Source organism: Sarcophilus harrisii, chromosome 1 (assembly GCF_902635505.1).
Source record: "Sarcophilus harrisii chromosome 1, mSarHar1.11, whole genome shotgun sequence".
NCBI lineage: Eukaryota > Metazoa > Chordata > Mammalia > Dasyuromorphia > Dasyuridae > Sarcophilus > Sarcophilus harrisii.
Window position 1 is genome coordinate 339,074,218 of NC_045426.1, and position 262,920 is coordinate 339,337,137.

At 36.8% G+C, this 262,920-nt stretch overlaps 3 protein-coding genes and 1 pseudogene across 6 annotated transcripts; 2 read left to right on the top strand and 2 right to left on the bottom strand.

Annotated features, from left to right (window-relative positions):
- Window positions 1-7,258: 7,258 nt before the first annotated feature.
- Window positions 7,259-35,127, top strand: ARHGDIG (Rho GDP dissociation inhibitor gamma). Of its 3 annotated transcripts, none has more exons than XM_031945699.1 (6): window positions 7,259-7,374; window positions 28,288-28,467; window positions 32,314-32,397; window positions 32,656-32,732; window positions 33,711-33,774; window positions 34,057-35,127. In XM_031945699.1, the coding sequence occupies exons 2-6, from the start codon at window positions 28,293-28,295 to the stop codon at window positions 34,254-34,256; spliced, it is 600 nt and encodes a 199-aa protein (XP_031801559.1). In that variant the 5' UTR covers window positions 7,259-7,374; window positions 28,288-28,292; the 3' UTR covers window positions 34,257-35,127. The 3 variants fall into 3 exon arrangements, with proteins under 3 accessions (XP_031801559.1, XP_012398664.1, XP_031801558.1); XM_012543210.3 differs by lacking the exon at window positions 7,259-7,374 and adding an exon at window positions 7,490-7,545 and having other exon boundaries at window positions 34,057-35,122; XM_031945698.1 differs by lacking the exon at window positions 7,259-7,374 and adding an exon at window positions 17,008-17,261 and having other exon boundaries at window positions 34,057-35,122.
- A 78-nt stretch (window positions 35,128-35,205) lies between these two features.
- On the top strand, window positions 35,206-43,943 carry PDIA2 (protein disulfide isomerase family A member 2). Its single transcript, XM_012543207.3, has 11 exons — window positions 35,206-35,824; window positions 37,717-37,923; window positions 39,982-40,115; window positions 40,331-40,468; window positions 40,627-40,743; window positions 41,369-41,494; window positions 41,577-41,771; window positions 42,158-42,278; window positions 42,487-42,668; window positions 42,927-43,028; window positions 43,603-43,943. Exons 1-11 carry the CDS (start codon window positions 35,374-35,376, stop codon window positions 43,645-43,647), a joined length of 1,818 nt encoding a protein of 605 aa, XP_012398661.2. The 5' UTR covers window positions 35,206-35,373; the 3' UTR covers window positions 43,648-43,943.
- Window positions 43,944-46,500: 2,557 nt separating this feature from the next.
- On the bottom strand, window positions 46,501-213,474 carry AXIN1 (axin 1). Of its 2 annotated transcripts, XM_031945696.1 has the most exons (11): window positions 213,299-213,474; window positions 206,886-207,854; window positions 104,611-104,751; window positions 86,651-86,747; window positions 80,875-81,012; window positions 67,553-68,100; window positions 65,297-65,473; window positions 58,468-58,713; window positions 53,523-53,630; window positions 50,121-50,288; window positions 46,501-46,955 (listed from the first exon to the last, which is right to left on the bottom strand). In XM_031945696.1, exons 2-11 carry the CDS (start codon window positions 207,761-207,763, stop codon window positions 46,829-46,831), a joined length of 2,628 nt encoding a protein of 875 aa, XP_031801556.1. In that variant the 5' UTR covers window positions 207,764-207,854; window positions 213,299-213,474; the 3' UTR covers window positions 46,501-46,828. The 2 variants fall into 2 exon arrangements, with proteins under 2 accessions (XP_031801556.1, XP_031801557.1); XM_031945697.1 differs by lacking the exon at window positions 53,523-53,630.
- On the bottom strand, window positions 91,318-94,264 carry LOC111719376 (annotated as a pseudogene).
- Window positions 213,475-262,920: the final 49,446 nt, after the last annotated feature.

Genomic DNA, 262,920 nt, shown 5'->3' on the forward strand with positions numbered 1-262,920 from the left:
GCAGCTAGATGATGCAGTGGGTAGAGCACCAGCCCTGAAGTCAGGAAGATCTGAGTTCAAATCTGGCCTCAGACACTTAATACTTCCCAAGCTGTGTGACCCTGGGCAAGTCACTTGACCCCAATTGCCTCAGCAAAAAAGAAAAAAAGATTATATTTAGATACAGACAGCCAGATATAGATAGGTAGAGACAGAGAGAGAGAGAGAGAGAGACAGAGGAAGAGAGACAGAGAGAGTGAGAGAGGAAAGAGAGAGGAGAAAAAGAGGAGAGAGAGAGAGAGAAAGAGAGAGAAGTGAATAAATGCTGACAATACTGATCTTACAAGATTATACTAGGGAAAGCACTTGATCAGCCTTGTAAGACTATAGGAAACCTAATTGATAAATGGTCAAAGGATATGAACAGACAATTCTCAGACGAAAAAATTGAAACTATTTCTAACCATATGAAAAGATGCTCCAAGTCATTATTAATCAGAGAAATGCAAATTAAGACAACTCTGAGATACCACTACACACCTGTCAGACTGGCTAGAATGACAGGGAAAAATAATGATGATTGTTGGAGGGGATGTGGGAAAACAGGGACACTAATACATTGTTGGTGGAATTGTGAATACATCCAGCCATTCTGGAGAGGAAATTTGGAACTATGCTCAAAAAGTTATCAAACTGTGCATACCCTTTGATCCAGCAGTGTTACTACTGGGCTTATACCCCAAAGAGATCATAAAGAAGGGAAAGGGACCAGTATGTGCAAGAATGTTTGTGGCAGCTTTCTTTGTAGTGGCCAGAAACTGGAAACTGAGTGGATGCCCATCAGTTGGAAAATAGCTGAATAAATTGTGGTATATGAATGTTATGGAATATTATTGTTCTGTAAGAAATGACCAGCAGGATGATTTCAGAAAGGCCTGGAGAGACTTACACGAACTGATGCCGAGTGAAATGAGCAGGACCAGGAGATCATTATATACTTCAACAACAATACTATATGATGATCAGTTCTGATGGACCTGGCCATCCTCAGCAATGAGATCAACCAAATCAGTTCCAATGGAGCAGTAATGAGCTGAACCAGCTACGCCCAGAGAAAGAACTCTGGGAGATGACTATGAACCATTACATTGGATTCCCAATCCCTATATTTTTGCCTACCTGCATTTTGAATTTCCTTTACAGGCTATTTGTACAATATTTCAGAATCTGATTCTTTTTGTACAGCAAAATAACGGTTTGGTCATGTATACTTATTGTGTATCTAATTTATATTTTAATATATTTAACATCTACTGGTCATCCTGCCATCTGGGGGAGGGGGTGGGGGGAAGGCGGGGAAATATTGGAACAAGAGGTTTGGCAGTTGTCAATGCTGTAAAGTCACCCATACATATAACCTGTAAATAAAAGGCTATTAAAATTAAAAAAAAAAAAAAAAAAAAAAAGACTATAGGAAACCTGAGTTAATCCTATTAGTATTCTTTCCACTTCTCTCATCAAAGACCAGGTGGATGAGAGGAACAGGGGAATAGACAATGCTGTGAAATAAGGAGAGGACCCTGTTGGATGGTGGTTAGCTAAGTGGGGCACAGAGAAGGGATCGTCAGGGAGGAGGTCTGGGTTTTCCCAGTTCCAGACACTTCCTTCCCCAAACAACAAACCCAGTGAACCCAAACTCAGGAAGTCTGCTCATCCCACACCCAAAAAGAAAAGCCTGACTCCAGTGACAGATCATTTATTTACTCCTCTTGGTCATGTTCTGTCCCTCTAATAGAATATCCTTGAGGACAGGGACTACCTCACTTTGGCATTTGTATCTCGAGCACCTAGCAGTGCCAGGTATATTGTAAGTCCTGAATAAATGCTTGCCAATGAGGGAAGGGAGGGATTCCCATGTCCCATAGAACCAGAGAGAATCACCTATTAATTGTCTTTCTTAGTCCAATCCCATGCACCACCCAGAATTTCCACTGCAACAATTTTACAGATACTTCAGCTACCTGCTTCTTTTCTAGAAATTATGAGCATCATACCATCAATTTAGAGTTGGGAGGCTCTTTAAAGTAGACTAATCCAACTTCATGTTGTTAATAAAGAAAACCAAGATAAGTTCATGTGACTTTCCCACAGTCACATAGATGTATCAGACCCTGAATTGAAGTTTTTGTCCTTGATTTCAAATGCAACATTTTTACAGCTAATAATAATAACTAGCATTTAAATAGTACTGACTATGTGCCAATAATCAAATATTATGTCATTTGATACTCACAACTCTGGAAAAGGTATGTATTATTATTATCCTCTTTTTACAGCCCAGGAAATTGAAGCAAACAAAAGGTAAGTGACATAATAAGTAATAAGTGTTTGAATCTGGATTTGAACTCAGATCTTCCTGACTCCAGTGCCCCAAACACTGCCCCACATAGTGGCTCGAATGCACATTACATAGTCTCCAGCTATGCTACTCCTACCTCTTTACCTGCAACTAGGATTATTGTATGGAACAATTTTCAGGGACTTCCGTAATTATAGAGTTGAGAGTCAGAATGGGGAGAAGCAACGAAGGATGGCATCCTTTCATTTATCAATCCCTTCATTCATCAAACCCTTAGATTATAGACCACAGAAGGAAACTTAGACCAACTTACTGATTTTACAGAAATACCTCTAAAAATGAGGTGATCTGCAGAAGATCACACAGAGGGTAAGCCACAAGATGCAGAATTTGAACCCAGATCTTCTAAATCCAAATCCTGTATTCTTTCTAGTATATGTGTTTTTGCAGTGTTTTTACACCCATTTTTCAGATGAAGAAACTAAGGCTCAGAGTCACTAAGTGATTTTTCCATGGTCATACTGCTAAAGCCAGTATTCAAATCCATTGTTTGATTCTGGACACTATTCTTTTCACTGTATCCCAACATTACTTTTGGATAACTAGGGGATCAAAGCAGACTCCATGCTAGAACTAACTGGGTTCTGTAGAATGATTAGGATGTCTATATATTTTAGGATAGAGAAGCAGGCACTGGGAAGAAAGGGTTCTGTAGAGAGTTCTATGGGCAGTATCTTCTAGTCTGACTGAAACAGAGATATAAAAGCATAAATTACATATAAAAGGGGTAGTGAGTGAGAAGACTGGGAAAATAAGAACCATCAGGATCCAGAAAGCCTTGAATGCCAGGATAAGGAATATGTAGTCTATCCTGTGGGTAATAGGGAATCACTGAGGCTTTTTGAGTATAGGTATGATATGATCAGAAAAATGTCTTGGAATTAAAGCTATTTCTAGTCATATGAAAAATGCCCTAAATCACTATTGATCAGGGAAATGAAAATTACAACAACTCTGAGATACCAATTCACACATATCAAACTGGCTAAGACAACAGCAAAAAATAATGATGAATGTTGGAAGGGATATGGGAAAACTAGGACACTAATGCATTGTTGGTGGAACTGTGAAATGATCCAAGCATTCTGGAGAGCAATATGAAATGATATCCAAAGGAATATAAACTGTGCATACTCTTTAATCCAGTTGTGCCACCAGTGGATCTGTATTGCAAAGAGATCATGAAAGAGGGAAAAGGATCCACATGTGCAAAAATGTTTGTGGCAGCCCTTTTTGTAGTGGCAAAGAATTGGAAATTGAGTGGATGCCCATCAATTGGGGAATGACTGAATAAGTTATGGTATATGAATGTTAGGGTTACACGAAATGATGCTGAGTGAAGTAAGCAGAGCTCGAACACACACACAGACTGTGTGATGATCACTTAGAGTAGAGTTAGCTCTACCCTTTGATCCAGCAGTGTTACTACTGGGATTATATCCCAAAGAAATTATAAAGAAGGGAAAGGGACCTGTATGTGCACGAATGTTTGTGGCAGCCCTTTTTGTAGTGGCTAAAAAACTGGAAACTGAATGGATGTCCATCAGTTGGAGAATGGTTGAATAAATTGTGGTATATGAATATTATGGAATATTACTGTTCTGTAAGAAATGACCAACAGGATAATTTCAGAAAGGCCTGGAGAGACTTACATGAACTAATGCTGAGTGAAATGAGCAGGACCAGGAGATCATTATATACTTCAACAACAATACTATATGATGACCAGTTCTGATGGATCAGGCCATCCTCAGCAACGAGATCAACCAAATCATTTCTAATGGAGCAGTAATGAACTGAACTAGCTATACCCAGAAAAAGAACTCTGGGAGATGACTAAAAACCATTACATTGAATTCCCAATCCCTATATTTATGCACACCTGCATTTTTGATTTCCTTCACAAGCTAATTTTACAATATTTTAGAGTCTGATTCTTTTTCTACAGCAAAATAACGTTTTGGTCGGGTATACTTATTGTGTATCTAATTTATATTTTAATATATTTAACATCTACTGGTCATCCTGCCATCTAGGGGAGGGGGTGGGGGGGGTAAGAGGTGAAAAATTGGAACAAGAGGTTTGGCAATTGTTAATGTTGTAAAGTTACCCATGTTTATATCCTGTAAATAAAAGGCTATTAAATTAAAAAAAAAAAAAAAAAAAGAATAGACTTAGCTCTTGTCAGCAATACAATGATTAAGGACAATTCAAATATATTTGAGATTGGAAATGTCAACTGCATCCCGAGAGAAAACTATGGAGACTGAAAGCAGATTGAAGTTTACTATTTTGACCTTTTTGTGTTGTTTGCTTTTTTCCCATAGTTTTCCTCCTTTGTTCTGATTTTCTTGTACTACATGATTAATATGGAACTGTGTTTAAAATAATTATTCCTGTATGACCCATACCAGATTTCTTGCTGTCTTGGGGAGGTGGGAACGAAGGGAGGTAGGGAGGAAAAAATTCATGATTCAAAATGTTGACAACTAACTTTACATATAATTGGAAAAATAAAATACTATTGACATTTAATAAAAAAGAAAAGAAAAGAAAAACATCTTGGAAGAATACACAGGCAACAAGACATACAAGATGAATTGGATGGGGAGATTGGAGGCCCAGAAACCATTTAGGAAGCTATTGCCCTAGCCTAGTTAAGGACTCATTAAAACCTGCATTACTATAGTGGCAGTGTAAAAGAGTGGTGAGAGGAGGAAGGAAGGGGAAGGAAATGGCACAGACCAAGGAAGTTGCCATCAAGGTGGTTTTCTTGGACTTTGGAGACTAGCTTTTTTGGACTTTAGCCCTAGAAGTAGAGCTAGTGGTCTGGGAAGGCTGCTGCTGTTCCCAGAGTTCTGTGCTTTACCTGTCTGTCAGTGGTAGCTGCTCAATGAGTGATAGTGGTTTCAGAATATTGGGGAGAAGAGTAGGAAAATGGATGGTGAGTTTGATATAGCAAGGGGGAATGTTCTAGAGAAGGGGGCAACTCCCAGCTCTAGACCTTCTCCTTTGCCCTAGATGGGTTTCCATCTCTGAAATAGTTAACTCTTTCAGAGTCTTAGAATTTATAATCCCCACTCTCCCTCAAAATCTTCAGATGAAGCCTAGGAAAGTTTGGTTGCTATTCTGGAGGAATATTGTAAGGAATTCCTAATCAGGAAAAGAAGGATGGGTGTGGGATTTGCCAACGATCCACTGGGATATCCGGGTTAGAGAATACATCCATTAATAGAACTTCCCTTCTCTTTTATCTGCCCCCTCCCCACCAGGGACTCACCTGTTACAACTCAGTGAGCAGACCAAGGTTGCCCTCTTGTGACAGCTGAAGAAAAGAGACCATTGTCCCCAACCCATTTTCAGAGAATTCCAAGTTTCCAGTCCTCTCTCCCTAACATGAAGTCGCTATTGGAAGATCATTCAGTCTTTGTACATCAACTCCATCTCTTGATGAAGTTCTGAGTTTGCATTTGACTCAAGGCTTAGACAGCACACGAGTGGCCTGTAGGAATTACACAGGGGTGCCCCTGTACTGGGATATTCTTCTGTGACAATTCACTTCCCAGCTGGATTCACAGAGGTTAGTCAGATAGAGCTTTGCAGAAGATGTACCTTGAGCTAGGGACAGGTGCTGAGGAGTGTGGAGGAATGAGGGCTCAGTGAAGAAGGTAAACGCTCAGTGAGGGCATGGAAATGCCTTAGTGACAGGAACTCAGCAGAAAGTGAAGTCCCTTGGAAATGGGAAATTCAGAGAGGGATTGGGGGCTTAATGAGAATACATTCTCCATGGGAAAGGAGATGGAAACTCAGTGATAATGACAGGGGCTTGGTTGCTTAGTAAGAAAATGCAGGCTCAAATGAAAGAGATAAAGGGCTCAGGGTAGGGAATACAAAGCATGTGCAGTAAATGAGGGCTCCTTGAAGAATTTAGAATGGTTCAGCTTGGCCTAAAAGTCTCAAAGAGACTCATCTTCTTAAGTCTGAATCTAGCCTCTAGGAATTATCTGGTTGCACAGCCTGTAAAATGAGCAAACTATTCCAGCATCTTTGCTAAGAAAACCACCCCTAAATGGGCCGAGAATTTTGGAGGTTAAGTGAAAGGGATGGCAACTGAATGATGGAGGGGCAGGAATCAGTCAAGGGTGACTTAGTGAAGGGGATAAGGGCTCAGTCAAGAGGATTGGGGACACCGTGGTAAGGAGGAAGCTAAATGAGGAAGCCTTAGCTGGGGTCAATAGAGACTTGGAGAAGGAGATAGCAAGGCTCAGTGAAGGAAAAGAGGTTTAAGTGAAAGGAAACGCAATTGAATAAAGGTTAAATGACTGGGGCGAGGGAGTCCCAATCAGTCAAGTTTGGGGTTTAGTGAAGAAGATGAGGACTCATTCAGGAATGGGGGTACTGATGGGGAGGAGGTTAGGACCTTAGCTGGGATCGGTAGAGTTTTGGCAAAGGAGATAGCCGGGCTCAGTGAAAGATATAGGGTTTAAATGAAAGGAAATGTAATTGAATAAGGACTGAATATATGGGGGTGAGAAGGTGGGGCCGAGAGAGGGGAGAGAAATCAGTCAAGGTTAAGGGGTAGTAAAAGGGTTGTGGGCTCAGCTGGTTGGATTGGGGCACCGTGATAAGGGAGGAGGCTTAATGAAAGGCCTTAACTGAGGGTCAATAGAGGCTTGGGGAAGGGGATAGCGGGAATCAGTGAGGAAAGTTGGGGTTCGATGAAGGGATGAAGACTAAGAGTTCAGCCCTGGATAGCCCCGGCCTGCCAAGCCGAGTGGGGACTGGAGGCTTATTGGCTGAAGAATGAGAAACTCCCTGCTTCCTGGACCGTGGGTTCCGCCCGCCCGCCCCTAGGTCCCGCGCAGCCCCTGGGCCACCGCCCTAGACTGAGAGAGAGGCTGGGGCTCGGGCGGCGGCGGCGGCGGCTGCGAACTTGACCCTGTGGCGGCTGCGAACTTGGCCGGACGGACCCTCCGGTGAGGACCCCGGGGGGCGGGGGCGCTGCGGGGGGAAAGGAGGAGGGGGAGACGCAAGGAAAGGGAGGGGTGAGTGCGATCCGGAGCGGAACTGAGAGTGTAACTTTGTAAAGCTCCAGACTGAGTGCCCGCCAGCCTGGGGGTGAGAGCCTGTGAGCCGATGTGAGCATGGTTAGTGTGTATCCTTGGAAGCGCGGCTGGGACTGAGGGAGCACGCGGGCATTAGTGACTGCCTCACGGGCCGAGACGGTGGGGCTGAGGGTCCCCGTTTTGGTTTGTGTGACTTCTTGTCTCTTGGGTGGGCGTGAGAGTTTGGGACTGGGAGCCCGAGACTGCGTGGAGCCTGAATGGGGAGCAGACTTGCGTGTGTAGCCGCGTGAGGGAATGGGAATGTGTGTGACGGCGCTGGGTGCCCCGGCGTGCTTGGGACAGTGTGTGGTGGGTGTGCTCTGTGTGAGCAAGCTGGCCTTGCCTAGCTGGGGGGATGCAGCCACAGAGTCCCCTTTGTATTGGGCTTGAGGTAGAAGAGAAGGGAGGAGAGAAACTGGCTGAAAGGTCTCAATGTCTGGCTCTGGGGCAGGACTTTTTCCAGATTCCTGCTGGGGAGGGGTGTAGGTGGAGCCACCAGTGATGACCTACTTTTACCCAATTCCCCATATAATGGGAATAGAAGGGGTGAGACACCCCTCTCCCTTCCACATTCATACACACCCAGTCCCTGAACTCTTTCCAAGTCATTCAGAAGAACCAACCTGACCTGCCCCCTCCCTTTCCCCTTAGGGACTGGAGGTTCTCAGGTCTTGGCCTTAGGGAGAGTTTTTCTGCAAGGATCTACTGGGCCCCAGAGCTCCCAGATCCTTAAATCTTCCCTTCATTTCTTGGCACTCTTCCCCACCCCCACTCCCCCTTGATAGTTGATCTTGGGAGATCATAGGCCCGGTCCCCAATGGCCTCCTACCCAGCTTCCTCTCCACCTTTCTCTTTTTCTCTTCCTGCTTGCTAGCTGTGGGACATTTGGTAACTTCACTTTTCCTAGCCTCAGGTTCCTTTTCCATAAAATGAGGCTAATAAACATTTTACCTTCTCTGTCATTAAGTTATTTTATTGAGGAAGTACTTGATAAATGGTAAATTGGTAAAGACTTGCCATCGAATTAACATTTTGCCTAGACCTATTTCCCATACTACACCTCTTCTGTCTGGTTTATTCAGGCTGCCAAGTCTGACAGAAAGATTCTAACTTCCCCATTCCAGCCACCCTGCTCCTTCCTCCTGTCTTGCCCCTTTCAGAAAACTTGAGGAACTTTAGTTTTGGAGAAGACTGAGCACAAAGAAGAGGCAGTGGTCTAAAAGGGCTTGCTGAAGGCTGGATCACTAAAAGCCAGAAATCAGAAGTAAATCATGCGTTCCTCTCCTACCCTTAGGAATCCCTGGACTTACCCCTCTCCTAGTCCAGGCCCTGCCCTACATTCCAAGAAGGAATAGGGTTAGGCTTAAGAGGACCCTTGGGGCATTCATTCCTAGACACTGCTTGGCTTATCTTGGAAGCCTAGAATGTCAGTGTAAGTGGTTCAGGTTAGGGTGAAGGAGTCAGTGGACAGAAAGCAAGGGGACTGGACTGGAAGTCACAGCTCTGAGTCCTGTTCCCTTCTTTTTGCCTTTAGCTACTTTTCCCAGGCTGATGTCTTGATTCTTAAAGAACATGGTCCTCAGAATTCTTCTCCTTCCTCTTTCTACAATTCCATGTCTTTGTGGAATTCCTGTCTCCGGGAGCTTGGAGTTTCCATCTGTCCAAGAGGCATAGTACCATTCATTCATCTGCCTGGAGTGAAGGGGTGGGGCTTACTAGAATAAGGGACTGGGTTTCCTGGAGTACACCTCCTTTCGATCATAAACTTGTGTTTCAAATCTGGAGGCTTATTTAGGCATTCCCTTATTTTACAAAGGAGGAAACAGATTACAAAGGGGGAACAGAGAGGGATGGGGAGAGAGAGAAAAGAAAGGAGCGAGAAGAGAAGATAGAAGAAAAAAGGAGAGGAGGAGGAAAAAGAGAAAGAGAGAGAGAGAGAGAAGGAGAGACAGGGAGGGAGGGAAGGAGAGAAAGAAAGGAACGAGGAAAGAGAAAACATGGATTGGTTTGCCTATCACATATCCAGTTAGTTAAGGAAGTCTTCTACTTTCCACTTCTGTGCTTTAGCCAGCATAAGTAGTCTTAATGTAAAGCCATTCTTTTGCACATGGAAGAAACTCTCTTTACTGCTTAGATCAGGCAGGTGGTCCTCAGAGCATCTATTGGCCTGTCTTCTCAGTTAAGTCATGGCAGAGATGCCCTTTGAATACTCTATTGCTGGAGATAAAAAGGGAACAAAGAATACTAAGAACTGAAAGTTAGGACCTTAGAATATATAATGTAGAACCAAGAGGGAAGAAATTGTACTTTTCTAGGTACTGGGAACAGCACCCCTCCTTCCTAGAATGACAACCCTGTGGTTGAATTATCCTCCGTGCAGGCAATATCTCAATCACCCATTCAATTACTTTTGCCTCAGGTTAAAAAATTCCTTCTGCATAGTTCTGCATAGAGCAAAGGATGTTAGAATTTCAAGGAACCTTAGAATGTAGAATGCAAATTATAAGGATGTCATATTTAGGAGGGCCTTTAGGGACCATTTAATCCCTACTCCATCTGCTTTGCCTTGTGAAGAGATGAAGCCCATAATAGTGAAGATATTCACCTATAGAGCTGCATTTTTAAACTGTCTACTGTGTGTCAGGCACTGTGTCGGACAAATATTATCTAATTTGATCTTCACATCAATCCTGAAAATTAGGTATTATTATTAGCCCCATTTTACAGTTACACAGACAGAAGCAAACAGAGATTAAAATACTTGCCAGGGTCAGATCCTGGCTCTATCCACTGGACCACCTATTTTAAAAAATTAGGAAACACACATATATGTATATGTATTTATGTATGCATGTATGTATATACACACATGGATATACACATATACCACACACATATGCATGAAAATGTGCATCCATTCCTGTGTATCTTTGCCTGTGTGTTTTGCACATGTGCATCCGTATGTCTCAGGTGCCTGCCCATGTGTGTATATTTATATATGTCAGAACTGCTTGCTTGCGGGTACCCCAGGGCCCTCCCAAATTGGAATAGAGGGCAGAGACACGATGTACCTTATTATTGTAGATGTCTGAACATGTTTGCTAGAGTGAGTTCTAAATGACTAATGACCAGCAGAAAAAGTATGCCCCAGGCACCCTCTATTCAAGGGCTTGAGGTCCTAGGTCTATCACTTGGTCTATTAGCTGTGTAACTTTGACCAAGTTACTTAATCTCTCTGAACTTCCATTCCTTCATCCATAAATTAGGGATGAAAACATTTGTCCTTCCTCACATAGGACCTTAAACTATCAAGTTTATAGCCAGCTGGGTTGTTCATAGGATTAGTTGAAGTGGGTAGATGATGGCTGGTCTTTCTCTTTCATATTAGCCCCAGTTCCTCCCCAGGCCAGCTTCCATCATCCATGGGTGGTGCTGGGTTATAATTAGATGTGCCTGAGTTTATCTGATGTGCAGAGACTAAATTTATTCAGGTACAATTAAAGCTTCTTTAGTATGTCCCAGTGTGTGTGGTATTTATAGGTATTCTGTGACAGGAAGGACTCGGGTGGCCAGCTTACCTTTATGATGGCCTCCAACAACTTTATTGCAGATTTTGATACACAGAATCCATAGTTACTCTTTCTTCTCTTTATCCTCTGTGTTTGGGGTTTGTTCCCAGGGGAAAACCTGAATTTGAGCTTGATTCCTTGTGACCAGTTCTCCCATGAAAATCTGGGTAAGGGAGGATTAAGAAAGTATGATTTGAAATAATAATTTTGGATTATCTGTGGATTTTCGCTCTCTATCTTTCTCTATTTAGCCTATGTCCCCCTTTTCCTGTTATCTATCCCACTGGTACCCCTAATTCAGCAGCCAAGTATGCAGATTAACTCACAGTTTTGGGGGGGTACCATCAGAATTACCCACCCACAGGAGCATGGAAGAAATTAGGCTGAGCCCTCGGGAGAACCAGGCAGCAGCCCTTAAAGATGCTGAATGCACTCTTACACCCTCCCACTGAGTTGGGCTCCATTAGAGACTGGTGGCTTCTTTGGAGGGCTCAATTAGCACCTTCCATTTCCCTCCTCCTCTTACCCATCTCCCTCCTCCTCCTCCTCTCCCCTTCTCTCCTCTTCTTTCCTCCCACTCTTCCTCTACCCTCATTTCACCTCTTTTTCCTCCTCTCCTCATCCCCTACCCTATTGCTATAAATGCCCATACTGGGTGAGTTGCTGATCTGGTTGGCCCAGAGTACCGGGCTGGGAGGGACATGGCTGTGATTTCCAATCCAGGTCTCAGGTCACTGGTTACAAGTATGAGACACCTCCCTCCCCCACCACTTCCAAGCCTGGTCCCTCCTCACACATTCCAAAGCCTCTGAGTCACTGGGAGGGGCTGTGTCATACAGGAAATGGGGACCTAAAGACTCCCCTGGCCTTGGATTCTCCTGGCTGGAGCACCTTCCCCAGCCTGCTACCCAGGGCTCTATTCTCTGTCCCGAGCTCCCCACCCCCCTGCCCCAGAACTGGCTCCAGCCTCTAGACCTCCAACTCAAGTCCTTATATTTAGTTCTGTTTTTTCTCACAGTACACTCTGGGAAATAGCTAGTGTCAATATTATCACTCCTGTTTTACAGATGAGGAAATTGAGACTTAATAGGGAAGTTCCTTGCCTAAATTCATATAATTGCTCAGTATTGGAACCCAGGTCATTGACCTCCAAGGTCAGTGATTTTTCCATCATGCTGAACTGCTTTTCAGCAGAAAAGATGAGCAGTGATGACACAGATGGAGGGTGGGGAAAAGGAGGCAAGAGCTGCTCTATAAAAAGGTTTATAAAACCAGGATCCCTCAGATCCAGAACCTGGAATTCCCCTTGCCCTGACTCTGGAGACTGCCCTCCCCTCACCCCTTATGTACAGCAGTAACTAGGGTTTGCACTAGGGGATTTAACACAGGCTTCCGCAATTTAGGAGATGCTGCCAATCCTTGCTGAAAGAGAAATAGCCCAGCACCTTGTTAGAGGGAATAATTAGTAAAAATAGAAAGCTACTTGTTGGCACCTCTGTTGAAAGCCTCTCTCATTCTCATCCCATATCCATTTTCCTGAACCTCAGTCTTGAGCTGGTCTGCTTTCTGGGCACAGTTTGTGGTACTTTCCTAGGGTACTAAAAATCCTAGTAATAACTTTGCACATGTCAAGTCAAGTCAACAAGCATTTATTAATTGCCTACTAGGTGCTAGGCATTATACTTAGCACTAGGGACACAAAGAAAGGCAAAAGAATCTCTGTTCTCAGGAAGTTCACAGTCCAGAGAGATAACATGCAAACAGTCATGTACAAATGAGGTACAGACAGGATAAACTGGAAGCAATCTCAGAGGGAAGGCACCAGGATTTTTTTTATATAGCTTTTTATTTACAAGATATATGCATGGGTAATTTTTCAGCATTGACCCTTGCAAAACCTTCTGTTCCAACTTTTCCCCTCCTTCCCCCCACCCCTTATTACAGATGGCAGTTAGACCAATACATGTTAAATATGTTAAAGTATATGTTAAATACAATATATGTATACATATCCATACAGTTATTTTGCTGTACAAAAAGAATTGGACTTTGAAGTAGTGTACAATTAACCTGTGAAGGAAATAAAAAATGCGAGTGGACAAAAACAGAGGGATTGGAAATGCTATGTAGTGGTTCACACTCGTTTCCCATAGTTCTTTCCCTGGGTGTAGCTGGTTCTCTTCATTATTGAACAAATGGAACTGATTTGGTTCATCTTCATTATTGAAGAGAGCCACCTCCCTCAGAATTGATCATCATATAGTCTTGTTGTTGAAGTATACAATGATCTCCTCGTTCTGCTCATTTCACTCAGCATCAGTGCCTATAAGTCACTCCAGGCTTTTCTGAAATCATCCTGCTGGTCATTTCTTACAGAACAATAATATTCCATAACATTCATACAGACAATTTATTCAGCCATTCTCCAGTTGATGAGCATCCACTCAGTTTCCAGTTTCTTGCCACTACAAAAAGGGCTGCCACAAACATTCATGCACATACAGGTCCCTTCCCTCCTTTAGTATCTCTTTGGGGTATAAGCCCAGTAGAGACACTGCTGGATTAAAGGGTATGCCCAGTTTGATAACTTTTTGAGCATACTTCCAAATCACTCTCCAGAATGGCTGGATGTATTCACAGTTCCACCAACCATGTATCAGTGTCCCAGTTTTCCTACATCCCTTCCAACATTCCACATCTTTCCCTGTCATTCTAGTCAGTCTGACAGGTGTGTAGTGGTATCTCAGAGTTGTCTTAATTTGCATTTCTCTGATTAATAATGACTTGGAGCTTCTTTTCATATGGCTAGAAATAGTTTCAATTTCTTCATCTGAAAATTGTCTGTTTGTATCCTTTGACCATTTATCAATTGGAGAATGACTTGGTTTCTTATAAATTAGAGTCAATTCTCTATATATTTTAGAAATGAGGCCTTTATCAGAGCCTTTGACTGTAAAAATGTTTTCCCAGTTTATTGTTTCCCTTCTAATATTGTCTGCATTAGTTTTGTTTGTACAAAAGCTTTTCAATTTGATATGATCAAAATTTTCTATTTTGCAATCAATAATGATTTCTAGTTCTTCTTTGGTCATAAATTGGAAGGCACCAGATTAAAGAGGACTGGGAAAGGTTTCCTGCAGGTGGGGTTTAAATTGAGAATTGGAGGAAGGCAGAAGGCAAGATGAAGTAGAGGGAGTTCCAGGCATAGTTCCTGGGCATATTAATGCCCAGTGTCTGGAGATAAACTGTCCTAGATGAGGAATGACCAGAAGGCCAGTGTCACAGGGAACTAAGCTATAAGAAGTTTGGAGGGAGGAGAGAAAAGGATGAGTCTATGAAAAAGCTCTTTTCTATTTTCTATTTGATCCAAGAGATAATAGAGAGGGAGAAATGTGTAAAGACCAAGGATTCTTTCCAACTCCAACTGTAAATCTGGGATCCTATAGTGGAATAGAGAAGGAATAGACAGTAAAGTAGGCAAGTTGCCAATGAGGAAGCTGTTTTACTAGTTAGTTATTGTGGGATAGGTCAAAGGTGCGCATTCTGAGTTAGGGGAGTAGCCATTTAAGTGGAAGTGAGGGAATGGATGCAAGAGCTTTTGGGGAAGATATAATAGACTTTGGATATGGAGGGGAGGGAGAAAAGTAATTCTAAAGCTTCTGCCTGGGATGACTAGGAGGATGGATGGTACCTTCAAGAGAGGTGGTGAAGTCAGGAAGAGGGGAAAGTTTGAGGGGGAAGAAATGATGGCTTTTGGCATTGCTGAGTTTAAAGGGCTACCTACCATCCAGCAGTTCAGAATTCAGTCTAAGGGAGATGTGGTTCTGAGCCTCAGACAAGAAGATGGACTGAAAATAGAGATCTGGGAAATTGCTGCATATCGGTTTTTAGTTTAGGGTGGCCCAGTGCCTTCAGGGGAACTCTTGAATAGATAGAACTTGCTTTTTTGATATTTTGAAAGGGAGCATTGACTGTGTATAAAGCCACTCTTCCCTTTATGAGGAGGAGATTAGGGCTGGTGAAATAATCTGATTCCATTGGATTAGAAAGGACAATGACTCTCTCTATCCAAATTTTATTGATGTGGAAATTGAAATCCTGAAAGGGAGTTATTTGATCCAAGTCACATAATGGCTGAGCTGGAACTGGAGTTCTGGAGTGTGTTGATGTAACTCCCACCAAAAGCACAGGATGTGGCATTGCATTTCCCTTAGGTTTGGGGGGTGGTAGTTCCCATCTAAGGGAGAGGATTTGGGGACCTAGGAATCTAATTTGTAGTTGACCCTTTTCAGGAACTTTGAACCTGAAACAAGGTCTCAAAACCATTGGAGGTAGGGACAGTAATGAGAAAAGGTAGGGAAGAATGATAGAGCTAAATGAGATGGGGAAGAGAGAAGGGATTGAATGAAGGAAAAAATGGAAAGAGGTGAACTTGAGGGAATGAACATGAATACACGAGGAAAATAGGAATGAGGAAAAGCAGAAGGAAGGAAGGGTAGGAAAAGGAAGGGCAGCAGATAAGAAAAAGCAGGTGTTTAGTAAATAGATGTTGATTTGTATTGTTGAAGGAAAGAAAAAGGATTAAAAAAAGTAAGGAACAAGGTACCAGGGGAGTTTCGAGGAAGAAGAGACCACCAGGAGATACACTATAACCTCCTTAAGGATAGCAACTGGTCCTTTTTCGCCAATATGTCCCCAGGACCTAGCACAGTATAGCACACAGTAGGTTCTTAATAAATGCTTGCTGCTGGATTGATTGCCTAAAGCACTGGATTTGAGGTCAGAAAAGCCTTGTTTCATGTATGTCTAGACAAGTCAACTAACTTCAATGTGCCTCATCTGTAAACAGGGAATAATAATAGCACTTACTTCACAGGGCTGTGGTGAAAATCAAATACATAATTATGTCTAGGGCTTTGCAAACTTCAAGTTTTTATGTAAAAGTTAGCGATTCTGATTAAGACTAAAGTGAGAAGGGGAAAGCATTGACTTTCCGAATCAGGTATTCTGGTACCCCATCCCTGGAGGTCTCACTCCAACACTTCAAAGGTTTCTGGGCTCTGAAAGCCAGGACTGAAGGGGGCCCTGCCCGGGAGGGAGTGCGTTTGGAGTACAAAGACTCCCCAATCACCGTGAAAGAGGTTGGTGAGCCCCTGTGAAAAGGCGTGTCCAAGGCAGGCCCTTCACTTAGACAATAGGTACCGGCCATGGGGAAAGCTCAGGGAAGGGGGGAATGGGACGCAGGTGTGGACCTCAGCTGTGCAGGGTTGCTTTTAAGTGGGCCCCGGGGAAGGGCACAGACACCGAGGAGGCTGAGGGGGCCCCTGGGCTTTACTCAGAGTCAGTGCAACATTGCTCTTTGCCTTCCCTCCCGCTCCTCACCACCCCCACTTACATGACACAAATCCAGGTCTTTCGTTCCTAAGTGACAGGCACCCTAATGACGGTCACACCCGCAGACAGACACCCCAGTGACAGTCTCGGACACTGGCGTTCTCACTGACCCAGGCAAACCAGGACACCGCCACAGTTAGACCCACAAGGACACACCCACAGACGCACCAATGGTAACCCCGGAATCATCAGAAGCAGTCGGACAGATTCACTGGGGACACAAGCACGGACACAGCCCACGCCCCTGTAACTGTTTGGAACACCCCTCCCTACCCTCTCCCCGAGCCTGCAGGGCTTGCAAAGGAGGCTGGCGCTGGGGAGGGAGGGAAATCCCCGGGCTGCGCCCCGCCCTGTGAGTGCGCGAGTGTGTGAGTGTGTCTGTGTGGCTGCGCCAGGCCCACTGTGGTTGGTATGCGGGGGGCGCTGTGATGAGCTCACTGCAGTCTGGCCGATAATGAGGGATGGGGCTGGGGAGGGGCGGGAGGGACGGGGAGGGGACCGGAGGCAGCAGCGGTAGCGGCTGCGCTTCCTCGGAGCTCAGAGCTAGGAGCTCAGAGCTCAGCATCTCAGGCTCCAGCGCCGGGCGCGCAGACAGACCCAAGACTCGGTCCATGGGCCTCCCCTGCTGCCGCTCCTGCTGCTGCTGCTGAGGAGGAGGAGGAGGCGGCGGCGGCGGAGAGGGAGCGGCCGGCAGGCAGGCGGGGGCCCCGGGAGCCGGCACCATGCTGGGCTTGGATATGTGCGAGCTGGGGGCGCAAGTGCTTGAGCTCCTGTGGCTGACGGTGTGCGCCAGAGGTGAGCGCCTGAGGCCCGGGTCTGGGGCAAGGCTGGGGACTTTAAGGGCTGGGGCTACTGGGGCAGACACTCATGCCAGGGGTTTGGAGGGGGAGTTCCTGGGGAGACACCCATGCCAGGGGACTTTGAAGAGGAAGACACCGGGAGACACCCATTCTTGGAGGGGAGGACGTTGGGAGCCACCCATGCTAGGGGCATGGAAAGGGGGTTCACACAGGGAGCCACCCATGCCAAGGGTATGGATGGGGGGGGTTCACATTGGGAGGAACCATGCCAGGAGCATGGATAAGGGGTTCACACTGGGAGGCACCCATGCCACAGGACTTGGGGTGGGAGCATTGGGAGACTACACCCATGCCAGAGGACTTGGAGGGTGGCATCTGGACAAATGCCACGACAAACACCTGTGCTGGGGAACATGGAAAGGATGTACCTGGGGAGGGGAACCAGGAGGATACTTAGGCCAGAAAGAAGAACCTAGGAAAGGTGAGGGGAGGACTCTCTAGGTGGAGACACAGTCTGGATTAGTACCTCCCGGGCCCTGTCAGTCCAACCCCTCCCCATGGTAACTTTGGAGAGGTGCCCGCTAGAGTCATCAGCAGCCCAACCTCCAGCACCTTCCAGTCACTGAGAACGCATCTTTCTGGGGTGGAGGCTCTCTAGTAGAGATGAGTTGGATCGAGGCGGGGGCTGATTTGTGGCCATGGAGGGATTGTGGAGGAAAAAGTGCAAAGGGTCCCGTCTTTCCCATCCCTCTTGAAATACCCATAGGAGAACTGGGAGCCGCAGGTGAGGCTCCCACTATCCCCTCTGGCCTGGGAGGTGTCTGCATTCATTCCCTTGGGTAGAGGAGGAAGCAAAGATCTGCCACAAAGAACCCCTCCTCCCCGAGCCTTCTGGTTCCAGAGAAGCAAGGCTATCTGCAGGTGGTGGTGGTGGGGAAAGGAAGTGTGGGGGAAAAGATAAGAATGGGGTCTGTCTAGGACAGAAGGGTTTGAGAGAAATGGGAAGCTGTGAAAAGGGAAGGCAGGGGTGAGATTTGAGGAGGGACAAGGTGGTAGTGATAGGGAGAGGGGATTTCATTCAGGAGAGAGAAAGATTTGTTTAGGGAAGGGTATTCTGTTTCTGTATTGATAGTTCCTTATTTCTGTGTAGAGAAGGGATCTCTGTTGGGGTTGGGTCTGCATTGAAAAACTGAGTCTACTGTATTAGAGAGGGAGGAGGAAAATTGTTAGTATTTCTGTATTTGGAAGGAAAACAAGCATTGTCATGTTGTGAAAAGCTTCCTCCCAGGGAACCACCCAGGACCCACCATTCATGATCCCCAAGAGCAGAGCAAAGACAGACATGTCTCCCTGGGACTCTGGTCATCAGGATGGGGCTAAGGGATGGGAGAGAGGATGGATTGAAACAGCTTGAACCCAAGCTTTGACCCAAGATCCTTGAGCATTGGAGGAACTGGACTGAAGAAGCTCCTTCTTAACTCACTGTGAGAAGGGGCCCTGGAACTATGGGAATGCCATTCAGCTCAATAAACATGTATTATGCCCTCATTTTATGTTAGGCACTGGGGTTACAAAGACAAAAATAAAAACACTTCCAGGTTTTTAAGGAGTTGGAGAGAGGGAAGATTGTAATGTGCACATAAATTTAGATACAAAGTCATTTTAGAAGAGAATGAACACTTAGTCATTTAGGAATCCAGAAAGCCCTATGTAAGAAATGGTACTTGAGGTGAGTCTTGAAGGTAGCCAGGATTTTAGAAGGGGAAGAATTCCAGGTAGGGGAGGAGGGGGCGGGCAGCTGTGCAAAGGAGACTGGGCATGAAATAACATATATGGAGAACAGTTTGTGGGCCATCTTGCCTGGAACAGGGAGATTGAAAGGGTAGAATAAAATTGGCTTGGAAAGGTAGAAAGGAAACCAGTAGTAGAAGTTAGAAATGTCAGACTGAGTATTTTGTATCTTAGCGGCAACAAGGAGCTACTGAAGATTCTAGAGTAGGGAAATGACATGGTTATATCTGTATTGTAGTAGTATCAATTTGACAGCCATTTGGAAGATGGATAGACATCAGAGACTGAATGCAGGAAGATCATTTTGGAGACTTTTGCAATAGTTTAGACAAGAGTTAATAAGTCTCTGAACAAGAGTAGAGTCCCTTAGGACTAGAGGCCAAGTGGAAAAAAGGAAACAAAATCAGGAGATGTTGTGGAGATGGAATTAAGAAGACTTGGCAACTGACTGGGTATGAGGATGAGGGAAAAGTTAAAGTTAACCTAACTAAGGTTATAAACCTGTGTGGCAGAAGAATGGTTTGTGGTCTCAATAGCAGTCGGGAAGTTTGGAGGAAGGATGATTTAAGGGGGAAGATAATGAGTCCAAGAGTTCTTTCATCATTTAATATGAATTCAGTTTTTAACATAATTAGTTGGGAAATATCAAGGGGATATTCAAGTGGAGATGCCCAGCAGACAGTTGGTGATTTGGGACTGGAACTCAGGAGAGAGATTAAGGCTTGGCTATATATGTATATAGATAGATAGATTTGAGAGTCTTCTACAGAGATGATAATTGAACTCCTGGGAACTGATGTTAGACAGACAGAGACAAACTAGGACAGATAGAGGGAGGGGAGAGACAGGCAAATAGATAGACATGGAGGGAGGAAGTCAGAAAGAAGGAAATGGGAGAGAGAAAAGGAAATAAAGGAGCATGACAGAGAAGAAGAGATAGAAAGAGACACAGAGAGAAGGGTCCAGTTTCATCACTCCTTTTCCCTAGAACCATAGGAAGTGAGCTCAAAGAGTCCCCTGGAAAAAGACAATCCCCAAAGCACTGTGGGAAAGAGCTCAGTTCAATTTCAGTAGTCATTTATTAAGTCACTACTAAGTGAAAGGCACTGTGCCAGGAGTTCGGAAACAATGCAAGCATCTGCCCTCAAAGAGGTTATATTATCCCAAGGAGAAGTGGGAGTTGCAATGGGGGTAGCCTGCTGTGATATAAGAGGTGATGAATGAAAAGGAAAGATAACTTTCCTAAGATATTTGGAGAGACAGAGAAAGCAGCATTATCGGGTAGAGCAGGGAAGAATCTGAGCCGACCCTTGAAAAATGAGAAGGATTTTTTGCTGAGAGGCAGATGTGAAGAGGGGGTGACATACTAGGAATAGGCCATAGTAAGAGGAAGTGCCAACTTCTTGTTCTAGAACACTGTGGGCAGGTAGTCCCAGGCTTCCCCTGGTCACAGATCTGGCCAGCCCTTGGGAGTGAGAGCAGGTGCTCAATTGTGATTCTGAGAGGATTGGTTGGGAGTGGAGAGGGCAAAAGTGAGACCATGAATTTTTCTGCTCCAGTGAGAAGTCTGGAATAATGGAGAGAATGGGGACAGGATGGGAATCTGCCTTGCCCAAACTCCAAGACTTCAGAGTTTGTAGTTTCAGATACTCCCCTTAGGTTCTGGGGAGAGATAAATTCCCAATTCAACTCTCTAGAGTGTGGAGTGAGCCCAAGTCCATCAATTAACAATCATTTATTAAGTACTTGCTGTGTGCCAAGTAGTATGTTAGGGCCTGAGGATACAGGAATAAAAAGGAAACAGTTATCTCTTAGGTTTTACTGGGGGAGACAACACATACATATCATTATATACAAGATAATATTGGAGGGGATGTGACTAGCAGCTAACTCTTTGGATCAAAAAAAGGCTTCATGTGGAAAGTGATAGACTGATTCTATTTACCCCTTAGTTTTTTTAGAGGAAGCATTGTTCAGAAAATTGAAATAGTTTGCAGGCACAACACTGGATCGACACTCTTAAGTTTCTAACCATGTCAACTCTTCAATTCAAGAAGTTTCTGCAGCACTCAGTTTCCTAAATATAAATCATATTTGGCATTTGCATAGGGCCCCTTGTCACTTCTGAAGAAGATACAGGCTGTACTCCCCTCATGCCTGGATTATTGTTATAGCCTCTGGTTGTTCTGCCTCAAGTCTCTCTCCAATTCCCTTCATCCTCCATTCAGCTGATCATGTCACCGCCTATTCAGTAAAGTTCAGTGGCTCCATATCAAATATAAAAGCTTCAAAGGCCATCATAAAATGCCTGACACATAATAGATTCCTAATAAATGCCTGCTGATTAAGTGAATTTAAAGCTTCTCATAATCTGGTTGTACCCTTGCTTTCTAAACATTTTACATCACTCCCCTACATCCCAGTCAAATTGATCTATTGACTTCATCCCATGAATGACTCTCACCTTTTGTTTCCATACTTTCCTCAAACAGGCCTGTAATATTCATCTTCCTTATCTCTGTCTCTAGGAACTCCCAGCTTCCCTCAAGGCTCAGTTCAAATCTAAGACTTCCTAATAACTCCTATTCCTCCAGCCCTATTAATGCTGCTCCTCTGATACCATGTATTTACTTTGCACATATTTTGAATTGTCTGTGTATATGTGGTTTTCCCTCAGTAGAATGTAAGCTCCTCAAGGGCAGGTATTGCTTTCAGTTGTTATCTTTGTATGTGTTCCTAGTATTCAGCACAGTGTTTAGCATGTAGTAAAAAGTTAATGCATATTTCTGAATTTAAATTTGAGAAAGTGATATCATGCTGTAGCAGCAGTTAGGATTGCCTCTCCTCCTCTGCCCCTAGTCCCCTCTCCCTAAATTGTTGCTGTGGTTGGGTCTGGTGCCAACTAGCCTCAAAAGGAAGGGCACAATTTCTTCAACAATTTCCTTCCTTTGAAACATGTTTCATTGACACCTGGGGAAATTTTCTAGGTGGTGTCACGTCCCAGAAAGTAGCATCTTATGAACAGAGGCTGAGGTTTAGGCTTGGGGTTTGTAGAGAGCTATGATCTGTAACTAGGTCTTTTTCTATTTAGACAGCTGAATTTCAGAGTCTCTTCACTTTGTTCCCCCGGCTGTGAACAGAGAGATGTTCACCTGCTTTGATACTAGTTTTCTTGGATAACCTGGAATTGATAAGATCATGCACTGGGAACTAACGATATAATTGCATGGCATTTAGTAAGTGCTCAATAAAATGAATAGGTTATTGAAAGAATATTTGGGAAAATGAAGACTTAAGAAAGGACTTCATATGTCCTGGAGCGGAAGGACCATCTAGCCCAACTGCTTCATTGAAGTGACCCTCCAAAGGTCACACAGTGATTTTGCAGTACATTCAGAACTACAACTAAGATTTCCTGATTCCAGTTTTTCTACCATACTCCTTCCTTTTAAGGGTAAGCTGAGAAAAATACAAGATTATAGATCTACAATTGGAAGGGACCGTAGAAGTAATTTGGCCCAACCACTTTAAAATATATATGTATACACAGAATCCATATCCATATACAGATATGTATATACACACATATCCAAACACCTTAAAACACACACACACACACACACACACACACACACACAATACACAGATACACCCACGTATAAAAGCCATAAATTGGTTTAACCATTTTGGAGAACAACTTGGAACTGTGCCCAAAGGGCTATAAAACCATGCATACCTATTGACGCAGCAATATCATCACTAGGTCTGTATCCCAAAGAAAAGAAAAAGGACCCAATTATACAAAAATTATCTATAACAGCTCTTTTTCTTGTAGCTAAGAATTGAAAATTGAGGGGAGGCACATCAATTAGGATGGGGTTGAATAAGTTGTTATATGATTGGGATGGAATATTATTGTGCTTTAAGAAATGATGTTTTCAGAAAGTCTTATAAAGACTTACATTAACTGATGCAAAATGAAATGAGTAGAACTATTATACACAGTAACAGCAATATTTTATGATCATCAACTGTGATAACTTAGCTATTCCCAGCAATATGATGTTCAAAGGCAACTCTGAAGAAGTTATAATGAAAAATACTATCCACCTCCAGAGAAAGAATTGAGAGAAGTCTGAATGCAGCTTGAAATATACTTTTTCTTTATTCTATTTTTCTTTGGGTTTTTTTTTTTTTTTTTTTTTTTGGTCTCTGTTTTCTATCACAGTGTGACAAACATGGAAATAAAACAAACAGATTAGATAGATGTGATAGATTTTTTTTTTTAAATAACAAAGATTTATTTTCTCTCTCATTGGACTATGAACATCAAGGAACTATTCCCTGGATGTATGGGGAAAAAAATAACAAAACCCTTCCAAAAAATACCTATAGTCAAGCAAAACAAATTCCTGCATTGACCATAATCTAAAAATGTACATTTCATTTTGCATCTTAAGCCTGTCAGGAGATCCATAGCATTTTTCCTCACTGTGGGTGGTCATTGCACTGATCAGAATACTTAATTCTTATTATTAGTTAAATCTTTCAAAAGTGTTTTTTACAATATTGCTGTTATTATATACATTGTTCTTTGGGTCTGCTCACTTTTTCTGTATCAGTTCATACAGATCTTTCCAAGTTTTTCTGAAATCATCCCTTTCATCCTATTTTACAGCACAGTAATATTTCATTATATTCATATCCCATATTGTTCAGTCATACCCCAATTAATAGACACTCCTTATGTTTCACTTCTTGGCTACTATTAAAAAGCTGCTGGCAGTGTTTTTGTACATTTTCTTCTTTCTTTAATGTCTTTGTGGAACAGAGGCCTAGTAATGGCATCATTGGATTAGGGAATATACAGATTTTAATGATCTTTTGGGCATAGTTCCAAATTGATTTTCGTTGGGGCAGCTAGGTGGTGCAATGGATAGAGTACCAGCCCTGAAGTCAGGAGGACCTGAGTTTAAATCTGGTCTCAGACACTTAACACTTCCTATTTGTGTGACCCTGGGCAAGTCACTTAACCCCAATTGCCTCAGCAAAAACAAAACAAAACAAAAAAACCCAAAAACCAAATTGATTTCCATCATTGGCTGAACCAGTTTGTAGCTCCACTAATTAATTAGTGGATTAATGAATCACCTTATTTTAGGAATGAGGAACATTATTAGGCCTAAAAAGGTTATGGAACTTATACAAAGTCACATAGAGCTGAGCCTTCTTACTTTAAAATTAGTTCTTTTATTGTGCTGGCTTGCTTTCCAGAGGGTCTGGTTGGAGAGGGATTGGGTAGTCAGAGGTGTGTGTGTGTGTGTGTGTGTGTGTGTGTGTGTGTGTGTGTGTGTTGAAGAGGCAACAAGGGGCCTCTTGCTTCAGAGAGCCCTTCCTCCATTTATGAGGCCCAAGCATTTGTGCCAAATGCCAAAATAGGCTTCTAGTGGGAGGTGTTGGGGAGAGGGTATATAGACTTGAGATTGAGGGAAAGGTGGTTTGGCAGTCCTCACAATAAGGAATTTTTCCTCCCAAACCATCAGAATAATCCCTTGATCTTTTTTTTTTTTTTAAATTTCAGGACAAAGGTTAGGACTTATAATAAAAATAGCTAGCACTAATAGAGCCCATTAATTTTTGCAAAGCTTTCCCCATATATTACCTCATTTGATCTACAACAATTCCAAGAAGTAGGTGCTATTATCCATTTTGCAATCAAGTCAAGCATTTATTAAACTCCTTTTGGATAATTTGTAGATAATCTCAAAGGGGATTGAAGTAAACAGAGGCTGTGATTTATGCAGGGTTACACAATTAGTATCTTAGGCAGGATTTGAACTGTGGTCTTTCTTGTGGCAGGAATAGCATTCTACCCACTGTACCACTCAGCTGTCTGAAAAAAATTTTTTTTTCCTTTTGTTTTACAGACCTCTGGATCACTGCTTTTTTTTTTTTTTTAATTAAAAATCTTAAAAAATTTTTAGTAGTTTTAAATTTTTTTCCCAAATACATGCAAAGATAGTTTTCAACATTCACCTTTGCAAGACCTTGTGTTCCAAATTTTTTTTCCTCTCCTCCTCCCCCCAACACAGCAAGCAATCTGATATAGATTAAACATGTGCAATTCTTCTAAACATATGTCCATATTTGTCATGTTGCACAAAGAGATGAGATCAAAAGAAAAAAGAACACGGGAAAGAAATCAAACCAACAAACAACAACAAAAAGATGAAAATATTATGCTTTGTGAGTCACTATCTCTTTACCTTACAATGTCAAGTATTAATCTTGACTCTATGAGAAGCAGTCTTCTCCTTCCTGGACCTTGGAAAGGGTGGAACAATTGTAATGGCAGTGGTTTTTGAGTTGAAGGACCTGTTTCTGATGCTTACAATGTAATATCTGGCAAATTATAGCCTCTTGCAGCTTCTGTTTCTGAGTGACTTTGGGACCTGGGGAACTCTTCCAGGATTAGATTATGAATTTCTAAAGGAAAGGACTTAGAAAGCCTGGAGCTTATTTTGATAGGTGATATCATGACACTAGACCTTGGTAGTCTCTCCCCCTTCTGATAGGCTAGCTGCATCTCTAGGATGATGAGTTTAATTCTCTTTGAGGACCTATAGTATGACCAGCCCAATGCTCAAGAGATCCCAGACACAGAGGAGGAGCTCAGTAAAAGCTGGGCAATTGAATGTTTACAGTCACAATGGGAATATTCCTGCTGGAAGGCACCTTAGAACAAGGAATGATGTTCTAGCCCTCAATTCCTCTTCCTCAAACTATCATGTATGACCAGCCACAGGGATACATGCTTGTAATGCCAGCTACCAAGAGGGGTCTCGAGCTCCAGAGTTCTAATGGTGATCTTTAGTCCACATGATGAAACTCCTGCTCCCCCTTTCCCCCCTACAGGGACTAGGTTGCCCAAGGAAGGTTAAATTGGGGGCACTGGATGGTACAGTGGATAGAGTACCAGCCTTGGAGTCAGGAGAACCTGAGTTCAAACCCAGACTCAAACATTTAACCCCGGCCCAATCACTTAACCCCAATTGCCTTGCCAAAAAAAAGAAAAAAGGAAAAAAAAAAACAAAATAAAACCAAAACATTTTTATCCGTGACAATTCTGAAGGACATTTGATGAAAAATCCTCTCTATACTCAAAAAAAAGAACTGATTGTGTCTGAATACAGATTGAAACATACTATCTTTTTAAAAACTATTTTTATTGAGTTTTTTTTTTTTTTTTTTTTTTTGCAAAGGGGGAGGGAGATCTAGGATTTTTTTTTTTTTTTTTTTTTTTTACAACATGACTTTTATGGAAATGTTTTACATAACTTCACATGTGCTTTCTTACTGGTGGCTGGGGATGGGGATAAGGGAAAGAATCTCCAACTCAACATTTTAAAAACAAATGTAAAAAATTTTTTTTCCAAGAAAGGTTGAATTAGTTCACGTCAGAAATGGAGCATGTCAACATTTCTGTGCCAGACAGTAGTGGAACTGAGCCCTTTCATAAAGAGACCCAGTCTTAAAAATATATGTATTTGTGTGTTTATCATGTATATATTTAAAATTTTTTTTTGGTTGAATTGATTGGTTGATTGTTTTTCTTTCTTGTGTTCTTTTTTCTCTTTTGAAATGATTCTTTTTATGCAGCATGGCAAATATGGAAATATGTTTAGAAAATTTTGGAAAATATTTTCCAATGTAAAGATAGTTTTTGACATTCAGTTTTGTAAGACTTCATGTTCCAAATTTTTCTCCCCCTCCCCAAGACAATAAGCAATCTGGTATAGATTAAACACGTACAATACTTTTAAACATAATTCCATATTACTCATGTTGTACAAGAAAAATCTCACCAAAAGGGAGAAAGCAAAAGCAAACAAACAAAAAAGGTGACAAATACTGTGCTCCACATTTAGTCTCCATAGTTCTCTTTCTGGATGTGTTTGACACCTTCTATCTCAAATCTATTGGAATTAACGCATGTACTTTTTACATGTTGTATCTACTACCACTCCCAGAAGAATTTAAGCTCCTTGAGGACGGGTCCTGTTTTTCTTTTTATCTTCATATTCTCATAACCTTCCACTGGGACCTATCTGTACAAATAAATGCTTATCAGATTAGATTACATAGGACCTTAAAAGGAAGAATATTATAACTGGGAAGGGCCTTGGATACGATGTAATCCAATCTCCTCATTTTGTAGATAAGAATCCTGAGGCTTAAAGAGAAATGAGATATCTGAAGTTACTTCCTGACTTCCTAGCCCAGGCTCTTTCCATCATAGGTCTCTGAGCTTACAGTTTGTTAGAGAGAACTTGTCCAGTCATTTCAGTGTGTCTGACCCTTCTTGATCCCATTTGGGATTTTCTTGGCAGTGATACTGGGGTGGTTTGCCATTTCCTTCTCCAGTTCACTTTAATGGTGAGGAGACTGAGGCAAACAGGATGAAGTGACTTGGGGGTCACCCAGCCAGTAAGTGTCTGAGGCCAGATTTGAACTCAGGAAGATAAAGACTATCTTCTGCACCTTCCAGCTTCCCAGGAGAACTTAGCTTAGTGTCAGTCTGGGAGGGCTTTCTGGAAGAGGTGAACTGTGTGACAGACAGGTGAAAGTGGAGGGAAAGAGAATGAAAGGGACAAAAAAATTTCGTGGAAAGTTAAGGTGCCCCCGGGCCGGAGAAGAGGATGGCTGTAGATCACATACATGCAGACAGGCAGAGAAGCCGTGCATGGAGTGTTAGGCATTGGAGACAGGAAGATCTGAGTTCAAATGCTGCTTTGGATATTTCCTAATCTCTATGACAGAAGGCAAATCATTTAACCTCGAAGCCTCAATTTCCTCCTCTGTAAAATAGAAATAATAATAGCACCTGCCTAGAAGGATATTAAGTATCAAAGGAGATAACAAGTAAAGCATTTTGTAAACTTTGAGATACCATATAAGTGCTAAAGGCTATTATCATATACTTAATTACGTGTGCTAGTTAAAATGTAGCACATTGAGGGCAAGAACGGTTTCAATTCTGATTTTGTGTCACTCCCTCCCCCTGCACCTATAACAGTATCTGGTACATGGTAAGTGCTTAATAAATTCGTGTGGGTCTATTGGGTAGATAGGAGAGGCTGGGTTGTGGAAGTCCTTGAATGCCATGCTCTGACAGCATCCCAGGGTCCCTCCTCCCTATCCGACAATCTTCCTTTTCCTCTTCCAAATAGATTTCATGGCGGACAAGGAAGGCATCCGGGCTGTCCATGAGGAAGACCTGGACGAGGTGGACTTGGACTACAAGGCCCCGGAGAAGAAGACTCTGCAGGAGATACAGCAGCTGGACCAAGATGATGAGAGTCTAACCAAGTACAAGCAGGCCCTGTTGGGGCCCATTCCTGAGGCTGTGGGTAGGAGGCTGGAATTGGGGCGGGTACACCAGCCGGAGGGAGCAGAGGCTCAGGGCACTGGGGCTGGGCAGGCACACTAACCTGAGGGAGCAGAGGCTCAGGGCACCGGGGCTGGGGGGGGCAAACCAGCCTGAGGGAGCAGAGGCTTAGGGCACCGGGGCTGGGGTGGGCATACCAGCCTGAGGGAGCAGAGGCTCAGGGCACCAGAGCTAGGCAGGCACACTAACCTGAGGGAGCAGAGGCTCAGGGCACCGGGACTGGGCGGGCACACCAGCCCAAGGGAGCAGAAGCTCAGGGGCACCAGGGCTGGGTGGGCACACCAACCTGACGAACTAGAGGTTCAGTTCTTCCAACTTTTAAACCAGTGTTTTATTCACAATGCCATTCACAAACAGCCGATCCAGACCCACCTCTATTCACCTGTAACTCACTAGTGTCTGGCCAAACCCAGGTCAGGAACAACTCAAGCCAGAGGCAGGAATGAGACCCTGATCCTGGAATGTGGTGGCCCCTTGACTCAATTAGGGCTCCTTGGAATTTGGGAGGAAGTGGGTGTGTGTGAAGTGTTATTTAGCCAAGAAAAGAGCTGGTTTGTAGGAGGAGTTAAAGGAAGCTAAGTGCATAGTGTTAGGCCTAGAGTAAAGACCTGAGTTGAAATGCAGCCTTAGACTCTAGCTGTGTGCTCTTGGACAAGCCATTTAAACTCATCTATTTTAGCTTGATCAACTGTTAAAGGGGATAATACTAACACTTACCTCCCAGGATTATTGTGAAGAGCAATATTTGTAAAATGTTTTGCCAAATTTAAAGCACTATATAAATGCTAGCTATTATTATTAATGTGAATTAACTATCAATTATTAATGATTCATTAATATTAATCACTATGATAAACTATTAATTATTATTATTATTAATTCATATAGAAGAAAGAGATCAGAATTGCTCTACTTGGTCCTGGAAGACAGAATTGAGGGCAATGGGTAGAAGTAAGAGACAGTTAAGATTTCAGCTCCATATAAGGAAAACAATTCTAAAACTATGAGGGAGGGCAATGGAATAAGGTTCTTGGAGAAATGCTGAGTACCCCAAAACTAGAGATCTTCAGGCAAGGGTGGAATGACCACTTGATGGGGCTGATACTGAGGGGATTCCTGCTCGAATACAGGTTGGTCTGAGGGTGTGGGGGGGGTGTCTCTGAGGTCTTGGGATTCATATTCTAGGAACTCTTCCAGCCTCTGCTCCAAGTTCCTGAGCTCCGTCCTGGCTCCCTCAGTCACCTGTCTTGTGGAGGGCTCTGTTCCCCCATTCAAACACAGATAGTTCCTTGAAAGGGCCTGTCATCTTGGAGAGAAGAGAAACTTAGGAAGGGGAGTGGAATGACAGGACTCTGGGGGAGGAGAAGTAACTATATCTCTAGGGACTAGGAGCCAAGATGTGGCCAAAAAGAGAAGGAAGCCCCTTCTGGAGAAGCATTAGATTGTAAGCTCAATGAAGACAGGGATTGTTTTTCCCTTCTTTTTGTATCTTCAGAACTTAGCACAGTGCCTAGCACCAAATGTTTATTGACTGACTAAGTAACCGGCAGGACACAGCAGAGGCTCAGGATGAATTCAGTCTAGTAGACCAGCAAGCATGGATTGAGCCATCCAGGGTATCCAGTCCTACTTAATCCTCACTGGGTCCTGTGGGTTTCCTGGGCCCTGGAACCAATCCAGGTTCCTGTGTATACAGTGGGAGCTTACTAAATATTTATTCTACTGAACAGACCTTTGCTCAGAACCAGGGTTTTCACTTGTTAAACTTCCCTGACCCAGACTGAACCATACCCCACAAGCCTGTTCCCTCTCTCTCCTGAACCACTGCGTTCAGAGATCAGTTGTAGCCCCACCATTTAAAAGTTAATGACTTCGCCACTGTGGACTTGTCATCATTTTAGAAGTCTGTTTCAAGCATCCCTTTCCTTCTTGTTTCAGCACCTTCCAGACCCCAGAGTCATTTTTTTAGGTTTTATTTATTAGACTTTATTTCTAGGCTTCAGGCTGAGAAGAGGCATTGTGATATAGTGAATACGGGATTGGCTGTGGACAAAGGAAGGCAAGGATTTGGATCCTACCTCTGACCTAGCCTACCTGTGGGGTGCAAACAGTGACCTAATCCCTCATCTGGAGGCAATTTGCTAGGGAGCAATGGATAGAATGCTAGGCCAGGGTCAGGAAGATCTGAGTTCATGAGATACTTGGTAGATGTGTGGGCCCTGGACAAGTTATTAAAGTGTTATGTACCTCAGTTCCCTCAATTGTAAAATGCAGGTAATAAAAGCCCCTTGGGATTGTTGTAAAGATAAACTCAGATAATATTTGTAGGATGCCTAGAACATCATAGGGCCTCAGGAAATTAAGACAGAGATTCTTAAATTTAGGTTCATGGACCCTCCTGAAGGGATGGTGATAAATTTCAGGGCATCCACAAATTTGGAAGGGAAAAAGTACATCTTTCCATAAAATTGATTTTCTTTGTAATTCTAATTATTCCATTTTATGCAATTAAGACTATGATTCTAAGAAGTGTTTCCTAGACATTACCAACTGCCAAGGAGAGTCCAGGATGCAAAAAAGATGAAGATCCCTGATTTAAGATTCTTAAATTGGAGCTCTGCATCTTTTTAATGGAGATAGTTTACTTTACCTCAGGACTCTAGACACTAGTCTAGTCAGGGGGTGTCAAATTCCAATAGAAAAGAGATCTACAAATCACACATAAGGATTTCCATGTGCAAGTTGACTTAGAAAACCACATTATTAACTATTGTATTTTTATGTATTTTTGTTAAATATTTCTCGATTGTATTTTAGTACAAAGATTGCAATGCTTCTGGATTAAAGGGTTTGACTTCTGGTCTAGAGCAAACAAATTTACAAAGAAAAGAAAATATATAAATTCTGAAATGATACATCTAAGGAATATAAGTTCCAATACTTGTTCATTTTTATCTTCTTATCTTCCCTTTCCCTCCCTTTTCTTCCAACTGTTCTTGGCACATTGTAAACATTTAACAAAGACTTGTTGATGTGAATTTAAATGAGTTGAAAGGAGGGCACTTAGACATGTGAATAACAGAAATCTACCTAGTCCCAAACTTCCCTTGCTATTATATCTAGCTTAATTTCTTGAGGCTCAGCGATCATGGTCTGAGGTCTAGCCCATCTGACTGCCTTGTGGTCCCCAGTGAGAACAGTAATGTCCCTTGAAAAGCCAGTTTTTTTTTAAATTCACCTACTTAGACTTACTGCATTTAAACAATTGGTTCATTTTTTCATTCCCAGAATCCTCTTCATGGCATGGCTAGGGGTGGTGCTCTGCCCTTTGTATTATGATACCATTCCTTTTGCTAATTAGGTAGCTAGCTCCCTTCTGCCATCCAGGGAAAAGTAAAGGCACAGCTTGTTCAGACAGGATTTTTCCTCACCTTAAAAATAAAAATCAACTTACTTGACTCATCCTTCCCTCCACTGCAAAGTTCATAACTGAACCCCATTCTTTTTGTATTGGACTCGGTAGGAGACAAACCTTGTTTTTTAGGGAGTTTCTTAATAGAGAAAAATAATCATACTACAGAACAGTAGGGGTTGTGGGGGTTCCCAGGATGGAGAATGAGTGGGGATTGGGAGAACCGAAAAAAGATTTCCTGAAATAGACTTCAGCTGGGCCCTAAGGGATGTAATCAGCCAGAGGAAGAGGGATGAGGGTATTCTGATAACAGGAAAGAGTCATTAAGTAGGGTTTACTGTTCTCCTCTCACATATAACACCTATTCCCAACTACTCTGCTCTTTCTGTACTCCAGATCCCAGCCTCCCCAATGTTCAGGTGACAAGGCTGACTCTGGTGTGTGAACAGGCCCCTGGACCCATCACCATGGACCTGACAGGTGACCTTTCTTTCTCACTTTGTGTTGTGTGTTATAAGGGAGAAAGATGGGAAGAAAAGAAGCCCATGTCTTCCCTTCCAGAAAGCTTCCAATGTGTCTGGGACACAGCTCCACAGAGCACCCCATACCTCCTTATCCCACCTATAATCCCTGGGCAGTGAGGGCCTTTTACCCCAACCCTCTGGAAACCCCTATCTGTTCCCTGAGGTCCAGGAGAAGGTAGCCTGACACCTAGCCCTGTTTTTCTCACCTCTACAGGGGACCTGGAATCTCTCAAGAACCAAGTGTTTGTGCTGAAGGAAGGCGTGGATTACAAAGTGAAGATTTCCTTTAAGGCAAGACCCAGCTCAGATCCCCATCCCATCCCCAATGTCTCTTGTAACTGGTGTACCCTCTAGAATTCTCTCTCCATACCCTAGCTGTGAAAATGATTGATCCTTTCTCTGAGTCCTTTCCCCTTAAGCCCAAGCTTGGGGGGATCCTTGGTTGCCAGGTATGTTGTTAATGTGGGGAATGCCCAGAAATCTACCTGTTTTGGTTTTAGATTTCCCAAGTGTTCTTATTTGTTGCCCTAATAGGAAACCTTAATTTTATATCATTTCTGGTTCCACACACATGGACAATAACCCCCTTTCTTTTACTTTTTTCCCCTCAATAGTATTTTATTTTTTAATTAAATGTAAAAATAGTTTTTAACATTCATTTTTGTAAGATTTTGAGTTCCAATTTTTTTCTCCCTCTCTCCCCTTCCCTCTCCTCAAGACAGCAAACCATCTGATATAGGTTATACATATATAATACTTTTAAAGATATTTTAATATTTGTCATATTGTGCAAGAAAAATCAGTCCAGCAGGGAAAAAACCATGAGAAAGAAAAAACAAAAACAAAACAAAAAGGTGAAAATACTATGCTTCAATCTGTATTCAGATTCCATAGTTCACTCTGGATGCGGATGGCATTTTCCATCCCAAGTCTATTGGAATTGCGTTGTCAAGAAGAGCAAAGTCCATCACAATTGATCCTCATAATCTTGCTACTGTGTACAGTGAATGGTCTCTTGGTTCTGCTCATTTCACTCAGAATCAGTTCATATAAATCTTTCCAGGTTTTTCTGAAACCAGCCAGCTCCTCATTTCTTATAGAACAATAATATTCCATTACATTCTTAATTTATTCAACCATTCTCCAACTGACGGGCATCCACTCACTTTCCAGTCCCTTGCCACTACAAAAAGGGCCGTCACGAACATTTTTGCACATGTGGAAGACTCCTTTTCTTTTGATTTAGACCATACTCTCACTTGCCTGCAGGTCAACAAGGAGATTGTCTGTGGCTTGAAGTATCTGCATCATACCTACCGCAAAGGGCTCCGAGGTGAGGCAAAGCTTAGACACTGGAGTGAGGGTTGAGGGTCTGGCATCCCCATCGTGGCTTTCCTTAGAATTTCCTGGGGCAGAATCCTTTATTGGATCCCTGAGGGAGAAAGGGGAGAAAGCATGCATGGTCTGTGACCTCAGGATCCCAGCGTTCCAAAGAGAGAGCCACTATTGTTGGGGAACACTTACCCTGAATGGGGGGATGTGGGAATGGTCTTGAGTCTGAGTGGGGAGGCACGGCAGTCTCCGTGGACAGCTCCTGACCTTGTCTTGCCCACAGTGGACAAAGCCATGTACATGGTGGGGAGTTATGGGCCAAGGACAGAGGAGTATGAGTTTCTGACGCCCATGGAGGAAGCCCCCAAGGGTCTACTGGTTCGAGGCACCTACCGCATCAAGTCCTTCTTCACGGATGATGACAAAACAGACCATCTCTCCTGGGAGTGGGACCTCAACATAAAGAAAGACTGGAAGGACTGACCCCTACCCCACCTGCCCTGTAACCCCTGTCCCACCTGCACCTGCCTCAGCCTCCATTGGGGTCTAAGGTCATCCTTGGGTCAGGACATCCCTGGCCAAGTTGGCAGGGACCTTGCTGAGGGGCTGAGAGCCCATAATTGGAGCACTCAGGTGTGGGTCCCTCCTTCCTTTATCCCTCCCATTCAGGGCCTTCCTCTGGCCCCCAGCAACACCCTTAGCCCGGGAAGGGGCTGCCTCCAACTTCTTCCCCCTCCAGCTCCCACCCATGCCTAATCCCTTCTCCTTGGAGGTTCCCTCCTGGGGAACTAGCACAATTCCCCAACCCCAATAGGGATTCCAAAGCATCTGACCTGAACCTCTTCCTCCAATACATAACTCTCCTAGCCATTCAAGCTCAGTAGGAAGGGGCAGTTCCGCCATTTTCTCCCTCAACCCCATCAAAAGACCCTCTTGTGTCTGTACCAGGTGATCAAACCCTGACTCTCATCATCCTCTTCCCCTGGTCCTCCCCACTCAGGGTCCAACAGTCATATTCCTGGAGGAGGCTTCCAGGGACAGGTGGGAATGGAGTGGGATGGAACAGGTGGGGAGCAGGAGAAGCCTTCAGCCATCCCTACCCACCTGCCGGGCGCTTGTGTCTGGAACCAAAGCTCATCAGAATTGCCTTGTGTCCCTTGCCCCTCGCCTCTGACTGGTCACATTCCTGTGGTGGCCCTGGCATTGCTGGGCTGGGCCGCCTGAGAAGGAGGGACTGTGCTCCTGCCTGTCCCCACCCCTCCCCTGGGCTGTGGGGCTCCCGTCCTTTCCCCCACTTCCCTGCTGTCTGTGTTGGCAACTGTTCCCATTAAACTTCAGCAATTTCTGTCTCTTGGCTCGGGTGTATGTCTTGAAGAGCCCCCATCCCTACTCTTTCCCTGGACCCGGGACCATCGGTACCTAGCTCTGTAGCTGGAAAGGACCTTGGAGGTTGGGTCATTGCCTCTGTTTAGGAGAGTTGGGGCTGGGGAGAAGAGACCCTGGGTGGTCCTAACAGAAGGAGGGAGTGTCTCTCCCCACTGAGCCAAGTCATCCTGCCTCTTGACTAAGGTCAGAGGCCCTTTAGAGCCTAGTTGACCAGATGCACCTGGTGGAGATTGTCCCAAGGCTGCCCCCTTGCCCAGCCCCACTTAGTCTCAGGGCCTGGCCCCAGCCCCAACCAATTCCTCTATGGCCGTGCCTTATCTTTGCACCTGCACCTGGTACTGGGGCCCAGCAACCGCCACGTGGCAGCAGGTCCTTGGCTGTCCCCCCTCGTTATCTGCCCCCACCCCCCTCCCTGGGGCACAGACACCAGGCGGCATTGCTCCCAACCATGAGACTAAACTCCCTCCTTCTGCTCTTTTTGCTCACTGTAAGGGCCTGGGCCCTGGATGGGGAGGAGGGGGGGGAGGCGGAGGCCGAGGCTCCGGAAGAGCCCACCCCGGGACCCCCCTCTGATGAACTCGTGGAGGAGGACGACATCTTGGTCCTCACCCAGCACAACTTTGCTCGGGCTCTACGGGAACACCGCTACCTGCTGGTGGAATTCTGTGAGTGCAGGGAACGGGGAAGGGCTGCCCCCCAGAGACCCCCAACCCCACCCCAAGACAATCTAAGACTGGGGGAGGGAATGAGGAGGGAGGCTCAGGGAGAGAGGGCAGATGCAAGGAGTCAGTTGGCAGACACTAGGAAAGGTGGGGTTGGAGACTGAGGGAGGTAGCATCTTGTGCAGTGCTTGGCGTGGGGAACACAGAGGGGCTTCCTACTCTGGTGTGGTTTGTACCAGACCATTGTCCTGTCCTGTCCAACTACGGAAAGCTTAAGCTCTCGTCCCCAACCTGCCTCTAAATTCCTGAGAAACCTTGAATAAATCTACCTCCCTCCCTCCCAGCAACTTGTGGACTTCTTTCCTTCTGGAAAATGTTCTCTGGACTCTTAAAGTCTAAGGTCTCCTACACTTCAGACAGACGGTCATTCTGTGGCTCTTTGCTCCCTGGGACCCTTTCCAGCTCTTGGCCAGCCCCATTTCTTCTCTGGGGAACAGCTGGGAGCTGAGAAGGAGGCCAAAGTCCCTGGGCTCACCTGTCCCCTTTCCCACTAAAGTTAACCATTAGAGTTCTAAGACAGTGCCTCCTCTTCTTCCTCTTCATCAATCCCTGCCCAACACAAAGGGATACCAATCCAGTGCATCTGGGCAGGGATAGAGAGAAAAGTCCAGCAGGGCCTGTCTCAAGGCAGTGCATCTCAAAGGGTTTCCTGGCTATTTCCTTGGCATTCCTTGGCCAGGAGACCCAGAAACCCTAAAAAGAAAATTAATGGGGAAGCATTGACTCAGTATAGCAAAGAAAATATAAACTTCTGGGGGCACGTAGAGCCAGGGAAAGGATATAAATACATACACACGGACACACACAGATGGAGAAGGTTATGCACAGCCAGAGCTGAATATACAATACACACTTTTGCATGATGCAGAGGTACAGAGCTGGCTGGACACTGATCTGGGGCCTTGGTCTTCCAAGACCCAGAAACCCAGCATCCTCCCAGCTCTGCTGGGGTCACCAAAAGATGCTTTCCTACAAAAAGAGGGAGCCCAGGAAGCACGACTCTGTATGAGGAATCTCAGAACAACTGGGATACTCCCCAGGAACTTTTTTTTCCTAGTTTTTTAAAATTATAGCTTTTTATTTGCAAGTTATATGCATGGGTAATTTTACAGCATTGACAATTACAAAGCTTTTTGTTCCAATTTTTCCCCTCCTTCCCCCCACCCTCTCCCCTAGATGGCAGGTTGACCAATACATGTTAAATATGTTAAAGTATAAGTTAAATACAACATACATATACATGTCCAAACAGTTATTTTGCTGCACAAAAAGAATCGGACTTTGAAATAATGTTCAATTAGCCTGTGAAGGAAATCCAAAATATAGGTGGACAAAAATAGAGGGATTTCCCCAGGAACTCTTGGGGATCCATCAGGGACTGGAAGAGAAGGGTCCATTCATATGAAGGTCCACCCTCCTTCCTCAGACCCTTTAATTTGTGGAGGAGACAGCCAAGGATCTCCAAAAGAACCAAGGTTCAAAGCCTGGATCAGCTGCTTGCCAGAATGATCTAAGACAGGTGACCACTCTCTTTAGGCTTGTCTTTCAATCCTGAAGAGTTTCACTGACATCCTTTCTGACCAACTGCTGAGGATGACCAGTCCCTGAGAACGACAGGCCCCCAGGACAGGATCCTGACAGGGTTCTTGGCCCCAAGTGGGCAATTCAGGTGTTGACCTGCCTGGCAGCATTTGGTGGTTGGGTCCAATAACCCCTCTAAAGACAAAGGAGCCAGTGAAAGTGTCTGAGTGAGAGATAAGATAAACAGTGGATGAAGGAAGGTTGGGAGGTGGGAAGCAGGCTCTACTCACTGAGATCTCCACCCCATTACCCAGATGCCCCCTGGTGTGGGCACTGTAGGGCTCTGGCCCCTGAATATACCAAAGCGGCATCCTTGTTGAAGAATGAATCCTCAGAGCTGAAGCTGGCCAAGGTGGATGGCCCTGCGGAGAAGGAGCTGGTGGAAGAGTTTGGGGTGACTGGGTACCCCGACCTCAAGTTCTTCCGAGATGGAAACAGATCCCACCCTGTGCTGTTTACAGGTGGGGAAGGGGGCTAGGGTGGCTGGGTGGGATCTTTGTGGGGGCAAGAGAAGTTTCTCAAATGGGAATGTCAACAGAGAGCAGTGAACAATTTTAAAAATAGCTTTTTGTTTTCAAAATATAAGGAAAGATAGTTTTCAATATTCACCCTTACGAAACCTTGTGTTCCAAATTTTTCTCCTCACCCCCCCACAGCAAATAATCCAATATATATTAAACATATGCAATTCTTCTAAACACATCAGAGCAGTGAACAATTTAACCAAGATCCAGGCAGCATAGAATAGTAAGAGGAGCCCCCAAGTGAGAGTGGAAGGCCTGAGTTCTAATCCTGGCTTCTTCACAAAGTTGTATGGCCTTGAACCAGTCACCTTCTGATTCTTTTTCTTCCCTATAAAATGAAGGGATTGGACTAGAATTTCAGAAGTTGGTGCTGTGAACTTGTTTTCAAAAATATTTTGATAACTACAAGTCAATAAAATTGGCTTCCTTTATAATCTTATGTAATTTATTTTGTACTTTTAAAAACATTATTTTGAGAAGGGGTTCATGGACTTCATTCTGCCCCAGTGGGCTGTAACACAAAAAAAATCTAAAAATCCTTGAAGAAGATGAGCTCTCAGAGCCCTTCTGAAGGTGCTAAGATCACATTCTAGGACTTGTCCCAAGTCATCTCTTCAAAAAAGTCCTTATGGGAGCCGGAAAAACCAGAAGTCCTGACTCACTTCTGGCTCTGTTGATTCTTGCCTGGTAACCTTGAACCATTCCCGGAAGCCAGACCCAGGTGGTAGTGGTGGGGAGGAGCAAAGAAAAGAGGGAGGAGGGAGGGAGCTCAGGGCTCCTTCTCATTATGTTGTCCATGGCTTTATTCCAAGGACTCAGGGAAGCTAAGGCTCTGACCCCTAAGGGGAGGAGTTGGTTTTGATCAAGTTTCCCTTGCTATTGTAACAGATGTGTAGGCTGGAAAATAGTCTAATAACGTGGATACAGTACTAATTCAATGTCTGAATTGAAAGCAGTAATAGCTCTATCAGCTTGGAAGGAGGTCTCTAGTGGAGTGCCCCAAGATCTCTCTTTGGACTTATTTAATTTAATTAAGTATTAATGTTAAATTAAATATTCAGACTTATTTATTTTAACCAATGATGTTGATAAAGACAGATGATAAAGACAAGAGGCATCGATAAAAAATACACACAAAAATAAACTTGTATATGGAATATTAATTAAATTTGCTGATAGCATAAAACGGAGAGAGCTAGCTCTTGCTAGACTAGAACACTGGGCTAAAACTAAAAAAAAAAAAAAATGAAATCTAATTAAGGTAAATGTAGAATCTAATACTTGAGTTAAAAAAATCACAACTTTGTGATGAAGCCAGAATTAGAATCCAGGTCTTTCACTCTCACATACTATTCTATGCTGCCTGGATCTCGGTTAAATTGTTCACTGCTCTCTGTTGACATTCCCATTTGAGAAACTTCATGAGGGGGAGAAAGGAAATTTGGGTGGATGACAGTTTATCTGTTTTGGATTTTGGTGGATTTGTTCTGAAACAACAGCATAATATGGTAGCTGAAAAAGACAACTGGATGCAATATATTAGTCGGCATTCAGAGAAGGACACTGGAAATCTAGAGAGGCTAGAGAAAAGTGATTGGGTTGGAGAAAGAAGGGCCTTAAGATATACCATATGGGAGGCAACTGGAGGAAAATGAGTTTGTTCAATCTGGAGAAAGAAGACCGCTTGCAAGGGAAATGCCATGATAAATGTCTTTGAGTATTCGGAGGAAGCTTCTGTGGATGGAGGAATAATCTGCAGGGCAGAAATAGGAGGATTGAGTGGAAACTGTAGAAAATCAAAATTAGGATTGATGGAAAGACTTTCCTAACCATTAGAGCTAGCCCAGACTCATTTGGGAAGGTGGTGGGCTCCCTTCCCTTAAGGTCTACAAGCAAAATTTGGAGGATGATGTATGTTGTACGGAGCCTTCAGAATTAGGAATGGCTCCAAGGTCTCTTCTGAATCTGAGTCTGGCATCTTGGGGTTCCTTGCAGGCCCACGGGAGGCCGAGGGCATCGTCCGTTGGCTGAAGCGACGTTTGGGGCCCAGTGCCACTCGGCTGGAGACTGAGGCTGAAGCCGCACAACTCATTGATTCCCAGGACATTGTCATCATTGGGTTCTTCAAGGTGAGCCTGGAGGCAGAGTGTGTCTCATGATCACCTTCTCCTCCATCTCCACCCTCTGTCCCTGGGGGCAAAATTTTCTCAGGTGATTTCCAAGGGCCTTCCCAGCTCTGATAATCTACGGTTCCTCCCAGGAACTACAGAGGAACTAAGGGAAACGGGAGGGGGCAGGGAGCAGGCCGGGTCGTCCTGGGATTCACCTCCAAGCATGGACACAGGACCTCCAGGATGAAGATGCGGCTGCGTTTCTGGCCATTGCCGAGGATGCTGTGGATTTGACCTTTGGTCTCACCGATCGACCAGAGCTTTTCCAGAAATATGGCCTGAGCAAGGACACGGTGGTCCTCTTCAAGAAGGTAAGGATCGAAGGAGGGGAAAGGGGAAAGGACAGGTTGGGGAGGGACTTCAGCGGGGACTGCTGGTCGAAACTCATCTTCCGACCCTGGGCTGCTGTGGTCCTGTCCGTCTCTTCCCTGTGTCTTTCTGCCCCTGCCCCTGCTCCTGGCTGGTCTAGTTTGACGAGGGCCGTGCAGATTTTCCCGTGGATGAGGAGCTAGGATTGGACCAAGCAGATCTCTCTCATTTCCTTGTTGTGCATAGCATGCACCTGGTCACAGAATTCAACAGCCAGGTAATGCTCCAGACCCCCCCAATCCTCTCGTTATAGAACTGAAGGGGGCAGTGAGGGTCAGAAGTGATTTTGTCCGTATAATGCCTCACATTCAAGCCATTGGGTAAAAGAAGTATATATCCATCCATCCATCTGTCCATTAATTCTTTTTTTATTAATATATCCATTCAACAAGCATTTATTAAGTACTTATATGTATTATATATGTAATGCTTATGAGTTATAGATAATATTTATATTATTAAGTATTTATATTTATTCATTCAACAGACATTTAAGTACTTTTTATGTGCCATGCATTGAGCTGGGAGTTTGAGGAAAAAAACAAAGCAATCCCTAATCACAAGGAGCTAAAATTACACTGAGAGTTGGAGCTAGAGCTTGTTGGAAAGAAAATGTATTTTAATAATAAATAAATAAAAATAATAAATAAATAATGTTGTATGGAAGACACTTAAGGAGATGATATACTTGTGAGATTAACTGTAGAGTGAGATGGTGTGGGTGCGGTAGAGCTGTGGAGGAGAGGTACGGGAGAAGGAGAAAGTGAAAGTGACAGCAGGCGGGGATGTTAATGGGGACCTTGGTTCTTGATGGCTCTTCCTTTCTTTCTCTTCTCCCAAAGACATCCTCCAAGATCTTTGAGGTCAGGATCCTCAACCACCTTCTGCTCTTCATCAATCAGACGCTTAGCCCACACAAGGAGCTTCTGACAGGTTTCCAGGAGGCTGCCCCTCTTTTCAGGGGAGAAGTATGTGGGGGAGGGAGATGGGGGCTCGGGGCCAGCTGGTCTCTGCCAGGGTCGGTGACCAGCGGCCTGTCCTGATCCCTAGGTCTTGTTTGTGGTGGTGGATGTGGCCGGAGAGAATGACCACGTGCTGCAGTACTTTGGCATGAACGCCACAGATGCCCCCACTCTGCGGTTTATCAATGTTGAGACCACCAAGAAGTACGTGCCCAACACCGGAGAGATCACGGCCGCCTCTGTCACCGCCTTCTGCCAAGATGTCCTGAGTGGCAAAATCAAGGTCAGCCCCCCATGAGCCTCCTCATCCTAAGGGACCTTTCGTGGTCCGTCCTTCCTTGGGTTTTTGAGAAAGACCTGTGGAGGGGGGACTCTTGGGGACTGGCTCGGCTCTCAGCCTATCAGGCTCCTGTTTCAGGAATGGGAGAGTGCCAAGTACTCGTGTCAAATGTTATCATCAGGAGGAGGCAGGGCCAGTAGAGGTCAGTGGTCTTACCCCAGGGCTTCCACCTGGCCAGGTGCCCCCATACCACAGCCTGGATTATAAAGGCCAGAGTCAGGTAGATTCCCACCCCAGCCTGCTCTGTCCTCGGGGGGGGGGGGGGGAACAGACGCCTCTCCCCTCCCCTAGCACACACAGACAGCTCCTTTCCTGCCCTTTCCCAACAGCCCCACCTCCGGAGTCAGGAGATCCCGGCCGACTGGGACCAGAAACCTGTCAAGGTCCTTGTAGGGAAGAACTTTGAGCAAGTAGTCTTTGATGAGTCCAAGAAGGTGTTTGTGAAGTTCTGTGAGTATTGCTGAGAGACGGGTGAGCCGAGGGAGATTCATTTCCTGGCCTGAGCCCCCTCTGGGAGAACTCAATAGTATGTCTTCTCTCTAGGGCTCTGGGAACCTGGTCACAGGGTGCTCCATCGGGGTAAAGCCATCAACCTTGGGGAGGGGGCAATGTTTCTGATGGCAAGGACTCTCTGCTCTTGCCCACTTTCCTGCCTCAGATGCCCCATGGTGTACCCACTGTAAGGAGATGGCCCAGACCTGGGAGGACCTAGCAGAGAAATACAAAGACCATGAGGACATCATCATTGCAGAACTTGACTCCACAGCCAATGAACTGGAGGCCTTTGCCATCCGGGGCTTCCCCACCCTTAAATATTTCCCAGCTGGGCCAGGCCGGAAGGTAAGGCTCTGGGGAGAGCCAGGGGTTGGCATCCTGCTGGGTCCTGGGATAGAGACAGAAAGGATAAATATAACAGGAGGAAGAAGGGAAAAGGGGCAAGTCTGTCAGGGCGTCCATTCTCCCCATTCCCCAGGATGGGGGGTGATATGTGGGAGAAGGCAGGCTCTCCTGCTCTGGGTGCAGAGGGAGTGCTTTTGTGGATTATCAGGAGGTCTCCTCCTCCTCCTCAGCCCTCCAACCCATTCTTCTCCCTGCCAGGTGATCGAGTATAAAAGTGCCAGGGACTTGGAGACCTTCTCCAAATTCTTAGACAATGATGGTGTCCTGCCGGAACCAGAGAACCCTGAGGTCCCCCTCCCGGTAGGTGCTCACTTTATGCTGCTTTAATTTTATATGCCGCTTTAATTTTATACTATACATATATGTTTCTTATTTTATTCAATATATTCTTTTTCATATTGATTCTATATCTACTTTAGGTATCATATTTATACCATATGTCTTCTTTATTCTTATTATATTATTCTTCATATATATTCTATATTTATTTTATGTATAATTGTAGTTATACTATGTATCTTCTGTATGTATTCTATACAATAGAATATATTAATATAATCATATTTATACCATATATAGCTTCTTTATTCTCTTGTATTCTTTATATAATCCATCTCCAATTTACATATAATCATTTATTCCATATATCTTTATTTTATTCTATGATAATCTTATTCTTTGCATATATTATATATCTACTTTATATATCACATAGCATATTTATACTATATGTATATATTTGCCTATAATTGTTTGAATGTTATTTTTTTGGGCCTATTTAATCCCCATGGTTTAGCACAGTGCCTGGAACACATAGTAGGTGCTATTAAAGTAATAAATGCTAGTTGACTGATTGACACTTTTTTCTCCTCAGGAGGCTGGAACCAATGAGAGCAAAGGACACAAAGATGAATTGTAGCTGGCTCCTTCCTTCTCCTCAGTCATTCATCCCAGAGGTCCTGGAGAATTCGGAACTTTTAAAGTTGAAGCCCCTCAGCTCTTGACTTCGTGCTGCTCTCCCCTCTCCCCTCTCCCCTCTCCCCACTCCCGTGGGCACCTAATGTTCATTCTGTCCCCTTCCTCACCTTTTAGTATTTTGGGTAGGGTCCTCGGGGGAGCAGCAGGCAGAGATGTGAGTACTGGGGGAGTCTAGCCCCCTGTCTGGAGAACCATCTGACACCATTGGGGCCTCCCTAATAAAGGTTTTGAGCCCAAGATTGTCCCTGATGTCTGGGGCATGGTGGGGAAGGAAGAGGCCTATCAGCGGAGGTTGTGTGAAGAACCGTGGGCAGAGCTGTGGTCCCTTCCTCAGGTTTGTTTTTAGCCAGCTTCCTAGTCCTGCTGTCAAGGCCCAGGTCCCTGGTTGCTGCAGACCTGGAGGTGGAGAATTTAGCTATTAGCCGAGACTCCCTTTGTGAGCTTCACAGAAGGGAAGGTAGCTGGGAGGGCTTTGTGGGGCTTCACTCTGGCGGGAGGACGACCGTAAGGGATCTTGTCCCAGAGATGGGGGGAGGAGTCCCATAGACAGGTTGCAGCCTTGGGTCTTGGGCTCAGTGACCTGACAACTCCATGGGAAACACACCCTGCGTTCTGAACCAAGATGTGGGCTTTCTTCAGCTTCATGGATCTAACTTCTCACTGCTTTCTAAAACCACTTCAGATCCTTCCTCTTTGTAAGGAATCCTTCCTCTTTTGTAAGGAGCAAGCTTGGCCGATTCTGATTCTCTCTAGGTCAGAATTCTGCTTCAAGGCTCAGCCCTGGTGTTCAGATATAAATAGGACGATCAACAAGTTTTGAGAGAAAGGGTCATGGAGGCAATATAAGGCAGGGCTCCTTAAACTTTTTCTGCTTGTGACCCCCTTTCACCTGGGACATTTTTACGTGACCCCAGGTATACATTATATGTATCTATGTATGTATGCCCACACACGTACACACATGAATCGAATATTCACTGATAACAAATTATACCTTCGTGATCTCCACCTTCAGCTATGACAGTCCCGGGGCAGACTAAGGAACTGTGGTGGGGCTTCGTGTAGAGGTGGCATTTGAAATGAATTCTGAAGGAACTAAAGGGTCCTTGTAGTCTGGCACGAGAGAAGCTGGGCTAGAAACAATGCCCAAGCCTGCAACAGGTAGGCTTTCCTCACCCGATGTCCTTGGGCCAGCTGCCACAGGTAACAAGGAGGGTGTGTGGGATGATTCTGAGATCTCTAAAATAAAAAAAAGGAAACCTGGAGTTCCTTTCTACTGGAGTGACTGGATGCAGACGGAAAGATAAGGCAAACGGAGAGGTCTGTTTGTTCCCTAACCCTATTCCAAACTCTTTCAGTTCCATCAAAACCACAGGAAGAGTAGCAGACACCTATGTTTTTTAAAATTTTATTTAATTTCATTATTATCCAAGTACCTTTGAAAAGATAATTGTACAAGTCAGAGCATGAAAAATGGTCTGGGCAGCTAAGCTGGCCTTAGAAAATGTACATATTTACAATGAGACCCTTTAGAAACAGGGAAATAAAAAAGGGTTATGGTTGGGTCACCAAAAAAACAAAACAAAAAAACCCAAAACATCTCACTGGACAGAGGATACAATCAGAACTTTAAAAAGACTTTAGAGTCAAATGCAGTTAGTTCCCTGGATGAAGACACGTTTTCATTTGCTGGGGTTCACACAGTGGCAGGCAAATGACAAGACTGCGTTTCAAGGCACTCGGTGACATATACAGTATTAGAGGCCCCTGCCCTCCCTCCCCAGGACCTTGCTGTGCCCACCCAGGGCTGGGGTCCTAGTGGGTGAGACGCGGGCACGCGTGGGGCCGTGCTGAAGGGAGAGCAGCAGGGCAGCCGCAGGGGAGGAGAGGGGCCCAGCCTCTGTGTGGGCCGCCAGAGAGGACCCCCCTCTCTCGCCCTTTCAGTGGCCGGGCCAGCTGACCCATCGGTGTTCTGTCCCAATCTGACTGAGATGGAAGTCTAAGGTCCCAGCGTTTCCTCAGACGGACCCAGAGGGACAGTCAGAAACCCCAGCAGACATTATGTAGTTAGCAGCAGTGAGGGCAGGTCCCCTCTGAGGACAGAGACGGGATGGGAGTGGAGGGAGAGAGCCTGACCTCTCGGCGCCAAGGTCAATTCAGTGATGTTCTAGGACAGTGGTACCCAGCTCTGGTGGAGACAGGGCTGCCAATCTGGGCACGAGGATTCCTGCGGGCCGCCCACGATTATTTACATTACTCTACTTTGGTGGACTTTGTTAAATGTTTCTTAATCTGGCTCAGGCCACACCCGGGGGATGGGCCACATGTGCCCCCAGCCACACGTTCTGACTTTTGCTACCTCCAAAGCACACTGCTGCAGCTCTGACCTCTGATTTGGGTCAAACTGGGTTAGAGAGGATGTTAAATAGCAAGTGATGCATGGCTTGTTCCCACAGGAGGAGGCAAGGTTGCCTTGGCCAGACTCCCAAGAAGAGTGTGTGTAGGTAGGTGGGTCTCAGAGGACACCGACTGCTCTGGGGGTTTAACTCAAAGGTGGGATTTCTTTCCTTCTCAGCATCTGCACTGATAGGTTTTAAAACACTGACCCCCACCCTGGCCTAGAAGGATACACAAAGATAATGTGAGAGAAGGAAATAAAATCACGCAGATGGAAGAGATGGGGGCAGGGGGGTTTGCAGATAGAGGGAAGGGTTAGATGGGACAGATCTAATGGCTGTACACATTTGGCGATTTCCAAAGTACCTATATGTCTGACATTTACATAAGAGCACTGTGACACTGGAAATATCTTCCTTTATTACAATATATCAAAAATATGAGCTTTAGTAAACAAGGTCATATACTTTCTAGTACAACTGTACAACACTACATTACATAGGATATTTTGCATGTAGGCAGGTTCTCAAAGGGGAATCCTCAACCCCTTGTGGACAGTGCCGACTGGGGAGGGTCCACAGGAGGTTACAACCCAACGGGGTCTATATGGTGCCCTTTGGGATAGAGAGCATCCTGCTGCCAATCCTGGCACCGCTCTCTGTTTCCAAATTCCTTGGCAGTGGTGCCCAATCTGGAAGAGTGTGGGAGATGGGAAGTCTAGGGGATTAATCAACTTTCTCCACTTTCCCAATGATCTTCTCTTCAAAAATGGGCAAGATGGCATCATCTTCTCGAACTTCCTCAAACACAACCCCACAGTCAAATTCATCACTCACTTTCTTGAAGTAATATCTGCAAGACAGAAGGAGGCTGGATAAGAGAGATTTGACAAAAGCGAATAGGAATAATATCACAAGTCACAGTTAGTACCTTGTTTTGATCTTCCTTGATCAACGATGCTTTCCACACATCTCACACACTGTAACATTCTTGTGAGGCAGGTGCTGAGTAGTTAGGTGACCAGTCCAAGGTCACATAGGTAGTAAGTTTTTGAGACAGCACATAAACTCTAGTCTTCCTAGATTTCAAGTCAAATGTTCTATCTTCTACATCATGCTGCCTCCTAAGAAATGTGGTATCTTTAGGTCAATGATGATTCTTTCCTAGAGTTAACATGTACTCCAAAGAACCTGGGACACAACTGATGAGGAAGATAGAAGCAAGGAGACTCTGTGATTGAAGGAGAGTGAAGCCACAAGGATTCATAGTCATTAAGTCTGTGCTCACACAGTGACTGACCCGAGCCCAGCTTTCAACCTCTTCAATCCTATCTTGTAAAGTCTCTGATTCAGTTTTTCATTGCCTCCAGAATATAAGCTTCTTACGAATTCCTCCTCACTATTTGGAATCTTTTTTCCTCTCCTCTTCTGTTAATCTACATTTATTATTTCCTTCAAAATCAGGTTCAAAACCTATCTTTTCTAAAAAGCCCTTTCCAACCACATCCTCCATTCTCATTTCCCTTTTGTCTTCTACCCCCTGTAGTGTATATACACTGCCTCATCTCACAGCCACAGTTCCATAACTATTTCTGAGCTAGAGCCCCTGCACTCAGAAGATGCTCAGTAAATGTCTTCTGAATGAGTACGTGAACTAGGGACACAATCCAGGGTCCTGGGATTCCCTTATGCCAGTAACACACAACCACATGGACACTGATTTGGCTTTCATTCTCAACTTCTTTACTCACATCAATGTCTATCTCAGTCTCCAATGATTCAACTCCATTAGGGTAGTAGTTATATGTGAACTGGGCACTGTTTTACGGGTTTTCTGCCAGAAGGCTGGGAGCTGGATGAGATAAGCACTCCTTCCCCCAACTTTGCTAATACAAATACCCCTTATTGTAGTTCTGAACAGAGAAGGCCCCTGTTCCTGGCTGACTGCCCGCAGGAGCCAATAACTTAGCCAGGAAGGCTGGGTTGCGCCTTACAGACATGGCTGGCAAGATACAGGCCTTTTCCTCTCCTGAAATGTAATTCCCAAGAAGCACCACTTTGGTAACAATGAATCACTGGTTGTAACCTTTACTGGGAGACCCTCCAGGACTAGTTCCCGCCCTGTGGCCTGGCTGCATGTTGAAGCCCATGAGCTGGAAATAACTTGAGCATGTTTGTTTATAAATGGGAAAACAACACAGCTCTGCTTATCTTCCACCTAAATCCCCAAACAATAGCTACAGACTTGGCTGTGGCCAAGGGAGACTGTAAGTGGCGGAACAGTGTTTCTATGGAGGGGAGAAGAGAATGGTGTGAATAGGAGAGCAATAGTTTGGGTCTCTTATAGAGCTGTTGATTTTCCTCAACAAGTCACACCCTTAAAATGAGCTCACAAGGGAAGATTTTCCTGGACCTTTTATTAACATGTTTCCGTGATAAAACTGCTAAAGAAGCTGGTAGGAGACAAGGGAAGTATTGTCAGCAGAAGTCCTGTAGAGAGAGATCTAAGATGAGATCCCTGGCATAGGATTTCTGAAAGATGATTATTAGTGACCTCCTCCCTCCCTCCAAGGTTGGAGGATCCACACACTTAGCTCCTGGGGGGAGGGGGGAGGAGAGGAGGATTTGTTGCTAAATGCTCTGTCCTCCTGACCCAAGGGCTAATTGCTTCCCTTGAACCTCTGCTGCCATCTCTACTAGGATTCTGCTGTCTCTGCCCTCATGCCTTAAGATCTACAGCTCATCCCAGCTCTGACAATTGTGTCATAAGCACCTGAGAAATACTGAGGGAGGGAAGAGAGAGTGGAGAGTATATGCAGGGACAGCGATGAGGAGGAGCAAACAAAAGATCGGGAGCTTTTTCTTAGCACTGTGGGCACTAGAAGGGGTACAGTTAAACCCCTGTGAGGAGACGTGAGGAGTGTGGGGGGGGAGTCATCTATTTCCCCTGCACCTTTGACATTTCTACTGTTCCTGAACTGGTACTAGGCATAATGGGGAGGAAAGTCCTAGCATTTATCAACTGGAAAGGAGGGGTTCTTCCCTCAGTTGCACATGCAAAGACTGAAAATATTCTACATGAATACAGTCTGGCTTTCTGTGGAAATGGAGAGAATTACTGAATATTAGATTGAGGAGATTAATGAATTCAACATTCTCCATCTACAGAGTGAATTTAAGAGATTAAGAGAGGATAGTTGATTTATCCAAAGTCATAGACATGGTCAGTGAAGTAAATCAGAACTTAAATCCAGCCCCCTGACTCTTTCTTGGTACCACTTCTGGAAGAAACAATTTGCTAAGTCCTCTTCTGCTGCTTTTATCTATTAGAAATCTTGCCCTTTAATTTAGGCATTTTCCCCACAATTTATTTCTATTCCTCTCATACAATGAAGAGGGGCATAAGATGGAAGGAATTGATGCTAGTAGAAATAATGAGATGTACAAAGGTTTCAAAAGTATGAAGTACAGATAATTGATTAGACTAAAAGAAAAAAAAAGCTTACTTCCATTATCATGGAATATTACTTCTACAAAAGTCAGCAGAAGTAACTGTGCCTTAAGGTCATCCACTTGATCCAGAAGCTCTCAAGGGCAGACCATGGGAAGGGACTGGGTAAATTCTTTAAAAATTTACACAGAAAATACACATTTTCAGAGCTTACTACATAATTTGCTACACCTTTTCTCCCCAAAGTATATGGGGAAAGAGAAGCTCAAAGAAAATGTTACCATGTAGTGATGGAGCTTTTGTGGCTACTTCACAATCCATGAAACAACCTGGAAAGAACCAAGAGGTAAGTCTGGCAATGCCAAACCACCTTAGGGTGCTGGTGGTACATCACTAGCAAGCCCATTCTAGAGGCCCCCAAAATCTATATAAGAAAGCTCTGAGAACATAGGGCCAGAGAAATTATAGTGAAGAATCAGGCTCCTGCCAGTGATTCTCTTAGGTTCCCAGATTGTAATTAAGTTTCCTGTGTGAGGGACTAGCAGTCAGGGACATCTTTGCTCTTACCTGTAGTTCCCTTTCTTAGTCAGCAGCTCTTTGAATTGACCCAGGGTGACCACACGCCCCTTGACCAAGGTCCTATAAGGGATTGGCTCTCCACAGAAGTAATAAGCTACAACAATGGTATCACATGGTGGGGCACTGCTATTCCCCAATTTCTTCTGGAGCTTTGCCCTGGAATTCAAAAGCAAAAAAGAGTCAGGTACTTGTTGCAGAACAGGGATATAGTAAAGCATTTCTTAACATGAATCCACAAAAGTTTTATATCCAGTGTAACAGGTGCACAGTGTTCTTCTTCTTCTCTCTCTGTCTCTCTCTCTACCTCATACACACACACACACACACACACACACACATACACACACGACTAGTGTTCAGGTATGACTCACATGGTTTCCTGGTACTATTGCAGACAAGTGAAAAGAAAAGACCTGGCACTAAAAGAAGAGCTGGAATAGACCTAAAGGGCCTGCAACCTATCCTCTGGCCAATCAAAATGCAGTCACCCATAATTCTGACTTACCAACCTGTTTAGATTGCTGTATTAATTAAGCGTCTATTCACAAAATAATCTGCTGCCCTAAGATTTCAGTTAATCTTAGAGGTATCATCAGAAATAGAAGTGTTCCCTTATCAAGCAAAGACAAATTCAAACAGTAAGGTTTGCAAAAGGAGAAATCTTGTATTCTCTCATACACTCCTTTTCTCATTAATCACCTTAAACTATTTTTGGGTGGTTTGGATTGGTGGTATTTATTGCCTGATATTGGCTTCATATGGACAGCATGCTGTACCTGGAATCAGGAAGACCTTAGTTCAAATTCTGTCTCAAGATTGTGTGATCCTGGGCAAGTTGATTGTATACCTCTCAGCCTCAGTTTCCTTATCTACAAGAGGAGGATAATAGCACTTCCTTTTCAGAAAAGTTATTGTCAGGGTCAAATGTAAAGTATTTTGCAAACCTTTAAGTGCTATGTAGATGCTAACTAGTATGGCTGTTAACCAGGGTCCCAGCATGTACAATGATGCTATTACTTCCATCTCTATTGGTAAACCTTGGGGGGAAAACTCTGTACACAAGGTTGGTTAACACTCAGAAGGGTATTCCCTATAAATATGGTCACCATGTCCTTTTATCAGGTGCCTATTATGACAAAGCTTGGGTTTCTTAAGGGGCTATTAGTGAATATCTGTTCTCAGTACCATGCAAAGTCAGATTCTACAGTTAGTATGCTGCAGAATCACATTTTAAAAACTTTTTTGGGGGGATGAGGGGAGAAGGGAGAAATAGACAATTATTTTGTTCAAGATGATAATAGTTAGCTTATACTACTTATTTTAGCTGGATCTACTTTTAGGACCTGCCTTTTCAGGGTTCTAACCTAATCATAAACACCTAAAAATCATAAGTTACACTGATTTTAACTGTTGAATAAATTTAACTATTTCCTTTTTCCTCCCTGCTAGAAAAGCAGGTAGTGTTTAAAAAAAAAAAAAAAAAATGGCATAAAAAATTATGGAGACAATGGGGTGCCTGGATCTTATGGGTATATCAGGCAGGTTTTTTCAGGGAGCCAAATGAGTACAGTACTATCTGAGGTCCCCCGGTTCTGCTAACGCCTTTAAGTTGTTCTGACATGACATTTACTTTGAGTTATACAGCCTTGAACGTCAAATGGAAACTTCTGTTCTTTTACGACATCCATAGGAGTCAACTATCCAGATTGGAGTTTGTGGCTGCCTGAATTGGGGTTTCTCTAGAAGTCTTTATAATGTTCCTCAAGCAGTATCTGGAAGTGATAACAATAGTTAGCTGAATACTTAGGAGACTGAGGCATACTACCAGCAATGTCAGTTATACCATTGCACTATAACCCACTAGCAGAATACAGAGGCTTTCATGCTAACTTGCTCCCACATCCCAGTGAGCAGCTGACCTGATACCCAGCAGCAAGGGGTTCATGTGATCACAAAGTTCCTTTTAGGAAAACTAATCCAATATCTGAGGCTCTCCAAAAGGATGCTCCCATTCAAAGGCTTGCTATCTACATCCTATTCAATATAAATTGCAGAATCTTAAAAGAGTAGGAAGAAGCCTTTGAAGTACTCTAGTTCAATCTCTAAATTCTTATATGCTGGCTTTTCAGAGGTCCCACTGGGATTATGATCTGCAAACAGAGACTGCCAACACAGGAGGTTTGCCTGGTCAGATCATTGTTTCTTTCTTTTAATCTACCTTCCTGGAAATAGAATTCCTTTGTTGTTAAGGTCCCACAAAGTGGAAAAGAATACAACTTATTCATCAGCTGAGATATGGACTACTTTTGCTTACTTATTCATATTGCCTTTGGTAATAGCAGGAAAGGAGTGCAGAAAATAATTCTTCAGTAATTTCTTCAAAAAGAGGCAGTTTCTTTCAGCTTCTGGTTGACAAACTTTTGGACCTACTCAACTGAGAAGCTGACAAAAGGCTTTCAAGATGACAACATCTAAAGAAGGAGCTGTGATCTTAGCACCAATTCTTTCTTTAACATATACAAATACAAATTTGTGAGGAATACATTGGTTCTGACACTTAACCCAGCAGGTACTTCAGAATTTGGCAATTTGTATTTTGTTTAGAAACCACGTTCTGATTCTTTTGTACCATCTACTTTGTACAGATTTTGGCTATAAGTTGAGGATTTATAGAAAACTCTGGGGTCATTTCTGATTTCCATAGTCTTGAATTAGAGTCATTCAAATGAGTATTTTCTATAATTGTCACTTCATGTAAGAATATCAGTGTTTTTTGAACATTTAGATTCACAGTAAGCAGACATTTGCCATACTTTTAAATTCATATTTCTTGTGAACTTGAAGAGCTTTTTTCAAGAAACCTGTCTTTTAAAAATATATTATAAATGAGTCACTCTTGGAGAACTGAATTTCAAAGTTCAGATGTATGCTTTAAAAAGAGGAGAGGAAGACAAAAAAGGTAGAAGAGTTGGCTTGCTATAAAACACAGATAATTTGAAGGTCCCTTTTAGGAAAATGTGACAACAATCTTCCAATCTTTAACTGATCATGTACTCAAAATATATGTAGGGGCTTATTTCTCTGCAAATTTGAATACTTTCCCTAGATGTACTGATGACAAAATGTCTCCCTTTAAAAGGTTGTGAACAGAAGGCTGTATGCCATTATAAAAAAAAAGCAAAGGCTCTGGCTCTATCTGTACTTTCTAAAAGTCCTGTCCATTTCCATACTCCCTATAGCATGGGAGCTCCTAATTGTGGGGTAAGAGATGGAAGGAATAATTGGATAAAATATTTAAAAGCTAGTGGTTTTTGTGATTATATAACAGCAGGCCTCTGGAGTTTTGATTCCTAGATGTATAGAGAACACATGAAGCGTAGTGGCACCTACTCAGACTCGGAGAGGTCCATGTCGGAGACAGCTGGTACCACATGCAGCATTGGCATACAAGCTGGCCTGACAGAAGAGCGACCCCGCTGGATAACCTCTTGCACATACCTAAAGAATAATCTTTATATATTAGATGTGGCAGGTTTACCCCCATTCTATGATCCAACATCAGTATAAAGCTAACTTTTAAAGGAACAAAACCTCAAATTCTTTGTTCACTTCATCCATTGTCTACAAGCTTCTGGGAAGTTAGTAAAGTGTAGAAAATTCAATGAACTCTTACAACCCAAGACACATTAATCAAGCTTCCCAAAGTCTAACAGATAGCTTTAGACAATGGCTTGTGCATAAGATGGGAGCTTGTCAGGTTATCCATAACAATACTATTTTGTTTCTGCACTATAAGGCATGAAGAATTCTATACACAAGCTACTCTTCAGTATCAAACATTCTTCTCTCTTTCTCTCTGTAATTCAGTTGCTGGTAAGTTGTCCTTTCATCAGTTATTTCTTTTATATACACTTATAAAATCCGAAATAGCTTGGAAAGAGGCCTTTAAGAACACAATTTCGTGGATTAATAATAATATTAATAATAACAACACTTTTCTTTGGAAGATCTCAAATAGCAAAATTCTTATTAAGTAATTTATATTAATGTTTATTTTCCCAAATTAGTTATATATAATGCCTTTCTTCTCTATATCAATGAAATGTACATATTTGTGGGTATAATTCTGTACAACTCAGGCAATCATTTTCATTATTGATAAATGATACACACAGGCCATTAATACGAGGAAACCAAAGGTAAAGGCAAAGAATGGTAAAAATAGGCCATTGTAGATAAAAATTGCACATCTCAGGGCCCATATGTACAAAAATGTTTACAGCAATTCCATTTGGAGTGGCAAAGAAGTGGAAATGGAAGGGATATCCATTAATTGGGAAATTGTTGAGCAAGTTATAGTATTCAAATGTGATGGAATACTGTTGTACTGTAAGAAATGAAGGGGATAGAAAAAAAAAGAAATGAAAGGGATGAAGGTTTCAGAAAAATCTGGGAAGATTTATGTGAACTGATGTAAACTGAAGCAAGAAGAACCAGGAGAACAGTTTATACATAACAGTTATCCACCTTCAGAAACACAATTATTAGACTCAAACTGTATAGACTGAAGCATATTTTCTTCTTTTTTTTTCTTTTTTTTTTTTTGAGATGGGAGAAAGAGGGGGAGGAGGAATACTGTTAATATAGAAATTTGTTCTGCACGACCAAACAGGATTTAGAATGAATTTTGTTTTTCTTGCCTTCTTAATGAGTTGGGAAGGGAGATAATTTCAAATTATTTTCTTTCCTTTTCCCAATTCTTTATCACCTTGTTCTTTCATTGCAAAATGAAAATATTTTGCTTATAAAACAATCAACCCAACCCAACAAACTGCTCCTACATTAAGAAACTCAAGCCAATAGCTTTTCTTCTTCCTCAAGAGTTATCTGTAAAAGCTTAATTAACTTCATTCTGGGGAAACTTGGCAGTAAGAGAGCCGGATGTAAAGGGATATGGAGAGAATGCTTTTATTACTTTTTATTTAACAGTATTTCATTTTTCCAATTATATGTTTTAATATTTTAAATTTAATGTAATGTAATTTAATATTTATTTTTATCAAGTTTAGCACCATTTTATGTAGAACAATTGGTCCTAGACTGCCCAAAGAACTCTAAGATACAGTTCTAACTTTTTTCTTTCTTTCTTTTTTTTTTTTGGCTGAGGCATTTAGGGTTAAGTGATTTGTCCAGGATCATGTGGCCAGGAAGTGTTAAGTGCCTGAGGCCAGATTTGAACTCTGGTGTTCCTGGCTTAAGAGCTAGCTGCCCCAGCTCTACCTTTAAGGAGATTCCAAGTGAAAGTGAAAATAAGACCTAACTTTTTTTGGGAGGGAAAAACAAACATTCAAACTATTGCAAAAATACGCCAAGAAACTGGGAAAAATGAGAAGAACACAGGAAACCAGGGACTTATTGAGTTCACAAGGAAGCTCTTTTGGCAAAGATAATAAACTAGCTCTTGAATATCAACACTGACTCCACAGAACCAGAACTGGTCCTCCACCAGGAGATACAGACAGAGAAGTAAAGCCATTTAGGTATCAGGGACCTTGCTGAGAAGAACATGTCTACTTCTGAAAAGATGGGAAGATCTGGAAGAGAAAAAACTTGATGGCCTTGTTAACTAGGCTTAGAAATTAGAAGACCATGAGAACAGTTGATGGAACAGTTGATCTTTGGGGTTCTAAATAATTGTCATCATTTTTTATGTCCTGAAGTCCTAAGTATAAGAAACATTTATAATTTGGAACACACCTGCCACTTTGCATGAATATAATGAAATATTATTAGGTGAGACAATGGAGCTGGGTTATTTACAAAAATTATAACTTTATCTGTCATCATTGCTTTTCTTTTGTATATGTGAATGTGATCAGTTAGCAGGAGTTGGGGGAACAAGGGGGCAACTGGGAAATAGGGAAAGTGGTTTTCTTTTCTCTAAACCAAGGGTCCTCAAACTATGGCCCACAGGCCAGATGCGACAGCTGAGGAAGTTTATCCCCCTCACCCAGGGCTATGAAGTTTCTTTATTTAAAGGCCCACAAAACAAAATTTTTGTTTTTACTATAGTCCGGCCCTCCAACAGGCTGAGGGACAGTGAACTGGCCCCCTATTTAAAAAGTTTGAGGACCCCTGCAGTCTAAACCTTCAGCAAAGCTGAAGAGAGGCAAACCTTGCTTCAGTTGGAAAAAGCACTTCAGCTATACCAAACTACACCAATAAAGCAGACTATTTTGCTACAATTTTTGACTGCTTAATCTTTAAAAATTCTTGCTGCCAGTATGTTGTCATGTACTCAATATTTTTCACGTCTGTATATCTGAACAACTTTAGAGATATTAGTTTGTGATCCTACTACTTCATGAATGCTTTTTTAAAAACCAGTTCTACAGTTTTCTCTATTAAGGCATATGAATGAAGATTCACTTGAATAAAATCAGAGTTTTAAAAGTTGGAAAGGACCTTAAGAGATCATCTAATCCAAGCCCTTTATTTGTCAGGTAAAAGACATTAGTCCCTGAGAAGGCAAGTGATTTTCATCATACAAGAAAGAGGCAAATTAAATTTAAATCACTGCAGTCTAATGGCATCATAAGAATACTCAACATATTTTATAATACCCACACACTGTAGAAGCACTGTCAGTGAGAAAAAAAATGTCTTAGTAACACTTTATGCATCTCAACTTGGGACCAAGATGTCCTTTTAAGGAAAAGTCAAAGGTGTCAAATTCCTATTTCATCAAAATTAAAGAGAAAATAGCTTAAGAAAAATTTGCTTTTGCCAAGGAAATTAATGGTAGGTTCCCAAAGTATCCTTCTTCCACCTTTTTCCTCTTAATATGTAATACTGGGTCCTCAACAAACATATGTAATACAAGGGAGAAAAGTTCAACATCTGAGATTCCTTCTAGCTCTATATTCATGATCCTGTGATTTCTTTATTATCAGGGAGATGCTTACAAGATGACTGCTCCAAAGCTATCTATCCTCTATATCTCAAGCAGACTAGAGCTTTGGAATGAAAGACAGAACCAGAAGCAGGTGGGGAATTCTTGTGGGTGTACCTCATATGGTTAAATTAAACTGGTGTGCAATGTTTTAGGGGTGTGAGGGCTTAAAGAAACCTATTTATTGGAAACACTGAAGCTGCATGTCTCCAGCATGATAGCACACATGAAACATCATTCACACTGAACCTACTGGTTTAATCAAATGCACACATTTGGTAGAACAAGAGTTTTTTGGTGTTGTTTATATCATTTACATTAACACTACAATAAGAATGCAAATTAAAATATAATTTAGTTAAGAAATGGAATTACTGACCACATACTATCAATATTCTCATAATACAGATGCATAACTCTGCAGTACAATTTTTGTTGTGATCGTGTATAATTCTATGAAAACTAGAAGTTAGATGGCTATAAGACAGAATTTTGATAGAGATTTTATAGAGATTATTTTTACACTTATGAAATGCACAAAGCTGAACAGATTTTGAGGTTTATATCCTTAATGTAGTTGTAAAATACAGCTTTTTAAAGCTCTCACTACAAAGTCTTCATTTTGGTACTTAAGCCTACATGAAAAAACTTTCACTACATGAAAAAAGCCTGAAACAACTTTTTTGTGTTATTCTGAATCATGCTGGGGAAACACTGTCATGTCTCACACTGAAAAATAAAAAGCCAGGTCTCTCTTTCAAAACATCTTTTCAAAGTGACCAATGTCACTGTTAGTGATCCAGAACACTGACTAGGCATTGGATGAATAATTCTATTTAATTTCCTTTAAGACTGACCCAGGATAGCCAGCACCCTGCAGTTTATTCAAACACCTTCTCCTCCTTCTGGCTCTTTATCAGAGCACTCAGGGATATGGGGTTTATTGTGTTGTCTTTCTCTTGTTGTTGAACAAGCTGGGGTAACTACTCATGGAAGTGGTCCAGCCTTCTGCCTAATCCTTAAAGCTACCAATAGATGTAGCTAACTAAACTGGGCTGTTATTCTCAAAAGGCTCTTTGTTGTGAATCTCAGGAAAATGTTTTTTAAAGAATTCATCAAGACAAAGAGGATACCATTTAATGTAAAATGGTTGGGGGTAAGGAGGGATTGAAAAAAGTTTAAAAGCATCAGTTTGAAGTTAAAAAGCAAAGGTCTCTATACTTATGTCATTTTCTTGAATAGGGTATTTCAAGGCACAGCTCACCAAATTTACTTATTTTGGAATTCTAGAAAGCTGAGATACCATAATAATCAACCTTTACCTCATTGTTCTTATAACATTAATTTTGTCTGAAACTTCAATCAATTAAAATCTGCCCATACCTCTGCTTGGTAGGCAGTTTTCCAGCTCTTTTCTCTTCTTCTTCCAGGCGCCTTCGGGCTTCTTCCAGTTGAGTCAGGGGGTTTGGTGCTGGGTTAGGTGGCATTGTGGGGTCTTGGATGAAAAGATGAGAAGGTTGGACAACATTCCGGAGCTGAGCGCTCACCCAAGGATGGACAGCACCAGGACGCTCAATGGAAAGGGGTCTGGAACTATCATGGCCCGATTGCTTTTTAGTCCCTGAAGACCTGTTTTAAAATAAAATGAAGGTAAGACTCAGTTAACATAGATTTTTTTTTCCCTTTAATATTTTATTTTTCCCCCTAATTACATGTATGAACAATTTAAACAGTTTTTTTAAAGTTTGAGTTCCAAATTCTCTCCTTCTCCTTTTCCCTCTGCATTGCAATTTGACATAGGTTATATATACATGTGTAATCATACAAAAAAAATTTCTACAACATAGATCTTTGAGGGAGAAAACAAACTTGGTCATGAATCACGAGAGTCATTATTTTCTTCTCCCCCAATTCTATGTTGCGAGAAAACATCTTACAGATTTTCATAGATTCGGAACACAAACATAAGCATGTCCTCAATAGGACACAATGTCAACACCAATGTAACTAAAATAATTTATTTAGCTACCTTATTTGCAGTAACAACTTTAAACTTATTCTGGAAACAGAGGTATACTTACTTAAAAAAAAATTAAGACTTCATAAAGTAGTTTTATTTACAAGACTCATTACTGGTAAAAGATGCATAGCCCAATAATTTTGTTATTTTTTTTTTTAATTTTTATTTAATAGCCTTTTATTTACAGGACATATACATGGGTAACTTTACAGCATTAACAATTGCCAAACCTCTTGTTCCAATTTTTCACCTCTTACCCCCCCACCCCCTCCCCTAGATGGCAGGATGACCAGTAGATGTTAAATATATTAAAATATAACTTAGATACACAATAAGTATACATGACCAAAACGTTATTTTGCTGTACAAAAAGAATCAGACTCTGAAATATTGTACAATTAGCTTGTGAAGGAAATCAAAAATGCAGGTGTGCATAAATATAGGGATTGGGAATTCAATGTAATGGTTTTTAGTCATCTCCCAGAGTTCTTTTTCTGGGCATAGCTAGTTCAGTTCATTACTGCTCCAATAATTTTGTTATATGTGGCTACACTATGAAGTGGATCAGTTTTAACTCCTGGTGACTTGGTATGGCTATATCTTTTAGACACATGGAATGCTGAAATGTATGCTGTAATTCAATTTTTAAATCTTTAAAATATATCTGAGCCGAATCTGTTGCCAATTTTCCAAAGCTAATGCAAAGATTATTCCTAGGTGACAAACTGTATCAGTATTTTGTACAAAATTTCAGAAGTGGGGAGGAAAGAAAAAAGGAGAGAATTTTTAAAGTCCTAATATATTCCAGGCACTTGGTTGAAGTGATCCAAATATCTCATCTGATCATCACATCAAGTGTAAAAATTATTATTTCTATTTTTATAGTTGAAGAAACCAAGGCAGGAAGAGGTAATATAATTTGCTCAAAGTCATACATCTAAGAGGCTAAAGCTGAATTTGAACTCTGATCTAGCTGGAAGAGAACTGGTGTGATTTTCTGAAGTAGAGTAAAAAACACAAACTTGAAAACCCTAAATTTTATTTGCTTAGCTTCAAAAAAGCCCACTCCACTGAAAAGCTTGTCTGATACATTATTTAAAATTGTCAGGTATTAAAAAAAAAAAGTCATGATATAATGTGTAGAATAGAGATACTTATAAATTACATGCTTTCGAACAAAATTATTTTCTTAAAGCACCTTACAAATGAAAATTTTAAAAACAATTCTCCTGAATAACTGATATTTTAGTAGGTCTACAACGCAGTTTCATAAAACTTGGACAACTGTCAGTAATACTAATAACCTAATTCTTTAGAGTTTGCAAAGATGGTTATTTTCATTTTAGAGACTAAGGAACTGAAAGTCAGAGAGATGATATAACTGATGTGATTTTTTTAGACCTTTTTTTTTTTTTTTTAGGGTCTAGTACTCCAAGACCCAGGGTATGTTTCTTCCTGGCTCAGGATAACAATAGTTAAGAAAAGAAGAATTATGCTATAGTTACTATCATGTTAGTAATGTCCCATCAAATAGGAACTATAATTACTTTTATGCCGGTGGGCTGGCTTTAGCTATTTGTAAATTACTTAAGATAGAAACCACAATCAATTCAATATACAAAATTAAAGAAAGAAGGGGATGAATGCATATGATTTATATCTTAGAAGCATGCAATTTTAGTTTGGACTTAACCAAGTATTCATACTATGCTGAGATCTTCCTTGAAAGGGTCCTAAAGCCTATGTTGCAGTTAGATTTTAGAAAAACACTTGCACTTCTTACTTTCTTGGACAGAAGGAAGAATGTGTGTGTGTGTGTGTGTGTGTGTGTGTGTGTGTGTGTGTGTGTGTGTATGTGTGTGTACACACAATACAGTGATTCATTCCAATAAAATTACTAAAGGGAAAATACAGGGAGGCAATATTATCCAAATGGGAACTTTGTTGAATCTTTGATAAGGAATATATGGGTCACTATGAGTTATGTATGTAGAGTATTTCATTCAAAAGACAGTATGAACAAAAAAGAATAATTCTGTTCTGGGGTTTCCTAAGGACTTTGCTCTTATTTATATTTTGATATTATAAATAAGAATAATCTGATCCTAATCCTACTGATATCATTTTCTTTCTACTTTTAACTTTTAAAAAGAAATCTCTGATCCTTTCTCAGGAAAGGGGGATAACAATGAAGATCATTCTTAGTTATTTATTCCTCTAACTTGAGAAAACGATATAAAGTTACTGTTTTAGTCTAAGGCTCTGAAGAGTCTACGCTTAGTGGGTTTTTTTTCTTTCTTTCCCTATCACCTTTGCTCTTATTGGTCATAATAATGACTATCGAGGCTAAATAAGCTATGGGTAATTCATAGCTTTATTCCCCAGAACACATGGCAGAGAGAACAGACCTAGCAGAATATAAATCTAAGAATGAGGTATAGAATCAGCACCTAAGCCCAGTTGTGGAAGTGGAGGATGAGGAAAAGGGAAGAGTGAGCATACGGATTTGGGGACAAGGGGACTCCAAGTTATAGGGAATTGGCTTCAGAATATTTGTCTTTTTATTAAATATGAATGTTTACACCTGAGGGAGCAATCATAAGGATAAAAATATATTACAAATGAGATATGATCAACATTAAACATAAATCCTGGGGAGAATTAAAAGTGATGAGAGAAACTAATATATTACTTCTCTTTTAAGATTCATCTCAATCCTGCTTTATTTTATTCTTTCTCTCTTCACCCTAAACTATTCCAGGGATCTCTCCCAATTTAATTTCATAGTACTTTTAAAAACTCATACATATTTATCATGTTCTAATTAGTATTTAGTTTGTCATTATATGTCTTACTTCTCTCTATTTAGATTATAAATTCCTTGAGGTCAGGAACAATATTGTTACTTTTTCTTTTTTTGTATTTCTTCTAATGTCTAGAATAGCACCTTTATGTGGAACTCAATAAATATTTATTGAATTAATCCCTTATCCAACAATATGACTAAAGTAATGGACTCCAAAGGAGATAAGTGAGAGAGAAACAAATATATATCAGGAATTTCTGGAATTAACAGTCTAGTACACTCCTGTTTGAATGCCTTTCAATAATGCTGAACCTGAAGATGGGCATTCTAGTTTTATAACAGTACAAAAGAAAGGGATAACAAGATAAAGAGGGAAATGAGAGCCTAGTAAAGTGTTAATAGAAACAAGAAATATTATTTGACCCAAGTTAGAAAGGAAGATTTCTTTTAAATATAAGTTAAAGAAAGTGGAAGAAAGAAATGATTGATTAGTGAGAGGTTGAGCAGTAGAAGCCCCTAATGCACGTGCCAAAGATAATTTTCTTTGGCACTGGGACTGGTTATATGTTGCCACTGCTGATATGAGCCATGAAAACTATTGGTCAGAGAATCTGATAACTACTTTTCCCACTTTAGATTTTGAGTCAATGGCTAGTACTGATCTCAGCTTTTCTCCTGGTCATAAATCAGATGACCTTCCATCATATCCCTTGTACCAGAGCATAATCAATATATCACTAGGATTCTTTAACTTTCCCATAGTCCCTAGTAAATTAGCATCATTCCTGCCACAAAGAAGGAGTCAGCACTCTTTTGGGGAAGCAGATAATTGGCTTGTTGTTGTTTAGTTGTCTCTGAATTTTTATGACCCCGTGGACCATACAATCCATGAGGTTTTTTTTTTTTTGGTCAAGATACTAGCCTAGGTTGCCATTTCCTTCTTCAGTGGAATAAGGTAAAGAGGGATAAGTGACTTGTCCAAAGTCATACAGCTATTAAGTAGCTGAAATCACATTTGAATTCAGGTCTTCCTGACTCCAGGAGCTCCCAGAACTCCATCCACTGAACCCTTTAGCTGTCTCTGAATAACCAGTTATAGCAAATCACAGAGAAGACCATTTTAACTGGGAACTAAGATTGGACCTAGAGTCTAGCAATAAAGGATTGCGCACTTCCAAACTTGGGGCTATTAGTTGGACAATCTAAAGGAAAATCGGTGGCAACTGTAAAAATAAGCTGGACAATATAAACCAAATTGTTGTATGTACCCGACTCCCGACTCTACATACATTTTATCTGGAAATTTTACCACATTACAGAGAGAGTTAAGAGAGTGAAAGGGAGTTAGACTAGAGCTATTGCCAAAGAATGGTAAGGCTGAGAGGGACTTTAAAGTTCATTCATTCTAAGGTGTATGTTTTAGAGACCAGAAAAATGAAGTCCGAGGTTAAGCAGCGAGTTTCAAGATTGCAAATTAAAGGAACATTCCCTAATCCTTTGGGTAGTGGCAGTGGAAATGACCAAATGCTAAAATAGAGTATAGAGGGTGTTTCTTTCAGACTCTGATTCACTTCTGTCTATTAAGTGACAATCAGGTGGTAAACTTCTAAAATACTTAGATCATTCTCAGATGAAGTCATTACCACCCTCAGAAACATGTGAGAGCAGTACCACAGAACTTGCTGGAAAATAGAATTACCCAACAATATGTCTTTTCCACCATTAATTTCCCATATCATTTCCAGGTTTGCTGCTTTCAGTTTGTCTGACATGTAGAGAAAAAGAGGATCTAAATTGAGATGCTATGTTATGTAAATATTCCTAATTTAAAGATGGGATATGGCATCAATCTGGTAGGCATTTGGATAAAGATATTTATTTGGAGCTAATTATCATTAGTGCTCTTAAAAAAGTGTTCAGCACAGCTTATCCTTCCTAACAGACTAACCTAAAAATCCTGGACAATGACCCCCACAAAGGTAAAATACCACAGGAGGCATCATGATGCAGTAGAAAGAATTCGGAGTGCTGGACTGGGAGCAGAAAATCTGGGTTTTAGCTTTGCCTTGTTACCTTTACTAAGTACGTGATTCAGGATAAGTCCTTTGTAGCCTTCTAGAGTTGTTATGAACAAAGAATTTTGTAAACTGCAAATAAAGCAGTAGTCAGTGAGGCCTAATATCCTGAAGCAAGAATGAGCAGGGTTCAAGTTCTTTAAACACTCACTGCCTTAGGCAACTATGAGTTGATAAATTGCTGTAAAAGAGGCAAACTATATTGACAGTTTTCTCACCTGAGAGTTATGTGCACCAATTAATCCTTATTCCTAAATAAAGCACTACTGAAATGTGAAGAATCATCACTACATAGGAATCAAAGAACAAGAATTCTCTTTATAACATGGAAGTCTTACCATGCACCTTAGAAGCTCAGCTGAGGCACATAACAGTTTTTGTCAAATGTGGTAATTATGTCTGGCAGAAGATCTGACCTAACACAATGTATTTGAATATAGTAACAGAGAATGATTCTATTTTCAGTGAGATATTGTTTAGTGGTTAACTAACTTTAATACTTTCTTCTAGATCCTGCTTGTAATTTATTCTGCATAGATACTTTTTCCACTGATACTAATCATTAACCTTTCTATAACTACATTGCATATTGTGATCAAATGGGAGAGCAATCAAAAAGCACCCCCCACTCCCGGGGGGTTCAAATCCAGCCTCAGGAACTTAATACTTTCTAGCTGTTATGACCCTGAGCAAGTCACTTAACCCCAATTGCCTTAGCAAAAAAAAAAAAAAAAAAAAAGAACCAACATCCCCTCCCTCCTTTTCCCTGGAGAAAGCAATAAGAAATGCAGTTCCTTTCCTCTCCAATACAATAGTAGGCCATCTCCATTCTACACCATGCCCTTCTTCAAGCACATTTTTCTTTTTATTATTATTATAGCTTTTTACTGACAACACATATGCATGGGTAATTTTTCAACATCAACCCTAGCAAAACCTTGTGTTCCAAATTTTCCCCTCCTTTCCTTTATCACCTCCCCTAGATGACAGGTAGTAAATGTTAAATAGATGTTAAAGTATATGTTAAATCCAATACACACACACATACATACACACACACACACACACACACACACACACACACACATTTATAAATTATCTTGTTGCACAAGAAAAATCGGATTTAGAAAGAAGGTAAAAATAATTGGGGAACAAAAACAAAAATGCAAGCAAACAATAATAGAAAGAGTGCAAATCAGGCACACTTTTCTAACTATCCTGTGAGGTTCATTTCTACCATAAAGACTGAATTACTTTTATAAGCAGTTAAAACAAATATTCTTATAGACTCTCCACCTGATAGTTTCTTACCCATGGTTTGTTTTTTTATGCCTGCTGATTTCCTTTTCTCCTTCAATTATCCACTGCATGATTTTCTGGTTCTTCTCCACATCTTCTGGAGACCCAGGCATTTCATAGTTGGGACCAGCACTTTTCCCTGAATCGGCTTTCTTTGAATTTCTTTTTGAGAGCATACTAGTTTTGCCACTGAAAGAAAAATATTTTAAAGGTTAGTTCTTCCTTACAAAATCACATACTGTGGAAGGCAGAAATCTCCTCTCTAGGATAGCAGAAAAGTACCAATTTCTTGTGTGAAGATGTATGTGGATGGGGCAGCCATTGCCTCCTGAGACTGATTTCATTCTTTTACAGTTCTTTTTTTTAAAGAAGATTTTCCTAATGTGTCAAAATCTGATGCCATATTGACTACCCATTGCTCCTGGCTTCTCTCACGTAAGACAGAATAAATCTAATTCTTCTTTTGTCTAACTAATTTCATCTTTATTTTGCCTTTAAGACATTATCCTAGAAATATGGATTCTTCAACTAGAATGTAGACAATGGACTTTCTACTCATTGTCTTTGCCTGGCTTCTTATTCACTTGGTAATGTTTCTCTAATAAATGAAAAAAAAAAAAACCAATAAAAACAAAAAACAAAAAATAATCCTATTTGTTTTTTAAGTTAAATTGGGATGTTTTGGCCACTCTGACTTCCACTTTTTGTATGACTGATCATAGGGATCGTGTAATTTGTTGTTTGTTTGATTCATTTTCCTCAGAAAAAAAGAGGTGGGAAAAATTAGTTTTCTAGATGGGGAATCTAAAGAAAGATTTAGGTACAGTTTTATTATCTTGTAGTTGAAGATGACTGTTAAAATTGATAGTACTCTCCTTCAGTTGGCGAAAGGCAAAAATGAAACTTCTATGGAAACCTTTATTCCATTGCTCTTGCTTTATACCCTCTACTTGGGCCAAAAGTTTTTAACCAGGGGTCTGTGAATTAAAAAAAAAAAATTTCTGATATTTTATATTTCAATAATTAGTTACCTTTGTAATTATGTGGATTTTCATTTTATGCATTTAAAAAATTCTGAGTAGTCCAAAGGCTTCAGAATGCTAACCGGATGCATGAAACAAAAAAGTTAAGAATTCTTGTGCCAGAAAAGCAACAATATTCTCCCTGGGAAGGCTTTGAAGAAGTGTAGTAAGTGGTCAATTATATCCACCTCTTCAGTGGAACTGTGGCCTTTCAATGTATGTAAAAGAAATACAGAAACCCAGTTTTCCTTCCTGGTGGATAGCTAGTATTTTAAGAGAGGTGAAAGCTGTAATGTGCTTAGGAGTTGTGAAACAACTACCTCATCTGAATGCTCAACTATAAATATCGTGTTGATTTTCTCTTAATATGTATAGACTCACTGCTAGCAGAGCAAGCATTTAAATTTGAATGAGCAGGTGGGGGCAGGATACACGGGCAGCAACAGGGAAATTAGACCATCTGTTGTCCAGGCAAGGTTAAATGACAAATGAAGAAATAGCTAGTTCTCTAGATAATGAAGAGATGAGATCCTCATTGGTGTTCTAGGGCTAGCTTCTTTTGTTTTTAAATTTTTGAGCATATTTCCAATTTCTGTTCCATTCTATATGACTTTATAGAGTTTTACTCCAGACTTCATATTTAATGGCTGAAATCAGACTGAGAAAGGAAGAAGAAATATGGATGTCTATTGTGAAGGCCATTCTAGCTATGACTTTTCAGGCACAGTTAGAGAAGGAGATAAACTCTTAAAAGCCTTTTGGAATTTTTATCAGCAGGAGTTTTTGAGGTCTAGAATTAGATTAACTTCCCCTGGATACTGTGAATTCAGTAGTTCTTCATCGTGAACTCACTGGTTTTGTTTTTTAAAAATAATAATCCAGAAAAAATATTTCAAAATTTGTTCCTGTTGTTAGTAATTGTTCTTTGTAGGTTAAATATCCTTTTTAAAATGAAGAGTTTCAATTTAGAAATATTTTCAAAATCCATAGGTGATGATTTCACACAATGTCACTCATTCTTCTACAAAAGAAGATTGTTTTACGTCTCTCTTTCCTCACAAAGGAAGATAGTTTTATGTCTTTCTTTCCCAACTCTTTCTTATTGATTTTCCCTACAGTAAGCACAGCTATAGAGATGAAGGACAACAACAAATATAATTAACACAAGAGGATCTGGTTTCAAATCTTCCAATTAAAGTAAAAAACTCAAGTTTTTCATTAATCTGTTGTTCTTTAGGACACTCACCTATAGCCCAATGCATCCACTGGATTTGAAGCTAGCCCCATGCTTTCATTGTAGTTTCGAGATTTGGTTGCATAGTTATGTGACTCTGCATTCCAAGCAAAGCTGTTCTGAACCCTTTGAGTGGCTTCAGCCTCAATCTGCTCTTTTGGTTTCATCACACTGTGGTGATGAATGTGGTGGTAGACATGTTTGTGATGGTATAAATTAGCTGCATCTAGTTTCATTCCTGATTTTGTACTGTGTTTGCTATGTCCAGGAGGTCCTGTACCCAGTGTCCCTGGAATCTTAGCTGCATGACCATTGTCTGGGGAGCGTGGCTTTGGGGAATGGTGGCCAGGTCCAGGGGATTGGCAACCTGGTGTCTTCATGACCCTCTGTACGTGCTCATCAAGGATGCTCTCAGGATTTTCCTCATGGACATCTCGTATCCCAGCGCAGCCCATATCTCCATAACGGGGAGGGAAATGGTGCAAGGTCTGCGCAGAAGGCAGCTTGTGACTAACTACTGAAGGACCAGAAGAGACATTTGCATCTTCGCCTTCTTCTTCCTATCAAGAAGGAGAAAACAGTGCAACTTAAGCAATTCATTTCAAGTTCAGTTTTGTTTCATTAGAATATCAAACCAAATGAAAAACTGGAAAGGGAGGGCTTGCTTAACAGATTGCTTAATTTATCTTAAGTATTTCTACAAAAACCAAACAAAGTTTCTATAGTGTTTTTCGATGTATTAATGCTGAGGCTGCCTACTTAAGTTGTCATAACACAGGAAGAAAAACAGCACAAGGAAAGGAGAAGAGGACACATTTTTATCAAGAAAATTAGCGTGTGCCCAAGGTGCCCAGGGAAAATTAATACCTTCTGAATATGTTTCTTTATTATTTGGCTACTGAGTATCTCAGGAGTTCACATTGATTGTGGAGTACCGAGGATGGTAGAGCACACATATGCCCAGGTACCAGTACTCTTGGACTAGTAAGAACAACAGGAAAAAGGAAGCGTGAAGGAAGAAAAGACATATATATATGTAACTTTATTGGTAACAAAGAAGATTGTGTAGGTCACACATTGTCTAGATTATATTGGCAAAGATGTTTGCCTTTTAAAAAAATAACTATAATTTTTCTGATATTATTCTGTAAAAAGCTTTTCATAAATTACTGTACTTTAACAAAAATGATGACAATTATTCAGGATATCCCACAAGCATTCGTGAAATTTTAAACAATTCAAGCTTAATTTTGATCATAAATTCTGAGTTGCCAGGTTCTTATGAGATTATCAAGGTTGATCATTTCATTTTAAACTATTAAATTTAAAACTGCAGTAAAGACTTCTGGGGCACACCGTATCATATAGAGTTCTAAAGTCTTTTAACATGAGTAAATTCTTATATAGTATGGGCAGAAACCATATCTATTTTATGTTCTGTACTTTTACAAAGGCTGATAATTCAGTAATCAGATTAAATATTTAATGTATAATATGTTGAGAGATATACAAAGGAAAATAAGGCAAAACCCAGTAGAGGAGGTGAAGCAGAAAAAAGGTAATTACAAGACAAAATAGAACTTACTACAAAGAGGTAACAAAGTGCTGTGAGTATTCCAGCTTGGTAGTGATAGAATTAATAGGAAAGGTATCATTTGAAGTAGGGTCTTTAAAGGATGAAAGAAAGTTTTAATAGGATGGAGTGAAAGAAGAGCAATAATAGCCTCAATATATAGCACTTTAAAGTTTACAAAGTTGAGTTAAATATATTATTTAATTTGAGCTATATTACAACCCCATGAGAAAGTACACTATAAGTATTATTATCCACATTTTACAAATAAAACTAAGGCTCACAGAGGTTAAGGGTTCTCCCTATGATCACACAGCTGGTAGATATCAGAAATATGACTTGAATTCAGTTCTTTCTCATTCCAAGTCTAACACTCTACCTATAACTTATTGACTCTCAAAGATGAATCTAACATAGGTCTAGGGATGAACATGAACAAAGAAATGAAGATCTATGGGGTAGGAAACTGGAAGAATATAGTAAATGCTGTTTATCACTGGGAAGTCAATAAAAGCTTGATGATTATCAATTATATCAGAAGGGACTGGGAGGTAATGGGAGAATAAAACACCATCTAGTGGACGTAGTAAAAAGGAACATCATATAATTTTTAAAAATACTCAGTGAACCTGTATTTCTGACAAGGTAGCAATAATATTTCTTCTTTCTCAAATCTCCTTTTTCTTTTACCTCAAATGAGCAAGTTTTTTTCCCCCCAACTTTAAAAGTATTTATACTTTTGTACCAAACCTGCTAATACTAAATCCATCTGTTACTACAAAGGTACAAAGATCTATGATTTGGTTGTTCATAAATTAATCACAAATTCAGATCTGAGGGATATCTGAGTTAATCAAGGCCAATCATCATGTCTAAGAAAAATTCAAACCTAGTATGACTCCAAGGCAAGGGCTCTATCCACCACATCATCTGCCTCTGAAAGTTGTGACTACTTCATCTATCAATAAAGACAGTTAACTCCTCTATGATTTATATGGTAGGAGTCTCATTTCATTTTAATACTGAATATGAATTACTAACCTGGGCTAAGTGAGATCTGCCCTATAACTCAGTTGATGGTTTTTGAGAGTAGTAATTAAGACTGACAAAATAATTACTATAAAGCTAACTGTTGATGAAGTTCTGGTCAGTTCTTGGACAACAGTCTATCATTAAAATCGTACTGGAATTTGACAGGACCTACTAGACTTTGGAATAATAGGTATCTAATTGGAGCTTTAGGATCCAGGAAACTATGGAGGGACAGTATGCCTTAGCTAAGATCCTTTCCTGATCACTAAAGCAATTCAAAAGAGTAACAAAGTGGCTCATTTAAAGGATAAGTTATATAGCTTAAAAAAAAAATTTTTTTTTTAACTTTTATTTATTTTCTGAGGCAATTGGTATTAAGTGACTTGCCCGGAGTCACACAGCTAGAAAGTATTAAGTATCTGAAGCCACATTTGAACTCAGGTCTTCCTGACTTCAGGACTGGTGCTCTATCTAGCTGACCCAGGATATAACTCTACAATCCCATAAATGGATATTCAAATACAGTCAGAATCTTTGGACTGAGTCCCCTTTACCCAATTTTCTTTCAGGACAGTTTTTCTTCATGGTGATTCATAAGAATTTTGAATCACAGAATTTAAGAAAGAGTTAAGAATAAAAGATTTGAGAAGGCTTCCCTATTTTCCCCCAGACACCTCTATTTGATGTACTTAAGCTCTTTCCTGAAGCACAGAGGCGGTTATTGTACCTATGTACATTTTTTGCTTCTTTTGCAAAGTCTTTTCAAGAAAACATATTCATCAGAGTTCTATGTGCAGATATACTAGTGTTCATTTTTAAATTAGGTTTTGAGAAAAACTGTTGACTTGAATAATTCATGAGACAACTTTAATTTAGAACATAAATACAGATTTTACTGTGTCAAATACAAGTTTTTGCATTCCACAACTATGTTCTTATATTTTCTTTCCAATGGAGAAAAAAAAGCTCTTCATCACTTAAAAATTTTTTTTTTCATAATTATAACTTTTTATTGACAGAACCCATGCCTTAGTAATTTTTTACATTATCCCTTGCACTCACTTCTGTTCTGACTTCCCCTCCCTCCACCTCCTTCCCCAGATGGTAAGCAGTCCTATACATGTTAAATATGTCACAGTATATCCTAAATACAATGTATGTGTGCAGAACTGAACAGTTCTCTTGTTGCACAGGAAGAATTGGATTCAGAAGGTAAAAATAACCCAGAAAGAAAAACAAAAATGCAAACAGTTTACATTCATTTCCCAGTGTTCTTTCTTTGGGTGTAGCTGCTTCTGTCCATCATTGATCAATTGAAACTGAGTTAGATCTCTTTGTCAAAGATATCCACTTCTTTCAGAATTGATCCTCATACAGTATCGTTGAAGTATATAATGATCTCCTGTCCTGCTCATTTCACTTACCATCAGTTCATGTAAGTCTCTCCAAGACTCTCTTTATTCATCCTGCTGGTCATTTCTTACAGAACAATAATATTCCATAACATATACCACAATTTACTCAACCATTCTCCAATTGATGGGCATTCATTCATTTTCCAGTTTCTAGCCACTACAAACAGGGCTGCCACAAACATTTTGGCACATACAGGCAGATCCCTTTCCCTTCTTTAGTATCTCTTTGGGGTATAAGCCCAGTAGTAGCACTGCTGGATCAAAGGGTATGCACAGTTTGATAACTTTCTGGGCATAGTTCCAAATTGCTCTCCAGGACGGCTGAATGTATTCACAATTCCACCAACAATGTATCCTTGTTTTCCCACATCCCCTTCAACATTCTGCATTCCCTGTCATTCTAGCCAATCTGACAGGTGTGTAGTGGTATCTCAGAGTTGTCTTAATTTGCATTTCTCTGATCAATAATGACTTGGAGCATCTTTTCATATGGTTAGAAATAGTTTCAATTTCTTCATCTGAGAATTGTCTGTTCATATCCTTTGATCTTCATCATTAAATTAAAAAAAAATGTACTAAAATTGGAGAAAGAACTTTTCATAGAGATTTGAATATTGACCACTAGATGGGGCATAATTATCACATTATTAAAGTTCTTATTTGGAGAATTTAAAATTTTAGATTTCAGTTATTAGAATCATTCATTCAATAAACATTTTGAATATGAACAAGGTGTTCTCTGGGCACTATGGAAGATTAACAAAAAAATAAGAAATGGTTCCTATCTTCTTTAGTTTCATAGGTTATATGCAATATGTAAAAGAAACACTTTCCTCAAAATTTGTTGAGAAATCATGAAAAAACAAAATTTTTTGCGCACAATTGGTGTAATTCTATATCTTGGGTTGTTTTTCACTATTCATTTAATTATCTCTACAACTTCAACCAGAATCATGAATTTAAAGGAACTTATTAAACATCCTGTCATTGTAATATCTTAATTGTACTAATCATTTCCTCTATGGAATTATTATAATTTCATGTTTGTTTGGCTATTTCATTTATCATATGTGAAGGCAAATCACTTCTGTCCTCATAGTTTAGAAAAATGTTTAGAAAAACGCTGCTGCCATAATAACTTTTTAAAAAAATGTAGGCAGTGATAAGAGGGGAGCTAGTTATAGTACTGTGAAAAGAAAGGAATAAAATATATCAAAGAGAAGAGAAAAAAAATTTGTTTTTGGAGGAAAGGACAGGTTTGAAAATAACATTTTAAAATTATAATATATCTCTTCACAGAAACTAAAATTAATGCAGCCTAAGTTTCATTAGATTATTAGTCAAAATCTCAGCCACCCATGGTAAGGACTACATCCAAAATCTTAACCTACTACAATGCTAAAAATCCTCACATCAACTTTCATGCTCATCCCACTAACATGATACTCCAAAAACCCTGAGTATGAATCCATACCACTATGTTTCTAATTAGAAACCAAAAAGCTTTTTTTTTTTTGTATTAATATAATGCCTGTTAAGACAACAGAATATCTTAAAGAATGTTAGTGATATGGAAGAAATAGAAAGCACATTTGATTTCAAGAACTTTGTAATTTAAATGTCGAAGAAAAGTACTCTAGAGAATATAAGCAATTTAAAGAGTAGTGAAACTAATCATGAACTGCTTCTTGGAAGAAGTCAGTCTGAGAATGCATCAGGAACAAGGGTCAATGGTTAGTTCAAGTCATACTGAGTGGTGGGAATCAGTGCTAGCAAGGTTCTGAAACTGAAGAGCTATAATGGTGAAGAGAAGATTCATGCTTCAATTAAGAAGTTCCTTCCTTAAGTTCCTTTCTGCTTCTAGAATTCTATTAAGTAGAAAAGGATATAAATTAGGCATAATTAAAGAATCTCTATTCTATTGAATTTTGCACAAAATCAAATCAATTATTTGGGAATTATAGATTTTGTCATAAAATGCCTAAACAGAATGATGGATGGCTTCTGAATGATACTAAGTAAAATCTGAAAAACCATGAAAGGGAAAACAAGGAAACTATGTGCCCAAGGAAAAATAAAGGTAGTTCTTTATGTAGTGTGGAAATGGGAAGAGTGCCTGGAATCTAAAAGACAATATACAAAATAACTCTAAAAAAGATGAAATACTTAAGCAATTAAAAACAAATAGAATAGACCTGGTTTTATAATGTATGACTCTAATTATTTCTGTGAGCAAATTTCCCAGTATAAAGAACCCAATTTCAGCAGCTAAGTACTATTTGGGGCAGCCAAGTGGTGCAGTGAATAGAGCACTGGGCTTGGCATCAAGAAGACTCATTTTTCCTGAGTTCAAACTGGACTTAGACACTGGCTGTGTGACTCTGGGAAAGTTACTTAACTCCATTTGACTCAGTTTCCTCATCTATTAAAGGTGCTGGAGAAAGAAATGTTAAACTACTGCAGTATCTCCCCTTCTTCCCCCACTGCAGTATCTTTATCCAAGAAAACCCCAAATGGAATCAAATAAAGTTGGACATGTCTAAAAGGACTGAATATTTTAGATGCACAAAGCAGAAAAGTCTTTGAACAAATATGAAAATAAAAGCTAAAATGATATTTTGAAAATGATACCTGTATAATATTTCTAATGATGAAGACAAAACTTTTTATCTGCTGACCATTCATGATAGGGAGAAAGGTTTTGAAATATCTAAAATTAAAGATATCAGTGAGACCCATTTGCTTCTTTTTCTTCCATCGAATGAAATTAAAAAGAGAAAAAATACAGGGAGGATTAGATACAAAATGATATTAGATACTTTTAGCTGGTAGGTCATCCATTAGGACAAAGTTGAACCCTAAGGGTATTCAGGAAAAATTTCCAAGATTTTTCTACTAAGACACATTTATAAGACACATATAAGACAAATATTTTTTACTAAGACATATTTAACAACAAAACAGTCTATTTAGCTTAAGGAAAGACGCTTGGAAATCTAGGAAATAATCAATGACATTTGGGAATAGTTTATCAATCAGCTATATTCTCTGTCCCAGGAATTGGGAACTAAAAACAAAACCTTCAAGAATTTTAGTACCCATATGCCCTTCCTGACAAAGGCAGTAGATCAGATGCTAATTGCTAAATGCTATCTCATAAATCTGACTCTATCTGAAAAGCCAAATGCTTCTAGGTTCTATACATCCATTGCAACCCTTCTGTTCAATGTCTTCTGTACATCCATCACAAGCCTTCTGTTCAATGCTCTGAATCACTTCTTACTGACCCCTCACATCAGAAACTAGGGAGAATAGATATTCCATGTCATATTAAATAATTTTCTTTAATGCCACTTACCCTACTATTTTGAACTATCCTCACCAAAAATGACCTTAACAAATCATAGGCTCATCATTTCATGAAAAGGATACCACAGGATGGTGTGGAACAACAGCCCCATGTTGGCAAAACATAGTTCTGCTTGAAATATGAATGCAGGTTTCAGATGTTAGTATTTATATTAAGGAAAAAAAACATCCGACAATTAGCCTAAGTCATGTGACAAGCTTACCAGAGAGGGCTGGATATTTGAAACTGAGGAAATAATAAAAATGGAAGCCCTTTAGAGAAATTGAGCTCAAAATAACTGAATGATGCAAAGTTGAAGGCAACAGAAAAGAAAAAAAAAATGAAAATAGTATGCTTCTATTCGCATTCAGTTTTCACAGTTCTTTCTCTGAATGGGAATACCATTTTCTATTCCAAGTCTATTGAAACTGTCTTAGATTAACGTATTAATGAGAAGAGCTAAGTTTATCATAGTTGATCATCACATAATTTTGTTGTACTGTGTACAATATTCTCCTGGTTCTGCTCATTTCACTCTGCATCAGTTCATGTAGGTCTCTCCAGGCCTCTCTGAAATCATCCTGCTGATCGTTATAGAACAATAATATTCCATAACATTTATATACCACAACTTATTCAGCCATTCTCTAACTGATGGGCATCTACACAAATTCCAACTCCTTGCCACAAACATTTTTGCATGTGTATATCCCTCGTTTATATTGTCTTTGGGATACAGATCCATTAATGACATTGCTGGATCAAAGGATATACAGTTTGATAGCCCTTTGGGGATAGTTCCAAATTGCTCTCCAAAATGGCTAGATCATTTCACAACTCCACATTACATCAGTGACCCAGATTTCCTACACCCTCTTTTTAAATAATAATCCTTTATTATCTTTTCCTATCATCTTAGCGAATCTGATAGGTGTGAGGTGATATCTTAGAGTTATTTTGATTTACATTTCTCTAATTAACAGGGATTTAGAGCATTTTTAAAAGATAATTATGTTTCTTCATCTGAAAAACATTCATATTATATTCTTTGATCATTAATCAATTGCAGAATGACTGATAGTCTTATAAATGAGTCAGTTTTCTATATATTTTTAGAAATGAGGCCTCTGGAAACTGAACGGATGCTCATCAGTTGGAGAATGGCTGAATAAATAATGGAAGAAACAACCAGCAGGATGATTTCAGAGAGAGCTGGAGAGACTTACATGAACTGATGCTAAATGAAATGAGCAGAACCAAGAGATCATTATACACAGCAACAAGATTATACAATGATCAATTCTGATGGACATGATTCTCTTCAACAATAAGATGACTCAAAACAGTTTCAATTGTTACTGATGAAGAGAGCCATCTACACCCAGTGAGAGGACTGTGGGAATAGAGTGTGATTCACAACATAGCATTTCCACTCTTTCTGTTGTTTGTTTGCATTTTATTTTGCTTCTCTTTTTTTCTTGTGCAGTGTAGTGTTCTTCTTTTCTCAAAATATAATCTGGGAGCAGATTTCTTGGGAGGGCTTCTGGAGGCAGCCTTAGTTTCATTTCAAAGTAATAATCACCTCAAATGCAGCCAGCTGTTAACAGTTCAGATCCTTTATTGTCTTTTCCAAAATAGCCCGGTTAGTTTTCTTAGAGGCCTATCTCCCTCTTTGGTTCCAAGAACTCTTGCAGCTTGTCCTTTGCCTCTTCCAGCTTCAGCCTCTCTTCTTCCTAATCTTCCTAAGTGCCCGAATGCAGTCTCTGGCTTCTCAATCTCCTCAACTAAATCTTGCTTTCTCTCTCTCCCAAAGTCTCTAGTGCTTGTCTTTTTTTTAATATGCTCTTTTAGAGGTGTGAACTCAAAGGTTGACTCCTCCTCCAAGGAATCTCCGGGATTGTGGGTTCCTGACTTGTGAATCTCCAAAGCTATTGTGTGAACTTTTTTTTTTTTTTTAATAGCTTTTTATTTACAAGATATATGCATGGGTAATTTTATAGCATTGACAATTGCCAAATCTTTTGTTCCAATTTTCCCCTTCCTTCCCCACACCCCCTCCCCTAGATGGCAGGATGACCAGTAGATGTTAAATATATTAAAGTATAAATTAGATACACAATAAGTATACATGTCTAAACCGTTATTTTGCTATACAAAAAGAACTGGATTCTGAAATATTGTACAATTAGCCTGTGAAGGAAATCCAAAATGCAGGTAGGCAAAAATATAGGGATTGGGAATTCAATGTAATGGTTCTTAGTCATCTCCCAGAGTTCTTTCGCTGGATGTAGCTGGTTCAGTTTGTTACTGCTCTATTGGAACTGATTTGGTTCATCTCATTGCTGAAGATGGCCAGGTCCATCAGAATTGATCATCATAAAGTATTGTTGTTGAAGTATATAATGATCTCCTGGCCCTGCTTGTTTCACTCAGCATCAGTTCGTGTAAGTCTCTTCAAGCTTTTCTGAAATCATCCTGCTGGTCATTTCTTACCGAACAATAATATTCCATAATATTCATATACCACAATTTATTCAGCCCTTCTCCAATTGATGGGCATCCACTCAGTTTCCAGTTTCTATTCACTACAAAGAGGGCTGCCACAAACATTTTTGCACATATAGGTTCCTTTCTCTTCTTTAAGATCTCTTTGGGATATAAGCCCCGTAGTAACACTGCTGGATCGAAAGGTATGCCCAGTTTGATAGCTTTTTTGAGCATAGTTCCAAATTGCTCTCCAGAATGGTTGGATGTATTCACAATTCCACCAATAATGTATCAATGTCCCTGTTTTCCCACATCCCCTCCAACATTCCGCATTATCTTTCCCTGTCATTCTAGCCAGTCTGATAGGTGTGTAGTGGTATCTCAGAGTTGTCTTAATGTGCATTTTTCTGATTAATAATGACTTAGAGCATCTTTTCATATGACTAGAAATAGTTTCAATTTCTTTGTCTGAGAACTGTCTGTTCATATCCTTTGACCATTTATCAATTGGAGAATGCTTGATTTCTTATAAATTAGAATCAATTCTATATATATTTTGGAGATGAGGCCTTTATCAGAACCTTTGACTGTAAAAATATTTTCCCAGTTTATTGCTTCCCTTCTAATCTTGTCTACATTAGTTTTGTTTGTTAATGTGTGAACTCTTAAAGGTGTCAATTCTGAACTAGAGAACTGCTAAGCACGATGCTAAAATTAGACAATTGGCTTATCACTTTGTAAGAATCCTAACAATGCAGCACGATAAATATGTATAGAAATATTGGATTTAATATACATTTCTACCATGTTTAACATATATTGGACTACTTGCCATCTAGGGGTGGGTGTGGGGAAAGGAGAGGAAAATTGGAATACAGGATTTTGCAACGCTAATACTGAAGAATTGTCCATGTGTATGTTTTGAGAAATAAAAAACTTTAATAAATAAATTCTTTTTTAGATAAAAAAAAAAAATGAGACTTTTATCAGAAACACTAGATATAAAAAAGATCAGGAGTTTTTCTTAGCTAAAGACCAAAGTGTACACCAGAAGAGCACAAACCATCTATTATCTCCCTGGATCACACCATCTTGGAAAGATCAAAAAGTTGTAGATCCCCAGAATTAATTGTGAAAACAGCAAAATAAAAAAGTCAAAAACTTGGGAAAGTGCCCCTCCACCACCTACTTCCATCCAGATGAGAAAAGTCCAACTTTAACATATAGTTCAAAGTAAAGAAATAGTCTGGAAAGATGAGCTGTAAAGAGACTGATCACAAAAAGCTACTACAGTAACAGAGAAGATCAAGATAGAAGTTCCAAAGAAAACATCAATGTAAAAACAGCTATAAGAAAAGCCTTAAAATGAAAATCAGAGACAAATCCAATCAGACTTCTTGGAAGAACTTAAAAAAGAAAAAAAATTAAATCAAATATGAGTAGCAGAAGAAAAACTGGGGAAAGAAATAAGAGCTATGTAAAAAAATTATGAAAAAATAATCAATTACTTGGTAAGAGTACATAACCATTGCCCAAATGGTAAAAGGAACTAAAAAATTAAATGATTAAATAATTAAAATTGAGCAAGTGAAAGCTAATGACTTCATGAGACAGCAAAAAACAATAAAACAATGTCAAAAGAATGAAAAAATAGAAGAAAATGGGAAATATCTCATTAGACAAATAAGTGACCTGGAGCTAGATTGAGGAGAGATAATTTTAAAATTATGGACTACCGGGAAACTACAATTAAAAATAGAGCCTATAAATCATCTTTCAAGAAATTTATAAATGAAAACTGCCCTAATATCTTAGAAACAGAAGGTTAAAAATAGAAATACAAAGAATACACCTTCAAAGATCCCTAAATGAAAACTCCCAGGAATATCAGAGAGAAATCACAGAGCTCGCAGGTAAAGAGAAAAATACTGTAAGCAGAGTTAGGATTACACAAGATTCATAAGCTTCCACATGAAAGGAATGCAGGGCTTGAAATATGATATTCCAGAGGAGCTAAGATTATAACGAAAAATAACCTATCCAGTAAAACTGAGCATAATCCTTCAGTGGAAAAAAAAAAAGACCATTTAACGAAATAGAGGACTTTAAAGCATTTCTGATGAAAAGATCAGAGCTGAATAGGATATTCAACATTCAATACAAGACACAAGAGAAATACAAAAAATTGAACATGAAAGAGAAATTGTAAGGATCTTAGTAAGATTAAACTGCTTATGAAAGGCCTGGAGAGACTTACACGAACTGATGCTGAGTGAAATGAGCAGGACCAGGAGATCATTATATACTTCAACAACAATACTAGATGATGACCAGTCCTGATGGATCAGGCCCATCCTCAGCAACGAGATCAACCAAATCATTTCTAATGGAGCAGTAATGAACTGAACTAGCTATACCCAGAAAAAGAACTCTGGGAGATGACTAAAAACCATTACATTGAATTCCCAGTCCCTATATTTATGCACACCTGCATCTTTGATTTCCTTCACAAGCTAATTGTACAATAATTCAGAGTCTGATTCTTTTTGTACAAACAAAAAAAAAAAAAAAAAAAAAAAAAAAAAAAAAAAAAAAAAAAAAAGATTAAACTGCTTATATACATAAGCCAGAGAGAGCAAAAGCAGAGAATGAAAATTATAGACAAATTTTCCTTAATGAATATTAATGCAAAAATTTTAAATCAAATACTAAGAAGATTATAGCAACATATCACAAAGATACACACACACACACACACACTGCAGGTCTTCCTGATTCCTTACTTTATACTCTATAGGTATATATAGGTATATATACCTAGCTACCCATAGAGTATGGATTTTTACTGTGGGGATGGGGACTGTGAATTTATATTTTTGTTTTCAATATTTTGATAACTTTATCCATAAATGGCTTAATTTGTAATTATAAATATTTTATTTTATGCATTTAAAAATATTATTTGGAGGTAGCCATAAGCTATATCAGACTGCCCAGACCCCCCCCCCCCAAAAAAAAAAAAATTAAGGCATTCAAATTTACAAAAAAATTTTTTTCTCACAACCATCACAAAAAGTAGATAGTGAAGAATGATTACATTATACAAATAAAGAAACTGAGGTTTAGAGAATTTATAATGCTATTGGACTGACTCTCAAACTTGACCATGTGTTTATGAATAATGGACTAAACTGGCTGGTCTAAGGATTTGGATTAGAATCACTAAGAATCAGACAAACACAGTTAATCAAATTAAGCTAGTTTAAGTAAAAAGACTTTGTACTATGACATGTTTATCTTTTATACTCCACATAATTGAAAAATATCTACAACTGAACTAGCTCTGTGAATTTATCCTATGCTCAGGGATAAGTTCTACAAAGGACTAATGATGGTAGGTTGATTTGCAGAACAGAAGTTTTACAACTTGTTGGCTGGTTGGTCTAACACATTCAGTGAAATATGCCAGCCTACTCACTGCTCGGACACGTTTTAGACGCTCTTCTAATTTCTCCTCTGCTTCCCTTGTCCGCTGGACAGCCTCCAACCGATTGATAAGCTCTGCTGCAAACTTTTGTGGTTCAACACGGATTTCCTTTGGCATTCGATAAGTACGCTAGAAAATAAAAAATAAAAAAAATTAGCCAATGCTAAAGTTTTATATACCATCCCACTTATTGACTGATCCTCCCTCTCTTCCTTTCCCTTACTAAATTTGTTTTCTCAGTTGTAAAGTAAGCAAGTTAGGCAAAATTACCTCTGAAGCTCTTTCTACCTCACCGTTAGGTGATTCATTTTCTACTCATAAAGTCATTCAAATTTCTCTTCTGTCATAAATCCATGCTCAGTTCAAAATAGCAAGCCACTTTGGTTTTACAGAAAACAAATGGATTAAGTTTCAGAAATTTAATGATTATTTGAAGGGCAGGCAACATAAAGAATGAATCAAGAACAACAGTGGATCAAAAGAGTATGAATTAACTGCTGTTGCATTATCAAATAAGATAGCCTGGGATATTAGCATGTAAACATGATATATAAATCAATGAGATCTTATGGTTATAAGTGTCTGCAAAGAAGAAAGCAAAGGAAAGATTTAGTATTAAAACTTCACATGTAATATGAAACACAAGGGAACACAAATGTGATAGAGGAAAAAACAAGATGTGTTGGTTTTAGGCCAGAGAAGATAGTTAAGTGGCTAAAGATTTTGTTCCTATTTCTTGTTTCCAGCAATTTTACTGGATTTTGCAAAAGAGTCTGGCCTTGTTACTTTGCTAGTGGTATAAGCAAGGTTGAATACGCTTGTAACAGTTGTTCCTTTGGAAAACCAGACAAGAGTTAGGGCTAGAAGGGACCTTTAAAGTCCCTTCCAACTCTATGAATTTATGTCAAAAATGGAGTAATTTGCTTTTGAATCAAGTAGAAAAGTTTTCTTGTAACCTGGCATAGGGTATTAATAATCATTGCTCAATTTGTTGTATTCCCATCCCTTTAAGAGAAATGCAGTTTGCATTACCACCAGAGAAAATTACCTTTAAGTTGTTTACCAGTATTTCTCAAGGAAAAAGCAAAATAATCTGTTCCAAGGCATAAAAGAATACTATTTTGTAACCAGAAGAAGCTCACAGGGAGATAAGAGAACTGTGACTTTCCTACAGGAGCTATTCTACATCTTAAGCTCTCTTACTTGGACTTGAAGCTCTTCCCACTGTTTCTGAGTCAGACAATTTTGATTCAAATTTCTTATGGCATTTTATAAGAAAACTTTAATACAGTCGGAGTCCAGAGAGGATTATGCATCCTACTTTTTTCCCCTTTGTTCATCTGCTTGCTAGAGAGACACCAAGTTATGCGCAGGGTACCAAACAGCAATGTTTATTTACTCAGTTATAGGATCAAAGGAAATAATATTTGTAAAGCACTTAGCACAGTCCTTAACACAAAGCAGGTACTTAAATGCTTATTACCTTTTCTTTCCCCCTTTCTGTGTACATCCATCCTCTCCAATTTAATAAATTCAATTAAAGCTGCCACAGAACAATTAAATAGAAATGGATACCCATATTTCCTTTCTGCTTCAAAAGAAGAATAAGACAACTATATCATTTAGCTTCCCAGAACAGACCTCTATTCAACTTATTTCATTCAATTTGTTCCAAATAGTGCAATAATTATATTTACCATCCTTTCCTGTATCTTTGCAGTTTTGTGACACTACTCTTCTTTGGTTCTCCTTCCTTCTAGATCTTTTTTGCTGGCTAATTAATCATATCATATTCCCTTCACATTTCTCACATCTGACTTTAGTTTAGAGCCTTCACTCACTACCTCTGCCATATGTTATTTTAACAGTCTTCTAATTGGTCTCTCCAACTCAAGTATCCCACTCTAGTCCATTCTAAATAATTCCTAATGTGATTTTCCTCAAATATAGAACTGACTAGGTCATTCCCCCTATTAAACAAACTCCAATGACTGCCTACTGATTCTAAGCATTACATACAAACTCATATGTTTAGCTTTCAAAGAATTTCACAACCTAGAAAGCTAGCTTTTTCAGCCCCATTGAACATTATTCCATCTCTTCAATCTAATCAAACTAGCCTCCTCTCTGATCCTCACACATAACAGTCCTATTTGCATCTTTTCACTGTTCATCCCTCAGGTCTAGAATGTACTCTGTCTTTATTCCACCTCCTAGAATCCCTCTCTTTTTTCAATATGTAATTATAGAATAATCTATATGAAGTCTTTTCTGATTGTTCTAATTGTTAATGCCTTCCCACCCAAATAATCTTGTATTTAACTACTTTGTAGTGATTCTTTCTATATTCTGTACATACTTAAACATTATCTCCACAATAATTTCTGAAATTCTTTCTAGTTATCAAAGAAGTGCACAACACTCATCACAGCACAGTCAAGTTTTCTCTCCCAGAGGAACAGAATAAGTATCCTTTACAACTCAAACAAGGAAGTCTAAGATCACAAGGATAAAAATCACACTTTTAGAGGAAGCAGGAAAAAAAACCCATCCAATTCTTGATTATTGAAATCTTTTATTTTATTTTATTTTTTGCCAGGGGGAGAGGGGGAGAGAGGAGAAGGAAGGGTAATTAGTAGTAGAAATTGTTTCACAGTTCTTATTTGATCTGGAGCTAAAGGAGATGTTAGAGATCAACAAGTCTAACCCATTCATTTTTTAATAGATAGGATGATGATGCCAATAGTTGTTAGATGACTTGCCTATAGTCACAAAGATAAGCAATAGCTATTTTCTGACTCTAGATTTATTGCTCTTTGCCCAATACTACTGTTTTCCCACAATTTATAATTCTTTGAAAGCAGATGCTATATTGCTAATTAAATGTTCAAAAGAAGATATTTGGGACAAGATTTCTACATTAAAAAAGCGAACACTTTAAGGCAACATATATGTTATCATACATTATTTGCTCTCTATGAATAACTTCCACTATTTTATGCTTTGAAATGTATTATCTTATTTGATTTTCCAACAACCTTCTAAGATAGATGGGACGGATTATTTCCATCTTATAAATGAAAACTATAGTTCATAGAGGCAGAATCCCTTGTCTCTCTGTCATTACATGGGACATGAAGCCAAGGGCCTTCTGATTTTAGGCCCTGAGCCTTTCCTGCTATACCACCTCTTTTTTTCTCCTTCTTTGATGACTGGATTGAATAGGAAGGTGGGGGATACTTAGAAAAGAAATGATGTTCACTAGATCCTTCTATTTCTCTATGATATGATATTCATTTACATTTATTTGCCATCTACAGAGATTCTACTCTTGAATTTGGGATATATTTTCCTATAAAGCTTGTCAAATAAATTTTAACTTCTTTATGCAGCTGCTAATTCTTAGAATACAGCATGTTTTGATATATTTAGCCAAATTCCTTAATTATTTCTCTAAGAGTTTTCATTACATCATGTGCTGCTTTTAAGCAGAGTATGCAAGCACGATTATATATATATTTTTAAAAAAATAAGGTCAACCTCATTTTCCATGAGGCATTCCTTTAACCACTTTGTTTTTTGATTGACTTTTACAGCTTTTGTTTCCCTGCCCTTGTTTAAATCTAATATGTATAGCAAATAGCTGCTGCTCTTATACTAAAAGGCCACAGCAAATAAACAAAACTTTCTCTTGTGATTAGATAGTAAGCATGTGAAGAAAAAAGCTGATGTGTATCCATAAGTCACATAAAAACACCAAGAAAAAAAGGATACTGTGTAGAAAAACCTTTGATAACTGTAAGATGAACTCAGACAACTAAAAAAAAGTCTAAAATAGTGCAATAGTATTAAAATGACTGACTAAGCTAATGTTTTGCAAAGAAATGTAAGATATTTACAAGGAAACACCAGCTCAAGGCCTTTTTAAGCATAAGCTTATTAACTTAAAAAAATTTAGAGAAAGTATTTATTATTCACTTTACCTAAGAGAGCTTTCAAGGCAAGTTAGTCTCCTGGAAATAGTTCAAAAACAGATCCATTTTCAACAATTGGGCTGATAAAATTCTCTGGGATAGTCAGGAATTGTGCCTCTCTAACTATAATTTTACAAAGATGAGCAAAATAATTACTTTCTGCTAAGTACAAGTCTACAGTTTAAATCAAATCTACTTTCATAGTAGGTTGACACAAAGTGTCAAGATATATGTAATTATTCTAGTCTAAAGAGATGAACAAACTTCTAACACATGTAATAAAAATGTAGTTATTTTCTGGAAATTAAGTAAGAAAGGAAAGAAATCTAAGAAATCCTTATGAAACAGGTGTGTAAAGACTAAGTGAAATTTTCAATTTGCTGGTGCAGAACATTTTTTAGCTTTGCAAGTGTTTTCTTCTAATGGCAATAACAACAGCAGTGGATTCAAACCTCCTTTGTGATGATACCCCGAATTTATTCCCTTTAAAGTTACTATATAACACAAAAGGAAACTATTTCTTTTATAAGAATCTACTATACAATTAGGTTAATTCAATTCAATAGAATAAATAATTTGTGGATGGAAAATGGCTAAAACAGAGTTTATTATATATATTTTATATTGAAGTTTTTTAGTCTGTAACCAATAGTTCAGTTCAGTGCAAATCTGTCAGTACCATGATCAATAAAAAAACTATTATTTTTATCTAAGAGGTGAAGCTGCCAATAGGCTTTAAAGTTAAAGAATATTTATGTGGTGGTTCCTACTGTTCAGCAATAAAAAGAGGCCAATCCTTCAAATTTTATTTCTAACAAAGCAATGTTATAGTAAAAATGGTAGTGAGGGGAATAAAAGGCACCCAGTCAGCCTTGTCCACAGCAACCACAAAGTGAAAGCAACTGAGTAAGGCTGAGCAACCAGGACTAGCAAGTTCCCACAAGCAAAGTATTATACACAATTAGGTAATCAAAGCAATATAGGCCTTCTTGAATCTCAAGAAAAATCATCTAATTTAACAGGCAAGGCAAAATTTTTTTTAAATCTTAAAAAAAAAATAAAATAAGGGTGGTTCTGCTTAGACTTTATTTTTAAATGAATAAGAAAGAAAAAGCTGATTAGCCTTTATTTTTTTTAGGGGAACAAATGGAAATTCTTAATCAATTGCTAAAAGCTCAACTATCCAAAGAAAAATAATCTTTATTTTCATCCAAATCATCAATGTCTCCTATAGAACTTTTCATTCCAGGTTTCAGGAATGAGAGAACTTTTAACATGATTAACAACTCAGATAATTACTACCAAGTCATAAGCTTAAACTGAAACAATGATCCTTATATTTGAGACAGGCAACCTGGAATCCTAGGGAAACATTTATCTGTTAAAGGAAAGAACCAATCAATATGGTAGCTAAAGCCAACATAGTCTACCTGGGATAAGAATAAGTGATTTGGGTTGAAGAATATCAAAGAAAACAATTGACTACATGATGGATTTTAAATAGTTTGAAAATCACCAGGGAGGGGAAGGGGACAAAATATGAGCTGAGATGGTGCTGTCTAAAATTAACGTCACTGGATAATTGAATTATAAGTTTAAGAACTGGCAGGATCTTTAGTGATCACCTATGACCCAATTTCTTACTTTATAAAAAATAACAACTCAATGTGAGAAAGGATAAGACTAAGAGGAAGTAAAAACAACATAGCTAGAATTTGAATTTAAGCTCTCTGGCTCCATTATCCAGAATTATTCCTCCAACATGGCATTTCACAAATAGTTCTGCTACTTACAGGAATGTGAGGTAGTGGTACCCGTCCATTGGCTTTGACACTTTCCTGCATCTCTCTTCGATGTTGCTTTCGGGTTCTGTAAGGAGGTACTCCATCTCTATTGGAAGGAAGATAACATAAAATGATTGACTCAAAGGAACTGATCCCTAGATACATGGCCAATCAACACAGACATATAATGTTTAAAATGTGTCCACCAAAGATTTATCTGGAAATCATTCTGTCCTCTAGACTAGATGAATATATAAAAAATAAAGTGGTAGGATAAGGGCTGTGTAATTTCACTGATACACGGATCTCCCAGATGAGGAAATTCTCTCTACAAATATAAGCTGGCATGTGTCCCATAATCTTGGAGAATTGCCGAGAACAACAATTTATCATCAAAATATTTTTGCAGATCTTTCCATTTGTTGTCTGTTTATTGTTTCTTTGACAATTTTGACCTTGAATATTCACAGTATTACTTTGTTAGGTCTCCCATCAGGTTTTCTTTAAGCTGATTATTTCTTTGATTTCAGTTTTATAAAGTGATTCTGTTCATAATCTTCTATTTCCTTTTCCGTAAGGTTTTACAAATGAATTTATGTTTAAAATTAGTGTTGTGACTGGCTGCCATGTCCCTGTGTTTGGCAAATATTTTCAGTCTAAAGTTTTTTTTTTTTTAAACTTAAAAATGGTTGAAGCTTTTTTACAAAATTAGTAACAGTTTTTGTCTATGTCTATTCCTTTATTCATTTGTCAATCCTTGAAGAAAACACCTTGCCTAAATATATTAGGTAAAGTTTTCCTAATAGAGCACCATCTTTTTATCCATTTTATTATTCTAGCTTTGTATAATTTTGATATTTGCTCTTACAAGTGAATGATCTCATTATACATAGATCACAAGTTCAGTAATATCTCCTACAAAAGCTCTTGCTAGGAAAATTTAAAAAATATATATGATGGATATACCAAAATTCAATGTATGGTGATTCAATATATGGAAATGATCATGAAATAATAAGATCCGGTGAGATTTATAGGATACTTTACAGTTTACCTCAAAACAATTTTGAGAATAAACTATACAGCAAAGGAAGCCTGCCTTGATGAGATTGTTAGAAGAGATGTTGGTTTTTACGAAGAGATATTTCACAATAGACATCATTAGAATAACATAGTTGATATAAAGTGAAATCCCACTATGCTTATTGTTTTGTGATTGCCCTTCCCCCAAAAAAGGAAAAATACATTTAATTTAAAAGAAGTACACAAGATTGCCTTAAAAGGCTTTCCTTCAAAAAGAGATCTATTCCTAGGAATTCCTATTCAAAATTCAATATTATACAAGATGCTTTACTTTGATATCATTAATATCAGGTGAGGTATAAAAACAAGAGGTATATATGCTTGCCAAAGGTGTTCAATGCTGTTATGGAGATTTTCTATAGGTGATATCCTACAGCAGCTCCTATTAGTAGATGACATTGCTCTCACTGAATCAAATAAAACTTTAAACATTAACCAGTCTCATGAATGAACCCCATAATCATGCTTAAGAGTTTGGTCTAATTCTCCACATAAGAAGAAATAAGTGGGGGCAGTTAAGTGGTGCAGTGGATAGAGCACTGGCCCTGAAGTCAGGAAGACCTGAGTTCAAAACTGGTCTCAGACACTTAATACTTCCTAACTGTGTGACCCTGGGCAAGTCACTTAACCCCAATTGCTTCAGCAAAAAAAAAAAAGAAGAAGAAATAAGTGAAAAACAATTTTTTTTGGTCCACACTATAATATACAAATGGATAGAGAAACTACAGAGCTCACTCAATAGGATATACTTATCTTGGCCAAATCTGCACATGGAAAATGAATTGGGTTTAGAAGAAATCAACATCAGAAAGATAGTATGGGTTAAATAGCCTTTGAGAAATTACAGGTTTTAAAAATGACTCTACCAATGTCCTTGAAATGAGGGCCTCAATTTTTAATCTGAGGATATTGTATGGCTTCAAGTCAAAGAACTCCAAAGTAATAAAATTCCAAATCTTCCAAAAAACTATTAATTGATCTAAAAAGCATTAGGAATTATGCTATGAAAATGACTGACTAGAATGTTCATACCTTTTATCTGAGGATAGAACTATTAAACATATGTTACAGGAACCCTAAAAATGTAAAGAATGGTTCCATATATAAATTAAAATATTTATAGCATTTTTTTTTTGCAGTAACAAAGAAGGGGAAACAAATTATGTGCAATTTGCATGGGGAAATGGCTAAACAAATAGTAATACATAAATATTACAGCATAGAACAAGAAATAAGCAAAATGAAGAATACAATGAGACTTGGGAAGATTTGTATGAAATGATGCAAAATGTTAAAGGAAACAAGGCAAACAATATGCATAATAACTATTACAAAGTAAAAAAAATTTAAAACAAGGGATTCTGAATACTGTGAAATTTTAATGCTCAAGTTCTGTCCCAAGAAAGAGATGTAAGAATAAATACAAAGGTGAAGGCTATGGATATAGGGAAAGGCAAAATATACATACCCACTGTACCTCAGCGCATTTTTGTATTATTTGAAAACTTTACTAATAAGCATAAAAACTATTCTTAGCTTGTGGGCCATAGGAAAAAAAAAGAAAAAAGCAGTGGGTCAGATGCCCATTTCTGTGGTAGTACAAGAAAAAGATTGTCAGACTTGACTGAAGTGTAGATTAGTTTTGTTTTACTGTTATATTTTCTTTTGTTATTCTTTAATATAAAAGGTTGCTCTGAAGGAAAGGAGGAAAAATATATTGGGAAATTAGGTCTATAAAAACAAAAGCTATCAATAAAAAATTTTAAATGATAAAATGATAAGGGGCAATAGAGAAGCATGTATCGGGCATGAGAAGGCTGTAACACATTAAAAACAAGGAATTATGAGGAAGAAACAGAGTAAAGGATGTCATCAAAGAACTGTGTGTCACAAACACACACGCACACACACACACACACATTCTTGCAATTTAAAAAAAAAAAGGGAAGGCAACTTCTCACCATTTTCTATTCCTACTTCCTGCTCTCAGATACATTGAATGAACTCCTTGTGACAAACTACCAGGACGATGACATTGATAAGAAATGCAATGGATGCAGACCAGTGGATAAATTTTAATTTTTATCATTGGAAGGAATATTACATCTATCTAAGAGTAATCAAGGCCAAGGATAAACATTAATCAGACTATATGGGTACAAAAATGATTAATTTTCTGTGTTGAGTCACCTTCAACACCCCTTTCAACACAAGTTTATTAAATGTCTCTGTGCAAAGTATGCTGTTGAGATATAGCGTCTAAGGATTTTATAACATAGGAACAAAGGAACATTTATTAAGATAAATTTAATACAAATCTGAAATATGAGGGATATAAGTTAAGAAGAAATCAGTTGATATTACTAGGCATATATCCCAAGGAAGTCAGTGACAAAACAAAAGTTTCCATTTATATCAAAATATTTATAGCAGCACTTTTATGGTAGCACAGAACTGGAACCAAAGTAGATAATTGTCCATTAACTGGATTCTCTGGGCTTTGTCTATGTGTCTTAAGTTGCCTTTCACACTAGCATACCCTTTAATCCATCAAGGTAACTTTCTCACATTGGTGAAGTCCTCCTAGAGCTTCCATTTGGGAAGGAGGCCTCAGGCTAATCATCCTTTCATTCTTCTCCCAGTTCTGCATCTGATCTCATGCCCAGATGAATCTTTCCTGCTCCTATATTTTTAGCTTCTTTTTATGCATGGTCTTCCCCCATTAGAATGTTAGCTCCTTATGGGCAAGGACTCTCTTTTTCCTTATCTTTTACACTTCAAAAAATACTCCTTGATTGATATATTGAGGAATGAATGGCTGAACAAATTGTGACATATGAATGTTATGGAATATCATGTGCTATAAGAAATTATTCTTACAACCCAGTGAAGAAATAATATTCTTTTTAAAAAAAATTCATATATATGAGGGACTCATTTATTTATTTTTATTATAGCTTTTTATTGACAAAACGATTCAACATTGATTGTTGCAAAAACTTCTGTTCCAACTTTTCCCCTCTTTCCCTCCACCCCCTCCCCTAGATGGCAGGCAGTCCCATACATTTTAAATATGTTAAAGTATATGTTAAATACAATATATGTATATGTATTTGTACAGTTGTCTTGCTACAAAAGAAAAATCGGATTTAGAAAGAAGGTAAAAATAATCTGGGAAAAAAAAAAAAAACAACAAAAATGTAAGCAAACAATAACAGAAAGAGTACAAATTCTATCTTGTGGTCCACACTCATTTCCCAGTGTTCTTTCACTGGGTGTAGCTGGTTCTGTTCATTACTAATCAATTGGAACTGATCTGGATCTTCTCATTGTTGAAGAGAGCCACGTCCATCAGAATTGATCATCATATAGCATTGTTGTTGAAGTAAATAATGATCTCCTGGTTCTGCTCATTTCACTTAGCATCAGTTCATGTAAGTCTCTCCAAGCCTCTCTGTATTCATCCTGCTGGTCATTTCTTACAGAACAATAATATTCCATAACATTCATATACCACAATTTACTCAGTCATTTTCCAATTGATGGGCATCCATTCAATTTCCAGTTTCTGGCCACTACAAAAAGGGCTGCCACAAACATTTTTGCACATACAGGTCCCTTTCCCTTTTTAAATATCTCTTTGAGTCCAGTAGGGACTCATTTATTTTAAGAGAAGGAAAAACAAATACAAGAAGGCATTCTTAGAGATGGCTAAGGCAACATATAACAGTTTTGCAAAGAGCACAAAGACTTTAGTCATGATATCATGGGCCAAAAAGAATGCAGGCAAGGGCAACAGATACACCTTCTAATTAAGTAAAACAAATAAACGAATGGCATTTTTACTCTATTTTTCATTTCAGGACTAGTATGACCGATCCTACTATTGCATTCATAATCTAGTGGTTTTACAACTCCTATCAAGTAATAATATTATAAAAATATAAACTGGCTTCTTTCCCTTAGACTAGCAAAGAACAGAAAATTGGCTTTAATAAGATATTCTTTTGGGTTCTATAGACTTCAAGGAATTTCAGAGTTCCCCAAAACAAGCAGTTCATGGTGTAAGATTAAAGTGAAAAAGTACACAAAAAAGTCTGAAAACATTTTCCTTTTTGCTATAGATATGCATGGAATGAATGATTACTTTAGCTGAGATTCCAGACAATAAAAGTACAGCAGTTAGTACTGTTGTCTTCACTTTCTTTTCACTCTTTGGGAAGTAGTTACATAATTCCATGAATGCAAGTTTCAAAGTAAGACTTGGATCAAATATGGATGAATATTTATTTGCATACAAAAGTCTGAACTCCCTGTCAGAATGGCTAAGATGACAGGAAAAAATAATGATGATTGTTGGAGGGGATGCGGGAAAACTGGGACATTGAGGCATTGTTGGTGGAGTTGTGAACGAATCCAACCATTTTGGAGAGTAGTTTGGAACTATGCTCAAAAAGTTATCAAACTGTGCATACCCTTTGATCCAGCAGTGTTACTACTGGGATTATATTCCAAAGAGATTATAAAGAAGGGAAAGGGACCTGTATGTGCACGAATGTTTGTGGCAGCCCTTTTTGTAGTGGCTAAAAACTGGAAACTGAATGGATGTCCATCAGTTGGAGAATGGCTGAATAAATTGTGGTATATGAATACTATGGAATATTACTGTTCTGTAAGAAATGACCAACAGGATAATTTCAGAAAGGCCTGGAGAGACTTACATGAACTGATGCTGAGTGAAATGAGCAGGACCAGGAGATCATTATATACTTCAACAACAATACTATATGATGACCAGTTCTGATGGACCAGGCCATCCTCAGCAACGAGATCAACCAAATCATTTCTAATGGAGCAGTAATGAACTGAACTAGCTATGCCCAGAAAAAGAACTCTGGGAGATGACTAAAAACCATTACATTGAATTCCCAATCCCTATATTTATGCACACCTGCATTTTTGATTTCCTTCACAAGCTAATTGTACAATATTTCAGAGTCTGATTCTTTTTGTACAGCAAAATAACGTTTTGGTCATGTATACTTATTGTGTATCTAATTTATATTTTAATATATTTAACATCTACTGGTCATCCTGCCATCTAGGGGAGGGGGTTGGGGGGTAAGAGGTGAAAAATTGGAACAAGAGGTTTGGCAATTGTTAATGCTGTAAAGTTACCCATGCATATATCCTGTAAATAAAAGGCTATTAAATAAAAATAAATAAATAAATAAATAAAAAGAAATGACCAACAGGATAATTTCAGAAAGGCCTGGAGAGACTTACACGAACTGATGCTGAGTGAAATGAGCAGGACCAGGAGATCATTATATACTTCAACAACAATACTATATGATGACCAGTTCTGATGGACCAGGCCATCCTCAGCAACGAGATCAACCAAATCATTTCTAATGGAGCAGTAATGAACTGAACTAGCTATGCCCAGAAAAAGAACTCTGGGAGATGACTAAAAACCATTACATTGAATTCCCAATCCCTCTATTTATGCCCATCTGCATTTTTGATTTCCTTCACAAGCTAATTGTACAATATTTCAGAGTCTGATTCTTTTTGTACAGCAAAATAACGTTTTGGTCATGTATACTTATTGTGTATCTAAGTTATATTTTAATATATTTAACATCTACTGGTCATCCTGCCATCTAGGGGAGGGGGTGGGGGTAAGAGGTGAAAAATTGGAACAAGAGGTTTGGCAATTGTTAATGCTGTAAAGTTACCCATGCATATATCCTGTAAATAAAAGGCTATTAAATTAAAAAAAAAAAAAAAAAAAAAAAAGTCTGAACTCCAAGGATAAGAAGAGCACATTCCACCAATCTAAAAATTTGAAAAATATAAAATTCTTCCCCTGTACTTCCATTCTCTTGACTAGATTTCTCACTAATCAACTGTTTTCTTAACTTCACTGCTTCATCAAATATTCAAAGATACTGTTCTAAGTGGGAGTTTCTCTGGATAATTTCAGTTATAAGATGCGCCCTTTTTTTTTTTTTTGATGATGTTGTTCAAGGTTACCATCAAATGGATTGATTAAAGAATCTTTTTAAACTACCAAATGTATTCCTTTGATCTCTGTGGTCCCATTCTGGTGGTCCACTGTTCCTGTGCTACTTGAATCACCTAACACCATTTGATATGAAAGTAAAGGAACAGGGAGGGAGTTCAGTTCAGCTTATCAGTGTCACACTGCTTTGATTCCGAGTTCACTTCTGTGGCACTCTTGCTCCCGTGGAAGTCTATGATCTGGTTGACTCTGCTCTGAGTTCATCAGCAGCTTCTTTCACTTCATCTCTAGCTGGTGCTAGGAAGAAGACAGGCTCCCATTCTCTGAGGGCCCAGGGGTCCAGCCCCGCAGTCTCTGGTAGTAACAATCAACAGCCATTCAGGTCTGAGGCAGTATCACCCAGAGTGGTGACAGCAGTCCACTGATCTCCCACACACACAATGGGCTCACTCCCCCAAGAAATAATATTCTTACAAATTTTTTGTAAGAATGCAGAAAAATATAGAAAAACTAACATGAACTGATGTAAAGTGAAATAGGTAGAATCAAGAAGAATACAATTTAAAAAAAATAAAAAATAAAGTATATCTTAAATACAATACTCTTGTTCCAATTTTTCCCCTCTTTCCCCCACCCCCTCTCCCAGATGGCAAGATGACCAGTAGATGTTAAATATATTAAAATATAAATTAGATACACAATAAGTTTACATGACCAAACTGTTATTTTGCTGTAGAAAAAGAATCAGACTCTGAAATATTGTACAATTAGCCTGTGAAGGAAATAAAAAATGCAGGTGGGCAAAAATATGGGGATTGGGAATTCAATGTAATGGTTCTTAGTCATCTCCCAGAGTTCTTTCACTGGGTGTAGCTGGTTCAGTTCATTACTGCTCCATTGGAAATGATTTGGTTGATCATGCTGAGGATGGCCAAGTCCATCAGAATTGATCATCATATAGTATTGTTGTTGAAGTATATAATGATCTCTTGGCCCTGCTTGTTTCACTCAGCATCAGTTCATGTAAGTCTCTCCAGGCCTTTCTGAAATCTTCCTGTTGATCATTTCTTACATAACAATAATATTCCATAATATTCATATACCACAATTTATTCAGCCATTCTCCAACTGATGGGCATCCCTTCATTTTCCAGTTTCTAGACACTACAAACAGGGAACATACAGGTCCCTTTCCCTTCTTTAGTATCTCTTTAGGGTATAAGTCCAGTAGAAACACTGCTGGAACAAAGGGTATGCACAGTTTGATAACTTTTTGCACATAGTTCCAAACTGCTCTCCAGAATGGTTGGATTCGTTCACAACTCCACCAACAATGTATCAGTGTCCCAGTTTTCCCGCATCCCCTCCAACAATCATCATTACTTTTTCCTGTCATCTTAGACAATCTGACAGGTGTGTAGTGGTATCTCAGAGTTGTCTTAATTTGCATTTCTCTGATTAATAATGACTTGGAGCATCTTTTCACATGACTAGAAATAGTTTCAATTTCTTCATCTGAGAATTGTCTGTTCATATCCTTTAACCATTTATAAGATATACTTTAACGTGTTTAACATGTATGAGACTGCCTGCCATCTAGGGGAGGTGATGGAAGGAGAGAAGGGAAAAGTTGGAATAGAAATGAGTGTAAAGGACAATGTTGAAAAAATTACTCATGCATATGTTGTCAATAAAAAGCTATAATAAAAAAAGAAAATATAAAGAAATGACAAATAAAAAAATGAGGTAATTTAAATGGGCTGCACATTAAAAAGATTTTGAAAACTAAGACATAAATTTAAATGTATGCAAAACCCATCTAAATTCCATTGAAATTTTTCTGACAGAAATTCCTATTAATGTTTTTCTTTTTGTGAAACATATAAGGTAATTTAACCACATATCATTGGATATAGAAATTTTAAAAACAAGTTGCATTTCTGCACAACTATAAATAAAACTGTCTCTTAAGCAATGACAGTATTTAAGATGCAGCATTTAGAGAATATGGGAAAAGGATTTCACACTACCAATGAAAGGCTTACCAAAACTGGCGATATCACATTTAAAAAAATAGATAGATAAATAAAATGCATAAGCCCAATACATGGCCTTCTCAGAATTAATACAATCAGAAAATTGTCTCTAAAACTATTTAAAGAACAAAAGAACACTGTATTTGGAATGCTGTTTAAATCACCTACTAAATCATCACTGCACAATGCCTAGAGTGTCATTCAGGTGCATTTTGTCTTTCTAGTGAAATTCTGCCAGTATATATTTTTCTCAATGTGCGATTTTCTTTCCAAGTCAGAGGTCAGGGAGGGTGGGAAGAAGCTCTGTCTATAGACAATTTCAAATGGTTAAAGCTTTAAATATAAGAGCAAAATTGCATTTCTAGGAAAAGATATGGTTAATAACAAGAAATTAATAAAAGACTGCAGGAATATCTATCTAGTAAAAAAGAATAAGCTTTATAAGATTCTGAATAATAATGACAGAAAGAATGTCATTTATATGGTGCCTTAAGGTCTGAAGGATATTTTTCCTAATGATAGAATATAAGCAAACTAAACCTCCATGTACTAACTCAAAGGGGTAGACTGAACAAGTTAGCAAAAAGTGGTAGAGAGAAAGAGAAATAGCAGTGAAGACCAACTAGCTTGAATGTCATCTTCAGTAACTTACTAGTTTTGTGACTGACCCAAGGTGCTTATAACCCTGAGTCACATGTTTTTAAATCTATAAAATTAGGACAAAATATGATTTATAAACCTCATGGGGTATTGTAAAAAAAAAAAAAAAAAGCACTTTGCAAAGCATGAATTTTGAACTGTTATTAATTATTAAAGGTCATTAGAATAATAGAAAGCTTGGAGGATTTGGGGGCAAATAAACTGCCAGGATTAGAATCAGGAAGATCTATTCAAACCTATTCTCAGACAAGGATTAGCTGTGTGACTCTGGGCAAGTCACTTTATCCTGTTTGCCTCAGTTTCCTTGATTTGTAAAATAAACTGAAGAAGCTACTGGCAACTCCAGTATTTTTGCCAAGAAAACCCAAAATGGGGTCATGAAGAGTTGGACATGACTAAAAAATGACTGAACTGAGGACAACTTTGGCTACTAAAATGACATTATTTCTTGCCAAAAGTTGTTATTTAAAAGAAAAAATTAATGCAATACAAAATCACAACAATAATTCCTACTGAATGTATGACAACAATGGTCAATGAAATGGAATTTAATGAAATTTTTACAATTTTCACAAAAGAATTATTTCATCTATTAGAATTATCAAATAAAAGTGCAGTTTCTAACATATACATGTTGGAAGTGAACCAAAGGAGTCAATTTGTATATTTGGGCCAATTGTATATTTACTGGAAAAGTAACTTTCATTGGCAACTAGGGTGCTGCTAAGTTTTTTCTTTCTTTCTTTTTTTTTTTTTTTTTAAATAATACATTCTCTGTACCTTCTGTCTGGGTGGAAAGAGCAGACTTTTGTTCAGAGCACAGTAATGAAAGACTGATAATGGCCTCTAATCTATCCAGCTTCAAAACACATGTTCAGCCCTGCTGAGCTCTCTTTGATGTGACTTTAACTAGATTCCCTAGTGCCACCTCTGAACTTGGAACATTCCTTCATTCAAAGCTCAATGCCAATTCAACTAGAGGAAGCAAAGTCAAAGATAAGCACTTTAATTTTATCCCCACTAAACTGCACTGTAAAAAAAATCTGGGGGCAGGAAAGAAGAAATGAAACTAATGTAATACAAAGTTCTAACTTTTTAATTAACTTTCTCTTAGTTATCTTTAATAGCAAAAAATCTGAAAAAGTTGGAAACATGTTCAGGGAAAACTCTCCACTGAATAATTTGATGTCCTTCAGTTGCTATCTTTTAGCTTCCCTTTTTTTTTTTCCCACTTAAGTTCTTAAGCAATAAGAAAAAATTAAGAAGATACCAGGGAATAGTTAATACTACAATAAACTATATTTTTATAGTATCTCACAGTTTACAAAACACTTTCCTCAAAATCCTATGAAATATGTAGTGTGTTACTTAAACCAGCGGTGTTAAAATTTTGTTCAAAGGCTCACAACTAATAAAATAATAGAGCTAGAACTTGAAACCAAGTCTTTGGAACTGCAAGCAAGTACTTTTTTTTATTATTATAAAACATTGTTTCTCAATAATGATATAATGGTGGAAACTGAGTCTATTCAAACCCAAGAATTTAAAAAGATTTTAAGAAGTTGAGAAAGAAGTTAATGTGGATGGTTAACTCTATCTTGTCTCCTCTTTGCTGCTACACCCTTCCCAGTTATCCTACCTCTCTCTCATTCTTTTCCTAGGATAGCTTAGCTAATTTGGTTACCAAACTTGGAAAACAACTACTCTGGGGCATCCACTACCATGACTACCTTTTTAGCTTTGTGACATTTAAAAATGAACTTTGTGAAACCCAATTCTGCAATTGCAAGCAGCAGCAAAAAAGACAGCCCGAGTGGTCACTGAATTCCTCACACAAGCATTTGCCATTATGGGTGTGCCACAAGCAATAAAAACAGACAATGGTCCTGCATATACTTCCAAACATTTTGCACACTTTTGTGCACAGTATAAGATTTTACACACCACTGGCATACCTTTTAATCCTCAAGAACAGGCAATAGTAGAGAGGAGAAATAGAGACATTAAGATGCTCCTCCAAAAACAAAAGAAAGGGGGAGCCACAGGTAACCCTAGAGAACTTTTAAATCTAACTCTTTATATTATTAACTTCTTGATTTTTGACAAAGATGCACTGGCTCCAGCAGACAAGTTTTATAACCCACCAGAAGGGCAGTGTCCATTATCTTTAGATAATCGCCAGGGGATGTGGAGAGACCCAAAAAGTGGTGAATGGAAGGGACCAGATAGGCTAACTGCTTGGGGGAGAGGGTTTGCTTGTATCTCTACAGGTGGAGAAGGAGTCAGATGGGTGCCAACAAGCCATATTCGCCTTGTCCATCGCAGAGAGACAGAGCAGACCCTTGAAATGAAGGAGAAGACCCAAGAAATATCGGGTAGTTCTGGTGCTGATTGTGCTCACCATTGAAAGAGCATGGCAGTTATGGCGTTTGACTCATGGACATCGAAAATTGTTGGACTTGAAAACCCTCAGGAATCACTGGATTCTCTGAGAAATGATAAGACTGTTACAGGACTTCAAAATCTGCTGGAATCATTGGATTCCCCAACACATAAAAAGACTTTTTCAGGACTTCAAAAACTTGGGGGGATCATTGGATTCCCTGACATGTGAAGCAAGGGACAATAGATTGGTTTTGGACTATCTCTTGGCTGCTGAAGAAGGCATATGTATGTGTGACTGTTGTTTACATACCCTCCTTCTAGGACTTCTGGCGATCTTTTACAACACCATATTGATTTATATTGTTTGCTATTCTGCTACTTGCATGTACAAATTATGTTTGTTACACCACATCGAGCCTGCACAGACTGAGGGGAGGGTCATCACTAATAGCCTCTGCATTATTGCTATGTGCTTGTGTAATATCTCCCATGCTGATGGGTTTGTGCATAATAAGACCCTTCAGCCCAGAAACCCGCTAGCTACCCCCACTTCCCTTTGTTGTTTTTCATCTCCCTTCCTGAGATGTCAGGGAGGGCGTGATCATCTCCTTTTTTTTTTAGTGCTTTCACCTCCCTTCCTGAGAAGTCGGGGGGGGGGGTCGTGATCACCTCCTTTTTGCTGCTTTCACCTCCTTTCCTGAGAAGTCAGGGAAGGTGTGATCACCTCCCTTTGGGGACTCTGACCTCCCTGAGGAGTCAGGGATGGCATGACCACCTGTGTTCTAAAATAAAAGAAAGCGGGAGATGTAATGGGCTGAAGCTCGAGTTGATGCACTGAGGCCCCAAGCACGTGAGGCTAAATAGTAACTGGACCATACTCTATTTAATATATATATGCTTGGAGAAAGAATGGCCCCCGCCCATTCTTTGTGCAAGTCCTTCTATGTTGTATAGGAAATAATGATTTTGGTGGGTGGAGGCAGAGGGGTGGAGAGAGGAGCGGAAAGAGACGGCTGGCTGGCTTCTTGTCACAACTGCTCACATTGCTATTGCGATCCCCCTTTCACCTCTGCTGGCTGGGTCCTGTCGCAACTGCCCATATTGCTATCACAATCCCACTTCACCTCAAAAAGAATACAGATTGAAGATTTTCCCTTAATTTGAATTCCTGATTCTGGCTGATTTTAAAATACATGGTCATCACAAATTCTGGAATCAACTATTTCTATCTTTAAGTAGGAAATGAATTTCAAATCAAGGAGCAAAGTACATACTTCTACTGGTGGTAAAATTATTCCTATGATCTCTTCCTATCACTTAACCCAATTGTTTTCACTAGGGATGAAAGCCATTCTTGCATTAAAATTTTCCAGTGAAACCAGTAAGAGATCAGAATAGGAATGGGAATGCAAGACAGTCATTTCAAGTTGGCAGTGCCAATAGTGAGGGTAAAGCTGTGTCTGATGATATTAAAATAACAATTACTGTCTATGTTCAGATTTCATGTGATCCAAATTGGGTGGAAGGCAGGAAGGTTCAAGTGTGGTTTTTCCATTTGAGTAGATAGTCTATGTGATCCTCATTAATATTCTGGTGAAACAGATTATAAAAGTAATAACTATTTAAAAATAAATCTAGAGAGGCATGACCAAAATTATATGGCTTACTAAGTGTTCTTTTTACTACTACACCATACTGACATAGATGAAATGTTAGGGAGGGCAAAAATTACTCCTAAATGACCTTTAGTATTTGCAATAAATAAAATTCTTTCTTACAGGTTCTCACTTTGACACTAAGTCATCTTCTGGATGCAGAAGTAGAAAGGAATGACATACCCATGGCTCCATTCCAACAAAAGAATGCAAAAAACTACTAATCAATAAATGCAGAAAGAGATAAAAGAACCCAGTCACTCAATCTCACTTGGACATAAGCTTCTACATTTTTCATGTACTTCTAAATATACCAAAAATTAAACCTCAGAGGCCCAGAAAATGAAGAGATTCTAGACAGAAGTAAAAATGTTTCTTACTGAGAACTGGGATAGATTTGCTTTCTATCGCTTCAGTACAAGTAGTATTAAAGTGATGATGATGATAATGATGATTGCTAGCATTTGTATAGTGTGCCAAAGAAGTTACAGAGAACTTTACACATATTATCTCACTGGAGTCTACCGACAAACTTGGAAGGTAAGTGCTACTGTTATTTCTGTTGGACAGTTGAAGAAATTGAGGTAAACAGAGTTTAAGAAACTTCCTTAATGTCACATAGCTTATAATGTTTGAGGCTGGATTTTAACTTAAGTTTTCCTGTTTCCAGATGCATATTCTATCCACTGCACTGCCTAACTGCCTCTAAGTACATCGGATTTGTATGACAGATGAATTAGAAGATGATTACAATAATTCACCGAAGAACATTCTTCTAACATATGGTCCAATGAATAAAAAGCTAATTGGTAAATGACACGAACCCTTTTATTATGTTTTAGTAGATTTATACATGATTTCATGGATATTGCCCTTCTAACAATGAAGGCTAAAATTTTTCTATACCTTTTCATCTAGAGAAATTATTGTTCATGTTTCTCCACCAATACTCCATGAAAGATGTGTCCAGAGGACTAACAGAAGGGGGTGGAGGAAGGAAGGAAGGAAGGAAGGAAGGAAGGAAGGAAGGAAGGAAGGAAGGAAGGAAGGAAGGAAGGAAAGAAGGAAAGAAGGAGAGAGGCAGGGAGGGAGGAAGGAAGGAAGGAAGGGAAGGAGGGAGGGAGGAAAGGAGGAAGGCAGGGAGAGAGGAATCTTTGGAGTATGAACATTCCCTTCAAATTGACTATATGTTGTTCACTTTTTTGTTAGAAGACTAAACAATTTACATTTCTTAAATATTTAATGCCACTTCTTGAAGCTCTTTCAGCTAAGTTGTAGGTTAATTCTTCTATGGTTATAATGTTACCATGATTTACTGCCATATAGTATTAGCAAAACATTGATGTTATAAAGACAGATTTGTGGCACTGAAAAACTTGGAATATTGAAAGCCCTGAATAATTTCTCACATTTAAGTCAGTCCAATTTCTTCATCTCTTGTTCCATTATGGGCTCAACTGATTCTTCATTAGAAATATATCAATATGACCAGTTCTGATGGACCTGGCCATCCTCAGCAACGAGATCAACCAAATCATTTCCAATGGAGCAGTAATGAACTGAACCAGCTACGCCCAGAGAAAGAACTCTGGGAGATGACTAAAAACCATTACATTGAATTCCCAATCCCTATATTCATGCCCACCTGCATTTTTGATTTCCTTCACAAGCTAATTGTACAATATTTCAGAGCCTGATTCTTTTTGTACAGCAAAATTACAGTTTGGTCATGTAAAAAAAAAAAAAAAAAGAAATATATCAATAAATATTATGAAATAATACTGACCTAAAAAGCATTCTAAGATTCATTTTGTGAAACAGGTCTATTTCTATAGAAACTATCAGTCCTCTATAAATGAAATTAGTTATTAACCTCAATTAAGAATTGAAGCTGAAACTTTTTAATAGCATTAACAATATTAACTCTCTTGAAGAGACATTAAACAGGCTAGCTTCAGCAGAATGCTGGACTAGTTTATTTGACAGGATTATAAAAGAGGGAGGAAAAAATGTCCTTTTGCTTTAACTATTCCAATAATTTCCACATACTTAAAAAAGAAAAATTGAGCTAACAAAGTTGTGGCAAAGTAGAAGGAACTCTAGAATGGGAATCAGAAGAACTGGATCTTAAATACTAAATCTGATGTTAGTTAGCAATGTGATCTAGAGAAGTCACTTCCCCTTATCTGGGGCTCAATTTCCTTGCCTGTGAAACGAGTAGATTGGACTAGTGTATCTTGTTCTTTAAAAAATCAATGATTCTAACAACTATCTATATGAATCTGTCTATTATTTATTAAAATATGCTCCCCTTTCTTCCCCTCAACAAAGATGTCTGATTTTGATGTATTATTTTACTTGGATTCTGTGATTCTGATATATCAGTGTTTATCTGGCATTTGCCTTTTAATAATATAAAATAAAATCCAGGCATTTAAAGGAATTGGCATTTGAACTTGGGATAAAACAACAAAATATCTGGTCCTCTTTTTAAAAAGTTTGAACTCTGTAATTAAAACCTGTCGTTCTATATCTGTGTTTATTATTAAGTAGAAGAGAAAATACTCTGGGATTCTAGAGCTGGAAATATTATCTATTGCTAGCTCCTGCATTTACTCAGAGAAGCAGTTGGCTTTTTTTCTAGTCTGCATTAAAAAAGCCACCATGAATATGTCTAAAAAAAAGTATTTTCTTCCTTTGAGCCAAATCATAATAAAAGTTATGTGGTCAAATGAGCAAAGAATGCCCTTTCCCTTTAGCAACCCCGATTTCTGCCGGCTTGATCTTTTTTTAGCTACTGCTGAAAATAAGATGATCAAAGCAACAGAACCATACAAAGCAGCTGGGGGGCAGGGGGGAGCATGGAAAGAGGGAGGAAAGTGATAGCATTTAGCATGAAGTAGGGATAGTAAAAAGAAACAAATGATATGGAAAGTTTAAAACTGGTGGAAGTCACTTAGGACCAATGCTTTCAAACAACTTAATAAAGATTCTTAAATAGGCTTAGAGTCACCAAGTTATTTATGTTTATTATACACATGATTACATATATAAAAATTTCATTGAGAAAACAGTGTTTGGAAAGACAATGTGAAAAGAATAGTCTGACTGGATGGAATAGCCACATTCCCTTTAAGACTCATGGCCAAATACGGTGCCCAATTAATGAAACTGACCTTTAACTCCAAATGAGAAGTAAAGATATAGCATACTTCTCTTGAATGTGAGTAATTTTTTTACACTTCACATTTATATAGCTCATTAAGATTTGCAAAACACCCTACAGATATGCTCTTATTTCATCCTTACGATAATCTTGGGAGCTTGTATTATTATGCCCATTTTACAAAAGAAGAAATAGAGGTAGACAGAGTTTAAAAGACTTGCCCAATGTCACTTGGCTGGGAAGTGCTGGCACCTTCCTGACTCCACTCTAGTGCCCAACGTGCTATGCCACATCATGCCCTTGGCATTTCTAGACCTGCATGCAATCTCTGTTCTTGGAAGAAATCTGTTGTGGGAGCCAGTAATGTAGGAATTTCAGAAAACAATTTTAACTTTTTTGAATGTTACTATTTATTAAAATGTTCCTATAGAGTGTTAAGAGGCTCATCGAGAAGACTTTTATTATCCTTCAAAATAAAGGAACTTTAGAGTACAGGATAAGTTGGTAAAGCAATCTGGTCAGTAGGAAGGAGCCTGATTTAAGTTAATTCTTTAGGTAACTATTTAGTTTTGTATTTAGTAGATTGGGACAAATTCCTTTAGGCTTATGTTCTGAAATATCAGTAATTTCTAATAAAATGTAAGGATTTACCTAATAAAGATCCTTGAAACTTCATAATGAACAACAAATGTTGAAACTACACTACAATGTAGTTACTAGATCAAAGTGTAGCTAAAAAAGACTCATATAATGGGAAATATCAAATGCATAAACTTAAATCTGACTCTCCATTAATCAAATGGAAGATGTTCACAAATACACATATGACATCAATATAAAAATATGGTAACAAGACAACTGAGTAAACAAATTGAGTCATGCAAAAGGGAGCCATACAGTACTTTAATAAGAATTTTGATGATGTTTCATTTACAAAAGAAATTAAAATGACTTACACACTGCTATCAGTGAGGGACATTGTGTCGGCATCACTGGACATACTCTGCTGTTCGCTATCATTAGCACTGGTGGCTGGTGCAAGGGCATAACCAGAATTGACATAGTAAGGGTTGACAGGTTCCCTCCATGAACCATGCCTGTAAAAGAAAAATTTCAAATTTAGTCATCCTACCTTTGAGAACTTCCTAAGAATCACAGCTGTTATAACAGTACTTCCAGTAATTAATAAGCAAAATTTCATTCAAATATTGGTAGTTTCACAAATGACCAAGAAAGAAAGCTATAAAAATATCAAAGGTAAGAGAATAGTACCATATACCCAAAAACATCTCATTGATATCTTTTAGGGTTTTTTTTAAAAAAACACCGAAGCTAAATGATGATATGCATTGATAGGAAGAACTCTTGAGATCACAAATCCATGTGAGGATTATTTAATACAGTGAGTGCCACTGTTATCTCCATCTTATAAATGAGGAAACAGACTCAAAAACATTAAGTGACTTGCCCTATATTACACACCTAATAAATGTCAGAATCACAGAATTGCAGAAATTTGGAGTGGGAAGCTCTGCACTTCAGTGACTACCTAAACAAACTCAACACACAAAAGGAAACTCAACAATAACATACTCAATAAGTAGTTCACTAAATTGTCTGAAGACTTCTCCAAGAAGAGGGAACTCACCAAGGCAGTCAAGCCCAATCTACTTCTGGACAGTTCTAATTGTTATGAAGTTTTTCCTGATATCACCTTGATATATGCCTCTTTGGGACTTCTACCCATTTTCCTAGGGTTTTTAAAAAGTATATTTTGTTTTATTTTTAATTTATGAAATGAAATCAACATTTCTGTAACACAGTAGAATTTTTTAAAAAGATGTTTGTATATGAAACTGCAAATCTATTATGTACAATTTGCTATTCCTTTTAAATATATAATAAATTATCATATAACTTAAAAAAAATAAACCTATCACCAGAATTTCTTTCAGAATTCTTTTACCCTATCAACCCATATATATATATATATAAATGTCATGTATGAATAATATTTTTAAGACAAAGAGGAAGAAGAGGGGGCAAAGGGCAGCAAATTGATTGAAAATATTCTGTACTCAATTACTTACCACCTTTGCCAAGAAGTAAGTAAAGGTATCTTATATCTTTCTTTGTTTGTTGCTTGTAATTTTGCAATATTCAATTTTGACTTTTTGTATTTTTTCCATTTATACTGCTATAGTAATTATGTATATTGTTTTTTGGTTCTGTAATATACTGTAAATCTTTTCATGTTTACTTGCACTTATTTATTAAAATACAGTAGTATTCCATTACATTAATGTATTGCAATTAGTTTAGCCATTTATCAATTGATAGGAATCTAAATATTGTTACTAATTTACAAAAAGAACTGCTGTAAATATTTTGATAAGTAAGAAGACTTTCTTTTTATTAATGACTTCCTTGGAGTATAACCCAGTGGTAGAGTCTTCTCCTACTCTAGATGTACTGATTTTATTTGTACAAAAGATTTTCAGTTTCATGTAATCAAAATTAGCTTATTTGACCTTTTGTAATCAATCATCTGATCCCTTGTTTGATTAAGAATCCATTTTTTATTTTCAGTTGTAAAAGGCAGATGGTCTGCTTCTTTTAATTTTTTCTATATGGTGTGATCTTTAATATTAAAGTCATATACCCTTTTTCAATTTTATTATACAATATGTAAATTTAAGCCTAATTTTTGCCAGAATTTTTCCAGTTCTCTTTTAATAGGAAGTTCTTCTCTATGAAATCTGTGTTTGGAGTTTATTAAATCTGAGGTTGAGTTTCATTATTTTTAATTTTCCCCTCATCTATTCTGTTCTACTAATCAAACCAATTAAATTAAAAAACCAATACAAAATGGTTTTTAATAATAGTGGTAACATAGTTTGAGATTTAATTGAGAGATTATTGAGAAATAAAGATGTCCCTTTATTTCTCCCTTAATTGTCTTGATATTTCAGATCTGATTCTCAAGTTAATTCTGTTATTATTCTTGTCACGTTCTATAAAGTATTCCTTTGAAAGCCTGATTGATATAGTATTAAAACTATTATTACCTTTGGTGGCATTTTCATTTTTGTTATATTGGCATTATTGTTCCAGCTATAAGATTTGAATTGTTCTTTATTTCCTTAAAATGTACTTTGCAACTAAATCTATAGATATTTTGTATGCCTCAACATTTAAAAAAATATATTTTAGGCATCTTGTAGTTATTTTGAAATTGCTCTTTTAACTACTGCTTTTTGGACTTTGTTAGCACCATAAATTGTCTCATTTATCTCCTACAAATGTTTTTTAAAATAAACCATTATGTCATAAGCAAATAGGAATAAGTTTATCTCCTTTTTGTTCATTTTTATGTCTTTAATTTCATTAGTCTTAATGTTAAACCTAGCATTTTTAGAACTATACCAAAGAAGAGGCAAGAGAAAAGGCATCTTTACTCTTATATTTATTGGGAAAGTTTCTAGTATATCTCCATTGCATATAATGGTTGTTTTTGGCTTTTGGCTTTTCTTTTTACATTAAAAAGTTCCCTCTATGTCTACACTTTGTAATATATTGAGCATTATGTTACCTTTAGTCAAAATTTTTTTGCACCTGTTGAAATAATCATGTGATTCTGGATATTTCTGTTCTTAATATGATTTACAAAAATATTTTTTAATTGTAAAGTACTACAATGAAAGGGGGTACAAAATGGCTGAATGCACTGTGACATATGATATGTGGTATATAATTATAGCACAATCATTAAGCCATAATAAATTATAGAATACGAAATAGGTATTGAATGGGATGTATTTTCAGTTGGAGACAATTAATCTGCTGTTTTTAATTATACTTAATTTATTACAAGAGAGGCCTCTATGGGGGAACAATAGGCACTGGAAAATGACAGTGGCGTGATTTAAACAATAAACAAAACTTTGAGACATAAATATGAAGCCATTTAAGCAATACTGTATAGTTAAGATAACTTTTTAAAGATATGGAATATTACTGTGTTGTAAGAAACAATGAATATGACATATATAGCCAAGTATAGAAGACACAAAAGAACTGAAATAATTGAGAAAATATACAGTTATTACAATTACACACATGGAAAGATACACCACAAATCAAACTAAAGAATCAGTCCAAAATAAAAGATATAAGGTGCTTCATCCAATTCTTTGCAGATAAGGGGAGTAAAAGTATATAGCACACTGTATATAATATCAGACTTTTTTGATATTTGTTATTTTTTTTCCCTTTTTAATTTTTGTTATGGGATAATTCTCTGGGAGAGAGAGGATATCCAGGAAAATTCTGGTGATGTCAAGGCAAATTGTTATCAATAAAAATCTATTTTAAAATATTCTAGTTATTTATATATGAACTCATTTTATAGTACACACCATTTCTATAGTTTCACTTCTAAGACAGAATGTTACAATGTACAATACTGCTGTTACCATAAGCAGTATCTATGCCATCAGGAAATAAAAGTCCCATGTTTGTCACTTCTACTTAGCTGTATCTTGGACAAATCACTGAATTTCTCTGAGATTCCAGTTTTCCCTTCTAAAAATGATAAGGTTAGCCCAGCTAATTGTTAAGATCTTTTAGTATTATTTAATCTGAACATTCAATTGAATTCAAGAAACATTTACTATGGGTTTACTATGTGAAGGTATTGTTCTGGGAGAACAAAGATTAAAGATTATCAAACAATAATCTTACATTTATACACATAGATGGTGAATACTATGCATTAATTACTCTCTCAAAAAGCATATTAGAAGGTAATGAGAAAAAATTTGAAATAACTATTATATTATTATTTCTTGTTAAAAGCACCATTCAATACTTCATACTCATTTATTATACATTTATTTGCTGTATAATATTACATAGTAGAGATTTCACAGATCTCAGAATTGGAAAGGTTTCTCAGAAGCCATCTTGCCCATATTAGTAAGAATTCCTCCAGAACATTCCAAGAAATGTTCAACCAGACTTCAAAAACTATTTGTGAAAGGGGGTTTAATACCTCCCAATTCAGCCCATTTTACTTTTGGATACCTTTGATTATCAGAAAACTTTATTCTTACATTAAGCTGAAATCTACTTTTCTGCAACTTCTGCATATTCCTCCTTGTTTTGTTCTCTAGGGTCAAACAAAATAATCCTTGTGGATATGATTTTCTAAATATCTGAAAAGAGATCTATTATGATGTATATAGTCATGTCTTCCCCTCCCCCCCAAGTTTGAGTTCTGTAAAGTCAGGAAAACATGTGTTAATTATCTGTCTTACTATGTAGCATATTATTCTGTAAGATAGGCAACTAATAAATGGTTGATGAATGAATAAGTCTAGCCCTAAAATTCTATAGTGTTCATGTTCAAATGATAAAATTAAAGCTTCATTTTTAAAAAGAAATATCAAAACCAAAAGAGGAAGAAATTATTGTTCAAGAAATCCACGGAACAAAAACTCTAAGAATAATGTTCATTTCTTCAGGGCTAACGATTTCAATAATGCATTATCTATTTTTCATCTTATTCATCAGGATAGTTTAAACAGAACAACTTCCCAAGTAACGAAAAATTCAACAAAATGGAGTCAAGTTTAATGATGCTATACAAATTTTAAATTTTTTCCATTTCCTGTTTGCTTAATTTTTATATTCCCTTCAATGGTTTCTACATGATATACTTGAGATCAAGAAATGAAGTTCCAATCTATAGCAAAATTCAACATGAAATGAATTCTAATTTGTATGCAAGTTTAAACACTTCTAAGGGTGAGGAACTGCAGAACATGTGCTAAGAGGAAAGAGACTGGTATAGCTGAAAATAGGTTGTCCATTAAAATAATTTCTCTATAATCTTTTTAATTCTTCTTAAACTGAATGGGTAGGCATACTGTTACAGAGACCAAAAGCTTTAATGTCTTATAGCCTGGAAAAGTATGTTTACTATAGCAACTATAAACAGTACCAGCATTCATAGAGTGACATAAGCAATTAGATGTGATTTCAATTAACAGTTCTCCTCCAAGCACATGCCAGTCAGTTAACTCTCAGAAAGCTTCAATCTGTGAAATATTTGACATGTAATAGCGTGTATTACTATTCTAGGAGGCAGAGCTTTAATACTTCATGAAATACCAGAAAATAACTCATCAAAATAACAACTAACATTGCTATAGTATTTCATAACTTACAAAGTATTTTCTTTACAAACTGGTCAAGTTGGTCATGTAAGTACTACATCTTTTTATTTCTACTTTATAGAGGCAAAACCAAGAGTCTTTGTTAAATGAATTGCTAATACAAGACAAGTTTAACTTCAGAACTGGACCTAAACGTAATATCTTCTACCCTGTCTCTTCTAAACTGAAAACTAAACATAGGTAATGGGCCCTTTTTGTAGTATAGTCATTATATCTTTATTCATATTCTACTCAGACATAATCTCAAACAGAAGTACTTTACATCTGAAGATCTCTCTCATAAAATGGTAAGCCATGACCTAAGTTCTAGTGCACCTGTTGTTGGACAACTCAACTTACCACTCTACCAGTGAAGACATCCTTTTCCCTTCCAAGACAGCTGTTATACTCATCCACTATGACAGAATTTTGCAACCAAGTTCTCTTTATGTGTCATCTCTATTTTCTGACAGACTGTTGATTCATACACACTTTCATTCTGAAACACTGCACTGTAATTGAGGGGAGGTAAAGGAAGAAAGGTAGAAAATGGGAGTGCAGATTTTTTTTTTCATAAGAATACAATGACATTAGCATTTCAAAAAATCTTATTTCCAATATCAAGCCTTTCTTTTAGATTAGGCTTTGTAAAATAATCTCATTAAAATGTGGTTCTGAATGACAGGTGGTTTCTGAATTGAACCTTCTGAACATTTCAGGATGAAAATGTAAACTGTGCACAGAACAGTAATTTCCCTTTACTTTCGATCACAATTTTGTGGCAATGAATTTAAGTAAGAGCAAACACAATGATGAAACCTGTACAACATAAATCAAATATGTGCACAGGAAGAAAAGCAAAACACTTAAAATTGATCTTCACTTATTAGGAAAAAAAAGGGAGAAAAGTTGAGTATTAATTTGTATCACATTAATGTGTACAACAACAACATGACAATGTGTAATAAAAATGTTAGAACTTCACAGTAATATTGCTTCTGGGATCTAGACCAAATATCATGATTTCTAAATGTTTATGCTAGGGAGTATTCTTTGGAATAGAATTGCATCTACATTCCAATGGAAAATGCAGATGAGTACACAGTGTAATGGCAAGAGAACTTTATTGGATTCTGAAGGCTTAAATTCACCTCCTGGCTTTGTAACTGTTTTAAAGTTGTATTGATGCGGGTTGTGGTCCTTTTAAGAATTGATTTATTCCTTTCTTTCTGATTCCCAACCCCTCCTAGCTAATGGATTATCAATCCAGGAAGCTAGGACCTTTGATTGACAAATCCTGGTCCCTTTGAATTCCAATAGAAGATCCAGGCCTGTCCCAGCCTCCACCAGGATCTGAGCCAACTTGGGCTGTCCCAGCCCCCATTCTAATGATCTGCTTGGGTTTCCCAACACCCACCAAGCGAACTCAAGCCCCCACTGAAATCCAGCAAGGAGCCAACTTGGGACTCCACCCACAGGCCCCTTTAGCTATATCTCTCATTATAAAAGAGCCAAACTGAAATCCTCTCTTTACAGAGGTTCCAAACATGCCAGCCTGGCATGCCAGGGATCTCTGTCCACTGGAATCCTGTCTCCTGCGTCCTCTTATCTCTTTATCCTCACCTATTTCCTTAACTATACTTTAAGCTTACTTCCAAACCCCATAATAAACCTCTTTTTATCAATTTAGCTTTTTGGGCCCGTAAATTCCTTTACTGGGGACTCACGCCACCACTAGACCTCATTTAACTCTGAATCCTTGTGCCAAATCCAAAGGGGTTGCAGGGAAGCTCTATTTGACTTCCTGTACCCTGAATCTGCCACCAGGCCTCAATTAATCCCTAATTTCATTTAGGTATCCCCTTATCTAGACCTCATCAGTATGATCTCAGGCAAGTCATTTTACCTCTCTGTACCTCAGCTTCCTGACCATCAATAAGGTCCTTTTCAGTTTATACATACAAGTTACATGCTTATGAAATGTGCTGTCACATTTCCTTTTTACTGATATGTGGTTCGGTTATCTTATGTTGCCAAGTTCTGTGGTATTAAATGCTAATAAATAAAACAACTGACTCATAAATCTGAAGTACTCTGGGGGAAAAAAGTCTGGCACAAAACCAGCCATATTTAGGGACTATGTTATCCTAAGAAGTACCAGGCTATGCTGAATATGGCACCATAATAATTCTTAAACATGACATTTATCAGTTTGTGTCAGCTATATATATGTTGTGAAGGGAAGAAGAAATTTCTTTTTTTTATGTTAAAGTAAATGTTAAATACAATATATGTACACATATCCATACAGTTATTTTGCTGCACAAGAAGAATCAGACTTTGAAATAATGTACAATTAACCTGTAAAGGAAATCAAAAATGCAAGTGGACAAAAACAGAGGGATTGGAAATGCTATGTAGTAGTTCATACTCATCTTCCAGAGTTCTTTCGCTGGGTGTAGCTCGTTCTATTCATTACTGCTCTATTGAAACTGATTTAGTTCATCTCACTGTTGAAGAAGGCCACTTCCATCAGAATTGATCATCATATAGTATTGTTATTGAAGTATATAATGATCTCCTGGTCCTGCTCATTTCACTCAGCATCAGTTCATGTAAGTCTCTCCAGGTCTTTCTGAAATCATCCTGCGGTCATTTCTTACAGAACAATATCAATACAATATCAATATTTTATTTCCTGAACAATAATGCTTGAACCTTACAGGTTTACAAGCATGTAAAATAATTTTATATTCCTAATAGGGTTAATAATATCTGCTTCAAGATTAAATGGCAGCATAAGGTAGAAGATAATACTCTGATAATACTTCCATAAGAATTGTGATTAGCTATTATTATTCAAGTGTGTTCTTTCAACTCTGGTAGACAAAGAATAAACACTTTGGCATTTACACGGCATGACTAAATTTAATTGTAATCATTCACTTCCTATTGGCAAAAGGCCTAGTGGCAGGTTGCCACAAAGGCCCAGGATTCACCTTAACCATAAGGGGTATATAGTTTCAGATCAACCCTTAAAAAAACCTTCCTTACCCCTTTCAAAACTCATACACAATTAAGATTTTACCTTTGGTTACCTGAGAATCATAGAATAACACATTATTAGAGTTGGAAGAAACCTTAGTGTTTATCTAGTCTAAGAAAGAGAGGCCAGGGAAGTTAAAACAATGAAAGCACACAATGAAAGAAAGGTACAACTGGGATAGGAACTCTGAATTTCAGTGGCGTTATCTAGTTCTTTTTCAAGTACTCCACACAAACTAAAAGAGTATTTCTTGCTCTTTTTCCCTGAACCTTTCCAAACGTAAGATGGATGATATGAAGCAAGAATGGAGAACCTTTTTTCTGCCAGGAACCATTTGGATATTTATGACATCATTTGCAGGCCATACAAAAATATCAACTTCTAGAACTCAAGCACTGGGAAGTTCTATCAGACCTTCAGCTCATAGTCACCTGAGGCTGATTATGCAAATGAATTGGATGTTCCCTACCTCTGACTTAAGGATAGTCTGGAAATGCAGTCTGGAAAAATTATGTCTCAAATTATATCACCCTGAGCTGATAATGGAATTCTTCTCCCCTTAGTAAAATGGAGGAAATAAATGCAATTAAATTTATACTGTAATGAATATTAAATGAGATAACATGTAAAGTGCTATGCAAATCTTCAAGTGATATATATAAATGCCAGCTATTGAATAAATATATGATGATTTTTAAGCAGATGACAGCAGTTTTGAGAAACAGGCACTATATAATTAGTATTATGGTGAATCTAGTAACAACAAAAACAAAGTATAGTTTATTGCCCAGACTCTTAAGAGTTTGAAAGAACCTCAAAGTTCATCTAGTAGGGTCTTTGTATGAAAGGATTAGATTTATTCTGGTTAGCACCAGAGGGTAAAACCAGGTCACTTTCATTAGCAACTTTTCTTAATTAGATACAATATTACAAAAATTAAACACTTAAGTGTAAGCCCCAGAGTTAGAACAGCCCAGATTCATATAGCTACAAAGTACCCTGACATATATATTTTTTGTCTCACTTTTTTTTTTCCATTCTAGGTCCTGTTTGGACATTTTTTTCTTTCGTAAACTACATTGTGTTTATGTGTGTATGTATATACATGAACACACATTTACACATACACATATCTGTTCATGCCTTTCCTATCTATTTTATTTTCATCAGCAAATATATTCTTTTCTCTCTTCATCTTACATGTTTGTTTCCTTAACAACTTCCTCTCTACCTCAAGTTTAGAGTGTCTTTATTTTCATGTGTATGATTAGGTCATTCAATACTCAATTAAAAATTTAGTATGTCTAAAACCAATCCCATTTAAGTTACCTAGACTCCTATATGCCAAACAAAAGCTGGCAGATACAATCTCAGATATTTAATATTTAAAACTCTCAGGAGTTTTCTTCACAAAGGCATTAACTTTTCCTGGCTTACCTACTGATTTGTTCAGTGGAGTTGAAGCATTGATAGAGTATGTGAAGGTGGGCTGGCTCAACTTTTAAAAAGGAAAAATTGTTCACATTAAGCATTACAAGAATAGTTTCAATTTTTTATTAAATGTTTGAAGGATGAAATCTATGTGAAGCTTTCATTTTATGCTGAAATTATTGCTCCCCATCAAAACAAACCAAAAAAATTATTTAATGCTAAATCACCTTATCTCACCAAGTCATTTGACAAATAAACTGGATTAAATTGTCATCTTTATGAAATGTTTGCTTTTTTTGTTTGTTTGTTTTGCAATTGGGGTTAAGTGACTTGCCTAGGATAACATAGCTAGAAAATGTTAAATGTCTAAGATGAGAATTGAAGTCAGGTCCTTCTTAATTCAGGGCTGGTGCTCTATCCACTGTACCACTTAGCTGCCCCAAAATGTTTGCTTTTGAAGAAAGCTTTGTAAACCATTGGTAGAATTCCATGGAATTCTCTATATATTTTTAAACAGGTAAAAATAAAGTCCTCAAGTACCCAGAAAGATTCAAAAATCTAGTGATCACCATTAATACTTCTGCATCCTCGCAGGAGATAAATACAAGGTAGAATTTACAGATTAGTGTAGTCTAGTGAGTTTAAGAATATTTTGCATGCTACAACATCATTTTCCTGATGCTGTAGTCCTCTGGGAGACTGAAGGGCAAACAACAGCTTCTGTAAGTAGAGCTGCCCTACTTTGGGCCCAATTGTAACTAATCAGTTGAGAAATTCCTTCTTTTCCTTTCTTCTTTTCTTCCTCCCTCCCTTCTTCCCTCTGTCCACATAAAGCATCATACCCTTCCCTGCAAGTGCTCTTAAGAACTTTTTTTTTGATTGCTGAATTCTCATCAAGATATCTTGGGGTTTGCTGTATATATTTCTTCCTTAAGGACAGAGCCTTAAACTCAAACCACTTTGACGTTCATTGATTGCCAACAGATTCTAGGTCAAACCCCAATTGGTCATTCTTTGGGTCCTCACTCAAAAGTGAATGTAAGTAAGCAATCATTTCTGTTTGGGCCAGAAACCTGGAGAGTCTTCCTATCCCAAATTTATTTATTTAAAAAAATATTTTGGGACTAGGTGAAAGAAGATCATTCTTTGCCTCACTTGCCACCTAGCCTTAATCTCTGAATTAGTGTGGCCTCGGTCAAACTGAGACCAGCTGAAGACCTTAGCTTAAACCAGCCAACTGTCTCCTATTACATCAGGGACGTCTCCAGTTGTCCTGATCTATATCTGGCCACTGGACCCAGATGGCTTTGGAGGGGAAAGTGAGGCAGGTGATCTTAAACAGCCTTCCCTCACTTAAATCCAATTCACTTGGCATCATCTTCTTTATGCTCTTTGAGAGGTAACAAGTGGTAATATTGATTTTTATTTCATTGTCACTGGTTACTGTCAGAGCATGATCTCTTAATTCTTCAATACCTTGGTTTCCTTATTCACAGGCCTGGCATAATTATACCCAGCACAATTGAGATTTTGTTAGGATTAATAAAATGATGCCAATAGAATGATTGGAGCTTTGTAAATAGGACCCTTTTTAATATCAAAATTAGATAAGCTAAAAAAAATTAAGATGAGGCCAAAACCTATAATCTTTTCTTGTTGAGAATGAGTGTTCAAAACAGTCAACAAATATAGCAACCTAGTCTTTGACAAACCCAAAGATCCCAGCTTTTGGGATAAGAACTTACTGTTTGATAAAAATTGCTGGGAAAATTGGAAACTAATATGGCAGAAACTAGGCATTGATCCATACTTAACACCGTACACCAAGATAAGGTCAAAATGGGTTCATGACCTAGGCATAAAGAATGAAATTATTAATAAATTAGAGGAACATAGGATAGTTTACCTCTCAGACCTGTGGAAGGGGAAGGTCTTTATGACTAAAGCAGAACTAGAGATCATTACTGATCACAAAATAGAAAATTTCGATTATACCAAACTGAAAAGTTTTTGTACAAACAAAACTAATGCAGACAAGATTAGAAGGGAAGCAATAAACTGGGAAAATATTTTACAGTCAAAGGTTCTGATAAAGGCCTCATTTCCAAAATATATAGAGAATTAACTCTAATTTATAAAAAATCAAGCCATTCTCCAATTGAAAAATGGTCAAAGGATATGAACAGACAATTCTCAGATGAAGAAATTGAAACTATTTCTAGTCATATGAAAAGATGCTCCAAGTCATTATTAATCAGAGAAATGCAAATTAAGACAACTCTAAGATACTACTACACACCTGTCAGATTGGCTAAGATGACAGGAAAAATAATGATGATTGTTGGAGGGATGTGGAAAACTGGGACATTGATTCATTGTTGGTGGAGTTGTGAACAATCCAACCATTTTGGAGAGTAGTTTGATCTATGCTCAAAAAGTTATCAAACTGTGCATACCCTTTGATCCAGCAGTGTTACTACTGGGATTATATCCCAAAGAGATTATAAAGAAGGGAAAGGGACCTGTATGTGCACGAATGTTTGTGGCAGCCCTTTTGTAGTGGCTAGAAACTGAAACTGAATGGATGTCCATCAGTTGGAGAATGGCTGAATAAATTGTGGTATATGAAAATTATGGAATATTACTGTTCTGTAAGAAATGACCAACAGGATGATTTCAGAAAGGCCTGGAGAGACTTACACTAACTGATGCTGAGTGAAATGAGCAGGACCAGGAGATCATTATATACCTCTACAACAATACTAGATGATGACCAGTTCTGATGGATCAGGCCATCCTCAGCAACTGAGATCAACCAAATCATTTCTAATGGAGCAGTAATGAACTGAACTAGCTATACCCAGAAAAGAACTCTGGGAGATGACTAAAAACCATTACATTGAATTCCCAATCCCTATAGTTATGCACACCTGCATTTTTGATTTCCTTCACAAGCTAATTGTACAATAATTCAGAGTCTGATTCTTTTTGTACAGCAAAATAATGTTTTGGTCATGTATACTTATTGTGTATCTAAGTTATATTTTAATATATTTTAACATCTACTGGTCATCCTGACATTTAGGGAGGGTGGGGGGTAAGAGGTGAAAAATTGGAACAAGAGGTTTGGCAATTGTTAATGCTGTAAAGTTACCTATGTATATATCCTGTAAATAAAAGGCTATTAAATAAAAAAAATTAAAAAAAAAAAAAAAAAGAGAATGAGTGTTCAATGGATTAATTAAATGCTGAAAGACCTTGAGAAACTCAAGGGATATAACTATAGAACTTAATCTGAATTTCTTTAGAATTCAATCAGAAGGAAAATGTTCCTCTTTTTTTTTTTTTTTTTTTTGTGTTGGTTCTGGATTCAAAGAAAAGACAAGGATCCATTTATTCATTACAACTAACATTTCTTCACCCCAAGTTGCAAAGGGTTCTTCTCTGGGACCCATGATATGTAAATGATGGGATGAGCCTAGAAAATACATTATATAAACCATTTTTGTGTATATGTTACATTGAGATTATCTTGTGTGTGGTGGAATAATAGGTCATGTAAAATGAATAAGGTAGGCTGTTTGAGGAGTTATCAATATTTTGTGGAAGTCTCCTAGTTAGAGGGCAAAAGTTGGGGAAAAGAGAAAGATTGTAATTCAGGTACTGAATTCATCTAGGAAAGAAGAATCCTGAAAGCCAGTAGATAACAACTAGCTACCAAAATTTTTAATGATTACTATGATGAGGCCAGGGTCGAATGTGTCTGACTGTGGCTGTTCAGTCTGAGACAAGCTTGGAAGACTCTACCACAAATTGATACAAATAGTTCATATGAACATTTGGAATGAGGATCTCTCTAAATTTGCATATTTCACACTTCTTTTGAGAGTTCTGCTTTGCTCATAGAGCACACCACATTCTTGGATGTGGCCACACAATGATGGATGGTGGTCCTATGCTAGTGTCTCGTATATATCACAATCAATTCCAAAATTCTTCAAAGAGACCTTGATATTGCTTCTTCTGACCTCCATTGGGTGGTAGATAAAGATTGAATAAACATCAAGAGAGAAAAGGTTATTGAGTGATGCTGATAAAGGGAAAACTTTAAAGATCAAATGGGGATGAGAAATATTCTGATTTCCCCTACCTTAACCAGTGAGTGGGGGGACAAAGAATAGGGTGGAAGTTAAGTTTTAGTGCTTGGAAAGGGCTACCAGAAAAACCATGTCATAGGGAGGAACCAGGTCTTAGTAAATATGAGAAAATGCAAGGAGTAGGGAAAAAAGATCAAGGTGAAAGCAAATTTCTATAGAACATGAGTTCCAAAGATTACAGTGGAAGGGATGGGGAAGAGTGGATTGAAAGCAATGGGAATAAGAGACAGGAAGGGAGAGAAAGTGGGGAATGGATCTTAATATCTCATGGAGTTCAGAATCACTGGGATTACAATGGGATCACTGAATTAATGGAAAATATATCTTCAATGTCCATAGGGTTTTTGGCTTAGAGTGGAATCTTTTCAGAATTTAGGCAACTCAAGAGAGGCAGAAGATCAAGCAGAAGATTGTGATGGAATTGTGCTCTCTTCATGTGGGAGAATGGTGTGATAGAATGGATAAATTCTTCTGCTATTTTAAAGGTCACTTGGGATTGAAGAACTACTGCAGATCAAATATGAGGACGGAAGAAGCTTCTTGTTGTTAGACTTTGCACTGAGAAATAGCTAAATAGGCTCATTGCCAATTTGTGGCACAGACTACTAATAGGAAGAGAGGGAGGTGGAGGGAGAAAAGAAGAGTATAAAAGTATGCTTTTCCCCAAATGAATTAATTCTAGATGCCAGCTGCTTATGCCCAGTATAGTAAAAATGGGAACCAGTTTGAGAGGAGGGCAGTGAGAGGTGGGAGAATAGATCTCTACCTGGTTAACTTTCACTCCAAAGAAAGAAGGTATTTTGCTCACAAATACCAGTACTAGCAAACTATAAAATTAAGCCCAGAATTTCAACAGCTTTTCCTGATTACTGTTAGCTTCAACCAAGCCACAGATTCATTTAATGACTAAACCAGGCAAGCAAGCACTTTGTTTTCCAGACAGAGAGGAACCTTCTTAACAGGATCCAGGTTTTTCAGATATGTAAATAAGTTACCTAATGTCCCATGGATAATAGCATCCTTTTCCTTCAGGACTGCCATGATATTTTAACTCTTGAACTGACTCTGATAGATTTACATGTCAAAAAGAACAAGTTCAATTATTCTAACTATACTATCTTTTAGATTTGAAGAGGAATTTTATACAGTATTAAATGTTTCTGAAGATTTTAACAGCTGTTTTAATGTAATCACCAACCATGATAGCAGAGCTCAATAATTAAGCATGCTATCCTGTTGACAGAATAGTGATGGATTCAGGATGCAGAATGCAACATTTTTCGGATATGTTTTATATGGGAATCGTTTTGCTTTATTGTGTATATTTGCTAGAAAAATTATCTTTTTAAAAATACATAGATGGAGAAGAGAGATTTTTGTTAACTAAAAAAACAATTTTTAAAAAAGTAACTATAACAGTAGTCTTCTCAGAAAACAAGGGACTACAGAGAAAGGTTCCCTATTTATAAAAATGTGTCTCCAGAAATGGTAATTGTGACTACAAAAAGGGATTTGTAGTAGATTATCTCGAAAGTTTTTTTCCAATTTTAACATTATGTTTTATAATTCAGAATCTACCTGGTTCACCCTAACACCAAAAAATTCCTAAGTTACTTACTCACTGTTTTATTTTACTTTTCTTCAATGCACTATGAGCTAAAAGGACTAACTTATGCAAAAAGGAGAGTTTGAGGTTCAATATTAAGAAAATCACAAGTATAAATGAACATATTAGTAATAAAAACAAAAAAAATCATGATTATTTTAACAAATGCAGAAAAGGTTTACAACAAAATAAAAAATTTTTTTTTATTAAAACACTAGAAAGTACAGAATAAATGGAGTTTTTCTTAAAATGATTATGTCGTATCTATCTAAAACCAAGAGCATCTGCTATATAGGGATAAAATAGAAGCCTGGAATTTCTAGTAAGATCAGAAGCACAGCAATTATGCATTATCAGTATTGAATAATACTATACTAAAAATGCTAGCTGTGACAATAAAGAAAAAAAATTAAAGAAATACGCTTAGTAAATAAGGAAACAAAACTATTACTTTTTGAAGATTATCTGTTAGCTTACTTAGAGAACCCTCCAGTCAATGAAAAATATGGTTAAAAGGATTAACAACTTCAGCAAAGTTATGGGATATAAAATAAACTCATACAACCCATGAGCATTTCTATGTATCACCAACAAAATCCAGCACCGAGAGATACAAAGAGAAATTCTATTTAAAATACTGTAGATAGTGTAAAATATTTGGGAGACCTACCTGCCAAGACATATGTAGAAATTATATGAACACAATTATAAAATATTCTTCAAAGATAGATGTAAACAATTAGAAAAATGTTGATAATACTAAATTAATTTACGTATTCAGTGACATACCAGTTAAGCTGCCAAAGAATTACTTTACGAGGTAGGGAAAAAAACCCCAAAACAAAATTCATTGAATTTTGAATGAACAAAAGACTGAATTTTAAAAAATCAATAACAACAAAAAAAATAAATTTAGGGGCCTACCAGGACAAAGCTGTAATGACTGAAACAATTTGGTATTTCATAAAAAAAGAAGTTTGTCAATGGAACAGTTTAGGTATACAATTTATCAGCTGATAAAATTGTGCAAAAAAATAGAGAAGTTGATCATTGGGAATAGTTTAGATAAATAATTTATAGAAAATAATGTGCACAAAGACCTAGTGTTTGATAAACTTAAACTTCCTAATTAAGAACTCACTGTTTGACAAAAACTGCTTGGAAAACTAGAAAATAGTCTCAGAGAACCTAGGCATTTGTGTCTCATACTGTATATCAAGATAAATTAAAAAAGAGTACATGATTTACACAAAAGGCAGTATCATAAGCAAATTAATATTACATGGAAGAAATTACTTGATCTATGGATAGGTAAAGAGTTTCTGATTTTAAAAGAGATTAATGAGAGGAAATGGATAACTTTGATTATATAAAATTGTAAATTTTTGCATAAACAAAATGCAGCCAAAACTAGAAGAAAAGCAGGAAACCAGGAAAAAAACTTTGCAGCGAGATTCTCTGATAAAATTTATAGGAATAAGAGCCATTCCCCAATTAATAAATAGTCAAGATATGCAAAATACGCAATTTATAGAAGAAGAAATCAAATCTGAGATACTTCTTTATATCCATCAGGACTGGCTCAGATGACAAAAGAGGAAAATGAGATTCAGGAAAGAATTTGAGAAAAAAAGGTACAGAAATGAACCACTGATGAGATGTCCATCAGACTGAACAAATCAAAAGTACATGAATGTGATGAACTACTTGGTGCTATATGAAGTAGTGAAGAAAATAATTTCAGAAAGGCCTAGGAAGGTTTATATGAACTGATGCAAGGTGAACTACGCAGAAGCAGAACAATTTACAAAGCAAAAGTAATATTGCACAGATAATCAACTGTTAAAGATTCAGTAATAACTCTGATCAACGAGATGACCCATCAAAATTCTAAAAGGCTCCTAATGAAAAATGCTCTCCACTTCCGGATAGAAAACTGATGAGCTGACTACATAACAAAGCTTCGTTCTTTCCTTTTTCTTTCTTTGGGGGAAATATAGCTGATTCAGGGGTGGAGTTAGAAGGGAGGCAGGACTTGTTTTCATCATTCCCTAATCATTCATAGGAAATCTAGTCATGTAGTGTTCTGGTTGGTTTTCTGGAGGTCTCTGGACCAGCCTTTGTTTCAACAGAATAATCACCTCGATAACAGCCAGGTGTTAAAATCCAAATTCTTTATTATCTCCTTCACAGTCTAGATTCCTTGCCTGGGAAAGGGCTAGCTTTCTTTTTTTTTTTTTTTTTTTTTTATTTAATAGCCTTTAATTTACAGGATATATACATGGGTAACTTTACAGCATTAACAATTGCCAAACCTCTTGTTCCAATTTTTCCACCTCTTACCCCCCCCCCCCTCCCCTAAATGGCAGGATGACCAGTAGATGTTAAATATATTAAAATATAACTTAGATACACAATAAGTATACATGACCAAAACATTATTTTGCTGTACAAAAAGAATCAGACTCTGAATTATTGTACAATTAGCTTGTGAAGGAAATCAAAGATGCAGGTGTGCATAAATATAGGGACTGGGAATTCAATGTAATGGTTTTTAGTCATCTCCCAGAGTTCTTTTTCTGGGTATAGCTAGTTCAGTTCATTACTGCTCCATTAGAAATGATTTGGTTGATCTCGTTGCTGAGGATGGCCTGATCCATCAGAACTGGTCATCATCTAGTATTGTTGTTGAAGTATATAATGATCTCCTGGTCCTGCTCATTTCACTCAGCATCAGTTCGTGTAAGTCTCTCCAGGCCTTTCTGAAATCATCCTGTTGGTCATTTCTTACAGAACAGTAATATTCCATAATTTTCATATACCACAATTTATTCAGCCATTCTCCAACTGATGGACATCCATTCAGTTTCCAGTTTCTAGCCACTACAAAAAGGGCTGCCACAAACATTCGTGCACATACAGGTCCCTTTCCCTTCTTTATAATCTCTTTGGGATATAATCCCAGTAGTAACACTGCTGGATCAAAGGGTATAGGGCTAGCTTTCTAGAGGTGCTCCAGAATGTGACTTGGTTTCTGTAGGGGGAGGCAGGAAAGTCTCTATCTTGAAGTCTGTCTCAGTCTGAGACTTGTGCCTCCAGCCCTTTATCTTCTCCCAGTCTGTCCTGAGCCCCTTCTGAGTCTGTCTCTGAGTTTGTCCCAGTTTATATGCTCTATTACAGTTAAATCCATTCATCATACTGAGTATAAGCCAATCATATATCACTAGAGAACCATTATTTGTTGTAAGATTAAATCAATCATACCTAACTAGAGAATTATTAATCACCATGCTAAACTAGATAACAATTTTCTTATCAATTCCAACTTAGCACCTTGTAAGAATCCTTGTTTTAAATATAAAGTTCTGGTACATAACATAGTCATTCTAGAAAATAATGTGAGATATAACGAGAACACCTTTCAAACCTTTGTGTACATTACATAACCTTTTTCATCTTATCTTGGTATACTATGCTTAGTTTCTTTGAAGTTATTTTCTAGTTTTCCAAGCTGTTCTTGCCTTAATAGCTAGGATCTTTAGGTTTATCAAACAATGGGTTTCTGGGCTCATTTCTTTCTATAAATCTAATCTTTTCACTGATCAACCTCTTTATTTTTTTTCCAATAATAGTAATTTTAAGATGATTACAACTTAACAGTATAGTTAGAGATCTGGTATTATTAGGCCTTCCCACTACTTTTTAATTGATTCAAGTTTTAATACATAAATGTAAAGGAATAATACTGTGGTATATGATAAAAATGATGAAAGAAAAAAGTATGGTAAGTCTTCTATGAACTGATACGAAGTATAACAAACAGAACCAAGAACATCCAACACAATGACTACTATGAAAAAAGGAAAAGAACAACATAACAATTAAGCAACTGTGTTGTTAAATGATAAGCAACAAAACTAGACTAAATTTGCATAAAGACACTCATTTTTTGGATATTGCCAATATGGGAAATTATTCTACTTGGTCATAAATACACACAAAATGTGTATGTCTGTTATGAGAGTTTTCTTTTTTCTTCTTTTAATCAGTTGTGAAAGATGTGGGAGAGAAAAAATAAATGCTTGGTAATTAAAAATAATTAAAAATTACAATGACCAAACCTAGACCCAAAGAGGAAATGAGAAAGGAAGTCTTTTTTCCACTACCCTGAATTTTGGAGGTGTGTGGGATTTAAGTGTGGAATAGAGTATATATAGCTGGATTTTTTTTTTTATGTTGAATTTTTCTCTCTCTTTTATTCTATATTATAAAAGATGGCTCTTTGGAAATCAGGGGGAGACAGAGAGAAATGTAGGTCATGTAAAATATATTTTTTAAAATCATGAATTTTTTTTTTGAAGCTTTAAAATGAAAGTTTGATTCTGCAAATCCTTTAGTAAGATGGTGTATAATTCTATCAAATTTAACTCAAAATTAGACAAATTGGCTCAAGGTCCCCTCCAGCACTAAATATATGATCCTACTATCTACTAGTAGAAGAATATTCTCCAAGTTGTTTTCTAAAAGCAGAGAGTCAAAAATTTAGTATTGGAATCATAAAAAAGATGGCTTTGGTTTATGGACAGGATGAATAGGATAAAGAATACAGCAGATAGAGCAGATAGAGAGATGGCTATAAGGGTGAGAGAAACACAGTGAAGCTTACAAGTATTATCTTAGTAATAGTATAAAATACTAGACTTAAGTCCTGTTTTCAAATTATGGGTCTGACATTTAGTAGTTGAGTGATCAAGCAATTGACAAACTCTCTGAACTTCAGTTTTCTTATATATAAAATAAGGGTAACTATCTGTACTGTGTACCTTTGTTATTAGGAATCTTGAAAGTACAACAGAAATATGCTTTGTTACATAAAACTTTTAAGAAATACTGCTCTAATTTTTGATTTCCTTCACAAGCTAATTGTACAATAATTCAGAGTCTGATTCTTTTTGTACAGCAAAATAATGTTTTGGTCATGTATACTTATTGTGTATCTAAGTTATATTTTAATATATTTAACATCTACTGGTCATCCTGCCATCTAGGGGAGGGGGTGGGGGGGGGTAAGAGGTGAAAAATTGGAACAAGAGGTTTGGCAATTGTTAATGCTGTAAAGTTACCCATGTATAAATCCTGTAAATAAAAGGCTATTAAATAAAAAAAAAAAAAAAAGAAATACTGCTCTAGTGTTACTACTGGGATTATATCCCAAAGAGATTATAAAGAAGGGAAAGGGACCTGTATGTGCACGAATGTTTGCGGCAGCCCTTTTTGTAGTGGCTAGAAACTGGAAACTGAATGGATGTCCATCAGTTGGAGAATGGCTGAATAAATTGTGGTATATGAAAATTATGGAATATTACTGTTCTGTAAGAAATGACCAACAGGATGATTTCAGAAAGGCCTGGAGAGACTTACACGAACTGATGCTGAGTGAAATGAGCAGGACCAGGAGATCATTATATACTTCAACAACAATACTAGATGATGACCAGTTCTGATGGATCAGGCCATCCTCAGCAACGAGATCAACCAAATCATTTCTAATGGAGCAGTAATGAACTGAGCTAGCTATGCCCAGAAAAATAACTCTGGGAGATGACTAAAAACCACTACATTAAATTCCCAATCCCTATATTTATGCACACATGCATTTTTTATTTCCTTCACAAGCTAATTGTACAATAATTCAGAGTCTGATTCTTTTTGTACAGCAAAATAATGTTTTGGTCATGTATACTTATTGTGTATCTAAGTTATATTTTAATATATTTAACATCTACTGGTCATCCTGCCATCTAGGGGAGGGGGTGGGGGGGGTAAGAGGTGAAAAATTGGAACAAGAGGTTTGGCAATTGTTAATGCTGTAAAGTTACCCATGTATAAATTCTGTAAATAAAAGGCTGTTAAATTTAAAAAAAAAAAAAAAAAAAAAAAAAAAGAAATACTGCTCTAAATATGAACTACCAACATTTGCAAAGCACATAGGGAAGTAATTTGTGATGTCGCTTTTTACTAAAAGTCAATCAAACTCTTTAGAACTGAATTGTCATTGAAGGAAGAAAAAAATAAATGAAAACCTATTTACTTACATGGCAAAAGAAAAAAAAATAGATTTAATTTTACACATAGTATTTTTCCCTTTTAACATTTCCCTCGGGCAATGAAGGAGTTTATTTTCAAATTGGAAGAATGTATTACACATAATAGAAAGTAAATAAGTTAAATCTATTTTAAGAAATATATTGGACTTTTAAAGATGTCCCTTTTAATATATTAAATATGCAGAAAGATCAGTATTTCCAGATGTTTGAGTCATAATGAAGATATTATATATTAGCAAAGAAGTTTTCTTCAAGGAACCTGACTTTATTTTGCTAGAGGAAAGAATCACTCACAAGAAATGAGATTTTCCTCCCCTAAATATACTTGTATTTTATATAATACCAATACCATTCTTCTCTAATCCTCCTAAAGATTGAGTTCCCTTAGCCTGAAAAAAACCTACTGGCCAGTTAAAAAATATATACCCGTAGGTAGAGAGAGAGAAATAAGAAGATGGACAGATACAGATATAGATATATAGAAATAGAGCAAGAAGTACATTTTCTAAAATGGTGAGACTTCCTATCTCTAAATATCAAATTTTCTGTGTCAAATTTAATAGCTAAGCCATATTTTGAAAAAGTCTATGAATTTAAGTATCAATGTCCTGGATAAAGCTGGTCTACTTATACTGCATAAGAAAATTAAAAAGAGCAATGTTCAGAAGGTTGATTCAGAAGTATTAAAGAGGCTACAAGATGTTAGTGGCTATACAGTAAAATTTAAGATATAAAGAATACTTTTCCTGTGGTCCCTAGCATAAAGAGAAATTAGAAATGATTGTTTTCTCACTCAATTCAAACTCTACCCAAGTCATGTAACATTGAAGTTTAAAAGGAGTAAGCTATAACAAATCCAGTCTAACTTAAGCTGGAAAACTGGTCTGAGGAAGAACTTAGCTATGTTTGAAAATATCCATCACCAGAAGGTTGCCACCCAAAGATTCAGTCTCTTAAAATTTTTTTTACAATGTGGTATGCAACTAAGTAAATCAATAAAAATTTATTAATTGCTTATTATGTGACAGGCACCATGCTAACTCTAAATTGATGTAAAAATGGGAAACGGATAAGGAAATGGATGTCAAAACAAAACATTTTCATACAGAAATTTAATTTATATTCGGATACAAATCAATTGAGTAGATTATAAGTGTAGAAATTGCCTTGGTCAGCCTAATAGTATAAAGCTATGATAGCAAAAAGGACAATACTGGTTTATAAAATTTTGTTTATTTGTAAAAATATTATAGAAATATGGTAGAAAATTATGAGTGATATCTCTTCCAATTGCAGAAAGTGTCAGAGGAGAGGAAAACTAGTTTAAAGAAAACTTATGACTGGAAAAGATAATGATAAATGTTGGGGGGGATATGGGAAAATGGGGACAATTGATACATTGTTGATGGAGCTGTGAAATGATTCAATCATTTTGGAGAACAATTTGGAACTATGTCCAAAGGGCTATAAAACTGTATACCAAAGAGATCATAAAAAAGGGAAAAGGACCCATACATGGAAAAATGTTTGCAGCAACCCTTTTTCTTTCTTTCTTTCTTTCTTTCTTTCTTTCTTTCTTTCTTTCTTTCTTTCTTTCTTTCTTTCTTTCTATTTAATAGCCTTTTATTTACAGGTTATATGCATGGGTAACTTTACAGCATTAACAATTGCCAAACCTCTTGTTCCAATTTTTCACCTCTTACCCCCCCCCCACCCCCTCCCCGAGATGGCAGGATGACCAGTAGATGTTAAATACATTAAAATATAAATTACATTAAAATATAAATTAGATACACAATAAGTATACATGACCAAAACGTTATTTTGCTGTACAAATAGAATCAGACTTTGAAATATTGTACAATTAGCTTGTGAAGGAAATCAAAAATGCAGGTGTGCATAAATATAGGGATTGGGAATTCAATGTAATGGTTTTTAGTCATCTCCCAGAGTTCTTTTTCTGGGCATAGCTGGTTCAGTTCATTACTGCTCCATTGGAAATGATTTGGTTGGTCTCGTTGCTGAGGATGGCCAGGTCCATCAGAACTGGTCATCATATAATATTGTTGTTGAAGTATATAATGATCTCCTGGTCCTGCTCATTTCACTCAGCATCAGTTCATGTAAGTCTCTCCAGGCCTTTCTGAAATCATCCTGTTGATCATTTCTTACAGAACAGTAATAGTCCATAATATTCATATACCACAATTTATTCAGCCATTCTCCAACTGATGGACATCCATTCAGTTTCCAGTTTCTAGCCACTACAAAAAGGGCTGCCACAAACATTCGTGCACATCCAGGTCCCTTTTCCTTCTTTATAATCTCTTTGGGATATAAGCCCAGTAGTAACACTGCTGGATCAAAGGGTATGCACAGTTTGATAACTTTTTGAGCATATGCAGCAACCCTTTTTGCAGTGGCAAGGAAGTGGAAATTGAAGGGATGCTCATTACCTGGGGAACAACAGAATATAGTATTTGAATGTAATGGAATATTAGTGTTTTATAAGAAATTGAGCACACTCAGCTCTTCTCACCAATGTGGTGTTCCAAAATATTTCCAATAGACTTTGGATAGAAAATGCCATCTGCATCCAGAGAGAGAACTATGAATGTGGATTAAAACATATTTTCATCTTTTGTATTTGTTTGTTTTTTCTTTCTCGTGTTTTTTTCCATTCAGGTCTGATATTTCTTGCACAAGACAAATATGGAAAAATATATATATATATATGGAAATATATAATATATTTAAAAATTGTACATATTGATCCTACAAAAATGAATGTTGAAAACTCTCTTTACATGTATTTAGAAAAATAAAACATAATCAAAAATTTAAAAAGAAATAAACCAAATTTAGGATAAAAAAACAACGTTAAATATTCTATCTAAAACCATCAGCAAACATTATCTGTAATGGGGATAAGCTAGAAATATTCCCAAGAAGACCAGGGATTAACCTAGGATGCTCATTATCACCACTATATTTACAATTGTACTAGAAATGCTATAGCAATAAGAAAAGAAAAAAAAAGTGAAGGAATCAGAATACGTAATAAACAAAATTTCATCCTCTGCAGATGGTACACTTGGAAAATCAATTAAAAAACTAATTGAAATAATGAATAATAATAATGAATAGCAAAATTGCAGGATATAAAACAAACCCATATAAATCATCAGCACTTTTATATAAAAACAGAAATTTCATTTAAAATAGCTGCAGACAATAAACAATACTTAGAAATCTACCTGCTAAGACTAAACTCAGTAACAAGATGAACAAAATTACAAAATATTTTTCACATCAATATAGTCACATCTAATCAACTGGAGAGATTGACTGTTCACAAGTAGACCAAACTAATATAATAAAAATGACAATTCTACCCAATTAATTTATCTTAATTTCATATCAATAAAACTACCAAAAATTATTTTATAAACTAGAAAAAATAAATTTAAAAATTTATCTGGAAAAACAAACCATCAAGAATATCCAAGGAAAAAAATTTTTTAAATGTTGACAAGGAACTAGTCTTTGACAAACCCAAAGATCCCAGCTTTTGGGATAATAACTTACTGTTTGATAAAAATTGCTGGGAAAATTGGAAACTAATATGGCAGAAACTAGGCATTGATCCATACTTAACGCCGTACACCAAGATAAGGTCAAAATGGGTTCATGACCTAGGCATAAAGAATGAAATCATAAATGTTGACAAGGACAGTAGCCAGCACTACAAGATTTCAAAAAATATATATTTCAAAGCAGTAATTATCAAAATAATCTGATACTGCTTAAAAAACAGAGTGGTGAATTAGGGAAACAAATTAAGTATACTATACACAACAGTAAGTGACCATAGTAATCTAGTGTCTGATAAACTCAAAAATATAGTTTTTTTTTTTTTTTTTTAATTTAATAGCCTTTAATTTACAGGATATATACATGGGTAACTTTACAGCATTAACAATTGCCAAACCTCTTGTTCCAATTTTTCACCTCTTACTCCCCCCCCCCTCCCCTAAATGGCAGGATGACCAGTAGATGTTAAATATATTAAAATATAACTTAGATACACAATAAGTATACATGACCAAAACATTATTTTGCTGTACAAAAAGAATCAGACTCTGAATTATTGTACAATTAGCTTGTGAAGGAAATCAAAGATGCAGGTGTGCATAAATATAGGGACTGGGAATTCAATGTAATGGTTTTTAGTCATCTCCCAGAGTTCTTTTTCTGGGCATAGCTAGTTCAGTTCATTACTGCTCCATTAGAAATGATTTGGTTGATCTCGTTGCTGAGGATGGCCTGATCCATCAGAACTGGTCATCATCTAGTATTGTTGTTGAAGTATATAATGATCTCCTGGTCCTGCTCATTTCACTCAGCATCAGTTCGTGTAAGTCTCTCCAGGCCTTTCTGAAATCATCCTGTTGGTCATTTCTTACAGAACAGTAATATTCCATAATTTTCATATACCACAATTTATTCAGCCATTCTCCAACTGATGGACATCCATTCAGTTTCCAGTTTCTAGCCACTACAAAAAGGGCTGCCACAAACATTCGTGCACATACAGGTCCCTTTCCCTTCTTTATAATCTCTTTGGGATATAATCCCAGTAGTAACACTGCTGGATCAAAGGGTATGCACAGTTTGATAACTTTTTGAGCATAGTTCCAAACTACTCTCCAAAATGGTTGGATTCGTTCACAACTCCACCAACAATGCATCAATGTCCCAGTTTTCCCGCATCCCCTCCAACAATCATCATTATTTTTTCCTGTCATCTTAGCCAATCTGACAGGTGTGTAGTGGTATCTTAGAGTTGTCTTAATTTGCATTTCTCTGATTAATAATGACTTGGAGCATCTTTTCATATGACTAGAAATAGTTTCAATTTCTTCATCTGAGAATTGTCTGTTCATATCCTTTGACCATTTTTCAATTGGAGAATGGCTTGATTTTTTATAAATTAGAGTTAATTCTCTATATATTTTGGAAATGAGGCCTTTATCAGAACCTTTGACTGTAAAAATATTTTCCCAGTATTGCTTCCCTTCTAATCTTGTCTGCATTAGTTTTGTTTGTACAAAAACTTTTCAGTTTGGTATAATCGAAATTTTCTATTTTGTGATCAGTAATGATCTCTAGTTCTGCTTTGGTCATAAAAACCTTCTCCTTCCACAGGTCTGAGAGGTAAACTATCCTATGTTCCTCTAATTTATTAATAATTTCATTCTTTATGCCTAGGTCATGAACCCATTTTGACCTTATCTTGGTATACGGCGTTAAGTATGGATCAATGCCTAGTTTCTGCCATATTAGTTTCCAATTTTCCCAGCAATTTTTATCAAACAGTAAGTTCTTATCCCAAAAGCTGGGATCTTTGGGTTTGTCAAAGACTAGGTTGCTATATTTGTTGACTGTTTTATCCCTTGAACCTAATCTATTCCACTAAAAATATAGTTTTTGGAACAACATCTTGCTATCTGACAAAAACTACTAGAAAAACTAGAAAGCAGTTCGGTAGAAACTAGGTATAAAGCAACCTCTCACATTATATACCATGATAAGGTCGAAATGGGTACATGATTTAGACATAAAGGGTAAATAATTTAGGGGAACATTCTCATTAACACTAATAATAATAAAAGAGAGCATTATGAAATTTTTAAAAATGGATAAATTTGATTACATTAAATTAAAAAAGGTTCAGCACAAACAAAATCAATGCTGCAAAGATTAGAAGAAAAGCAGGAAACTGGAGGAAAACTTTCTGATAAAGCAAGGTTTTTTTGATAAACAGTTTTCAAAAGAAAAAAATCAAATCTATGGTCATATGAAAAAATGCTCTAAATCGAAAATTACAACACACTCTGAGATAGTACCTCATACTTATCAAGATTGGCTAATAAGGGAGAAAAGGAAAATGACAAATGTCAGAGGGGGATATGGGAAAACTGGGACATTAAATCACCACTCTGTACTTGTAAACTTGTAAACCATTCCGAAGAGCAAATTGGTACTATGTCCAAAGGACTATACAACTGTACGTATCCTTTAACCCAACAATGTTACTACTAGGTCTGTATGCTAAAGAGATTTTTTTTAAAAGGAAAAGGATCTATGCATATAAAAATATTTATAGCAGGTGTGTGTGTGTGTGGTGGAACTGGGGAAAAGCCGAACAAGCTGTGGTGTATGATTGTGATGGTACATTATCTTGCCAGAAAAAATATGGTAAATAGGGTGCTTTCAGAAAAAACTGGGAAGACTTAAATGAACTAATGCAAACTGAAGTGAGCAGACAAGAGAATATTATACATAGTAACAGAAAACTAAATGATGATCAACTAATGATACCTATTCTTGAAGCAGGTGGTAGTCCCTTTAAGAAACTATATTTCCTATTTATCTGTGATTTCTTTCAGATTCTCAGACCCTCCTGGCTGAGGCATATCCTCCCCAGACAAGTTGTCTTTCCAGTGTGCCAGAGCCTTTGATTCAATTCCAAATACTGGACAAAAAAGCATCCCTCTGAATTCCAATAGGAGATCTGGGCTCTCCCAGCCCCTACTGGGTCTGAGCCAACTTGGGCTATCCCAGCCCCCACTAAGTCTGAACTGCTCGCTGTCCCAGCCCCCACTAAAGCACTCAATATAAAACAGCTAAACTAAAATGTTCTCTTTGCAGAGGTTCCAAACATGTCAGCTATGACATGCTTGGGATGCCAAGAGCCTCTGTCCACTGGAATATTCTTTTCCAGTGTCACCCTCCCTTTACCCTCATCTATTTCCCTAACCAGACTTTATGCTTCTCCCTCAGGATTTCTAACCTTACTTCCAATCCCCATAATAAACTTCTTTTATCAATCTAGGTTTTCGGGTTTGTAAATTCCTTTACAGAGAATCTCTGCACTGCCAGAAGGGAATCCCCAAAACTCCCTACCCTTGCACTGAATCCCAAGGGGTTGCAGGGGAGCCAAACCTTTCCATTTGTTCCCTGAACCTCTAACCTGCCACTAGATCTTATCATTTAACTCCCTGACCACAAGAAACCCTAATCTCATTTTGGTTCTCTAAATCTAGACCTTATAATTCTGAGGAATACAGTGATCTAAGACAATCCTAAAGGACTTATGACGAAAAATGCTTTCCATTTCTAGAAAAAAAAAAAAAAATTGATGGAGTCTGAATGAAGATTACAGCATTAAAAAAAAAAAAAAAACTTTTTCTTTTCTTTTTTTTGGGGGGTGGTGTCTCTCTTCCTTCACAATAAAGATAATATGAAAATATATTTTTCATGATCGCACATATATAATCTATAGCAAATTGCTTGCTTTCTCAAAACGGGGAGGCAAAGAGAATTTGGAATTCAAAATTTGAGGAAACAAATGTTTTAAAAAATTGTACACAGTGGAGCAGTTAGGTGGCACAGTAATTGCCAAGTATACCAGCACTTAGCATGGAGCATCATACAAAATAAGAATTGTACACAGTATTAATAACAATATTATGTGGTGATCAACTTTGATAGACTTAGCTCTCTCTCAGCAATACAATGATCTAAGACAATTCCAAAAAACTCACAATGGAAAATGTTATCCACATCCAGAGAAAGAACTATGGAGAATGAACACAGATCCAAGCATAGTATTTTCACTTTTTTGGGTTTTTTTTCTTTCTTGTGGTTTTTCCCTTTCATTCTGGTTTTTCTTTCACAATATGACTAATGTGGAAAAATGTTTAATATAATTGTACATGTATAACCCATATCAAATTGCTTGCCATCTTGGCAAGTTGGAAGAGGAAAGAGAGGGAGAAAAAATAGAAATCAAAATCTTATAAAAGTTGAAAACTATCTTTACATGAACTGAAAAAAAATAAAATACTATTATTAAGTGGAGGGGGGGGGGAAAGAGAATAACTTATCCAGCAAAACTTGAAGATGATCATAAAGAGGGGGAAAAAAATGGACCTTTAATGAAAAATAGAACTTTCTGAGAGTTTTTGATTACAATATAAGAATAAAAGCTTTTAACTCCAAACACAAGAGTCAAGAAAAATATTAAAAGGCACCAGATAAGAGACAAAATATGGATAAATAGTTTCCACTCTAACAAGAGTAAATGATACATGTGTCACCTCTGAATTCTATTTTCATTGGGAATAATAGGAATGTAACTGACAGAATGCCTGGATGTGATTCTGCTGTATCTGGATGATCTCAGAAGAATGGAAAAGTGGAAAAAAAGAAATAGCCTAGCAGAGAAGGGGAATGTTAAGGGAAATTACACCATACAATTGGGATATATAAGAATAGAAGTCTTGAGGAGGTACAGCTTTGGGAATGGTACAGATCATTGTATTGCTGAGAGAGAGCTAAGTCTATCAAAGTTGATCACCACATAATATTGTTATTAATACTATGTACAATTCTTATTTTGTATGATGCTCCATGCTAAGTGCTGATATACTTGGCAATTACTGTGCCACCTAACTGCTCCACTGTGTACAATTTTTTAAAACATTTGTTTCCTCAAATTTTGAATTCCAAATTCTCTTTGCCTCCCCGTTTTGAGAAAGCAAGCAATTTCTACAGGTAGTAGAAACCTCAATAGAAGCAGAGACCCCAGTACTTTTCAAAAAACTCCAGGCTATCCGGCCTTGGGAATGATATAGTCATCTTAGGAAGAAAGTTATTAGGAATAATGTGGTACAGCTTTGGAGAATGTGTAAGAAAGAAAGGAAGTTGAGCCTGACATCTTTATTCCACTAAGCTATCATTCAAGGATGTCTGCTTTGTCATCCAAAAGTCAGGCGGCTATCTTGAATCTAGACCCATACAATGAACACTTCTTAGCTCAAAAAAGGGAACCATTGTTAGCTCCCATTACCAAACTTCCTACCAATTGACAAGGACCCTGCAGTCAAAGGACTTTCTCTTTCCCTGAATAAGCATATTAGAGAAAGTCTTGCCTAACAGAAACCTTTGTGACAAAGACATCCACATTACAGCATTAGCATATCCTTGTTCCTGAACTCTCAACAGGTATTAGCTGACAAGATTCATAAAGCACAAGTGAGTTCATTCTCAAAAGCAGGATCCTCCCTAACTTTCTAAGCCCTGCCCTTGCTTGCTTTTTTTCCTTTCTACTTTCCAATTCATAAATATTTCTTCACTCACACTCTAGTGCTGGACTTACTTTAGTTAGCTCCTATGCTTTCATGAAATAAAAGCCTTCTGGCTATAAGACTGCCTTTGTGAGTTTTTCACACTCTGAACTGCTCTCCCAATCTAGTATTTCATCTGTCTTATACAAAGAGGAAGGGATGGGCACAGATACAGAAATATATTTTACTCAACAAAGAAACAGAAAGGAAAGGAGAGAAGGGGGAATTAGAGAGTTTATTTTTTAAAAAAGTAATATTTCTAAAGTAAATCTAGCTGAGAATATACAGAAATATTTATAGCTTGTTTTGCAGTGGCAAAAACCTGAAAATTGAAAGTATGCACATCAAATAAAGAATGACTTACAAACGTGATGGAATAAAATTGTACTGTAAGGGACAGAGAAGGATATGTTTAGGTTCCCTAAGGGAGCAAAGCCAAGAGAACAATCTATAAAAAAAGAAACAATTGTAAAATCAAATAACTTCAAAGATTAAAAATCATCACCTGATCCTCTTAATGAATAGATGAAGAGGGAGGGAAACTGTTTCCTTTAAGATTATCACTCTGAAGCTGTGTTCCCTTTAAGATTATCACTAAACTGTGTTGTCCATAGGACTCTGCCACTATAAGAAGTCAGTCTCTTAGCAAACTGATTTCTATCCAACAATTAACTTTCATTTTGCAATTATTAATTCAGGAATAAGTGAATTTTTTCACTTTAAGCCTGCAGCAGATTAAAGGGGATTTTAACAACTCTTTTATTGCCACTACCTCATCAACATCAGGAATTGAGGGGATTCAAACCTCATCACAACCACAATTCCAGGGAACTCATGTGACTCATATGTTGAAGTGAAAGACTAAGGGTGCAAAAATGACTCTTTTTTGGATCTAATCAACATGGAAATGAACTGTTTTTGCTTGACCCAAATATGCCTACTTTTCTAAATATATAAAATTTTTATGAGAATAATCTATATATACAATGAAGGCACAAAAAGAAAACTGGAAAGCTTTCAAAAGCAATATTCCCCAGAATATCACAACTTTACAACAAAACAAAGGACTGCAAGTTGTAGAAAATGCAAAATTTCAACACGCATATGGAGATTATTTTTAAAGGCTTTTGATTTGTAAGATTAGAATATTGGGGTCACACAAAGTAGGTTTAAACATCTGTATCTGAATATTGAAATGTCTTCATCTTCATTTTTTTCATGTACCTGATAATGCAATTTTTATTTTTTCCCCATTTCTCCTGCTCCATAAGAAACAGCATCCTATCATCTCACTGCTCTTCTTTAACATGAACCTCCATTCTGCTTTTCAGTACAGTGTCCTTTCATTCCAGTTTCACTCATCTCCCCCCCACCCCTAAAGAAACAAGTTTCTCATTCCTGTTGTCCTCATCTCTAAGCCACCAACCCCATTCCTACTACTTTTCAAAAAACTTCAGAAACCCATTTAAGTATGAGCAAATTTTCCTTTATCCTAAATCTATTCATCTCTTCAACTCCTTAAACAAGACCCTCATGTTGTTTTCCTACCTATTTGTGTCTATACACCCCTGCCCCTATTCCCCAGGGAAAAGTCTTTTTGTTACCTGAGCCATCTAAGTCAAACCACTCTCCTTGCTATTCCTCATGTGAAATCTAGTCCAACCTTTTCTAATAACATGCTCTCCAAACTACTGTCACTTGTTTCACTGATAACCAGGAACTATGTCTAACTTTAGAGGGGATTTCCCATAGTTCTTTTTCTACTCTGTTTATCCTTTCTATTTATTATCCTTGGTGACTTCATTATCTATACTGATGATTTGTTTGAATCACTGTTTCTTATCCTTCTAGCTTCTTCCTTTAAGTTACTCTAATTATACAGTAGCATAAGAATAAGGGACTACTTCCACTTCCAAATCAAGTTTTGTGATTCTATTTGTCCCCAAACACAACTTTCTTACCTAATTTTGTATTCACTTCTTAACACTTATCTCCCTTAGACAATACTGAAATTTGTAATTATTCAAATCCTGCTGCTTCATTCAATCCTTTAACACATGGCTGTATCAGATTATCTAATCTCAATGCCAGCACCATCAACTCAATTGAATAATTCAATGACTACCACTTTAAATCCCTTGATATTCCTCCTTACCTGTCATGTCTAAATCTGGATTACTCCCAATTCTGGTGGAAACTTCTGTTCTCAAGGGATAGCAGAGCTCAGAGATAGCACTATAAAGCTAAGGACCACTATAAATATAAACTATTCAAAATGAACATGGTGATTCTATGAGGAATAGCTTAGCTGAACCCTTGCCTCAACTATGATTCTCTTTACAGTCAGTATATGTGTTCAAAGATATATAAAACAGGAATTCTCACTTGCCCCCACCTTTATTTCTATACTCATCTTCTTTACCCTTACTTTTAGTCTCTTAAGAAAGTCTTTTTTTAAGAGAAGGAATCTAGTGCTTAAGTGTTAAATGCCAGTAATCTAATAGGGGATATGTGACATCTGCATGAGTAACTACACAAAATGATAGGGTACATGTGAGAATCAGAGTAGGACAAGATGACTTCTGGTTGAGAGAATAAGACTTCATCATAGGAGAAGCATATAGACTGGCAGGATTTCAACAAAGATAGAAGGGGAAAGGAATTACGGGTACATATGGAAATTCTTGATAAAACACAGGAAAGAGGATGATGACAAAAAGTTTAGCATTGGAATGAAGCATAAAAGTAAGGAAATAATATTAAATAAGAATAGGAAGATGCATTATAACAGATTTGTGGGTAGTTAATTTGGGTTTTCTGCACTGATTCTAAAATGATAATAGTCCCAATGTCCCAAATAGTCCCAATGATAAATGATAAAATGATAAAAGTCCCACTTTGGGAAAATTGGTTAAGGAGAGATAATTTTTCCAATCACTGAACTCCTTGAAAACCAACATATTTTTTAAAAGCCTGGATGCTAATTTCAAGAAATCATAAATTAAAAACTAGTCAGAATCCATAAAATACTTCTTTCAAAGGAACACCAAAAGGAAAAGTCCCAGGAATGACACAGGCAAAATGCAGAACTCTATGTCAAAGGAAAAAAAAATACTAAAAGATTTCAGAAAATAGTTCAAGCACCAGAAAACCATTATAAAGATCACACAAAACCTGGTAACTATTACTATACACAACAGGAAATCATGGAATACAAAATTCTAAAAGCAAAAGAGATGACACCAAAAACAAGAGAGCAAAGCCAATTAGAGACATGAACTGAAGCTAAGTGAAATGAGCAGACCCAAGAGATCATTATATACTTCATCAACAATAATGTACTATTCTGATGGAAGTGGATTTCTTTGACAAAGAGAAGATCTAACTCAGTTTCAATTGATCAATGATGGACAGAAGCAGCTATACCCAAAGAAATAACATTGGGAAATGAATGTAAACTGCATTTTTGTTTTTCTTCCAGGTTATTTTTACCTTTGAATGCAATTCTTCTTGTGCAACAAGAGAACTGTTCGGTTCTGCACATATATATTGTATCTAGGATATACTGTGACATATTTAACATGTATAGGACTGCTTGCCATCTGGGGGAGGGGGTGGAGGAAGGGAAGGGAAAAGTCAGAACAGAAGTGAGTGCAAGGGATAACGTTGTAAAAAATTACTCTGGCATGGGTTCTGTCAATAAAAAGTTACAATTATTAAAAAAAAAAAAAAAAGAGAGAAAGAGAGAGAGAGAGAGAGAGAGCGCGCACGCAAAGCCAAGTATGATAACATATGAAGATAGGGGTGGGATGGGTTTTTTGGTTTGTTTTTTTGGACAAAAGACCAGGGCTGACTAGTGAATTTGAAATACAAATTACAAGGGCCCAGAAAGATCTAGAAAAGTAAATTAACTTAAGCCATTAGGAGGAACTGTATCAGTAAAGCAAGAAAATAATTTTTACAAGCATCAACAGCTTGGTAAAGGAGACACAGACACAGACAGACAGACACACACACACACACACACACACAACACACACACACAATTTAAAAACAGAATAGACCAAATGATAAAGGTAAAAGAGTTATAAAAATTCATTTAAGAGAAGAATGCACACACACACACACACACACAAAACAGAATTGGAAACATGGAAAAAGATACAACAAAAAGTTACTGAAACAAAGAACTTCTTAAAAAGCAGAATTGGCCAGATGGAAGTGAATGTACAAAAATTCACTGAAATAATTCCTTAAAAATTAAAAGTGGGATGTATAGGAAATAGAGTCAAATTTATTTTTTAAAAAATTAAGAGCCATTCTCCAATTGATAAATAATCAAAAGATATGATCTATGGCCAAAGGGTTATAAAATCATGCATATCCTTTGACCTAACAATACCACTATGAGGCATGAATCCCAAAAGAGATTTTTAAAAAAAGAACCCATATGTATAAAAATATCTATAGCAGCTCTTTGTTCAGGGGAAAGAACTGGAAATTGAGAGAATGCCCTTCAATTGGAGAATGGCTGAATAAATTGTGGTATGGGATTGTGGAAGAATACTATTATTCTATGAGAAATGATAAGCAGGGTACTATCAGAAAAAACTGGAAAGTCCTCCATATGCTCAAGCAAAATGAAATGTACTGTATACATAGCAATAGCAAAGTTGTGAGATGATCAGGTGTGAATGACTTTGCTATTTTCAGAAATATAGTGATCCAAAACTACTCTGAAGGAGTATGCTATGCATACCCAGAAAAAGAACTGATCATATCTGAACGCAGACATAAGCATACTTTTTCTTTTCCTTAAGGGTTTTTTGGGGGAAAGGGAGGGAAGGAAATCTATGTTTTCTTTTGCAACGTGACTTTAATGGTAATGTTTGGCATAACTTCACATGGGCCTTCTCAATGAGGGGTGTGGAAAGGGGAAGAATCTAGAACTCAAAATTTTAAAAACAAAGGCAAAAAAAACTGTTTTACATGTGACTGGGGAAAATATTTAAATAAAAGGAAAAATGGAAAAATGTTAATTGTGCAGATTAAACTTGATTACTTACCTCAAAAAAAAAAAAAAAAATTGGGCAAATGAAGTTCATGATGCCATGAGACTTCATGAAACAATAACAACAAATCAAAAAGCATGAAAAAAACAGAGGAAAAGATGAAATAGCTCATAGAAAAAAAAAAAAAAAACTGTTTTGGAAAATAGATCCAGCAGGGATGACTTAAGAATTATTGGGTTACTTGAAACCATGATCAAAAAAAAAAAAAAAAAAAAAGCCAAGACATCATTATTTCAAAAGATTTTAATGTAAAACTGTCCCAACAGCTTAGATCCAGAGGGCAAACTAAAAACTGAATAAATCTAAAGATCATTTCCTGAAATGAATTCCAAAATATAAGCTTCCAAGATTATAGCCAAATCCCAGAACTCCCAGGTCAAAGAGAAAATATTGCAAGCAGTCAAAAAGAAATCATTCATATATCATGGAACCACAGTCAAGATTCAAATAAGATTTAGCAACATCTACAATATAGGACCAGAAGGATTGGAATAACATTCTGGAGGACAAAGGAACTAGGATTGCAACTAAGAATCACCTATTCAGCAAAAAATGAATAGAATCCTTCAGTATTTAATGAAATTGAATATTCCCAAGCATTCCTGATGAAAATGATGATGTCTAGATTTTGGGGTTCCCGGTTAGGGAACCAAATGATGAGATTAGGATTCCTGGTGGTCAAGGAGTTAATGAGGTTAGTTGCAGGTGTGGGGTTCAGGAAACCAAATGAAGAAGTTTGGCTCCCCTAAATCCCCCTAGGATTCGGCGCAGGGCAGGGAGTTGTGGGAACCCCCTTCTGGCAGCACAGAGGTCCTTAGTAAAGGAATTTACAAGCCCGAAAAGCTAGAGTGGTTAAAGAAGTTTATTATTGGCATTGGGAAGTTAGCCTTTGATTAGAAAGACTGAATTCCTTGGTGGCAAAGTAAAGTTTCTAGTGGAGGAGTCCTGGGCAGAGAGAAAGAGAATTTCTACAGAGAAATCTCAACAGAGAGATACAAAGTCTTGTTAAGGAAATAGGCGAGAAAGATAAAGAGAGTGTAACAATGAAAGAGAATATCATTTCAGCGGGTATTCCTTGGTATGGCATGGCATATTATGTCCTCTGCAAGGACTGAGTTTAAAATGGCTGTTTTTATAAGAAAATCTGACACAGAAGTTTCAACTGAATGACTCCCTCAATGCTGTCACTACCCCCAGGTCTAGAGGAGACCACTTACTGGGAGTGGTTTTGAGCCAACAATAGGAGTCAATATTTCTATTCTATTCTAGATCTCAGCTAAATGAGATTACTTCAACTAGTCCCACCAAGATAAACCACTTTATCTTGATTCCCCGGGGCAGGTCTCACAGAGGCAGAATTCAAGGAGAATCTCTCCTTAAAGGAGCTTCTTAAGGTGTCATACTCCACCTCTTGGCTCACACAGAAGTCAGAGAAAGAGAGTTTCGGGACTCCACTCGTCAAAAAGACCAAAGCTAGTTAGAAAATTTTACTTTCAAATACAAGATTCAAGAAAAACATTAAAAGGTAAAAGGCAAAGAGAAATCATAAGGGATTCAATAAGATTAAAATGTTTGACATATTTAATTCCTAAAAATTTTATCATTATTAAGGCAGTTAGAATATACCTAGACAGAGAGCACAAGTTGATTTGATTGATGGGATTCTATCTAAAAATAAGATAAGGAGTAAAAAAGAGGGATTCACTTGGTGAAGAGAGAAGAGAAAGAATGAATTCTTACATAAGAGTGAAAAAAGAACAGTGGAGGGGTAGAGGGGATGGCGGTAGATAATGCTTAAACTTTCCTCATCAGAATTAGCTCAATGGGGGAATAAATACACACTCAAATTATAGTTTATAGGTTATAGAAATCTACATTTACTCTATAGGAAGGTAGGAAGGGAAGGAAAAATAGGAAAAATAGATTCGGGGGGAGGGGAGACAGAGACTTTGAAGACTGATAAAAAGTGGGGCAAATTGGGAGAGGTATAGAAGCAAGAGAGACCTTTGAGGAGGGACAGGATAAAAAGAAAATGTGAAGGATAGAGAATGTGATGGAGGGAAATACATAGTTAGTGATCATAACTGTCAAGATGAAAGGAATGAGCTGGAATGGAAGATAGCAGATGGGATTAGAAATCAGAAGGCAACAATATGTTATATGCAAGAGACACATTTTAAAATAGAAAGGCACACAAAGAGTTGAAATGAAGGTTACAATTAAGACTATTAATTAAGCTTCAGCTGAAGTGAAAAGGGCAGATTGGCAATCATGATTTCTTTCTTTTTTTTCTTTTTCTTTTTTTTTTTTTTTTGCTGAGGCAATTAGGGTTAAGTGACTTGCCCAGGGTCACACAGCTAGGAAGTGTCAAAGTGTCTGAGACCAGATTTGAACTCAGGTCCTCCTGAATCCAGGGCTGGTGCTCTCTCCACTGCGCCATCTAGCTGCCCCGGCAATCATGATTTCAGACAAAAAAGCAAAATTAAAATTAGATTAAAAGAAATAATCAGAAAAACTAAATTTTGTTAAAGAACACCCACAGATAAGGAAGTAATATCAAAAGATTTTACAATAAATTTCTCTTATAAAGACCTCATTTCTCAAATATATAGGGAATTGAATCTAATTTACAAAATTAAAGGCCATTGCCCAATTGATAAATGCAAACAGGATATAAATTGGCAGTGTTCCAATGAAGAAATCAAAGCTAAAAATTATCTAAATCACTACTGATTAGAGAAAAGCAAATTAAAACTACTTAGACGTACCATCACATGAAAAATGCTAAAGTGGATGAGAGAAAATAGGTACAATTAGTATGGAAGTAAATTGGTCCAATCATTCTGGAGAACAATCTGGAACTATGTTCAAAGGGCTATAAAATTGTGCATACCCTGTGATACAGGATTTCCATGTATAAAAATATTTATTAGCAGCTTAAAGAATTGGACATAGAAGGGATGCTCATCAGTTGGGGAGAATGGCTGAACACATTGGAGCTCATGGTTGTGATGGAGTATTAATTCTTGTGCTATAAGATATGGTTTCAGAAAAAAAAAAAAACATGGCAAGACCTATACAAACTGATGCAAATAAGAAAAAATGGGAAGATCACTGTGTGCATTAACAATAATGTTATAGAGATGATTAACTGTGAAAGACTTAGCTATTTTGATTAATAGATTGATCTAAGAAAATTCCATCTACTTCCAGTAAGAGAACTGAGTAAAAATTTAAGAATAATTTTCTCAGGTTGTTTGTTGTTGTTGTTGTTGCAATATGGTTAATATGGAAATATATTTTATATGATTTATATATTATTTGCCTTGAGAGGGATATTTAAAATTTTAAATTTAATTTAGAAAATTTAAAAAGAAATGTTAAAAAATGATATTTTGGAAAGAGAGGAAAAAATTAAATAAAGTCCAAAAACAAACAATTTCAATTCAATATGTACAAGGGAATAGAGATAATCTTAAAATGACAAATTCTTTACACTTAGGAGTTGTCAATTTAAAGGGCATATAATAAATAAAAATATACATATAAAGAAATAACTATAATTCAAGCTTTCATTCAAGTCATTCAACAAACATTAACCATATACCCACCATGTGCAAGGCACTATGCTAATTATTTAATTAGGGCTTGTGAAATCAGAGTTCCAATGTCTTCACATGAAGTAATAAAAAGGATTTGGAATCAAGAGAACTAAGGTTGCAATCATGAGTCTGCTATTTACCATTTAAGCAGAACTCTTAGGTGCTTCAAAACCTCTGTGGAGCTCAATTTCTTCCTTACTAAAGTGAGAGAGTTGGACCAGATACCTCTAAGGTCCCTTTCCACCTCTAAAACAATTCTACAGAATTGCATAAGAGGGGAAGGTCCATGAAATGAACCAAGAATTAATCAATAAGCACCTATTAAGTGTTTACATGCCAAAAACATGTAAAGACAAAAAACTAAAGTCCTTACTCTCCAGCACCCTGCCTTCAATTGAGGATAAACAAAGTATGTACATAGAGTATTCCAAAAATCTTAGTGCAATTTTAAGCTCCGAAAGCTTAAAACTACACCAAGACTACAGAAACACCCTGTACACTTAGTTTGTTTTGTTTTGTTTTTTTCTTAAGAAGAGGTGACTTAGCTGGGGGAGTGTGTGTGGGGGAGGTGAGGTTAAGAAAAGCATTGTAATTTTTGAGGGAAGTTAAGCCACTTAAAAGGAAAGGCTAAAAATGGTGTGCATTTCAGAGATGGGAAGATAGTCAATACAAGTATCAGTCAGTCAAATAACATTATCAAGCACCTACTATGTGCCACAAATTGTGGGAGAAGCACTAAAGATAGCAAAAAAAAAAAAAAAGGTGGGGGGAAACAAAATTAGATGGCTACAGTGGAATTAGTTTTTTTTGGCTAAGGCAACTGGGGTTAAGTGACTTGCCCAGTCTCTATGACCAAATTTGAACTCAGGTCCTCCTGACTTCAGGGCTGGTGCTCTATCCACTGCACCACCTTAGCTGTCTTGAAATTAGATTGTTTAATCCATACAAAGAACAAAGAAGCCAGTCTGGCTGGAACATAAAGTACATGAAAACGAGCAATATGTAACAAGCCTAAGAAAGGTACGCTGGACCCAGATGGTGAAAGGCTTTAAATGTCAAACAGAACTGAGTTTGTATTGCAAGAAAGGTTTCATGGGAAAGTAGCACTTATATTAAGCCTCAGTAGATAAACTCCACAGGACAGCAAAACCATAAAAATGTTACTTCAGAAAAGGGTTTGGTAAGATCTTATAATAAACAAAATTATATTTTCCCCATGATCACAGAACTATAGCATATAACTATCTCCCACAAAAAAATGAAAGCTATATGAAATAAAGTATGGAATAGTGAACATAAAGACATTGATTGAGTGCCAGAATTGCCCCTATCTGAGGTATTGGCAACTTGTTAAGATCATAATCAGTAGAAATCTATACCAGTGGAGGTACTTTTCTGGTTAGGAATTACCCATGCTGATTAAATCATAGGTCCAGCTAAAAAACAAAACAAAACAAAACCTATTATGAACAACCATTACACAATGTATGTGAAAATATCAAGACTTAAAAAACCAAAATCCTTTCCATTTTAAGAACTCTTGCTGCCATTTGGAACTATGCTCAAAAAGTTATCAAACTGTATTCTGAAGGAAGTGGATTTCTTCAACAAAGACAAGACCTAACTTAGTTTCAATTGATCAAGGATGGACAGAAGCAGCTACACCCAAAGAAAGAACACTAGGAAATGAATGTAAACTGCTTGTATTTTTGTTCTTCGTCCCAGGTTATTTATACCTTCTAAATCCAATTCTCCCTGAGCAAAAGAAAACTGTTCAGTTCTGCACACATATATTGTATCCAAGATCTACTGTAATCTATTTAACATGTATAGGACTGCTTGCCATCTTGGGGAGAGGGTGGCGGGAGGGAGGGGAAAAATCGGAACAGAAGTGAGTGCAAAGGATAATGTTGTAAAAAATTACCCTGGCATGGGTTCTGTCAATAAAAAGTTATTTAATTAAAAAAAAAAAAGTTATCAAACTGTGCACACCCTTTGATCCAGCAGTGTTTCTACTGGGCTTATACCCCAAAGAGATACTAAAGAAGGGAAAGGGACCTATATGTGCCAAAATGTTTGTGGCAGCCCTGTTTGTAGCGGCTAGAAACTGGAAATTGAGTGGATGCCCATCAATTGGAGAATGGTTGAGTAAATTGTGGTATATGAATGTTATGGAATATTATTGTTCTATAAGAAATGACCAGCAGGATAAATACAGAGACTTACATGAACTGATGCCACATGAAATGAGCAGAACCAGGAGATCATTATATATCTCAACAACGATACTTTAAGAGGATGTATTCTGATGGAAGTGGATTTCTTTGACAAAGAGAAGATCTAACTCAGTTTTAATTGATCAATGATAGACAGAAGCAGCTACACCCATAGAAAGAACATTGGGAAATGAATGTAAACTGTTTGCATTTTTGTTTTTCTTCCCAGGTTATTTTTTACCTTTTGAATCCAATTCTTCCTGTACAACAAGAGAACTGTTCAGTTCTGCACACATATACTGTATCTAGGCTATACAGTGACATATTCAACATGTATAGGACTGTTTGTCATCTGGGGGAGGGGGTGAAGGGAGGGAGGGAGGGGAAAAGTCAGAACAGAAGTGAGTGCAAGGGATAATGTTGTAAAAAAAAAAATTACCCATGCATGGGTTCTGTCAATAAAAAGAATTACTGGACTAAAAAAAAACCAAAAAACAAAACCTCTTGCTGCTGCATACAAACCAAGAAGGTTTATTTTTCCTCATTCTCCACCACTGTCCTACATGGACTTAAGACTTCAACATTTTCCATTATGATTTAAATGGGTCTTAAAGCAAGAATGATTGAATCCATTTAACACAGATTAAAAAATGACAAGAGAGGAAAAAATTAGAAATATATAATCAATCTAACCCAATGTTTAATAAATCCCCAAACATAAACTGCGTAGGAACAAACTTCCTATTTGATAAGAAATGCTGGGAAAACTGAAGTTTGGCAGAAATTAAGCTTAGCAACTTCTTGCACCATGGTTCCATGATATAATTAAAAATGGACAAAGCAATTGAATATTAAGAGACCATATCCTTAAAAATTATAAGAGAAGCAAACCATTTACCTACAGCTACAGTAGGGGATAAATTCTTAACCAATAAGGGAAAAGAAGCAATTACAGAAGATAAAACAGATTAATTTTGATAAGATAAAATTGAAAGTCTTTTGCACAAATTAATGTATCTAGGATAAAAAGGGACATGGTTGAGTATTTCTGTTAAGAATTTGCCATCTAAGAATTTGCCATCTAAGAAATACAGGCAATTTACAGAACTACATCAAGATTAAGAGCCATTCCTTAATTGGGCCTGCTGGTGAAATAGAGAATTAGTACAAACTGTTTTGAAAAGCAATTTGGAATTGTGCAAATAAAGTGGCTAAAATGTTCAAAATCTTGTGACTCAAGAGATTCCATTGCTAGGTGTGAGCATACAACCACACCCACACCCATACCAAGGAGGCAACAACAAAAGAAAGGCTTCTTATATATATATACACATTTTCCAACAGTTCTTATCAAATAGGGAGTTTGTTCCTAAATAATATTTATACCTATATATGTATAAAACATGAATATCTATATACATTTACTCATAAGTATCTACAGTATCATTTTTAGAGGCAGCAAAGAATAGGGAAAAAAATAACTATCACTTGGCTATGGCTAATCAGATTATAATACATGAAAGTAGTGGAATATTACTATGGTGTAAGAAAAACAGATAAGTTTTATTTGAGCTGACATAAATGAAGTAAGCAGAACTTAAAAGATATATACAAAGATTATTAACAATGTAAATGGAAAGAAATGAAAAATAATTTAAAACAAATGGTGGAAAATTATAAAGAAGAAGCTTTGTTCCAAAGAAGAGATATGTCACCTCCCAAACAACCTGGGGAAGAGGGGAATCCATGGAAAATCCGAATTCTGAATATTTTTCAATGTATTTATTGGTTATGTTGATTTTTTTTTCTTTCCCTCTTTTTATTAAAAAAAAAAAAAGACTGGAGGACTTTGGGAAAATGGAGTAGGAGGTTGGTAAATGTTAAGCTCTTCAGATTTCCCTCATAAGTAGAACAAATTTGTGCCTCAGGGCAAACACAGACTAGTGAAAAATCAAGAAGTTTTGAGGCAGAACAGAGGTATTCCAGGTATAACCCAAAAAGATCTGAAGATCCCAGGTCTAGATTAACCCAAGTAAAGTACAAACACCTCCGGGTTAGTTTCACAGAAATAAGTGGGGAGCCCTGGAGTGAGCTGGGTGTGGTTGGAGTCTCAGCAGGAACCACAGAGACTTTCACCTCCAGGCAGTGTGTCAGAGTCCCAGTCTGAGCCTTGGAAGACTGAGTATACCACTGCTGCTTAGAAACACTGCTTAGGTCCAGCTATGCTGCAGAGATAGTCCTGAGTGAGAAGGAACCAATATGTCAGTGAATGCAGGAGCAAAGGAGCTGCTGGCTATGGGCATTTGCTGGAGAAGGGAGCTCTTGTTTGAGGTTCCTGGTTAGAGGGGAGAGTTGAAGTGAAGCCAGAAGCCCTATCCCCTCCACCTCCAGATTAAGGGTGATCTTACTAACATTTCTTATTTAAAAAAAAAAAAAAAAACTGGCAAAAAAGAAAGAACTCCACCATAAAACATACTACGGGAACAGGTAAGACAATGGTTCATCTTCAGAGGAGGTCACTGAAATAAAAAAAATCTTCCATCTCAGAGTAATGTGAAATGGCTCCCTGCCCAGAATTTATCAGACAACTCAAAAAAGAATTCAGAAGTCAAATTGAGGAAAAACTAAAAAAATAAAAACCATCTAAGAAAAACAAAAAGATTATGGGTGAAAAAGTTAACCAACTAGAAAAGGAGATAAGAATCTTAAAGACCCAAATAACTCTTTGAAAATTAGAATTGAATAAGGGAAAGCCAGTGAAGCTATGAGAGACCAAGAAATTACAAAATAGATTATAACGAATGAAAAAATAAAACAGAATGTGAAACCTAAGAAAAACATCAAATCTGGAGAACAGATTAAGAAAAGAAAATATAACAATAAAGACACTGCCTGAAAGTTGTGGCCAAAAAAGACCCTTGACACAATAATGCAAGAAATAATCCAAGAAAATTATCCTGGAGGATAGACTATGAGGGGAAAATAGAAATAGAAAAAAAAAAAACAAAAAACAAAAAAACCACCAATCACCATCTCAATGAGACCTTTGTGGAAAACCCACAAGAACATTATTGCCAACTTTTGATCAAAGAGAATATTTTGTAAGAAACCAGAAAAAAAATCAAATATACTGGAACTAAAATTAGAATTATATAGGACTACTCAGCAGCTACAATAAAAGACTGAAAATCCTGGAATCATATCTACTGACAATTAAAAGAACTAGGCCTGAAGCCAAAAATATCATATCCAGCAAAATTACCTATAATATTGAATGAGAAAAAAAAAGACATTCAATGAACTTGGAGATTTTCAGGATTTTCTATCATTGAAATCTGAACTTAATAGAAAATTTAATATATAAGAGCCAATATCAAAGATCAATTTCAAGGAACTCAATATGGATAAATTGTTTTGTTTTGTTTTTTTACATGGGAAATTTATAGAATATGTTTAAGATTGATATCAACAATACTTTGAGCTTTTGCTCAAAAGAAAGACTGGGGCAAAATTAAAGTAAAAACAGTAATTATGTCATACAAATGAGGTGCAGAGGAAGAACAGACATAGAGGCTTTAGAAGTGGGGAGGAGGGGTCGTAATTCTGAAAACCTACTCACATCAGGAATGGGTTAAAAAGGCAACACTACATATATACTATGAAGGGTATAGCACCCTCCAAAATCTATAAAGAAATAAGGGGAAGAGATGGTTGGATAGGGAAGCAAAAAATGAGGGAGGAAGACAAGGGAGGGATCTAGGTGTGGAAGAATGTTAACTAATAGCAAGGCAAGTGAGGAACAGAATTAGAGCAAAGGGTCAGCAGGAATAGGAAAGGGTGTGTGTGTGTGTGTGTGTGTGTGTGTGTGTGTGTGTGTGTGTGTGTGTGTGTGTGTGTGGTGTGTGTGTGTGTGTGTGGTGTGTGTGTATGTGTGTGTATGTGTGTGTGTGTAAATATATCCTTTCTTAATTACAGTCTGCTTTTGGGGAGGGTGGGGAAGATGAAAGGGAGAAAAAATAATAAAGTAAAAAAAGTACACAACAGAGAAAAGAACAATTTATAAGGAAGTAAAGAAAAGATGGACATTCATGAATATAATTTTTTCTACTAATACATATATAGTTTCTTGAACTGATATTTTTTTAAATCCTCCTTGATGTTCTGCTGGGCACATGACAATGTTCTCTTTTATTTTGTTTCATTTTGGTTTGAATTCCTTTTTATGTTTTTCTTTTTTCTTATTCTGTTTCTTTAAATTAAAAAAAATTGGAAAAAAATTAAAAACAAACAAAAACGACTTTGTAAAGAGAAAGTTGTCAGGGAGGTGGAAGGAATATAGCACAAGGAGAAATCTAAGTGATGTAAAAATAAAAATTATTTTAAATGAGAAATTAAATATGTAAAACTACTCAACTATTTAAACATAAAATTAAAGTATTAAAAAATGGTACATACAACATATTTCCATTGGTTGGTCAAGGGAAAACAAATTCTTCAATGTTACTGGGTTCTAAGGGGGATGATGAGTAGAAGAAATGTTTAATCTAGAATTTCTCATACATTTTTATACTCAAGACCCCCTTTATACTCTTAAAAAGTATTATTGAAGGCCCCCCAAAATTTTTACTTGTTATTTCTACCTATTATTTACTATATTAAAAATTAAAACATCTACCAACTCATTTAAAAACAACACTACATCATCTTAACACAAACATTTTTATGAATAATTATTTTCCAAAAACAAAAATTTGCGAGAAGAGTGGCTTTGTATTACATATTTTGCAAATCTCTTTAATGTCTGGCTTAATAGAAGACAGCTGGATTCTCATATCTGCTTCTGCATTCAATCTGCTTATAATATGTTTTAAATATATGAATAAAAAATCTGTTCTTAAACAAATATGTAAGTTGGAAAAGGGAATATTTAATGGGCAAGTATTCTGTAAATAGCTCTGAATTGCTATCTGAAAGGTCCTTGAGGATCCCTTGAGAACTTTGGTCCATACTTTTGAGAATTGCTGGTTTAGTCACTGAAAAAAAAAAGGAAAGCTCCTCTCACAATCCTCAGTGAAGTCATCAAGTTAATAAAGAACCATCAATCCCAGGGGGAGGCACCAGACTGGAGAGTACTAAACCCAAGTCAAAACCAACATTCCTTCCTCATTTCTCTTCTGTCTCCACCATTTCTCAATGTCTTTTGTTCTCTAAGAAATGGCAGCCCCTCTTGAAAATTTTTTGCTTCCAAGTTTCCATTTTGATAGTTCCTTTTACTTCTTTTTTTTTCCATCAGAGTTTCTGCCTTCACATACTACACCACTCAGATGTGTCTGCTTTAAGAAATTCTATAATGTCATTTCATCTGGAATACATTACTGTGGGTAAAAATATAAATAACAATATCTAGATGCTGCATTAAAGAATAGATCTGAGTCATATATTTCACTCTCAAAGACTGTTGTATGATTAATAGGATATTTTGGATGTTTCTGTTTAAAGCCATAAAGGGAAATAGCTCTTTAGTTGGTTTAAATAACTATAATATTGTGGAAGGCAAGCTTCTTTCTTTTATTTTTCTTTTCTGAAAAGCAGTGACCATGCCAGGAACAACAATGAATTAAAAAAAAAAAAAAGTTACCTCTTAAGCCTGGTTTGTGACTGTTGTCACCAGTACATATTGGTTGGATGATGAGGCAGAAAATAAGGATGTTACTAAACAGTAATTCCAAGGCACAAAGAGTAGGGTGTGAAGGTCAAAACATGTTATAGCTCAACAAGCTCAAAGATGAACAGAGACATTTTTAGTCCACAAAGTCCCTCCCTTCTTTTATAATATAAAGCAACATGCACAGGAGAAGTGGTCTATGTATTTTTGTGGTGCTTAACACCAGACTTAGGCACTCAAACACTGAAAAAATAAGTGAGACATGAACAAAGAAAAATGAGAATCTCTAGTCTTTTTTTTTTTTTTTTTTTATCTAAAGTCACTTTATTGAGAAATAATCTGTATGTCAATTAAAAAACTGGGACTCTGGAATTTAGATAATTTCCCTGCAGTTGCTGGTTTTAAGGGAATCCAATGGTTCTGGTCAAATTATTACTATGACTCTAATCTTTAAGTGAAATCAATGGGCTTTTTAGAAAACACTTAAAAAATATTAAGGGGCAAACTATGATAAATCCCCTAAGTTATATTCTAAGGAAAATGATCAGAGTTTGCAAAATACTTGCTACATCTAATACACAAATGAGAGTTGTGTGTACTACTTCCTACTTGGTAGGCCAGAGACATACATTCATAGGGTAATAGAACACATATGGAAGAGACCATAGAAATCACCCAACTACTTCCTATTAAAGTTCAGGAAAAAAAAGGCAAAACCCAGAAAGGTGATTCGTGTAAGTCCCACAGTTATAAAGTAGTACAGCTGAGTGAGCTTTGAAGCTTTAGAAATCTAGAGTTCCTTATCCCATGCTCTGCAGCATAGCTGGACCTACACTATCTTCTTGGTGTAGATAATAATTTACTCTCAAGATGCTCAATATTTCCCTTGTCCTATATCCTTTCAAAATAACATGGCCAAAGGGTACCAATGCCTAACAGCTGAACTAAGGGGAACACAACCCAGAAATTCAATGAAGAAAAACCTTAGCAAAAGATTTCTAAAAATCAACAAACCTGGATGATCAGCTGCAAACTATTAATCACTAAAATAGAATGAAATACTTAATGAATGGAATGAAAGAAATGAATAATACTTAAAATACTTCAAAGTATCCTTAAAAAGACAGTTGTTACAAACACTATATAATTTAAATGAATTCTAATGATAACTGGGGGCAGTGACAACTTTCATCTGGTTGTTTCACTTTGTTGAACAATGTGATTTTTTTCTCATTTTAAGTTAAGGCATGGTTTCTTAGGAATCTGAAGGCTAAATATTTGTCCAGTTCTTTCAGGATGATTTCCAGCATGTTATAGAAGCTCTGCCAAAAAGATTCTGGATCTAGATCAGTCTGAACCAAACACCCACACATTTTAATGTGTTACTGATGTGCCTTTTTTCCTGGAAGAGAGGAAAATGAATAATAGTTATTCTCTAATGGTTAGTTGTTTATGTGGTTTCTGTGAATGATCTGGAGATATCACTTCAATATTCACATGGAAGAGGTATCCATATGACAATGACAATAATCTCATGTAAAGAATTATCTATTTTCTCTTTTACTATCACCTTTATTCCTTGTTTTGTTAAGAATTCATTCCCTAATCATATCTGTATGAAAGGATCTGCTTCTCTTCTGAAATATTTATGCTCTATAAAGCATATTCCAGCCAAATAATTATATTTGAATTTATTATGATAAAGAGTCTAACATATTAGCCTAAATCTAAATTGTCAAATTGCTTCCCAGTTTTCCTGTAAATCCTTGTAATATAGGGAGTTCTTAATTAAGGCAATTTCTGTTATGAGACATTGGATTGCATTTTATTATTTCTGATATTCCCTTATCTATTCTGTTAAATTGATCTACATTTTTTAAAAAAGCCAATACCAAATAGCTTTTGCTTTGGGGTTTATCAGACACTGGGTTACATTCCATTATTTCTGATATTCCCTTATCTATTCTGTTAAATTGATCTACATTTTTCTTAAAACCAGTACCAAATAGCTTTAATGATCACAGCTTTATAATATAGTTTGAGGTCTACTTTTTTCATTGCTACCCATAATATTCTAATCATTTGTCCTTCCAAAGAATTTCTATTTACCTACCTCTGGAAAAATATCCCATTAGTAATTTAACTGGTATAATATCAAAACTGCAAATTAACTTTGATGGCATTATTATTTTTTAATTTATTGGCACAGGGCAGTCATAAGCATGAATCATACTCCAATTACTTAAGCTGTTCCTTATTTCTTTAAGGAATGTTTTCTAATTTATCTATATAAGTATTGAATATGTTTTGGTACTTCTAGATATACATGTATAGGTTTTGTTATTGTCATAGAGAAATACTGTTGGGTTTTGTGGGTTTATTCTGTAGCCTGAAACTTTACTAAAGTTAATGTTGTCTCAATTAGTTGTGTTTCTTTTTCTGGTTTCCTGGCATTTTCTAAATAACTATTATGTAAATAAGCAAAAATCTATCTCTCTTTACCTATCTTCATGCTTTTAATTTCTTTTTCTTATCATTATTACCAGCATTTTAGAACTATGTCAATGACATCAGAAAAAGAAAATTTACTTTGTTCCTATATTTAGCTTTTAGTGATTCCCCATTATATATAATGCTAGCTTACTAACTTCTAATGGATACTTTTTGTCATCCTGAAAAAAGGATCCCTTTATAACTTTAATTTAGCATTTATAAATGAACTGCATTTTGCCAAAGATTTTTCTATATCTATTGTTACAATCATGTGATTTGGGATGTTCAGGGTTTTAATATGATTATGTTAATTGTTTTAATATCAGTGGACCATCTTTGCATTTCTTTAATAGAAATACAAAAGCTAAAACTGATCATTTTGATTACATAAAACTAAGGATACACTAGGATAAGAAGGGAAGCAGTTAATGGGGGAGGAGGGAGAATCTCTGATCAACTATGTCTGAAATGCGTCTGATAAAAAGGGTGTGTAGACACATAGAAAACAGTATTTGCAGAATAAATATGCTCAAATACATCAAATGGACCTATAAGCTTGTTGTTTGGAGAGGCCCTTTCAACATATACAGATCACAACTCATCCATATCTACCTACCTTGTACAAACTCTCATTCATGTATTCAGATCATGTTGAAGACCTTCCTTAATTTCTCTCCACATCATGAGGGTACCATGGAACACTTTGAATGTCTACCTGTTATCTCTCACTGTTAATATGTAACCAGGCTGCCTTTTGTGTTATACAATCTTTTATACTTAGAGGCTTGTCCAAAAATATTTGTATCTAAACAATAAAATAAACAATAAGCTGGGAGCAGTGTAAAAAAGGAAGAAGAAAAAGAACTGTATGGCTTTTAGGAAACTATGAACTGTTACAAACCCTAGGCCTTCCATTTTAACAAAGCCCATCTTCTCAAAACAAAACATTTTACCAGAATTGTTATATGGCATCAAGATCTGGTATACCCCTGAAAAATTAAACAAGAGTATCATAAATCTGATTAGTTTTATTTAATATTTATTTTGTCTAATAAATAATTTATGGTTTTGTCATACTTGTTAGTAACAGTTTTGCAAAGAAAGTAGAGAGAAGTGTTAATTCCAAAGCAGAAGAGGGACCTAGGAGCTTGACTCCTGGAACACAGGAGAGATAAAATTTTATCTAAATAATGTGCTCCTTGAAAATTATAATAAACTAAACAAAAGTTGATGATTCCATAAGACAAGAATATTAAAACAATAGCCAAAAGAATGAAAACTGAAGAAAATATAAAAAAGAAAAAAGAAGAGATCTCATTTTTTAAATCTGCCTTACCAAAAAAAAACTGGAAACTGAATGAATGCCCATCACATGGAGAATAACTGAGTAAGTTATGGTATATGAATATTATGGAATATTATAGTTCTATAAGAAACAATCAGCAGGATGATTTCAGAGAGGCCTGAAGAGATATGAACTAATACTAAGTGAAGTGAATAGAACCAGGAGAGTATTGTACACAGCAACAGCAAAGATTATACAATGATCAATTCTGAAAATAAAAAGCTTTTTTTAAAAAAAATAGCTATCTTAGAAAACAGGTAAAGAGCCAATTTAAATGTCAGTGAACTAAAAAGAATCTGTATATCATAAAAGAAAATCATCCAAACATATTAGAAAAAGAAAGAAAAGTGACAACCAACCACCAACCTTTCCCTGAAAAAATTCCCAAAATGAGAAACTCAGGGATATCACAATCAAAATATAGAGATTACAAAGATAAATACTGCAATTAGTCATGAAGAAAAATTTCCAAGTACCAAAGACTCAGTCGGGATCATACAAGATTTAGTAACTACCACTATAAAAGAGTAGAGAACATGGAAAGACAAGACTTTTAACCAAGAATGACTTATTTAGTTAGCAAAATGAGCGTAATAGAAAAAAATGAGACTTTCAACATAATAAATATTAATTATAGAGTTCTTCTAATTACTGATAAAGAAAAGAACAGAACTAACTAGAAGAGAAGCAGGGAGGGAGAAGGAAAAGCATTTATATTTCACTTACTATGTGCCAGGTACTGTTGTCAAATGTTGTTTTGTTTATTGGTTTGTTTATTTTTAATAAATATCTCATTTGATGAACTGATTACAAATACTAACATGGAAATAAAGAGAAACAGAAAAAACAAAAAACAAAGTACAAGGGAATAGTGAGAAAGGTCTTTTCAAGGATGAACGCTTTACAATCTAATAGAGATTTGGTAAAAGTGTCCCTTCAAAACTTTAAAGGCATCAGAGGTTATATAAAGAGTTAAATAAAATAAGAGGGGCAGAAAACAGTTTAATAAGCAAAGATTATTTTACATGAAGAAAGGAAAAAATAAGAGAAAAAAAGGAAAGGGTAGAAAAAGTTATCAAGTAAATAAATAAATAGAATTATCATATACAAAAAAAAGGTATACTGTGACTACATTAAAGTGTTCCTGCATAACAAAAAACTATCATTAAAATAAAAGATTATTATGATATAATATAAATCAAAATATGAGGACCCAGAATAAAATATACTTAACTAATACATCAAGGTCTCTTCTAGTTCTAAATTTATGTTCTTACTTACAACTGTTAGTGACATTTGATAGAAGACTCAGTTTTAGTCCTGTCCATGAATACTTTCAAGAGTATCAAAAGTATCACTTTACCTCTTTGAAGTTCAATTTCCTCATCTGCAAAATAGAGATAACATTTGTACTCCTTAATTCACAAACCTGTTGTAAGGAAAATCACTATAAGAATGGGAGTTATTTTTGTATTCTAAGCTCTGACATTCTAAGTTCTAAGCCCAAATATGATATCTTAGCACATGATTCCCAAACTTATATAATAGTTCTAATTTTTCTTCTGGGTTCCAGGTCCTCATTGCCATCTCCTTGTTGAACATCTATCTGCATGTCTCCTGAGATGTCTTGCTATCATCTCAAAGTCAACATATACAAAATAGACCTCATTATTATTTCCTTCTAAACCTGTCCATTCTCAAAAATCTTCTCACTAGTTCATAATCTCACTTATACTTGATTCAAACCTTTCTCTAAACCTCATATACTATCAGTTTTGAAACTGTGTCACTTCTACCACCAAACAAATTTGCTTTCCACTTAGCCACCACTCTTTCAGACTTTTATCACCTTTTGCCTGGATAGACTAAAATGCCCTCCAATTCTTTCTTTGCATCACTGATAAAATGATATTACTAAAATATGATTTGATCATGTCACTTCTCTGCTCAACAAACTCTAGCCTTGCCCAATGATACAACATAGAATCACCAGAATTCTAGTTCCCAGACTTCCAATGCAGCATGCTCACACATAGTCTTTTGAAGTTAACATTTTAAATAGTTATTTGAAAACTGAAATATTAACTGCAGAAACAACACACCGATACCTAAAGAATTCTTGTTGATATTTAGCTTCTTAATTAAGGATGAAGTACAAATTCCATTTTGGAAATTAAAAGCACTTCACATTCTGGCTCAAAAATATCTTTCCAATTTTATTGTTATTTCCCTTCATATAAATTGTGAATCAGTCAAACTAATTAGCATTTTTCACACAAGGTACTCTTTCTCCCATCTCCATACTTTTTCAATGGCTATTCCCTATGGCTAGAATTCAGTCTCCCCACTCTGCCTCTTAGTGCCCCTAATTTCTTTCTAAGTTTGACTCAAGTAACATCCTATATAGTCATTCTTTCCACTTATACTGTTTCCCCCACTCACCTCAAAAAAGTACTTTGAATTTAATTTTTATATACATTTATATGTATTTATATACATATATATATTTTCTCTATTGAATAATTTAAGTTCCATGAGGGCAGGAATTATTTAATTTTTGCCATATTATCCTCAGAACCTATTTTAGTATCTATCACTTACTAACTGTTGAGTGAAGACTACATATTTCTACAAATCATGATCAAAAAGGTCAAAAGGAATAACCAAGTGAATTAAATTATTAGTATAAATGTATTATAGACAGGCAATGCCAACTGGACCAAGTGAGTTGGGTTCAGAATTTATCTGGAAGAAGAGCAGGCTAGATTACATTTGAGAAAGTATGTAGTACTTCAAACTTCTTGAGATTTAAAAGTGGAGGTGTGTGCCATTAAAAAAAAAAATACCAGTTACTCTGTGGTAACAAACAATTATTCAGTTCAGGGGGAAAATAATGAGGGCAGGCTTCTTAAACTTTTTCCATTCATGCAACGTTTTCATCCAAGAAATTTTTATATGAGCCTGGTATAAAAGTATATAAAATAGGTGTGCAAATCAAACATTTACCAATAATAAATCATAATTTTGCAACCACCACATTCACTTACAAGAGAGTCAGGAACCATAATTTAAGAAGCTATGCTCTAGGCTGATTTCAGAAAAACCTGGAAAGACTTACATGAGCAGAACCAAAAGAACACTGTATACAGCAACAAGATGATATAATAATCAACTATGAATGAGTTGGCTCTTTTCAACAATAAGGTGATTTTTAAAAATTCCAATAGATTTAGGATGGAAAGTGCCATCCACATCCAGAGAGACAACTATGGAGACTAAATGTAGATCATTGTTTGCTTGGGTTTTTTCCTTTCTTATGTTTCTTTCCCTTTTGATCTGATTTTTTTTTTTTTAGGGGGGGTGTTAGCTTTACAAAAACAGCAATAAATTTACAATATTTGCCCATGTTTAACCTATATCAGATTGCTATCTGTCTTGGGGAAAGAGAGGAAGGAAAGAAAGAAAAATTTGCAACACAAGGTTTTGCAAAGGTAAATGCTGAAAACTATTTTTGAATGTATTTGTAAGAATAAAATACTATTAAAATTTTTTAAAATGAAATTCTTAAAAAAAGTAGTTGTGATTTTTTAATAAGCAAAAAAAAAAAAAAAAAAAAAAAAAAAGAGTTTAAAGACCTAAGAATGTTATGGCAATAGAATCAAAAGGGATTGGTAATAGATGAAGGGGAAAAAGCAGGTGAGCTCACACACTTGTGTCTGTGGCATGCATGCATGCATGTGAGGGGGGAAGGAAAGAGGGAGAGAGAGAGGGGAGAAAAAAAAAATGACCAGTTTTAAATTTGAGTGTGGGGAAGAATGATGTTTCTGAAAAAGGACTTTCAATTTTGCATGCTTTGTCTATCTAATAATGTCCTTAACAAGTTTCTACTTCTCCACAATTCTCTCCCCAGACTACAAACATTTTGGACCATAAAAGACTTAGATGATCATCTCATCTCACCCCCATTACACAGATCAAACACTGAGAGGCTTAGGCATACTTAAATGACATATCCAACTGTTACAATATTGAACCCCTAGAATCCTAGGATTCCCATACAATGGGCTTACACAATCTTTGGAGTTTAAGATTTTAATAAGTATTTGCTGAATAAAGTACAAAATGCAAAGTCACAATATATCAATATCTACTGACTTCTTGTTGATATCTAGGTTTAAAATGAAAAATTCTAGTTAAAACTTTATAATTTTTATTTGCTAAATGTTAGTAAATGTAACCCAGATTTAGACAATTATTTGCCAAGTTCTAAACAAAAAACAGCTGAAGCTGAAATGTTCTAATTTTGCAAGCAGTTAAAATGATTTTTCATCATTCTTTTTAATCTCCCTAAATTCCAAAGATGTCAGTGCAATGTGAATGCAAATGACACTTCTATAATAGGGTAGCCGAATCAGTTCAAAAACTGCCTCAACTTGTCTTCTAATATTTTACTGGGAAACAAAAGTCAAATTTTACTTTACTCGTAAAAAGTTTTTCCCCTTATCCATTTTAGTAAGGGGAAAATTTTTCCCTTATTCAACTTAGTAAGATATATTTCATTATGTAATCACTGCACAATCCTTTAAAATATTTCTTTGAATCAAATCATGAAGATAGCATTTGATCATCTGTAAAAATGAAAGGGGTTAAATGAGATGCTCTTTAGGTTCACTTCCAGGTCTAATGTTCTGAGTCTTTGTGAAAATCTTCAGAGAGTGTTCCAATCTAGACCTATGCCACTAAGTGTTGTCAAATTAAGTTAACTTTGACAATTCAAGACACAATCAACCAGATACCTTAACCTTTCTTCTTCTCTTTCCAGCTATCTTGATTCTTCACTATATCCTACTTTAGATATCTAATATTAAATCAACTCAATGTTGATTTATTATAGGAACTCTGCAATGAAACTTTTATAAAATGAATATCATAACTTAGAAAGTTTTTAAAAACTTCATATGCAATCACAACTCATCTTTGTAAAAAGAATAGTCTGAAACAGCTGAACTATAGTGTTCAAATAACATGTTAATTTAATAGGCATAAAAAAATAGCCATATTTGGCTCAATTCTCAATTGACTGGTTCCTAAAACTTTCACTAGGGAGTAGGAGAATTTGGATCATAATAAAACTCAGGAGTTCTAAAATGCTTCAAGCATCTTCAGCAGACTTTAAATTCAACCACGATTCTCTCAGTTTTCCCATGGACAGAAAATAACACAACCCTCCCCAAACCTTCTTGAGAGTACATCCAAGGCCCAATTGTCAAGCCTGTGTTAGGAATACAAATTCTGGTCTACTTCTATATTAGGAGCCTAAAATCAAGTTGGTATTGATGCTATAGAATATACCTCATATCTAGCTGAACATTTGTAGGACATTCATGTTATTCAAGCTCAGCTCAATTAAAAAAAAAAAAAAAGGATAAAAGAAATAATCACAACTGGCATTTATATAGCATTTTAAGGTCTATGAAGAATATTATTTCAATTCAATAAACATTTGTTTGGTTGGGATAGCAGTATGGCCGCATTCTACATTGTTACAGAACTGAGTCAGAAAACTGACAAACAGAGGGAACTGGGGCAGCATATAAAGATACATATAAGGCTGCATGACACTTCACTAAGCATAAGGAGAGAAAGAGATCAGCATCAATCTGGGACCAGTTCTGCCCCAATAAGTCACTTGAGGAAGAAAAGAAGGCCCAAGGCAATGTAACTTGCCTAGAAATATGAATTGTCTGAGAGGAAGTCGGGTCCAATCTCCAAGGAAATTATGATGAAAAAAATTAAAAAGTTAGCAATAAATGAAAAAATAAAGAAAGAATTTCACGATTTCTGGCCAAAAGGAAACAATTATTATTTACATTCACAGGGTCAATCAGGACCCAAAAAAGTATGACTAGACTGGTCAAAATAATAAAAGAGATAATAAATGATAAGAATCGCAAAAACACAAAAATGAAGGACAATCTAGAAGATGAAAAGAAAAAAAAAACAACAGTAAAAGAAAACATTTTTCTGCAATGATTTTCATTGCAGCTAAACATATTGCGATCATTTCTCACCAGCTCCACTATGGACTAGACTCCATCTCCCAAGGATCGTCATTAGGAAATTAATTATCCTTTGAGAGTACATATTTACAATCTTTTCAGTACTCTAACTTTCTTCTAAGCTATTTCAGATGAATTGCTTCACTTTCTTTGGCTCTTATGCCTCAGCTGAGTTCCTCCTTTCCTTTCCCATATGTCATAATTTATCCATGTACATCAGATATGGGGTACCTTCTTTATCCTTATCCTCATTTTTCATCTTCCTTCAGTGTTCCTTCATTAGATGTAAATTGTTTAAGGGCAGGCACTGTCTCTTTTTCTTACTTGTATCTTCAGATCTTAGTATAGTGCCTGACATGTAATAGGTGTTTAATAAATATTTACTGACTGATCTCTTTTTTTTGGGGGGGGGGGAGTGGAGAGGAGGGAGTTGCGAGGCAACTGGGGTTAAGTGGCTTGCCCAGGGTCACACAGCTAGTGTCTGAGATCAAATCTGAACTCGGCTCCTCCTGACTCCAGGGCCCGGTTGTACCGAGCCATTTCGCTGCCCCCTGACTGATATCAAAGACCAAGATGAGTAGACAATTTAAGACCTACAAATCTCCCAGAAAACTATAACAAGTTAAAAAACTTGAAAATTACCAATAATGGAAGAAATAATAAAAGAAAATCTTTTGAACATTGCAAAAAATGCCAATAAAATGAATCCACAGACTGTCTCAAAAAAAAAAAAAACTTTTTTCTAAAAATGTGAAGAAAGACATATAATGGCTATATTTAACAATTTAATAAACAACAAATTATGCAAATAAAATTTTTAATAGTACAAGACTATAATTTATATTTTAATGTATTTAACATCTACTGGTCATCCTGCCATCTAGGGGAGGGGGTGGGGGGTAAGAGGTGAAAAATTGGAACAAGAGGTTTGGCAATTGTTAACGCTGTAAAGTTACCCATGCATATAACCTGTAAATAAAAGGCTATTAAATAAAAAAAAAAAAGAGAGAGAGAGAGATTGAAAAGTAGATTAAAAAAAAATAGTACAAGACTATTTTGTATTCAACAGAAACTATCGGAAGAATAGAATAATTTGTTTTGAAAAACAAAGGAACTTAAAAAGTGATCCTAAGATGACATAACCTGAAAACCTAAGCCTAACCAAATGAAAAAAATTTTTTTAAAAAGATGTCTGAAACAAGGAAAAAAATCAGTTCTGAAGAAATTATACACTTTTGAAACACTCAAGATGAGAGCTTTAAGAAAGGTAAACAAATAGAACAACCAAAGACAATCATAACAGAGACTAGAATAGCAAAACAAGTTAACAAAACAGTAAACAAAATGAAATAGCAAAAAAATCAGAAAAAAATAAAAAAGAATTGTCAGATCTTACAATGTTAACAAAACAAAAAGTTAAATAATCTTAACTTCATAAAAAGAGACAGAACTACCCAAAGGGACTTAGCAAATAGAAAAATCCTAACCCTAATGGATTCAAAGAATTCTATCAAACTTTCAAAAAAAAAGAAAAAATAGCACGGATACTATACAAATTACTCTCAAAAACTGAGAAAGCAATCTACCAGATTTTCCTTTTATGAGACAAACAGTAATTCTACTGAAGCAGGGAAGCAGCCTAAGATCATTAACAAATATTGATTCAAAAATTTTAAATAAAATCCTGTTAGATTAAAGTGATTCATTCAAAAGATCATTCATCATGACCAGTTGGATTTATACCAGAAATGAAAGAATGACTTAACATTAAGACTTAACATTAAGAAAATAACACAATTAATAATATTAAAAACAAAGACAAACATTACAAAGTATAGATATATAAGAACCTTTTTAAAATATAAAAATATATATATATATATACATCTAAACCCCCAAATAAGCACCTGCACAATGGAGATATACTACAGTTAGCTCTCCCACATTGCAACTTTCTATATCATAGTTCTGATATATTGTAGGTCAACATAACCAACTAAATGGGAATTTTGGGGAAATTTTACAGAAGCTGCAGACAACATGCAAAGAACAGTAGATGACAAAAGAAAAAGTTTAGAAACTCAGAAATGCGTAACATATATGTATAGTATGTATAATATCAATCCAAATTTTACAATAAGGTAATGTAAACACCATATATTTAAAAAAAAAAAGGAATCAGATGTCTTCTCTGGTATGAGAGGAGGGACAAAACATTTTAAGCAGATTTTTCCAGATCATAGGCATGCCATACCTCTATCACCACTGTGATATGAAAGAGAAAAAGTAGAATTTTCCCCAAAAAATGCAAGAGTAAAGCAAGGATGCTCACTCTCTTAATTTATATATTTCTAGAAATGCTAGCAATAGTAATAAGACAAGGGAAAGAAATTATAGGCATAAAAATGGGTAAAATTATGAGTATTAATGGTAGAACTAAAAAAACTAAAGAGAACTAAACTAAAAAAAAAATTAAAGTTTGAAGGTTACATTGCTCACATATATGATATCAAAAAAGAGGATCCAGGGTACCCTTTAACCATGTTATACTTGTATTTAATATTTTTCCCCAGTTACATTCAAAACAAAAAAAGTTTTTTACATTTAAAATTTTTTTTTGAATTCTAGATTTTCTTCCTTATCTCCTCCCACAATTAAGAAACCACTTGTGAAGTTATGCAAAACATTTCTATAAAAGTCAAGTTGTGAAAAAAATACATATCCCACCCTAATAAAAATAATAACCCTCAAGAAAAATTAAGTTAAAAAAAAGTTTCAAAGAGAAAGAGAGAATGCTTTAATCTGTATTCAGACACAATCAGTTCCTTCTCTAGGTATGGATAGGATTTTTCATCATTAAGTCCTTCAGAATAGTTGTGGATGATTGTACTACCGAGAATAAAGTCATTCATAGCTAGTTATCCCAATACATTGCTATTACTTTGTGTACAGTACATTTCACTTTGAGTTCATGAAAAACTTTCCATGTTTTTTCCTTTTTTTCCCTGCTCATCATTTCCCATAGAATAAGAATATTCTATCATAAACACACACCACAGTTTATTGAGCCATTTCCCAATTTATGGACATCCCCTCAATTTCCAATTTTTGTCCCCTGAGAATAGAGTTACTAGGAATATTTTTTTATACATATAGGTCACTTTCCATTTTTTTTTCCAATCTCTTTTGGTATTCATGCCAAATAGTGGTATTACTAAAACACTATTTTTTTGTGACAGCAAAGAATAAGAATTAGATGTTCCACTGAATGGGAAACAGCTAAACAAATTGTAGTACATGAACATTTAGAAATTATTATACTAGAAGGAATCATGAATGTGAACGAATACAGAGAAGTGAAGACCTGCATGTACTGATACCAACTAAAGTAAGAAGAGCCAAAAATATATATACACAATGAAAACTATGTCAACAGAAAGAACCACAAAAACCAAAGATATCAATAAACAACTTATCTTCAAAAAGATTGGCAAACAGGATTCAAACTCATTTTTTTCTGACTTCAAGTATAATATTTAAGCATGGAAAAAAAACAAACTAAATATCACTTTTACTATGAGTTTTTAGCTCCAGCAAAATCTTTTACGTGAAAGACATTAAAATGAAGTTTCTGAATTATGGTAGGTATACCGAATTCTACTGCTAAACAATAGCTCACAGAGTGTGCTAAGTTACATTAAACTAATCTTCACTTCAGCAAGGTAATTCAAATTTTTACTCATTCTTAATGTATTTCCTATTCTCCATGGATAATATAGTTTAGAATACCAAATCTTTTCTTTCCACAAGTTAATCAGCCTTGGATATTTTCTCTCTTCAGAATTTACTAGATCAATCCAATAGCTTCTCTCACATCCTTAACACTTTAACTAGACAGAAGCCAAAAAAGAATAAATTATTCACGTCCCAAGTTTCTTACCAATTTTCCTGTTTGGCTTCATTTAACTTCTATCAGGTCACAGGATCACAGGTTCATAGATTTAAATCAAAATTTTATGTATTTATTTATTTTTCAATAATTTTTAATTTTTTAAAAATACATGCAAAGATAGTTTTCAACATTCACCTTTGCAAAACCTTGTGTTACAAATTTTTCTTTTTCCTTCCTTCCCTTCCTTATAGACAACAAGCAATCCAATATAGGTTAAGCATGTACAATTCTTCTAAATACATTTCCATATTCGTCATGCTGCACAAGAAAAATCAAATCAAAAGGTGAAAGAAAAAACACAAGGAAAAAAGTAAGCAAACAAACAACAATAAAAACAAAAAAAAGTGAAAAAGTGAAAATACTATGCTTTGGTTCACATTCAGTTTCCATAGTTCTCTCTCTGGATGTGGATGCCTCTTTCCATCACAAATCTACTGCCTTGAATCACCTCATTGTAGAACAAAATTTTAAAGGTCATATAGTCCAATACTGTACTGATGAAGAAAATGCAGCCCAGAGAGATGAAAAATTTGCCACAAATCACATAATGAGTGGTGGTAGTCAGATTTAAACACCAGGTACTCTGATTCTAAAGCTAGTACTTTTTACTCTGCAACACACAGCCTTCTTATCTTAAGTCTAGATGCCAAGCTGAGAATGGGCAGCCAAGGGAAAAGGCTACAAGGTGAATGTTGACTGGTTTTGATACTCCTTTATTTACAAGGGCAAAGAGCCCTAAGCCCACAATAGAGATAGACTGCTTAGTGCATGCAATCTTGGCAACCAGAGTAAACCTAAACTAAACTATCCTGTGAACCAGTTGCAATGCCATCTACTTGTAAACATCCCACCCACTAAGCTGAAAGACAGGACTTTGCTGGGTGACCACAGAACAAGAATCCAGATAGAAAGTTGTTTGGTTTCTACTTAATAATCATTTGTCTTCTTTGGAAGGTACAACTTTACCATTATCTTAATATATATTTTGGTACTTCATGTCAAATTAGGAGAAATGGATCAAAGGCACAGAAAAATATTATTGATCAAGCAAGTAAAAGAACAAAGTTTGTAATTAGTAAGAAAGCTTACTTGCCAGTATTTTATAAAAGTATTAAATATAAAACCACTTTAAGACATAAATTAAACAATAAAATCAAAAGAGACTGTCTTATCTTTATTTCTTTCTGACTGATTAAATCCAAGGAGAAACTTTCACAATCCAATCTAGAGAAGACAGTAAATGGTTAGAGCTAATGAGTACTAGGGGGTTTATTTCAAAGCCTGTTAAAAACTTTAACACAGAGCACTTCAGAAGATAACTGCATGGTGGTTTGTCAATGGGTAGTAGGCAGTTTTGAGAAAATCGGCACTGAGCAGATAATTTGCTCTTGTACATCTAGCTAGAAAGGCAAAATGAAGCTTAAAAATTAAAGAAAGGAAAAAAGTTAAAGAAATGTCACAGAGAGAGGCAGTAATGTAGTAGATGGAGCACTGGCCTCTCAGTTAGGAAGACCTCGGGGAGTAGAGCTTATTTTCTATGGTCCTCATTCCTCTGATGAATACCAGTTATGAGACCAGGGCAAGTCACTGAACTTCACTGCCCAAATAACTCTTTTAAGATTATGAATTTCAAAATAGGAAGTTTTCTCAACTCCCTAAACTAACTAATGGACTCGGATAGGGAACACACAATTCTCTCTTTTCCCCACCGAATTTCAGAGTTTGAACAAATTTCAGAAGTCTCTCTTCTTCATTGAGACTCATTTATTATTCAATTGTGGCTGACTCTGTGGCCCATGGACCATAATGTCTGTGGGGTTTTCTTGATTAAGATACTGGAATAATATGCCATTTCCTTCTTCAGTGGATTAAGGCAAATGGAGGTTCTGTGACTTGCCCAGGGTCACATAGCTAACACATGTCTGAGGCCAGATTTGAACTCAGATCTTCCTGGTTCTGTTCCCAGTGCTTTATCCACTGAGCCACTAGGTAATCTCTCATTTAAAATGGTACTAAGAAGGTTTTCTTTCTTTAAATATATATATATATATATATATATATATATATATATATATATATATATATATATATATATATATATATATATATATCTCCTTCAGTTGGGCCTAAAGGTCAACACTTAGGTCGAAGGGAAGCAAATTTTGGTTCAACACATGCTTCTTAAAAACTAGAGCTGTCTAACAATAGGGCAGCTAGGGGGCACCATAGTACACAGAGTGTTAGGTCTGTAGTCAGAAGTTGCTCATCTGAGTGCAGATAAGGCCTTAGACATTTATTGTCTCTTGTGTTCCTGAGCAAGTCACTTAACCCTATTTTGGTTGCCTCAGTTCCTTCTGTAAAATCTGGAAAATGAGTTGGAGAAGGAAATGGTAAATTGCTGTAGTATCTCTGCCAGTAAAATGCCAAAAGGACTCACAAAGAGTTGCACAAAATTGAATAACATCCAATAGAGAATGGACTGCCTTGGGAGATAAAGGATTCTGTTTAAATTGAAATTCAATAATTACCTAACCAGGATACTAGCCTTTCTTTGGTGGAAACTGACAATTTTTATAAAGTTTTTATATATATTGGTCAAAAATTTTCTTCCTACCACCCACTAATCCTACTTCTACCCTTTTGCTTCCACTAGAATACGTAAGTCTAATCTTTCCTTCTTATGAAAACGTTTCAAGTATTTTGCAGTAATCACAAATCGTATAGCCCTAAGTTCTCTCATCTACAGTAAACATGCTGAGTTCTAGTAGTCTATCTACAGGAAAAAAAGACAAAAAAGAATCTTGACTAAAGTAATTGAGAATTTAATAGATAGCCCAAAAACCGCACTGGTATCCATGAAAAAGAACCAAATTAAGAATCCTAACATGTTCAGCAGATTCTTTATGGAAAACTTAGGTAAAGGCATGGATAATAATTGAACAGAATGACAAGGTGTGGACAGAGAGTAATTTGTACCTAGGAAGAGAATACCTTTTAAGATCATAGATACATCCAAGAAATGTTTTCTTAAAGGTTATTAGACACCTGCACAACCAGAAGGCCAAAACTCACAATGTATTGTATGAGGCATATAAACATTAACATATCTTTCCAAAAGTCACAATTATGCTAGGAATGTTAAAGCATATCAAATTACCTACAAATAAAAAGAGAAAAGTAAAATTGTCCAAAAGTGGAATAAGCTGCCACAAGGTAGTGGTTCTTACCACCTTGGAGATCTTCAAGATGAAAAACCACCTGCTGAGTATGTTATTTATTACTGGGGATTCCTTTTTATTAATTATAACCCCAGTTTTTAGCACAATGCCTAGTACATAGTAGTCATTTAATAAGTGTGGATTGGATTGGATTGTTTGAAAAAGATGGCACTTCAGTCTATTCCGACTTTCAAATTCTGTGATTCTAAGAAATGAGATAATGATAAAATAAATCAGCCTGATAAAATCGAGTAATTAAACAATAAGGACAAACCCAAGCAAATTAACACCTGATACTTTCTGAAATCCAAAAACAGTTACCCTTTTTAAAGGTTAATCTTTCCCATGCCGGAAGTCTTTTGAGTTGACTGAGTACTGATGAGCCATCTGTCCCTAAAAGCTCAAAGCATTTCCAAGGAGAAATGAAAGAAAAAAACATAAATCAAAAGAATATCTTAGCCCTGTTTCAGAAAAACACTCCAAATTTCTGACAGGAAAAAAATACTGCAAAATCAGCTTTATTTTTAAGTTCTCTTATAGATTTTGCTTAAACAAATTATGAAGACTAACAACTTACATTTTAAAAATCTATTTAAAAAGTCATTACTTATAGTATATTTCAAAAACATCAAAATTCCTCAAAAAGCTCCTCTGAAAAATTCATTACAAAAGCTATCCCTAAAATTTCCTAGTCTGAAATTAAAACTGCCTCAACTCTATGCAAGGGTTTTTATAATCTTCTTTGTGCCATAGACTGCCATTTGGCAGTGTCATGAAGCCCACAGACTTGTTTTCAGGGGGGAAGATGTTTTAAAAATGCATAAAATACAGAACATTATGAAACAACAAATCAATTATTTTGAAAAAAAGTTGATTTTTTCCTCAGCAAGCTCATGGGTCCCCTAAATTTTAGTCCATGAACCTTAGGCTATAAAAAGCCCACTTAAAATGCAAATCACTAAACCAAAGAGATAATATGAATAATTTTAAACTAATATTCCTGCTTTGAGTTATTTATGTAAATGTATTACGTGTTGTTGTGTCCTTCCCCATAGATACCACCGCTTGAGAAACAAAACAATAACAAGGGTCCCAAAAGTGTGCAATTTTCTGCTTTGTTACTATTAAATTAATATAAAACTGTTGATGTTACTATTATTAAAATAAAACTGTAGCAAGATTTTTGAGATACTCTGGTTTTTCATTTTATACGCCAAGGTTCATAAAGTTGAAGGTTCACTTTCAGAAGCTAGAAAGAAACCCCAGAATCTTTTCCTCTGAAGTCAAACATTTACTTCTACCCTAATTATAAGCAACAAACACCACATGGTTTAATAGTTCCAATCAAATATTTGTGAGCACTGACTGATGATTGGGATAAAGCTTACCTCATAAGAGGAATGAATTTCAAAACCCCAACCCCCACCTTACAAATCTATTATGAGTTCTATTTATAACACAAACATTTGGTATAGGATTCAGGAGTAGCAGTAACAGGTGATGTAATATGCTGAACAAACAACATTCTATTCATACGGTGGGAAAATAAAACATATTCATAGCTTCTTTGATCACACTCTAAACAATCAGATTAGAAGTCAGAGATAAACTCAGTGGGCTAGGAGATGAAAGGCTTAAGGAGAAATAAATTACCAGTTAGGTATTAAGCAAGATCTTTTTTTGCTCCACAATCAAGTTATCTGCCACAAAGATTGACCAAGTGGTTTCAAACCACTGCCAGGCTTGTTCTTTATTTTTATAATACCCTGTAGCACCCCACCCACCCACTCTGAGTGAACTTTGAATTGCACAACACATCAAAGACACTTTATGACCAAAATTAAACAATAAGATAAGAATGACTGTGTGTTCTACAGCAAACTGGCTTGTCTCCTGGGTGCAGCAAAGGCTTCCAGACAATGAGATACAAGGTAAGGCCATGGCTTTCAGCAGTTAACTTTTACTAACATTTAAAGGGAGGCAGGACAAAGAAAAGGAAAGATTTAATTTAGGATTATCCACTAGTTCAAAATTAAGTCTTGTAACCTCAATGGTGGAAGATAGAAAAGGAGTTGGAGGAATCTAAGGTCCTAAGTTAAAGTTACACCTCCAGTGTCACTTGTGTGACTTTACTTTGTTGGACCTCAGTTTTCGCATGTGTTAAATGAGGGGATTTGAACACATGCATTCTAAATCTTAAAAGCCAAGGAACAAAACGATGAATGGACAAAATAAAGGCTTAAATTTAATTACATAACACTACTCAAGCAAAAGAATGAGGAAAAGGAGCCATATATACATAAAATATTCAAAAAAGAGGGTGTCTCCAGGGGCTCTATCTCAGCCTCTCTGCTATTTCTTGCACAAGACATTCCATTTGCAAACTCAGGGCATTTTCACTGAGTGAGTCCCTTGTCTTGAATTCTCTCCCTCTTCATCTCCATCTCTGGCCTCCTCAAGTCCCAAGTTTAAAAAAAAACAAAAAAAACCAAAAACTCACTTTCTACAAAAATAGTTTTGGGAACTTCCAGGAATGAAGATGTGGAGTAAGAAGTAAATTACCATAATTCTCCCATATTCACCTCCAAACAACCATAAAATAGCTGCCCCAAAACAAATCCTCGAACAGCAGAACCAGCAAAAAATAGGGTGAAGCAATCTTTTAATCCAAGAAACTTGTTTTATCAAGCAAGAAAGATCTATCTCGCTCAGGTAAAGAAAGAACGCAGTCCAGAACTGGAAGCATCCCAGCAAGCCAGCAGCAAGTCCCATTCTAGTAAACCAGTGGGAAATTCGCATCCCCAGTGCTACAGAGTACGCAAAAGCCAACACCAGGACCTCAGCATATGCCTCAGCATAGCCAGAGGAATAGGCAGATTTCAGCTCCAAAAACTGCCAAGTGCTTTAACACAACCTTTAGCAAACAGAGAGCTGCCAACAGCCAGACCACCCCCCATATCACCACATGCTTCAGCATGTCCTCAGGCAAAAAGGCAACTTCCAGCAGCTCTAACACCAGGTGCTTCAATGTTGCACATGCAAAATACCAGCACGACAACCCTGTTTCTGCACCAGGTAAGCCTTCCGACTCCAATGACTTCCAGCAGTGTGAGCTATCCCCAACCCTGCCCTCTCAGCACAGCATCAGACAGGAGGGTCCTCCATGGGCCCCCGGAAAACACCAGTGTAGCACCAACCAGGTAAAGCCAGGGCTTACAGCCCCTCACACAAGAAGCATTAAAGGGTGTCCGGCCACCCAGGGGACAGAGCTCAATTTATAAGAAAGGAAAAAGGTCAAAAAAGATGAGCAAAAAAAAAAAAAAAAAAAAAACAAAAAAACAAAAAAACAAAAAAAAAAGAATCTGAATAGAATTCATAGAATTTTAGTTTAGAAAATTATTATAGTAACAGGGAAAATCAAGACACAAATTCAGAAAAAACAAATTCAAAAAATCCATGGGCAAAACCCCAAAGGAAAACAAGAAGTTGTCTCAAGTCCCGGAAAAAAAATCATGGAAGAACTTAAAAAGGAGGTTCAAAATCACATAAGAGAAATATAAGGAAAAAACTAGGGAAAGAAATAAAAAGTAATGCAGTTGAATTGTGGGGGGAAAAAAACCCTGTTTTTCAACAGTTTAGAAAAAGAAAATAACTACTTAAAAAGTAGAATAGGCCAAATGGAAAAGGAGATACAATAATCCACTGAAGGAAACAATTCCTTCAAAAGTACAATGGCTAAATGAAAAACTAAGTACAAAAGCTAACCAAGGAAAACTCCTTAAAAGTTAGAATTGGGCAAGTGAAAGCTAATAATTACAAGATACCAAGAATCAATCAAACAAATTTTTAAAAATGAAAATAGAAAATATAAAATACCTCATTGGAAAAATAACTGATCTGCAAAAAAGTCAGGAGACAATGTCAGAATTACTGGACTATCTGAAACCTATGATCAAAATGAGAATCTGGACAGAGTCTTTCAAGACATCATCAAGGAAAACTGCCCTGACATCCTTGGAACTATGCCTAAAAGGCAATAAAACTCTTATACTTTGATCCAGCACTGTCACGACTGGGTCTCTATCCCAAAAAAATCATAACAGAGGGGAAAGGACCCACATGTACCAAAATGTTTGCAACAGCTATTTTTGTAGTGGCAAGGAACTGAAAATCAAGTGGCTGTCCATCAATTGGGGAATGGCTGAATAAGTTATGAATGTAATAGAATATTATTGTTCTATAAGAAATGATGAGCAGGCTGATTTCAGAAAATTCTAGAGAGACTTACATGAACTGATGGCTGAGTGAAATGAACAGAACCAGGAGAATATTGTATACATGAACAATAAGATTATGTAATGATCAACTAAGATAGACTTAGCTCTTCTAAACAATACAGTGACCTAAGACAATTCCAATAGATCTGGGATGGAAAATGCTCTTCTCATCCAGAGAAAGAAACTATGAAGACTGAATGTGGGTTGAAGCATAATATTTTCACCTTTTTTATTTGTTTGCTTACTTTTTCTTTCCCATTCTTTTTCCCCTTTGGGTCTGATTTTTGTTTATACAACATGACAAATAAGGAAATATGTCTATAAAGATTTTACATATATAACCTATATCAGATTGCCTGCTATCTTGGTAAGGAGGGAGAAAAAATCAGAACACAAAATCTTATAAAAATGAATGATGAAAACTATCTTTATAGATATTTGGAAAAATAAAATACTATTGAGAAAAAAATAAAAGAAAATGAAACAGAAAAGGGAATAATACACAATCAGTTGAGCATAGAAATCTGCCTTATCCAAGAAGAAAGCAAGAGGGAAAAGATTAAGTAAAAGAGAAAGGGAAAGGGAAACTTGAGAGAAGAAAAGGCATACTAGGAGAGGCAGTAGACAGAAGCAAAACATTGTTGTGGAGAGAAAGAGGACAAACAGGATGGAAGGAAATACAGTTAGTAATCATAACTGAATGGTGAATGGAATGAGCTTTCTCATAAAACAGAAATGAATATTAGAGTGGATCAAAAAACTAGAATCTTACAGTAGTATATTGTTTACAAGAAAAACACCTGAAGCAGAAAAACACAGAGAGTAGAGGTAAAGAGCTGGAGCAGAATCTATTATATTTCATGTGAAGTAAAAAAAAAAAAAAAAAAAAGTAGGGGTAGCAATCCAGATCTCAGACAAAGCAAAACCAAAAACAAACGTAATTAAAAGATATAAGGAGGGAAACTACATCTTGCTAAAAGTAACAAATAATGAAATAATATCAACACTAAATATATATATATACACATATACATACATACATACACAGAGTAGTATATCAAAATTCTTAAAGGAGATGCTAAGTGAGTTTTAAGTTCGTGATCAAACAAAAAATAGAGAGCATTACAAAATATAAAATAGATCATTTTGATTATATTAAATTAAAAAGTTTTTGCACAAACAAAACCAACGCAACCAAGACTGGAAGGAAAACATAAAGCTGGGAAACAATCTTTATAGTAAGTGTGTTGCAAGTGTTTCTCAAATATGTAAAGAACTGAATCAAATTTATAAGAATACAAGACACTCCCCAAGTGATAAATGGTCAGAGGATATGAACAGGGAGTTTTAAGAGAAAGAAATTAAAGCTATCTATAGTCATATGAAGAAATGCTCTAAATCACTATTAATTAAGTGCAAATTAAAATAATTCTGAGGTACCACTTCATGCCTATCAGATTGACTAATATGACAGAAAAGGAAAATGATAAATGTTGGAAAACGTGGGGAAAATTGAGACATTAATGCATTGTTGGTAGAGTTGTAAACTGACCCACTATTGTGGAGAACAATTTGAAACTATGCCCAAAGGGCAATCAAACTGCACATAGCCTTTGATCCAGCAATACTACTATTAGGTCTGTAATCCCAAAAAGATTATAAAAAAGGGAAAAGGACCTACATGTACAAAATTATTTATAACAGCCCTTTTCATGGTGTCAAAATATGGGAAATTGAGGAGTTGCCCATCAATTAGGAAATGGCTGAACAAGTTGGGATACTTAATGTAATGGAATATCTTTCCTGATCTCCCTTAATACTAGTGCATTTCCTCTACTCATTACCTTCAATTTATTGGGCACATACCATGTTTTTACATAGTTTGTTTGTTTTTTTTAATATTATCAGCACTTAGCACAGTGCCTGGCACATAGTATGTACTTAAAAATGGGATACCCATCAATTGTGGCATGACAAAACACTTATAATACGAATGCAAAGAAATATTGTGCCACAAGAAATGACAAGATAGAAGTTTTCAAAGAATCCTAAGACATGAATTGATGTTGAGTATAGAAAAAGAAAACAGGAAGATGATTTCTACAATAGCTAAAATGTAATAAAGAAAAATTACTTTGAAAACAATACAAATAACCAATTATGACTCCAGAGGACTGATGACAAAGCAAGTATGTTGCTCTTGCCAAAGAGATTGACAGACTTAAAAGTGCAGAATGAGACTATACATTTTTAGATATGGTCAACTTGTACATTTATTTTGTTTTACTCTGTATATTTGTTACAAGGGAGGGATATTTGGGGACAAAAGGATTTGGAAAAAAAAAGAAAAGCTCCAATAGTGATCCAAAAGAAAAAAGAACAAAACAGCATCTAATGGAGAATTAAAAAAAAAAAAAATATGTAGAAAAGAACAGAAATTAGTTCAAAGGAAAACAAAGACACAATAGGTTTAAAACAGATAAAATTATATATTTTAAACACACAAGTTGCATATAATAGAAATTTATACTATAGTATCATCAATTTATGTTCCATGTGTAAAAATGTTCATGTATTGTGTCCTAAGAAATGATGAGTAGGTTGATTTTCAAAAAACATGGAAAGACATGTTTAAAATAAAGAAAAGTTAAATAAGCAGAAATAAGAAAACATTATATATAGTAACAGCAATAGTGTTCAAAGAATATGTATAATAAAGGACTGTTTTTCTGAGAATTAGAAGTGTATTATATAAATTCTCAAATCAACTACAATGCACCTGCAGTCCACTTCCAGAGAAATAATTGACAAACAGAAGTGTATAATGTGTGTGTGTGTGTGAAATGGGTAGCCTTCTCTAGTGGTGAAGTGGGGAGGGAGGCAGAGAGTTCAGAACTTAAAATGGAAAAAAAAATCAAATCTGAGTGATATTCAATACTAGCTAGTACAAAATCACACATTAACTGTGCTTTAAAAAAAACACAATCTGGTAGGTACCCAAGTCTGATATAGGAACTAAAGATTCAGAAGAACTAGAAGAAACCTCAAAGATCACCTAGTTAGTGAGAAAAGCTGAGGAAGGTTGTAAGAAAGGAAGGAGGGGAGGGATTAAGGAAGGAAGAAAGGAAAAAGAATAGAGGGAAGAGTGGAAGGAAGGAGAGAGGGCACAAGACTAGAGCAGGAGAGATTGATGCATTTTTAAATTTTATTCTTTTTCCAGGTCTGCATTCTTTCACATGTTAAATATTTACTATTTGTTGGTAGGAAAAGTATAAATGTCATTGTACAAATGAAGTAAAATCACAGCATCTACTGGAAACGAAAAGTCCTCACAATGTCCAGTTATTATGACACTTATTTTGAAAACACCAATTTCTTTTAATATTATTGATATATTAAGGAACATTTTGAGCATAACACACATTTTGTATTTGTTTATGTGAGCTGCAGAGGATACATGGGATGGAAAAATGACCTCCCAAGATAGGGGAAGTGACAGCCTGGAGAGGAAGCCTGTGGATGTAGTGAGAGCCACTGGAAGATGGGGTATATAACACTCTGGGATTGAGAGATGGGGCTCCATATGTGCAAAAATGTTTGCATCAGCCTTTTTGTAGTGGCAAGAAACTGGACACTGAATGGATGTCCATAAATTGGAGAATGGATTAATAAATTGTGGTATATAAATGTTATGGAATATTATTGTTCTGTAAGAAATGACCAGCAGGATGATTTCAGAGAGGCCTGGAAAAACTCACATGAACTGATGCTAAGTGAAATAAGCAGAACCAAGAGATCATTACACACAGCAACAAGAAGACTATACAACACTCAATTCTGTTGGACATGGCTCTCTTCAACAATGAGAAGATTCAAACCAGTGCCACCTGTTCAGTGATGAAGAGAGCCATCTATACCCAGAGAGAGAACTGTGGGAACAGAGTGTGGAACACAGTCTAACATTCTCACTCTCTGTTTTCTTAGATTTTTTTTTTCTTCCTTCTTGATCTGATTTTTCTTATACAGCAAGATAACTATAAATATATATACATATACATATATACATATATATACAAATATATACATAAATTGAATTTTACATATATTTTAACATATTTAAAATGTAATTGGACTACCTGCCAGCTAAGGGAGGGATTCGGGGAAAGGAGGGGAAAATCTGGAACAAAAGGTTTTGCAAGGGTCAATGTTGAAAAATTACCCATGCATATGTTTTGTAAATAAAAAGCTTTAATTTAAAAAAAAAATTACATTCTAGAATGTTAAAAGAGAGAGGGTGGGAGGGAGGAAGGGAAAGAAAGGAAGGGAGGAAGGGAGGGACAGATGGGGCACTAGAGAGGTAGGCATGGAAGGAAAAGGAATAACAAGGGGATCCGCAATACACTTCCATCAACTCCAGAACAGATATAACAATGATCTGGAGGCCCTTTGATCTTCATTACCCTGCAAATCATTTGCTCAAAGAAAAACCCCACTTCAGTCTAGCTCTGGGGGATAGTGTATTCTTCAGGGAACATCTCACAGAAAAGGATGTGAGATTTAGAAATTAAAGCCATTTGTAGTCATATGAAAAATATGTTCTAAATCACTATGCATTGGAGAAAAGCAAATTAAGACAACTATGAAGTACCACTTCACAGCTCTTACATTGGTTAAGATGACAGGAAGAGATGATAAATATTGGAGGGGATGTGGAAAAACTAGGACATTTAAAGCATTGTTGGTGAAGTTGTGAAATGATCCAGCCACTCTGAAGAGCAATTTGGAATTATGCCCAAAGGGCTATTAAACTGTGTATATCTTTTGATACCCAGACTACTGAGTCTGTATCCCAAAGAGATCATAAAAAACAGGAAAGACTCTTCATGTGCAAAAATGTTAGTAGTGATGCTTTTTATAGTGGCGGGGAACTGGAAACCCAGTGGATGTCCATCAGTTGGAGAATGGCGGAATAAGTTATGGTATATGAATGTTATGGAATACTATTGTTCTGTAAGAAACGATCAGCAGGATGATTTCAGAGAGGTCTGGAGAGATTTAGATGAAATGATGCTAAGTGAACCAAGTAGAACCAAGAGAACATTGTACACAGCAACAAGATAACGTGATAATCAACTGTGATGAACTTGGCTCTTTTCAACAATGAGGTAATTCAAGGCAATTTCAATACACTTGTGATATAGAGTCATTCACATCCAGTGAGAGAACTATGGAGATTAAATGTGGATCAAAGCATAGTTTTCACCCTTTTTTGTTCTTTGTTTGCTTGTGTTTTTTTTTTCTTCTTTCTTGTGTTTTTTTTTTTCTCATTTGATCAGATTTTTCTTGCAACAGGATGATGAATATGGAAATATGTTTAGAAGAACTGCACATGTTTAACCTATATTGGATTCCTTGCTGTCTAGGGAAGGAGAAATGGGGGGATGGAGAAAAATTGGGAACTGTGTAGGAGAGGGGAGTGAGGGAAAGGGGAAGAAAAATAATTTGCAACATAAGGTTTTGCAAAAGTGAATGTTGAAAACTATCTTTGCATGTATTTGGCAAAATAAAAATCTTTAAAGAGGCTGTGCCAAAGATTTCCTTCTGCTCCCTGGATCATAGGATGTTGCCACCTTATGCCACTTATGCCAGGAATTATAACCTATTGTTCCATTTCGCACAGGGGACATCTCTATAATACAGGAAACTTTAGAAGGGAAAAATCTTAAAATCAAAGACTCTAACCTTTTCTTCACTGCTCAAAACTCATTTGTCCACTCCCTGGTTTCATCCAGAGCTAACATATCTCCTTGAACTATAACAGAGAAGCATTTTATAAGATAGAAGTTTAAGAAACACTCCAAAATAATTATACATAAAGTCACATCAGTCGTAAGCTATCTGCAATAAGTAATTTTCAAATGGTTGGACTAGAAAATATATTATTTAAGAACAATGGTACTATGCTCCAGGTTCAAATTTCAACTCTACTACTTGTGACCCTAGACAGAAGTCACTTCACTCCTCTAAGGATTGGACTAAATGATCCTTAAAGTTCCTCCTAGTTCTAAATTTTATGATTCTAATTGGAATCCTTGTGCACAAGCATCTTGTAAAGTCCAGACTTCCATTTTAATCCCTTGACTCCAAAGACAGCACTAGCAGACAAAATACCTGCTTCAGATAATTAAGCAATCTTTACAGAGGTTTCCAATTAAGAAATGGACAATTACATTTTACAAGCTCAAGATAATCAAATGCTTCCTCAAATATTCACTGTTGCAGTAAACTATTTAGAAAGGGCAACTCCCAACAAATTGCAGGTAATTGACAGTCATTTACATAGATGACATCTTTTCCTATCACTATTCAAGCCTCTATTGCATAAGAATATAGGAATGCTTCCTCTTTGATTTCAAAATGATGGATTTTACTGAGTCAGACTCAATCTCTGTAATAGAAGACTGAATCACAGTCATTATAGAGAAATGGGAATCATTCAGCTTAAATTCAAGTTGAGGACAAAAATCCACCTGAAGCCAGCAAAACACAAGAGATGAATGTCAGTGTTTCCTTAAGACTATAAGTGATTTTCTTCCAGAATATAGTTAATACTAGCCAAGATAAAAATCATATCACTGTAACTGTCACTTGATGTCAAACTGGTCTTAAGTTCAGACTCTTTCCCACTTAACAATAATAATAATTTATTTTGTATTGTATTATTAATAATAACAGCTAACATTTATATAATGAGTTAAGATTTGCAAACACTTCACACACATTATCTCAATTAATTAACTGTGTAATTGTCAAGATACAACCTTTCTAAGCTTCAATTTTCTTAGGTGTCAAATGGGGATGCTACTTGCGCTTCTCAGAATTGTTTTGAAGAAAGTTCTTCATAAACCTCCAAGTGCTATATAAATATGAGTTATTATTTGCTCTTTAGAAGCAGTGTTACATATATCATAATACAGATCACACCTCTCAAATAAAATGTCTTTAAAAGAAGAAAAAAAAGTTAATACTGAGACAAACACAAGCACACAAAATTATCATATGCGGCACTTTCTTTGTGGAGGCAAAGAACTGGAAATTATGGGTATTTTTCCATGAACTGGGAAATAACAGAAAAAATTAAATGAATGTAATGGAATATTATTGGGCCCTAAGATATAATAAAAGGGGTGGTATGGTTTCATAGAAACTTGCTAAGAACTCATAAAATGCCACCATCTTGTATCTATTGGTTGGTTAATATGACAGAAAAGGAAAATGATAAATGCTGGAAAATATGGGGTAAGAATGGGACACTATTCATTATTAATCAGAGAAATGCAAATTAAGACAACTCTAAGATACCACTACACACCTGTCAGATTGGCTAAGATGACAGGAAAAAATAATGATGATTGTTGGAGGGGATGTGGGAAAACTGGGACATTGATGCATTGTTGGTGGAGTTGTGAACGAATCCAACCATTTTGGAGAGTAGTTTGGAACTATGCTCAAAAAGTTATCAAACTGTGCATACCCTTTGATCCAGCAGTGTTACTACTGGGATTATATCCCAAAGAGATTATAAAGAAGGGAAAGGGACCTGTATGTGCACGAATGTTTGTGGCAGCCCTTTTTGTAGTGGCTAGAAACTGGAAACTGAATGGATGTCCATCAGTTGGAGAATGGCTGAATAAATTGTGGTAATATGAAAATTATGGAATATTACTGTTCTGTAAGAAATGACCAACAGGATGATTTCAGAAAGGCCTGGAGAGACTTACACGAACTGATGCTGAGTGAAATGAGCAGGACCAGGAGATCATTATATACTTCAACAACAATACTATATGATGACCAGTTCTGATGGACCAGGCCATCCTCAGCAACGAGATCAACCAAATCATTTCTAATGGAGCAGTAATGAACTGAACTAGCTATGCCCAGAAAAAGAACTCTGGGAGATGACTAAAAACCATTACATTGAATTCCCAATCCCTATATTTATGCACACCTGCATTTTTGATTTCCTTCACAAGCTAATTGTACAATATTTCAGAGTCTGATTCTTTTTGTACAGCAAAATAATGTTTTGGTCATGTATACTTATTGTGTATCTAAGTTATATTTTAATATATTTAACATCTACTGGTCATCCTGCCATTTAGGGGAGGGGGTGGGGGGGGGTAAGAGGTGAAAAATTGGAACAAGAGGTTTGGCAATTGTTAATGCTGTAAAGTTACCCATGTATATATCCTGTAAATAAAAGGCTATTAAAAAAAAAAAAAAAGTTATCAAACTGTGCATACCCTTTGATCCAGCAGTGTTACTACTGGGATTATATCCCAAAGAGATTATAAAGAAGGGAAAGGGACCTGTATGTGCACGAATGTTTGTGGCAGCCCTTTTTGTAGTGGCTAGAAACTGGAAACTGAATGGATGTCCATCAGTTGGAGAATGGCTGAATAAATTGTGGTAATATGAAAATTATGGAATATTACTGTTCTGTAAGAAATGACCAACAGGATGATTTCAGAAAGGCCTGGAGAGACTTACACGAACTGATGCTGAGTGAAATGAGCAGGACCAGGAGATCATTATATACTTCAACAACAATACTATATGATGACCAGTTCTGATGGACCAGGCCATCCTCAGCAACGAGATCAACCAAATCATTTCTAATGGAGCAGTAATGAACTGAACTAGCTATGCCCAGAAAAAGAACTCTGGGAGATGACTAAAAACCATTACATTGAATTCCCAATCCCTATATTTATGCACACCTGCATTTTTGATTTCCTTCACAAGCTAATTGTACAATATTTCAGAGTCTGATTCTTTTTGTACAGCAAAATAATGTTTTGGTCATGTATACTTATTGTGTATCTAAGTTATATTTTAATATATTTAACATCTACTGGTCATCCTGCCATTTAGGGGAGGGGGTGGGGGGGGGTAAGAGGTGAAAAATTGGAACAAGAGGTTTGGCAATTGTTAATGCTGTAAAGTTACCCATGTATATATCCTGTAAATAAAAGGCTATTAAAAAAAAAAAAAAAAAAAAAAAAAAAAAAAGAATGGGACACTATTGCATTGTTGGTAGAGTTGTATCCAACCAGTCTGGAGAGCAATTTGGAACTCTGATCATGTATGAACTGACATAGAACAATGTAAACAGAAGTGAATAATTTATACAGTAACAAAAAAATAAAGATAAAAATACTGTTGAAAGACTTAAGATCTCTGATAAATGCAGTAATGAAGCTCAATTCTAGAAGGTTTATAAAGCATGCCACTCACAAGAAGTAGAATGAGATATATATTTTGGGGTACTGCTAATGAGAAAATTCATTTTGCTTGACTATACATAACAAAGATTTTGGTTTTTTCCCTGGGCCTGGGGGGAAATGAGATAGGAGTAGGGAAGAAGAAAGAGAAAATAAAATGTCTGAAAAAAGAGAGAAAAAAATTGAAAGGGCCTGTTTAAAGGCAGAGAAATGATTAGGGCTGCAGTGCAATGTGGTCTCTCAGCCTTTTCAAATGATTGATTTAAGAGCTTAAGAGGTTAAAACTGACTAAATATTAAATCAAATGAGCATTCAGAGATTATGGAAAGCTAAATCAGAGCAAGTAGATTGAAAAATTTAAATTAAGATGATTTCATGGAAATCTCTCATAAAAGAAAGATGAGTCACTGAGGCTCTGATTTAAGCCATTAGGAACTGAAAGTGAAGGCTCCAAAAGGAGAGGAGATAACAGGAACAGGTAAGAAGGAAACAGCAAGTGGAGAGAGAACCAACACTGAAGTCAAGTGGATCTGGATTCAAATCTGAACTCAGACACTTAATACTTCCTAACTGTGTGACCCTGTGCAAGTCACTTAATCCCAATTGCCTCAGGGGGAAAAAAAAGAAAAGGAAAAAGCTAAAGAGAGAGAGAGAGAAAAATGCACTGTTGACAGCGGAAAAAATAATTACCATTTATTTTGCCTCATTCTTTATATAACTGTGATTGATTTTGTATATAGAAGCAGCACATCTATATGGGCTCATGAGCCTACAGTGGCAAATAGTTGGAGTATAACACTCAGATGCATGCGCAAGCACACAGACACACACACACACACACACACACACATACACATACTCACACAGATATTGTTAGGACCCTGAGATCTTGAGTTATAGTCAAATATTATAGTCCTTTAGGAAGCCAGACCTGCTAGTGTGAGGCCTACCAATTAAAGGGAAGGTGGTGTAAGTAAGATAGTCTAGAGAGAACAAATCTGAACGTTAAGGGCTATCAATTATATACATGTTCATAGTATCTATCCTGATTAAAATGTAAATTTTTAAAAAGTACCAACTGTTTGATTTCTGTCTTTGTATTAGGGCCTAACATAACAAGTAATGAATAAATATATATTGATTGATTTTATGGGGGAAAAATATACCTTCTGCGAAGATATAGAATAAGGGAGAAAAGTTGAGGGGGCTCTAAGGAGAGTGGTTCCAAAGTCTTGATGGTGGGGTACTGAGATGGCACAGTGGGATAGCATCACTAGCCCTGGAGTCAAGAGGACCTGAGTTCAAATCTGACCTCAGACAACTAGCTGGATGATCCTGGATAGATCACTTACACTCAATTGCCTCTCAAAGCAAACAAACAATTAAAATAAAATTGCACATATACTTTGCTACTTATCATATAAGGCTAAAGACAAAAATCAATCAGAATACAATTATGAACCTTACTCATGTTTTATATAAGCCAGACTTGGGAAAGGGGAGGAGAAGAATAGTAAAGACTTTATTTCAAAATTCACAACTTATTAGTCTAAGTTCCCATTTTTAGTTTCTTTAGTATGCAGATAAGAGTTCAGGCAGTATTTGGGAAGGGGAGAGGGCTTAACCTGACAGATAAACATTGAGGAAGGAACAAACAGCCTATCACCAAAGAGAAATAGAATAATAGATGAGGTAAGCTCCCAGAGACAAGAGAAGATTGTTATTGAGGGGGGAAAAATAAGAAAAGGTCTTACAGTCAATGAAAAGGATAATTTTTATCCTCTGAAAACAGAACAAAAGAGAAGATCAGTGAAGATGTGCAGAGGTTCTGAGGAACAGAAGAGAGATAAGGGATCGTTGGCTCACAAACTTAAGAGCTAAACGATGTCTTAGAAGTCATCTTATCTTCATTTACCAAAATGGTTCATTAAATTGTTCACTGTCACACATGATTAGAATGTAGGTACTGGGTTCTCCACTGTATTGTGCTACCTTAAGTGAGAGTCTAGATTCCCCTCCCCCCGCCCCGAGACAACTGGAGTTAAATGACTTGCCCAGGGTCACACAGCTAAGAAGTGTTAAGTGTCTTGAGACCAGATTTGAACTCAGGTCCTTCTGATTTCAGGGCTAGTGCTCTATCCACTGCACCACCTAGCTGCCCCAAGTCTAAATTTTCTTGATAAAGTATATAGGATTAGAGTTGGAAGGGAACTTGGAGGATGCCCAGTCCAACCTCCTCATTTTACAGACGACACAACTTCAGAGGGTGAACTTTCTAGGTGCGCTGAGGAAGATACCAGGTATCTGATGCAAGAGCTGAGCCCAGGTCTTTGGTAAATCCAGTAGTATACCAGAATGTTTCTGGGAACCTGAAGAGAATTAGCTTTAGGAAAGTTGTTGCAGGAAAATGCTTCAGCGTCAATCGGTGATGAATAGATTGTTATGTTATGCGGTGAGGGACCAGATGAAGTTGTATAACATAAAATTTGAGACAACTTCAGTCAGCAATATTCAGCAGCTTGGAAACAGAAGTAGAACTGATAGAATGGTAGATGGTGAAGATACTCCAGGGTTAAGAACTGGCAGGACATGAATGATGGGAGAACAAGTATACAAGATATTCAAAGAAGAATGATGATGCCTTGAAAAACTAGTTAGGTACAGAGTTAAGGTTAAGCTCAACACAATGTAATCTGACAGTCATCCTAAAAAAGAGATAATCCTTACCTTGGAAATGATTCGGATCTAAACACTCAACAGTCCCAAACTGCTGAGACAGCCTTTTCATCAATTGTATAAACACTGTAGGTATTAAATGTCAAAGGTTTAAGAAATTTTCTCTACAGTGTTAAATCAACATTTTAAATTTAAATAAAGATTTGAAATAATTATACATGAAGCATTTTTGAAATTCCATACTTTAGCTTTAATATACATTAAACACTAACACATCATCCAAAGATGATTAAATTACTCTCTTAGATGCAAGTATTCCAAGCAGAAGTCATAATACAGAGCCAAAAAACACAATATTTTGTGCCTATAACAAAAGCCCTAAAGCAGATCAGGTTCCATATTGCCAATTCAAGTCACTGGATGAAAAAAGATTTCCAAGTCTTAGACTGAAGCCTATCAACTTTATGCAATAATGGATAGTCATATTCAAAATACAAACAATAATTAAGAGTTCTTTGAAAAAGAGCTGACTGGTGAATGGAAAATTTGATTTTCAAATACAGGACTCTGGAGAAGCATAAGGAGGCAATCAGGAAAATGATATTATAAGGGACTTAATAAGGTTTATCTGTTTACATTCCTACAAGGGAGGAAGATACTTGTAGGACTTTCACATTATTATGGCAGTTAGATGGTACAAGTGTGAGTTGAATATGAAGGAATAATATCTTTTTAAAAAATAACGAAATTAAGGGGTGAGAGAAATGTACTAAGAGAAAAGGAAATTTTTTTTTTTAAAAAAGGAAGCAAGCAAAAGCCTTAACAGTGGAGGGAAAGGGGGAAAAGGGGAGAGGAAGATGAGTGAATGAACCTTATTCTCATCAGAATTGGCTCAAAGAGAAAATAACATACATATTCAATAGAAATATAAAAATCTATCTTACCCTGTAGGAAAATATGAAGGGGAGAGGATGATGAAAGAGAATGCATATTGAGGAAGGGAGTAGTCAATAGCAAAACACTTTTCAGGAAGAAGAGGATGAAAGCAGAGAGAAAGTAGATGGGGAAGAAATACAACCAGCAATAGTAATTGTAAAAAAAATTTTTTGAAGCAAAGTTTCTCTGATGGAATATTATTGTTCTCTGGAAAATGATGAGCAGGATACTCTCAGGGAAAAAAAAAAAACAACAAACTTAGAAAATCTTCCATGAACAAATTGAAATATACTATATACAAAGTAATAGCAATGTTCTAGTATGACCAGCTGTATATGGCTTATTTTCAGCAGAACAATCATCCACACTTACTCTGAAGGATTTATGATGAAAAATCTTATCCATACCCAGAGAAGGAAGTGATCGAGTTTGAATATAGATTGAAACATTTTCCAAAAAAGAAGGAAGGAAGGAAGGAAGGAAGGAAGGAAGGAAGGAAGGAAGGAAGGAAGGAAGGAAGGAAGGAAGGAAGAAAAAGAAAAAGAGAAAAGAAAAAAGAAATAAGATGATGTCCATCAAATGGAAAATGGTTGAATTAATTATGGGATATAAGAAGTGATGAGTAGGATGCTCTCAGAATATTAAAGTCCTGCATGAGCTCATGCAAAGTGAAATGTATTGGGTACAAAATAATAACTATGCTGTAGGATGATCAGCTGTGAATGACTTTGCTATTCTCAATAATACAATGATCCCAAACTGAAGAACTTATGATGAAAAATGTTATCTGTACCCAGAGAAAGAAGTGATTGTATCTGAATACAGACTGAAGCATACTCTTATTTATTTATTTATTTATTTATTTATTTATTTTGGCTGAGGCAACTGAGGTTAAGTGCTTGCTTAGGGTCACAACAGCTAGGAAGTATTAAGTCTCTGAGAGCAGATTTGAACTCAGATCCTCCTGACTTTGGGGCTGGTGCTCTAACAACTACACCACCTAGTTGCCCCCATACTTTTTAAAAATGTCATTTTTCTTGAGTTTTTTGGGGGGAGTGAGGACAAGGTCTAGGTTTTTTTGAAACATTACTTTTATGGAAATATTCTGTATAACTTCATATGCCTTCTCAATGGGGGGGAGGGAGGAGAGAATATGGAATTCTAAGTTTTAAAAACAAATGTTAAAAAAAATTGTTTTATATGCTAACTAGGAAAAATAAAATATTAAATAAATAGGAAAAAAAGAAAAAGAAATGACTCGTAACACAACTCCTGATCCTCCAGACTCTAGGTAAAGTATAACCTTTTTTGTGTCGCGGACCAGTTTTGAGAGAATCTGGTAGAACCTATGGACCCCTTTTCAGAATAATGTTTCTAAATACACAAAATACATATGATTACAAAGAAAACTTATTATAACAAAATACAGTTATCAAGTATACAAATAAAAAAGGAAACAAGTTCATGGGCCCTTGGTCTAGTTGGTTTGTTCAGGTTGATGCTGGAACACAGGATAAGAGCAAAGACTAGGGATAAAAGGCTGTATTGTCATTGGGTGAGTCCTAAATGAGTGATCAAAGCAACAATCCCTAGTATGGCTATAAAGTGCTTATATAAATAAGATTTTGGGCTGCCAGAGATCATGTAGAAAAGATGAGATATTTAACCTATATCAGATTGCTTGCTATCTTGGGGAAGGGAAAGGATGAAGACGAGGAAGAAAAATTTGGAACACAAGGTTTTGCAAAGATAAAATGTTAAAAACTATCTTCACTGGATTTAGAAAAATAAAATATTTTTTTAGAAAAAAAATAAAAGTTGTTCTTAAAAAAGAAAATATATGAGAGGCAAAACAGGAAAAAGGAATATAAGTTAAAAGAACAGAGAAGAGTGTGAGAAAGAGAACTAAGGCTGAAGACAAAAGAATCAAAACAATGTCTTATGGAAGGCAAATTTGACATTAAAACACTACATAAAGGGTTAATTAACAAACAGAATTTCCAGATATAAAGTAGTTTGCTTAATTTTATTTAAAAAAATTTTTTAAACTTATTCTAGAGAGGCAATCGGGGTTAAGGGACTTGCCTAGGGTCACATGGCTAGTTAATTGTCAGGTCACATTTGAACTCGGGTTCTCCTGACTTCAGGACAAGCACTCTACTCATTGTGCCATCTAGCTTGCCCCAGGTTGTAACTTAAGAAAATTGTCACCAAAAAGCAACAGAGTTTCATAAAAACACAAAAGAAATTTATTTAAATTTTAATTAAGAGAAGAAAAAATGTTTCAAATTTTTACCTTAGATAAAAATTTGTCTATCATTTTGACAGACAAAGCAAGCCTTCCTGCTTCTTCTCTTGAGTAAAGCTATTTGATCAAAGGGCAGTCGGTGTTTTTTCTCTTTGTAGCTATATATCTCTCTCTGTAAGGTGATCTATTTCCACTATTAAACACTCATCTCTATGTAGAGGATTCATAGGTCCCCAAATCTATTTCCAAACTTCCAACTGCCTACTTGAGGGAGGGTGTAGATGTTCCTTCAAAAGCAATCTGCCCAAACCCAAATCTATAACTCCCCTTGAACATTCCCCCATTTTTAACTTCTTTATTTCTGTTCATGGAACCACTATTCTTGCAATCACCAGGCTTAAAAATCTGATTTAAAAAATTTCTTCCTTCGTTTTTGCTTCTTCCTTCTTCCACACTTTCTATACCTAATCAGTAAACAAATACTGTTAGTTCTATCTCTGAAATCTTTTTCATAATAATTCTCTCCTTCTTTACTTCCAGCATTCAAATAAATACAGGACCACATTGGATTTTACCTTCTAATTGCTCTCCCTACCTCCAATACATCCTTCACAATGAAACACAGCTAAACATTCTACTATACATAGCTTTGATTATGTTACTTCTGAAAAATCTTTTAACTACTATCTTAATGATTCTTACTCAACTATACTTTTCACCCTTCTGCTTCTCTGTATTATCTCCCTCCCCCCCTCCCTCCCTCCCTCTCCCTCTCCCTCTCCCTCTCCCTCCCTCTCTCCCTCTCCCTCTCCCTCTCTCTCTCTCTCTCTCTCACTGAGGCAATTGGGGTAAAGTGACTTGTCCAAGGTCACACAGCTAGGAAGTGTTAAGTGTTTGAGGCCATATTTGAACTCAGGTCCTCCTGACTACAGGGCTACTCCTTCCTTTTCTTAATCTTGGAATTCATAAAGCCAATCCTCCAGCCCAATCTTTGCCTCTTTCCTTCTCTTAATCCTGGAATTCAAAAGGCCAATCCTCCAGCCCAATCTCTGCCTCCTTCCTTCTCATAATCTTGGAATTCACAAGGCCAATTCTCCAACCCAATCTCTGCCTAGCTGAAATTTAACACACATCTTTCAAGATTCAACTGCAGTGAAACATTCTCTTACAGTTAAAATTATTTTTTTTCCTCAATTCTTTTATAGTACTTTGCACTTTTTCTATGTACCTATTATATTTTGCTTGTATTAATATTTTATGCCATTAGAACATTTTCTTGTCATGTCATATTCATCTTTATATGGAATACCCCTATATAATAATATTCCTATTTCAAACTGTGTTTACTCCTTCATCCAAATCCAAGTACCATGAAAGAACATATTATCCACATTGACACTATTCTTCAAAGGCTATACACCACTACAATATGATTCCTTACTTCTTTCCTTGGCACCTAGTGGGGCTTGTTTAAATTTGTTTTATTTTATAGGATAAAGTAAGGTTGATAGCTATTAAAAAGAAAGATTCTCATTTATGATTCACAGAATTCTATTGAATCTGACCACGTACTTGGCATATATACAAAGGACTAGGCAATAACTGCTGTTAATAGTAATTTAACCTTTTAAAAACAGAACTGTCATTAGAAATAATCTGAATACTACTCTGTAAATTATATAGAAGATTACTCTCCAATATTTACAGATGAACTAAAGAGAGTTATAAGCCAATATTTTCATGCTAAGAAATTCCTTAAGAAATGACCAGCAGCCATGTATACTTATTGTGTATCTAATTTATATTTTAATATATTTAACATCTACTGGTCATCCTGCCATCTGGGGGAGAGGGTAGGGGGAGAAGAATTGGAACAAGAGGTTTGGCAATTGTTAATGCTGTAAAGTTACCCATGCATATAACCTGTAAATAAAAGGCTATTAAATTTAAAAAAAAAAAAAAAAGAAAAAAGAAATGACCAGCAAGATGATTTCAGAAAGGTTTGGAGAGACTTACATGAACTGATGCTGAGTGAAATGAGCAGGACCAGGAGATCATTATATACTCCAACAACAAGACTATATGATGATCAATTCTGATGGATATGGCCCTCTTCAACAATGAGATGAACCAAATCAATTCCAATAGAACAGTAATGAATAGAACCAGCTACAATCAGTGAAAGAACTCTGGGAAATGAGTGTGAACCACTACATAGCATTTCCAATCCCTCTGTTTTTGTCCGCTTGAATTTTTGATTTCCTTCACATTAGGTTAAGTGTACATTATTTCAAAGTCCGATTCTTCTTGTGCAGCAAAATAACTGTATGGATATGTATACATATATTGTATTTAACATTTACTTTAACATAAAAAAAAGAAATTCCTTCTTCCCTTCACAACATACATATAGCTGACACTAGTTTCAGTTATAATATCCTTATAGCAACTCAAAGAAAAAGTGAGAAGTCCAATAGAAATTATTTTTAAAAATCTAATGACTACTAATTTGGAAGCAGTGTGATATAAAAGACTAGACTACTAAGCTAACAGTACAAAAAAAAAGAAAATCTACATTCAAATATTCCCTTGGATGCTTATGTGTCACAATGTGATCCAAGGCAAGTTACCTAACTTTTAAGAATATCAGGCACCTTCCCAATACTTATCCACAGTATATAAGTACAGTGCCTACATCTAGGAGGTATTTAATAAATGCCTACTGACTGATTAGAGCATTTCTTCGAATTTAACTGAGGCAGCAAACACTTAAGCACTAAAGACTCCACAATCATGTGCTTCAAGAAAACTTTGGCCTTGCCAAAAAGACTAACAACTAGTTCTCATTACTGAGGTTCCCCTGGAAATGCATAGCATTGGAAGATCCCCTTGCTACCTTTTCCAACATTGGAGATTATAATAATAACAGTACCATTCTCCATAGGATTACCATTCTCCATAGGATAGTTTACCTCTCAGACCTGTAGAAGAGGAAGGAATTTATGACCAAAGAAGAACTAGAGATCATTATTGATCACATAATAGAAAAATTTGATTATATCAAATTGAAAAGTTTTTGTACAAATAAAACTAATGCAGACAAGATTAGAAGGCAAGTAATAAACTGGGAAAACATTTTTACAGTCAAAGGTTCTGATAAAGGTCTCATTTCCAAAATATACAAAGAATTGACTTTAATTTATTAAGAAATCAAGCCATTCTCCAATTGATAAATGGTCAAAGGATATGAATAGACAATTCTCAGGCGAAGAAATTGAAACTATTTCTAGCCATATGAAAAGATGCTCCAAGTCATTATTAATCAGAAAAATGCAAATTAAGACAACTCTGAGATACCACTACACACCTGTCAGATTGGCTAGAATGACAGGGAAAGATAATGCAGAATGTTGGAGGAGATGTGGGAAAACAGAGACACTAATACATTGTTGGTGGAATTGTGAATCCATCCAGCCATTATGGAGAGCAATTTGGAACTATCTCAAAAAGTTTTCAAACTGTGCATACCCTTTGATCCAGCAGTGTTACTACTGGGCTTATATCCCAAAGAGATTTTAAAGAAGAGTAAGGGACCTGTATGTATGTGCAAGAATGTTTGTGGCAGCCCTCTTTGTAGTGGCTGGAAACTGAGTGGATGCTCATCAATTGAAGAATGGCTGAACAAATTGTGGTATATGAATATTATGGAATATTATTGTTTGGTAAGAAATGACCAACAGGATGATTTCAGAAAGGCCTGGAGACACTTACATGAACTGATGCTGAGTGAAATGAGCAGGACCAGGAGATCATTATATACTTCAACAACAGTACTATATGATGATCAATTCTGATGGACGTGGCCATCTCCAGCAATGAGATGAACCAAATCAGTTCCAATAGAGCAGTAATGAACTGAACCAGCTATACCCAGCAAAAGAACTCTGGGAGATGACTATGAACCATTACATAGAATTCCCAATCCCTATATTTTTGTCCACTTACATTTTTGATTTCCTTCACAGGCTAATAGTACACTATTTCGAAATCCGATTTTTTTTGTACAGCAAAATAACTGTTTGGACATATATACTTATATTGTATTTAATTTATACTTTAACATATTTAACATGTATTGGTCAACCTGCCATCTTGGGGAAGGGATGGAGGGGAAGGAGGGGAAAAATTGGAACAAAAGGTTTAGCAATTGCCAATGCTGTAAAATTACCCACGCGTATAACTTGTAAAGAAAAAGCTATAATTTAAAAAAAAAAAAAGAGAGAGAGAGAGCGAGAGAGAGAGAGAGAGAGAGAGAGAGAGAGAGAGAGAGAGTGAGCGAGCTTAGAAAGCCCCTAAGGTCTCCTTCATCTCTAAATCTTCCAAAGATATATAAAATATGGACAGTCAATCAACAAGCTTTAAGTCAATCAAATTTTATTAAGTGCTTACTGTGTTCCAGGTAGTATGCTAAGTACTAGAAATAAAAAGAAAGGCAAAATCAGTTCCTGTCCTCTAGTAGCTTACATTTTAATAGGGGAGACAAACATGAAAATAACTAAGTAACTAAGTACACACAGTATATATACAAAGTGCATAGAAGGTAATTTCAGAGAGGACACCACAAGTACCTGAGAAAACTGGAACACACAGACTTACATGCACACACTTTTGCTCATGTTGTACCCTAAATCTGGAATGAGTTCCCTCTCTTTTCCAATCTGAACCCTACTTTACTAATTTGATATGATCTGATTTTTTTTTATCTCAATACATAGATATTCCTAAAAGATACAGGTTATAACCCATCTACACCCCCTTATACTATTTAACCCTTGTCCATCTAACTGTTTTCATCAATAGTGCACAGAGTGACCATTCAATTAAAATATTACAGGTATATTAGATTGGGCATGTGAACGATTTATGTTAGTCCTTCTTCTTACTATATTACTGGTTCACCTCCCTTTTCACTAAAACATCTTTTACATCACTTCTGGCACACAAGGCAGTGGGAATAAACAACCTTTCCTTTGGACTCTGAATTGCCCACTTTTTTGATGCTTTAGAGATTATTATATTACTACATAATTCACAGGTATATAGCATCAACAGGAAGATTATGTTGCTTTTTTGTTTAGTTTTGTTTTGCAAGACAATTGGAATTAAGTGACTTGCCCAGGACCACACAGCTAGTAAGTATTAAGTGTGTGAGGCCAGAATTGAATTCGGGTCCTCCTGACCCAAGACCTGGTGGTTTATCCACTATGCCATCTAGTAAGTAGCCCCTTGTGCTGCTTAAAAGTTTTGTTTCAGTTAAATCTTGGTACTGTTGAAAGTGCTTCATCATTTCAAAATAAAATTCTAGGACCAGTTTATTATCTATTTGTAGTATCTATAAAAGAGATAAATAGATACAATAACAATAGTTATTAAGCAATCTTATGTAACCTCACATACTATTACGTAACATAGGAGAAACTTGTTAGGGATAGGCCTTTTAAAGTAATATTTTACCAAATCAAAATTTTTATAATCAACTTTCTTATTGTCAATAAACAGCCCAGTGTCTTGTACATAGCAGGCCCTTAACACATGTTTACTGAATTTTATAGAACATGATAACATAAGAAAATTCATTTGGAAAAACAAAAGATCTAAAACATCAAGGGAAATAATGAAAAGAAGTAGAAATGAAGGGGAAAGAGCACTTCCAGATCTCACACTCAATTATAAAGTACCAGTCATCAAAACCACCTGGCATTGGTTAAAAAATAGAGATAGACTGATGGAAAGACTGGACAAGGGAGAATCAGAAACAAAAGAACTCATGTACCATTAAGTAATCAAAGCCAATACAAACATAGAGCCAATCCTCTATGTATGTATGCACATATATTTTTATATATCACAAAAGCAATACATAAATTGGACGCTACCTTCAAAATCAAACTGAATCTATCACTATAGTCCTTATCAAAGACACAGGGAGAAGAGACAGGGGAGAGAAGCAAAAGAGATTACCTATGTACATGATAATGACCATAAAGCAATGAAGCCGGTTGCATATATCACACATGAAAACTAGAACCATTACTCTACAGCCACACCTAGAATGCAAATAGATGAGTCCAAACCAAGTACAATTTCAAAATTAATAAGTTCTACAAAGTTGATTGTTTTATCTGTTTATAGAAAATGACACTGTCAACTTTTTTAAACTGGGAAGGAATATTTGTACATTTATATAGCAGTTGATTCCAATTCATATCTGATTCTAATATACAGAATCTTTCCAGAGTTTTGCTATGATTAATGTTATTTTTGGAAGGAGTTCACATGTGCTATTTGTCCCTTCACTACCCACCATTCATTTTCTTTGCTATTCAACTTAAGATACACTATGATCACATAACATTTCCACAACACAGAAAAATATTAACTTTCTTTTTAAATATGAACAAACTGCTTTCAAAAAAAACTGAATAAGGAAAAAAAAACTGTACAAGAGAAAAAAAAGTCCTATATTTTAGCTACGAGTTCAGTATTTAAATTAACATGTAGTAGAAAAATATTAATTTACACAATTGAGGCATACTGCAATTTCACTGCTCCAACCAATGTTGATATTAAAAATTATAACAAAACTCACCTTACATTAGAAAACCCATTATAATTTCATCTGACCAAATACCATAGATATAAATCAGATTACCAGCAACAAGCCATGCCAAAACTTTACACTGAGTCAACTTGTTATATACCATTTATAATATTTCTTCTTTGGAACTAACTGTTCTCTGACTTTAGTTCTGTCTGACCTCATGCTCTTATGAAACTAATTAACATTAGGTGAGATATACTTTCAAATATATTCTTGAAAAGCTACATGTAAAATTGATTCTAGTAAATTAAATCATTTTTAATGCAGTAATGCAGCTCACTGTTTACAGGAATACTTATGAATTTTTATAAAGTTTAATTTATAAATATGAATGATCACTCCCAAAGTTTTGTTTATAAGGACCTTTTCTAGACTCACCTCCTCCATGATACTTCTCATAACTATTCAGAGAAGCAGTTTCTTATTCTGAATTGATATAACAAGAGTTTGTATTATGGAATCACTTTTTTCTTTTTTTTGCTTTGGACTAAAGGGAAAAGAACCCACATATGTAAAAATGTTTGCAGTAGCCCTTTTTGTATTGGCAAGGAACTAGAAATTGAGTGACTGTCCATTAGTTGGAGAATGACTGATTAAGTTATAAAAATGCAATGGAATATTACTGTTTTATAAGAAATGATGAGTAGGCTGATTTCAGAAAAGCCTGGAAAGACTTGCATGAACTGATGCTAAGTGAAGAGAGTAGAACCAAGAGAACATTGTACACAGAAAGCACAAGATTATATGATGATAACTGCTACTGACTTTTCTTTTCAACAATGAAGTGTTCAAGGCAATTCCAAGAAACTTATGATGGAAAGAGCCATCCACATACAGAGAACTATGGAGACTCAGATGTGGACCAAAACATTTTCACTTTTTGTTGTTTGGTTGGGGGTTTTTCCTCCTATTTTCTTTCACCTTTGCTTTGAGGGAGGAGAGAGGGAGAAAAATTTGGAACACAAGGTTTTGCAAAGGTAAATGTTGAAAACTATCTTTGCATGTATTTTGAAAAATTAAAAATCTGGGGCAGTTAGGTAGCACAGTGGATAGAGCACCAGCCCTGAAGTCAGGTGGACCTGAATTCAAATCTGGTCTCAAACACTTAACACTCCCTAGCTGCGTGACCCTGGGCAAATCACTTAAGCCTAATTGCCTCAGCAAAAAAAAAAAAGAAAAGAAAAAAAAGCTATTTTTAAAAAAGAAAATGATTTCACAATCCAATTAGTTTCATATTCATCAATACAGAGAACAAGGATATTGCTTCTTTTTCCATTCCTTGATTAAACAGACATAAGACTCTGTGGGTACTATATTAATAATGGCTCCTATGAAAATCCCGGAAAATTAAATTACAGAAAGTGCTTCCAAATTTTACCTGGGTCACTAGGAGGAGAAATGTAGTTGAAAAACTTGGAGAATGTTTTAAAGTCCTTTGAAAACTGTCTAAAATATCTATGTTTTCTTTTTGCTTTAACACAGAGAACAAGCTTGACCCCAAAGAAGATGTATTAAAACACTGTCTTCTCACTTTTTTTTTTTTTTTGGGGGGGGGAGTAGGCTTAAGGGGTAAGAGACCGGATTACACAAGTATGGAGCACTACATAGTCTGTCATGTTTTGAGGGGCATGTTGGCCAATTCTGATTTTTCTCTGTATTCTTTTTAAAAAATTTGCTGCAGAGAGGGATACAGAGAGAATTTTAAGCAATGTAAAAACAAAATGTATTAATTTTTAAAAACTATAATAAAGATTATAGACTTCTTACAGAATCATGAATTCTTACATAATTCTCTTCTGTTCCGTTTTGTATATGGAAATGTTCTCTTTTGATATCTGTAAAGTTTAGAATTTTTTTTAAATTATAGGAAAAAAAACCCTCAAGCCACTTACTCATCTGAACTTCTAACAACCATTAGAAATAGACCATACTTTTTCTCCAAAATCTGGCTTCTATAAAAATCTGATCAAAGCATAAGGATACCTTTAATAATACAACCAAGGTGACAAAGATGATAATAGCAAAGAAATAAATCTTTTGCATAGTGAATATATTTTAATATCTTGTGTATGTTCTTTAATATATTTAAACTTTTTCCTCTTTTCAAAATAAATGCCTTTTAGGAGATCAATCAATATTCAGTTTAGCATTATATTATATTATTTTCACATTACATATAAGGAAAAAAGACTAGAAATCTTGTCTTAAATGATTCACCAAAAGTCACAAAGCTATGGAATGGGAGAATAGAAACAAAAATGCTGGTTAATTCTGGAGAGCAATTTGGAACTACACTCAAAAAGTTATCAAACTGTGCATACCCTTTGATCCAGCAGTGTTACTACTGGGCTTATATTCCAAAGAGATCATAAAGAAAGGAAAGGGACCTGTTTGTGCACGAATATTTGTGGCAGCCCTCTTTGTAGTGGCTAGAAACTGGAAAATGAGTGGATGCCCATCAGTTGGAGAATGGCTGAATAAATTGTGGTATATGAATATTATGGAATATTATTGTTCTGTAAGAAATGACCAACAGGAAGATTTCAGAAAGGCCTGGAGAGACTTACACGAACTGATGCTGAGTGAAACAAGCAGGGCCAAGAGATCATTATATACTTCAACAACAATACTATATGATGACCAATTCTGATGGACGTGGCCATCTTCAGCAATGAGATCAACCAAATCATTTCCAATGGAGCAGTAATGAACTGAACCAGCTACGCCCAGCAAAAGAACTCTGGGAGATGACTAAGAACCATTACATTGAATTCCCAATCCCCATATTTTTGCCTACCTGCATTTTTGATTCCTTCACAGGCTAATTGTACAATATTTCAGAGTCTGATTCTTTTTGTACAGCAAAATAACGGTTTGATAATGTATACTTATTGTGTATCTAATTTATATTTTAATATATTTAACATCTACTGGTCATCTTGCCATCTGGGGGAAAGGGTGGGGGAAAGAAGGGAAAAACTGGAACAAGAGGTTTGGCAATTGTCAATGCTGTAAAGTCACCCATACATATAACCTGTAAATAAAAGGCTATTAAATTAAAAAAAAAAAAAAAAAAGAAAAAAGAAAAAAAAAATGCCGGTTACCTGACTTTTTCTAGTCTACATACCAATATACCAATAGCGCAGATTCAATTATCTTTTACCTACAAACTCTATACAAATTTGTTGTATTCTTGTTATCAAATGCTGAGTAAATTTTAGAAGATGGTATCTTATTTACATTCCTCTCTTTTAAGGCTTAAAGGTACATCTCATTCATTTGAGGAAGAATGGGGGCACAAAGGAAGGTCCAATGATTAGAGCTGGTCACTTCACCAGGATGGGGAATGGTACAAAACAATGCAAGTTATCTTGCCTATAACTCACATACCATTAGAGAATTGCCTGGGGCACTGAGAAGTTAAATGAGTCCATAGTCCCATAGTTAGAATTTACTTGAGGTAAAACTAAATCTACAACTTTCCAGAGGACTTATCTAGTAGGCACTTAATTAGATGTTTGTAGAATAAAGGTCAGTTAACAAGCATTTTATCAAGCTCCTATAGTCAGGCATAGTTTAATGCAGAAGTAACAAGTGGTGAAAGACACAATCTGCTTGAAAGTAAATTTAAAAGTTCTGTATCTGAAGACAAGTGTTAAATGGCTAAGAGAATTTACTAAACATTAATTGCACTTCTGCAAAGAATTTATACAATGTAAGCACAATGTTATTTTCTACAACAGAAGTTCCACCCTCAGAAGGTAAAACTTCAAAAGAAAAGAGGCAATATAGAAGAGTGATAGAGAGAATGCTTAAGAAATAGACACATGATCTAATTTATATTTTAATATATTTAACATCTACTGGTCATCCTGCCATCTAGGGGAGGGGGTGGTGGGGTAAGAGGTGAAAAATTGGAACAAGAGGTTCGGCAATTGTTAATGCTGTAAAGTTACCCATGCATATATCCTGTAAATAAAAGGCTATTAAATTAAAAAAAAAAAAAGAAAAGAAATAGACACATGCTAGTTGTGTGACTCTAGACAAATTAACTTCTCATTGTCAAGGTAACTCTCTAACAAAAGAAGTCACATAACAATAGCTGATTTGCATTAGTAGAAAGGGTTTGCTCACCTGGAGTATCCAAAAATCAATGAAAATATGCTAGAACTAAATAAATAAATAAAAACTCAAGGAGCAAGGAATAGTGCTTCACAGAATAGTCTGCATTTGTGTACTGCTTAAATTTTTTCAAGTCTGAAAAACTGAGGTAACATACTTGTGATAATTTCATATATTGGTCAATGTTGTTATTGTTCTTGAACTGTTTCATAGAGATTATAACCTCCCCAAAGGCAGAAATCAGATGCATTACTTTTATATTCCCCCTAAGATAAGGCACAACAAAAGACATGAAACATTTAATAAATGTTTATTGATTATTAAGTTTAGTAAAGATCAGGGCAGAAACATTGTGCTTCAGAATGATGCTTCACAATGATGAATATCAGAAGCAAAAGAATGCTTGTTTAAAAAAAAAAACAGAAGAGTCAGTTTGTGTACAATGCAAAGAACTATGCATGAAGTTTTTCTTTGAGAAGGGGGACACTGCACAGGTCAGTTTTACCTACTGTTCCACTCAGCCAGATGCCACAATGCCTTTAAAAAAAAAAACAAAAAACTAAAACTGCTTGCATGGAATATTGAAAAAAGTACTGGATTGTGTCAAGACACTCAATTTTGAATCCAGATCCTGTTATTACACTATCTATTGATCATGAGCAAGTCATCTTATCTCCTTAGGTGATGATCCTGATGGCTCCATAAGACTGAATATAGAAGGCAGGAAAACCTCAGTTCAAATCCAGCTGTGTGATTCTGGCCATTTATCCTGTCTGGCCACTTCTTCAACTATATAATTGGAGTAACTATCTATTTTGCAAGGTTTTGTGAGGATCAAATAAATCAATCAATAAACTTTTATTAAGCACCTACTTTGTTCTGGGCACTATATTAATACTTAAGCCCTTCCCTTTCTTTCCCCTTTCTCAGTTCAGTTCCTCTATCTATAAAATGGCAGGTAAGGTTGGACTGAACCTCTAAGTTCTTTTCCCAACAAGTGCTAATTTGCAAACAGTATCTGCCAAGACTTCTCCCCCCCCCCCTTTTTTAAATTTAATAGCCTTTTATTTATAGGTTGTATGTATGGGTAACTTTACAGTATTGACAATTGCCAAACCTCTTGTTCCAATTTTTCCCCTCTTTCCCCCACCCCCTCCCCCAGATGGGGATGTAGATGTTAAATATATTAAAATATAAATTAGATACACAATAAGTATACATGACCAAACAGTTATTTTGCTGTACAAAAAGAATCAGACTCTGAAATATTGTACAATTAGCCTGTGAAGGAAATCCAAAATGCAGGTGGGGAAAAAATATGGGGATTGGGAATTCAATGTAATGGTTCTTAGTCATCTCCCAGAGTTCTTTCGCTGAGTGTAGCTGGTTCAGTTCATTACTGCTCCATTGGAAATGATTTGGTTGATCACATCTGAGGATGGCCAAGTCCATCAGAATTGAAGACTTCTCCTTAACAGCTACATCACAGAAGTAACCTATTATATCAGAAGTTGGGGTGGGTCATATAACTAGGATGACAAACAATAAATGTATCTGCCTAGGTGCCACAAGAAAGGTGACTGAGTTGAAACCTCACTAAGAAAAAAAGCCATTTTAAATAAAGACAGAAGAAATGGGTTACTCATAATCATCAATTCAAATGTCAAACAGATCTCTATACTTGCATGATGACAGGCAATGACATTCTAATATGATTGTGATAAGTTCAGATTTAGTAAATCATGCTTCCTCAAAATAGAGTACATACACAATTGTTTTTACTAGGTTCATTAGAACTTTTAAAAATTCACATGGACTTTTTTTCTTTTTAACTCCAAGATTTCTATTTACAACTGAGATTATTATTCTTCCCATATTTAGCATATAGCTTTCATTGTGAGATAAACAGTTAGGTGACTTGAAATTTTACCATTTGTCAGAAGAGCTCCCAAAAAATATAAAAATTAGTTAAGCAGAAAAGCATTTTTCTCCCATTCACCTAATCCAAGAGTAATGGAAAAGATTTGTCTAAGACTTCTCCAAACAAATATTCATTTCTGGGTTGAAATCAAATATGAAAAATTTCCACCCAAAGGGAAAACATCTGAGAAAGTTATGAAGAAGTGAGAAAAGAAGTGTAGAATGGAAATAGATTTTCGGCTTTCACACTAATCACTACTATAAACACTTTAGGCCAGGAAACACTACCTCATAATCAGTATTATCCAAGAACTTCTGGATGAGAACATACTTCATAGAATAGACCTGAGGCAAGTTCAAATGTGAATTAATGAACAAGATGACTGAAAACAAAGATTTAATTATCTTCTCCAGCATCCCATAGCCCTAAACACTAAGTCTTTAACTAAAAACTTTGAACATATTCAGGTTCTTGGCTAACTTTTATTCACTTAGCACTCAGCATGGTATAGTGAAATGAACATTAAGAGACTTGGGTTACAATTGTGTTACTCACTAGCTGTGGGTAAACTTGGACAAGATAACAATATTTGGGCCTCAGTTTCTTCATGAAAGGTTTAGGCTTGGAGAATACTGAGTTCTTTAGAGCTTTATATGAATAAGTAAGGAAAAAAACATGAAATTATTCGCTGTAATGTTTAAAAAATTTATTCAACAATCAAGGAATGGATGAATAGTAGTAAAGGAATGTAATATAATACAAACTGCCATATATAATGATAAAATGAGAATCATAAGAAGACTTGTATGAAGTTATGCAATCTGAGGAAAGCAAACTTAAATGACAAAAACTACAATAACAACATAAGGGCAAAACAAATTTTAAAAATCAATAAAACTCATATCAAATCCTCCTTCCCCCCAAAAAAAGGTAACATTTTATCAAGGTTAAAGAACACACTCTTCATTTCTACAACTACAGAACTGGAAAGTGATAGGTATTATCAATAACAATCACACTATTTGTTAGTTTTTAATTTATTTGACTAAATACTTTTGAAACATTTATTGTGATAAATGTTTGTATCAAAACAAAACACATCAGTAAAAACAAATATTGTGGCATTTCTGCAATAAAAAGAACAAAGCTTTCAAAAATTATATTGCATCTGATTACTGCTTACACTCTCTCTCACTCTCAGTTGGTTTTACTTAACCCTTTTTCTTCATTTCTAGGGAAGGCTTTGAGAGACGTATAAGTAGGAATGACATTTAAAAATAAAAAGTATCAATAAAATATTTTTAAAATAATGTAGGGTCACCTCCACACCAAGATATAGTACTGGGGCAAAACTGTAGTGGAGGTCATATATTTACACTAGTAAACTGTTATGACAGCAACAGAAAAGGACTAACCTTCTTCCACAACCTTTATTGTAAAAATCTAGTTGAAGAGATAAGACTAACACACCTGACCCAAACCACAATAGATATTAAATCTAATACTAAGATATGTAATATAAACTATAAATTTTATAGTTTAAAACTGATAGAAATGAATGACATAATACTTCAAGAAGGTGGGCCTTGAAAGATAGGAAGGCTTTATCCACATTTCCTTCAAAAAAAAAAAAAAAAAAAAAACTGTCATTATAGTTTAAGGAACAGGCTGGATCTTTTGCAATTTATTCTCCTGAATATTTCTTTTTAAAAGAAAACAAAAACATCTTTTAATAACAGTGAACCACTGCTTTTATTTTTCCAATTAATCCTTAATTCATTATCTATTACTTTCTTCTTTCATCTTTTTAAAAATTTCTTTTGATAACCTTTTTTTAAAAATCCAAGCAAAAACCAACTCCCATCAAAACTGTATGGGTTGTGAAGCAATAAAGATATTTTTAACTAATCTCAACACATTTCTTTTCCATCATCTCACACACAAAAAAGTTTCCCTCACTCTCCAATAGATGTTCACTTGAAATGATAGGCATGATGCCAGAAATTCAATCACTTCTAATAAACGGATTCCATTTCTGAGACCACATAATAGGCAACATTTTAATAAAGCTCATATGCTGCAAATTCCTTAGCACACTGATGCATTCAAGTCAGTTTTTTCAGAGGAACATAGTAAGTCACAGAGAAGCTAAGTGATTTAATCACTACATTACAATGAGAGAACCCTAAGAGGAAAACAAACACAAAACTATAGAATATTTAAGTTGCAAGCCTAAAGTCAATGATTAGATTGAGATTTTTGAAAGAAAAGACTTTTGTCTTATTTTTATCTACACACCTTCCAGTACCTAGAAAGAATTTAAATAATATTGGAGGGAAGGAGAAAAAAAGAATACACAAGCAAAAAAAGGACAATCTGTAGTATTCTGTCTTAGTAATGAGGGGTCAATGCTTTTAAAAGGAGTACTTCAATGGATCTGGGATCTATGGATGAGTACTTCCTCCATCAATGCAGCTCATAACCTTTTGATGATTTCTCATTCTGTGCAGTTCTTATGACTTTTAGCAAATAATCTATAGAGATGTGCCCAAAGAAGCCTTCTGGTTATTTATTGCTGTGAGAAAACCACAGTCACTCAAATTTGTCCATTTGTTACCGTTCATCATTATGTAAGTAGGCTGCAACTCCTTATACCCAACATGTCTGTCTACCTATCCACAGTCCTCTGGGCCACCTGCAATTCTAATTTTGTTGAGAAAGTGATATTCCATAATTCTCAAACAACCAGCATCACCAAGAGAATATTCAATATTAAAAAAAATTAGCCTCTGAAGCAATAACTTGGGATCATTAAAATCTTTAATACTCAGCATTTCAAAATGCCTAAGCTGTATTTTAAAATCTCCAAATACATAAGATTACTCAGAAAATTTCTATTTTCAATCCACCTTGGTTTTTAAAAAACATCATTATCATCATCAGTAAAGAAATTTATTAATTTTATTCATTATTAACTTAAAATCTAGGAATCAATATACAATCTTTCAGTGTTTACATCTTTTAAGTCAAATAAAGAAATGCCTCATGTACACCAATACATTCATATTAGCACTTCTAGTGGTAGAAAAAAACTGAAAATAAAATTCGACTGTGAAATGACTTGGGGGGGGGGGGAATGTGCTATAAAAGATGATAATAGAATATCGATATGCCATAAAAAAACAACAAATATGACCAATTTGGAATAAAATGAAAATATCTGTTGATCTAATGATGCATGGCAAAGAAAACAGAGCCAAGAAAATAATAATAATGATGTGTGTATAGCAAGGCAAATTAAAACTATACAAGATATTTAAACTGAGACTAAATTCAAAGGCCAATCTTGGTTCCAGGGAACAGATTATGAAAGAAACTACCCTCTTTTTGATTATATGGGTATGGAATATTGCATGCACTCTCAGTTGCTATTTTGAGTGGTTTTACATTTTTCTTATTCAAATGAGCATTCTATAGAATGGAGTGGAGAAAAGTGAAACTGGAAAGAAATTAATGAAAAAAAAAATGAATCAATAAAACTTTTAAACTGACTAAATGATGAATATATTTGTGGCATAACATATAACTGTTAAATATAAATAATAAATATAAAATCGAATACTTAACTTAAACTTTCTTTGAAACTTAACAGAGTATTTGCTCAGACTTCATTAATTGTATTCAATGAATTGCTTATTAAACATAACATTTTAGATTCTTTAAAATATAAAGATACAAATTTATTATCAAATTATGACCAAAAAAGGAAAAAAATTTTGTTTACAAATTAATTTCTGGATTATATTACTTTATTACTAGGTTAATCTTAAATTAGAGATTGTGTCTTAAACATCTTAACATCTTCATGAACTTCAGGCTCTTTTTGCCAAGGCTTAGCATAGAAGGTATGCAGAATATAGATATTCAAATGTTTTCTGAATTTTAATTAGGGGGGAAATAAAATAAAGGGGGGATAAATGGCTTGCCCAGGATCACACAGCTTTAAAAACTGAGTATGCATTTGAAGTTAGGTCCTCTTCACTGATACTGTTAATTACTTTTGAAGTGTTGTTACACCTAACCTCCATAAGAAAGAATCTAAATTTTAGTCCAGTTTTGCCACTCCTTTCTTTCTCAAGGTAGTGACTTTGGACAAGTCATATCTTGTCCCTAAGTTTTAGTTCCTTTAAAAGTAAAATGGAGAGTCTGGACTTCATTTCACTTCTAATCTTCTATGATTCTAAGGAGAAAAACAACTTGAAAAATTATCTGTCACACAGATGCAAAATTAATTCATGACTAAAAATTTAAAGATATACCAAATATGATGGATCATAAAACATATTAAAACAATTAAAATCCAAAGAATTACTAAATGTTTCTCCTGAATTGAGTGCTGTATGTTTCATCTGATTTTATCTGAAAGTTTTCTGATCAACTCAAAGTTTTCAAGCTTTTCAAATTAGCAAAATTTTAAAGGAGGACAAATTCAACCAGGAGAGCTATTTTCCGCACTTAATCTTACAAGTTATCTTTAAATACATGTGTTAAACACTTAGATACAGCTAATTCTATGTATATTAACAAGCAGCCATTTTCTCTGTCAAACTATACTTCAAGAACTGATCCAGAATTTTTTATTAATTCCACAGGAAAGTCCGAGGTCTTAGGAATTTGTTTTTTATATTGTTGATTAAACCAGCAGGGTATCACATGAATTCCCAGTTTTCAAAGCTTCATAAACAACAGTCTTTCTTCATAATCTATAGGAAAATCAGTGGGAAAAATGAAAATACTCCAATATTTTCAGTAGACCATTTTCCATAAACAGAAATAAATTTCCACTCCAGAGATTAAGTAAAAAATCAAAATCAGAAATGCTTTTCCAAAGTTAACACTAACCTAAGGATCAAACATTCAGTTTTACTTACTGGCACAAGTTGCCCTAGGGAGATTTTGAGAATATGGTTTTAAAATAAAAGGCAGCTTAATCAAAAATTAAACACTGTTAATCTTAGACTGTCAAAGGTATTTAACTAGCAATAGTTAAGACAGCTTGATGGTTAAAAAAAAAAAAAAAATTCTGTCTCCAAACCTTGCAACAGAAGCTATAGAAAACTTGTAAAATACTTTTTGTGACAGAAACTTCACCAAACAGGTGTTATGGTCTTTTACTGAATATATCATATTTATGTATCATCACCTCATCACACAGAAACCTCAGAACTACTCTTTTCCTAAGAAAGGGAATCTTAATGTATCAAAAGTAAGGTAAGTAATCCAGCATCCAGAATTAACATCATAGACTTATTTTAAGTGTATATACACACTGGAATATCCATTCCCTTTGCCCTAAATTAGAAAGGCTATTTTTATCACACAAACTTACCATCTTTTATACAAATGAAAACTGATTTATTAGTATCAATGTCAATGTATCACTACCATCATTATCAACGTGAAAATTCTTTATCATTAGTTAGTCATACATTTTAATTCAACTCTTTAATTACAAACAAAATTAAGACTTCAATGAGATTTGAGGAAGAAGTGAAAATAACATTCAATATCAGGATAAAAAAGAAAAAATAAAGTACCACAATTCAGTTTGAGCTGAAATTCACCAATAGTTTCCAGTCAACCGCAAGAGAAGTTTTCCCCAAGTTGTTTCCCTAGATTTCAGAAATCTGTACAAAACACAAAAATCACATTTGTAACTTACCTAAATTCTCTGCTTTCATTGTATCTCCTATTTGATGAGGCCCGTTGGGGTGCTGTTTCCATTAGTAACTTCTGAGTTAGCCTGCTGGCTGGAGCTGAATCTCTGCCATGATCTTCTTCTGTGTCTTGGTCACACTTCCATTCCTCATCCTCATTCAAAGTGGGCAAATATCCAGGTATACCTTTCCCCGTCCCTGACCCAGGGCTTTGATCACTAAAGATTTTAGGGCTTTCCAAACCCGTCCTCGTGTATTCCAAATAAATATCTGATTTAAGGAACAAGGGGTAGGTGTTATCCTCCATCATGGATTGAACCTCAGTTTGGGCCTGGTCAAACATGGCAGGATCAATATGTTGCTTCATGATGCAATCTTTTATGAAGCTCTTTGTAGCTGGTTTAGTCTGACGAGATACGATACCATTACTATCAAGAATGTATTTTCTGTAAATAGCTTTTGCCAACTTAAGCCTCTTTTCTTCATTGGAGTCACAGGGCTCCAATTTCCTAAAGCCACTGCAGGCAAACCAGAAGTCTAACAAATCTGCAGAGTCTTCTTGCTTCAAGAAAGTCCTAAATAGATTTATTCCATCTTGATCATCCAGCAAAGAATGCAATGACTCAGCCCATTTCAAATATGGGGGTGTAGGTGAAGCACTTCCTTCAGGCTCATACCCCAAATCCAGATCTGATCGCCTCGGGGTGGCCGTGGAAGTTTCATTTTTAATCCCATCGCCTTTCCCAAAATAAAAGCTGTGGCTGACTGGTCTGGGATCTGTGGAAACCAGTTCACCTTCCTCACCAGGAACTGGGGGCCTGGGAGCATCTTCAGTGAAGCTCCCACCAAGGTCCAAGGGGAAACCCTGTTCTTGGACATTCATTTTGGGGCTCTGTGTTCCTCAAGAGATAATGATTGCAGCACCCTAATCTCAGTACACCAGTACTTATAGTTCCAAAGTGAATCAATCTGTCCTGTTGAAACCATTAAGAGGACAAAGATTAGGAAAAGTAGTCCTGTAAAAATACAGCTATTTAGGTTTTTTACAAGACAAGACTACAGTACCCTACCCTCCCACCACATGAACTAAAAATAAAGTATTTCTCAGATTTTCAGCAAAATATTTTTTAGTTTGTCCATTTCTGCTTCATTATTTGGGACAATGAACATACAATGCTTTCTTTAACTCAATATATGAACTAGTTAAGCAACTTATTTATAAAATGCATGTAATTAAAATTTACATACACACACACACACACACACACACACACACACACACCCATGAAATTTGGTCTAGGGTAGCAACATGCCCAATAGTCTTAAGATAGCAGGAGTACCTCTTCTCATAAGGAAGAAGCGTTCAACTACCAAAATTGTCTCCAACCCCATCAAAACCTATCTTCACCACTCCAACTCTGCTAAACACTATTTTACATGGTATTCGCTTTTTGTGTAATTTTAAAATCTATAAATTAGAATATTCACTTTCTTTTTTAAGCAATAAAATCTTCATATTCTTTGCTAGTAATACCTCCATACCATGTATTCTCTACATATTAAATAAATTTTGTTTAGAATTACTTACAAAACTTCTAAATTACAATAAAAAGTTTCACTAAACTCAAAATAAAAGAAAAAGAAACATGTGATAATTTGTGACCTACCCAAAACTGCTACTGATAGGGTACATAGATGTTACTTTTTAATATTCTTCTTACCAAAAAAGTATATTGTTAGTAACCAAGGGCCCTAAACAATCTGAAGAATCTCAATAGTGTAAAAAATCAGTAATAAAGTGAAATTAAGATAAAACTACTAGCTAATGAAATGCCTCTCATGACCCAATTCTGTATTTTGATAACCAAATTATCATACTACATTTATAACTAGATGTTACTAAATATCTGATTAGCTTTTATAGACCAAGATGCTAAAAAACACTCCCTCTCAGGCAATCTCCTAGCTGTAGCTATTTGCAGGTAGCTAACAAATTCTTTTAAGTACTTCCCTGATCCTCATATGAGACATCTAGTTAAGTCTAAGTCCACTAGTGCCACCTACTCTGGTGTTAAGTCAAATACTGGATTGATGACTTATAAAATTCCCATGTGGTTTGACCACATATTTTAAACATTTAAAGTGGGTCAAGTGCTGAAAGAGAGATCACTGCTTTATAAAGCAGATCTCAAGCTACCTCTGCAAACTATGACCAGAACCTTTAAAAATCAGGATTGAACTAAAGAAAATTAGGCAGCAATTACAAAATTATAATACTTTATAGTTTATAAATCACTTTCCTCACAACAACCCTGTGAGGTAGGAAATACAAGTATTATTAACCCCCATTTGACAGATGAAAAAACTGACACTCGAGAGAGAGAAAAAAAATTTGTCTAAAGTCAAAAAGCTAGAAAGAGCTAAGATTACAACCAAGTCCAACGCTCTTTCCATAAAACTATGTTGTCTCTTCTACTTCTTTCATCCATTTGTATGGCTCTCCATGGGAATCTATATTTATGAGGGTATCATTTCGTTTGCTTGAGATAGAGAACAGGGCACTTACAGATGGCTAGGAGTGAGTGCCACTGATAAATGTGAGTTAGGTCACAATTATATGACCCAAATGACATTTCTGTTGCTAATGATTTCTAAAAAAATGATTGGCTGTGCTATAATCTCCAACTCAGCAGGGACAGCCAATTTCTTAAGGTCAAATCTTTCTATGTTTTGGTATCCAGCTGCTCAGAGATCACTTCAATTGAAAATTAATTTTTTCAACCCAGTCCACATTTACTAAGCACCTGTGTACAAAAATATTTCCCTGGGTCTATCAATATGTAATGTATTATTTGTCCACAATGCCATCTTGTAAAAAAGAGCCAAGGCAATTAGTTACTCCTAAATTAGAATATACTAGACAGCCTGCAATTCTCAAGAAATGCCTAAAAAATTAATTTAAAAAAATATAATTGCTAAATTATTCCCTAAAATGTTTGATGATTATGTGCTGCCTCACAATACCTTTTTCAATATATTATTGCTGACAGCCAATTTAAAATAGCATTTAATGGTTATGTGCTCTATATCAACAACCCTCACAACAACCCTGTGAGGTAGGTAATGACAAGTTTATTATTTCCACCTTACAAATCAGGAAACTGAGGATCAAAAAAAAAAAAAAAGTGACTTGCCCAACATGACACAAACAGTTCACAAAAGAGCTTAGAACCAAGTTCTCAACTTTTAATCCAGTGTTTTTTCTACATAACACATTGCTTTTCGGTGATGTTTTCTAAAGCTTATACTGCAATTTAATCTGTGCATATCTTGTTTTATACTTGTTTTCTACTTGTGCCCCACAGCACAGTGAACTTAACAGGTCCTCAGTAAATATATTATTAATTTACAATAAATAGTATCTTGCATACAGCTGACATTCAACAAATATTTATCAACTAATTTGTTTTAAGTGAAATTTCCAAAATGCTTAACTTTGAGCATTTCTTTGTATTAAAGATCCCATAACTTTCTTCAACTATATTATAGGAATGGTAACAAAATTAGCATCAAATGTTTCTTTATAAAGTTAAAGCTGTTAAAACATCAATACACCAATCAAATATTTTTTTAATGAAATACCCTGTAACAAGCATGGGATAATGGAATGAGAAGATCTAAGCTGTAGGTGATTTTGCCACTAAATTGGATGATCTTGGGCAAAGCACTGAATTCCTAAGGGCTTCAGTTTCCTCATTTGTCAAAAAAAGGAATTGGACTAGATCACCTTTTCCTTCTTTTACTTCTCTAATGTTAAACTTATCTTTCTCCACACAAATGAAATACTTCAGATTCTTTCCACCTCCAAGGATTGTCAATTAACACAAAACAGGAGACACTTGCTATCTCTACAAGTACCAAAAAGGAAACATCTCCCACCAAATCACGGTAAAACATTCTATTCTTTGATTCTTGGGTCTCCATCAGAGAAAAAAACCAATACAAAGTCCACTCACTCAATAAATAAATAAATAAAATGCAGTTAAATTAATTCATGCTAGAATAAAGTGACCACAGATATGCAACTCTGGCCCAAAGCCTGTAACCTCCAACAACAAAATTCTTCCTTGAAAGGAATGTGCCTTTAAAAGTCTGATATGCCTTTATAATTTAAGGATTGCATAAGCTCCTTTCCTGAGTACCATGTGCCTGGACTCTTTAAAAAGTGATGTGATCACTAACTTGATTCTCTCCCCACAGGGGGAAAAAAAAAAAAAAAAAAAAACCAGAAACATATTTCAAACCAGACTAAGGGAGAACAATTCAAAAGCTACTGAAAATCACATGGGAACATGGTCTTTTAAGTGACATCCTAACCTTTTCCCCCCAGATGAATTTCTTAGAATTGAAACTGAGCTATTCTTACACATTGTTTCAGGTCAGGTACAGTTTCCCACTCAACTAGACTATATGTGAACTCCTGTAGAAGGGCCTGCGGATCTCAAGTAAACTTGAGACACTTCCTGCAGGGAAAAGCATAGAACCTTATTGTGCAGCCAAAAAAAAAAAAAAAAAAAAAAAAAAAAAAAAAAAAAGCTAATCTCCACAATAAAAACCCTTTGTAAAAATATTTTAGAATTGGGTTGAATGAAACCACCAAAGTATTGATGTATTTACTCTTTTGTCTTCCGAAGTTAAAGTTTTACCAACTCCCTCTAACACTGGTTTTGAGACTGCCTATTCTTAATGCTTCCTTGGTGGGGTTTTGGAGGAGGGGGGGTGACTTCTAAAGAAAAAAAAAAAAATCACTATTAGGTGAGGCTTAGTCTTTGGCCACAAAGATAGTTACCTATCATCTTGGAAGGTTATAGAAGCAAGGGGTGGTCCCTGAATTCTGAAGTCTATTAGTACACTCTATTAGTACATGTATAGAAAAACAATAATATTTCTGTTCCAATTTGAGAGTATATTAGTCTCTTAATATCCTTCAAGTCTAGTTCTGGAATTGTAGCAATCTATTCTTCAAATCTCCAACTTGCTTCAAATGAAGTGTCCTCTTCAATCTGCTTGCCTTCCCCCCCCAAAAAAAAAAAAAAATTAGTCCACCTATGGAACTAACTTCAATTTAATCTGTGCCTTCCTCTGTTCTCAAGTCTCCTTATGTGGACAACTTCTTTGTACATTTAAATTCAGATAGATTCATTTATCACCATTCACAACTTGAGATTTTCCTTATGCTGCAAATTTTTTTTTGAAGTGGAGAGAGTGGAGGGGGTCAGACAGAGAACAAGACTGTGGATGTGAATTCAAAGCCTTCTGCTCAAATAGCATCCAGATATATTCCTCTAACCCATTTTATACACACAAAACTAGTGATGCTTACTTCTTTGGCCTCTGAGGCCCCACAGCCTCTCCCTTTCTACCCTACATTCTCATACTAAGCTCCAGAGCCATCATTCACTTATACAACCCACACTTCCACCTTATAAACTCACAAGCAAGTCTACCCCATACTCCTCTGCCTAAGTCTCCCCATGTCTCCTGCAATTTTCCCAAACATCATTTCCCATCATCACTCCTCAAGCTTTCCTAGGTCCCCTTTTATCTCTTCTCAGGCGTCTCCAGGTGTCCTCTTCAGACTCCTCTCTCTCCTCTTTTCAGGCCTTCTAGCCTCCCCTTCCTTCTCCCCCTTTCAGACTTCCCAAGTCTCCCCCCTTCCTTCTCTTCTCGGGCACCTCCAGGGCCCTTCAACCTCTCCAACACCCCGGTCGGTCCCCCCTTTCCTTCTCCCCTTAAGTACCCCGGGTCCCTCCTTCCCTCTGCTCCTCTCACACACCTCCGGGTCCCTCCTTCCTTCTCTCAAGCATTCTAAGGCCTCCCTCCCTTCTCTCAGGCACCCCCGGCGTCCCCTTTTTCTGCTCCCCTCAAGCACTCTTTCCCTCTTCTCTCAGGCACCCCTGGGTCCCCCTTCCTTCTCCCCTCAAGTACCTCCAGAGCCCCCTTTCCTTCTCTCAGGCACCCTCGGGTCTCCCCCTTCCCTCTGCCTGAAGTACCCCGGCTCTTCCCTTCCCTCTCCTTTCGGGCACCCCCCGGTCTCCCCTTTCCCCTCTTCCCATGAGGTACCCCCAGCTTCTCTCTCTCCTCCTCCTCTCAAGCACCCCAGGATCCCCTCTTTCTTTTCCCTCAGATATCCCCGGGCCCCTCCTCCCTCTCTCCCCCGGGCTCGCGCTCCCTCCGGCCGGGCCCGGGCCTAGCATGGGGCCCTGACCTTCGCCGCGGCAGCCAACCTCTCTACAATGGGCCCGGCTCCTGGGCCGGCGGGCTCCGTTCCGGGCCCGGGCCTGCCCCGCTCCCGGGCCCGGCCTCCCCCCTCAGGAATGCGCGGCCCCGGCCCGGCCCGGCCTGGCTCCCCACTCACCCGCGCGGCGGCGGCGGCGGCGGGTCCCGGTCCCGGGGCGGGCGGGCGGCCCGGCCCATGCGGCTCAGAGGAGGCCCGGCGGGCGGGACGGGGCGGGGGCGCGGCCCCGGGCGGTCCCCATGGCGGCGGCGGCGGCGGCTGCCTCCGGGGCGGGGAGGGAGGCCCGCGGAGCGGGGGCAGCGGGCTGGGGAGCGGAGCCGGAGCCGAGCCCGAGCGGAGCCCGGGCTGCGCCGACCGCCCGACCCGGCCCAGCCCGCTCCTGCCCCGCCCGCTCTCTAGCCTCTGCCTCCGCCGCCTCCGCTCCCCGTCCCAGGCCCGTGCTCTGGGCCCCTGTTCCGGCGTTCCGGCTGCAGCCCCGGCCCCGGCCCCAGCCCCGCGGAGGCGGCCCCTGCCTGCTGTGGCTGCTCCTGCCGCGGTTCCTGCCGCCCGAGCCGGGAGCCCGAGCCCCCGAGCCCAGAGCTTCAGCTCAAACCCAGAGCGCCCCCCTCGGCACCGCCGAGAATCGCGGGGGAGGCCCCGGGCGGGGGAGGGGGACGGGGCGGGGGCGGGGCGGGGCGGGGCCCTGAGAAGCAACGAAGTTGGAGGCGGGACGTGACGGTGCGAGGCGGGGGAGAAGGGAGGAGGAGCTGGAGGAGTGGGAGGAGGGGCTAAAGGAAAAAGGCTGGAGGTGGAAGGGAGGGGAAACCGAGAGCGGGTGCGGATGAGGAAAAGAGCTCTAGTTTTGACGAAGAGCAGAGCCTTGAAACCTCAGGGAAGGTCCATGTCCCTGCTCCCCGGTTAGCTCATCAGTAAAAGGAAGGGAATGGAATTCATCTCAAAAATTTCTTTCACTATGAGTCCGATTCGAGGGAAAGAGAAGGAGAAGATGGAGAGGAAGAAACCGGGAGGGAAAAAAGAAAAGCGATGGAGCGGGGGAAAGAAGATGAGAGGGAAGGGAAAGCGGAGAGGAAGAGAGAAAAGAGAATAGGCGAGAAGAGAAGGAAAGAGGCAGGAGGGAAAGCAGAGAAGAAGGGCTGCAAGGACTGCCACATGAGATTGGGATGTTAAGTGAAGCCCAGCAAAGAATAGGAGGTGAATTGGAAAAAGATCCTGAAAAAATAAAGATGATTATCCTAAGCTTCCTCTTCTCTACTCCACACCCCAAAATCCCTCTTTTTTTTTCATTTCCCATTATCTTTTCGTTTGTTCCAGTCCCTGATAACCCTACAACTTTGTCACTTGGGCCCTATCTCCTCTCTCTCTTCAAAAAGTGATCATTTCCTCTCCCACACCTTCAATATCTCCTTATCCTCTGAGTTATTCCTACAAAAATGTCCAGGTTTTCACACATCTTTTAAATACACGAGCGTGCACACATGCACAAAACATCTTTGATAACTACTTTCCCTTAAGCTATAGATCTTCATTTCTCCAGTGATAGATTGGAGCCTTTCTCCTCCCATCCAATTCTCAATACAAGTATTTGGATTTCTGACCCCAGTATTTAATTGAAGCTGTTCTTTCACAGGATACCTGCTAAATCCAGGAGGACTTTTTTCAGTCCTAATTGTACATGCCCGAAGCTTTTGATTCCTTTCTTCCTCCTTCCTTCTTCTCTCCTCCCTTGAATTACTCAGAATCATAAATTTAGAGAAAAGGAAATGTCCACCTAGAGAAAATAAATTACTTGCCCAGGGTCACAGTTAGCAAGAGTCTAACGCTGGTTTAGAAACCAAGTCTTTCTTGGATGCCAAGTTCAATGCACTATCCGTACTGCTGCTGGCTCCTGATCTTTTAGCTCTCCCTCAATTCTAAATGTTCCATTTCAAACTCTTTTGCTAGACCATCATCACCTTCTTCGCTCACTAAATGCTGATATTCTTGACCTTATTCTTTCTCCATTAATGTCCTGATCAATTACCATAGGGGCTCAGTTATCATCCAGTCTCTCAAAACTATGTAGCTAGCCTTTACCTCTCTACCAGATTCCAGGGCTACTTTTTCTACTGTCTGCTGGACATCCCTAACCAGATGTTCCATAAGCATGCCAAAATCAACCTAGAACAGAACATTTATTTTCCTTAAAACACATCCCTATCAAACTTCCCTATCATTTCTATCAGCCCAGACTAACACTGGAACAATAATCCTAGAGTTTTCACTCTCCCTCAATCCCCAAATTTTAATCCAATAATACTGCCTTTACAACATTATCACTCCCCTTCTATGCAATCATTACCCTAATTTACATCCTCATTATCTCTCAGCTGAACTATGGCAAACACTCCCTTCTCAAATTCATCCTCAACACAGTTGCCAAATTGATACTCCTAAAATAAAGACCATAGTACAGACATCTTTCATCAAATTCTTTAATTACTTTCTAGCTTCTAAGAGAAACACAGACTTCCTCAGCATGAAATCTTAAGGAATTTACAGATTTATGATGACAAGATGGTGGAATGAGGAAGGAACCCTCTGAAGACATCCCAAATTCCCTTCCAAATCACCTCAGAATTGATCTAGGAAAAGGAAAGCAGCTTCACAGAAAAGGTATGTTTTACTGGGATAGGAGAGGATTGAGGTCCAAGAGCTGCTGCAGCAGTCAGCCTCATAGCAAGGACCCAGAAAGATCTGAGGTCTATAACAAGGATCCAAGTCCATTGCAATCCACCAGTAAGACCCAGCCCTACTGCAAGTAAATCATCAATCTCCTAAACAAGTGAGGAATCTGTGGAGTGTGCATCAAAGCTCCCCAGCACAAGTCACCAATCAGGCCTTGACCCCATTATTGACCAGTAGAGGAGCACCTCCTAGGGGCTGGCCAAAAGCAAGCCCCCACTCCTGGGCCTACCAGCAGAGAGATTCTGTTTCCACAGCAACCCAGCCCCAAGGCCCCACCCCTGGAACCAGCAACAAGATCCCTCCTCCACTCCAGCCACCAAAAAAGCTCTGTTACCATAGCAACCTAGCAACAAGCCACTTCCTGCCCCGCACAAGTCAGAAGGGAAGCCTATCTCCTAAAGAAAGAAAGCAGTTAAGTCCTGAAGCCTAGTGAAAGCCAGCAGAAAAACCTAGAGCCTCAGTGCAAAAAACCTGTAATAGTACAGGACCAACACCCAATTCTCACATAAAAACATCTAGTCCACAAAAAAGACAGAAAAATGAGCAAAAAACAACAACTGCAACAAAAGACCTTGACTATAGAAACTTACTATGTTAATAGGAAGGATCAAGGAATAATAAGAACAGGATCATAGTGTCAAATAGCTATACGTGAAGCCTCAAAGAAAAAGTGAATTTGGACTCAGGACTAAAAAGAATTGCTGGAAGATGTAAAAGGAATTTTTAAAAGCAAATTAGATAAGTAGAAGAAAAATTGGGGAAATAAATGAGAGTAATGCAAGAAAATTATGACAGAAAATCTATACCATGGAAAAAAATATACAAAAATTCACTGAGGAAAATAACTCCCTAAAAATAAAACTGGCCAAATGGAAGAGGAAGTACAAAATCTCACTGAAGAAAACAATTTCTTAAAAATTAGAATTGAAAAAGTGACTAATGACTATGAAATCTTAAGATATGATAAAACAAAATGTGAAATTTCACATTGGAAAAACAACTGATTTAGAAAATAGATCCATAAGGGATGATATAAGAATTATTGAGCTAGCTGAAAGCCATGATGAAAAAAGGAAGAAAGGAAGGAAGGAAGAAAGGAGAAAAAGAAGGAAGGAAGGGAGGGAGGGAGGGAGGGAAGGGAAGGGAAGGGAAGGGAAGAGAAAGGAAGGGAAAAGGAAGGGAAGGGAAGGGAAAAGAAAGGAAGGAAAGAGAAGGGAAGGGAAGGAAAGAGAAGAGAAGGGAAGGGAAGGGAAGGGAAAGAAAAAGGGAAAACCTGGACAACATCTTTCAAGAAATCATCAAAGAAAACTGCCCTAATATCTTAAAACCAGAGGACAAAATAGAAATAGAATCTACTGATCAATGCCTGAAAAAAAATTCCATAATGAAAACTCCCAGGAGCATCATACTGAAATTCCAGAACTCACAGATCAAGGAAAAAGTACTGCAAGCAGCCAAAAGAGAAACAATTCAAAGATCATGTGTTATAGCAAGGATTACACAGAATTTGAAAGTTTCCACATTAAAGAGTTGGAATTATAACCAAAAATCATCTACCCAGAAAAAAACATATTTAACAAAATAGAAAACTTTCACACATTTCTAATCAAAACATCAGAATTGAACAAAAAAAAATTAACCAAATACAAAGCTCAAGGGAAATGCAAAAAGGTAAAAAAAGAAACAAGTGAAAGCACAAGAAAAAATTGTTTATATTTCTATATGGTAAGATAATATTTGTAACTCTTAACAACTTTATTATTATAAGAGCAATCAGAAGGATTGTACGTAGATAGAGGCAGGGATATAAGGTGACAAAAAACAAAATAAAGGAGTTAAGAAAAATAATTACACTGAAAGAAGAAGGAGGGGAGAGATTGGAGTAAATTATCCCACATAAAAGAGGCATGAAAGAACTCATACTAAGAAAAGAAGTAAAATAGATAAATAAATCTTAGGAAAAAAATTAAGTAATCAATGAACTTCCTAAGAAAAAATTCCCAGAACCAGACAAAAGAAGGAATCCTATCAAATTCCTTTTACAACACAAATATGGTGCTGTTATCCAAATCAGAAAGAGTCAAAACACTCTATAAGAAATCAAGCCATTCTCCAATTGATAAATGGTCAAAGGATATGAACAGACAATTTTCAGATGATGAAATTGAAACTATTTCTACTCATATGAAAGGTTGTTCCAAATCACTATTGATCAGAGAAATGCAAATTGAGACAACTCTGAGATACCACTACACACCTGTCAGATTAGCTAAGATGACAGGAAAAAATGATAAATGTTGAAGGAGATGCAGGAAAACTGGGACACTGATGCATTATTAGTGGAGTTGTGAACGAATCCAACCATTGGAGAGCAATCTGGAATTATGCCCCAAAAGTTATCAAACTGTGCATACCCTTTGATCCAGCAGTGTTACTACTGGGCTTATAGCCCAAAGAGATACTAAAGAAGGAAAAGGACCTGTACATGCCAAAATGTTTGTGGCAACTCTTTTTGTAGTGGCTAGAAACTGAAAATGAATGGATGCCCATCAATTGGAGAATGGTTGGGTAAATTGTGGTGTATGAATGTTATGGAATATTATTGTTCTGTAAGAAATGACCAGCAGGATGAATACAGAGAAACTTGGAAAAACTTACATGAACTGATGCTGAGTGAAATGAGCAGAACCAGGAAATCATTATACATTTCAACAATACTGTATGAGGATGTATTCTGATGGAAGTGGATATCTTTCGACAAAGAGCTTCAATTCCAATTGATCAATGATAGACAAAATCAACTACACCCAGAGAAAGAACACTGGGAAATGAGTGTGAACTGTTTGCATTTTTGTTTTTCTTTCTAGGTTATAGTTACCTTCTGAATCCAATTCTTCTTGTGCAACAAGAGAACTGTTTGGTTCTGCACACATATATTGTATCTAGAATATACTATAACATATTTAACATGTATGAGACTGCCTGCCATCTAGGGGAGGGGGTGGAGGGAGGGAAGGGAAAAGTCAGAACAGAAGTGAGTGCAAGGGATAATGTTGTAAAAAAGTACCCATGCATATGTTCTGTCAATAAAAAGTTATAATAAAAAAAAGAAAGAGTCAAAACAGAGAAAGAATATTATAAACCAATTTCCTAAAGAATATTGATGCAATGATAAATATGGAAGCATATATAAAAGAACTGTACATGTCTAATATATATTAGATCACTTGTTTTCTAGGAGAGGGAGTGGGGGGAAGGTAGGGAGAAAAATTTAGAACACAAGGTTTTGCAAGGGTGAATGATGAAAACTATCTTTGCATATATTTTTTAAAAATAAAAACTATTATTTAAAAATGATATTGATGCAAAAAATTTAAATAAGTTACTAACAAAGAGATTATAGCACAAGGATCATACACTATATGACCAGGTGGGATTTATACCAAGAATACAGGGTTGGCTCAATATCAGGAAAACTATAAGCATTTATTACCATATCAGTAATAAAACCAACAGAAATCATATGATTATTTCAATAGATGAAGAAAAAGATTTTGACAAAATACAGCACACATTCCTGTTAACAACTCTAGAGAATATAGGAATAAATGGAGTTTACCTTAAAGTGATAAGTGATATTTATCTAAAACCATCAGCAAGAGTGAAATGAGCAGGACCAGAAGATCATTATATACTTCAACAACAATACTATATGATGATCAATTCTGATGGACGTGGCCCCCTTCAACAATGAGATGAACCAAATCAGTTCCAATGGAGCAGTAATGAACTAAACCAGCTACACCCAGGGAAAGAACTCTGGGAAATGACTATGAACCACTACATAGCATTCCCAATCCCTCTATTTTTGTCCGCCTGCATTTTTGATTTCCTTCACAGGCTAATTGTACACTATTTCAAAGTCCGACTCTTTTTGTACAGCAAAATAACTGTTAGGACATGTATACATATATTGTATTTAACTTATACTTTAACATATTTAACATGTATTGGTCAACCTGACATCTGGGGGAAGGGGTGGGGGGAAGAAGGGAAAAAGTTGGAAGAAAAGGATTTTTAACTGTCAATGCTGAAAAATTACAAGATTTGTATATCTTGTAAATAAAAAGCTATAATAAAAAATAAAAAAATAAAGCCAAAAATAAATAAATAAATAAAAACCATCAGCAAGCATTTTCTATAAGCTAGAAGCTTTCCCAGTACAATCAGGGGTGAAGCAAGGATGCCTGTTATCACCTCTATTATTTTTGTTGTACTAGAAATGTTAAGCATAGCAATAAGAGAAGAAAAATAAATTAAAGGAATTAGAATAGGCAACAAGGAAACAAAACTATCATTCTTTGCAGATGAAATGGTATTATAATACTTAGAGAATCAACTAGAGAATCAAGCTAGAGAATCAACTAAAAAACTACTAGAAACAATTAACAATTTTGGCAAAATTATAGAATGCAAAATAAATCCATATAAACCATCAGCATTTCTACATATTACCAACAAAATCTATCAAGAGATAAAAAGAAAAATTTCATTTACAATAACTATAAACTACATAAAATACGTGGGAGTCTACCTGCCAAAACAACCCCAAAGACTTTATGAACACAACTATAAAACAATTTTCATGCAAATAAAGTTAGATCTGAACAACTAGAAAAATTAACTACTTATGGGTAGGCAAAGCCAATATAACAAAGTGACAATTATATCTAAGTAAATCTATTTATTCAGAGTCGTAGCTATCAAACTATTGAAAAATTATTTTCAGAATCAGAAAAAATGATAACAAAATCAATCTGAAAGAATAAAAGCTCAAAGATATCAAGGGAATAATTTTTTTAAAAGTGAAAGAAAGTGGCATAGCCATATCAAATCTCAATTCTACTATAATGTGGTAATTATCAGAACAATCTGGTACTGGCTAAGAAACAGAGTGATGGGTCAGTAGAATAGAGTATGCACAAATGATATTATTTGTCTGACCATAGTAATATAGTACATGATAAACTCAAAGATCCAAGCTTTTAGAACAAAAATCAATTATTTGACAAAAACTGCTGAGAAAACTAGAAGACAATATGTTAAAATTAGGTATAGATTAACATTTCACACTGTATGTCAAGCTAAGGTCAAAATCAATATATAATTTACACATAAAGGATGATACCACAAATTAAAAGTATGGAATGATTTATTTGTCAGATTTATGGATAAGGGAAGAAATTAGGACCAAAGAAGATATAGAGATCATTACAAAATGTAGAATTGATAGTTTTGATTATATAATATTAAAAAAGGTTTTGCACAAACAAAACCAATGCAACCAACATTATAAAGAAAGGAGAAACTAGGGGAGAATTTTTTTTTTTTGCAACAAGTATCTCTGATAGAGGCCTCATTTATCAAATATACAGAGAGTTGAGTCAAACTTAGAAAAAATACAAGTCATTCCCTAATTGATAAATGGGCAAAGGATATGAATAGGGAGTTTTCAAGGAAAAAAAATCACTATTGAAGAGAAATGAAAATTAAAACAACTTAATTTCAGCTGCACCACCTCACACTTATTAGAGTGGCCAATATAACAAAAAAGGAAAATGCCAGATGTTAAGAATATGGGAAAACTGGGACACTAGTGTACTGTTGGTGGATTGTAAATGGACCCAACAATTCTGTAACCTCTTCTCCTATATAAACCTACCTTTTGCCAGAAAGAATGGCTATTTTGAATTCTTCACATGACTGAACCCCAACATTTGCTGCCAACAATCTCATTACTCCAAACTCATCATTTGGAAACAGTAAATGTTCCCCTCAACTACATCACCATCCATCTTCAGAAAGAACACTGATTTTGATTGTATAGGAACTGAAGCATGCTATTTTTCACTTTTTTTTCTTTCTTTTCTTTTATCTGAGTTTTCTAGTACAAAATGGCTAATCTAGAAATGTTTTACATAATTGCTCATGCATAACTTATATCTGATTGTTTACTTGCTCAAAGAAGGGAGAGGGGAACATGGGGAAAGAATAGAATTTGGAACTTTAAATATAAATGTTAAAAAATATGAAAAAAGACATCAATAATATAGCACCTATTATATCTACTATGATTTTAATCTTTTAAAATTACAAACCTGTAGCTTTTTAGTTGTAGTGGATTACTGGTGATGAAATTCCTAAACAGTTATCCAGGCCACTGAAAGGTTAAGTGACATGTCAGGAATAGACTTGAAACTGGATCTTCCTGACTCCTCCATTATGTCATACTGCCTTTTCATATCTTTCTCCAGCTTCCATCAAAGAACACTCCAGATATCACAGGATGTTTTTTCTCTATTAGCAGTCTCTCTTTATTAAAATTATGTTTTTATTACTTTGTATTTACTTAAGTTCACACTATAGTCTTCCAATAGAATGTAAGGTTCTTTCCTTATTTTTTTTAAAAGGCAATCTGGTTAAGTGACTTGCCCAGGATCTAAGCAAGTGTCTGAAATCAGATTTGAATTCACATTCTTCTAACTTCAGGATCAGTGCTTTTTCCACTATGCTGCCTAACTGTCCCAGAATGTCAGTTTCATTTTTGAATTTGTATCTTCAATGTCTAGCACAGCACTCATAATAGATGGTTAATAAATCTTTGTTAAATGAAACTGAATTAGGAACCACTCATTTAGTATGGATCAACGGGAAGAGATGGCCTTATAGTGAGACAAACTTGGGTTTAAGCCCTGCTTCTGATACTGATTTTGAGATTCTGGACAAGTCATTTAACTTCTCAGCATACTAGATAACTCTAAAACTCTAAATTGGAGAGTATTTAGAGGGAATTTCTTTACCTCATCTCTAAAAAATAAAAAGTTGAAGATAAAGGATAAGACCAAAAATCAAAGAGCAGTTTGTGTATAAGGCATCTCAGTTGTGGGTCTCCTCATCAAAAATAAAACAAAAACACAAAAATATTGACACACAAATCATAACATATATTGGCTGACTACTCTTCTTGTAGAAAATCCTCAGGATGAGGATTCTGGGGAAGGCATTGTATACTGCACATCAGGAATTTTTCAATCTTAATTTATTTTTCACCTATCTTTCTCAATGCCAATAATTAGTTTGCTAGAGGATAATCAATTGTCAACAACTTTTGGGAAACTTGCAGAAAGGTTGAAAAATATAAATCCTGAAGGGTTCTCAAAGTACTCAGTTTAATAGTATGTTGATGCATTGCAACTTTCCCCCAAGTAGAGCAGGAAGATAGAATAGGACCCACTGGGAGAGGAAAATGCCCCTTCATTTGTGGTGTTCTCCATCTGAATGGCTTCCTGGAACTCTGAGCATATGCATTTCATTCATGTTGGGGTTTTTTAAGTGTTGGGGGAGAAGGAGATGAGTAAATGAGATGGGACCCCAGAAAGATCAGATGCTCCTACTAGTTTTTATTTTTATCATTTCCCAGTAAAATATGAAGCATAATCAAGGAACTAGAAGACCTGCTACTTTCAATATGAGCATAGGCCCAGTTTCCTCATTTGCAAAATAAAAATGAACATTAGATTTCTAATCCTTAAAGCAACCCATATGACTTTTGGATAACTATAATTTTTAGGAAGTTTTTTTTTCTTTATATGAAATTTTAAAAAAAAATCTATTCTTTTATAACTTTTCTGTCACTGTTCCTAGTTCTCTCTTAAGTCAAGCAAACCAAGTCAAATCCCTCTTGCACAGGACAGTCCTTCAAATATTTGAAAACACCTGCTTGAAAACACGATGCCTGACACAGTAGGCACTTTATAAATACTGGCTGATTAACTGCTTGTATGTAATATGGTGGTGATGGGACATATAGTAGAAAGAGCACTAGATTTGAAGTCAGAGAACTTGTTCAAATGTGTTTGAATATTGCTTGTACTGTATTGAATACTAGTTGTGTTATTCAATACCTTTGTAACTTATGATCAGAGACTCCCTTTATCTGGATTTCATTTTCTTCATCTATAAAATAAAGAGGGTGATGGGGAAGCTCTACTTGAACTAATTAAACTGGAAGATGACCTGCACTTTTAAATCTATTGCCTTTTTTTTTTATTCATAGTGCTGTCTCTCTAAATCAATTTCTTTCTGTGTCTCTTTCTTGTTTGTCTGTCTCTTCTCTGTCTTTCATCTCTCAAGTCTCTAAGTCCCTCTGCCCCTTTTTGTCTCTGCTTCTCTATCTGTCTGTCTCTCTCATCCTAGGCTCAACCATTCACAAATTGGATGACTTTGGGTAAGTCATGGAATCTCTTGAACTGTTTCTTGATATGTAAAATAGAGATAATGTCTGCACCATTTAACTTCACTAGGAGTGGTGAGAACATTTTAGCACTTTATAAAAGTGAACCATTTTTATTATTATTATCATGGCTCTCTGCCCTCTCCACTTTGCCCTCTATACTATCTATCTGGCTTCACGCTCTTCTTTCCCCAGAACCCAACTCTTTATTCTCTTTCTCAAAAGGCAAAATCCCATTTTATTGGTTCTTTTGGTGAATGATATGTATAGGAACTTTGCATTGGGGAGTTAGGAAGGAGCTCTGCAGTTTAACCAAGAACTTGAGAACTTCTATCTTAAGATACAGAATCCTAAAATCTGAGAATTGGAAAGAATAGAAATACCGAATTACAAAATCATAGAATTATAAGGGACCTCAGTCAGATATCATCTACTCTACCCCTTGCTGTAGCAGAAATCTATTTTCCAACATCCCAGAAAAATAATCATCTACCTACACCTTAAGATGAGGAATTCATTATTCTTTGAAGGAGCCTTTTCACTTTAGCAAAGCTTTGTATATTCCACCTTTGGCTTTTTCTGTTCAAATACTTAAGAATACTTGTGATGGGCTTTCCAAGCCTTCTCTTTAGGGACTAAGCTCCCCAATCAATCTTTGCATAGAACATGACCCCCAGTCCTCTTCTTTATCTTGGACATCTTCCTACACTTCCTTAAAGGCTTTTCTAAAATACTGCACCTGCGACTGACCATGTATTGCAAATATAATCCATGTTTCCTATCCAATCTAAATCAACAAACATCTATTAGGTGCCTACAGTATGCAGACTATTCCGATAAGCATTGTGCAAGAGATATAAAGTTAAAAACAAGAAAGTTCGTTGTCTTCAGCAACCTTACAGTCTAGTATGAGATTAACAAGTTCTGAGAGGAAAGAAAGTGTAGAAGTCATAGAAAACAGAAGGGAAGATTTCTAACAACAGTGACTCCCCACGCCATCTCCACCAAGTAGAGAAGAGGCATTTGTCCTTTAAGACTTCATCAAAGAGGCAAAAAGTGTTCCCATTTCCCCTGTTATATTCTCTTCTAAAATTCACCCCCTACCCACCCAAATATCTTCTAAAACAAAGATCTTAACCTTTAGTCTATTATTGATTTTCAAATATTTTAATAACCATGTTTCAATATAATCCATACCTGTATAATCTCATGTATTTTATATATTTTAAAAGGAGTACAAAGTCTCCTTTGTACTCATTCAGAATATAAATGAGTACTTGTATTCAGAGAATTCTGAATATAATTCATAGAAGGAGTACAAAGGCTTCACCAGACAGCTAAAGTGATCTATAATATGAAAAAGTTGACAGACCTCTTCTTAAACAGCTCCAGAAAGGTACAGAGAATTTTTCTAACCAGATCATGTAATTGAAAGGACCTAATTCCCCATACAATTAATCAACAGATATTTATGTGTGCTAAATTACAGTGCTGGGTGCTAGAGATGCAAAGACTAGAGAGAGATAGATAGATATATACATACATCAATTAGATAGATGCATACATATATACATAGATTGATGGTAGATAGATCACATAGAGATAGATTACATAAATAGGTAGTAGATTGATGACATAGATAATGGATAGTAGGCAGTGGATAGATTACATAAATAGTATAGTATATAGATTATGTAGATAGATTACATAGATTGAAGATAGATTGGATAGATTACACAGTTAGTATATAGATTACATAGATAAAATAGGTAATAGATCACATAAACAGATAGTTGATAGATTATGGACATCAATATTAGATAATGTATAGATATATTATATAGATAAATTATATATAGTATATAGATTATATAAATAGGTTGGTAGTAGATAAAATCACATAAATAGATAATATAGATTATAGATGGATACATTATACAGATAGATTATATAGCTAGATGGGTTACTTAGATAAATTGATTACAAAGAAGATAGTAGATAGATAACATAGATAGATAGTTGTATAGAGAGATGAATAATCCTCTTTCTCTAGAGACTTCTGTTTAATGAGGGAAATAATATGTATGTGGGTGATATATATATGTATATATACAAAATATATATAAAGTATAAAATTACCTAAGAGTTGAATTAGGATCATACATACATACATATATGTGTGTATATACACACATACATATGCATATATAGTATTATATATATCAGTAATATATAAATATATCTATATATTAACCTAAGAGTTGAATTAGGACCATACATATATATATATATACACACATATATAATGTTATATATATATCAGTAATACATAACATATATATATTTTTCTAAGTAGTTGAATTAGAACCACTTATTGCAAAAATGTGAATGAGAGTTGTTTTCTATCAGTTCAGTTTTTCAATGAGGCTGAAACAATCATCTCCCCACCATTTCAGTTCCTATAGTTGCAACAGAGGTCTCTAAATCAACACCTGCATTGTATGGGGAGTGGTCCTTTTTACCACTCCCTACCTTCACCCCCACCCCCACCTTCATACCCATACAAGATTTATAAGTTTGAATGAGATTAAAGGATATTCTTTACAAATGGCTTGAAATGAAAGGAATGTGGCAATTCTCCAAATCGACATGCATATTTGGACAGTGGTACAGTTGCTCTGCCTTTTCAGTTGTTACAAGGAAAAGTCCTGTCTCTGGCCCCTGTCAGTCAGGGTTGGTTTCTTTTCCAGGGAGTTTCAAGATATTGATTGATAGGAAGACAAGATCTTGTCTGTTTAGTTAGAGTTCTATGACTTTGGATCACTGGGCACTATAATTGGTTGCGAGAGAAGGATGATATATTCCTGATAAGAATTTCCCTTTTGTTTACCTTTGTGAAAACTGCTTGCAAAAAAAAAAAAAAGATGTAAATATCTTCTTTTATAGATGCTAAGGGCCATTAGGGTTCAAATAGACGACAACAAAAACAGCAATAATAATAATAATTAGCATCTGTATAGCACTTTAAGTTTTACAAAGTATCTTACAAATATTATTTCATTCGACCCTCACAACAATCCTAGAAAGTATTATTATTATTATTATTACCTTTTTTACACATGAGGAAACTGAGGTAAACCAAGGTTAAATGACTTGCCCATACAACTAGTAAGTGTCTGCACTTGAACTGATTACTAGTTTAATTAACACTGTATCCATGTACCTATCACCTCACTTATCTATAAATGAAGCTATCATTGTAGAAACAAGTGAAATTTTCAGCCGCTTTTAGGGGTGTAAGTGAAAAAATATTGAGAAGCAGCTATAACTATAACATAGCTATTATGCAAGATATTAAGCAGTTAATATAGTCATGATCATAAATTTTAGTGTTGAAAAGCATCTTAAAAGTCACTGAGTCCAACCCCCTGATTTTATAGATGAGAGAAATGAGGACCACAGAAGCTCTGACATGACCTCTTCAAGGTCATATGGCTGATTATGTCCGGAGAGAGTTCCAAACCCATAACTTCTGGAGTCTCTCTGTTCAGGGCTTTGTATGGTGCTTGGTACATAACAGGATCGGGATAAATGCATATTGACTGACCATCAGACAATCCACCAGAGGCAATGGCTGGTCAAAGACCACTTCCAGGAAATTTTATTTCTAAATTGCTGAATCATTACCTCAGGTGGTTGGGTTTTTTTTTGTTGTTGTTTTAAGGAGTGTTTAAAGGGCCTTTGATAAAAGTACTGGAGGCTTTCCCTCTGGGATCCTACATATGAATGCTAACTTGGATTCCACTGGGAAGAAGAGTGGAATAAAATAAACTTCCAGTGTATAAGGGTTCCAAACATGGGGGGAGGGGGGGAAAGGAAGAAGGCCTCAATTATTTACACAGCTACACTGTAAGCAGGTATGTGCATGTACATATTCTCTAGCAAGCAATTATTGTTTACATTCCCGGGAAGGATGGCCTGGGGAGTTAGAAAAATTCCAAGAAGAAATCATATCTTTACATCCATCATGAGAATGGTCATACAACCACAAACCTCTAATTTTGAAATGAATCACAGCAGTTATAGTTTAACAGGTCCAAAACAATAGGTCACACAACTTTCCCATATATATATTTGTATATGCTCTGAACTATATACATTTTCCCAGGGAGAATCAATCAATCAATGTTTATTAAGTGCTTCCCATGTGCCAGGGACTATGTTAAGTGCTGGGAACACAAAAAGAGGCAAAGGGATCATCCCTGGTCTTAGACTCTCTCCAACAGATCTAGAGATATGAACTAGATCAAAACGCCAGAAGTCATTGGTCTCTAAGGCTACAATTTCCTGAGTAACAATGTTAATGACTCCCATTACTAAAACATCAGTATGACCACAGGAATTAACCTTTTGTCTTTGAGAAGATTTGAGGTGGTTTAGGAGAAAGCAGTATGGTGGGCAGTACATGGCCCTATTCCTGGACACACTGACTCTCAAGCTGACCTCTTAGGAAAGGTCTTGCTCAGTGGTTCTCAAAGTATGGTCCAGAGCAGCCTGGGAATCTCTGAAATCCTTTCAGAGAGTCTACAAATTCATAATTAGTTTTTATTTTTAATGTGATCAATATTTATAACTATAACCCATATAAACAAAAACTCTTTGGACAGATCCTCAATTGTTTTTAATAAGATAAAGATATTGAGAACAAAAGTTTGAGGACCCACTGGGACTCTTGCTGGTGGTCTGTTGGTTCTGTATTCTCTCCCTGATCCAGGATTCAGGAAACATTCACAGAAAGGATGACTGTGTTTTCAGAAATTAATAACAGTATCATTTTGAAGCATGATTTAAAAGATAGTTTTAGATTGAATTCAGGCCAAAAAAAAATTGGAAAGAAAGGCCGGGAAGCAGGGACAAGATGAATGACCTCAAATGACTGGATTGCTCTCAACAGTCTGACCCTAAACTCCCTCTGGAGATCTCCCTCCTGTTAACTTTCTCCATTCACTACATTTCAGACAAACTGGATAACTTGCCATTTCAATACTTTTCAGCCAATAATATTCATTAATTTTATTCCTGCTTATCACAGTAAAGAAAGTAAAACCAAAATAACAATACATACAATTATGACAACAATGTGCAGGGTTTTTTGTTGTTGTCGTAGTTGTTGTTTATTTGTTTTGTTTTGTTTTCTAGTCTATATATAGCACAAAGCCAGGATTTTTTTTCTTTTGCTGCTGACAGATATACATGATCAAGCAGGAATTTAGGTCCAAAGAATGGAAGACAATGATCTTTCTCCACTTAGCTTTTGTTCTGGTTCAAATTTATTTTCATGCTAAGCAGAATATTAGAAGTGAAGTAGGCTTTGTAGACCAACTTTCATACTCCATTTTGTGATATTTCTGTGATAATGAGATTTGGGAGCACAGAATTCTCATAAGAATTACAAATAACTCTTAATCCTAAATCAGAGGATTGTCTGAGACTGCAATTCATCCCTAGATACTGAAAGTTAAAAGAAAATACTTAATTTCATCCCAAGGACACCCAATGCAGTTTTATTTGGCTCATATCTATAACTAAACAGCTACCCTTATCAAAGAGGGGTTTTCTAGTTATTGCATATTAGTACAGATCTTCTTAAACATTTTCTACTCAAGACCCTTTGTCATCTGAGAAAATTTTATGTGACCTCAAGTATATAGATATATAAAATAGCCATACAAATTAAACATTTACTATAATAAATCATAATTTTGTGATCCCTACATTCAGTTATAAGACTCTATATGGAGTTGTAAACCACAGTTTAAGAAATTGGGTATTAGTAGATGATAAATAAGATGATTGTAAGATGTCTCTAAAGAGATGTCTTAGAAGCGGATTACAGGAAAAATTTAAGGACTGAGAAACTACCAGAGAGAGAATAGATAACTGAGTCAGCAGAGAACAATATCATCAGATGATTTCACCAGCCTCATTGGAGATATGGGTTTCCCTGGCCACACATGGTTCCTATATACATGTTCTTTATATATGTGGCCACATGATGACTATTTCTTAATATTCCCCAGTTTACATGTAATCTCCATGAGTTAATTTGTTGTTACATATTTGCTCTTATTAGTGGTGTAATAATCTATTAGAGAATACACAGGGGAGAGGGGAAGAATAATTCTCATTACTTTTTTATTGTTGCTATGCTATCTGATTACCTTTTGCTTGAACTGATTGACTAGAAAAATATACATACATTGGTAGGGGATTAGGGGTAATAGTTTTGCATGAGTACCATGAAGCTGGAGTAGTTTTTTCTGGGGGATCCATGTTTGAGAGGGAATGGTGAGGGCACAAACATAAATGAAGTTAGAGCATATTAAGACAATAGTAAATAATAAAAATAGTAATAAAATAATAATTAATAAAACGTCAAATGTAATGGCTAATATTGGCAAACAAATTATAAAAATTAAAGCACATATCCTTTCTGCTAACAGGAAGTCAAAATCAAAAGCAGAATAAAGACTATAAATGCCTATTTGAGTTTTTGCTCAACTGTTTCCAGGCCATGAACTTTGTGATTTTGTTGGGCTATGGTTGCTACATCAAAACAAGAGTATCAATAAAATTTTTAAAAGAAAATGAATTCCTATTTATCTTTCAAAGCCAAGTTCAAATGTTACCTCTTCCATGAAGCCTGCCTTCCAATCAAAAGTGAGCTTTCCTCCTCCAACTCTCATAGTACTCTGTTTATATTGTGTGGAATTAATTAACTGAGTGAATACACTCTCATGGGAATATAGCCTTAAACTGTACCTTAATTGTGACTTGAGACTATAATAGCAAATAGAGTTATAGCTAAAAAAGTTGCAGGTGTTTGTCCCCTCCTGTTTCCTACCACCTCTTAATTACCATTTAGAAAGAGAATTATTTCTGGGTGAGATTTCCTCGATTAGAATGTAAGTCTGGACTCCCCCAAACAATAGGAGAAAAGGCCAGGCTGGGAGTGGGGTAAGGGCTTTGGGGGCTTCTGCCTTCAGGCTATTTAATCTTGTGTTTAGCACTTTTTACTTTGCACTTCTTTTACTGACAAACATGTTGTCATATGGGAGATGACTTTTCTCATGAAATGATAATAAACCCCTTTTTTCTTTCTCTTACTCTGAGTCTTTGATTGTTTTTGTGGTCCCTATTGTCTTATACAATACCTTTCTAATTGGCAAAATATAGTGTATTATTTGCCCCACATTTCTAACTGCCACCATCAAATAAGCTTCTTGAGGGCAGGAACTATGTCTTTCATTTCTGGTACCCTATAGCACCTAATACAGCCAACATCAATTCAGTGAATGTTTGTTGAATGAATGGATGATGAAATGAAATGAAATGAATGAAAGAATGAATGATCTCTGCTAGTAATCCTTTTCCCTTTCAATTAAGCACCATCATGAATTTTTTTTTTTTTGATTCCTACTCTTCTTTCCTCAATTCTCCCAAGATGGGACCTCCTGCCTCCTAGTCTCACAAGTGTCTGAATTCCTTCTTTATTCTTCCCATTCTCTGGAATCCAACTCCAAATAATTAATATGTCTCATATCAAACTTCTCTCCAAGACACGGAGTTATAGAACTAGAAACAGAATCATGGACTACATTAGTTGCAAAGAACCTTGGAGGTTAAGGATTAGATTAGACCATAAGGTTTAATACCATAAGATTAGAGTTCAAAGAGACCAGGTTTCAGAGACAAAGAAAATGAAGTCTACCAGAACTTGGAGCTGGAAGCCAGGTCTCCAGACTCCTAGGAAAGCCAGTCCTTTTTAATTTTTTTAAACTATATTAGACTGTCTGAAAGTCTAATAGAAAGAACTTACCCTGAAGAGTTGGTCCACTTTCAGAGCAAAGGATTGATAACAACAACAATCCTGAAGAGTGGACACTATGGTTGACCTAGTGATGTTCAGAGGTGTTAAAGAAACAACCAGAGACTTGATATAATTGTGACCCAAACCTGAATTTCCTAACACAGGAAAAATGCTACCTAGTTCTGGGTGAGAAGGGGGAGTGAGTATTTTTTTCCTCAATAGTATTTTATTTTTCCAGTTACATGTAAAGATAATTTTCAATATTCATTTTTGTAAGATTTTGAATGAATACTTTTTCAAAGACGTGATTTATCTAGAGATTACTACATCACCAGAGAGACTTGTATCCAAGCAGTGCCAAGCACAATCTTTTCTATTATTTCATTCAGTTTGATGCAAATTTATTAAATGCTTACTATATTAAAGGACGCGTACCAGGCACTGAAGATACAAAGATGGATGTGACAGACCTAGTTTTCAGGGTTTTAATTTCCAAATAGGGATGGTTAGCTGGGAGCAAAAGAAGACTTAAACAGGGAATAAAACATGTATTCATATACTGGCATACCAGGAAGAATGTGGTAAATGCAAAGAAGTCTGAACAGAATAAGAAATTTGGAGAGATCACTGTCAGTTTACAGGAAGAAGGAAGGTTTCATGGAGGAGGTAGCTCCTGAGTTGGGCATTAAAGGGCATTAAAGACAATGATAGATTTGAAAAGGGCAGTATGTTACAGCCTTGGGGATAGGATGGAGTGTTTGGGGAAGGAGCAAAGATCTTGTCCCCCACCTCAGAGCAAGTAATTCACTCAGCTGGGGATTTGTCTTGGGGCAAACTCATTAGAGGATGAACTCATTTTGGGGATTATTACTAAATATTTAACAACTGGGTCTCAGGAAAAAAAATTGTCCCCAGGACACATTTTCATATTTAATCTGCATCATAAACATTTTCTCTAGCAATTTCTTAAGTCTAGATAATTAACAATATATTAGACCCTGCTTTATAGTAATTGCCTATTCTCAAGGTGTAAGGACTCACACAGAAAATTTAAGCCTGTGCAGCTAGGTGGTTTTACAAATAAATCACTGGACTTGGAATAAGGAAGATTCACTTCTTTGAGTTCAAATCTGGCTGTGAGAACAAATTATTAGCTGTGTGATCCTGGTTAAGTCATTTAATCTTGGTTGCCTCAGTTTCCTCATCTGTAAAATGAACTGGAGAATGAAATGGCAAAAAGTACCTTTGCCAAGAAAATCCCATGGACAGAATGGTCCACAGTCATGAAGTCAGACTCAATAACAAGGCACTTAAAAAAAATGCTTGCTGGATCCTGACAATGGGAAAACTCAGATGATGGTCCTAGAGTATTTCTCCTGGGAGAAGGCCTTCCAGCACATGGATTAAGTGAACTTCTACCTCTGTTGCCATCTAGGTGCCTGCTTCCTCTTCTGCAGGAGGTACCAATCATTAAGAGAAACTGAACACAAAATACCTCAACCCCCCCCCAAAATAAGAAATAAATGTTTGTTGTTTGATTAAATTAAGACAAGTAAGCAGGAAAGGATAGAATGAAAGGGATAGTTGCTTAAATGTAGAGAACATAAGAGATCATACTGTAAAATAAGGTTTCAAAAAAATTTGGAGTCAGAATATAGTCCTGATTTCAAGGGTAGAGAACTTAATTGTATACAGTAACAACAAGATTATGGGATGATCAACTGTGATGGACTTGGTTCTTTTCAACAATGTGGTGACTTGAGACAGTTCCAATAGTTGAGGCTGGAAACTGCCACCTGCATTCAGAGAGAACTATGGAGACTGAATGTGGATCATAGCATAGTATTTTCACCTTTTTTTTTTTCTTTTTAAAATTTTGGTCTGATTTTTCTTGTACAACATGACAAATATGGAGATTTGTTTAAAAGGTTTGCACATATTTAATCTATATCAAACTGCTTTCTGTCTTGGGAGGGATGGGGTGGTAAAGGAAAGAGGGAGAAAAATCTGGAACACAGTCTTACAAAAATGAATGTTGAAAACTATCTTAACATGTATTAGGAAAATAAAATACTATTGAAAAAAATTTTTTAAAGTGGAGAGTTTATACTTTATTTGTAAGCCACAGGGATCCACTGAAGAATTTGAGTAATAGTACATTAGGACAGTTAAGGCTTTGATGTAAAGACTGAATTAAAGACAAAAACAGGAAAACCTGTGTGGACATTATTAAAAATCTAAGTGAGAGGGGCAGTGGATAGAGCACCAGCCCTGAAGTCAGGAGGACCTGAGTTCAAATCTGGTCTCAGACACTTAATACGTCCTAGCTGTGTGACCCTGGGCAAGTCACTTAATCCCAACTGCCTCAGGGGGGAAAAAAAACTCTAAAAATCAAAGTAAGAAGTAACAAGCAACTAGATTTTAAGATGTTACAGAATGATTAGGGAGAGGATTAATGCTAGAGACATTATATTGGTGCAATGGCTGAGACTTGGCAAAAACTGATTGGATATAACATAGACTCAAAGAAGGTAGATGAGTCCTATTGGAGATAGGACTGGAACACAAGCTTTCCAAACTTCAGGTCAACAGATGGGCATTGAGCTAAAGCTGGAAGGGACCCGAGAGGTTGTGTGGTCCAAAGGCCTCTTTTTTTCAATTAAGGCGATTGAAACTTGGAGAGGTTAAATGATTTTCCTGAGATCACATAGGCACAAAGGGGCAGAATTCAGGTTCCATGATTCCAGTTCAGTCTCTCAATTTTACTTCCATAGGGTTTCCAGTTTCCTTGGCTTTTCTCACTTCTCTAGGTGCCAATTCTTACCCCTACCCTTCACAATCTGAGCAGAGAGAGCTGCTCTTCCACACTTACCTCTCTCATTCCTTTTTATCTAAATACACACACACACATACATACATACACACAATATTTCATTTACCAATGTGGAGAGACATAGAGGTGTCTCCTGCCTTAGAATCAGAGAATATCAGAGCCTAAAGGGGTCTGAGAACATAAAACCCAAAATGTCGTAGTTGCAAGGAATCTTAGAAGTCATCTAGTTGCCAGAGAGGAAATTCTTGTACAAGGTCATACTGAGACCAAGTAGAATCCAGGCTAGAATTTTCAGCCTTTAATTCCTTACTCAGTACTCTTTTTGCTATATCACACCTCTTTTCTACTAGTTTCTGGGATAGTAAGGCCTGACCTTGATCTATTTTACCTCCATCTCCATCTCCATCTCTTCCTCCCTGCCTATTATATAGCCTGGGTCTGGTCCTTGGTTAGGGGAAGGTGTCGATAATTAAAAACTGAGTCAGTGACCAAATTTTTGTCCCACTTTCTCCATTTTTCTCATTCTTCTCCTAGAGAGTTCAACTTTGAAGAAACCATTTTCCTGCTCCATCTATCTTTCCCCATCTCCTTTTTTGGGAATGATTTTAGGTCTTCTGTTGTGCTCAGATGGAGGCAGGGTGAGGTCTGAGATAAAGGGGAAATTAGCTCAGTCTCCAGGCAGAGCATCTTATTTCTGCCTAGTGGGGTCTTGCCAGTTGGGTGCATCCCCTTCTAAAGAAAAAGGAGTTTAAAGAACCCTGCAATTGAGCCCACTGGGGTTTTATTGCCCTCTAGCGGTAGCTACTAATACTGACTCTTACCCTGATCAGGGAATAATGGGGATAGGGAGATAGGCATTCCGAAATTTGAGAATACATATAATGGACTATGAACCTCAAATCTTAAAGTTCATGCTTTTCCTTTAAATTCCTTTCTCAGTCATCTGCTCTTCTCCCTTTACACCCTCTCCATTGGATGATCTCATCCATGGCTTCAAGTTTCACTTCTAGGAAACAATCTAGTCAGTATTGTACTGGTAATGGCTAATCAATCCCTCTGTTTCTGTCTGTGTGTCTCTCTCTGCCTCTCTGTCTCTCTGTCTCTGTCTCTGTGTGTCTCTCTGTCTCTGTCTCTTTCTCTCTCTGTCTCTGTGTCTCTGTCTCTGTCTCTGTCTGTCTCTGTCTGTCTGTCTCTGTCTCTGTCTGTCTGTCAGTTTGTCTCTCTCTCTCTCTCTCTCTTGTGCTCTCTATTGACTCTTGCTCTTTCTGTGTGTGTATGTGTATCTATCTTTGTCTCTTTCTGGCTGTCTATTTCTGTCTCTCTCCTCCTCCTCCTCCTCCTTGTCTTCTTCCTCCTCCTCTTCTTCTTTTTCTTCTCCCTCTCTATCTCTTTATCTTTTATCTTTGTCTCTCCATGTATACACCTATATACTAACACAAGGATATTTGTTATATCATATATACACATACTTATATATGCCCACTATAAACTTTTTTTCATTTTCAAATACATTTTATTCTCCAGGACAAGAATTGCATTTCCACTTGTTTATTACAGTATTGATAAAGTCCAATGTTGTTTACTTCTCTCTCTCTGTACACATTCAACGTATTCAGAATGCCCAAATTTATACAGTAGCTTAAATGTTACTTTTAAACTGCTACTGCCTCAGCTACAATTTTGAGTCCTTCCATTTTTGGAAAGTTGTATGGAATGTTCTTTCTTTTGGTGGATTTAGTCAATGTCTCCAATGGCAGGTCCAGAAGAAGCACTTCTAGATGGGGCAGCTCCACCCCCTCCAACATACATTTTTAAGTTTAATCTGCATTATTAAAATTTTTGCCATCACTTTCTTAAGTTTAGACAATCAACAAAACAATCAATCAAGCTCTGATTTCTTTCCTTTGCAGATTTCCATGGTGTAAAGCTCACACTGATAATTTAACAATTGGCTCATTAGAACTTATTCAAGCTAGTTCCAAAATAGATTTAAATCTGGGATTCTATGATCCCAAATTTCTCTATGTTTGACTTCTTTCCCAAATTCTGGAATGTTATTTTAGCTGTTTGAAAGCAGTTCCAATCCCAGGTCCTATTTGTCACCTCATACTCCACATGTCCAGAAATGAACTCACTATCTGTCCCTAAAGCCTTTCCCTTTTCAACAATCGTGTTGAAGCTACAGGAAAGAAGATTTCAGTTCAGTAGGAAGGAGTTTCCAAAGATCAGATCTCATTCCTGGAAATGTACAAACAAGGGCTGGATGGTCACCTGATAGATCCTTTAGAGAAAATTTTTGCATAGGGTAAGAGGTTGAACCAGATAATCTGGTTTCAAACTTCATCAAGGCTACTTCTCTAGGTGACTTTGGAAAACCCACTTCCCTGCTCTAATTCTCATTTTCCTCATTTATAACATGAAATTGAAGACAGAAACAAAAGGCCCATTGTATGCCAAAATATTCAAAAGTAGTAAGGAACCAAAAACACAGAGGATGCTCATTGGCTATGGAATAGCCGAAAATAAAATCTATGATATATGAATGCAATAGAATACTATGAAATGAAGAATTTAAGGAATTCAGAGAAATATAGGTGCCTTTTCACTGTGAGCTCTTTTCTCCTTCTTTACATTTCAGAACCCCTTGATATCATTCCCCATTCTCTCCTCCTTTACTCTCATCTGACAAAGAGGTGGCTTTGTCTTTGCCGAGGTCAACTCTTCTGAATGCACCCTGATCCCATCCTCTCCTGTCTTCTCAGGAGAGTCTCCCCCCACAATCCTCTCCCCTCTCTCCAATCTTCAATCTCTTTTCTATTGGTTCTTTCCTCATTGTTTACCAACACATCCAAGCCTGCCTCATTCTTAAAAACCCTCACTAGACACTTTCATTCCTTTGAGCTAATTATCTCATTTGTCTCCTCCCTTTTGCAGCTAAATTTTTATGGAAGAATAACAAAAATTCCTTATCTGTACTGTGTACCTAACTTCCTCCCCTCCTATTCCTTTCTCAGCCTTTTGCAGCTGAAACTGCTCTTTCCAAAGTTACTACTTATTTCTTAATGACCCAGTCTGGTGGTCTTTTTTTCAGTTCTTATCTTATCTGCAGCACCTGACAATGTCAGCTGCCTTCATCTCCTAAATACTAGGATGCTAACTATGTCCTTTTGGTTCTCCTCTTACCCATCTGACCATTTCTCAGTTGCCACTGGTGGTTTACCATCTACTTATCATCTTTAATTGGAAGTATACTCCATATTTCTGCCATGGAACTTTAGCCAGTTAATTAGCTAACATACACTGAGAGCTTACTATGTGACAGAGCTGGAGTCAGGAAGACCTGAGTTCAAATCAGACCCTGGGCAAGTCACTTAACCCTGCTTGTCTCAGTTTCCTCATCTATAAAAATGAGATAGAGAAGGAAGCTGCAAACCATTCCAGCATCTTTGCCAAGAAAATCACAAACAGGGTCATGGAGAGTAAACCATGACTGTAAACATGTGTCTCATGTTCTGTATAACGTTCTTACTTCCAGCCTCTCCCCACATCGGCCAAAGTGATTTTCCTAAAGCAGAGATCTAACCATGTTGCTTTCCTACTAGGTCAACTCTAGTGATTCTCTATTGTTTCTAGTGTTCTACTATTAAATATAAATTCCACTTAAAATATAAATATATATAAGTATATATTGTACATATAAATGAAATATAAATTCCACTTCATATCCCTCATGTCTCATTACACATTCATTTCCTCCATGTCCACTGCAGTCTACCATATGTACCCACTTGTTCACAAATACATGCACATGAATGTGTGAGTGCACACACACCCACACACACACCTGATGCTTTTGTTCTGTTTTGTTTTTTTTTTTTTCCTGTGCCTGGAACATATGCTGACTCATCTCTTAAAATCTTGTTTTGCTCAAAATTTAACTCAATCAGTATCTCCTCTATAGACAACTTTTCCTGATTTCCCACTGCAAATGTTTTTGTAAACATCCCATAAGAGACCACACAATGTAGTGGAGAGTCAATCTTGAAGCCAGAAAGCCCTGGATACAACCTTGCTTTTGACATATTCTGCCTTTGTGATCCTAGTCAAGACACAAGGAAACAGAATTTCAGTATGTACTAAATATACTAAATATTCATAACTAAATTCATACTAAATATAGTAAAATATTAATAATAAGCTATTAATAATAATAAGGAACTGAAAACAAAGTATATATTAAATATTCATAACTAAATTCATACTAAATATACTAAAATACTCATAATAACTGTTTGTAATAATAAGGAACTGGAAACAAAGTGGATGCTGCAAATGCTGGTATATGAAGGCAACAGAATGTTATTATGCTTAGCACTCTGTCTAGGCAACTCTCTGACTATAAGTGGCAGAGAAGGTTTGGACTTGTATTGGTAGAGGTTTTCTTACCTGGGACTTCCCTATACCAGTGAAATTACAGATCCATTCCCTAGCCTTTATATTTTATATATGTAAATGTTGTCTTCCCCCATTCTGCCCCCTTTCCTACTTTCACCCATGGGATAGAATATAAATTCTTTGTCTTTTTATCTTCAGTGCCTCAGATAGTTGTCATTCAATCATGTTTGATTTTTTTCTGATCCCATATGAGATTTTCTTGGAAAAGATATTGGAATGGTTTATCATTTCTTTCTCCAGTTCATTTTTACAAATGAGAAAACTGAGGCAAATACAGGGAAGTGACTCTTCCAGGGTCACACAAATACTAAGCATGTAGGGCCAAATTTGAACTCAGGAAGATGACTCTTCCTGACTCCAGACCCTGAAAGCTAGATCTAGACTCTCTATTCACTGTGCCACCTGGAATAGAGTAGACACTTAATTAATACTTATTGATTGATTGATAAGTTGACTTATAAAATGGTAAGAAGAACCAGAAGATCAATACATACCATGGATAAAATGGGATAAATGAAAAGTATGGTAAAAAGAAGTTGAACTCTGAAAAACCAATGAAGAATCTAAAGGTTGGATAAAAAGATATATGCCTCCTTTCTCAAGACAGAGCAGAGAGGGATTTTTTGTAGCTGGCTGGCCATTTTCAGTCATGTCCAACTCTTCATGACCTTCAGGACCCAGGCAAAGATACTGGAGTTGATTTGTCATTTCCTTCTACAGCTCATTTTACAGATGAGAAAACTGAGGCACATAAAGTTAAGTGATTTTCTTCACAGCTAATAAGTGTCTGAAATCACATTTGAACTCAGTTCTTCCTGATTCCAGATCCAGCACCAGTATTGCACCACCTAACTGCCCTGAGGAGCACTACAACGATATAATGGTATATATATGGTCAGATGCAAACATTTTGGAAGCTTTTATTTGAATGTTTTTATTTACCATAAGAGAGGGTTCGCTGTAGAGGGTGAATCATCTTTTTTTCAGAAATAACCAATTTAGGATAAAAATATTAATAAAATATTTTTAAATAAAAATAATTTAAATTATCTGTAAAGTAGAGGCAGCTACGTGGCACAGTGGATAGAACACCAGCCCTGAAGTCAGGAGGCCCTGAATTCAAATCTGGTCTCAGACATTTGACATTTCCTAGCTGTGTGACCTGGGCAAGTCACTTGACTCCAATTGCCTCAGCAAAAAAAAAAAAAAAAAAAAAAAAAAAAAATTATCCCCAGGTTACTTTTGAATTTATTCTATAATACTAGATATATAATTCCAGACAAATCACTTAACATCTCTGAATCACAATTCCGTCATCAACAAAATAAAGAAAAACAATATTTGCATCATTTATGCCTTAGTTAGTGTGACCCTTGACAATGTGACTCCTTCGTTTTCCTTTTTCCTCATGTCAAATGAAGGGGTTGGTCTAGATTCAAATTCTTAAACTACATGTCATGTAATTGAATGTAGGGCATGAAATTATCATTTATTATCAGTAATTATGATCAGATTTGTATACCTATTTTATATACCTATATACCCATGAAGGTGAAAAAATTTCTAAGACAAAAAGGGTTTGGGAGTAGAAAAAGTTTAAGAAGTCCTGATAGAGATAAACTCTGAAAGCATTTCCAATTCTATTCTTGCTCCTTCACAAAGGTTGGGGGGAATAGGGAGGCAAAAGGGAAACACGGTATACATGATCAGATTTTTAAAAAAATAAATATTATTTTAAAATATATTTTTTAAAAAGTCATAAACTTTTTTCTTTAAATTTTTTTTTTGTTGTTATAAGGAATGTCTCACTGGGAGAGGGGATAGGGAGGGTTGTGCAGGGAAATGTGATATTTAAAAAAGTGATGTAAAACAAAAGATATCAATAAAATATATTATTTTTTAAAATCTGTATTATATAATTAAAGTGCTTTGTAATCTCTAGATTCTATATAATTATTAATTAATTAAAGAAGGTATTAGTTCCCAGGTATATTAACTCCCTGTTTGGTTTTCCTCCTATTACAATCTGGTATCAAAGAGATGGATGAGCAGGCTGACTTTCAAAGTCAATTAAGGACAGAGATCATGTCTCTTTCCCTCACATACAATATAGAGGCAAAGGGGAGATCCAGGAGAAATCCAGGGAAAGACAGAACATCTTTAAGGAAGATATGGGTATGGGGCTAGCAAAGGAGGGATGGGGTTCAAACCCACTATATTTTCCCTTGCCAATAATAGCTAACATTTATATAGCACCTTAAGGTTTGCAAAACATTTTCCCATATATTATATTCTTGAACAATTTTCTCATCCTTAGGAAGTCTTGCTTTATATTGAGCTACAATTGACCTCTTATATCTTTGGCTCTAGTTTCCATGACATTGCTCTATTCTGTCTGTTCTCCTTCTTTTTTGGGGTTAATTGACTTGCCCAGGGTCACACAACTAGACAAGGTTAAGTGTCTGAGGTCAGATATGAACTCAGGTCCTTCTGACTTCTATCCATTGCGTCACCTAGCTGTCCCATCTATTCTCCTTCTATCTGACCAGTCTTCAGTCTTCATTGCTAGGTCTTTTATCTAAGTTACATTTGCTCTGTCCTGAAACCTTCTTTACTCTCTCCATACCATTTCATCTGACAATCTCATCATCTTCCATGGATTTAACTATCATCTCTATACTGATGATACCCAGCTTTGCTTTAAGGGTTATCATGGTAAATGTTTAGCAAGCAGCTGTTCTGGGCAGAGGAAGGGAAGTGTGGGGAAGTGTGTACAACAAATTTTTTTCCTCCTCTCCTTTCCCCTTCCCTTTCCTCTTCCTTTTCCCCTTTCTTTTCCCTTTCCCTTTACTTTCCCTTTCACTTTTCCCTTTCCCTTTCCCCTTCCTCTTCCATTTCCTTTTCCTTTTCCCTTTTCCTTTCCTTTTCCCTTTCTCTTTCCTTTTTTCCTTTTCTTTTCCTTTCCCTTTCCTTTCCTTTTCCCTTTCTTTTCCCTTTCCTTCCCCTTCCTTTCCTTTTCCTTTCCTTTTTCCTTTTCCCTTTTCCCATTCCCTTTCCTTTCCTTTTCCCTTCCCTTTCCTTCCTTTCTCATCCCCTTTCTTCCCTTCCTTTCCTTTCCTTTTCTTTTCTATTCCTTTCCTTTCCTTTTCCTTTCCCCTCCTTTCCTTTTTCCTTTCCTTTCCTTTCCCTTCCTTTTCTTTCTCTTTTCCTTTCCTTTTCCTTTTCTTTTCCCCTTCCCTTTCCTTGGCAGCTTAAGTATCTTCCTCAACTCTTTACTCTCTCTCATCTCCCTATATTCAATCAGTTGCTTCAGCTTAGATGACAACTCCTGCATATGCCCCCTTCTACCTTCTGACATGGTACCATCTTAATCTAAGCCCTCATTATCTCATGCCTGGATGATGGCATTCATAGCCTTCTGCTTAGTCTCTCTGCCACAAATCTCTCTCCATTTCAGTCTACCCTTTACTAAGTTGTATTTATATTTACTAAGCTGTAACAGTCTTCTTAGTGGCAGCTCCATAAAGGTCCAAGAGCAGAGTCTTTGGAGAGATGAGGATTTGGAAGGGAACTCAATTATCTAGTCAAGCTGGCCATTTTTATAGATGAGGAAACTGAGGCTGAATGTTTATTAAGCAAAGGTCATATGGGTAGAACACAGCAGAATCAGGATCTGAATGAAGCTCTGCTGTCTCCTAATCCTCTCAAAATCACTGGTGTTTTTAATAGCCAAATAAGGGAGTTGGAGATTCAGCTGTGCCCCACCATAGTGCATTTTAAACCACAGCATCTGATTTTCTAGACCCCTTGTCTCACCCCAACTGAAGTCCCTTTCTTGTACTGTTACAAGGATGGTGAATGGATTACAGATAATTTGGGAGTCCTGCCAATTCTGATCCCCTGTACTACAAAAGCACAACTTCTACCCTACTACATACTATCAGAGAAGAGTAGAGTAAAGAAGAGGAAAAAAGAAAAGTGAAGAGTGAAGATGTGGGGAGAAGAGGGAAAGGATGGGAAAGAAAAGAGGAGAGAACAGTTAGAAGATAGGAAGGGAGAATAGGAGAAAGAGAGGAGAGAAGGAGGGATCTGGAAAGGATGCTAGAAGTCCCCAGGAAATCTACTATTCCCTTTCCAGAATATAACCTTCTTCTCCACATGCCTAGTTGCTAGATTGGATGGTGAAAGAGAACCAGATTTGTCTACATTCCTGCTTTTCTCAGGATGCTGTGGATGGAGAGGGATGTTCCTAGCCAATGAGACTCTGGACTGTTAAAGGCAATGCAATGGAACACTGGGTCCTGAAAACCCAGTGCTAAGGAACTCTGGGCCATGGAAATGTAGTACAATAGAACTCTGGGCTGTAGAAACCCATAATGGAACTCTGGTAACTAGCAATGGAATGCAATGGAACTCAGAGCTCTGGTGATGTATATATATTGCTACCCTTTCAAGATCTTAAAGGATCAGTCCACAGTGCCCTCTCCAAAGACATTGACTGGAACTAGCTTTTTCTCCCACATAATGAAATTCTAAGTCACTTTCTATATGGGAGCCATTGGTTTCCCTGAACTTGACAGTGAAATTTATGGCTGGGGAGTGAAAGATGACATACAGAAAACATCTATGGCTGCTTTGATGGGAGAATTTTCCTAACAGGAAGACTTGAGTAAACTAAGGAATTTGAGCCCTAAGAAGAATTAGGGCCCAGAACCTTTCTAATGGCTGCTTTCTTCCCTGCCTCATAATACTAGAGAATTGCTTTCAGCTGAGTGTGAACTGGATCCTCTCTCCAGCAAAAGGTTTTATCTCTACTCCAGACCACTTTCCCCTTCCCCACACCCTACTTGTCCCCCAGGAAGCAGAGTCTTCAATGACTTTCTTGCCTTTCACCTGTAGAAGTCGTGCCATCCATAATGCTGCTTGACCAGGGTCTTGAAATGGCTCTGGTGGTCAGCCAGTCTGTATCCATCTTCCTCCTGCTCCATTGCATGGGATTTCCCCCAGCCTTTAGACTGGAGAAGAGCCCACGTAACTTTGGTTCCTTGAGGCTCCCAGCCTGCAGAAATATAAGAAATTATATTTATATAAGAAACGAACAATTATGAATAATATAAATAACAGTTTAGAGCTGAATGCATATAATTTAGTGACTTTTAATAACTTTTTTTTTGTATATTTCCAAATTGTTTTTCCAGAACCATTGGACTTTTTCACAGTTCTACCAAGAGTGCATTGGTGGTTCTGACTTCCCAGAGCTCCCCTGATACTTACAATTTCTATTTGTTATAGTTTTTGTTATTCTGATGCTAATCCCCTCATTTTATAGAAGAACAAAGTGATAATCAAGCAAGAAGAAATGATTTGATCACAAAATTATGAGTAGCAGAAAAAAATGACTTAAAATCCAGATCACAGGATCAAAGGTCATAAAATTTAGAGCTGGTAGGAACTTTAAAAATCATCTAATTAAATCTAAGTTCCATGGAACTTGTGACCTTGGGTAGGAAAAAACAATTAGATCTTTATTTCAATATGTTTAGTTTCTTTTACATTTTATTTTATTCATTGAAAAGCATAATTATGTACCAGAATACAGAACGGTCTATGACTAAAAAAAAAAGTTAAAAACTCAATTCAATTAAACTAAATTCGATATCAGGTTTGGTTCAGTGCCCATCTTATCCATAGAATGTTTGTTGGTCCCCTTTCTTCCTTCCTAAATTACCATATATTATACTTATTAGCATACATGTTAGATTCCCTAGTAGAATGTAAATTCATTGAAGGCAGGGACTTTTTTGATTGTACCTTTGTATCCTCATTACTCATAGTAGGTACTCAAAAATGTTTGTGGAAGTGGGATAACCCACTTTGAATTTGGTGGGATGCTTATTGATAAGCACAGTTTCTGTCCTTAGGCTGCTTACTCTTTACTCAGGGAGGGAAAAAAAGTTAATTTCACTCTCTACAGTGGATGGCAAAACTACGGTGAAGGGCAGGGACTGCCTTGACTCTAATAATATGTGAAATAAGTAACAGAGCTGAAATTTAAACTCAGATCTTTTGACTTTAAATCCAGTGGGGGTTTTCTGCTTTGGTACTCCACTAATCAGTAAATATCTAATAAATATTTACTTTGTGTGCAGAATCATGGGTGAGAGAAGATTAAGGAAAGACAAATCCAGTCCTTGGTGAGTTTACAGTTTATTTGGGGAGACAAGTCTCCTACATGAAATAAATATGAATAACAATTAGGAATAACATACTAAGTTCATACCTACTTTCCTATAAATTCCTTCTACTGATTTCATTCTGTCATTTGAGGCTAATCAGATCATGCTCTCTTCCCCATTACAATCTTTTAGAGACTTGAAGACACTTATCATATTCCTCCTCAGGCAGACTGAATAGTCTCAGTTCTTTCCATTATTCTTTTTTTGGAATGGCTTCCATTTTTCTCATCATTCTGGTTACTCCCTGTGAACATATCTCAGTCTATCAGTGTCTTTCCTAAAACATGGTACCGACCACATGGTGTGAACAAAAGATAGAAAGAGTAATTGTTGAAAATAATATCTTCACAATGATTATAGAAGGCAGGCATGCTGATGCACTATTGATGGAGTTATAGATTGGTCCAAAACTCTGCAAATAATTTAGAAATACACGGAAAAATTGTATTTAAATGTTAATAATTTTGGCCTAGAGATCTCAGTACTAGAAATATATCCCAAGGAGATTAAAAAACTGAAATAAAAGTCCTACATATGCCAACATCTTCATTTGGGGGGGGAATTAATCAATTTATTTTGTTGGAGTAAAGGATATTGATAACATTTTACATTAATATAACAATAGTAGACACATAAACAAAGATTTCAAATTATTTTTACCATCTTTCTTGATAACATGAAAAATGAATCAAAAAATTCCCTCAACATATAATTTTCAAAATGAATTTTATAATTATCTCTTGTTTTTAATATGTATATGTTCTTTATACATATTGTCATATATGTAATATCATCTACATTGTGTCCTTCACACTCCCTCTCAAAGAGCCATCATCCATAAGAAAGATTTTAAAAAAATAGTTCTCTAAAACTAAGCAATGCATCAAAAAATTCTGATGTCATCTGTATTATTCTAACTCTTATCTCCCATCTCTTTTAAGAAGTGGAGAATGTGTTTTCTATCAGTTTTTTCAGCCAAATTTTAGAAACATTTTTTTGTGATAGCAAAGAACTAGAAACAAAGTAGATGCCTATCTACTGGACAAGGGCTAAAACAATTGTGATATATGAATATAATTAAATATAAGAAAATATGAATATAAAAATTCAGAGAAATCATGGGAAGATGATGGAGAGTAAAATAGGATTAAAGAGAAAAATATTGTACACATTACAACAATAATGTAAGCAGGAAAGTCAATGAAATAAAACTGCAGATTGTGTGATTATAATGACCAAGTTTGACTCTAGAGAGGAGAAAATGCATCAAATTTCTTCATTGACAAAGTGGAGGACGATTGATATGGAATGTTGAACATGCTTGTTGTCAGACACAGTCAATGTGTTGGTTGGTTTTGCTAAACTGTTTAAATTTTTTTTAATTGCAAGGGAAGACTCACTCATTAATGTAAGAAGCATATTAAAAACTAAATGTGGCATAAAAATAAATGCAAAAGGTATCAGTAAAACTTTAAATTAAAATTATGCTGCCCAAAACCAAGCAAAATGACTACCTTATGAGATATTAAGCTCCAAATCACTGGAAGTATTTAAGTAGAGTTTGAATGACCATTTATTAAGGCTGTTGGGGAGTAGAGAGAGATATTTCTATGCTGAGACTGGTTAGGCTACATGACTTTGGAAACTTCTTCTGATTTTGAGATTCTGAGAATCTATGATTCAAAGACCATATGGTCTTTAAGTGCTAAATGGTAGAGACCAGACTAGACGACACTGAATAGTATAGATCAGAAATGTTAGAGGAATTTAAAGAAAGAGGAGATCATTGTGGAAAGAAAATAGACATAGAGAATGAAGGACTTTCCAAAAGTGGGAAATCTTTTGAACAAAACACATAGAGGCAAGACTTAACCTAATGTGTTGGGGGAGCCAAGAGTAGTTAGGAGCAGCCTGAGTGAAGCAGAGGGTATGCTCTAGAGAAGGAAAAATAAGGTTGGATAATTAGTAGAGAAACATTATTAAAGACCTTGAATTCCAAGCTAAGGAATCTATATTTTATTTGGTAGACAATGAAGAACCACTGAGAATTTTTAAGCATGGGAATGACCTGCTCAGACTTGTGCATTAGTTAGATTATTTTGACACAGTGTGTAGCTCATATTGGAGGGGAGTAGTTGGGAGATCATCTGAGAGGCTGTTAAAATAGTTCAAGTAAGAGATAATGAAGTCTTGAAATGGACTGATAGGCATGAGAATGGAGAAAACAGGATAGATACCACAGATGGTTCCAAAGAGGAATGAACAATATTTGGTAACTGCATAGTTTTGAGCATAAAGAGCATGAACATTTATTAGGAAAATGGTAGTAGCAATACTTTTAAAAAATCATTTTAAACATATTTCCACATTAGTCATGCTGTGAAAGAAAAATCGTAACAAAAGAGAGCCACATGAAAGAAAAAACAACCAAAAAAGTGAAAAGAGTAAACTTCAATAAGTATTCAGTCTCTATAATTCTCTGGATGTGGATTTTCCATTCCAAGTCTATGGGCATTATTTTGGATCACTATATTGCTGGGAAGAGCTAAGTGTACTATAGTTCATCATTGCACAATCTTGCTGTTAACTGTGTACAGTGTTCTCCAGGTTCTGCTCACATCACTCAACATAGTTCATGTAGGTCTTTCCAGGCTTTTCTGAAATATGTCTGCTCATCATTTCTTTTCTTTCTTTCTTTTTCTCAAGACATGTTTTCCAAATACATGTAAAAATAGTTTTCAACATATATTTTTGTAATATTTTATGTTCCAAATTTTTTTCCTCCTTTTCTTACCTTTCCTCTTCTAGACAATAAGTAATCTAATATGTTATACATGTATAATACTTTTAAACATATTTCCATATTTGTCATGTTATGCAAGGAAAAATCAGACCCAAAGGAAAAAACCTATGAGGAAGAAAAAGCAAACAAATAAACAAAAGGTGAAAATACTATGCTTTGATCCACATTCGGCCTTCATAGTTTTCTCTGTGGATACAGATGTCATTTTCCATCCCAAGTCTTTTGGAATTGTCTTGTATCAACACATTGCTGAGAAGAACCAAGTCTATTTTACTTGATCATCACACAATCTTGAAATTATTGTGAACAATGTTCTCCCAGTTCTGCTCACTTCACTCAACATCAGTTCATATAAGTCTGTTCATCATTTCTTATAGAATAATAGTATTCCATTACATTCATATATTACAACTTATTTAGCTATCCCCACTTGATATGCATTCCCTTAATTTCCAATTCCTTGTCACCATAAAAAAAGCTGCTACAAACATTTTTGCACATGTGGGTTCTTTCCCCTCTTTTATGATCTCTTTGGGATATAGACCCAGTAATGGTACTATTGTATCAAAGGGTATGCACAGTTTTATATACTTTGGGCATATTTCCAAATATCAACAATAATTCTGATAATCTCTGGTAATAGAAGCCAGCAGAACTATAACCAGACATTTTTGCTGCTGAGATAAGTACCCTAAACAACAGCCTTGGCAAATGATACAAAAAAATGTCCCCAGTTATAAATACTAAAGCAGATATTTTGGGACTCCATGTTGCTGCTTCTAAGGAAGAAAGTATATTGTTTGCTAATTATTATAAGAAGATTTAAGATCTAAGAGGATTTTTATTAGATATTTATAAGGTTAGGAATTCAGAACAAGCATGTAAAGGACAAAGACCCTTCCTCTATTGATTAGCTTTTGTTTTGGCCTAAATTAATGTGTGATAAACCAGAAAAGAGGTTCAGAAGTTCTAACCCTAAGTCAAAATAGTAGAAGGACAATGGTCTGTGTTGCAATAGCAGAAACAGGAAGTTCAAAAGACAGATTTAATCTTTGGGATTCTGTGCCTGGCTTTTGATCTTTAGATTATGACTAAAGAGCCATCAATTTATCATTAACGGGAAGAATTTCCCTCATCCTTGCATCTCAGAAAAGGCAATAAGACTGCCACACAGTACCTGAACCTTAGAAGATGTTACCAGCAGACAAAAGACTAGAAAAGCAATCTCCTGCGCCATCACTTGAGATCAACCAAGAGTGACTCCACAGTGTCAGAAGCATATATCATTCCTCTGCTATAATTGGTTAATCTTTCCACTAATGGTGGAAGTATTTGTGAGAAAGTGTGTCCAAAGCTTATGGGGAAAATATTCTTTTTTATTTATTTACTAATTTTTGCTGAGGCAATTGGGATTGAATGACTTGCCCAGGGTCACACAGTTAGGGAATGTTAAGTGTCCGACACCAGATTTGAACACAGGTCCTCCTTACTTCAGGGCTGGTGCTCTATCCACTTAGCTGTCCCTCTTCTTTAATTTTAATATACTTTTTTCCAATTACATGTAAAAATATTTTAAACTTTTTAAAAAACAATTTTGAATTCCAAATTCTCTTCCATTCTCCCTCCTCTTCCTCTCATTAAGAAGGCAAGCAATCTGACATAGATTATATATATGCAGTCATGCAAACTATAATTTATTTCCCCATTACTTATATTGTGAAAGAAAACAGAGACAAAAAAACAAGAAAAGTAAAGTTAAAAAAAACACTAGTATGTTTTGATCTGCATTTAGATTCCTTTGGTTCTTTCTTGGAAGGTGAATAGCATTTTTCAACATAGTTCTTCAGAGTTGTCTTGGGTCTTTAGATGGGAATAGCTAAGCCACTCATTGTACAATGTTGCTGTTACTATGTACAATGTTCCCCTGGCTCTGCTTATTTCATTTTGTATCAGTTCATGCAAGTCTTTCCAAGTTTTTCTGAGAGCATCCTCCTTATCATTTCTTATGGCACAATAGTATTTGATTACATTCATATACTACAACTTGTTCAACCATTCCCTAATTGTTGGGCATCTCTTCAGTTCTGTTCTTTGCTACCACAAAAAGAGCTAATATAAATACATTTATATATATAGACCTTTTTCCTTTTTTTTGTTTTTTTTTTTTTAAATCTCTTTGGCCTACAGACCTAGTAGTAGAATTGCTGGGTCCAAATGTATGCAGTTTTATAGTCCTTTGGGCATAGTTCCAAATTGTTCTCCAGAATGGTTGGATCCATTCACAGCTCTACCAGTAGTGTATTAGTGTCACGAGGGAAATGTTCTATTATTACATTTCTTAATATATAATTTTATAGCATTTGATTTGAAGTAATTATAGCTACTGGCTGACTAGTAAAAGCAAACACACTGGTGGGGCCTCCTAAGTTTTGGTTTTAGAACCTGGGGGAATCTTTTATGAGAAGAGTATGTTGCACTTCTATCCTCCTTTAACTATTATTCTTGTTAATGAGGAACTAAAGTCAGTCAAACTAAGTCATAAAATCAACTCCAAGTTCTTTCCAAACCTTGACCTGGTTCAATACTTCCCAGGGTTAAAGGTGACCTTTCTATTCTAGGCCATTTTATCTATCATCCTACTTCTATAAATATGGTTAACAACTCACATCTATAGAATGCTTTAAAATCTGAAAAGTATGTTCTCTATGAAGAAATTGGAGGAAAATTTCTTTAGTATCTGAAAACAACAAACACTGAACTGTGGACATGAATTCCATACCTCCCTTTGGTCCTCGATTTCAATATCTAAGCAATAATCTCTCATACAGCTTAAATTTGTTTCCTTTAGTTCATTCCTTGGTACAAACAGAACTTTGTTGGTAAGACAGAAACTAGCACCCAGAGATCTGGGCTCACTAGAGAAAAATTAAGGCCAAACTTCATACTCTTTCCTAAATGTACCAGCCACAGGATTGAACTGAATCTTCTTATTTCTCTCCTCATCTATTTGTCAACTGATTTTACTTTACAGACTTTACAATCTGAAAAATCATCTGCTTCCCCATTTGGTTGTAGTATTATCTATCTTCCAGCCTGCTGCCTGACCAGTTAATCAATAATATATATTTTTATATATGTATATGACAATCTGTCAATTTGTGTCTGCCTGTACAACTCTCTGCCTGCTTGATTGCTTATGTGACTGTCCCTCTCAGTAGCTGTCTGTGCACTGGTTTAATTTTGTTTTACTTTATTCCTGTTAAGATTTATCTTTCTATCTGTTTTGACAGCATGACCTGCCAAGGACTGTCCCAGAAGATGCTCCTAGAGGTGTCTGTAAGCTTAGCACTCCCTTCTATGGATGTCTCAGAAGACACTTTGGACTCCTCTTAGATCTTGGTTGGGAACCTCCTGGGTCCCTGGATTATATGGCAGCTCCTTGGTTGTTTGTGATAATTTCTAATATTCCATCCCAAGAGAGCTGTGCCAGGTCACTAGCTCTGTGCTATCAGCATTGGAATATGGGTAATAGGTGGAGAACTAGCCTCAAAATCCCAACCAGGAATAAGACATCCTGGTTTCCCCTGCGGACAACGATAACATTCACACTGTAAGAAGCAGGAAGTATTGATTGTGTCTATAATATTCTCCACCCTATAGATCTGTAATTTAAAGCCTTTGGGTCCCACCAGAATTCAGGGGAGCTAAGTAACCTCCAGAAACTCATTTCTGGGAGCTCTGCCACAAGTTTAAAAGGATTCTGGTTTATAAAACTGTAGTGTCTTATTCTGACCACAAGGAGACCTTCTCTCCTAAGAGTCAGTCCTCTACCCATTGCCAAATAGTGCCTCAATCTCAATCTGGGCTGGGCACACGGGAAATCCTCATCAAAGACTAGTTGATTATTCTATTTCTAGAGAAGGACAAAGTCTGCAGGATTGGGAAAAGAGGATGTACAACCTTTCCATGAGAAGCAGCTTGATAAACACAGAAAGAATTACTATTACCCCTGAAACTGAAGTTATTTCAAATCCTTGAGTTGTACATTTTGTAAAGGCCTAGTTTCTAAGAACTTGGTCCCTGACCATCCCTTGGTGTTTCCCCTTTAATAAAGTCTCAAACATGAACATTTTGAAAATGTCAGAAGCGAATAAAAGAGATTTCCTGTCAGGTAAAGGCTTGTTGATTTCCCCACTGGTGTCTGCTTTTTCCAGGATGCAGTGGGACAGCCACCCTTTTCTCTGGTGGCCATAATGGACTAGATTTCTCCACTTTTTCCATCTCAATTTATGCCTCATGCAATAAACCAAGCCAGGGGGAGACTTCTAAGAACAGACACCCTAAAAAATAATAGCTTCTCATGGCAAGTTCAGACACTTCCATCTGACATTCAATGCCCTCTATAACGTGGCCCCAAGCTAACTAACTTTATCTCACATTCTTCCCTTTCATACAACTTAAACTTGAGGTCTTCAAACAGGCCTTTGCTATCCCTTTGCTCATCTTGGCAATATAGTGGAGATTCTTGCTGGGGCAAAGTACATCCCTTCCCCACACAGCCCTTTATTCAACGTACATGGCGAGTATCTGGGGCCCTGTCATATCCAGGCCCCGCCACACCCCTTGGGATGACCCTGGTCTGGACCGTCCCCCACCATGATCTGTTGGGCCCTGTCATATCCAGGCCCATCCTGACCCCTTGGGATGACCCTGGTCCGCACTGTCCCCCACCATGATCTGTTGGCTTAATTTGGCCATGATCCTCTGGAGAAACTTAGAGACCGGGGCTTTGGAAGTCCATGCCGGTGACCTCAACCCAGTTCAATTCTTCTTTTGCTTCCTGCCGCCCTATGATGTGTCTCTTTCTGCTGCCTAGAAACCTGGCCCTGGCTAAGTTACAAATACACGATTATGTATGCTGATGTCCGTCCCCAGCAGTCCTTTGTTGCTATTGAATATGTCGTGGCCAACAAAAGTGCACTGGATTAGCCACAGTGGATTAAAAGATTTGCCTCTCAGAGTTTACCTAATAATGTAACAATTGACATAGAAGGAGGCTTTGAAACCTACATGACTCTCTTATTTCACCATCTGTGCCTTTGCTCTCCATTGCTGTGCAAATATGACCGAGAGTTTTCAGGGAGTGATTGCCCATGGCTCCTGGCTCAGCACTCCCTTTCCCCGGTCTCTGTCCCAGAGCAGCCATCACCACTGGGCCGGCCAAAGCCAGGCTGATCTTGCTTTCTGCCATGGCCCACTTGGTTTCCCCTACAAGACTGTGGGGTGGTCCGGCGGGGAAAGGTGACCAGGAATTCTAGGGCGGTGTGCCATTCCCAGCCCGACAGGGTGGCTGCTCCCGGCCTGGGTGATGGAATGCCGGCCGGGCACGGAGACGCCCCCATCAGAACCCACCTTGGGACGGGCTCTTGGACCAAATGCCAGTCGTGTGGCTTTGTTCCTGGGAGAGGGGGCCCGCCGGATGGAGCCCGCCCCCCTTCTGGCAGGGACCCCAGGATTTATTCCTGGCCTCTGTCCCTGCCTGAGACACGTCCGCAAGATGCACACACATCAGTAAGGACACGGGGAAACATGGAGGGCGGCCGTGGGAAGGCGGATGCCCAGCTCCCCCTTCCGTCAGGCTGAAGAGATACAGTCCTCTCTTTGGATCATAACAGCACACACACATACACACGCACACAAATGTGTCCTGGCTTTGATCTCCCAAAGAGACTCCATTTACAGGCTCTTAATAGCTAGCAGCCTTTGGAAGGACCGGTTCTTCAGAAGTCCCGAGTAATGAGATTTGGGCATCTGGGGGCCGCTATCCCCCGCTTTTAGGTGGGAAATTTTTTTTTCCTTCTTTCTCTCCATGAACCCGCTTTTTAAGCCCAACTGACTTGACAATGAAATGTCACATCGTCCAAGAAGTGGTAACCAGGGAGAAGGGGGGGCGAGTGGGTGGCGGGGAAGATGGAAGGACCCGGGAGAGCCCAGCCCAGCCGGGGGTCTTTGATGTGGCCCCGATGCAAAATTTGATGTGAAAGGCCGATGAGAACGATTTTAGGGGCACCATCGTGCATTGGGATTTCTTTTTACCACCAATTGACCCCCCACCCCGCTCCCCCGTATGGATTTCTTTGTTTCTCCTCCAAAAGCCCATTTTCAGGTTATTTTTGGGGGAGAATCATGGGTGCATGTGTGTGTGTATGCGCGCAAACACTGAGGGGCGGAGGGTGGGGTAAGGCCAGAGGGCCAGCTGGGAATCAGGGGAGGGAAAGGGGTCACCCAAGGGGGGTTGAGGGACAGTGTGGTGGCAAGGAGAACAATGAGCAAGAAGAAGAGGGAGAGGAGGACTCCCTATGGTCTCACCTGCCTCACTCGTGGTGCTTCCTCTTGCCCGGCTCTCCCGCTGTCCGCCATGATGGGCCTGGCCCGCCGTCCAGAGCACTTTCAGCCACTCCAGGAAGCGAGTCCCTTTTCTTGGTAACTGTGTGGCTGGAAGATGAGAATCCTTACTTTATATTGCTGCTTGGGCTCCCCCACCCGATTGGCTGAGGCGGGGACCAGATGATGGGCCTTAGAATCCTATCGTAACTATGGCAACCAGCCCCTTTAGACACCCTGCCACGGAGTCACTTCTAATTGCTGGGTAAACAGGCTAGTAGTACCGACTACTCCAGCCCAATGGGGGGGGGGGGCGGAGGAGGGATGCTCTTACTCTCTTGGAGGGGTCAGACAAGAATGTGGGAGCCAAATCTTTCATTGGGCAATAGCTGTTGAGTGTGTTTGGTGCGGGGTGTGTATCTGTACGACTGGGGATGGGGATGTGTGTGGATGTGCTTGCATTTGTGTGCTCATGTATGTGTATCTATGAATGAATGCTCACCCATACATCCATCCTCACCCACATGCATCCCGGGAAGGGCATCTGCTCCCATTTCCTATGAGGAAGCTGACTGCCAGTCAGCTCCATCCAGATTCATCCCAATCTGAGGTGAACCTCAGCCACGGGCCATGGGGCCCTGAGCAGATAATGGGAGAGAGAGAGAGAGAGAGAGAGAAAGAGAGACAGAGAGAAGGAGGGAGGGTGAGAAAGAGAGAGGGGGGGGGGAAAAGAGGACGGGGAGAGAGAAGAGAAACAGAGAGAGAGACAGAGACAGAAAGACAGAGACAGAGAGAGACAGAGACAGACAGAGACAGAGACAGACAGAAACAGAGAGAGACAGAGAGAGACAGACAGAAAGAGAGAGAGAGAAAGAGTGGGAGGAGAGACAAAGCTGGAGGAAAAAGGCAGGCAGGGGGTGCTCAGCAGATCCCTGTTCATGGGGATTTCACACTGACTCATCCAGGGCTGACTGAGGTCAGGGCTGGCCTGTGGCCAGTGATATTAGCAATTCAGAAGGGGCTGGTTAGGCCATGGTCTCTTCCCTCCACCTCTTTTCTCTCCCTCTACCATCGCCTATCAAAAAATCTGCATGTGCTTAACCAAAATATAAATATTTATACACAACACAGATGTCTGTATTCATAGCCTCATACTGTGAATTCCTCATCCCATCCCTGTGCCAGAAATGTGACCTTGCACAAGTCATTATTCTTCCCCAGAGACTGCAGTTTCCCTAATTTTAAAAGTTAGGAGTTTGTTCAAGATGATCCAGTTTTAGTAGTTTTTATTCTGTGAAATCTAGAGTTCTTTGGGTGCTTGAAGGGATTAAATAGGAGCTGCGGTTTGTGACACTTTCCCCTGATGACAAGTCTCTGGACTGATCTGTGGAGAAGGGAAAGGGATAAGGGGTAAGAAAAAGCACCTATAAGGAAAATTGCCTCCAAAGCAGAGATAGATTGACAAATGTTTAACAAAAGGTCTGGAGTGGAGGTGGGGGGAATGTATCCAAGACATATTTTTAAGTTTAATCTATTAACATTTCCTTCCATCACTTTCTTGTCTAGACCACCAAACAAAGCAATAAATCAAACTCTGATTTGAGGGTGGACCAATCTCTGAGGGGTAAATACTCATTGAAAATTTAACAATTAGCTTGCTGGTATAAGCCAGTTCAAGCACAGCCCTGCTCCAGAAGGCCCAGAGTGAGAGAGAACACTTTCACAGAAGGCTATCTCTATAGCCCTGGTCTTTTCTTTCTATGGCAGAATGGAAAACACATGGATTGGGAAACAAAAGACCTGGTTTTGAATCTTAGCTCTGCTGCCAAGGTCACCTCTATGGGTTTCAGTTTCCTTATATATTTAAATGAAAAGGTTCTTAATTTTCTTTGTGTCATGGATGCCTTTGGTAGTCTGGGACAGCCTTTGTAGGCTTCTCAGAAAAATATTCTTAAATGCATTAAATAAAAATATAGTAATACAAAGGGGACCAACTACAATGAAACATAGTTATCAAGAAACAAAAGGTTAAGAATTCCTGACCCAGAAGATCTCTAAGATCCCTTCCAGTCATAAAATCCTACAAGTCACTCTTTCTCTGACTCTTGGTTCTCTACCTTAAATAGCTAGGGTTTGTCTCATTTGATGCTATTTTAATTTTGAAACAGTCTTTTATTAATTCTTTTTTTTTTTTTGCAAGGCAATTGGAGTTAAGTGACTTATCCAGAGTCATACAGCTAAGTAAGAGTTAAGTATCTGAGGTAGGATTTGAACTCAAGCTCTCCTAATTTCAGGACCAGTGCTCTATCCATTTCACTATCTAGCTGCCCCTATTGTGCCATTTAGCTGCCTTTTATCTCATTCGATTTTCATAAAAACCCCAGAAGCAGCTATTATTATACCCATGTTACAGATGAGGAAACTAAGGAAGACAAGGTTAAATGACTTATCTGAATCATTTAGCTAGTAAGTGTATGATGCCACATTTGACTACTGCCCAAGTGAACCTGTGAGGAATTCTTGGGTGTATACCATTTACAGGTAAGAAAATCCAGGTAAGGGTAGGGAAGAAGAAACATTTCTTTCCGGAGGTGTCTCTTTTTTTTTCTACAAGTCAGGCTATTTTAATGTGTAAATGAACCTTTGAAAAAGAAGCCACTGAACCAGAGCTACCCTATTGTCCCAGAGATCCTTGGAAGAAGTGATTGGGAGGATTGGGAGACTGGGCTCTAATACTGACATAATGATTCAAGTTAAATAACTCTAAACGTTCTTGTCTATTAATCTGTCCTCCTTCCATTCATGCACCATCCTTCCATCCATCCATCCATCCCTCCAACCCTCCCTCCATTTTTCTATTCGTCCATCAATCTCTAAGGTTATCTTCCCCATACTCTGTATGTCTCTTGTATTACCTATTTACTTACATGTTGTTTCCCCATTAGAATGTAAGTTCCTTCAAAACAGGGGATTTAATTTTTTCCCCTTTTTTTCTAGTTTTCAGCATAGTGTCTAGAACATAAGCTAAATAAATTCTTGTTGATGTGATGAACTTGGCTTTTTTCAACAATGAGGTGATTTAAGACAATTCTATTAGATATGATGGAGAGAGCCATCTGCATTCAAAGAGAACTGGAAATTGAATATGGATCAAAGCATAGTATTTTCATATTTTGGTGTTATTTATTGCTTGCTTTTTTTCTTTCTCATTTTTTCCCCTTTTGATCTGATTTTTCTTACACAACATGACAAATATGGAAATATGTTTAGGAGAATTGTACATGTTTAACCTATATTGGATTGCTTGCTGTCTGGGGGAAGAGGAGAGGGAGGGAGAATAATTTGGAACACAAAGTTTGAGTATTGAAAATTCTCTTTTGGAAAAATATTTGGAAAATTTGCAATTAGGGAAATTTTAATTTAGAAAAATAAAAAAAAAACTATTAAAAATAAATCCTTGTTGACTGATTTCTTAAGTGCCTACTATGTGTCAGGCATTGTGTTAACCATGATGAATAAAAAAAAAAAAAAAAAAAAAAAAAAAGAAACAGTCCCTGTCCTTAAGGAGCTTACAAAATATACAAAGATAAACATATATACTAAATACCTGTCTCTTGAGCCTAGTTGCCTTCTGTTATTTCTCTCCTAAAGTACCCTAATAACATGTATTCTTTTAACCCAACAAGTGAATTTAAGGAAAGGTGTTTTTTCTCCCTTTCTTTCCTCCCCAGATAAGGAAAACTAGGGAAATCTAGGCACCCTGACTGCCAAGAAAAGTTGGTGACAGACATCTGCGATTCCAACAGATCTGGAGTAAAGGTTTATTAAATTATGACTAGAGCCTCACAGAGAATAGTTTGGGTCTCCATTCCCACCTGGGAATCTTCCTTTATAATCTTATTTTCTATTACTCATTAAGCAGAGCCCAGGTCAACCAGAACTTTATTATCCATTATGGTTTGGCCCTTCTCATTCATCCTAGAGAATCTTTTGAGTCAGAGACAAAGACTTTCCTAGCTCTTGGGCTTTCTCTCCCTTAGCTCATTGAATCTATTTTGAGGGGCAGCTAAGTGGTACAGTAGAGAGCTCCAGCCCTAAAGTCAGGAGGACCCAAGTTCAAATGTAGTTTCAGACACTTAACACTTCCTAGCTGTGTGAGCCTGGGCAAGTCATTTAACCCCAATTGCCTCAGCACCCCCCTCCCCAAAAAGAATCTACATTGGAGCTTCTACAGTGTTCTTTCCTTTCTCATAGAAATGTAAAATGTCATAGCTGGAAAGGAACTTAAGATATAAAATATAGCACATTAAAACTGGAAGAAGCATTTGAACAAAGACTGTCAGAATTGGAGAGTTGTAAAAAATAAGATGTTAAAGAGACAAATCAGGAGCCACATAAAGTCCATTTTGTCTAGCCTTTTCATTTTTACAAAGGATGAAACTGAGATCAAGAAAGAGGGAATCATTTGCCAAGAGTTTCAAAGTCAACATCAGAATTGACTCAGTGGCAGAACCAAATTTTCCTGGCTCCCAGTAGGACATCCTGTTCACTGTACTACCAAACCCTTCCATTACTTTTAAATTCACTTTCTCCAGCTATTCCCTTTTCCCACCTTGTCGTTAGATTACAGTTATAGGATAATCTATACTCCTCAAAACACCAGAAGAAAGTAGCTAAGAACTAGCTAAGTAGGATTTGCCCATTTCCTTCTAGAATTTATTGAATTAATCTGAATTGACCAAGATGGCAAATCTGAGGGTGAATCACAATTTTAGAGTTTTATGATACCTCTTAAGTAATCTGCCTTATACTAACACAAATAACGAACTGCATCGACAACTTCTTTGTCAAGTAGTCATCTAGCATCCATTTGAAGGGTCTAAGAAGCATCAGAGATCCAAGACCTCTGAGAACCCAAAAGTACCAGAAATCTTGGGCCAAAAAAAATTCATTTCCATTAAAATCGTCAAGCCTCAGAATATTAAGGGAGAGAAACCTGTGCTGTTTGGAAACTCGGTGTTTGCTCCACAAATAAGGAATTTTATGGGTGTGTCTCATTTGGGGATAAGACAACAGAGCTGATTCAGAGTATGATTTCAATCCAGTCCAGAGCTCTTTGCTACCTCCACCCTTACTCCACCTCCAGCTTCCCACCATTTAGAGTGACAAGCTGTGGAAGTATATACCAACATTCCCATTATGACACTACTTAAACATCACAAGACCCAGGAGAGTAGAGGGCTCAAACAACTGGCTTTTCCCTCATTTAATGACCAGCAAACTTGCCATCTTTCTTGCTCTCCCAATCTCATTGATTCACAGTTGCTGTCTAGAAAGACAAAATTTCCCCCCCCCCCCCCCCCCCCGGTATTTGTCCCCGTTACCTCTCCCTATACTCTCCTTCCTATCTCTCTCCACACTAGTTCACCATGGTTCTTCTCATTCTCTGCCTTCTCATTTCTGTGTGCCCTCTGGAATAACCAGTTTTTAAAGACTGCTCAAATCTATCTCCATTCTCCTTTCCGTTTGTGCCCTCCTTCCCAGATTACCTTTCATTTGCATAATATAACAACCCTTAGTGAAGGGTTAGCTGGACACAAACCCCCTTTAGCCCCCCACCCCCCCACCCCCGGTATTTGTCATTTTCCCAATTTGAGAAGAAAGGAAACTAAATGAGATCAGCCCTCTGACAATGGGAGGGGAGATTTTCCTCTCTGGAGGAAGACAAGGAGAAAAGAAGGAAGACTTCTCTTAGGATGACTGGGACATCACCCACATTAATGATTCCCTTCTTTCAGATCATGAGAGTTGACCTCTATCTAAATGAACAGGTTGGGAGGTGCATGTGATTAAATTTTATCACTGACCCCTGAGCAGGATCTGAGATAGAAACACAACCAATGAGAAGAATGAGTAGCCCAACTCTGCCCCAATCTTACTTTTATTTGTTTTCTCAAATTTATTCTGTTAAAAAATACATTTACTGAAAATACTTGTAGAAGCTTTTTTTTTTTTCTCGAGGAATGGGAAACTGAGTGGATGTCCATCAATTGGAGAAAGGCTGAATAAGTTATGGTATATGAATGTGATGGAATATTATGTTCTAGAAGAAATGATGAGCAGGATGATTTCAGAAAAGCCTGGAGAGGTTTGCATGAATTGATGCTGAGTGAAGGGAGCAGAACCAGGAGATCACTGTGCATAGTAATTGTGAGATTGTGTGTGACTTAGCTCTTCTCAGTAATGTGATGATCCATGACATTTTGGATGGAAAATGCCATCCATATTCAGAGAGAGAACTACAAGATTGAATGGGGATCAAAGCATAGTATTTTCACTTTTTTGTTGTTGTTGTTTTTGCTTTTTCTCCATGCTTTTTTCCCCTTTTGTCTGATTTTTCTTGTACAACATGACAAATAATGGAAATATGTTTAAAAGTATTGTACATGTATAATCTATATCAGATTGCTTGCTTTCTTGGGAAGATAAAAAAGACAGGGAGGAAAAATTTCTAACACAAAATCTTATAAAAAAGAATGTTGAAATATTTAACATGTATTGGTCTACCTGCTATCTGGGGGAGGGGGTAAGGGGAAGGAGGAGAAAAGTTGGAACAGAAGGTTTTGGAAGGGTCAATGCTGAAAAATTATCCATGCATTTATCTTGTAAATAAAAAGCTATAATAAAAAAAAAAGAATGTTGAAAGCTTAAAAGAAAAAAATACACTTGCTGGATTGGTATTATTTTTCATAAACACCTGTGGTCATTTATGTTACTATCAGTCCACTAATAATATCTACTTCATAAAATTGTAAGGATCAAATGATATAATATTTGTAATGTACTTGGCATAATGACTGGCACTCAGTAGATGCTTAATAAATGTTTATTCCTTCTCTCCCTCCTTTCCTGCAGTTATTATATGAAAGCACAGTGGGAACCATGAAGGAAAGAGGAACTTTTCCTAGATCATAGCTGGGAGCTCTAATTCCCCCTTTTTGTAAAAGGGTTTTGCTCTCTACCTGGGGCATAAGTATAAGCTATAGTACCCTTCTCAGGATAGAATTACTATGAATTTGAGCTCTATTTTTATAAATAAGGTTTATAACAATGTATATCATTATTTTCAAGCTGTCAGCCCTCATTAAAGTTCTGGAAGTAATTTTTACTTTTTTTTTTTTAACCTTTCTTTGTGTCCCTAGTACTCAGTGAAATGACTGACACATGATAAGAGTTTAATAAATATGTGCTGACTGAATGCTACCTCTCTCTATTGTTAAAGTGCCCCTCATCCTAAATCTCCTTATCTCACATTCTTCTGACACAGAGCATGGGTTTTCAATAGAAAACACTTCACATCTGGTTACCTTGTCTAAGGCAAGCTGTTCCTTCTCCTATCTTATCTTACTTATCTCCCTCTTCCTGAGTCAGGAATAGGATCAACTTACTCTTTGTTCCCTGTTGCCATTTCTAGACCCTTCCTTTGTGCCATCACTTTGCAACTTTTCCTCTTTATTTAGTTCATTCCACATCCAAATCCTTATTGTCATAATACAAAATTTTAAAATAATCCATAATTTAAAAAATAGTTTTACTAATATATTTTGTTTTTTCATTACCTACTTTTCCTTCTGTATTCTTCCTTCAACTCCCTCCTTAGAGAATGAATTTTTTGTAATAAGTTCAATTCAGTTCACTTGTTTTTCAGTCCAACTCTTAATGATCCCATTTGGGGTTTTACTTCTTCAGCTCATTTTATAGATGATGAACCAAGGCAAATAGGGTTAAGTGACTTGCCCAGGATTACATAGCTAGTACACATCTGAGGCTGGATTTGAACTCATGAAGATGTCTTCCTGATTCTAAACCTCTATCCACTGTGCCACATAGCTGCCATGAATTTTTTTTTTTAAGAAAAAAGAAACAAAAAATTGACAAAACCAATCAATACATTGAAATATTTCATATCAATGGATCAGCACTTTTGCAAAAAATAGGGGAGGGAAAAATGTGCCTTCTCATATTTGTCCTTTGGGGCCAAACTAGGATCTTTATAATTTCACAAAAATTAGTTTTTAAGGGTATGTACTCTTTCCAATTATATTGTAGAAGTCATTGTGCCTAGTATTTTCTTGGCTCTGCTT

Excerpts from the sequence above, each read along its gene's own strand:
- AXIN1 (XM_031945696.1), bottom strand. The coding sequence starts at position 207,763 with ATGAATGTCCAAGAACAGGGTTTCCCCTTGGACCTTGGTGGGAGCTTC. Across the intron at positions 58,714-65,296 it reads CATAAAAAAACAAACCATGG|GTCTTCAGGGACTAAAAAGC; the intron begins GTAAGAAACTAT and ends ATTTTAAAACAG. Across the intron at positions 46,956-50,120 it reads ACTAAGAAAGGGAACTACAG|ATATTACTTCAAGAAAGTGA; the intron begins GTAAGAGCAAAG and ends TCTGTCTTGCAG.
- ARHGDIG (XM_031945698.1), top strand. The coding sequence starts at position 17,189 with ATGCTGGGCTTGGATATGTGCGAGCTGGGGGCGCAAGTGCTTGAGCTC. Across the intron at positions 28,468-32,313 it reads GCCCATTCCTGAGGCTGTGG|ATCCCAGCCTCCCCAATGTT; the intron begins GTAGGAGGCTGG and ends TCTGTACTCCAG. Across the intron at positions 32,398-32,655 it reads CATCACCATGGACCTGACAG|GGGACCTGGAATCTCTCAAG; the intron begins GTGACCTTTCTT and ends TCACCTCTACAG.
- PDIA2 (XM_012543207.3), top strand. The coding sequence starts at position 35,374 with ATGCACCTGGTGGAGATTGTCCCAAGGCTGCCCCCTTGCCCAGCCCCA. Across the intron at positions 41,772-42,157 it reads TCCTGAGTGGCAAAATCAAG|CCCCACCTCCGGAGTCAGGA; the intron begins GTCAGCCCCCCA and ends CTTTCCCAACAG. Across the intron at positions 42,669-42,926 it reads CAGCTGGGCCAGGCCGGAAG|GTGATCGAGTATAAAAGTGC; the intron begins GTAAGGCTCTGG and ends TCTCCCTGCCAG.